Source organism: Phocoena sinus, chromosome X (assembly GCF_008692025.1).
Source record: "Phocoena sinus isolate mPhoSin1 chromosome X, mPhoSin1.pri, whole genome shotgun sequence".
Lineage (NCBI taxonomy): Eukaryota > Metazoa > Chordata > Mammalia > Artiodactyla > Phocoenidae > Phocoena > Phocoena sinus.
This window is the reverse complement of record NC_045784.1, coordinates 66,217,579-66,505,936: the sequence shown is the minus strand read 5'-3', so window position 1 is coordinate 66,505,936 and position 288,358 is coordinate 66,217,579. Positions and strand designations below refer to the sequence as shown.

Here is a 288,358-nt window from a genome sequence, read left to right as displayed (position 1 = left end):
GCAGGATCATATGGTAGCTCTATTTTTAGTTTTTACCAATTACATTCCCCCCAACAGTGTAGGAGGGTCCCCTTTTCTCCACACCATCTCCAGCATTGTTTGTAGACTTGTTGATGATGGCCATTCTGACTGGTGTGAGGTGATACCTCATTGTAGTTTTGATTTGCATTTCTCTGATAATTAGTGATGTTGAGCACCCTTTCATGTGCTTTTTAGCCATCTGTATGTCTTCTTTGGAGAAATGTCTATTTAGATCTTCTGCTCATTTTTTTTTTTTTTTTTTTTTTTTTTTTTAAATTTATTTATTTTATTTATTTATTTTTGGCTGCGTTGGGTCTTTGTTGCTGTGCGCGGGCTTTCTCTAGTTGTGGCGAGCAGGGGCTACTCTTCATTGCGGTGCATGGGCTTCTCAATGCGGCAGCTTCTCTTGTTGTGGAGCACGGGCTCTAGGCACGCGGGCTTCAGTAGTTGTGGCACGTGGGCTCAGTAGTTGTGGCTCACGGGCTCTAGAGCACAGGCTCAGTAGTTGTGGCACACGGGCTTAGTTGCTCCGTGGCATGTGGGATCTTCCCAGACCAGGGCTCGAACCCATATCCTCTACATTGGTAGGCGGATTCTTAACCACTGCGCCACCAGGGAAGCCCTTCTGCTCATTTTTTTGATTGGGTTGTATTTTTTGATATTGAGCTGCATGAGCTGTTTGTATATTTTGGAGATTAATCCCTTGTTGGTAGCTTCATTTGCAAATATTTTCTCCCATTCTGTGTGTTGTCTTTTCACTTTGTTTATGGTTTCCTTGCTGTGCAAAAGTTTTTAAGTTTAATTAGGTCCCATTTGTTTATTTTTGCATTTATTTTCATTACTCTAGGAGGTGGATCAAAAAGGATCTTGCTGCAATTTATGTCAGAGAGTGTTCTGCCTATGTTTTCCTCTAAGAGTTTTATAGTATCCAGTCTTATTTAGGTCTTTAATCCATTTTGAGTTTATTTTTGTGCATGGTATTAGAGAATGTTCTATTTTCATTCTTTTACATGTAGCTGTCCAGGTGCTCAATACCACTTATTGCAGAGACTTTTTCTCCATTATATACTCTTGCTTCCTTTGTCATAGATTAGGTGACTATAGGTGCGTGGGTTTATCTCTGGACTTTCTATCCTCTTCCATTGATCTATATTTGTTTTTGTGCCAGTACCATACTCTTTTGATTACTGTACCTTTGTTTTATAGTCTGAATTCAGGGAGACTGATTCCTCCAGCTCCATTTTTCTTTCTCAAGATTGATTTGGCTATTCGGGGTCTTTTGTGTTTCCATACAAATTGTAAAATTTTTGTTCTAATTCTGTGAAAAATGCTATTGGTAATTTGATATTGGCATTGAATCTGTAGATTACTTTGGGTATTATAGTCATTTTTACAATATTGATTCTTCCAATCCAAGAGTATGGTATATCTCTCCATCTGTTTGTGTCATCTTTGATTTCTTTCATCAGTATCTTATAGTTTTCGGAGTATAGGTCTTTTGTCTCCTAAGTAGGTTTACTCCTAGGTATATTATTCTTTCTGATGTGATAGTAAATGGGATTGTTTCCTTAATTTCTCTTTCTGATCTTTCATCGTTTGTGTATAGAATGCAAGAGACTTCTGTGTATTAATTTTGTATCCTGCAGCCTTACCAAATTCATTGATGATCTCTAGTAGTTTTCTGGGAGAGTCTTTAGTATTTTCGATATATAGTATCATGTCATCAGCAAACAGTGACAGTTTTACTTCTTCAGAATCATAATATTTTAAAATATTTTGAGATCAACTAATCCAGCCAATCACACTATAACCACTGCCATTTTTAAGAATAAGAAGCTAAGTCCCCAAAATGATAAGTAACTTAGCTAAAGGACACTGTGAACCAGTAGCAGAGCCAAGATTAGAATTGTAGGCGCCTAATTCCCATTGAGGTTCCCCTTCCACTTTGTCATGCTATCCGTTCTTTGCTATATCCATATTTTCCCAAATGGACTAGTACACAAAGTTCATCAACTAATAAACATGATTACACTGATTAAGCCTGAATAAACACTACATAAATTTAGTATTAAGTACATATTTTGTACAAATTTTTAATTTCATATTTGGTAATTAGTACATAGTTGATCATTTATAAAACTCTGAGTTTACTCTCCTTATAGGAACATTAAAATAAAGTGCTGTGTATAATACATAATGAGGCCAATGTACAGTCAGGAAAGCTCAAGCTTTGAGGCTTTTTTCCTTCCCAGTTGTGAAGTTCAGTTTTTCTAATCCATACGTACATGAGTCCATGCACTGTTATGAAATGGTTTTCAGTGTAAAGCTAACTGGAAAATATTGCAAGTAAACATGATTTAGACCACAGTAATACCTTGCTCTCTTCCTACATATTTAAGCCCCACTTTCCTGAAATGTAGAGAGATTAATAACATGAAATAAAGATCCTGCCCTTCTTTCCTCACTCAGTTGCTCTGATCTTAAAATAAAATTATTAATGTACGTGAAAATTCGTCCAAATGTATGATGCACCATATAAATACAATGCAAGAGATTATACCAGTAGGGATTCAACCATAGTAATAAAAGTTGTAATAAGATCTTATTAGAAAAATGAAATATGCATTATTAACTGATAGTTTTAAGTGCTTTAAGTTTTTATTGCAAACATTAAGATGCCTGGTGGTACAGCAAAAGTCTTTACAATGAGAATTATAAATATATATTGTTTAGATTAAGCCTACATGTGTTGTCTTTTAATGACCATAGAAAATTGTATGAGAGATTTCAATGTTCTCAAGATATCTAGGAAATGTGCAACCCTTTAAACTGAAATTCTTTTTTCCTAGCACCTAAATTACATCAGGTGAATAGCAATACTTGTGAGGTCAAATGGGAGTCTTTAGAGCCAATAAAAGGAGATTCCATAGTTTACAGTCTTCAACTCATCAGTGAAAAAGGAACTGACCTGGTAAATTCTTGTAAATTTAGTCTTTGTAATTTATAGTTTTATATTGTGCTGGGGACTGAGCTCTTATCAAAGAGTTCAATATTATTTTATGATGTTTAAAGTAACTAAATCTTATCCAAAAGTCCTATCTGGTCCTAAAGTTTTATGTGCATAATACTTATTTGGGGACAATTCACTTATTTATTTAACTTATTACTATTGGATGTAGTATTTTTAGGTTCCACTGACCACATGTACAACTCATTCCAAACCAAATGGAATTAAAGTTTAACAGTTACAAGTCTTTGTTATTTCTTACACTGAAGAAAATTACCTAAACAGTACTGGGTCCTCAGGATATTAGAGACTGTAACAGTAAACTTTTATTTTTGTTGTGAACATATTTATGCAATGAATGGATTAATTGGTACTTCCTGTTGTCAAAAAACATACCATATTATTTTTTTGATAAGAAAATGTAATTTTAATTTTGATTCTTTTTCATTTAGATCTACAAAGGACCGAACACTTCATTCTCCTTTTCCAACTTTCTCACAAATTCACATTACCGCTTCAAAGTCTGCGCTGGATGCCAATATCAGAATTCTGCTGGGATACAAGAGCTCTGGGGACAATATAGCCCCAGTGCTCTTTTCTCAACCTATAAGCAACATCCAGGGCCTGGCAAAGGCAGTGGAGGAAAGGAAGGAAGCAACCCTAGTGAAGAGAAAAATGAAAAACCCAAGGTAGAGATGAGTGATTATACCTTTGTTCTGATCCTTGTGATAGGATTTGCACTAGTTGCCTTTCTATGTGCTGTTGCAATTCAATACTTCCTAATCAACTAATCTACTTTTATGCATTTTTAACTTTTTAGGAAGTTCTAAAACAAATTACATCAAATATAGAAATTGCTAGATGCATCTCAATTCTTTTTTTTTTTTTTTTTTTTAATCTCAATTCTTAAAAGTAAATCTTATTGGGTAGAAATCCCTACAAACATTCACCTGACATCAAAAGAACTGCCTTGCCTTCAAGAAATTCATTGTGACAGTAGAAGAGATTAGAAAATAGGTATATTTTAAATTTGAGAATTTTAGCAACACTCCCACTATTATGTAAAACTATCTAAAACCTCTCATGAAAACTATTCCCTGCCTTCATTTTTCAAATGAGTATTTTGCAAAGTTTTAAGAACTATGGGAGGATAACAGCATTTTGGAATTTCATTCAGGACAAAGTGGTAAAAATTACCACTACACGTCTACACGTCAACTTACATGAAATAATAAAAAAGTATCTACCAACCTTATGAACTGTAATTTTTTCAGGGTAACATATTCAGCTGTTTGACTTGTGCCCTGATAAATACTTTGATAGTGGGGAAATAGTAACTTACAGCACTTTGGGAGTAGAAGTAGGGAAGTAGGAAGCCATTTTATACCATTCTAAACTCTTTAAAATACACCCAGTGTTGGTTACTCTCTAATTGGAATAATTAAACATTACACATATGATTATTCATATTTTACATGGAATATTAAAATGATTTGTTCTCAAAATTGATGTGTTTACATCCATTTATAGTTACAAGTGAAGCATCTCTCTCTACTCTCACAATTTCTCTCTCAGGAGCTGTTTCAGCAATCTTGCAAAGGAGATGTTACCCATCCAAAGACTTTTTCTTAACTTTATTGAAAATGTTTAAATATTATCTCTAGGGACTTCCCTGGTGGTGCAATGGTTAAGACTCCATGTTCCCAATGCAAGGGGCCCGGGTTTGATCCCTGGCCAGGGGACTAGAGCCCACATGCATGCCGCAGCTAAGAGTTCACATGCCACAAATAAGGAGCCTGTGTGCTGCAACTAAGGAGCCCACATTCCGCAATTAAGAAGCCCTTGTGCCACAACTAAGGAGCAGGTGAGCCACAACTAAGAAGCCCACCTGTCACAACTAAGACCCAGTGCAACCAAATAAATAAATATTTTTTAAAGAAGGCTATTATTAATAAATAATAAATATTATTTCTATTTCAGAGTTTGCTCTTTGTGTTTCAAAAATGAAAATCATAAATTTGAGACCAAAGTGTCAATTTTCATGTGGGCTAATTTTGGTGTATGCAACGACATTACCTTTCATTGTGTATTGCACTGATACGTGGTATGTTACAGAATATTTACTTTGTTGGTTGCTGTTCAATTTAGAGCTTGACATGTGGTTTAAATATGCAAAGCATAAAACAGTTGTCTTCAAAAGTAAATTGTGGTACAATATTAATCCACATTCTACAAAGGATATTCCCTTCATATTTGAATTTTAATTAGAGAATACTAAAACTGAAAATTTTAATGTAATAAGTTGTTAAATATCGACATTTTTACCACACAAATATTTTAAAACCTGTTTAAAATATATATCTTATCACTTTTTCTTTGCCTATAAGCAAACATTTCATTAAAATTTTACCAAGCAGAAAACATTTTAAAGATGTATTAAAAATCTTACCTCTTTAGTAGTTTGCTTTCAAAGGAAAATGGAAAATTAAATTTAAAATATCTTTTGAGATTGATAATTAGACTGAATACATTTTAATCTGCTAAAAGTAAATGTTTTGCAACTTGTATATTTCATATATCTACATTCATCAAACTAATGTAGAACCTATAATTTACACTTATTAAAGTATAACTATCATAAGAAACATTTTTAAATACCAATAAAAATAACAAGAATTATTCACCTGCTATTTTTGAAATGGGATTTGTGCAAGTTTATTTATTTGGAATAATTAACTCTTTGATATTACATGTTTATCTCCTCCCAAAGAAACTAGAAAAATTAAAACCAGTTCAAGATGTCTTTAATTGACTAAGACTTTATTTTATGAATCTTGTTTCTGACTTCTTTCTAATTCTAGGGCACTGTATATTTGATGTGGTGAACTGAGTATCAGAAGACTAAGGTTCTAGTCCCATCTCTGCTACTAACAAATTGTGTGATCTTAAGAAAATCCTTTCCCCTCTGTAGGCATCAATTGTGTAAAATAATAATAAATAAATCTTACAAGATAGATGATCTTTAAAGTTCTTTTCACATCTAAGAGTCTCTCCTGATACATCAACTACAATTCAGGCATACTAAACTCAGGCAGATTAAATCCATAATTCCACACAGAGGTAGGCAAAGAGCAATCAGGCACTGGTGTGAAGAGCAGGAGACACCTACTAGGTACCATCTTGGGTCAACTCATTGGAGTCCCTATTCTTTCATGGACTCCAGATTTGCCTTGCCTATTTCCTTCTTCTTTCTTCTATAACACTGGAAAACCGAAAAATCTCCATAACATCTCAGCTACTTTCTTATCCATGCAGCAAGCCTATAACTGCTTCTTGATCGTGTAAGAACTATTTACTGCTCACTACATGAAAAAATAGTAGTGTGAACAGATCCTGTCAGGGAATGACTTTCTTCTGAAAACACATAATCACCCAAGATTTGAGCAAAGAAAAGATCATGAAAAGTAATTCTTTGTAGAAATAAGATAATGTCAACAACCAACTCAGATAAACGTATTTTCATGCCCCTTGTGGGGTTCCCATATTGACACACATTTGTCCCACAGATATGCACTGCTTCCCCTTTAATATATGTGCCAACTTTATATTAAAACCCCCTTTCTGGGTTAACTATAAACAGGCACAACAGGTCTTACTGGGGTGATGGAAATGTTCCAAAATTGGATTGAGGTGATAGTTGCATAACTTGGTAAGTTTATTAAAAATCATTGAATTGGGGGGAAGAGATGGATTGGGAGTTTGGGATTAGCAGATGCAAACTATTATATATAGAATGGATAAACAACAAGGTCCTACTGTATCACACAGGAAACTATATTCAATATCCTGGGATAAACCATAATGGAAAAGAATATGAAAAAGAGTATATATATAACTGAATCACTTTGATGTACAGCAGAAACTACACAACATTGTAAATCAACTATACTTCAATAAAATAAACTTAAAAATAATATTGAACTGTATGCTTAAAATGAGTGAATTTTATGTTATGTAAATTATACCTCATAAAGTTATTTACCAACAACCTTACTACATCACCAGGCTGGCCCCCATGGCCCCAGACTCCAGGTGGGTTCCCATGGGCCCAAGCTCCTAGGCCACCTTAGTGAAGGAGGGCCCCCACTGACCCAACCTGCAGTCCAGCTCCAACAGCCCCAAGATACAGGCCAACTCTTCTGGCCCCAGGCTTGCTCCCATGGACCCTGACTCATGGGTCCAGCATGCGGTCAAGTCCCAAATACTAAGTCTCCAGGCTCATTCCCAGATGCCAGAACTACCTACATTGACTAAGTCACCAAGCCCACTCTAGTGATCCCTGGCACCTGGACAGCTGACATGAACACATGATTCAGGCCTGTCCATGTGGACCCAGGACTGCAACCTACCACCACAGACTGAGGCATCAGGAAGCCCCCTTTGGACCCAAGAATCCTGACCACCTGTTGACCCAAGCACCATACTTACTTACTGGAGGATTCCTGCAGCAAGGTCATGAATGGAAACCATCAGGAGGCCCACACAGAATCTCTGAACAGACCAACTGATGAAGGGTTTTTCCTGACAGAGAAAGTCTGTAAAGACTGGAAGAGGTCCCTACTTCATCAAAGGCCACAAGATCATGAACAATCAAGAAAACATGACACCACAAAGATAAACTAATAAAGCTCCAAAAACTTACCCTAAAGAAATGGATATCTAAGAAATGTTGGACAGAGAATACAGAATAATCCGCAAAGAAATTTAGTGAACTATAAGAAAACACAGAAAACTGAATAGAATTAGGAAAACAATGCATGAACAAAATGAGAAGTTCAACAAATAGAAGAATTCAACAGACAGCTTCAACATAGAAATCAATCAAGCAGAAGAAATAAGCAGTGAACCAAAACACAGATTATTTTAAATTATTCAGCCACAGGAGCAAAAAGAAAAAAATAATGAAAAAGAGTGAAGAAAGCCAACATGAACCATGGGAAACCATTCAGAGAAACAATTTATGCATTATTGGAGTCCAAGAAGGAGAAGAGAGGGAGAAAGGGGGGCAGAAAGCTTACTTAAATAAATAATGGTTGAGCCATTCCCAAATCTGGAGATAAATTTTGACTTCCAATTTCATGAACCTCATAGGTCCCCAAAAAGTTCCAACCCAAAAAGATCTTCTCTAAGACACGTTATAAATAAAATGTCCAAAATTAAATACAAAGAGAGAACTTTTAAAGAAACAAGAGAAAAAAATTCTACACATATAAGGAAAACACCATAAGCCTATAAGGAGATTTCTGAGCAGAAAACCTGCATACCAGGGAACAGTAGGATTTTATATTCAAAGTACTGAAAGAAGAAAACTGCTAACGAAGAATTATTTACCTGAGGCCAGGAGTGGCCCAGATGGTGGAGTAAGAATACCCTGGGCTCACCTCCTTCCATGGGCACCCCAAAATTACAACTATTTACAGAACAGTTATCTATGAGAACCAACCAGAAGCCTACCAGAAAGATCTTCTACAACTAAAGATACGAAGAAGTAGTCAAAACAAAATGATGGAAGGGAGGAGATGTTTGTATAGTCAAGACCCATATGCTCAGGTAGGTGACCCACAAATGGGAGGATAATCACAATTTCAGAGGTTCTCCACAAGGAACAAGGGGTCTGAGCTCCACATTGGGCTACCCAGCCAAGGGGTCCTGCACTGGGAAGATGAGGCCCCAGAATGTTTGTCTTTGAAGGTCAGTGGTGCTTACTTTCAGGAGAGCCATAGGGCTGTGGAAAATAGACTCCACTCTTACAGGGAGCCTACAAAATATCACACACTCAGAAACTCAGAACAGAAGCAGTAATTTGAAAGGAGCACACACACGTGCTGATCTTGGAGACCTTCCAGAGAGGCAGGAGGCAATTGGGACCCACCCTCGGAACACAGATGCTGACACCAGCCATTTTGGGGAGCTCATCCCACCATAAGGACACTGGTGCTGGCAGGCACCATTTTGGAATCCTCTATCTAGCTTATTAGTGCTGGAACACCAGCCAGTTGGCACAAGTCCTGGGATGTCAAAGGCCAAGCAGCTAGCTGGTTCAGGGATACAGCCCAATTGACCAGCAAGCCAGCTGCCATTGGACCCCCGGAACCCCTAGATGCATAGAACCTGGCCACATCCACCAGTAGGCCAGCACTAGCCCCAGGAACCCTGTGGCCCTACAGCCAGCCAATGGACCTGGCACTGCATGCCAGTGGGCCAGCTCTAGCCCCAGGACACAGCCTCACCATGAAGTAGGTGGGCACCAGCCCCAGGACACCCTGGGCACTGGCACCAGCTAACTGGAGGCCAACACCGAACCCAGGAGCCCCAAGCCCCACAGTCAGAGAACCCAGGACCTGGCTCCATCCTCCCAGTAGGCTAGCACTAGCCCGAAGACCAGTCCTCACCCACTAGTGGGTGGGCACCAGCCCCGGAACATCTTGGGACATGGCTCCTCCCACCAGCTTGCTGACACCAGTACAGGGAACAACACAGCCCTGCAGCCAGCCATGTCAAAGCCCTGGCCCACCCACCAGCAGGAAGGCACCACACCAGGATACCCTGGACCCTTGTCCATCCCACCAGCAGGCAGACACTAGTTCCAGGATCCCTGGCCTCACAGCCAGCCAGCCTGTCACCTGGCCCCACCCACCAGCAGGCCAGCACAAGGACCAGGACTCCCCTGGCTATGTAGCTAGTCATGCCATTACCTGGCCCCACCCAGCAGGAGCCAGAAACCTCCACACAAGGTCTGGCAACCAACCAGATGAAGAGCAAGCCAGAGGTATCAGAACACCCACTGTAGTCAACCTACAAGAGTAGGACCCGTACAGTCCTCATAGATAGCACCACTAGAGCATAGAGCTCTGGTAACCAGAGGCAAGTGTGCTGGTGGGTCGTCATAGCACGTTTACTACATAAGGCCATTTATCCAAGATCAGGAAATGTAGCCACCCTACCAAATACATAGAAATAAAAATAGCAAATTACGCACAATGAGGCAACAAAGGAATATGTTCCAAAGGAAGAAGATAAAGCCCCAGAAGAAAAACTAAGTGCAGGGGAGACAAGCAATCTACCCAATAAAGAGTTCAAAATAATGATTAAAAAGATGCTCAGTAACCTTAGGAGAAAAATGGATGAATAGAGAGAGAAAGTAGAAGTTTCCGACAGAGTAAATCTAAAGAAGAACCAAACAGAGTAAAGAATACAGTAAGTGAAATTAAAGATATACACTAGAAGGAAACAACAGTAGATTAGATGATACACAAGAACAGACCATCAAACTGGAAAACAGAGCTCTGGAAATTAAGCTGGACAAAAAAAAAAAAAAATTAAAGAGGACAGTTTAAGAGACCTCTGGGACAGCATCGAGTGTACAAACATTCATATTACAAGGGGTTCCAGAAAGAGAAAGGAAGAGAGAGAGAAAGGGGCAGAGAACATATTTGAAGACAATATCTGAAAACTTTTCTAACCTAGGAAAGGAAACAGACGTCCAAGTCCAGGAAGCACAGAGAAGCCAAACAGTATCACCCAAAGAGGACTACACCAAGACATTGTAATTAAAATGGCAAAAATTTAAGATACAGAGAGAATCTTAAAAGCTGCCAGGGAAAATCAACAAGTTACATACAAAGGAACCCCACAGAACTATGAGATGACTTTTCTGCAAAAACTCTGCAGGCCAAAAGGGAGTGGCATGACATATTTAAAGTGATGAAAGGGAAAAACCAACACCAAGAATACTGTACTTGGCAAAGCTATAAAACAAATTTGAAGCAAAGATCCAAAGTTTTATAGACAATAAAAAGCTAAAAGAGTTCAGCACCACAAAGCCAGCACTACAAGAAATGTTAAAGAGACATATCTAAGTGGAAAAGAAAAGGATACATCTAGAAATATGGAAAATAGAAAAGAAAAAATATCATTAGAAAAGGAATATATACAATAAAGGTAGGACACCAACCACTTATAAGGTAGCAGAATGGTTAAAAGACAAAACAGTAAAATCAACCATATCAACAATCAGTAGTTAAGGAGTACATACACACAAAAATGTAAAATATGATGTAAAAAACAGTAAATGTAGGAAAGGTTGGTGTAAAATTGCAGGGTTGTTAAAATGCATTCAAACAGAAGAGATCAACACCTTAAAAAAATCACATATATACAGGATACTATATATAAGCCCCATGGTAACCACAAACCAAAACTCAATGACAGATACATGCACACACAAAAAGGCATTCCAGGGGCTTCCCTGGTGGCGCAGTGGTTGAGAGTCACCTGCCGATTCAGGGGACATGGGTTCGTGCCCCGGTCCAGGAGGATCCCACATGCCACGGAGCAGCTGGGCCCGTGGGCCATGGCCACTGAGTCTGCGCGTCCAGAGCCTGTGCTCCGCAGCGGGAGAGGCCACAGCAGTGAGAAGCCTGCATACCGCAAAAAAAAAAAAAAAAAAAGGTATTCCATGCAAATAAAAATGAAAAGAAAGCTGGAGTAGCAATACTTATATCAGACAAAAGAAACTTTAAAATAAAGACTATTACAAGAAACAAGAACACTACATAATGATCAAGGGATCAATCCAAGAAGAAGATATAATAATTGTAAATATACAGGGACCCAACATAGGGGCACCTCAATACATAAGGCAAATATTAACAGACATAAGAGGAGAAGTCAATAGTAACACAATAACTGTAGGGGACTTTAATACCCCACTTACATCAATGGACAGATCATCCAGACAGAAAATCAATAAACACAGGCCTTAAACAACATATTAGGCAGACCAAATGGACTTAATTGATATTTATAGAGCACTCCATCCAAAAGCAACAGAATATACATTCTTTTCAGGTGCACATGGAACATTCTGCAGGATAGCTCACATGCTAGGCCACAAAACAATCACTGGTTAACTTAAGAAAATTGAAATCATATCAAGCATCTTTTTCCAAACACAACATTATGAGACTGCAAATCAACTACAAGAAAAAACTGCAAAAAAACCCCAAAACACATGGAGGCTAAACAATATGCTATTTAACAGCCAATGATCACTTAAGAAATCAAAGAAGAAATCAAAAACTACCAAATAAAAAAAAAACATGATGATCCAAAACCTATGGGATGCAGCAAAAGTAGTTCTAAGAGGGAAGTTTATAGCAACACAATCTTACCTCACGAAAGAAGAAAAATATCAAATAAACAACCTAACCTTACACCTAAAGCAACTAGAAAAAGAAGAAGCAAAATTCAAAGTTACTAGAAGGAAAGAAATCATAAAGACCAGAGCAGAAACAAGTAGAGACTAAAAAAATAGACAAGATAATGAAACTAAAAGCTGGTTCTTGGAAAAGGTAAACAAAATGGATAAAACTTTAACCAGACTCATCAAGAAAAAAAAGGGAGAGGGCCCAAATCAATAAAATTAGAAATGAAAAAGGAGAAGTTACAACCAATACCACAGAAATACAAAGGATCTTAAGACTACTACAAGCAACTATACATCAATCAAATGGACAACCTAGAAGTAATGGAAAAATTCGTAGAAAGGCACAATCTCCCAACACCGAACCAAAAAGAAATAGAAAATATGACCAGACCAATTACAAGTACTGAAATTGAATCTATGATTTAAAAATTCCCAACAAACAAAAGTCCAGGACCAGATGGCTTCATAGTGAATTCTACAAAACATTTAGAGAAGAGTTAACACCTATCCTTCTGAAACTATTACAAAAAACTTCAGAGGAAGGAACACTTCCAAACCCATTCTATAAGGCCACCATCATCCTGATACCAAAACCTGACAAAGGTATCACAATAAAAGAAAATTACAGGGCAATATCACTGATGAACATAGATGCAAAAATACTCAACAAACTACTAGCAAACTGAAGCCAACAATATATTAAAAGGATCATACACCATGATCAAGTGGGATTGTCCCAGGGATGTACATCAAACAGTATGATACACCACATTAACAAATTGAAAAATAAAAACCATATGATCATCTCAGTAGATGCAGAAAAAGCTTTTCATAAAATTCAACATCCATCTATGATAAAACCTCTCCAGAAAGTGGGCATAGAGGGAACATACCTCAACATAATAAAGGCCATATAGGACAAACCCACTGCTAACATTATACTGAATGGTCAAAAGCTGAAAGCATTCCAAGACCAGGAACAAGACAAGGATTCCCACTCTCACCATTTCTATACAATATAGTTTTGGAAGTCCAAGCCACAGCAATCAGAGAAGAAAAAGAATAAAAGGAAACCAAATTGGAAAGGAAAAAGTAAAATTGTCACTGTTGGTAGATGACATGATACTATACATCAGCAGTTCCCAACGTTTTTGGCACCAGGGACCAGTTTCGAGGAAGAAAATGTTTCCACAGACGGGGGTTGGGGGATGGTTCAAGAGGTAACGCAAGCAGTGGGAAGCGATGGGGAACAGTAGATGAAGCTTCGCTCACTCGCCCACTGCTCGCCGCCTGCTCTGCAGCCCAGTTCCTAACAGGCTGCAGACCAGTACTGGTCTGTGGCCTGAGGGTTGGGGACCCCTGTTATACATAGAAAATCCTAAAGACACCACCAGAAACTACTAGAGCTCGTCAATAAATTTGGTACAGTTGCAGGATACAAAATTACTACACAGAAATCTGTTGCATTTCTATACACTAATGACGAAATGGGAAATTAAAGAATCAATCACATTTACCGTCGCATCAAAAGGAATAAAATGCCTAGGAATAAATTTACCTAAGGAGGCAAAAGACCTGTATTCCTAAAACTATAAGACACTGATGAAAGAAATTAAAGATGATACAAACAGATGGAGGGATATACCATGTTCTTAGATTGGAAGAATAAATATTGTTAAAATGACCATACTACCCAAGGCAATCTACAGATTCAATGTAATCCCTATCAAATTACCAATGGCATTTTTCATGGAACTAGAACAAATCATTTTAAAATTTGTATGGAAACAAATAAGATCCAGAATAGCAAAAGTGATGTCAGGAACAAAGAACAGACCTGGTGGAATCACACTCCCTGACTTCAAACTATACTACAAAGCTACAGTCATTGAAACAGTGTGTTACTGGTACAAAAACAGACACATAGATCAATGGAACAGGATAGAAAGCCCAGAAATAAACCTACGCACTTGTGGTCAATTAATCAACAATAAAGAAGGCAAGAATATACAATGCAGAAAAGACAGTCTCTTCAATAAGTGGTACTCGGAAAACTGGACAGCTACATGTAAAAGAATGAAATTAGAACATTCTCTAACACCATATACAACAATAAAATCAAAATTGATTAAAGATCTAAATGTAAGACCGGATACTATAAAACTAGAGGAAAACATAGGCAGAACACTCCTTAACATAAATTGCAACAATATTTTTTGGATCTGTCTCCTAGAGTAATGGAAACAAAAGCAAAGATAAACAAATGGGAATGGATTAAACTTAAAAGCTTTTGCACAGCAAAAGAGACCATAAACAAAATAAAAAGACAACCTACAGAATGGAAGAAAATATTTGCAAACCATGTGACTAACAAGGGATTAATTTCCAAAATATAAAAACAGCTCATACAGCTCACTATTAAAAAAAAATGAACAAACAACCCAATCAAAAAATGGGCAGAAGACCTAAACAGACATTCCTCCAAAGAAGAAACATAGATGGCCAACAGGCACATGAAAAGATGCTCAACATCACTAATTATTAGAGAAAGGCAAATCAAAACTAAAATGAGGTATTACCTCACATCAGTCAGAATATCCATCATCAAAATGTCAACAAATAATAAATGCTAGAGAGAGTGTGAAGAAAAGGGAAGGCTTCAACACTGTTCGTGAGAATGTAAATTGGTACAGCCACTATGGAGAACAGCATGGTGGTTCCCTAAAACACTAAAAATAGAGTTACCATATGATCCAGCAATCCCCCTCCTGGGCATATATCTGGAGAAAACCATACTTTGAAAAGATACATGCACCCCAATGTTCACTGAAGCACTATTTACAATAGCCAAGACATGGAAGCAACCTAAATGTACATCAGCAGATGAATGGGTAAAGATATGGTACATACATACAATGGAATATTACTCAGCCATAAAAATGAATTAAATAATGCCATTTGCAGCAACATGGATGGACCTAAAGATTATCATACTAAGTGAAGTAAGTCAGACAGAGAAAGACAAATATAAGATATCAATCATATGTGGAATCTCCCAAAAAAAAATGAACTTACTTCCAAAAGAGAAACAGACTCACAGACATAGAAAACAAACTTATGGTTACCAGAGGAGAAAGGTGGGGGGAGGGATAAATTAGGAGGTTGGAATTAACATATACACACTACTATATATAAAATAGATAATCAACAAGGACCTACTGTACAGCACAGGGAACTCTATTCAATACTCTATAATAACCTATATAGGAAGAGATTCTGAAAAAGAATAGATATACATGTATGTATAACTAAATCACCTTACTGTACAGTTGAAACTAACACAACATTGTAAATCAAATATACTCCAATATAAAACTGTAAAACGGGGGCTTCCCTGATGGCACAGTGGTTGAGAGTCTGCCTGCCGATGCAGGGGACGCGGGTTCGTGCCCTGGTCTGGGAAGATCCCACATGCCGCGGAGTGGCTGGGCCCGTGAGCCATGGCCGCTGAGCCTGCGAGCGTCCGGAGCCTGTGCTCCACAACGGGAGAGGCCACAACAGTGAGAGGCCCGCGTACCGCAAAAAAAAAAAAAAAAAAAAAAAAAAAAAAAAAAAAAAAACTGTAAAACGTAAATAAATAAACATTTGAAAATGGATTAAAGGCCTAAATGCAAGATTGGATACTATAAAACTCCCAGAGGAAAACATAGGCAAAACACTCTTACCATAAATCGCAGCAATGTCATTTTGAATCTGTCTCCTAGAAAATGGAAATAAAAACAAAAATAAACAAATGGGACCTGATTAAATTTAAAAGCTTTTGCACAGAAAAGGAAATCATAAGCAAAAAAAAAGATGACCTACAGAAGGGGAGAAAATATTTGCAAACAATGCATGTATATATATATATATATATACATATATATATACACACACACACATATATATGTAACAATCACTTTACTGTACACTTGAAACTAATGCAACATTGCAAATTAGCTATACCTCAATTTCAAAAAAGGATTGAAGGAGAGATTAAAAAGCTTCTCAAAAAGCAAAAACTGAAAGACTTCATCAATACTAAACCAACCATACAATAAGTGTTAAAGGGTCTTCTTTAAGTGAAAAAGAAAAGGTTATAACAAGAAATAGGAAATTATAGGAAGGGAAAAGTCGCATTGGTAAATGTAAATATATAGTAAAGGCTGTAGATCAACCACTTAACTAAGAGAGTATGAAGTTTAAAAAACAAAAATTGTCAAATGAACTATAACTACAATAAACAGTTAAGGGATAGACATGAAGATATAAATTATGACATTAAAAAAACAAGATATGGGAACATATGTATATGTATAACTGATTCACTTTGTTATAAAGCAGAAACTAACACACCATTGTAAAGCAATTATACTCCAATAAAGATGTAAAAAAAAAAAACGTGGAGGGTGGGGGTAAAAATGCAGAGCCTTTAGAATGTGTTTGAACACAAATAAGTATCAGTTTTAAATCAGTAGATGTAGTTATAGGTCAACATATATGAACTCTATTGTAACCACAAAGCAAAAGCCTACATTAGATATAGAAAAATTGGAGATAAAGGAACACAAACATAATACTAAAGAAAATCATCAAACCACAATGGAAGAGATCACAATGGAAAAGAAGAAGAAAAGAACAAAGAACTACAAAAACAACCAGAAAACAAAATGGAAATAAGTACATAAATATCAATAATCACTTTAACTGTCAAAGGACTAAATGCCATAATAAAAAAAAATGGTGGCTAAATGGATTAAAAGAACAAGATCCATACAGTTGCTGCCTTCAAGAGACTCACTTCAGAGTTCCAGCGGGGATAGGGGAGGACGGGGGCAATGACTCCTTCTTCTAGATGTTAGGGAATGCAGCTGGAACTGGATCCAAAGCAGGCTGTCCATAGCAACCAGGCCTGGAGGACAACGCCCAGCTGGAGGACCGGGTGCGGCACAGAAGGCTGGCCACACTGTGCATTTGGACTGGAGAATTTAACCATTTACATGTAAGCCATGTGGCTGACAGGGTCTTGGTGCTCTGGCTCGGTGTCAGGCCTGAGCCTCTGAGGTGGGATAGCCAACTTCAGGACACTGGACCACCAGAGATTTCCTGGCCCCATGTAATATCAATTGGTGAGAGCTCTCCCAGAGAACTCTGTCTCAATGCTAAGACCCACTTCCACTCAACGACTAGCAAGCTCCAGCACTGGACACCCCATGCAAAACAACTAGTAAGAGAGGAACACAACCCCACCCATTAGCAGAGAGGCTGCCTAAAATGATAATAAGTTAACAGACACCCCAAAACACACCACCAGATGTGGTCCTGCCCACCAGAAAGACAAGATCCAGCCTCATCCACCAGAACACAGGCACTAGTCCCCTCCACCAAGAAGCCTACACAACCCACTGAACAAACCTTACCCACTGAGGGCAGACACCAAATACAGCGGGAACTACAAACCTGCAGCCTGCGAAAAGGAGACTCCAAACACAGTAAGTTAAGCAAAATGAGAAGACAGAGAAATACTCAGCAGATGAAGGAGCAAAGTAAAAACGCACCAGACCAAACAAATGAAGAGGAATTGAGAAGGCTATTTGAAAAAGGATTCAGAGTAATGATATTAAAGATGAACCAAAATCTTGGAAATAGAATAGAGAAAATACCAGAAACGTTTAACAAGAAGCTAGAAGAAGTAAAGAGAAAACAGTGACAAACAGCACAATAAGTGAAATTAAAAATTCTCTAGAAGGAATCAATAGCAGAATAACTGAGGCAGAAGAACGGATAAGTAGCCTGGAAGATAAAATAGTGGAAATAACTACCACAGAAAAGAATAAAGAGAAAAGAATGAAAAGAATAGAGGACAGTCTCAGAGACCTCTCAGACAACAATAAACATACCAACAATCGAATTATAGGGGTCCCAGAAGAAGAAGAGAAAAAGAAAGGGACTGAGAAAATATTTGAAGAGATTATACTTGAAAACTTCCCTAATATGGGAAAGGAAATAGTCAATCAAGGCCAGGAAGCACTGATTCCCATACACGATAAATCCAAGGAGAAACATACCAAGACACATATTAATCAAGCAATCAAAAATTATATACAAGAAAAAAATATTAACAGCAGCAAGGGTAAAACAACAAATAACATACAAGGGAATCCCCATAAGGTTAACAGCTGATTTCTCAGCAAAAACTCTGCAAGCCAGAGGGAGTGGCAGGACATATTTAAAGTGATGAAAGGGAAAAACCTACAATCAAAATTACTCTACCCAGCAAGGACCTCATTCAAGTTCGATGGAGAAATTAAAACCTTTACAGACAAGGAAAAGCTAAGAGAATTCAGCACCACCAAACCAGCCTTACAACAAATGCTAAAGGAACTTCTCTAAGTGGGAAACACAAGAGAAGAAAAGGACCTACAAAAACTAACCAAAAACAATTAAGAAAATGGTCATAGGAACATACATATCGATAATTACCTTAAATGTAAATGGATTAAATGCTCAAACCCAAAGACACAGACTGGCAGAATGGATATAAAAACAAGACCAGTATATATGCTGTCTACAAGACATACACTTCAGACCTAGGGACACATACAGACTGAAAGTGAGGGGATTGAAAAAGATATTCAATGCAAATGGAAATGAAAAGAAAGCTGGAGTAGCAATTCTCATAACAGACAAAATAGATTTTAAAACAAAGACTATTACAAGAGACAAAGAAGGACACTACATAATAATCAAGGGATCAATCCAAGAAGAAGTACAACAATTGGATATATTTATGCACCCAAAAAACAGAACACCTCAGTACATAAGGCAAATGCTGACAACCATAAAAGGGGAAATTGACAGTAACACAATCATAGTAGGAGACTTTAACACCCCACTTTCACCAATGGACAGATCATCCAAATGAAAATAAATAAGGAAACATAAGCTTTAAATGATACATTAAACAAGATGGACTTAATTGATATTTATAGGACATTCAATCCCAAAACAACAGAAAACAATTTCTTCTCAAGTGCTCATGGAACATTCCCCAGGATAGATCATATCTTGGGTCACAAATCAAGCCTTGGTAAATTCAAAAAAATTGAAATTGTATCAAGTATCTTTTCTGACCACAGTGCTATGAGACTAGACATCAATTACAGGAAAAAAATCTGTAAAAAATACAAACACATGTAGGCTTAACAATATACTACTTAATAACCAAGAGATCACTGAAGAAACCAAAGAGGAAATGAAAAATACCTAGAAACAAATGACAATGAAGACGAAGATCCAAAACCTATGGGATGTAGCAAAAGTAGTGCTAAGAGGGAAGTTTATAGCAATACAATCCTAACTCAAGAAACAAGAAACATGTCAAATAAACAACCTAACCTTCCATCTAAAGCAATTAAAGAAAGAAGAACAAAAATACCCCAAAGTTAGCAGAAGGAAAAAAATCATAAATATCAGATCAGAATTAAATGAAAAAGAAATGACGGAAACAATAGCAAAGATCAATAAAACTGAAAGCTGGTTCTTTGAGAAGATAAACAAAATTGATAAACCATTAGCAAGATTCATCAAGAATGAAAGGGAGAAAACTCCAATCTATAGAATTAGAAATGAGAAAGGAGAAGTAACAACTGACACTGCAGAAAGACAAAGGATCATGAGAGATTACTACAAGCAACTCTATACCAATAAAATGGACAACCTGGAAGAAATGGACAAATTCTTAGAAAAGCAAAACCTTCAGTTAATGATCCAGGAAGAAATCGAAAATATAAGCAGACCAATCACAAGCACTGAAATTGAAATTCTGATTAAAAATCTTTCAATAAACAAAAACACAGGACCAGATGCCTTCACAGGCGAATTCCATCAAATATTTAGAGAAGAGCTAACACCTATCCTTCTCAAACTCTTCCAAAATATAGCAGATGGAGGAACACACCAAAACTCATCCTACAATGCCACCATCACCCTGATACCAAAACCAAAAATGTCAAAAAAAAAAAGAAAACTACAGGCCAATATCACTGATGAACATAGATGCAAAAATCCTCAACAAAATACTTGCAAACATAATCCAACAGCACATTAAAAGGATCATACACGACGATCAAGTGCGGTTTATCCCAGGAATGCAAGGATTCTTCAATATATGCAAATCAATCAATGTGATATACCATATTAACAAACTGAAGGAGAAAAACCATGCGATCATCTCAAGAGATGCAGAAACAGCTTTTGACAAAATTCAACACCCATTCATGATAAAAACCCTCCAGAAAGTAGGTATAAAGGGAACTTCCTCAACATAATAAAGGCCATATATGACAAACACACAGCCAACATCATTCTCAATGGTGAAAAACTGAAACCATTTCCTCTAAGATGAGGAACAAGACAAGGGTGTCCACTCTCACCACTATTATTCAACATAGCTTTGGAAGTTTTAGCCACAGCAATCAGAGAAGAAAAAGAAATAAAAGGAATCCAAATCGGAAAAGAAAAACTAAAGCTGTCACTGTTTGCAGATGACATGATACTATACATAGAGAATCCTAAAGATGCTACTAGAAAACTACTAGAGCTAATCAATAAATTTGGTAAAGTAGCAGGACGCATAATTAAAGCACAGAAATCTCTGGCATTCCTATACACTAATGATGAAAAATCTGAAAGAGAAATTAAGGAAACACTACCATTTACCACTGCAACAAAAAGAATAAAATACCAAGGAATAAACCTACCTAAGAAGACAAAAGACCTGTATGCAAAAAATTATAAGACACTGATGAAAGAAATTAAAGATGATAAAAACAGATGGAGAGTTATACTATGTTCTTGTACTGGGAGAATCAATATTGTGGAAATGACTATACTACCCAAAGCAATCTACAGATTCAATGCAATCCCTATCAAACTACCAATGGCATTTTTCACAGAACTAGAATTAAAAATTTCACAATGTGTATGGAAACACAAAAGACCCCAAAGAGCTAAAACAATCTTGAGAAAGAAAAACAAGCTCAAGGAATCAGGCTCCCTGACTTCAGACTATACTACAAAGCTACAGTAATCAAGACAGTATGCTACTAGCACAAAAACAGAAATATAGATCAATGGAACAGGATAGAAATCCCAGAGTTAAACCCATGCATATATGGTCACCTTATTTTTTATAAAGGCAGCAAGAATGTACAATGGAGAAAAGACAGCCTCTTTAATAAGTGGTGCTGAGAACACTGGACAACTACATGTAAAAGAATGAAATTAGAACAGTCCCTAACACCATACACAAAAACAAACTCAAGGGGCTTCCCTGGTGGTGCAGTGGTTGAGAGTCCGCTTGCCAATGCAAGGGACACGGGTTCATGCCCAGGTCCGGGAAGATCCCACATGCTGTAGAGCGGCTGGGCTGGTGAGCCATGGCCGCTGAGCCTGCATGTCTGGAGCCTGTGCTCCGCAACGGGAGAGGCCACAACAGTGAGATGCCCGCATACCGCAAAAAATATAAAATAAAATCAAAATGGATTAAAGAACTAAATGTAAGGCCAGACACTATAAAACTCTTAAAAGGAAAACATAGGCAGAACACTCTGTGACATAAATCACAGCAAGATCCTTTTTGAACCACTCCTAGAGAAATGGAAATAAAAACAAAAATAAACAAATGGAACCTATTGAAACTTAAAAGCTTTTACACAGCAAAGGAATCCATACACAGGACGAAAACACAACCTGCAGAATGGGAGAAAATAGTTGCAAATGAAGCAACTGACAAAGGATTAAGCTCCAAAATTGACAAGCAGCTCATACAGCTCAATATCAAAAAAACAAACAACCCAGTCCAAAAATGGGCAGAAGACCTAAATAGACATTTTTCCAAAGAAGATATATAGATTGCCAACAAACACATGAAAGGATACTCAACATCACTAATCATTAAAGAAATGCAAATCAAAACTACAATGAGGTATCACCTCACACCAGTCAGAATGGCCATCATCAAAAAATCTACAAACAATAAATGCTGGAGAGGGTGTGGAGAAAAGGGAACCCTCCTGCACTGTTTGTGGGAATGTAAATTGATACAGCCACTATGGAGAACATTGTGGAGGTACCTTAAAAAACTAAAAATGGAAGTACCATAAGACCCAGCAATATAACTACTGGGCATATACCCTGAGAAAACCATAATTCAAAAAGAGTCATGTACCAAAATGTTCATTGCAGCTCTATTTACAATAGCCAGGACATGGAAGCAACCTAAGCGTCCATCAACAGATGAATGGATAAAGAAGATGTGGCACATATATACAATGGAATATTACTCAGCCATAAAAAGAAACGAAATTGAGTTATTTGTAGTGAGGTGGATGGACCTAGAGTCTGTCATACAGAGTGAAGTAAGTCAGAAAGAGAAAAATAAATACCGTATGCTAACACATACATATGGAATCTAAGAAAAAAAAGAAAGTTCATGAAGAACCTAGGGGTAAGATGGGAATAAAGACACAGATCTACTAGAGCATGGACTTGAGGATATGGGGAGGGGGAAGGGTAAGCTGTGACAAAGTGAGAGAGTGGCATGGACATATATACACTACCAAACCTAAAATAGATAGCTAGTGGGAAGTAGCCACATAGCACAGGGAGATCAGCTAGATGGTTTGTGACCACCTAGAGGGGTGGGATAGGGAGGGTGGGAGGGAGACGCAAGAGGGAAGAGATATTGGAACATATGTATATGTATAACTGATTCACCTTGTTATAAAGCAGAAACTAACGCACCATTGTAAAGCAATTATACTCCAATAAAGATGCTAAACAAAAAAGAAAGAGAAAAATAAATACCGTATGCTATCATATATATATGGAATCTAAAAATGTTTCTGAAGAACCTAGGGGCAGCACAGGATTAAAGACGCAGACATAGAGAATGGACTTGAGGACACAGGGAGAGGGAAGGGTAAACTGGGACGAAGGAGAGAGTGTCACTGACATATATACACTACCAAATGTAAAGTTGAGAGCTAGTGGGAAGCAGCCGCATAGCACAGGGAGATCAGCTCAGTGTTTTGTGACCACCTAGAAGGTTGGGATAGGAAGGGTGGGAGGGAGATGCAAGGGGGAGGGGATATGGGCGTATATGTATATGTATAGCTGATTCACTGTGTTATACAGCAGAAAGCAACACAAGATTGTAAGCAATTATACTCCAATAAAGTTGTTAAAATAAAAAAGAGACTCACTTCAGAGCTAAAGATACACACAGACTGCATGTAAGGGGGTGGATAAAGCTATTCTGTGCAAATGGGAATGAAAAGAAAGGTGGGGTAGCAGTACTCAAGTTAGACAAAGTAGACTTTAAAACAAAGTCTGTAATAGAAGACAAAGAAGGCCACTATATAATGTAAAGGGATCAATGAAAGAAGATACAACATTCATAAATATATGTACACCTAATATAGGAGCTCCTAAATATTAAGCTAAAATATAAATTTTAACAGACGTAAAGGGAGAAATTGACAACAATTCAATAATAGTAGAGGACATTAACATTCTATTTACATCAATGGACAGACCATCCAGAAAGAAAATCAGTAAAGAAACAGTGGCCTTAAATGACACAGTAGTCCATTTGAACTTAATAGATATCTACTGGACATTCCATCCAAAAACAGCAGAATACACGTTCTTTTCAAGTGCACATGGAATGTTCAGCAGGATAGACCATACGCTAGGCTATAAAACAATTCTTAACATATTTAAGAGGATAGAAATTATATCAAGCAACTTTTCCAACTACAGTCGTATGAAACTACGAATCAATTACAGGAGGAAATGTGGGAAAAACAAACATGTGAAGAGTAAACTACATGCTAGCAAAAAAACAATTGGTCACTGAAGAAATGAGAAAATCAGAAAATACCTTGAGACCAATGGAAATAAAAACACAACCTTCCAAAATCTATGGGATGCAGCAAAGCAGTTCTAAGAGGAAGCTTATATCAATGCAGTCCTACCTCAATAAATAAGACAAATCTCAAATAAACTACCTACCTACCATCTAAAGGAATTAGAAAAAGAAGAACAGAGCCCACAGTCAGCAGAAGGAAGGAAATTATAAAGATCAGAGAGGAGATGAATAAAACAGAGACCAAAAAGTAGAAAAGATCAATGAAACCAAGAGCCTGTTTTTTTGAAAAGATAAACAAAATTGATAAGTCATTAGCCAGGCTCATTTGCAAATACTATAAATAGTTTTATGCCAACAAATTGGACAATCTAAAGAAATGGATGACTACCTAGAAACATACAATCTTCCGAGACTGAGTAAAGAAATGGATAATCTGAACAGATTAATTACTAGTATTGAAAATGAATCAGTAATCAAAAACTCCCTACTAGGGGCTTCCCTGGTGGTGCAGTGGTTGAGAGTCCGCCTGCCGATGCAGGGGACACTGGTTTGTGCCCTGGTCCGGGAAGATCCCACATGCCACAGAGCAGCTAGGCCCGTGAGCCCTGGCTGCTGAGCCTGCGTGTCTGGAGCCTGTGCTCCGCAAAGGGAGAGGCCACAACAGTGAGAGGCCTGCATACCGCAAAAAAAAACCAAAAAAAAAAAAAAAAAAAACTCCCTACAAGCAAAACTCCAGTACCAGACAGCTTCATAGGAATTCTACCAAATATATAAAGAAGAGTTAATACCTATTCCTCTCAAACGATTCCAGAAACTGAAGAGGAGGAACCACTTCCAAGTTTCCTCTACTAGGCTACCATTACTCTGATACCAAAACCAGACAATGACACTACATAAAAAGAAAATTACAGGTCAATATCCCTGATGAACATAGATGCAAAAATTCTGAACAGAATAGTAGCAAAACAAATTCCACAATATATTAAAATAATCATACAAATTCCACAATATATTAAAATAATCATATACCATGATCAAATGGGATTTATTCCAGGGATGCAAGGATGGTGCAATATCCACAAATCAATCAATGTGATACACCACATTAACAAAATAAAGGATAAAGATCACATAATCATCTAAACAGATGCAGAAAAAGCATTTGACAAAATTCAACATCCATTCATGATAAAAAACTCTCAACAAAGTTGGTGTAGAGGGAACATATCTCAACATAATAAAGGCCATTTATGACACACATACAGCTTACATCATACTAAATGGTGAAAAATTGAAAGCCTTTCCTCTAAAATCAGGAACAAGACAAGGATGCCCCCTCTCACCATTTCTATTTAACATAGTTCTGGAAGTCCTAACCACAGTAACCAAACAAGAAAAAGAAATAAAATGCATCCAAATTAGAAGGGAAGAAGTAAAACTGTCACTATTTGCAGATGACATGATGACACACTATATATTGAAAACCCTAAAGTCTCCATCAAAAAAAAAAAAAAGAAAAGAAAAAGGAATGTTACCAGAAAGACACCTGAGTTAAACAGGACTCTCTCATTTCTTTACTAAAATTTTAACTTATTTGGAATCCAACTTCAATTTCATGAGTTCAAATTACCTTTGTGCTTGAAAACCTTTTTTCCCTGAGAAAGAAAGATTTAATTTATGATGACATCTAACATGCTTCAGAATGTTAAAAAAGGATGGATATTTTAGACATTGACAGACTATATGGTGAATGTGTAGATGCAAAGGGCCTAATTGACTGGCAAATAGCTGGTTTACCAAGACAAGCCTCTAGTACTAAGTGGATGGGCATTTTTTGGAGAACTGAGAACTAATTTCTACAAGTCTAAAAACCTGCTATTTCTAGTAAGTAATATTTAGGAGTACTCCATACTCAAACACTTTTTTTGAAAGGATATTTAGCTTGATGTCATCACACTGGACTGACACCAGGAATCAGTCTAATGTAGGCTTGATAAGAGCAGAGATGCATATCAAAATGAATATTACGTTTGATCATATTCAGTTTTACCACTACATAAAAGAAGGATGTCCTACAGTCTGCAGGAAGTTCAGAGAAGTATTATTAGAAAAGAAACAAAGAGTAAAAATATCCTACTATACTCTGGTGCCAAAAGGAACATTTCATTGTAATTTTTTTATTAAATATAGCCAATAGATAATAGCTGTTTAATTTGTTTTATTGTGTTTACATTCTTCTTTTTTAGTCTTACATTTATGTATATTGAAAATATACAATAATATGACCTAAAAAATTTAAACAACCAAGAGTTGAAATAAATTGCTGTGACAGGACAGAAATATGAAAAATATGGTTAAAATTAATTAGTCCTATTAATTACTACTAATTGCCACTGTTAAGTAGTCCTATTGTTTTATTTAAATAGCATGTATGTAAAAGAAAAGTAAATACTACAGAAAAACAATTTTAAATGAACATCTATTTTCATATTTTTATATTACAGCAATAACACATGTATACAACTATTTATTACATCTTATGGGTCTTTTCATCTAGTACAGCTGTGTCCCGATTGGCTCTCTAAAGGTTGGTCACCCCAACGGTACAGTACCATTTGGGTAGGGGAAAAAGATATAAAGGAGGTAATATTTGCAAATTAAATAGACAAGAAACTGGTAAACAGTGATGCCTTCTGCGAAAGAGAAATGAGTGGCTGGAACAAGCCAGAGAGGCTTTTTCTTAGTTTTTAAATATATTTTAAAATATTTGTACCCTGCGTATATGCTACCTATTCGAAAAACATTATTAGTCTTACATAGACGTTCCCCGCACTGAGCTGGGAAAGGCGCTTGTGTAGCATGAGGATCAGTGTTCCTCCGGGAACCACAGTGTTAACAACACGTGGGTCGTGGGGAGACCTGTTCAGAGTTCAATATGGCTGTGTGGTGGACGGATTCAGACAGGCCCGATGAGGTAAGACGGTGGCCAAAACTGAAGGGCCTGCCAAGCCCCAGAAATCAGTTTGAATTTGTGTGTGTGTGTGTGTGAGGGAAGCCATTAGAGGGTTTTAAGGATAGGAATGCAATTATTTAGTTTATGACTAAGAGATCTCTCCGGTTGTGTAAAAATGTGGGGGAGCACAATTTCGGGGTCCTCTTGCTGTAGCCTTGGTAATTAGGGCTGTTAGCTTGGACCATTAGCATGGTAGCACTGGATGGAGATGCGGAGCCATGGACAGAGGTTTTGTGACTTTGGGAGGTCACCCTGACAGGACTTGCTGCTAGACTTAAGTGTGGCTTGTTCGGGAAAGAGCATAACATGGCTGACGGCTCTTCCCGCCTGGGTGGGTCAGAGTGCATTTCTCAGAAATGGAGGGCGTTGGTGGATGTTGAGGAGGAAGAAAGAGTTCTCTTTGGGACACTTAAAGCCAGAGACAGTTAACTGATGCATGTTTTTTGAAAGACCCTCAGGCTGTTCTGTGGAGAGTGGGAAGAAGGCATTTGGGGCTCCAGGGGCGAATCTTTCAGGCTGTCAAAGGCTTTAGCTTTGCATCAGTATGAAATGAGCAATTATGACAGGGCTTTGAGTGTAGGAGAGCTGACCAAATGCCTGCTGGGTGGAGAGCAGACCATAGGGTAGAGTTGCCAGATTTAGCAAATAAAAATAGAGAGCACAATGAGGTGGATAGACCTAGAGTCTGTCATACAGAGTGAAGTAAGTCAGAAAGAGAAAGACAAATACCGTATGCTAACACATATATATGGAATTTAAGGGGAAAAAATGTCATGAAGAACCTAGGGGTAAGACAGGAATAAAGACACAGACCTACTAGAGAACGGACTTGAGGATATGGGGAGGGGGGAGGGGGAGCTGTGACAAAGCGAGAGAGAGGCATGGACATATATACACTACCAAACGTAAGGTAGATAGCTAGTGGGAAGCAGCCCCATAGCACAGGGAGATCAGCTCGGTGCTTTGTGACCGCCTGGAGGGGTGGGATAGGGAGGGTGAGAGGGAGACACAAGAGGGAGGGGATATGGGAACATATGTATATGTGTAACTGATTCACTTTGTTATAAAGCAGAAACTAACACACCATTGTAAAGCAATTATACCCCAATAAAGATGTTAAAAAAATAAATAATAAAAATTTTAAATGTCATTGGAATTTTGAAAAAAAAAAGAGAGCACATAGGGCTTCCCTGGTGGCGCAGTGGTTGAGAGTCCGCCTGCCGATGCAGGGGAAACGGGTTCGTGCCCCGGTCCGGGAGGATCCCACACGCCGCGGAGCGGTTGGGCCCGTGAGCCATGGCCGCTGAGCCTGCGCGTCCGGAGCCTGTGCTCCGCAACGGGAGAGGCCACAACAGTGAAAGGCCCGCACACCGCAAAAAAAAACAAAAACAAAAACTAAAGAGCACCCAGTTAAATTTGAATATCAGATCAACAATAAATCATTTCATAGTGTAAGTATAGTCCGTGTAATATTTGGGATAAACTTATGCTAAAAACGTGATTATTGATCTGACATTCAAATTTAACTGGGCTTTCTGCATTTGACCAGGCAGCACTACCACAAAGGCAGGTGGATGCAGGGACTCTGCAGACATTCAGGGAGAGGGAAGGGGCCAGGGTGGCTGCAGGGGACGTGAGGAGGGGCCCCAGAAAAGACAAGGGTGCCCCTTTTGTGTACTTTTCCGGGGAACAGCTCTGAGAAGGCGAACTTATCAGTTTTCCAAGCGTTAGCCGAGGGCTCTTCGGAGAAGGCTTCAGCGCCGTGGGCTCCCTGCTAGCCCGGCCTCCCTCTGCCTCCGCGGGGCGGGCGGGCGGCTGGGAAGCGGTAGCCAGCGGAGCAAAAGGACCGGCGCGGTAATCCCGCCCTCCGCGCCCGGAGGGGTGGAGCCTGAGCGAGGAATCCGCGAGCAGTCCTCTCTCCCCGGATGACTAGCAGCAGGATAACATGGAGTCGGGCAAGATGGCGCCTCCCAAGAACGCTCCGAGAGATGCCTTGGTGAGTGCGAAGGATGCGAGGCGGGGTGCGAAGCTGGGCACGACCGCAGCCGGGGACCTGAGAGGCGGGCCTGGGGGGAGGACCTGATGATGGGCTCGCGGGTCGACTTCAGCCATGCCAGGGCCGCCAGGAGCTGGAGATTCGAGTGCCCTGGACCCCAGGGCTCTCTCCCGCCACCCCGGCGGCCCAGCCGGAGGCTTTGTCTCCTGGGCCTCGGGCCCGGGCCGCCTAGTCGTCCCGCCCCGTCTGCGAATCCTGGCTCGCGCCTCCAGTGTTCTGATGCAAAGCTACCGCAGTCGCCACATCTGAAAATGACAACCAGCTGTAACCACCCCTACCTCGACTGGGAAAGCCAACCCGGGCCTTTTTCTTCTCTTTGCCCCCGCCCCCACCCCCACCCCCGCCAAAAAAAAAAGTTTTCAGCAAAGAGATCAAGACGAGATTTGGTGTGAACCTGACACTCGCTTGGGAGGAAAAGGATAAGTACAAGTTTGGAACCCAGAGAAGGGGGAACCTTGTATCATAAATATAATTACTACCTTCGGTCCAGTCTTGATTTCTATACCTAGATTATGCATCTGGCGTTTTTATTTGAATCCACAGGTGATGGCACAGATCCTGAAGGATATGGGAATTACGGAGTACGAACCAAGGGTTATAAATCAAATGTTGGAATTTGCTTTCCGTAAGTTAACAAAACACCAAAATCGCCTAACTTGTGAATTTTAAAAATCGTTCATTGTAAGAACATTTTCAACCAAAATACTTTAACAGTTAATGTCATAACATGTCATTATACACTTGTCCAAACCCACAAAATGTAGAGTTCCAAGAGTGAACCATAATATAAACTACGGACTATCGGGGATTATGATGGGTCCGTGTAGGACTATCAATTGTAACAAACGCACCACTTTGCAGGGAACATTGATAATAGAGGATGCTATGCATGTATGGCATCAGGGAGTATATAGGAAATCTCTGTATATTCCCCTCAATTTTGCTGTGAACCTAAAACTACTCTACAGAAATAAAGTCTTAAAAATATGTGAAGAAAAAAAATTTAATGTTATAGAATTCAGAAAGCAGTAAAAAGGAGCTCAGGCTAGGGAACAGTATATTGTGATGTCTGTTTAAAATTGATCATATAGATAGGACAATTAGATATTAGAACCAAAATTCATAAACTTTCTGGAAATTAGTGAAACTTTTTAAGAAAACTGGCCATAAATATTAATCTATTTTCATATGTTTTAAATAATGTTTTGTTCTTAAAGGATATGTGACTTCAATTCTGGATGATGCAAAAATTTATTCAAGCCATGCTAAGAAACCTAATGTTGATGCAGATGATGTGAGACTGGCAATCCAGTGTCGGGCTGACCAGTCTTTTACCTCTCCTCCCCCGAGAGATGTGAGCAAAATTTTATTTGAAGTTCATTTTACTTATAATTTTTAATTGTAGTTCTAATAAGGATTTTTTTTTTAGTTTTTACTGGATATTGCAAGGCAGAAAAATCAAACCCCTTTACCACTGATTAAGCCATATGCAGGACCCAGACTGCCACCTGACAGATACTGCTTAACAGCTCCAAACTATAGGCTAAAGTCCTTAATTAAAAAGGTAAGAATTTTTAGTCATCTTAGCTTTTAAAAAGGGTAAGATGTGTTAGGGGTAAATAGTGCAGTAAATTAAAGGCTAAGATAATTTACTAGGATTTTTTAAAATTTAGTTCCTTGAAAATACTATGTCTGCAATTAGCTACTATGTTAAAATATAGAATATATGATCCAAGATTTTTAGGGCTAAAAGGAACTTTATTGTTCATCTAACTCATCAGGGAAGTGAGCCCGAACTCATCTATGAAGTTAGTAGCAAAGTTAAGACTGATTCCCAGGTCTCATAACTCCCAATCTTTACACTATACCATAACAGAGTAAATGATATACCATCAGGCATTGGACTTGCTTTCTGAAATATGACCTAAGGCTCTCCCACCACTGAGAAAGTTCTCCCCACATTGGGCTACCTCTGTACCTCTGAAATTCCACTATAAGGAAGTTTCTTACTGGGTTAAGATATTGACTAGTTAAGATTAAAAAATCATAAGGAAGTTAGCTGTTATCCCCAAATAACACTCTACCTCAAACTTTAAAACTATATAGAATTATATATTTTATATATATATTCTTATCCATGTTTATATAGATATGTATTGTTTGTATTATATGTGTGTGTATATATATAGATATTTGTGAAAACCCTAGTTTAAATGTTGCATTAGAACACTGAACAGAAACAGGACATTCTTGCCATCAATTATTTATTAATAATTCATATCAGCAATCCTAATTTCATTTCCTGCTAAGTTTAGGTGTCAAGTGTGAACAACGTTAAAACTAATTTGTTTTTTAAATCCCCTAGGGACCTAACCAAGGAAGACTAGTTCCACGGTTAAGTGTTGGTGCTGTTAGTAGCAGACCTACCACTCCTACTATAGGTAAGTGCGAGAGGGAAATGGCTTTTCTGGCTGGTAAAGAAGTGCCTCAGCACTTGATTTTGAACTGTAATCCAAGTAAAAAGGTGAGTCAGAAATTCCGATATGTGTTGCCATTAATACATTTACTCGTCCTCTAGTAATGCTATAAACATATTTTATCAGATTTCAAAATGAGAAAGCAACAAGGAATATCTGATCCCAAATGAGTATAGAATTGGGCATTACCCAACATTGTTGCCGGTATTAACTATGGTAACAAAAACAGAAGTTTAAGCAGTGTTCTTTCTGGGTTTTATACAAATAAAGTTGCCAAACTCACTCACAGCAGTAGCCTACTTATTATCAGAAATTAAATTTCTGAGTAAATTGGCAAGAGATGCAATCAAAAGAAGTAAGTTTAAAGTATACAAAAAGCTTAAGACTATCAAAGAAAATCATTTTTAATATAACCTTTTCAAAAGTAGTACTGATTATCCTGTATTGGTCAGTGAGCACCCCTTCAGACTGTTTCCTGTGTCCTTTGTGACAGGTCTCCATCATTCTTTGAGCATTTCTTGCTTCCTGGCACAAGATGTTCCAAGCTCATCTTATATTTTCCTTACCCCAGTCCTAGAATCAGCCATTTCTCTAAAGAGCCCTGGTTCCTCTTAGTGGAGAATGGCATTTAGAAACCACAATGTCATTGTTGCTTAGATAATAAGGAACACATGAATAATGGATTTAGATTTCCTGATTTTTTTGTCCTATGTTCCTGCTGTATTTTTTTCATAGTCAAAGTCTTTTCAGAAAAAAAAAACCCTTCTCTTTGACCAGTATTGATTTCTTAGCTCTTATAACTTGAGTACTATAGATGTCATATAGCTCTAGTGTAAGCAGCATTTGATTTTTGAGATGTGTAGACAACCTCTTCATATTTTCAGGGTGTGAATTCACATTTCAGCATTTTAAAACCAGACTGGTATAGTATTAATTTGTACACTTCTAATTATATGCATGTGACCTTTGTAGACAGGAGTTTGCCTATATAATTTGTGTAACTTTTTTATCATATACTGTTTATCTGTGGGTTCATATCTCTTAAGTGAATACCAACTTTTTAAAAACTCTAAGCTGTGCTAATCAGTTACATGTGTTGGCAAGTTAACCAATTTTAGTTACCAGTTGTGATTTTTATTCCTAGTTAGACATTTATTGTACATGTTTTAGAGATTTTTAAGTCTAGAGTGAGGGAGCTGCTAAAAACTACTATTAAAGATGCAAGTTTTAAACTTTAAAAAAAATTTAAATGTGTTTCATAAAGCATAAGACCTAAGCATATACTCTGTTCAATTTTAAAACCTAAACTCCATACTTAGATAAATGTTAACAGTTTCCTTATGGTAATGGACAAGAAAACATCCACCTACTGTGAATTTTCTTGACAAAATAAAATACTTATATTGCTTCATTAAGCTTCACCAAATTCTTTGGACCACTCCTTAATACATGGAAAACTTACCTAAAGATGGAGATATGTTAGGCTTCTGTTAGATGCATGTTGATTTAGCTTCATGGGCATAGTAGACACCTCCTAATTCCCAGCAAGTGACAGAGATTAAAAGTGCCACATAAGATAATTAATAGAAAACTTGGGTCTTTAATGCTGTTTATTTAAATGTTCAACTTCATGACTTCATGTAGCTAAAATTCAGTGCCAGATGCTATGTGAAGAGTTTTACTTGGATTATTTTAATTCTCACAAGAATCCTATGAAACAGGTATTGTTATCCCCATTTGATAGATGAGAAAAGCACAAAAAGATTAAATAACTTGCCCAAGGTCACTCAGCTAGTAGGTGATAAAGCCTGGATTCAAACTCAAGCAGATCTTTCATTAATTCCCTGTGCTTTGAAGGTAGTTTCTGGTAAGCTAAAGGAGAGCAGAAATTGAACCTGTATAATAAGTCACCTAACTAACATGGTCTGTTAATTACAACTACAGCAACCCCACAAACAGTGTCTGTCCCAAATAAAGTTGCACCTCCAGTGTCAGTGACAAGCCAAAGATTTACGGTGCAGATTCCACCTTCTCAGTCCACACCTGTCAAACCAGGTAACATGATGGGCAGGGCATGGGGGATTGAAAGTGGTTCTTTTAAAATATTTTTCTGAATTTTAAAATTTGTGAATGGTTCGTGATAACAGAACAGTTTGTATTCCTATAGCAATAATTAAATTGTTTTAATATTGTAACAGGAAGGCGGCCGTAATGCTGCAAATCTGGGTTCTTCAGAGGGGGTCTATAAACACACTAAAATTGTATGAAATTTTACATATATGTAACATTTTGGGGGGAAGGGAGAGATTTCAACATGATCATCAGAGTCTCAAATAACCCTATGAACTAAAATAAGTTATGGTCTACAAATCTCAGGCAAAATCACTTAGGGTTAAAGCTCAAGAAAATAATACAACTTAGTACATATCCAATGAAAACTGTACTTTTATTCACTTCACGGAAGTATGTGTAGAAAGTTAGAATAATATAAGTAGAATTCTAACGTAGTTTATTCATGAATATGTTTAGATTTCACATCTTCTGAAACCTAACCGTACACCATAATATTGGTCTGTAAGGAAGCATGATTCCTGACCTTGAACATGTGCCTTTAGTATGTTCCATGATGAATCCAGTGCACTGCTTCCCATGACTGAGAACTAATTGAAATTTTAAGTAAATTAAAAACAGGGCTTCCCTGGTGGCGCAGTGGTTGAGAGTCCGCCTGCCGATGCAGGGGACACAGGTTCGTGCCCCGGTCTGGGAAGATCCGTGCAGCGGAGCAGCTAGGCCCGTGAGCCATGGCCGCTGAGCCTGCGCGTCCGGAGCCTGTGCTCCACAACAGGAGAGGCCACAATAGTGAGAGGCCCACGTACCGCAAAAAAAAAAACAAAAAAAACCAAAAAAAACTAACAGAACTTCTTTAACCTTATATTAGATACTAATTTACGTACTTTAAATCATTAAAAAATGTAATTTAACTCTTAATGCAGTATAATTATGTTTCTTCTGATAGTTTTACTTCATGCTATTGAAATTGTTATTAAAATTACATTCAGCTTTGTTGAATACTTTTTATTCTCAGAAGCATTATACTTTGTGTACTCTTGCTTTATGTCTCATTTTTAATTGAATACTAAGGGAATGTAGTATTTTAATCATAACTTTATCTAGAGGCCTGTTGCCATTTTTGTGATTTATGAAATTTTTGTCGCCAAAAAAGGCAGGATTATGTTTTTTCCTTCCAGATTGAGTTGGTATAGTGTATTCTTGGCTGTCAAAATACTCACAGCTTTGGCACTTTGAAATGGTAAATATTCATGATGTGTGAAAAAGCATATACATAACTGTATGATCTTAATTACATAAAATGGATGCTTAGTTATGTAGATACACAAACGAAACCTAGAAGGACACATCAGACGGTAAACTGCTTGTGATTATGGATGACTTTGTTTTTTGCTTCTTGTGTTTTTTGGTTTCCTATTATGCACATGTTAACTTTTAAGAAATAAATGTTATTTTAAAAACCTTAAAAAAAGAAATTATTATTAGAATTACATTTCAGCTTTGTTGAATACTTTTTACCATATGTTTCTGATTCTGTGTAGTTCATAGTTTGGGGGTGTTTTCTCCTCTGTTTACAGTTCCCGCAACAACTGCAGTTCAAAATGTTCTGCTTAATCCTTCAATGATTGGGCCCAAAAATATTCTTATTACCACCAACATGGTTTCATCACAGAACACGGCCAATGAATCAAACCCATTGAAGAGAAAACATGAAGATGATGACAATGATACTATGTAAGGAATATAGTGTAGTCTCTATGCATTTCAAACGTGTAGTTGGTTTTGAGCCCAGTATACCAAACTAGAACATTCTTGATCGAAAACTTAAATGTAGCTGCAATATCTTTCACCTTAAAGTGTTATATTTATTTCTTAAGGGTACCAATGTTTTTTCATTAGGCTTCAAGTATAAAAAGTTAAGTGCTTGTTTATTAATGGTTTCATTAATGTTGAGTCCTGCTATGGTAATTCTATTTTTGGAAGCAGTTTTCTGCAATGTATCTGACAGCAACACTTAAGTTTCACTTTCTACAGCCTGATCAGTGGACTAATCTTTAACAGCATAATTTCTAATCTATATTTAAATACTTCTTTTGTAAGATAAAATAGTCACTTTTATTGTCACCCACTTTTTTGACCAGATCTCTCAATTTAGCAAATATTGTTGGAGAGGTTGGATTTAGAGGGATTCTAAATCCATTTTGAATATATTTAAGCTGTTTCTTGATGTTCCCTAACCTCCCACCTCAGCCCCGTTTCTAGATCCCATTCATTTTCTGCACCACCTCCTCCCCACAGGCTTACGTTTCTCCCTATTGCTCTTAAATTTAAAAGGCCAAAACTGGAACTTTAGGAATATAATTCCTGATAATACAGCTCAGTGTCATTTTCATATTTTTAAAACCTGCTTTACATGCCTGATGGTCTATGGTTCACTTTAACCAGAAGGTTTGCATTTGCTGTTTTTCTCTCCATACCAGAGCAGTTGGGTTTTATCCCTTACCTTTTATGCCCATTGAGCATTACTCTGCTTTTGACAGGTAGTTTGGGGTCAGTTACATTCAGTTTCAGTCATATTCCAAGTTGATAACTCCACCATATTTCACAATTTGAAATTTAACATGAAAGATGCTATAGCTTAAAAATCTGCCGTGATAAGTATACTTACACTGGACCTAGGCAAAACCACTGAAGAGCAAGTGTTTTCTTCCTTTCTACCATACATATATATGCTTTGATCACTACTGCTTGAACCCCCCTATTGGTATAATTCAGAATTTTCCAGCTTATTGCTGAGGATGTCACACATAAGATGGGATCAAACCTGAAAGTTTTCTAATGGTTTTCCTTCCTCTAGAAGGCCAACACAAACAAATTAGTGTGATGTGACTTGCGTTTAGGTGCATTCTGCATAGGCTTCCCAGTAATGTTGCTAAACACCTTTCCCTATTCCATTTATACACATCTAAACATCCTATTGAGAAAGACTGCAAAGCTTTCAAAAATATAAACAGGCTTGTGTTGTTTTTGTTTAAGTAAGTTTGACATATTCAACATAGGAATACTTTTGCAGAATTTCTAAAACAAATTTTTATATCATAATTTAGAACTTATAGCCAAGGATCCTCAAAACTTAAAACACAAGTAAGTTTCATCTTAGGATGGTGCTTGATACATCAAAGAGAAATAGTCCAGTAACAGGGAAGAAATATCTCATCAAAACTGTGATTCAGTGTTTTTGGATATTAGGAAAAGGTGATACCAGACTTATAAAAATAGACCTGATCATCATAGGAGAGAAATGTTCATTATATAGCATAGGATGCCATTACTTGAATGTTCTCAGGGAGGCATGTCAGAAAGCCTAGGTTCTAGTCCTGGCTCCATCGCTAACCAACTGTGTGACCTTACTTCACCCATGAGCCTTGTTCTCCTCACTAGTAATAGGAAAATAACACCAACCCTGCCTACCTCACAGGGATGTTGTGAGGGTTTAATTGGTATATGTGAAAGTGCTTTCAAAATTGTAAAAATGCTATATAATTCTAAGGAATTGTTAACGTATTTGTTCCAAGATTATTAATAAACAGTTGAACTTACTGTATTTCTCACTTTTGATTTAAGGGATGCAAAGAGGATGAACAAGGCCCAGTAATTCTGAGGTCCAAAAAGCAAGATTTGCTTAATGGATGATTATAAATCAGGGAATTGCTTGCTTTTATTTGGAATCAGCATGTGACTCATCATAATGAAGCAAAATAAATATGAAAGGATATGGGTTTAAATCTGTTAACATAACATGCTCTGTCTTTAGTGGGAATTTATACATATAATTGAGGTTGCAATCTGAGTGTTCATTCTCTTAGCCAGCCAGTGGGTGGTTTGCCCTTTCCGATGAAGACTGCTTTATCTTGCAGATCTCCCTTTCCTAATTACATCCACCCATTCTAGCATCAAGAATGATTTAAGGGACTTCCCTGGTGGTGTAGTGGCTAAGAATCTGCCTATCAATGCAGGGGACATGGGTTCGAGCCCTGGTGCGGGAAGATCCCACATGCCGCGGAGCAACTAAGCCCATGAGCCATAACTGCTGAGCCTGTGTTCTACAGCCTGCGAGCCACAACTACTGAGCCTGCGCACCACAACTACTGAGCCCACGTGCTGCAACTACTGAGCCCACGTGCTGCAACTACTGAAGCCCATGTGCTCTAGGGCCCACATGCCACAACTACTGAAGCCCATGCACCTAGAGCCTGTGCTCCACAACAAGAGAAGCCACCGCAATGAGAAGCCCATGCACTGCAACGAGGAGTAGCCCCCGCTCACTGCAACTAGAGAAAGCCTACATGCAGCAACGAAGACCCAACGCAGCCAAAAATTTATTAATTTTTTTAAAAAAAGAATGACTTAAGGCAGCTCTTGTCCTCTGGCTTCTAGGTTGAATTTTTTTAAAAGATGTACTGATAGGAAATGAGGTGAGGACACTGTCGTCCCAAGTTCTTCCTTCTACAAGTAGGAAACAAGTGTCTTTGATCTGAGTAAGAATATAGGAATACAGCCACTATGCAGGGAGAATGGAAGATGTGGCCTAAGGGGTCCAGAGTGAAGAGAAGTAACTCAGGAGGTAAGGAAAAAAAACATCAGAACGACAGGTACAAAGCAGTGTGTGTAATTATGCCACCATACACCAACACACACATGCACATGCATACCCTTTTTATATGCATTAAGTAGCTCGAGATTGAAGTAAACCAGTCTTACAGTGATTGGTTGCTTCTAAGAAGGGAAACTGGTAGCTAGGGGACTAAGGTAGGAAGGAGTCTTCTCATTGTACTCCTTTTTGACTTTTGTATCATGTACTAGAGGGAAGTTTTGGACATAAAAAGGAAAAGAAAGGAAGCAGGAAACACTGAACTAAAGAAGAGATTGAACTCATTTATGATGATTATAATTTTTTTTCTATATACAGGCATACATATGTTGTCTGGGGGTTAAAAGTGAATTTGCTACACTTAAGCCTAAACCTTTGCAGTTTTATCAGTAATTCATAACTGTATTAAATCAGGAAGCACATACTTGTACAATTCTGGTTTATATATGCATAAATTGTTTGTTATATACTATCTTCCTTGACTAGGTTGTAAATTCCTTCAGAAGATAACTGCTATCATCTTATACTGCCTCTATTATGTCCTGAGCATATAGCAGGTACTCAAAATATTTGGCTGTTTGCGTTTCCCCATTCATTTTCTGGATTAATGACCGAAATAAATGGGGAAAAGATCCTGGAAGCAGAGTCTGGTAGAAATTACTTATAAGGTACAATCAGGGGTTGACGGATGGACGAATGGCAGTTGTAGAGTCTAAGTGTTAGGTTTATGGGTGTTTACAATTCTTTCAATTCCTCTGTACATTTGAAATAATAAAATGTTGAGGGAAAGGTAATCAGTAGGGGAAGAAAGTCATCAGTATGCTAAAGTTCTGGCCCGGCTATGACATTAATTCTCTGGATCAATGTGTAGCATCTCTGGGCCTCACCTACAAAAAAGATTGTACTAGAATTCCTGCTTCTCAAACCAGGGTAGAGCATGCCATTAGAGATGTGCAGAAATATGGTGTTTTCAAAAATTAACTACAACTATGGTGACAGTATTAAAATACAAATGAATTTTTAGAAAAAATTCAAGCCTTCAAAATTTGTTTTGTTTAAAGCAGCCACCAAAATTTTCTTTTGCTGTTCTCTCCAGAGTTAAGCAAAAAAGCCCTAGTCTAGAAGAATCATTTCAGGGAGTGAGGCACACTGAAAAAGCACCAGCCTTTGGAGTCAGACAGACCTGGATTTGAATCCCTGCTGTTACGGGCTCTGTGATCCTGTCCAATAGTTTAACTATTTCTTTATCCATAAAGGTGAAATACATACTCTAGTATGTAAAATGCCCAGCAGAAAAATTCCAGTTACACACAGCCTTTTGAAATTGCACCATTTACCTCTGCTCATTCCTGAAACTCCCATTAAAATGACAGGAAAGAGAAAGGAGGGAAAATTACAAGGACAATAAAAGAATAAGAATGTCGTTGAAATCGCTTTGGCCTTTTGGCTAAGATCAAGTGTAGGATGTCATTAGATTTTCAGCAATGACAGTGAATCAAAGGCTTTAAGTCTGAGAAACTGATAGTTAGGCTGAAATTCTACATATAACCAAACAGGCAAATATAAGAGTTGAATAAAGATATCTTCAGACATACAAAAAATTTTGCCTCCTACGCCCTCAATTTCTCAGAAAGCTAGTGGAGTCTTTTTTTTTTTTTTTTTTTTTTGGGGTACGCGGGCCTCTCACCGTTGTGGCCTCTCCCGTTGCGGAGCACAGGCTCCGGACGCGCAGGCTCAGCGGCCATGGCTCACGGGCCCAGCCGCTCCGCGGCATGTGGGATCCTCCCGGACCGGGGCACGAACCCGCATCCCCTGCATCGGCAGGCGGACTCTCAACCACTGCGCCACCAGGGAAGCCCTGGAGTCTTGTATTTCACAAAAAGGAGAAGTAAACCAAGAAAGAAGGGGAAAACAGATCCAGGAAAGGGAAGGTTCAACACAGGAGGTTAAAGGAATCCCCAAGAGTTACCCCACAGGGATTTCCTCTGGAAACAGGAAACCCCAGGGCAACAGCTGTACAGCCAACATAGGGGGCAGCCAGTACAAACTGGAACAGGAACATAGAGTACTGCAGGAGGGACATCTCTAATAAAAATGAACCTACTGTCCCATATGTTTGAATATGTTGGGAATGAATCAGTGATAGATACATAGAAAAAAAGAAACTAATTTTTAAAACTATTTTTAACTCCAAAGAAAATTAAAAGATACATAAGTAAATATAATCATGGCATATGACATAGCTCAGCTGTGAATAATATTTATAATCACAATGTAGACTCTATTGATCAAATCTAAAATTATGACAAAACTATACTGGGAGAATTAAGAAGGGGACATACATATGGAACAAAGACTATAAAAGAGCTAAATCTTCCCATGTATGAAATCAAGAAGTTAACAGTTTAAGCATGTTACTTAGAAACATGGACGTAGATATCTGATCCCTTCCTCAAGATTCTGTTCTCACCCTAACAAAATATGACAGGAAAAAAATCCCAGTTTCAATGGATATTTTTATTATTTATTTAATAGATCACCAACTTCATCTCCCTCCTTACCGACAACTGGAATTTCATTTTGTTTCCATGCTGAGTGGTGAAACTATGACAAAGCTAATCAGAATAAGCTACTTCATAAAAAGAACTAAGCTAACACAGCTCACTTTCTTTTAACAGGCATAATACAAATATATGCACTCTAGAATGAACAACGGTTTAGTCTCTAAGAAATTCAAATGGGATCTTGAAGAATGTAGGCAAAGCCAGGGTGCAGTAAAGGTGAGCTGAGATGCCATACAACTGTTTAAGGGTTCCTGGTGCTACATCTCTTGGCCACTAGCCGAATCTTGACATAGAGGAAGATATTAGCTAATGCCAAGTGGAGATGCAGAAAGCACTAAGTTGACTTAGGGGCTATGCACAGGAACCAAAAGGCAGGAAAGTACTAAACACTGCTGAGAGCCTCCACCCCAGGAAGGACTTTACCTGTTTTTGAGAGAACACACACACACACAGTCAGCATTACTATAGGATCCACTAAGCCAGATCTGTCCCCTTCTATCCGCCCAATAACATATCAGCTCTTCTCTAGGGTATATGGCCAGGAGTTAGGTAACTTTTACATTTTGGGTCCCAGGTCTACTAGAGCATAACCTCTTTGAGAATAAGTCTTCCCATGTAGCCCTCCCCACCTCAAATGGAAGCCAGGAGCTTTATTTGAAACTCCTCCATTTGTACTGCCCAGCTAATGACTGCTAATGACACTATCTACCATCTCCACTCCATTCTATTCACCTCTCACTGCATAAACCCCATCCTTCCCCCAAATAAGTCAGAAAAACATTAAAGAACCTCACCTTCCAGGAGCTCTAAACTGGCACCACCTCCGGTGCTTACATGGCTGACTTTATCCTCTGTGTTCCATTTGGCACAGCAAGTAGCAGTGTCTCCACCACCTGTTGAATGAAAGCCAAGTAAAAAGGGGAAAGGAGAGAAAAAAGATTGGCACCAAAACTATAAGGCAATGTGCTCTCGAGCCCAAAAGGTAGCCGATAACCCCCCAAGTCCATCTCATTTAGAGGTTCCTCCATGAATTATATACCCATTTAGCTCTCAATATTCACCTGGCACCAAGGAACCTAGGAAAAGTTAACCATTTCTCCTCTACATTCCTCTGATCAGAATTCTGCCAGCTCACATTGGCAATAGCTTTGTACAGGACTCCTTACCTATGATGGTGATGCAGCCCCTGGAAGTGGCTTTCACCACCTCATCCATGAGGGCTTTGGTTCCTCGGGCAAAAGATTCCCATTCAAATACACCCACAGGTCCATTCCACACAATCTGCTTAGCCCGAGCAACAGCCTCAGCATACTTCTTGCTGCTCTCAGGACCACAGTCCAAGCCCTAAGGGGCAGAGTTAAAAGAGAGGATGAGCTACCAATAAAAGCTACTTAGAGGAGCAAATACCATACCTCCACCAAGACCAGAACTCAAGGCTGAACACCAGAGTGTCTTCTAGAACCAAAAGATACCCCTCATTCTTTAAAATTATAAACCTGTTCATATCCTTTATGGAAGATCAAGTCTAAGGGAAAACCTCAAAAGTTATTTGATAAAAACATTCTTAGCCACACTATTTTATGATTGTGTGTAACTAGATAAGTGGTTTTCAACTAGGGTCAGTTCCGTCCCTCCCTAGGGAACATATGGCAATGTCTCAAGACATTTTTGATTGTCATGATTTGGAGATGGTAGGAGGTTGCTTCTGGCATCTAGTGGCCAAAGGTGCCTTAAACATCCTATAAGGCAACAACAGCCCTCCACAACTAAAACTACCCGAGATGTCAATAGTGCCGAGGTTGAAAAACACTAAACTAGATCAGTGGTTCTCAAATCTTGTTGTGCATCAGAATCACCAGGATGTCTTGTTCGAGCACAAATTTCTGGGCCTTACCCCCAGTTTCTGCTTCAGCAGGTCGGGGGGCAGGGGGCAAGAATCTGCATTTTTTAATGAGTTTCAAAATGATGCTGATGCTGCTGTTCTCTTTTTAATTTATTTTTGGCTGCTTTGGTTCTTCGTTGCTGCACGTGGGCTTTCTCTAGTTGCCACCAGTGGGGGCTACTTTTCGTTGCGGTGCGCAGGCTTTTCTCATTGCAGTGGCTTCTCTTGCTGTGGAGCACGGGCTCTAGGCTGGCGGGCTCAGTAGTTGTGGCTCCCAGGCTCTAGAACGCAGGCTCAGTAGTTGTGGTGCACAGGGTTAGTTGCTCCACAGCATGTGGAATCTTCCCGGACCAGGGATCGAACCCATGTCCCCTACACTGGCAGGCGGATTCTTAACCACTGTGCCAGCAGACAAGTCCGATGCTGCTGTTCTTGAGACTACACTTTGAGAAACACTGAACTAAATAAAACCCACATGCCTATCAAAAGGAAAGTGATGGGACTTCCCTGGTGGTCCAGTGGTAAAGAATCCGCCTTACAATACAGGGGATGCGGGTTCAATCCCTGGTCAGGGAACTAAGATCCACATGCCACGGGGCAACTAAGCCCATGTGCCACAACTACTGAGCTCGCACGCCTCAACTACAGCCTGCGTGCCGCAAACTACAGAGACCACACGCTCTGGAACCCACGTGCCACAACTACAGAACCCACGTGCCACAACTACAGAGCCCACAAACCCTGGAGCCCAAGCACCACAACTAGAGAGAAGCCCACGTGCCGCCCGATGCAGCCAAAAATAAATTTAAAAAATAAATCTTAAAAGAAAAAAGAAATATGAAAGCTTAAATAATTCTAAAAAAAAAAGGAAAGTGATAAGCAAACTAGTATGTCACCATTAACAATTTTGTACAGCTACTAGAATGATAAAATATGGAGAACATTACAATCAGCTAAATAAGTCTTTAATACACACATAAATTTTTCCCTGCTTGCAATAATTATACTTGTACTATCTTAATGTTTTCATATAAGAAAAATTTCTTATACAGGTTTCTAGGCAGCAACATAATCCAGAACAGCCCAAACCATGAAAGTACATAGCATCATCCCCAGCACACAGTCAAGTACTTAATAAACATTAAATAGATGAAGAAAGAAAAAACAGTTTTGCCCCCACATTACTAATGAAAAGTCTTAGCAGCAATCTGATACCACTGCTTTTCCCCATGGATTTTCCCCAAAGGAGGGTCTCACTCAACATTTGTAGCCCTTCTTTTAAAATTCCCATTGGTTGGTTGAGTGAATGATACCAAAATGTATTTGTTCACTCATACTACAAACCACCCAAGTGACTCACCATCCAGCCAGCAGGTATGCCAGAGGCCACAGTGGCTTGGCCAGTCTTGGCATTCTCATCAAACTTATCAGCAGTGACAAAGTCAACAGGCAAGGTAATCTTCACGCCATTCTTCTCAGCTTTGGATATCAGGTCTTTGACGATCTTGGATCCCTCTTCGTCAAACAGAGAAGTGCCAATCTACACAGGAAAGTCAAGATGATGAAGATCAGCCTCTATACTAAGAATGTGATTACCTCACAAAGCAGACAGGAACAAAATACAACACAATACAGAGGAATAATTCAAAGACGAAAGAAAAACAACTTGCAAAATAAATAAAAATGGGAGTTTTTAGGGCTCATGTCAGAAGCTAATTTCCTTTTTAAATTTACATAACCGGCTATTTCTCATGGAGAGCTATTTCACATCCACTTGGCATTGGTTTCCTACCTCCATGTTGTTGAGCACCTTAAGGAAGGTAAAGGCCATTCCACCACCAATAATCATTTCATTGACTTTGTCTAGCATATTACTGATCAGCTGGATCTTGTCTGCAACTTTAGCTCTGGAAGGGAAAGCAAGAATCATCACCCAAAGAACAAACAATGGACTAAGGAACTGATATTACATAAAGCCTGAGTTTTGATATTAAGAGACAGGAACAGAGAAATGTCCCACAGAGTGACAGAAGTATTGGCTAACTTTGCCCTACGTTTCTCCAACCCGAAAAGCCAATCCATTACTAATAAATCCTTTTAAGGTGTAGCTCTTGGCGAAGAAGGGCTTAGAAGACTTACAATCATCTAAAGAAATCACAAGTTCCAAATAGATCTATTTTGCCCCTTCTCTCCCCCCAAAAATCAAAGGGTCAAGATTGCTAATTGTACCTGAGAAAGATTGCTAATTGTGGAATCCCTGAGCTCCCTGAGAACTGTCCTAATCCTAGAGCAGGAACCAGATTATATACGAAATGAATATATACTGAGCAAAAATAGATATTCACACTCTTAGGTCCATGCTCAGCTGCTAGAACATTTGCTTTATGGCATTCGTTATTCTATTGGACCATTTGATTCAACACACTGATTGAGCACTTACTCTGTGACAAGGTTCTAGGTCTCTGAGAAACATCACTGGGCAAAAGAGAAGATCCCTACCCCTTTGGAGCTTACATTCTAGTAGAGGGAAATAAGATAATAAACACAGATGTACCTTTCACCTCCGAGAGAAAAAAATATCTAAACAAAAGAAAAACATTCACTTGAAGCACAACCTTTAAAATCCTTCACATAAGTAATAGCTTGCCTTCCACAGATATTCTTATATATCTAAATCCCACCTAAATGAACCAATCACCTTGGGCCTATCTACCTCTTCATTCAATAAACAAGATGATACCTACTCTGTGAGAGGCCCTATGCTAGGATTTGTGAAATGGAGGTTCAAAACAATAGCGATGTGGGAGAATGGATGGAAAGAGACTATAGATATCTCACTTGTAAAGACTGGTCACCACCAAGGGTAAGAATGGATTAACTGTTTTATATAGAAACAGACACACACAGAAAGAAAGAGAGAGACAGAGAAAGAGGGAGAAACGAGACTCAACGTCTTCTAAAGAATGTGGGATGTTCTACAGATCAAATGCCCTGCTTCTTCAACAAATCAATGGAATGAAAATAATAATGAAGAGGGAACTATTATAGAATAAAATATACCTAACAAGCAAATTCAATGCATGGACTTCATCTGGATCCTTAGTCAAACAAACTGACTGTAAAAAGGCATTTCTGAAATGATGGAGAATTTCTGAATACAGACTGGGTATTAGATGACAGTAATAAAATTGTTAAATTTTGTTAGGTATAACACACAGTGGTTATTTAAAAGAAATCTCATCAGTTATGAGATGCATACAGAAGTATGAGAAATGAAATTATATGATGCCTAAGGCTTGCTTTCAAATACTCCTGACAAAAAAAAGGATTAGAGGACAGATGAAACAGGATTGGCAAAAATGCCAATAATTATTACAGCAGGGTGAGAGGTACCTGGGGGTTTATTATACTATTCTTTCAACTTCTGTAATGTTTGAGCGTTTCCATAATAATGGGGTTTTCTCTGCACCGTGCGGCTTGTGGGTTCTTAGTTCCCCAACCAGGGATTGAACCAGGGCCCTCGGCAGTGAAAGCACTGAGTCCTAACCACTGGACCACCAGGGAATTCCCAACACAACGTTTTTTAATAAAATGTAAAATCTTCCCCTAAATTGTTAATGTTCTAAGGAGACTACATTGCAAGAAAGGTGGCAAAAAAAACCCTCCACGTCAACTTCCCCAAAATAGCTATTTTAGGCAGAGTCCAAAACCTAATCATAACCCCTAGGTGGCACTCACTTCCATATTCCAGATCTACGGAAGGTTGGAGAACAAAGCCCAACTCCTAATCTCCAGAGAAGCAAAGATCAGAGTCTGACCTTTATAAACCAGTGCACAAGAGGGGCAATGATTCCAGGACACAGATAACAACCTATACCCACCTTAACTATTTTTAGGACCCTGAAACTGGGCTCATGAACCTGGAGAGCAACTACGCTATCTGAAATTGACACCCAACTCGAGTCAGCATTCATAGGGAAATGCTGAGTGTGTTCATTCCCGTGGAAAAAAAAAAAAGCCCCGCTCATAAGAGGGTCAGGAGCATCTAGCCATAAAGAGGCTGCCATCTAGATAGCCATGCCAAGTGACAAGATCTTATCCAAGCAGTCCCAGGTCTCTGTCACCTAAAATGTATCCTCCTAGCCTCCTGAGTTGCACTTCTGAAATTCGTATTTTTAACTAAGCCAGTAGAATATCACTATTCACAGGGTACCTTTCCCCACAGGAGAAAATATAAAAAGGTATGTGAGCTGGAGAAATGAGTTCCAAATGATATATTAAACACATATGAGGAGGTTTTCATATCTGAGAGGCTGAAGTGCTTCAAAAATCGTTAGATGAGCAATGGTGGATCTTTCCGATTCTTCCCTCCAGAGCCATTTTCTATCCTTTCCAGCCCTGTTCTCTGTCCCAGGAGGCTGACCTGAGTGGACTGCATCAAGGAGTTCCCTTTCCCTCTGACATCCAGCTAGGTTGCAGCCCATTGTGGGTAGGAGGGGGTACATCAGCAGGACATTAAAAGGAGATCAGAGTATCTATTTCCCTGGCTCCTTCCCTGCTAGATGACTATCCCTACATCCCTTGACCAAAGGCTACGGTTTCTATCAGAGAGACCTCTCCACGCAACCACTGTCTCTGGATTTTGGTAACCATCCCTTTCCTTTTTCCCTTCAGGCCTAGGGATGGTGATGACTGTTGCCCCAGTTTACTGTACTGTCCCTTCTGGGTTTCCCTAAACCCTACCCACACCTTTTTAGACAGTCCCTTTATTAAATTCTCCTCAGTCACCCAGTTTGATTGTGCTATCTGACAATAAACCACCCAAGTTATGGCCTACTACCAGGCAAAAACACTACTTAAAGCATGATCTTGAAGAGTTCTCCATACCCGCCCAGGATGGCCAGGAAGGGTCGCTCTGGGCTCTCCAAGGCCTTGGCAAAGTAGTTCAGCTCCTTCTTCATCAAAAATCCTCCAGCCTTCTCTGGCAGATTTACTCCCACCATGGAGCTAGAAATGAACGAGACATTCAAATGTTAGGTCAATCCCTAGCAATTCTCCCAATTCTAGAGGCCATCTCCTTATCACTGAAAATACTTTCACTTTTGAGATGCCAGGCCACCACGGTTGTCATGCCCAAACTGCAACAAAACACTTAGGTACAAGATAAGATTTTTGACTAATAATGCAGGGTCAAGGGGAACAAGTGAAAAGCAATGACCTAAGGTAGAATTTAAGATACCCAATTAATAGTCTTCAGGCCAAGGGTTTAATCACAATAAATAATCAGCCAGGTGATGACAACAGGAAAGGATTCCTCAGTTTGCTTCCTACTGACAGCCTAAGATTCCACTCCCACAGCATTCACAAAGGGAGAGCTCTCCACAAAATATCCCAAAGTGAGACAGAGGAACATCTTCCTGAAGCTCAACAAAAAGCTCCACAATTCTCAACATTTGCTTTTATTTCCTCTTTAGATCGGAGATACTCAACAAGAACCTCAGTGTAATTTGTAGCTCCAATTAGAGATAGAAGCCAAAAAGATCATAATATAATACAGAAATATCCAAAAGCAAACCAGAGCTTGGGCTGCTCAAGTAAACAGAGAAATAATGCTCCCAGTTTGACAATGAGCAAAAAACTTTTAGTACCTGTGGGCTCGGTGAGCAGTGCCAAAAGCATCATTGACATAGACATCCCCTAGCTTAGAAAGCGAAGCTCGAAAGGCTTCTATTTTGGCTGGCTCAGCTTTAACCTGCAGAGAAAAACAAAAAAAAAAAAAAAGGAAAAACAACAACACAGGAAATGTTGATGGCTCCAAAGACAACTGTAAAAGCATTTCATACCAAGAGTCCTCTTCAACACCTCTAAAGACCCTGAGTTGGTAGGATAGCAGTTTTTAAAACTAGCAACAGGATCTGTTCTTTCTTCCTAATATTCCAGGTCTTTGGGTCATTTCTGCATGTTTCTGCTCTCCTCCACCTTCCCTCAAATTGCAAGCCTAAGATTCCTGAACCACAGCTTAACCCCTAATCACATCCCACTGGCCTCTTTCCAGCTCCTAGGACAAGACTCAAATTATCCTTCTCTCTCCTTATCTTGACTCATTTCCTCATTCTAACATATTCTCCTTGTAAAATTTAGGATTATACTTGAGTCAAGCTGCTGGCTACCAAGACCTTTCTGCAAAGGGAAAAAGGCCCTCATACATATTCCTCATCAAAGCAACAAGGGCAGGCTGGAACAGAGAAGGCAGATGGAAACATGACAACAGAAAAGGACCTCAGAAACATTTTATATAATAGCAAAAGGAGGTAATTCATATAGCCTTCCCTGGAAGTTAGGGATCTGATAAAACAATACACTTCTACAAAAAAGAAAGAGGAACAAAAACTAGAAGTAAAACATAGGGCTTTGAATGTCGGCTCACTATCCAGGGATAATACCCACCATGCTCCCATAGGGGAAAGAAAGCAGGGCAGCAGGATGAACAGAGTCTCCAGTAGGAATTAAAGTGAAGATGCACAGGAAGCCAGATAAGAGGGACATGGCAGGGAAGAGCACAAAACAGATGTTTGTTTCAGTCACTGTCCACTCCCATTCTCCCATGTACTGAGAAGAAGGAGGCTGCCACAGATAACAGGTGCTTTCCTCTAATGAACCAAAGAATGCAGGGGCACTAATGCTAAAACTGAAGACTGTAGAGCCCCCATAATCTCTTTACAATGGAATATAATCTGCCACTGGTGACTGCAAGATGATGTGTGTAGTAATGAAAACACTGCCCAAATGGCAGGAGACCTGGGTTCTAGGACCAGGTCTGACGCTAATTTACTGTGTAACCTTTGTCAAGTTGTTCTCTGCCCCTGAAATCTTCCCATCTATTAAAAAGGGAAGATAACCCCTCTATTTAAGAAGAATTGTTTGAGGAAAAATGAGACAAACTGAAAGCTCTTCATGGAAAAGGTACTATAGAAATTAATAGTAATAAGAACCCATTTCTCATTTTTGATCTGCCAATAACTAGAAGGAAGAGAATGCTCCTAAAAAACCAATGCAGGGGCTTCCCTGGTGGCGCAGTGGTTAGGAATCCGCCTGCTGATGTAGGGGGACACGGGTTCGTGCCCCGGTCCGGGAAGATCCCACGTGCCGCGGAGTGGCTGGGCCCGTGAGCCATGGCCGCTGAGCCTGTGCGTCCGGACCCTGTGCTCCGCAACGGGAGAGGCCACAACAGTGAGAGGCCCGCGTACCGCAAAAAAAAAAAAAAAAAAAAAAACCAATGCAGGCACACTGGATAAAGGAAAAATTTCATGCCCTCACTTTGTTTTTATCCACTTTGAACTTATGGCTGGCTCCTGAAATTTCAAGCATGAAAAGCCATTGGACACTAAATGTAAACTAACTAAAAAAGACATAGACTAGCATAGTTGGTTCATCACTTCCTGAATAAAAGGTTTTGCCTCAATTTGCCAGTTGCCTCCTGCCATTTCTAAGCCCAAGCGTATAGCTGGTTGAGTTTCAGTCTAAAAGGGCACCAAATTTTAGGTCAGCATTTGACTCATACTACTCTAGCAAGACCATGCCAAAGGCAAGATAAGGCAAGACCAGAGCCTGCAGTGCTAAGAAAAGAAAGCAGGCACTGCTTGAAAGCAGGCACTGCAATGACCTTAAGAAATGTCAGAAGTACAACAGGAGCTTGAGATGCTAGCCTCAGAGCATCTTGTTCCACAAGATACTAAAGACCTTAAGAGTAGAAAGTACTTAAAGGGTGCTTTCAGCTTCCCTTCTACCAATAGGCAAATTCTAAATCATCCTCAAAGAGCCAGCTTTATCATTTAATATTTGAATTCTGGTTGTCGTTCACAGTAATCTATTTTGTGGGTTATCTATGGTTGCCTTTTTAAAAAATTTTTTGGTTTTTTCCCTATGGTTGCTTTTGCACAACAATGTCAGAGCTGAATAGTTCCAACAGAGACCGTATAAGGTTGTGGCTGACCGTATGGTCCACAAAGCCTAAAATATTTATTGTCTGGCCCTTTACAGAAAGTTTGCTGATCTAATGGACTGAGCTCTATATAAGGCCCAGCAACAGTACCACTACCTCTAACTTTAATCAAATGACTGCCTTTCTGAGACCTAGGTTTTTTTTGAAAATATGATGATATCTGTACTTCCTTAAGAAGAAATTCAAAGAAATATGCTTTACACTTCTTAAGAAAAATGTCTTAAACCCAAGGCAGTATCATCATGACCATCATTTACCCAACTACAATCAAATGTCCCAAATAATCCCTTTCCACTTGACTTAGGAAAGTACTTTTTCTGCTCACATGATTCTTTTATAAGAAAATCCCAATGATATCAAATTTAATTTAGTGTGTTAAAAGTATCAAGCTCAAGCTTTAAGTTAATTCCCCTTCTAAATAAAAATACAGATTGTCTTTCCATAACACACCAGGGCCTGTTGCTTAGAAAAACAGTTCCAGCCTTGACAAACAAAAAATCTAAAACTGGCTCTCCTGGAGGAACACCTGGTGTATCATGGATACTCACCCCCATGCCCCCAGCCAACAACCACCTGTGAATGTCTGCTCTCAGCACTTGGCAATCACAGCCTCCCACTTTGATAGGATATTATCACATACTATTAGAAAAAACAATCTTCATGTATCACAGGCCAGGTGTGTAACAAAGGGACAATTAGAAGCAGCATGTTCACCAAATCCTCGTACACCCAAATGGTGTTCACGTATTTTTCCAATGTATTTCAAAACCACTTGAGCATCATGAGGAGGGCTTCTGGGATGCTGACAATATCCTATTCTCTGACCTAGGTGGTGGTTACACAGGTGTGCTTACTTTGTGATAATTCATCAAGCTGTGCATTTGTGCATTTTTAATCGTATGCTGTACTTCAATAAAAAGCTGTCAAAATAAACATGAGTTTCCTCTACTCTTCAATCACAGTCTCTTATACACTCAGCCTTCCTCACCCTCACTAATGTCAAAATCACAGGTCCTACCTTGTTCCCAGAAGCATCTTTTCCCTTCCCTTCTTCCTCCACATGAAAGCGAAGGTTCTCCAGCAGGATGACAGACCCAGCAGCTGGGTCAGCACAAGCTTTCTCCACTTCTGGGCCCACGCAGTCCTTCAAGAACAAAACATCCCTGGGGAGAGCACAACATGGAAAACACTTGAGCAGTCAGAAAGTTAAGAACCAATAACAACATGCTTGACAACATCTGTCACAGTCCACCAGCACCAGAGCCTGAAACGTACTTGCCCAGCAGAGATTTGAGTTCTACAGCAACTGGCTGCAAGGAGTACTTGTCAGGCATGGGGACACCATCAGGCCGGCCCAGGTGGCTCATAAGAACAACTGACTTGGCTCCATTGTCCAAGCAGAATTTGATGCTTGGAACGGCAGCCTTGATCCTGCAACCAAAAAGAGAAAACAGGTAGAGTAAGGTTACTCCTAAGAATTAGTGGTAACTATTCTATTCATGGCCTCATAAAACATAAAGCCCCCTTTCTTCTCCAAATTCCTTCAAATCTACTGTCAACAACTCAGCGATGGTCCTCAGGTCCATGTGCAGAGGAAGAAGTTAATTAGGATGTCAACCCTCCCCCTAGGATTATACAGTCTCATCATGTTTTGCCCCTTGTGCAGAAAAGAGTTAATATAGCAGGACTGAAGCTGTTATCTTCAGAAGGACCTGCTGGCAAGGTTGGCCCTTGGCTGCTATCTGGGAACTTGGCTTTTGAAGTGGTCCCTCAGTTCTCTGACAAGGGCTGCTCACAGTTCCTAGACTGTCTGTACAAACAAGGTGATTTACGCTCAACACTTGCTCCCCTCTAGGAGGAATTTTGGTAGTTGCTGGGCAGAGGGTGCCTATGTGATCAGCTGCCAGTAAAAATCTTGGGAGCTGAGTCTCTAAAGGGCTTCTCTGGACAGAAACATTGCACACAATTATTGCATTTTTCACTACTGGAGAAAGGAGCACGCTTGGTGTGTCCCATCATAAGAGGGAGAAAGCATGGAAGCCCATGCATGGATTTCTCCAAATTCTGCCTGTGTCTTTTCCCCTTGCTGATACTGTCATGCATCCTTTCACTGTAATAAACTTTAGCAGTGAGAACTATATGCTGAGTCCTGTGAGTCCTTCCAGTGAATCACCAAATATGTGGGTGGTCTTAGGGACCCCTGAAACATCCTAAGTGTTTGACTGTGGAAGAAATATAAAATTCCCAAATCTTGAAACCATTACAAGAAATTTGGGGAAAACTGAAAAACATGTAACTTTTCTGCACCCGTTACAGATCCTAAGTCACTTTTTTATGTAGGTAAAAATAAATACATTATATAGAATGTGGTTTACATAATGCATTGCATTTACTAAATTATAGTTTAACCTAACATTTATTAAACCTCCTTTAAACACTTCAAATTTTTGTTACAAACTCAATACTAACTTTCCATTCTTGGCAGTCTTTAAGAAATTAAAATCGATAACAAAGAAAATCATTTATTTATTCAAAAAATATTTATTGAATGCTTCTTTGGTGGCAGCTACTATATCAGATTCTGAGAATACAATAGTAAATAAAATAGTCTCTGTTCTCATAGAAGTGGTAAGAACTATGGAGAAAATAAAGCAAGGTAGGGGGACAAGAATGACTGGAGAATAGTGGTGAAGAGGATTTTAGAGAGGGTGGCCAGGGAAAGTCTCTCTGATAAGGTGACATTTCAGCAGAGAATGGAATAATAAAAAGCCAAGTTATGTTTCTAAAATATCTTATGCTACTTGGCAGATATAAAAACTCATTTATACCAAATAAAGATGAAACCTTCATCAGGTACAACGTTTGCCCAATGAAATCAAATTAATCTTCAGGGCTATCCATTACTGGCCAAGTCCTATTATTTCTAATGCTTCATTTTGTTAATCAACTCCATGGAGTTCTGAAAATGAAAAGATCTACTCAGACCTGTTTCTCTGTTTTTTACTTATAAAATACCTTGATAGGCATATTTCCAATCTTTTATGTGTGCTACAGAAAATAATGAAAGCCAAGAAGGGTCAGAGGTGCCTTGTACAAAGACCTTCCACTATGGTGCAGCAGGGATGTGCTTGGCAAAATGCCAAGCTCTATTCTGGGGCCAATATCTGAAAGTGTTCTGAGTCTATACTTGCACTGTACAATATGGTAGCCATTAGCCACAGGTGTCTCCTGAATACTAGAAATGTGGCTAGTCCAGATTGGTATGTGCTGGATCTCAAATAATACCAAAAAAGTTAAATGTTCCTTTGATTAATTTTTAATTGATTACATACTGAAATGATTATTTGGGGCTTACTGGATTAAATAAAATGTATTATTACGTTCACCTGTTTCTTTTTACTTTTTTAATGTGGCCACTAGAAAATCTTAAATTACATGTGGCTCATATTATATTTTTATTAGACACTGCTGGTCTATACCATTGGAACGTACCTTTCCAGCTCAAACCTTTCATTTAAAATTTAAAATAAAACCTTCTTTTACAATCTAGTCAAAAGCAAGAGCAGTACTATCACTTAAAATTTCTGCTTCTGAATCTAGGAGCCAAGACATTTGGAGCAGCCTAAACTGACTGAAAATATTACTTCTGTAGTCTTTTCCCTTAAATCAAAATTCTCAAAAACTGATTTTATCAGGGCCAGCTAGAATAGAGGCTTGTAAAACTACATGCACAGTTCTTCATTTTGCAAGGGAAGCCAAGTAACCGTAAACCTTTATATTCTTTAAAAATGCATAACACCAAATTCTTCAAATTTAAAAAAAATGGGAGGAGAAAAAAATCGCTTTCTTAAAATGATTTTTTTCAATTTCTAAATTCTCATAAGAAGGCAAACCAGATGGTGGGTTGTTGAAAGCCAAGATCACATGGCTTAAGTTATCATAGTTCTACAATAAGGAAGTGAAACCATTTCATCCCATATACTCAGACCCAGGTACATCATAAACCTAGCTCAAGGATTAGCAGGGACATTACCTCTGGTTGTTTGTTATCTGGTTGTTCTTCATAGGAACATTGAAGTCCACTCTGAAAAAGAAACAAAGTGTTGGGTTCAGAGCCATGATCAATTTTCCATTCCCCCAAAGATTAGGAGAGGGACTTTTAGTGAACCAGTTAAATAAGTTGAAGTTCAAAAGTCACCTTAAAAATAATCAGCAGTATCAGAAGATGGTGATTAGCCATGGGGACGAGGGTAGGAGTAGTGACTGGGATAGGACACCAGAGGGAGCTTCAGGGGTTCTGGTAATGTTCTCTTTCTTGACCTGGGTGACAAATGTGCTCCTTTAGTGATCGCTCTTTGAAGCTTATGATTTGTGCCCTTTTAGGTACATATCTCATACTTTTTAAAAGAGAAATTTTAAAAAATAAAAAACAACTTAAATCACAGGAACTAGCCCTGAAGACCAGGGAAGCTAAAGCCAGTACCATCTAAAAAGATTTCTATGTGGGCCCAGCATGATAGTATCTAATAACAGTGGCAGCTGGAGGAGTGAAGGGTTATAGGGAACACGTCTGGATTTTGATTCCTTTGATAGTATTTCTGGGTTCTAAGGAAGCAAACATTATTCAAAAGAAAAAAATTAATTGGAACAATAAAACATGTCAAGAGAATATCATTCTTTTGGGAGAAAGGCTGGGACCTCGGGACTAGAAAGAAACCCAGTATCCAAGACCAAGTTCAAACAGTATCCTTCAAGCAAAACACAGACAATAACAAAAAGACAGCCTCTTTCTAAAAGCCTGAGAGGACACTTTGCTGTACACCTGAAACTAACACAACATTGTAAATCAACTATACTTCAATAATTTTTTTTTTAATTAAAGAAAATAAAAGCCTTAGAGGAGAGGATGGAACATGTGACCCTGCCCACCTGACAAACTGGCAATTAGAAAAGAAGTGATCCAGATAGCACAAGCAGGAAATTCCCTGGCAATCCAGTGGTTAGGATCCACTGGTTAGGACTGCTGGGGGCCAGGTTCAGTCCCTGGTCGGGATCCCACAAGCCACATGGCACAGCACACGGCCGGGGGTGGGGGGTGGGGGGGGAGTTGGGGGTGTGGGTAGCAATTTACTGCAGTCTCCTTTCTTACCCAACAGATTGCTGCTTTACCATTTTTAAGAACTGATCATTCCTTCCCCCTTCTTGCTAACTCCTTAGAACCTCGGGCTACTTCAATCTGACTGAAAACAACGATGTGTGATAGCTATCTGTAAGGTCTAAGTTTTGCCTGCCAAGATCCTTTTTAAGTGATTTTTTTCTCATCTCTAGAATGGGGATGATACTACTATCTACTTCACAGTTATTGTGAGAATTAAATGAGTTACCGATTTGGAAAGTGCTTTGGAGAGTAACTGATACACAGTAAGTGCCATAAAAGTGGTAGCTATTGGGCTTCTCTGGTGGCACAGTGGTTGAGAGTCTGCCTGCCGATGAGGGGGACATGGGTTCGTGCCCCGGTCCGGGAGGATCCCACATGCCACGGAGCGGCTGGGCCCATGAACCATGGCCGCTGAGCCTGCGCGTCCAGAGCCTGTGCTCTGCAACGGAAGAGGCCACAGCAGTGAGAGGCCCGCATACCACAAAAAAAAAAAAAAAAAAAAAAGTGGTAGCTATTATTATACATGCTAAGGCTTCTCCAAAACGTGATTCTGTGATCTAAAAGGCAGATCAACCATTACTAAAAACAGCTAGCAACACGCACTAAGGGACTACTGTGAAGGTATGACCTAGTCAAAAAGACTGCTGCCATGTTTGACCACAAAGCTCCATCACTAGGCCTTCCTCTCTAAGGCTGAGGCTTGGCAGACAATTACAAAATCCTAGATCTACTAAGAAGACCACCAATTTCCTATGTCCCCTAGGTCTGTAGTCTAGTTCACTGAAGAACAGCTTTTCCAAAGGTGAGTTGAAGGACTAATTCTATATTCAAACATTTTAATTAAAATCTTAAAAAAATAAAGGCAGTATGCCTCTAAAGAAAGAAATACAGTCTACTTAATTTCAGGCTACTCGATTCTGATTCTAAGCATCTTCTTTAAATATCCTGAACGAGGCCCCTGCCAGCCTTAAAGTGCATTCCAAAGAGGACAGAGTATCCCATTACCAAGAGTCATTTTCTCCCACCCCCTGCAGCCTCCCAGAAGGCCCACATTCAAAAGGGCTACGGGACTTCCCTGGTGGTCCAGTGGCTAAGACTCCGCACTCCCAATGCAGGGGGCTAGGATTCATCCCTGGTCAGGGAACTAGATCCCACATGCTGCAACTAAGAGTTCGCATGCCGCAACTAAGACCGGGCACAGCCAAATAAATACATAAACAAAAGGGCTAATGGCAAGGGGCTGAGCATAAGCCACCCTTGCAGTGCTGCTCCCTACCCCCAAGCCCTGACAGAGAAGTTCTTTGGAAACATTCAAGAATCTCTCTCATCTATCCACGCTGCCATGGCATAGCTTACTGATGAGAATTGGACTTGTACTCTCTTCTCATTGTTTGTGGAATATCTTCCCTCATCATCCCTAGACTCTCAACAACAGGTCTGCTTTTAGCTTCTCCTGTCTAAGGACTCCACCACTGAAACTGCTCTGACCTACACATTCCACTTGTTCTGTGTAAAATCTGCACCCCTTCCTTTTCCACTTCCCTTAAACAATCCCGAGCTTAGCCTCAGGCACAAAGTCAGATATCACTACACACCAATCATAATGGCTGAAATTTAAAAAATGACATCAAACGCTAGTGAGGATGCAGAGCCATTGAGCACTCATATACTGCCAGTAGGAATGTAAAATGATGCGGCTGCTTTGGAAAACAGTCTGGGAATTCCTCAAAAGTCTAAGCATATGACCCAGCAATTCCACTCCTAGATGTTTACCCAAAAGAAATGACAGCATATGTCCATACCAAGACTAGTGCACAAATGTTCAATATTCACAGAAGCTTTATTTGAAATAACCCCAAACTGGAAACAACCCAGATGTCCTTCAAACTGTGGACCATCCATACGACAGACTACTACTCAGCGATACAAGGAATGAACTATTGATACATGCAACAACATGGATAAATCTCGAGGGCATTATGCTGGGTGAAAAAATGCCATCCCAAAGGGTTATATACTGTGATTCCACTTATATAACATTTTTGAAATAACAAAATTTTACAAATGGAGGAGAGATTAGTAGTTACCAGGGGTTTAGGAACGCAAGGAGAGGGGCCACGACTCTAAAGGAGTAGCATGAGGGAGATCTTGGCAGTGCTCAAACAAAACTAGTTTTGTATCTTGATTCTGGTGGGAGTTACACAAATCTACACATGTGATAAAACAGCAAAGAATTATATACTTTATTCCAATGTCAACTTCCTTCCTACTCTTGATATTGTACTATAATTATGTAAGATGTATCCAATGAGGGAAACTGGGTGAACACAGGACCTCTCTATACTATCTTTGCAACCTCCTGTAAATGTACATAATTATTTCAAAATGAATCTTAAAAATATTAATTTAGTTGTAATAAAGATATCAAGACTCTATCACCTGAAATCGCAGGAGTCCAGGCCCAGTTCCATTAAAAGCTCTCAGAGGAACCATTCCCACCCTCGCTTTACTGCCCCTGACTAGAAAATTGGGGTATTACGGCTCCCTTAGAGACTTTTTTTTCCTCCCCTGCTCTCAGTTCTTCCTCCCTGTTTCTTCTTCCACTACACCAAGGCTGTTGCTTAACAAGTTACAACAGGTTAGGGAAAAAACAGTGAGGTTTAAAAAAATAGGGGGAGGGAGAGAGGTGGGGGAGAGCAAGCAAAAGGGAAGCGCTTCACAAGTCGGCAAAGGAATAAGACTGGCAACCTATGAGAAGAAAAAAGGAAATGACATTGCAAAATTAAACAGGAAATTTACTCAAAGGGCTATAAAGTCAAATGGAGTCCTAAAAAACTGAGGTAGAACCTGGTAATTAGCCAGAGATTTCTGGCTATCTGAAGTTCCCTCAACAAATCAGTCAATTTCCCTTGGCATTCAAAGCAGGGGCCCGAAAACTCTACAAACATCACAGCTCCCTTTTGCAAGATAAAGAGAGGAGGCAAGTGAAGCAGCCACTACTCCAGAGGCCCCACTTCCGGAGCACTGCCAGCAAGCACCACATAAAGGCAACTGAGACAAAAAGAAATTTGAGCTGATGAGGCATGGCTGCCTCTGTTCTAGAGCTACATTAATAATCTGAGAAAAAAGCAACTTCCTGTTCTCAGGCCAAATAAGTTCTATCCAGATTACAGGGAAAAATTATTGACTGCAACCTTCAGCGGACAAAGGTCTATTTTAACCTGTCCCTATTCACTATGTCCAAGAATTTAGAGAATCTGGTTGGTAACCAAGGAGACCCAAATTCTAGTCCTGGCTCTACCACCAACTTGCTAGTTCAGTGACCTTGGACAGGTCATTTTCCATCAGCAAAACAGGACTAGTCAATCATTTCAAGGCTCAGGGTTAATCTGTGTTAAATGAAACTTTGAGCCCTTGGGCAGAAACATATTTCATATTAGGTCCATAGGGAGAAAAGATAAGCACCTCCTCTAGTCTCACTCCCAGCCAGCCCAGATAATTCCTCAAGCCAGTTTCCCTGGGAAGAGAGGAGATAAAGCCCAAGACTGCAATTGTAGGAAGGTAGCCAAGATGATGCCCCATCTCTTGTCTTTCAGCTGGTGCCTGCATCTGGAAAGGTCAGCCTTGAGCACAGTGGAGACGGGAGGAAATCACTAAAATCTAAGATCTAGTTGCATGCCAATGTCCACTTGTCCTGTTTTTCATAGGGTCTATCCACCTTCCTTAAGAGCATCTGAGGGGTAGATAGGGCCCTTATCTAATACTAGGATGGCTATGATTCCTACTTTGTCCAGATTGCAAAGGACTAGGTGATTTAGCAAAAGGGGGACACCAGGTGTTCTTCATGGCCATAAGGCATTGAGTTCTTCTAATTATTTCCATAGCAGGGCAGAGAAGGCCAATTGCAAACTAATAGTGGCCATAATGAAATAAGAGGGAAGGGGAGAGCTACATGAACTTTTAGGGTGTCCATACAGTTCACTAATTCACGGTGCCTACCTTCGTTTAAGCCTTAGGTAAAGGGAGATCCCCTACTGCTTTCTGCATCCATTAATATCCAAAAGTTGCCCTCTCTTGAACCAGCCCAAATTGGGAAAGGGGCTGGATCACATCATGCACATGCCTGCCCATCAATCAACCACTTCCCTAAAAGGACAAGACTACACAACGCTATCAGTTCAAGCCCTTATGGCCCCCACAAAAGCGCCACCCTTGGATCCTGTCAAGGTCAAGTCCATCACTTACATACCTAACTGAATTCCTGCACTTAGCTCCTGGCATGCACGAATGTACATGTTACGAAAAGGATAAATGTAAAAGCTCCACACATTATACTAGTTAACTATGGCAAACAAGGGAAAAGCCATGTTGGTAAGTGACCAGGAATCCACATGTTTGGAGTAAAAGACCCCAAAGCGCATGGGGAGCCTTCCCCACTTCTAATATCCTGCTTCTCTAGCCACCTGTGGGGGTGAGGTTAGAGAACAGCAAGAATGAGCAGCCACACCCTGCTCTAGCATTACCCAGTATGTGGCACAAACCTCGTGCAAAACCCATGGCCTGTAGTCCAAAGACACGTAGAGTGGCAGCAGCCTGTTACATAAGCCCTGCAGGGCCTCCTTCGGTGCGCCCACCCCACCTCTCCCTCCCACCCCCAACGCTTTAGTGGGTTCTACTCCTGAACAACGAAATCAACATTCTCTGGGAAAGATGTCCTTTTGTGCAGGGCCGTTTCTGATTTGTCTGGGACGGTCTACGGTGGTGGGGGAAGGGAAACTAACCAAATGGCCTTTCAAGGTCCCTTCCCTGGGGGTCTAGGCATCTGCAGGCTAAGCATCACATCCCACCTCGCTAACTGGGAACTGGAGGTGATAGAACTGCCTTTCAGAAATAAGAGAAGAGAGCAAAATGGATCCCTGCAATCTGAGCCCTTCCTGGATGGATCCAACCCTGCAAAGGGCAACTTCGGCTCACTTTTTGGGTTGGGGAAAATGAGGTTAGAAACCGTTAAATCCGGGCAAAGATTCAGCCACAGTGGTGGGCAGCCCAGTCCTGCAGGGCTAGGACCCATGGGGCCGAGACGAGAACTAAAGTTCACTTTGGGCAAGAGAGAAAGCAAGTCGGCCCCGGCCTAGTCCCGAGGATTACCTCATGATGACCCGCTTCCCCTTCACGTCCATCTTGTCCAGAGTCAGCTTGTTAGAGAGCGACATCTTGGCAATTCAGCGGCAGCGAGAGGCCTGGGGAAGACACTGTGCAGCGACAACGGCAGAGACTGCAACCGACTCGCGTTCGGAACGCGTGGAAAATGCCGAGCGCCTAGCGGGCTCGATCGCCCCGCCTCCCACCTCTCCCCGCCCCTTTCCGGCCGCCGCACCCAGCTCGCCGGCCACTCGGGCAGCTATAGGACGCGGCCCGAAGGCGCCTGCGCGCTGCTATTGCTCCAAGGCGCTGTCAGTCTGCGAGGGCGGTGGTGGGACGTGCTGCTGCCATCTGTCACGTCCGGCACGCAGCGAGCCGCTGAGAACCTTCGTGACCAGAGGCGGGCGGCGGTGCCGCCGGGCCGGCAGGTGGAGGAAAAGGGAGAGGTTGGCGCCGAGGGGTAGACGTGGAGAGTCTGAGGCCCAAGGCCGCCGTCTCGGTCCCTGCGGCCGCGCCCAGAGCAGCTGCAGCGCCACGCAAACCCACGACAGCCTGGGGAAAAGCGCCATCCCGCACGCACCCCATGGAATTGCCCGCAGCCATATCAGGATAGATGCAAATGGCAGCTCCTTTTGGAAAATTTCTGTTTTCCTGGCTCCCCCAAATGGAATTCTCCGTAAGACTGCTAAGGGGCCTTTAAGAATTGAGACCTCTCAGAAGTTGGGAAAGGCCCTGGTTCCCCCTGTCCCCCCCCTCACCTTTTTTGTAATAAGTACAATGTAATTGTTTGGTTACGACATGAAGCTAATGGCAAACGCTTAGAGCATTTTTCATATATTAACTCACATTGCTCACAAAACTCGCAATCCTCATTTTACAGATGAATTAACTCATCTACAAAGAGGTTTAATGACTTGCTTAGGGTTTCAGATCTTGTAAATGGTGGATTCAAACCTAGGCAGTTAAGATGTAGAGTCCATACACTTACTTAACTATAGTATAGTACAGACAACCATTGCTCAGAACTAGGCACTCGGGTCCAACATGCTTACAGAGTTGGCTGGAATGAAGTAATTTGAGTCAGAAACAAAAATTTCCCACATGGCACTCAAGGTCCAGGTAAGATGTAGGAAATATTAATTCATAGTGCATTGGTATTGAGACACAAGTTCAAAGTTATGAGCTAAGCATTGGTGTCTTTTAATCCTGTCAGTGTATATTTGGGAAATCTCCATGGAGTTACTTCCAACTGAGTCTGCATTTGAGGCCCGGATGGGCCTTCTGGCCTCCCGGTGATCAGCTCTGCATATATTTAGCGCTTATTTCACTCCACCTGGGTTACTGTGGTAGTGGGAAGCAATTCCTTTTGGATAAGATAGACTAGCAACCAAGGTTGTCAGCAAAGAAAGCAAAACAAGCATACAATCTGACACACTGAATTTAATAATACTTCCCAATTATTGAGCGCTTGCTGTATGCCAGACACTGTGCTAAGGACTGAACATACATGACTCATTTACGACTCACAAAAGCTTTGAAGTAGGTACTCTTATTATCTCTATTTTACAGATGAGAACATGGAAGCTCAAAAATATCAGAAAACTTTATCTACTACAGATCTGAAGCAGCATCAGAGATGAAAAGTTCCTAAAATGGGAAAGCGCCTGAGACAATATAAAAAGTCCAGTGTTGCTGGAAAATAGAGTGGAAGGAAGAGAGTTCTAAAATTATACTGGTGAGGCAAGGTAAGGAGAGACCAGATCCTGTGGACTTACAACCATGATAAAGATGTGATTTTTATCCTAAGAGCTATGAGAAGCCATTTGTTGCAGTCACTGTTACCTTGTATTCATGATATATAAAGAACTCTCAAAACTCAATGGTAAGGAAACAAACTCAATTTTTAAAAAATGGTCACAGGACTTAGACACTTCCCTAAAGAGAATAGACAGGTGACAAATAAGCACATGATAAAATGTTTAATACCATTTGATATTAGGGAAATGCAAATTAAAACCACTATGAGGATGTATATGTATAACTGATTCACTTTGTTATAAAGCAGAAACTAACACACCATTGTAAAGCAATTATACTCCAATAAAGATGTTTAAAAAAATAAATAATAAATAAAAATTTAAAAAAACACTATGAGGGGCTTCCCTGGTAGCGCAGTGGTTAAGAATCCACCTGCCAATACAGCAGACACGGGTTCGAGCCCTGGTCGGGAAGATCCCACATGCCATGGAGCAACTAAGCCCATGTGCCACAACTACTAAGCCTGCACTCTAGAGCCCACATGCCACAACTACTGAGCCCGCACACTACAACTACTGAAGCCCGTGTGCCTAGAGCCCGTGCTCCACAAGACAAGCCACCGCAATGAGAAGCCCGTGCACCGCAATGAAGAGCAGCCCCCGCTCGCCGCAACTAGAAGAAAGTCCGTGCACAGCAACCAAGACCCAACGCGGCCAAAAATAAATAAATTAAATTAAATTAACATTTAAAAAAGAAACTCACAATGAGATGCAACTTTATATCAATTAAGATGGCTGAAATAAATATAAAAATAATAATACCAAGTGTTAACAAGGATGCAGAACTCTGCACTGGAACTCTCTTACATTGCTGATAGAAGTGCAAAATGGTACAGCCACTCTGGAAAACAGCTTGGCAGTTTCCTATAAAATTAAACCTATACCTAGCATATGACCCAGCAATTCCCCCACCCAGGTATTCACCCTAGAGAAATGAAGATTTATGTTCACACAAAAACCTGTACATACATATTTACAGCAGCACAATTCATAATTGCTCAGAATTGAAAACAATGCAGAAGTCCTTGAATGGATAAGCAAACTGAAGTATGTTCATACAATGAAATACTGCTCAGCAATACAAAGGAATGAACTATTAATACAAGCAACAACTTGCATGAACCTCAAGGGTATCATGCTGAATGAAATAAGGCACACTCATGAGCTTCATGGTGTATAAGATTCCAAATGTATGACAGTCTGGAAAAGGCAAAGCTAGAGGCATGGAGATCAGATCATTGGTTGCCAAGGACTAGGAGCCGGTGGAATATGTGACTAGAAAGGAGATGCGTGAGGAAGATTTTTGTGGCAATTGAACTATTCTGTATTCTGAGTGTGATAGGGGTTGCATGAATCTATACCTGTATTAAAACTCATAGCACTGGCCCCCAAATAAAATAAATGGAAAAAAAGAAAAAGCTCTACAGGCCAATATTGCATAACTCAAACAGAACATCTACCAGCTAGATTCAGCCCATGAGCTATGAGGTTTTAACCTCTGCTCTTTAGTTTGTAGTACTCATATTAAAATAGAGCACCTCAAAATAATCTATGGTGTTAGAAGTCACGATAGTGGTTTCCTTTGGGGAAGAGGAGTAGGTAGTGACTGATGATCCATATGAGGGCTTCTAGGGTGCTGATAATGTTCTATGTCTTAATCTGGATGGGTTAGGGTAACCAACCATCTAGTTTGTCCAGAACAGAGGAGTTTCCCAAGATGCAAGTCTTCCAGTGCTAAAACCGGGACACCCCTAGGGAAGTTGGAAAAGTTGGTCACTCTACCAGTTATATGGGTATGTTAACCTTGTGAAAATTCATTGAGCTGTATAGTTGTGATTCATGCACTTTTCTACATGTGTGTTATAAAATACTTTGCCTTCAACTGGGCACAGATGAGGTCTGGTTAGCACAGGGTACACTAGAACTGTTATTTACAATAACGTAGACTTCTATTAACTCAACTTAAGGTTGCATTATCATTTTTCTCAGTCATGCCATAGAGCTAAAGCTGTGGTAAATTAAACCTCTCAGATATTTTTCACATGAACTGCTTTTAGGACATGGCAACCCTTTGCATCATTTTACAAGTAATTTCTAAACTTAGAGAGGACTTTAGATTTTTTCCCCCTATTAAAGTTCATCCTGGGACTTTCCTGGTTGTCCTGTGGGTAAGACTCTGCACTCCCAATGCAGGGGGCCCGGGTTCAATCCCTGGTCGGGGAACTAGATCCCGCATGTATGCTGCAACTAAGAGTTCGCATGCCACAACTAAAGAAGTCTGCATGCCATAACTAAAGATCCTGCATGCCACAACTAAGCCCATGTGCAGTCAAAATAAATAAATAAATATTTTAAAAATTCAGGGGCCTCCCTGGTGGCACAGCGGTTAAGAATCCGCCCACCAATGCAGGGGACACGGGTTCGATCCCTGGTCTGGGAAGATCCCACATGCCGTGGAGGAACTAAGCCCGTGCACTACAACTACTGAGCCTGTGCTCTAGAGCCCGTGAGCCACAACTACTGAGCCCGCGCACCTAGAGCCCCCGCTCCACAACAAGAGGAGCCACCGCAATGAGAAGCCTGTGCACTGCAACGAAGAGTAGCCCCCACTCGCCACAACTAGAGAAAGCCCGCATGCAGCAATGAAGACCCAATGCAGCCAAAAATAAATTAATTCATTAAAAAAAAATTCGAGGGGGACCTTGAAGATGGCGGAAGAGTAAGACGCGGAGATCGCCTTCCTCCCCACGGATACACCAGAAATACATCCACATGTGGAACAACTCCTACAGAACTCCTACTGAAGGCTGGCAGAAGACCTCAGAGCTCCCAAAAGGCAAGAAACTCCCCACGTACCTGGGTAGGGCAAAAGAAAAAAAAGAAAAAACAGAGACAAAAGGATAAGGACGGCACCTGCACCAGGGGGAGGGAGCTGTGAAGGAGGAAAAGATTCCACACACTAGGAAGCCCCTCCGCGGGCGGAGACTGCGGAAGGCGGAGGGGGGAGTTTTGGGACCGCGGAGTAGTGCACAGCGACGGGTGCGGAGGGCAAAGCGGGGAGATTCCTGCACAGACGATCGGTGCCGACCAGCACTCACCAACCCGAGAGGCTTGTCTGCTCACCCGCCGGGGCGGGCGGGGCTGCGAGCTGAGGCTCGGGTTTTGGTTTTGGACGGAGCTCAGGGAGAGGACTGGGGTTGGCGGCTTGAACATAGCCTGAAGGGGTTAGTGCACCACGACTAGCCGGGAGGGAGTTAGGGGAAAAGCCTGCACCTGCCGAAGAGGCAAGAGACTTTTTCTTCCCTCTTTGTTTCCTGGTGCGCGAGGAGAGGGGTTTAAGAGCGCTGCTTAAAGGATCTCCAGAGAAGGGCGCGAGCCGCGGCTAAAAGCGCGAACCCCAGAGACGGGCGCGAGTCGCGGCTAAAAGCGCGAACCCCAGAGACGGGCGCGAGTCGCGGCTAAAAGCGCGAACCCCAGAGACGGGCGCGAGCCGCGGCTAAAACCGCGGACCCCAGAGACGGGCGGGAGACGCTAAGGCTGCTGCTGCCGCCACCAAGGGGCCTGTGTGCGAGCACAGGTCACTCTCCACACCCCTCTTCCGCGGAGCCTGTGCAGCCCGCCACTGCCAGGTTCCCAGGATCCAGGGACAACTTCCCCGGGACAACGCACGGCGGGCCTCAGGCTGGTGCAACGTCACGCCGGCCTCTGCCGCAACGTCACGCTGCCTCTGCCGCCGCAGGCCCGCCCCGCACGCAGTGCCCCTCCTTCCCCCATCCCCCAACCCCCGGCCTGAGTGAGCCGGGGGCCCCGAATCCGCGGCTCCTTTAACCCCGTCCTGTCTGAGCGAAAAAACAGACGCCCCCCAGCGACCTACACGCAGAGGCAGGGCCAAATCCAAAGCTGAGCTCCTGTGAGCTGTGAGAACAAAGAAGAGAAAGGGAAATCTCTCCCAGCAGCCACAGAAGCAGCGGATTAAAGCTCCACAATCAACTTGATATACCCTGCATCTGTGGAATACCTGAATACATAAGGAATGACTCCAAATTGAAGAGGTGGACTTTAGGAGCGAGATCTATGATTTTTTTCCCTTTTCCTCTTTTTGTGAATGTGTACGTGTATGCTTCTGTGTGAGATCTTGTCTGTATACTCTTGCTTCCACCATTTGTCCTAGGGCTCTATCCGTCCATGATTATTTTTAAAAATTCTTTTTCTTAATAATTAAGTTTAATTGTAATAACTTTATTATACTTTACCTTCGTTCTTTCTTTCTTTCCTTCCTTCCTTCCCTCCTTTAGACAACGAATCACCCCAAATTGAGGAGGTGGTCTCAGGGAGCAGGATTTATGATTTTTCCCCCTTTACCTCTTTTTGTGAACGTGTATGTGTATGCTTCTGTGTAAGATTTTCTCTGTATAGCTTTGCTTCCAACATTTGTCCTAAGGTTCTATCCGTCCCTTTTTTTTTTTTTCTAAATATTTTTTAATTCAATAACTATATTATACTTTATTTTATTTTTACTGTATCATCTTTCTTTCTGTCTTTTTTCCTTCTTTCCCTACTTCCTTCCTTCCTCCCTCCCTCCCTCCCTCCCTCCTTTCTTTCCTTCTTTGCTTCTTTCTTCCTTCCTTCCTTTCCTCCTTTCCTTCTTTCTTTACTCATACTTCTACTAATTCTCCCTACTTTTTCTCCCTTTTATTCTGAGCTGTGTGGATGAAAGGCTCTTGGTGCTCCAGCCCAGGAGTCAGGGCTCTGCCTCTGAGGTAGGAGAGCCAACTTCAGGACACTGGTCAACAAGAGACCTCCCAGCTCCACATAATATTAAACGGTGGAAATCTCCCAGAGACCTCCATCTTAACACCAGCACCCAGCTTCACTCAACGACCAGCAAGCCACAGTGCTGGACAACCTATGCCAAACAACTAGCAAAACAGGAACACAACCCCACCCATTAGCAGAGGGCTGCCGAAAATCATAATAAGGCCACAGACACCCCAAAACACACCACCAGACGTGAACCTGCCCACTAGAGAGACAAGATCCAGCCTCATCCAGCACAACACAGGCACTAGTCCCCTCCACCAGGAAGCCTACACAACCCACTGAAACAACCTTAGCCACTGGAGACAGACATCAAAAACAACGGGAACTACGAAAGTGCAGCCTGCAAAAAGGAGACCCCAAACACAGTAAGATAAGCAAAATGAGAAGACAGAAAAACACACAGCAGATGAAGGAGCAAGATAAAAACCCACCAGACCTAACAAATGAAGAGGAAATAGGCAATCTACCTGAAAAAGAATTCAGAATAATGATAGTAAGGATGATCCGAAATCTTGGAAGTAGAATGGACAAAATGCAAGAAACAGTTAACAAGGACCTACAAGAACTAAAGATGAAACAAGCAACGATGAACAATGCAATAAATGAAATTAAAACCACTCTAGATAGGATCAATAGCAGAATAACTGAGGCAGAAGAACGGATAAGTGACCTGGAAGATAAAGTAGTGGAAATAACTACTGCAGAGCAGAATAAAGAAAAAAGAATGAAAAGAACTGAGGACAGTCTCAGAGACCTCTGGGACAACATGAAACGCACCAACATTCGAATTATAGGGGTTCCAGAAGAAGAAGAAAGAAAGAAAGGGACTGAGAAAATATTTGAAGAGATTATAGTTGAAAACTTCCCTAATATGGGAAAGGAAATAGTTAATCAAGTCCAGGAAGCACAGAGAGTCCCATACCGGATAAATACAAGGAGAAACACGCCAAGACACATATTAATCAAACTGTCAAAAATTAAATACAAGGAAAGCATATTAAAAGCAGCAAGGGAAAAACAACAAATAACACACAAGGGAATCCCCATAAGGTTAACAGCTGATCTCTCAGCAGAAACCCTACAAGCCAGAAGGGAGTGGCAGGACATACTGAAAGTGATGAAGGAGAAAAGCCTGCAACCAAGACTACTCTACCCAGCAAGGATCTCATTCACATTTGATGGAGAAATTAAAACCTTTACAGACAAGCAAAAGCTGAGAGAGTTCAGCACCACCAAACCAGCTTTACAACAAATGCTAAAGGAACTTCTCTAGACACGAAACACAAGAGAAGGAAACGACCTATAGTAGCGAACCCAAAACAATATATAAAATGGGAATAGGAACATACATATCAATAATTACCTTAAATGTAAATGGACTAAATGCTCCTACCAAAAGACACAGATTGGCTGAATGGATACAAAAACAAGACCCTTATATATGCTGTCTACAGGAGACCCACTTCAGACCTAGAGAAACATACAGACTGAAAGTAAGGGGATGGAAAAAGATATTCCATGCAAATGGAAACCAAAAGAAAGCTGGAGTAGCAATTCTCATATCAGACAAAATAGACTTTAAAATAAGGACTATTAAAAGGGACAAAGAAGGACACTACATAATGATCAAGGGATCGATCCAAGAAGAAGATATAACAATTGTAAATATTTATGCACCCAACATAGGAGCACCTCAATACATAAGGCAAATACTAACAACCATAAAAGGGGAGATCAACAGTAACACATTCATAGTAGGGGACTTTAACACCCCACTTTCACCAATGGACAGATCATCCAAAATGAAAATAAATAAGGAAACACAACCTTTAAATGATACATTAAACAAGATGGACTTAATTGATATTTATAGGACACTCCATCCAAAAACAACAGAATACACATTTTTCTCAAGTGCTCATGGAACATTCTCCAGGATAGATCATATCTTGGGTCACAAATCAAGCCTTGGTAAATTTAAGAAAACTGACATTGTATCAAGTATCTTTTCTGACCACAACGCCATGAGACTAGATATCAATTACAGGAAAAGATCTGTAAAAAATACAAACACATGGAGGCTAAACAATACACTACTTAATAATGAAGTGATCACTGAAGAAATCAAAGAGGAAATAAAAAAATACCTAGAAACAAATGACAATGGAGACACAACGACCCAAAACCTATGGGATGCAGCAAAAGCAGTTCTAAGGGGGAAGTTTATAGCAATACAAGCCCACCTTAAGAAGCAGGAAACATCTCGAATAAACAACCTAACCTTGCACCTCAAGCAATTAGAGAAAGAAGAACAAAAAAGCCCCAAAGCTAGCAGAAGGAAAGAAATCATAAAAATCAGATCAGAAATAAATGAAAAAGAAATGAAGGAAACGATAGCAAAGATCAATAAAACTAAAAGCTGGTTCTTTGAGAAGATAAACAAAATAGATAAACCACTAGCCAGACTCATCAAGAAAAAAAGGGAGAAGACTCAAATCAATAGAATTAGAAATGAAAAAGGAGAAGTAACAACTGACACTGCAGAAATAAAAAAAATCATGAGAGATTACTACAAGCAACTCTATGCCAATAAAATGGACAATCTGGAAGAAATGGACAAATTCTTAGGAATGCACAACCTGCCAAGACTGAATCAGGAAGAAATAGAAAATATGAACAGACCAATCACAAGCACTGAAATTGAAACTGTGATTAAAAACCTTCCAACAAACAAAAGCCCAGGACCAGATGGCTTCACAGGTGAATTCTATCAAACGTTTAGAGAAGAGCTAACACCTATCCTTCTCAAACTCTTCCAAAATATAGCAGAGGGAGGAACACTCCCAAATTCCTTCTACGAAGCCACCATCACCTTGATACCAAAACCAGACAAGGATGTCACAAAGAAAGAAAACTACAGGCCAATATCACTGATGAACATAGATGCAAAAATCCTCAACAAAATACTAGCAAACAGAATCCAACAGCACATTAAACGGATCATACACCATGATCAAGTGGGGTTTATTCCAGGAATGCAAGGATTCTTCAATATACGCAAATCTATCAATGTGATAAACCATATTAACAAATTGAAGGAGAAAAACCATATGATCATCTCAATAGATGCAGAGAAAGCTTTCGACAAAATTCAACACCCATTTATGATAAAAACCCTCCAGAAAGTAGGCATAGAGGGAACTTTCCTCAACATAATAAAGGCCATATATGACAAGCCCACAGCAAACATCATCCTCAATGGTGAAAAACTGAAAGCATTTTCACTAAGATCAGGAACAAGACAAGTTTGCCCACTCTCACCACTCTTATTCAACATAGTATTGGAAGTTTTAGCCACAGCAATCAGAGAAGAAATGGAAATAAAAGGAATCCAAATCGGAAAAGAAGAAGTAAAGCTGTCACTGTTTGCAGATGACATGATACTATACATAGAGAATCCTAAAGATGCTACCAGAAAACTACTAGAGCTAATCAATGAATTTGGTAAAGTAGCAGGATACAAAATTAATGCACAGAAATCTCTGGCATTCCTATATACTAATGATGAAAAATCTGAAAGTGAAATCAGGAAAACACTCCCATTTACCATTGCAACAAAAAGAATAAAATATCTAGGAATAAACCTACCTAAGGATACGAAAGACCTGTATGCAGAAAATTATAAGACACTGATGAAAGAAATTAAAGATGATACAAATAGATGGAGAGATATACCATGTTCTTGGATGGGAAGAATCAACATCGTGAAAATCACTCTACTACCCAAAGCAATCTACAGATTCAATGCAATCCCTATCAAACTACCACTGGCATTTTTCACAGCAATAGAACAAAACATTTCACAATTTGTATGGAAACACAAAAGACCCCGAATAGCCAAAGCAATCTTGAGAACGAAAAAAGGAGCTGGAGGAATAAGGCTCCCTGACTTCAGACTATATTACAAAGCAACAGTAATCAAGACAGTATGGTGCTGGCACAAAAACAGAAAGATAGATCAGTGGAACAGGATAGAAAGCCCAGAGATAAACCCACGCACATATGGACACCTTATCTTTGATAAAGGAGGCAGGAATGTACAGTGGAGAAAGGACAGCCTCTTCAATAAATGGTGCTGGGAAAACTGGACAGGTACATGTAAAAGTATGAGATTAGATCACTCTCTAACACCATACACCAAAATAAGCTCAAAATGGATTAAAGACCTAAATGTAAGGCCAGAAACTATCAAACTCTTAGAAGAAAACATAGGAAGAACACTCTATAACATAAATCACAGCAAGATCCTTTCTGACCCACCTCCTAGAGTAATGGAAATAAAAACAAAAATAAACAAATGGGACCTAATGAAACTTCAAAGCTTTTGCACAGCAAAGGAAACCATAACCAAGACCAAAAGACAACCCTCAGAATGGGAGAAAACATTTGCAAATGAAGCAACTGACAAAGGATTAATCTCCAAAATTTACAAGCAGCTCATGCAGCTCAATAACAAAAAAACAAACAACCCCATCCAAAAATGGGCAGAAGACCTAAACAGACATTTCTCCAAAGAAGATATACAGAATGCCAACAAACACATGAAAGAATGCTCAACATCATTAATCATTAGAGAAATGCAAATCAAAACTACAATGAGATATCATCTCACACCAGTCAGAATGGCCATCATCAAAAAATCTAGAAACAATAAATGCTGGAGAGGGTGTGGAGAAAAGGGGACACTCTTGCACTGCTGGTGGGAATGTGAATTGGTTCAGCCACTGTGGAGAACAGTATGGAGGTTCCTTAAAAAACTACAAATAGAATTACCATATGACCCAGCAATCCCACTACTGGGCATATACCCTGAGAAAACCAAAATTCAAAAAGAGTCATGTACCAAAATGTTCATTGCAGCTCTATTTACAATAGCCCGGAGATGGAAACAACCTAAGCGCCCATCATCGGATGAATGGACAAAGAAGATGTGGCACATATACACAATGGAATATTACTCAGCCTTAAAAAGAAATGAAATTGAGCTATTTGTAATGAGATGGATAGACCTAGAGTCTGTCATACAGAGTGAAGTAAGTCAGAAAGAAAAAGACAAATACCGTATGCTAACACATATATATGGAATTTAAGGAAAAAAAATGTCATGAAGAACCTAGGGGTAAGATAGGAATAAAGACGCAGACCTACTGGAGAACGGACTTGAGGATATGGGGAGGGGGAAGGGTGAGTTTCGACAGGGCGAGAGAGAGTCATGGACATATACACACTAACAAACATAGTAAGGTAGATAGCTGGGGGGAAGCAGCCGCAAGGCACAGGGATATTAGCTCGGTGCTTTGTGACAGCCTGGAAGGGTGGGATGGGGAGAGTGGGAGGGAGGGAGACGCAAGAGGGAAGACATATGGGAACATATGTATATGTATAGCTGATTCACTTTGTTATAAAGCAGAAACTAACACACCATTGTAAAGCAATTATACCCCAATAAAGATGTTTAAAAAAAAAAAAAATTCGAAAGCAGCAGTGGAATTAAATTGTCGAAAAAAAATAAAGTTCAACCTGCTTTTGCTCTTATTCTATTATATTTTACTGAAATATATGTTTGGCTTTGGGGATTTAATGTGTTAGCCTGGCCCCACATGATATTTTGCATTCTATTTAAAGGCATGAAAGAGCTCTCATCCACCAAATTCTATCCCCTTCACCCACCCTTGACATTATATATCAAAACCACCACTTTTTTCTGAGCAGCCCCTCCCTCATTGACTCACCTGCCAATACAGTTCCGAGCCCTTAGAACACTTTTGTTGTTATAAATTCAACTAAATTTTATTCATAGTAGTTGGGAAATATATGTACTAATTAAGGAGATTTTATGGTTAACCAAGTGTAATGGCGATGTGACATTTCACTCAGAACCCCCTCTTCAGAACTAAGGCACTCATTTCTAGCTGCTGGGAATATTGGTTGCCGACTGCTCACACTGAGTACCTCCTCAGAAATTGTCCTGTGTTGAAGGGAGCTGCCTTGCCTAAGGTCATGCCCCCTTCTCAGGGGCAGCCTACATGCAGTGATTGCTCAATGAAGGTCACAAAGGCCTAGTTTCTTTTCTTCATTTCAGGACATTTCTGAAGGACCATCTCAGTCTGTGAGATTGGTTGCGACCTCTTTGCAGCTTCTCCCTCTCTATCCAATCCTGATTTCCTTACTCCTTTACAGGTGTTGTTCCCAAAAGCAGCCCCCAATAATCCACCTACACACAAATCTCAAACTCAGAATCTGTTTCCCAGGGAACCTTGGGAAAAATTCAAAGATGACTCCCATGATCTTCACCTTCTGGTATTCACATCTTTGTATGACCCTCTCCCCTTGAGTGAGTGGGGCCTGCAACTTGCTTCTAACTGATGGAATATGGTGAAGATGATGGCATGTCACTCCTATGATTAGATTACAATGTAGATATAAGACTCCCTCTTGCTGGCATGCACTAGAGAGACTCCCTTGCTGGCTTTGAAGTAAACTGTCATATTGTGAAAGGGACTATGGAGAGGGCCACATGGAAAGGAACAATGGGTGGCCTCTAGGAGCTGAGAACAGCCGTTGGTAAATAGCTAGCAAGAAAACAAGAACCTCAGTCCTACAACTGTAAGGAGATGAAGTCTGCCAACATTCTGAGAAAAGTGGATCTTTCCTTAGCTGAACCTCTGATGAGACTGTCACCCTGGCCAACACCTAGATTGTAGTCTGGTGAGACTTTGAGCAGATTACCCAGCCAAGATGAGCCCAGGCTCCTGACTTACAGAAACTGTGAGATAATAAATGGGTGTTGCTTTAAACTGTTGAATTTGTTACACAGCAATAGAAAACTAATATACCAACCTATGACACCAAGAGCTAATACATACACTTGTAGAAAGAGTCAAGGAAGACTGGAGAATGAGAAGCCTTCATGGTGTACAACATTTGATTTTGAAATTATATCAAACTGTTCTTAGAGATATCTCAAGTTGTAGAGAAAATCTTTTGATGGGGATTCTATTTTTAATTAGGTAACTTGATATTCTGCTCCAGAATGGAATGAAGTTGACACATCCTAAAATTTTTCAGTATCTAAATTTGTCAAAACAGTCAAAGGAATTAAAAGTAGAGATAGGGCTTCCCTGGTGGCGCAGTGGTTGAGAGTCCGCCTGCTGATGCAGGGGACACGGGCTCATGCCCCGGTCTGGGAAGGTCCCACATGCCATGGAGCGGCTGGGCCCGTGAGCCATGGCCGCTGGGCCTGTGCGTCCGGAGCCTGTGCTCCACAACGGGAGAGGCCACAGCAGTGAGACGCCCGTGTACTGCAAAAAAAAAAAAAAAAAAAAAAAGTAGAGATAACTTAATGGACAACATTTTGTCTTATAAAAATATTAGTCAAGGAGAGGTACTCTGAATGGAGGCAAAAAGACAGAACCTATGAATATATTTGAGCTGAAGTATATATACTTTCTAATAAAAATATTAGTATTGAGAATGTTTTCCATTTAGTAGAATTTTCTTCTTCTCCTGTAGAGGGTGTTTTCTCAGTTAAAAACATTGTGATGAGAATCAATTGAAGATGTTTGCAATTTCAAATTTATTAACCATAAAATGCAACTGTGAAAGAAATTGCGGGCAATTTTATGAAAAGATTTAAAACATTATGACCATATTGGAAAAAAATACGTTTTCAGAAAAATATTGGTAACGTGCTCTTAGAGACAGGTGTGGCTAAGAAACTGATTAAGGTATGTGAATATATACCAAAAAAATTCTGCTTGTGTTATTTTTTAATGTTCAGATAATCAATATGTGTTTTTTGCTTTAATGTACAGTGATATATGTTGTTTTTATTTTTAGAAAGAATTTTATTTTTGAAATTAGTTTTTAACAGAACTGTTTTATAGTCTACCAATATAATAAAGCCAACTTGTTGATCAGTAGGTAAATATTTCATATATACTGAATTGCTTTAGTGCCTCCTTTCACTCTCTAAAGTATTCCAGTTTAGTTAATATGGTCTCCCTAAGGCTTTAGGATCTTTTCTTTTTGGCTTTATCCCTATCCTTTAGGTTAGCAGTCTCTATAACCCAGATCTCATTTCATATGCAAACTTCATGTTCTGCAAATGTAAAAGGTCACTTATTTGGGCCGCTTAAGCTATCCATTCTTTATCACATTCAAGTGGGATAACAAGGAAAGGGATGCAGGAAGTTCAGAGGTATAAACAGGTTCTTGTTTTTGTTCTCTGGGAGGCCTCTTTTTGCCAATTAATTCATTAACAAGCCCCAAGAGTTGCCTCAGAAAAAGATTGATATCTCCAAGGACATGTGAGTAAAGCAATGAGAAAAGAACAAGTAAAAGGAAAAAAAAAACCCACACACATATGAGAACACATACAGAGAGAGAGAGAGAGAGAGAGAGAGAGAGAGAAGCTCTAACAAACAATAAATATGATTCTGAGGGGAAAAAACACCAAAATTGTGAGGGCAGGAAGGTAAAGCCTATATGAACCCTAGACACCTTTGCATTAGTCCCCTGGAGAGAAGAGTTTATGCCATTCTTCAGGTTACAGTGCCTCACTGTTGCAGGGAGGGGGACCCCTTCCAGGGCCCAAGAGTGAGCTCTTGTCTAACACTTGGAAATGAATTGTCCAAGGCGGCACGTGCTGACAATGCAAGAGACTTTATTGGGTAGGGGCGCCCGGGCGGAGAGCAGCAGGGTAAGGGAACCCAGGAGGACTGCTCTGCCATGTGGCTCACAGTCTCAGGTTTTATGGTAATGGGATTAGTTTCTGGATTGTCTCTGGCCAATTGTTCTGACTCAGGGTCCTTCCTGGTAGTGTGCGCATCACTCAGCCAAGATGGATTCCAGCAAGGAGGATTCTGGGAGGTTGGTAGGACATATGGACTGGCGTCTCCTTTTGACCTTTCCTGAATTCTTCCGGTTGGTGGTGGCTTGTTAGTTCCGTGTTCCTTATCAGGACCTCCTGTCATAAAATAACTCATGCAAATGATTAGTGTGGTGCTGGCCAGTTTCTTTCAGTGCTTCCCCTAACACCAGTACCTTCAACATTGGAGTCCTTTGCATCAGGCCACCATTGTAGTAAAGACCATTTCCCCCTATTATCTAATAGAACTCCTAAGTTGTAGCCAGGTAGATGGCTATCCAGCAAGAGACTACATTTCCCCATCTCCCTTGTGGCTTGGAGTGGCCAAGTGACCAAGTTCTGGAAATCATTGTGAGCCATTTCCACATTGTGACACTGAAAGGGAAAGTTCATGCTTTCCTTTGGCCCTTTTCCCCATCTGCTGGCTAAGAGCTGCCAAAAGATGAAGCAGCCACCTTGGACCCAGACATGGCAGAGCTTCCTTACCAGCCCTGGACCACTTACCTCTACTCTGTTAACCTAAAAGAGAAACCAACCTCTATCTTGTTAAACTACTTGTGTACAATCTTGGGTCTTTTTCTTATAGTACCTGCACCCTCCTTAATAAAACCATGCTGAGCTAAACTTGCAAAATTTTAAAAGTACACACCGAGTCACTGGAACATGAGTAGACAGACCAATGGGACAAAAGAGAAAGTCCATCATAGAACCAAATACATACAGAAAATTAGTACAAAATCAAATCAGTGGGGTAAAGACGGACTTTATTTTTTACATGAATAGTGTTGACACAACCAGGTATCTATACTATAGAAAAAGATAAAGTTCCATCTCTTCCTCACACCATACAGCAGGTTAAAACTCTAAGTAGAATGAAGATTTAATGAATTTACCCTTTGAGCCAACAGTTTCATTTCTGCAAATTTATTCACGATAAGGACATATCTGCACTTTATGGATAATGTATGTACATTTTCTCATTGTTTGTAATAGCAAAAGACAGGAAAAAAACTTGTGTCTACCAATAAGGGATTAGATTTTTAAAACTATAGTATATAATTGAATGTTATACTATACGAAGTTGTAAGAAAGAATGAGAAAGCTCTGTATTTTCAGGATGTACTTAGGTGAAGAAAGCCAGATGCAAAATAGTGTATAGTACTATGCTACCTTTTGTATAAGAAAGGGGAGAAATGAAAATATATATTTATTTTTGCTTGTATCTGTATAAAGAAACACTGAAAGGATATATCAGAAACTAATAAAATGGTTAGCTATGAGAATGGAAAGAGTGGGGTAGATGGGGACAGGAATGGGTATGGGAGTTCTAAATCTAAGTATTATGTAAGTAATAATTATTACTATTAAGTATTAATAGGCAGTGCGCAGGCACGGCGGCGCGCCTCTGCGGGGCGCTGGGCTCACTGCGCACGCGCGGCCATCAGCTTGGTCCCAGGTGGAGCTGTTTTAGCCGAGCTGGCGCCGCCGTGAGCCTCCGAGATGAGCGCGGCATAGGCTGACCGCTGGGCTTGGCTGCTGGTGCTCAGCTTCGTGTTTGGGTGCAATGTACTCAGGATCCTCCTCCCGTCCTTCTCCTCCTTCACGTCCAGGGTGCTGCAGAAGGACGTGGAGCAGGAATCTCAGATGCGAGCAGAGATTCAGGGTATGAAGCAGGAGCTCTCCACCGTCAACGTGATGGACGAGTTTGCCAGATACGCCAGGCTGGAGAGAAAGATCAACAAGATGACTGATAAGCTCAAAACTCACTTGAAAGCACGGACAGCTCAGTTGCCTAAGATAAAATGGGTTATAAGTGTTGCTTTCTACATATTGCAAGCTGCCCTGATGGTCACACTCATCTGGACATACTACTCTGTCCCTGTGACCGTGGTGCCGAGTAGATGGATAACTCCACTAGAACGCCTGGTAGCATTTCCCACTGGAGTAGCAGGGCTTGCAGCAAAGGAACTGACGCCTAGAGAACTTACGTGTCCAGTGTCACCGAAATGTGAAGTAGCAGGGCTACAGTTCAACCCAAGCCTGCCTCAGTAATCCAAGCCCAATACCTGGGGTCTGATACCCCACTTATTGAAACACCACCTCTGGTTCCCAAATTCTGTGACTCCTTTTCAATTCACACTATGCTTAGCCCCTCTGCAGCATTTCCTGCTATCGGCCATTCTTTCACTTCTGAAAGAATTTCTTTTGGGTTTTAAAATTAGTACATGTCATCGTAGAATGATTAGAAATATAAGAAAAAACTTTTAAAAAGACTCAGTAGCTATGGATAACCCCTCTTAACATTGTGGTATATTTTTTCCAGTCTTTTTTTCTATTTATTTTTGTATGGTTAAGGTTATCTGGCACATACAATTTTTTACCCCTCTTATTATGTAAGCATTTTCTCATATCAATAAATTTCTTCAGATAGGAGATGGACGTGCTGCTGGCTGTGCTGAGAGGGCAGCTTAATAAGTTTCTTTATTAAGGAAAAAATATATATATATATTTGTATTTGTTTAATGTCAGGAAGTACTTGGTTAACTCTATCACTATTGCTTATTCTGAGGTATCTCCATATTTTAAAATATCAGTATAAGAACATTTTTCTATATTGACCTTTAATTAGATTTCCACCATGAATTGACTTTAAATACTTTAGACTGATGAACAAAAAAGTTCTGTTAAGAAGTCTCTTCTGTATCAGTGCTAAAATCCAAGTACCATGAGCTCCAAGACCAGTGGCAGTGCTGGCACTCTATTTGGTTCTGTCAAAGTCCCTTACATCCTTTAGGACCAAGCCCATTCACCCATATTTGTTCAATTTATAGCTGCAGTTCCTGTAGTAATTCAGCATGTATCACAGACACACTGTATATATCTACAAATTTTTAAGCCTAACTGCTTGAGAACAAAAGTTGAAATAAACATAGAGGGAAAATATTTAGTTTCAGGAGGCAAGATTTTACTGAGCTAGATGAATACAAAAATAAACGATATGATGTTTGTGCTTTTTTATAAATAAATTTATTTTATTTTATTTATTTACTTTTGGCTGCATCGGGTCTTTGTTACTGCACGCGGGCTTTCTCTAGTTGCAGCAAGTGGGGGCTACTCTTCGTTGCATTGTGCATGCTTCTCACTGCGGTGGCTTCTCGTTGCGGAGCATGGGCTCTAGGCGTGCGGGCTTCAGTAGTGGCTCGCGGGCTCTAGAGCGCAGGCTCAGTAGTCATGGCGCACAGACTTAGTTGCTCCACGTCATGTGGGATCTTCCTGGACCAGGGCTTAAACCCATGTCCCCTGCATTGGCAGGTGGATTCTCAACCACTGTACCACCAGGGAAGTCCCTGTTTGTGCTTTTTAAGAGGTGGTTATGTCACCTAAATATTTATGCACAATTTCTGAGAGTTCAATATGTATATATACATATAAAGAGGTGACATATACATATATTTTTAAATATTGAGTCAATTTAGCATTAATATTTGTGTAAAGTATGTATGTATGTATTCATAATTCCTACTTATTTTGCTTAACATCTCACATAAAAGCATTTTTCATGTTATGGTACACTTTTCATAAACATACTTTTATGACTATAAAATATTTCATCATATAGATGAACCATAATTCACTCAACTATTACTTTCTAAAGGTAGACATTTGAGTTGTTTACAAACACTCAAGAGCACCATAAAAAAAGGACATAAGGAATGTCTTTGTGCATAAATCTTCCTGTATTCTGATCATTTCCTTAAAATAGAGTTCTAGACTTCTTAGAATTACTGGATGGAGGTACATGATACATATGTAGAATTGTTCTCCAAAAGGATTTTACCAACTCCACCAGTCTCACCAGCAGTGTTTGAGAGTGCCCATTTCCTTATACATATAGAGGATTTTAAGGGTTAGGACCACTCACATTCAGTTTATTAAAAACAAACAAAAGTTAAATATTAGCTCACCACCCCTTTCTTGCCCTTTCTATACTCTCTCCTCCACACCATGTGCCCAGAGTCCTCTGTGCTGCTTCCCAGCCACCCAGGGTCTCTCACTGAGCTGTCCCACCCAAGCTGGCCTTCCCTAGAAAAGTTGACACTCTAGATTTTTCCCTCCTTATCTCATCCCCACACCCAAATTCAAAACTTTATATCCTGCATCCTATCCTCTTGGCCTGCCCTGGCCAGCAGATCAATCTTTATTTTTTTTTAATAATTTTGTTTTTATTAAACCAAAGAAACGTTGGGTCTTCCTTGCTGCGCGTGGGCTTTCTCTAGTTGTGTCGAGCGGGGGCTTCTCTTGTTGCAGAGCATGAGCTCTAGGCACATGGGCTTCAGTAGCTGTGGCACGCGGGCTTAGTAGTTGTGGCTCGCGGGCCCTAGATCGCAGGCTCAGTAGTTGTGGCACACGGGCTTAGTTGCTCTGCGGCATGTGGGATCTTCTCGGACCAGGGCTTGAACCTGTGTCCCCTGCATTGGCAGGTGGAATCTTAACTGCTGCGCCACCAGGGAAGTCCCAATCGATTTTATATATTCATTACCAACAATGTATAATAAATGATAATAAAGAATAAATGTGTTAGGCCAAAAAATGGTCCCCAAAAGATATTCACATCAAATGCCTGGAACTTGTGTATGTTGCCCTATTTGGAAAAGAGTCTTTGCAGATGTCCATTGAATTAGGCATCTTAAAATGAAGAGAAAATCCTTGATTTTCCAAGTGGGCCCTAAATGCCATTACAAGTGTCCCTTTAAGAGAGAGGCAAAGGAAGATCAGGCACACAGAACAGGAGAAGACCATGTGAAGAGGCAGGCAGAGATTCGAGTGATGCAGCCACAAGCTCAGGAACAGCGGCCAGCAACCAACAGAAGCTGGAAAAGGCAAAGAACAGATTCTCCCCTAGAACTTCTAGAGGGATCATGGCCTCGCCCACACCTTGACTTTGGACTTCTAGCCTCCAGAACTATGAGAGAATAAACTTCTGTTGTCACCATCTTTGTAGTAATTTGTTACAGTAGTCACCAGAAACGAATACAGTGCATCACCACGTTCTCTCCGTTAACTCTAAGGCTGTACTTTAGGACAAGACTATGGGAGGAAGAGATATTGTGGTTTATTAAATAACCACCAGGTGGCAGTACTGTGCAGAGGCTAGCAAGGAAACCGGTTCTGCTACTTCACGTTCTCTCCGGTCCCCTTTCCTTTCATCACTGCAACTCACTGATGCCAATCTTCTTTCTAATCCTAAAAAGCTGCTGGCTTGGGCCTTGGGCATCCACATGTACTTTAGATTATAGAGATTAGGTTGGGCATGTCAGGGGATGGTAAGCAATGAAATGAGATCTGTCTTTTAGTACTCTACAAAGCTTGAAATACCATCAAATCTGAGCTGTATCCTTTGAGCGAAACAACCCAGGTCTCCCTTTAGGGATGACCTTTAGCAAATGGTGAAGTGGACAAAGCTGGTGACCTCTATGTTTCTAGCTACTCCTTTTCAGTAAGCCCATCCTCAGACACCCAATGCTCTTTCTGCCCCAGGTCCTTCAGTCATGAGGAAGGTGAATTTCTTAGCTAACATATGGGCCAGGCATCCTCCCAAGACCACTTAGTCTTTAACACAGCCTAGAGAAAGCTGTTGTAATTATCCTGATTTTACAGAGTAGAAATACTGGAGTTTAGAGCGGTCAACTAACAGGGTTACAGTTCTTAAGTGGTTGAGTCACGCCTCAAACCTTGGTCATCTGATATTAATTGCCATATCTTAGTGCAACTCGGCTTCTGGCCATCTTTCTCTAATTTAACATTTACTGTCTGTATCACTCATTTGACTAGCATTTTAATTATCTGTTACACAAATATATGTTATCTCCTAATTAGATCGCAAACTCCATTAAGCCAGGGACTACACCTTAAGCTGTGTTTGCAGCCATGTTATCACCTGTGACAGTGAGCCTAAAAGTTTTAGCTTTTCACTAGATGCTTAACATTTCTCATCTTGGGAAACAGTTCCCCCCAGTTAGAACCCCTGTCTATGTCACTTTATTTAATGATTTTCAATTTAGAAAGATTCCATTGAGAACTTTGTTTGGAAACTACAAAATTGTTAGGACTGGACTTAGAGCCACCATAATCCACAATAGCTTTATCTCAGTTCCTCCTAAATGTTTTAGGATGCAATAGGCCACCTATTACAGGCTTAAATTCCTCCTAGAGGTACAGTATAATAAAATCAAAGATGATTATAGTAAGTGACATTATTGGGTCAACGTCACCTTCTTAATCTGCAGACAAAACTTTACAGCAGTGTCCAGATAGATCTACAAACCTGTTTTTATAGTTCCCAAGTTAATAGATCCTCTATTCTCATTTTTGCATTGTATATCTGCATTTTCTTAGGCTAATTCTAACTCAAGTTGTTACCTGATTTAAATGAACACATATGTAGCTTCCAGAGCTACTTCTTTTCACTTCGACAATTAAAATGAATGTTATTTTAGACATAATAATTAAATCTACCCAATGATGAAGATTCTTTCTGGGATTCTATGAACCCTTCTATATTTTCACGCTTAGAAATATATCCTCACTATATTATCTTTTATCTCAAAACTCTTATGTCAATTTTGCACTCATTTAGTTGGATTTCACTGTACCTATATATTATTCTTGCAGTTTTTTCCCAGCTTTATTGATATATAACTGACATAATATTGTATAAGTTTAGGGTGTACAATGTGTTGATTTGATACATTTATTTATTTCAAAATGATTACCATCAAAGTATTCTTTGATTTTTTAATCGTCTTAGGCAAAAGCAATACAATATTGACCTACCTTCATATTTACTGGTAGAATGATAGGGGTGCATTAGTTTAATGGGCTACCCATTACAAAGTTATCAAGTGAGATCACAGGTATGAAAGTGCTTTGGAAATGGTAATTAACAACACACATGTAAAATTATGGTATTGTTACTGTTACTCTTTCGAGAAATATTGCAAGAAGAGAAATCCAAAGAATATTTAATGATTACATTTTGATCACTGTGTAACCTAAGTGGAGTTAATATTTGAAGATAGGAGAACCTTTCCAGAGATTTCTCAATGTAAATAATTGCTTAACCCAGTGCCTTTCAAGCTATAATGTGTATAAGAATCCTCTGGAGATCTTGTTAACATCCAGATTCTGGTTCAGTTAACATGCAGACTCTGGGCTGGGCCTGAGAGTATGCATTTCTGACAAGCTCCCAGGTGATGCTCATGCTTCTGATTTCTGGACCACACTGTGTGTGCCAAGGAATAATTTTGGCTCTACCTCTTAAACTCAATCACTAATCCTATTATTAAAGGCAAATGTGTGGTTGCAAGGAAACATATTAAATAGGTGGAGACATCCCTTTCTCATAAATACAGAGCTGGCACTGAAACTCTGGTTTGGAAGATGAGCTTAAAAATCATCCAGGTAGGGGCTTCCCTGGTGGCACAGTGGTTAAGAATCCACCTGCCGATGCAGGAGGCATGAGTTCGAGCCCTGGTCCGGGAAGATCCCACATGCCGCAGAGCAACTAAGCCTGTGCGCCACAACTACTGAAGCCTGTGCACCTAGAGCCCATGCTCCGCAACAAGAGAAGCCACTGCAATGAGAAGCCCACTAGCTCCGGCTCTCTGTAACTAGAGAAAGCCCGCAGGCAGCAACGAAGACCCAACACAGCCAAAAATAAAATAAATTAATTAAATAAATTTTGCAAAATCATCCAGGTAGGCCCATATAAATAATTCTAAACAGAAAGATTTCTATCCCTTTTTTCAGTATCTGTAGGGAAAAAAATTCAGATCTTTCTAACAAATTAAGCTTAATATATTTTTAGCTTTACTGGCAGGAACATTTCTCTTTTTCTCATCTAAATTTTTTTCTGTTCCAATTTAAACCACTTGTTACTGCAGATTGATTGATGATAGAGAAATTAACTACATAATCATTTCCAAATATCTTTTTTATATAATTACAGCTCCAATGGCTTCATTTTAAAGTGCCTATAGTTTTAGTAATTTGGTCTAGGAAATGAATTTCCCTGTATCCCAGCTAAGTAAATATTTGATACATGTAAAAACATAATGCAAACCTTTGTATAATGGGTATGCCTTGAGTTAGTGCCCCAATCCCTTCCAAGACTAAAACAACAGGAATGACAATGGCACCATTTTATCTGTGGTGGTGTGATGGCATTTTTTTTAATACAAAAGACAATTCCATTTCTTTTTTAAGATGACCTCAAAGACTGGCGAGACAGTTTCGTTCAAGGAAATAATCATCCCTTTACTGGATTAAATAATATGTTCTGTGGGAAAATACACACTGTTTTCCTATTTGAAGATTTAAGTTGTGAGGAGAAAATCCTATTCACCTGGCTGATAGTCACAAGCAGGACCAGCTTCATGGGCATGTGACCAGTGCAGTCACACAGGGCTCCACACTCAGAAGGTCCCTGTACTTGGTTTAGTGCTCTGCCATCACTGTCTTGAAATTCCGAATAACTTTTGGACAAGTGGCCCCGCATTTTCATTTTACATTAGGCCCTGCAATTATGTAGCTGGTCCCAAGTACATGGGTGAACACTGCTGTTCATCTGGTTTCCTGGAATATGTGTATAAAATTTAGTCTCTGTTCCAGCATGATTGCCTCATCGTTTCAAAAATGAAATGAGTTCAAGTTATTAATTATCCACCTTTCCTTCCAAGAAGGACTACACACACATGCACCAATGTGTACTTTCCTACTAGGCTACAGCCATCACCCTCTTCATGGTATTGTGCCCCTCATATCACACACTGTAATTTCAAAGAATCCTATACAGCCATTGATTGGCATGCTGCCCAATGATCTTAGTCTGCTAGTCATTTTCACTTATTAATTTCGTGGCAGAATAATGTATAGAGATGTTTTTGTTTTATTTTTCCTGCTGTGGAAGAATCAGGAAGAATAAGAGAAATATAGCTCCCCCCATCCAAAGGGAACATACTCCTATGCCTGTTGAAGTTGTCTGAAGACAGGAAGTTGTCTTCCTGTCTTAGTTTATTTAATCATGCCAGTTTGTGTGTGTGTGTGTGTGTGTGTGTGTGTGTGTGTGTGTGTGTGTGTGTGATGGGAGGAGAACAGGGCACAGAATGGTGACGGAAGCACCCAGAGAGGTGAAGTTTACGTAAGACCAGGAAAAGAACAGAGGTCTACTTGCTGTTTCCTTGAGTGGTGGGATCCAAGACACATTTCATCTCCAGGGAGGTGAATGGCTATCTCCAATTTCAGCAAAAAATGCAGTGCCAAGCATAGCCCAGAGGCAGCAGAGTCCTCAGACTCCAGGGATCCAGCTTGGATGATGGGCATACAAGTGGTATTGTGGACCAAAGACTGGAGAAATTGCCCCCCATTTTTTTCAGGATGCAAAAAAAAAAAGAGCTGTTTTTCACTCCTGAACACTTCCTTTCTACAAAAGTCCTCCACCAACTTTTTCTTTTTTTGCTTTATGCAAGAACATGAGGGGTTAGTGGGTGAGGGTGAGGAGCCCATAATAACTAAGATAGAATTTTTAACAATCTAGCAGAACAGGGCCTCAAAATCAGATATCATTTGATTTAAAGAAAATTAAGTAATGTCATATTTCTTTCATCTCCCATGAGGCAGTTGTAAACCTTTCCTGCAACAATGTAATATTTAACCCACAAACATCCAGCTGATGACTCACAATTTCCCACACAAATGCCCTTGGATTTTTCCCTAACAATCTAACAAAAGTCCTGTCCCAAACATGCCGACCTCTCTTCACACAGGGGAGTCATGTGTAGTACAGAGAGACCTGGCAAGGGCCCACTGAGGTAGACATTTGACTACCTCAGCTGCTAAAGATTCTGCCCATCAGGGTCTTTCTTCCTCAACAAACTCCTCTCAGAGTCTTAGGGATAAAGGGCAAAGACCAAGTCCTCATGGAGAGACAATCAGAAAAGGACAGTGTTGGTACCCTACTAATCCGACTATAGGCTGATCTCCTCTAGATCCCTATGGCCCCTCTTGCTCCAGGAATTTATAGCACTTTTCCTGTAAGAAATTCCTTCCTACAGGAATCTGTAGCACTTTTGCCTACTACCAGAGCCATGGCCCCTAGGCTGGGTGTTGCTCCCTACAGATATTGCCTGCTACAGGACACTGGTCTGTATCTGGTGCTTGAAGCATGAAGCCATTGGGGCTACAACCCTATGAATAGCTGCCAGAAACTGCTCTATGAAGTCTTTTTTATCACAGCTAGGTGATAGCTCCTGCAGTCATCATTGCATTGCTAGATCATCAAGGCTACTTCCCATTGAGTAAATCAATGGATCCAAACTAGGACTCTCCTAATGCTTGGGCTCTGACTTAAACAGAAGCTGGCCTTTGGAATTTCATGCCCTAAAGGAGAATACACCAGAATCCTAACTTTTGGTTTTTTGCTTTTATTAAACCCTGTGTGTGGTGTTTATGTTGTTATAGGTTCTTAGAAGGAGTATAGTTCAATCTATCTTGACAGGAACTGATTTGGATAAACTAGCTGAGCAATGTTCTCAAGCACATATGAGGGCCCTACTTTCCGGATATCTAATCCCCTAATAGCGGGATTACATCCCCTAACACTGTTCCTGAAGCTTCCTCAGGCAGCTCCCTTCACTCTTCCAGTTGCCTGATGGACATTAACCAAATAATGGTCATAAGCAACCTTCTCCCTGCAGAGCAGGTACATTCACTCACACTCTTAGTCGATACACACCTTGGGCAACATTGGATTTGAGGTCACAAAGACTTTTAGTCACTGGGCCACAATCAGCTGTGTGTTGTCTTTCTCCACAGATTTGTTGCCCAATGCATTTCTAATATGAGCCCAGAAGAGTGGCCACTCTTGGGCACTGTCTGGCCAGGTGATAAATGTCTGCCTATTCACAAGTTTCCTGAGTCAGTGGTAGCTGGATAACTTATAGTTTGGGATCTCTTCCAGGAAGATCAAGATGATGACATCCTCGTGCTCACAGAACATCTTGATGCTGGCCAGCTGTACTTCAAGCTGGCACCATTCACTGTGCAGGTAGTGGTTACTGACCACACACAAAGTTTTCCGGCTGGTGTTGATGTCATTCTGGATGTTCTCAAAGATGTCTATGCCTGGATCAAAGTCCCAGTGGTGAAGACAGAGCTTAAAAGTGGGCTGGCCACCTTCTTCTAGGGCTGGAACAAGCTCTTCATATACCCACTGCTCATCAGTGGCAGTGAAAGAGACAAAGGCATCATAGATGAACTCCTTCTCTGTCCTTTGCCACTTGGCCAGGTACCAGGCTTAAAATATGTAGAGCTCATACCATAGAGATGGAGTCATCTTGGCAATGAACCAAGAGGAGACCATGGTTGTGAGGACCAGACTGAAGGAGCAGAAGAAGCAAACATTTCCTAGGTCAAAATTACACATAGAATCATCAAAATCTATCAACAAACTCTGGATATTTGGCTGCTGACAAGTATAGCTCCAGAGGTAGGGGATATGGACATTTGCTGTGTTTATTGACCAATTCTTGAAACATGCATTGTCACAGCTGCACTGAAGTTTGTTCCCATAGAGATCAAAGTACTTCAGAGACTTCAGATTCTCCAGATGACTTTGATTAATGACTCTTATGTTGTTGAATCTTAAAGAGAAGTCCTGAAGGCTTTCTAATCCAGAGAACATGCCAGGAGTCAATGACTCTAAGTTGTTGTTTTCCAGGTGCAGCATTTTTAGTCTTTTGAGCTTTTGGAATAAGAAAATATTTAAACTGAGACTTCAGTCTCCAGATTTTGTTCCTGAGATATCCAACTTTGTGAGATTAATCAGGGAGTCAAACTGAAGGTGGTCTAGGAATACCATGGGATTTTTCCCTAGGAGTAGCTCCTGCAGGCCATTCAGCCCTTGGAAGAAGTTGGTTGGAACAACCTGAATTCCATGTATTTGTCCTTCTAGGTTGAGTTGTTTCAAAGACTTGAGGTTCATAAATGGAGGAAATGGCAAAGTCCTACTGGTTTCATAACTAATTTTATTAAAACTGAGATTCAAAACTTCTAGATTTTCCAGGCCCAAGAAAAGGCCTGCTTGAAAACTTGACAAGATATTGTATGCCAAGTCAAGTTTATAGAAGTAATTTAGGTCAGAAAATGCATTCTCCTCTATGTCTTTCAGGCGGTTCTGGGAGAGAATGAGAACTTGGAGCTTCTTCAGAAACTGAAATGTTCTGTGTTTCAGTGTCCAAATATTGTTGTATTCAAGGTCTAAACTCTCTAAATTTGGAAATTGAAGAAAGGAGTATTTGTCAATTTTTACTATACAGCACCCAGCCAAGTTGAGCTCCTTCAATGAATACAGCCCATAGAAGGCCATATTACTGAGTACTATGATGGGATTTCTAGAGAGAAAGAGAGATTGTAGGTACCTCAAGGGTGAAAATGCAAAATCTGGAAATCTTTTAAACTTATTGTGCTCAGGTCTAGGGCTCTCAAGTTCTGGAGGGCACTCCAGGTCCTGTTGCTGACAAAGGAAAGTTGACACGTGTTTAGACTCAGCCTTTGGAGGCTGGGCATAGCATCAAACTCACTGTCATTGAGGTGAACAAGATCACTGCTTTGGCTCAGGTCAAGGGACAAAAGCCTGGTACAGTTGGCAAGGCGCTTTACGCCCCCTGCATTAATGGCATTTTCCCAAAAAACCAAAGCCTCTAATACAGGTAAATTTCAGAGGAGGCGACACCAAATATAGATTTGATATATCTTCATTTAGTCAAAATCTCTTTTATATTTTTTAAAAGTTTTAAAATATTCTCTGTAAATTTTTGTGTTTCTGTGTTAGGGTATGTCCTAGAAACTTTTAGATATTATTATTGAGATATTGAGAAATATCTTATTTTTCCCTATTTAATTTTCTAGTTAAGTATAGCAAGGGTGCCATAACTTTTTAATTTTTTGTGTTCTTGTTGATCATAAGCATAGAAAGCTTTCTGAACTCCTAATAGTTTTTAAAATATGACTGTTTATTCTATTAGGTTTATCTGTTAATGATTATGTTCTCTGTAGGTAATGGAAGTTATATATCTCTTTTTCAAATTCATACATTTCCTATGTATTTTTTATGTTGGTCTCATAATATTGGTCACAACCTCCCTATATTAAATCATAGTGATGATAGATTTTTTTTGTTAATGGGATGACATCTATAGATTTTCAATTAATTATTTTATTTGCTATAAGTTTCAATATATATCAAGTCAGAAAATTTCCCTCATACTCCTAATTTTTTAAGGAAGAATATAGTTGAGTTTGACCAGAACACAAAGAGAGAGGGGGAAATAGAGCCATCAACTAAGGGAGAGTGTACAGGGGCAACAAATTTCTTGCACAGATGATAAATTGGCAGTAAGTACAGAAGTGTGAAAATATCAAGCACTTACTATGTGTCCAGCATTTTCATAGGCATGAATGACTCACTACAAAACTCAGCAAGATAAACAGTCTTAACCCCACTGTATACATGGGGAACTGGAAGCTCAGAGACACAAATATTGTACAGCTAATGTGAGGCAGATTAGCAATTCAAAGAAAAGGCTATATCTTATTTATGTGGAAATCAGATGTAAGTTTACATACATTTTTAATAGCAGTTTAATTAAAGTATATTTTATATACCATAAGCTTTATTCTTTTAAAGTGTATATAATGAAGTGGTTTTTAATATAGTTGCAAGTTTTTGCAATTATCACTATCCAATTCCAGAAAATTGTCTTCACCGCCCCCCGCAAAAAAAGCCCTGCACACATTAGCAATCACTCTCCATTCTTGCTTTTATGTAGGCCCTGACGACCACTAACCTATTTTCTCTCTCTATGGGTATGCTTATTCTGGACATTTCATATAAATAGAAACACAGAATATGTGGCAAAAAAAAAAAGCAAAGGCTATATCATCTCAGAACCTCATGTTCTTTCCACTACCTTCTGTCGCCCCTTAATTCCAAAAGAGAAGCCCCCAAACATTTGTAACAATGATTACATCACAGGGATACTTGTAACAACTCTATCTCAGTGGTCATTTTGAAGAATGCTAATTTGGTGTATAAATTCTAGAATATTCCACAAAAGGTGGTGTCCTAAGTTTATACTTACACTTTATATTCATGTCAATGACAGAGAAAATGAAAAAAACAATGATCTAATGATAGTTTCAATTTTAAGTCAGCCCACTGGTATTAGGACTGAGATGAGTAGATATATTCAGTGCTAGGAGGCTAATGCTTTAAGGCATTTTAAGTTTGTTAGGCAACAGGAAGGAAATGGATCAAAGGATGAGAGATTTCATTGCAAAAGTAAATATAAGAAGAAGGAGAAGGGCAAAGAGGAGAAGGAGCAGAAGAGGAAGAAAAAGTAGTAGCATAAGTAAATATGTCTTGCATAAGTGTGAGGTGACTCAAGGAAACTGGGTTGAACAAGATGGCATTGCCGGGATGAATGTATTCTCTGCTCTCACAGATGACAAGGGTTACCAATATGACCCCTAAAATCTATCCCTGTTTGTCACAGGAAATTTTAAATGAAGGAAAACTGTAAAGCTCCAAACATCCAAATTGCCCACCCTGACAAGGTACAGAAAGGGACAAGCTTTGTTGATAAAGCTTCCATGGGTACAGGGCTAGTGGAGGAGGTTTCTTTTACCTGAAACTGCTGGTGTTACTGCAATCAAAGGAGCATTCAGAGCCAATACCAGAGCAGGGAGCTGGGGCCTATAAACCATAGAAGAAAAGTACTTAAAGGTAACCAAAATGAACGACTTCTAGAAGCAGTTGTGGAACTGGGTTCAGCATGCCAGGGAGATGAGAGCAGAGAGTAGGCAGTCAAGAAAGTGAATAGGAAAGAATCTGTGCAAAGACCCAAACAGCACTGGTTTTTGCAGCTTGAGTTTAGGCCTGTCACACTGAACTTTTCAAAGTACTGGAACAGGGCAGAGAGCCAAACTCGTCTGGTTGTGGTATTCAAAATGAGGCAAGGATAGTGAAGAAATAAGAACTTTCTATAGTAGACTAAAGATACATGCTCCCCAATGTTCATAGCAGCACTATGTACAATAGCCAGGACATGGAAGCAACCTAAGTGTCCATAAAGAAATCAATGGGTAAAGAAGTTGTGATAATTACTCAGCCATAAAAAAGAACAAAACAGTGCCATTTGCAGCAACATGGATAGACCTACAGATTGTCATACTGAGTGAAGTAAGTCAGATACAGAAAGAAAAATATCATATGATATCACTCATATGTGGAATCTAAGAAAAAGGTACAAATGAACTTATTTACAGAAACAGAGCCTAGACATAGAAAACAGACATACGGTTACCAAAGGGGAAGGAGGGAGAGACATAAATTAGGAGCTTGGGATTAACAAATACACACTACTTTATATAAAATAGATAAACATCAAAGGTCCTACTGTGTAGCACAGGGAACTATATTCAACATCTCATAATATCTTATAGTGGAAAGGAATCTGAAAAAATATATATATATAAACAATCACTTTGCTGTATACCTGAAACTAAGACAACATTGTAATTCAACTATACTTCAATTTAAAAAGAAATTTCTACAGTAAACTAGATGTCTGTATACTATGTAATACAATTTTATGATATTGTCACTGTGCTGTCCTACTTAATTTCTATATTAGAAAAATATATCTATGCTGACCATATTTTATGAACCAAAAGTCAAGACATGCTAGTCTTACATTGGGTTAGAATATTTTTCATTGGAACTAGATTTAAAATTTCAGGATGTATTTTTACAATATTTGTAAAGGTTAGTCTAAAGCATAGCATTTGATTAAAAATGATATTTGTAATCATTTTAATTAAAAAAAAATTGGCATCAGGCTTTCAGTTTAGAACACAAACACTTATTTTGAAAACTTTTATAAGCAAATAAGGTTTGATCTACATCACTTCAACCTAGACCATCTTTTCCTAAAATATTATATGCCATGGATTGCCTAGATAGCAAATTCTTTACTGAAAAAAGTTAAAAAAATTTTTTCCAGTAGGTGGTACATGCAGATATTTAAAATTCAAACAGCACAAAATGATGCACAGTAAAAATGTAAGTCTCCTCACCCCAATTCCTCAGCCCTCCTCCTTTGTTATCAGCTTCTCCTGTGTCCTTCCAGACAGAAAATCTCTAAAATGTCTGTAAGGAGAGGCTATGAGGATACTGGACAGTTGGGTGTGGGGCAAGGAGGGAAGGAGTCCCAACGAGGGGAAAAAAGAGTACACAAAGGGTGAAGGCAGGAGTCGTGAAAGACAACTTTGACTAGTTTATAACTTTGTCATTAGTTCACCCTTGTTTAGAGAGTCCTTAGCCTAAAGTTTTACTTTCTTGTAGCAAACTTGCTATACCAAAAGCATCTAAAAGCTGAGTATCTGATTCCAGGTTCCTTAATATGTTTTCCTCCAAAATAATGATTAAAAAGACTAGCACAAAATTAAATGTATGGATGCAATCTAGCACGAAGCTGCTATAGAAATTCTAAAGCTCCACTTCTCAAAACACCTGGAACCTGGCTTCCCCCTAGTTAAGGAGCAAACTATGTGAGAAGAAAAGGGAAAAAATTATTGACAAATACAGAACATATAAGCTAGTTCATTTTTAGGGAAAAACAAAAAGTTGAGTGTTTTCTACCTTAGCTGCCAGATTCCATTCCTGATCCTCCTCTGTCCACTATATACTCTTTTTTTTCTTTTTTGGCTGTGTTGGGTCATCGTTGCTGCACACAGGCTTTCTCTAGTCGCAGTGAGCGGGAGCTACTCTTTGTTGCGGTGCACGGGCTTCTGCAGGGGACACGGGTTCGAGCACTATATACTCTTTTTTTTTTTTTTTTTTTTTTAACATCTTTATTGGGGTATAATTACTTTACAATAGTGTGTTAGTTTCTGATTTATAACAAAGTGAATCAGCTATACATATACATGTGCTCCCATGTGTCTTCCCTCTTGCGTCTCCCTCCCTCCCACTCTCCCCCTCCCACCCCTCCAGGCTGTCCCAAAGCCCCGAGCTAATATCCCTGTGCCTTGCGGCTGCTTCCCCATAGCTATCTACCTTACTAAGTTTGTTAGTGTGTATATGTCCATGACTCTTTCTCGCCCTGTCAAAACTCACCCTTCCCCCTCCCCATATCCTCAAGTCCGTTCTCCAGTAGGTCTGCGCCTCTATTCCTGTCTTATCCCTAGGTTCTTCATGACATTTTTTCCCCTTAAATTCCATATATATGTGTTAGCATACGGTATTTGTCTTTGTCTTTCTGACTTACTTCACTCTGTATGACAGACTCTAGGTCTATCCATCTCATTACAAACAACTCAATTTCATTTCTTTTTAAGGCTGAGTAATATTCCATTGTGTATATGTGCCACATCTTCTTTATCCATTCGTCCGATGATGGGCGCTTAGGTTCTTTCCATCTCCGGGCTATTGTAAATAGAGCTGCAATGAACATTTTGGTACATGACTCTTTTTGAATTTTGGTTTTCTCAGGGTATATGCCCAGTAGTGGGATTGCTGGGTCATATGGTAATTCTATTTGTAGTTTTTTAAGGAACCTCCATACTGTTCTCCATAGTGGCTGAACCAATTCACATTCCCACCAGCAGTGCAAGAGTGTCCCATTTTCTCCACACCCTCTCCAGCATTTATTGTTTCTAGATTTTTTGATGATGGCCATTCTGACTGGTGTGAGATGATATCTCATTGTAGTTTTGATTTGCATTTCTCTAATGATTAATGATGTTGAGCATTCTTTCATGTGTTTGTTGGCATTCTGTATATCTTCTTTGGAGAAATGTCTATTTAGGTCTTCTGCCCATTTTTGGATGGGGTTGTTTGTTTTTTTGTTATTGAGCTGCATGAGCTGCTTGTAAATTTTGGAGATTAATCCTTTGTCAGTTGCTTCATTTGCAAATGTTTTCTCCCATTCTGAGGGTTGTCTTTTGGTCTTGATTATGGTTTCCTTTGCTGTGCAAAAGCTTTGACGTTTCATTAGGTCCCATTTGTTTATTTTTGTTTTTATTTCCATTACTCTAGGAGGTGGGTCAGAAAGGATCTTGCTGTGATTTATGTCATAGAGTGTTCTTCCTATGTTTTCCTCTAAGAGTTTGATAGTTTCTGGCCTTACATTTAGGTCTTTAATCCATTTTGAGCTTATTTTTGTGTATGGTGTTAGGGAGTGATCTAATCTCATACTTTTACATGTACCTGTCCAGTTTTCCCAGCACCATTTATTGAAGAGGCTGTCCTTTCTCCACTGTACATTCCTGCCTCCTTTATCAAAGATAAGGTGTCCATATGTGCATGGGTTTCTCTCTGGGCTTTCTATCCTGTTCTACTGATCTATCTTTCTGTTTTTGTGCCAGTACCATACTGTCTTGATTACTGTTGCTTTGTAGTATAGTCTGAAGTCAGGGAGCCTGATTCCTCCAGCTCCTTTTTTCGTTCTCAAGATTGCTTTGGCTATTCAGGGTCTTTTGTGTTTCCATACAAATTGTGAAATTTTTTGTTCTAGTTCTGTGAAAAATGCCAGTGGTAGTTTGATAGGGATTGCATTGAATCTGTAGATTGCTTTGGGTAGTAGAGTCATTTTCACAATGTTGATTCTTCCCATCCAAGAACATGGTATATCTCTCCATCTATTTGTATCATCTTTAATTTCTTTCATCAGTGTCTTATAATTTTCTGCATACAGGTCTTTCGTATCCTTAGGTAGGTTTATTCCTAGATATTTTATTCTTTTTGTTGCAATGGTAAATGGGAGTGTTTTCTTGATTTCACTTTCAGATTTTTCATCATTAGTATATAGGAATGCCAGAGATTTCTGTGCATTAATTTTGTATCCTGCTACTTTACCAAATTCATTGATTAGCTCTAGTAGTTTTCTGGTAGCATCTTTAGGATTCTCTATGTATAGTATCATGTCATCTGCAAACAGTGACAGCTTTACTTCTTCTTTTCTGATGTGGATTCCTTATATTTCCTTTTCTTCTCTGATTTCTGTGGCTAAAACTTCCAAAACTATGTTGAATAAGAGTGGTGAGAGTGGGCAACCTTGTCTTGTTCCTGATCTTAGTGGAAATGCTTTCAGTTTTTCACCATTGAGGATGATGTTTGCTGTGGGCTTGTCATATATGGCCTTTATTATGTTGAGGAAAGTTCCCTCTATGCCTACTTTCTGGAGGGTTTTTATCATAAATGGGTGTTGAATTTTGTCGAAAGCTTTCTCTGCATCTATTGAGATGATCATATGGTTTTTCTCCTTCAATTTGTTAATATGGTTTATCACATTGATAGATTTGCGTATATTGAAGAATCCTTGCATTCCTGGAATAAACCCCACTTGATCATGGTGTATGATCCTTTTAATGTGCTGTTGGATTCTGTTTGCTAGTATTTTGTTGAGGATTTTTGCATCTATGTTCATCAGTGATATTGGCCTGTAGTTTTCTTTCTTTGTGACATCCTTGTCTGGTTTTGGTATCAAGGTGATGGTGGCCTCGTAGAAGGAATTTGGGAGTGTTCCTCCCTCTGCTATATTTTGGAAGAGTTTGAGAAGGATAGGTGTTAGCTCTTCTCTAAACGTTTGATAGAATTCACCTGTGAAGCCATCTGGTCCTGGGCTTTTGTTTGTTGGAAGATTTTTAATCACAGTTTCAATTTCAGTGCTTGTGATTGGTCTGTTCATATTTTCTATTTCTTCCTGATTCAGTCTTGGCAGGTTGTGCATTTCTAAGAATTTGTCCATTTCTTCCAGATTGTCCATTTTTTTGGCATAGAGTTGCTTGTAGTAATCTCTCATGATTTTTTTTATTTCTGCAGTGTCAGTTGTTATTTCTCCTTTCTCATTTCTAATTCTATTGATTTGAGTCTTCTCCCTTTTTTTCTTGATGAGTCTGGCTAGTGGTTTATCTATTTTGTTTATCTTCTCAAAGAACCAGCTTTTAGTTTTATTGATCTTTGCTATCGTCTCCTTCATTTCTTTTTCATTTATTTCTGATCTGATTTTTATGATTTCTTTCCTTCTGCTAGCTTTGGGGCTTTTTTGTTATTCTTTCTCTAATTGCTTGAGGTGCAAGGTTAGGTTGTTTATTCGAGATGTTTCCTGCTTCTTAAGGTGGGCTTGTATTGCTATAAACTTCCCCCTTAGAACTGCTTTTGCTGCATCCCATAGGTTTTGGGTCGTTGTGTCTCCATTGTCATTTGTTTCTAGGTATTTTTTTATTTCCTCTTTGATTTCTTCAGTGATCACTTCATTATTAAGTAGTGTATTGTTTAGCCTCCGTGTGTTTGTATATTTTACAGATCTTTTCCTGTAATTGATATCTAGTCTCATGGCGTTGTGGTCAGAAAAGATACTTGATACAATTTCAATTTTCTTAAATTTACCAAGGCTTGATTTGTGACCCAAGATATGATCTATCCTGGAGAATGTTCCATGAGCACTTGAGAAAAATGTGTATTCTGTTGTTTTTGGATGGAGTGTCCTATAAATATCAATTAAGTCCATCTTGTTTAATGTATCATTTAAAGCTTGTGTTTCCTTATTTATTTTCATTTTGGATGATCTGTCCATGGGTGAAAGTGGGGTGTTAAAGTCCCCTACTATGAATGTGTTACTGTCAATTTCCCCTTTTATGGTTGTTAGTATTTGCCTTACGTATTGAGGTGCTCCTATGTTGGGTGCATAAATATTTACAATTGTTATATCTTCTTCTTGGATCGATCCCTTGATCATTATGTAGTGTCCTTCTTTATCCCTTTTAATAGTCCTTATTTTAAAGTCTATTTTGTCTGATATGAGAATTGCTACTCCAGCTTTCTTTTGGTTTCCATTTGCATGGAATATCTTTTTCCATCCCCTTACTTTCAGTCTGTATGTGTCTCTAGGTCTGAGGTGGGTCTCTTGTAGACAGCATATATAAGGGTCTTGTTTTTGTATCCATTCAGCCAATCTGTGTCTTTTGGTGGGAGCATTTAGTCCATTTACATTTAAGGTAATTATCGATATGTATGTTCCTATTCCCATTTTCTATATTGTTTTGGGTTCGTTATTATAGGTCGTTTCCTTCTTTTGCATTTCTTATCTAGAGAAGTTCCTTTAGCATTTGTTGTAAAGCTGGTTTGGTGGTGCTGAACTCTCTCAGCTTTTGCTTGTCTGTAAAGGTTTTAATTTCTCCATCAAATCTGAATGAGATCCTTGCTGGGTAGAGTAGTCTTGGTTGCAGGCTGTTCTCCTTCATCACTTTCAGTATGTCCTGCCACTCCCTTCTGGCTTGTAGGGTTTCTGCTGAGAGATCAGCTGTTAACCTTATGGGGATTCCCTTGTGTGTTATTTGTTGTTTTTCCCTTGCTGCTTTTAATATGCTTTCTTTGTATTTAATTTTTGATAGTTTGATTAATATGTGTCTTGGCGTATTTCTCCTTGTATTTATCCTGTATGGGACTTTCTGTGCTTCCTGGACTTGATTAACTATTTCCTTTCCCATATTAGGGAAGTTTTCAACTATAATCTCTTCAAATATTTTCTCAGTCCCTTTCTTTTTTTCTTCTTCTTCTGGAACCCCTATAATTCGAATGTTGGTGCGTTTCATGTTGTCCCAGAGCTCTCTGAGACTGTCCTCAGTTCTTTTCATTCTTTTTTCTTTATTCTGCTCTGCAGTAGTTATTTCCACTACTTTATCTTCCAGGTCACTTATCCGTTCTTCTGCCTCAGTTATTCTGCTATTGATCCTATCTAGAGTACTTTTAATTTCATTTATTGCGTTGTTCATCGTTGCTTGTTTCATCTTTAGTTCTTGTAGGTCCTTGTTAACTGTTTCTTGCATTTTGTCCATTCTACTTCCAAGATTTCGGATCATCCTTACTATCATTATTCTGAATCCTTTTTCAGGTAGATTGCCTATTTCCTCTTCATTAGTTAGGTCTGGTGGGTTTTTATCTTGCTCCTTCATCTGCTGTGTGTTTTTCTGTCTTCTCATTTTGCTTATCTTACTGTGTTTGGGGTCTCCTTTTTGCAGGCTGCACGTTCGTAGTTCCCGTTGTTTTTGATGTCTGTCTCCAGTGGCTAAGGTTGTTTCAGCAGGTTGTGTAGGCTTCCTGGTGGAGGGGACTAGTGCCTGTGTTGTGCTGGATGAGGCTGGATCTTGTCTCTCTAGTGGGCAGGTTCACGTCTGGTGGTGTGTTTTGGGGTGTCTGTGGCCTTGTTATGATTTTCGGCAGCCTCTCTGCTAATGGGTGGGGTTGTGTTCCTGTTTTGCTAGTTGTTTGGCATAGGTTGTCCAGCACTGTGGCTTGCTGGTCGTTGAGTGAAGCTGGGTGCTGGTGTTAAGATGGAGGTCTCTGGGAGATTTCCACCGTTTAATATTATGTGGAGCTGGGAGGTCTCTTGTTGATCAGTGTCCTGAAGTTGGCTCTCCTACCTCAGAGGCAGAGCCCTGCCTCCTGGGCTGGAGCACCAAGAGCCTTTCATCCACACGGTTCAGAATAAAAGGGAGGAAAAGTAGAGAGAATTATTAGAAGTATGAGTAAAGAAAGAAGGAAAGGAGGAAAGGAAGGAAGGAAGAAAGAAGCAAAGAAGGAAAGAAAGGAGGGAGGGAGGGAGGAAGGAAGGAAGGAAGGAGGGAAAGAAGGAGAAAATGTAGAGAGAATTAGTAGAAGTATGAGGAAAGAAAGAGGGAAAGGAGGAAAGGAAGGAAGGAAGAAAGAAGCAAAGAAGGAAAGAAAGGAGGGAGGGAGGGAGGGAGGGAGGAAGGAAGGAAAGAAGGAGGGAAAGAAGGAGAAAATGTAGAGAATTAGTAGAAGTTTGAGGAAAGAGAGAAGGAAAGGAGGAAAGGAAGGAAGGAAGAAAGAAGGAAAGAAAGGAGGGAGAGAGGGAGGAAGGAAGGAAGGTAGGAGGGAAAGAAGGAGAAAATGTAGAGAGAATTAGTAGAAGTATGAGGAAAGAAAGAAGGAAAGGAGGAAAGGAAGGAAGGAAGAAAGAAGCAAAGAAGGAAAGAAAGGGAGGGAGGGGGGAAGGAAGGAAGGAAGGAGGGAAAGAAGGAGAAAATGTAGAGAGAATTAGTAGAAGTTTGAGGAAAGAAAGAAGGAAAGGAGGAAAGGAGGAAAGGAAGGAAGGAAGAAAGAAGCAAAGAAGGAAAGAAAGGAGGGAGGGAGGGAGGGAGGAAGGGCGGAAGGAAGGAGGGAAAGAAGGAAAAAAGACAGAAAGAAAGAAGATACAGTAAAAATAAAATAAAGTATAATATAGTTATTGTACTAAAAAATATTTAGAAAGAAAAAAAAAAAAAAAGAACAGATAGAACCCTAGGACAAATGTTGGAAACAAAGCTATACAGAGAAAATCTTACACAGAAGCATACACATACGTGTTCACAAAGAGAGGCAAAGGGGGAAAAATCATAAATCCTGCTCCCAGAGACCACCTCCTCAACCTGGGGTGATTCGCTGTCTAAAGGAGGGAAGGAAGGAAGGAAAGAAAGAAAGAACGAAGGTAAAGTACAATAAAGTTATTACAATTAAAATTAATTATTATGAAAAAAAAATTTAAAAAAAAAAAAAAAAACATGGACGGATAGAGCCCTAGGACAAATGTTGGAAGCAAAGCTATACAGAGAAACTCTTACACAGAAGCATACACATACACGTTCACAAAGAGAGGCAAAGGGGGAAAAATCATAAATCCTGCTCCCAGAGACCACCTCCTCAACCTGGGGTGATTCGCTGTCTAAAGGAGGGAAGGAAGGAAGGAAAGAAAGAAAGAAAGAACGAAGGTAAAGTACAATAAAGTTATTACAATTAAAATTAATTATTATGAAAAAAATATTTTTTTTTAAAAAAACCATGGACGGATAGAGCCCTAGGACAACTGTTGGAAGCAAAGCTATACAGAGAAAATCTTACACAGAAGCATATACATACACGTTCACAAAGAGAGGCAAAGGGGGAAAATTAATAAATCCTGCTCCCAGAGACCACCCCCTCAACCTGGGGTGATTCGCTGTCTAAAGGAGGGAAGGAGGGAAGGAAAGAAAGAAAGAAAGAACGAAGGTAAAGTTCAATAAAGTTATTACAATTAAATTAATTATTAAAAAAAAATTTTTTTTTTTAAAAAAAAAAAAAAAACATGGACGGATAGAGCCCTAGGACAAATGGTGGAAGCAAGAGTATACAGACAAGATCTCACACAGAAGCATACACGCACACATTCACAAAAAGAGGAAAAGGGAAAAAAATCACAGATCTCGCTCCTAAATTCCCCCTCTTCAATTTGGGATCACTCCCTGTCTATTCAGGTATTCCACAATGCAGGGCACATCAAGTTGATTGTGGAGCTTCAATCCGCCGCCTCCGTGGCTGCCGGGAGAGACCTCCCCCTCTCCTCCCTGCTCTCACAGCTCACAGGAGCTCAGCTTTGTACCCGGCCCTGCCCCTGCGCGCAGATCGCTGGAGGGCGTCTGTTTTTTTGCTCAGACAGGACGGGGTTAAAGGAGCCGCGGATTCGGGAGCTCCGGCTCACTCAGGCCGGGGGTTGGGGGATGGGGGAAGGCAGGGCACTGCGTGCGGGGCAGGCCTGCGGCGGCAGAGGCAGCGTGACGCTGCGGCAGAGGCCGGCGTGACGCTACACCGGCCTGAGACCCGCCGTGCGTACTCCCGGGGAAGTTGTCCCTGGATCCCGGGAAACTGGCAGTGGCGGCCTGCACAGGCTCCTTGGAAGAGGGGCGCGGAGAGTGACCTGTGCTCGCACACAGCCCCCCTGGTGGCGGCAGCAGCAGCCCCAGCGTCTCCCGCCCGTCTCTGGGCTCCGCGGTTTCAGCCGCGGCTCGTGCCCGTCTCTGGGGCTCGCGCTTCCCGCCGCGGCTCGCGCCCGTCTCGGGGGCTCGCGCCCTCAGCCGCGGCTCGCGCCCGTCTCTGGGGTTCGCGCTTTTAGCCGCGGCTCGCGCCCGTCTCTGGAGTTCCTTTAAGCAGCGCTCTTAAACCCCTCTCCTCGCGCACCAGGAAACAAAGAGGGAAGAAAAAGTCTCTTGCCTCTTCGGCCGGTGCAGGCTTTTCCCCGAACTCCCTCCCGGCTAGTCGTGGCGCACCAACCCCTTCAGGCTATGCTCAAGCCGCCAACTCCAGTCCTCTCCCTGCGCTCCGTCCAAAACCGAAACCCGAGCCTCAGCTCGCAGCCCCGCCCGCCCCGGCGGGTGAGCAGACAAGCCTCTCGGGTTGGTGAGTGCCGGTCGGCACCGATCGTCTGTGCAGGAATCTCCCCGCTTTGCCCTCCGCACCCGTCGCTGTGCACCACTCCGCGGTCCCGAAGCTCCCCCCTCCGCCTCCCGCAGTCTCCGCCCGCGGAGGGGCTTCCTAGTGTGTGGAAACTTTTCCTCCTTCACAGCTCCCTCCCACTGATGCAGGTGCCGTCCTTATTCTTTTGTCTCTGTTTTTTCTTTTTTCTTTTGCCCTACCCAGGTACGTGGGGAGTTTCTTGCCTTTTGGGAGCTCTGAGGTCTTCTGCCAGCCTTCAGTAGGTGTTCTGTAGGAGTTGTTCCACGTGTGGATGTATTTCTGGTGTATCCGTGGGGAGGAAGGCGATCTCCACGTCTTACTCTTCCGCCATCTTCCCGCCGACCTCACTAGATACTCTTAAGTCAACATTTCTGTGTCCTTTGCTATGCATTGGTGCTTGACAGCCAGATTTACCCTTTCCCCCTTCCCACAAGGATGCAGCTGATTTTTTGGACTGGACCCTGTCAAGCCAGCCCATAGAACTCGAAGTGGGGTACCCACAGAGTAAAGGAGGAGCTGTGGTTCTCTCCACCCTGGAGCCAAGTCAACCAACTTGCAAGTCTACCCATGATACGCCCACTGCAGAAACTGACAGGATCAAAGGAGCCATTCAGAAAACTGCTCAACAAAGACTTTTCAAGGCAGCTGCTGCTGTATTTGCACAGACAAGACTGTGCCTAAAATTAGCACCCAGGAGATTCTAAACCCTTTGGAATTTCTTTCTCTTTAGCCTCAACACTTCACTTCAGGTTAGGGCATTTTAATGGACAAAAGGAAACCTTATTTACTTACTTTGTTTTTAAAGTAAACTTTCTATTTTGAGATAAATGTAGATTCACGTGCAGTTGTAGGAAATATAAAGAGAGATGTCTTATACATTTTGCCCAGTTTCCCCCAGTGGTAACCTCTTGCAAAACTATGGTGCAGCATTACAACCAGGATATTGACATTGATACAATCCACCAATCTTGTTCAGATTTCCCCAGTTTTACTTGTACTTATGTGTGGTATATTTAGCTCTATAAAATTTTATCACCTATGTATGTTTGTATATCCACTACTGCAGTCAAGATACAGAACAATTCTATCACAACAAATAACTGCTAATCTGTTCTCTGCCTCTTTAAGTTTGTCACTTCAAGAACTTTATATAGTTGGAAACATATAGTATATGACCTTTTAAGTTGGTTTTTTTCACTCCGCATAATTCCGTAAAGATTCATCCAGATCGTTGTGTATATTATTAGTTTGTTCCTTTTTATTTTAGTAGTATTCCATGGTATGTATTCCATAGTATTCCAGAGCTGGTTCATCCATTCATCAGTTGATGGACACCTGGATTGTTTCCAATTTTTGACTATTATGAATAAAGTTGCTATGAATATTCATGTACAAGTTTTTGTGTGGGCATATGTTTTCATTTCTCAGATAAATGTTAATTCACTTTTCAACTCAGCCTTTTTGACTAAGAAAGACAAGCGATATGAAAGAATTTCACATACACTGAATTAACTTGCCAAACCATTTGTGCGAAAGACTAGCCCATCTCTCTCATGACTCAGTATAAATCCTTAAAAACTAATATGTTTAGAGAGATGAAGTGACTTGTCAAAAGAAAAGCCATGAGAAGAACCCAAGTTTCCTGATTTCAAGTTACTTTTATCTTCCACCAGTTTGTCCATGTAGGTTCTAGTCCCATAGCTGGCAGAAAGGACAATGAAAATCCCACTAGAAAGGACGTTATTTTGCTAGTTGGATGGCTATCCCACAAACAGTTATACAGGGATTTCTTTAGGATAAGAACAGTAAAAGGGAGACTTCCCTGGTGGCGCAGTTGTTAAGAATCCACCTGCCAATGCAGGAGACATGGGTTCGATCCCTGGTCCGGGAAGATCCCACATGCTACAGAGCAACTGACCCTGTGCTCTAGAGCCTGTGAACCACAACTACTGAGCCCACATGCCACAACTACGGAAGCCCATGTGCCTAGAGCCTGTGCTCCAACAAGAGAAGCCACCACAGTGAGAAGCCCGTGCACTGCAACAAAGAGTGCCCCCCCAGCCGCAACCAGAGAAAGCCCACACACAGCAACAAAGACCCCACACAGCCAAAAATTAATTAATTTTAAAAAAAAACAGTAAAAGGGCTTCCCTGGTGGCGCAGTGGTTGAGAGTCCGCCTGCCGATGCAGGGGACACGGGTTCGTGACCCGGTCCGGGAAGATCCCACATGCCGCGGAGCAGCTGGGCCCGTGAGCCATGGCCGCTGAGCCTGCGCGTCCGGAGCCTGTGCTCTGCAACGGGAGAGGCCACAACAGTGAGAGGCCCGCGTACCACCAAAAAAAAAAAAAAAAAAAAAAAAAAACAGTAAAAGGAAACAAACGGATAATCCTCTCTTAAAAATATCATTGCCACATGACTCATATATTTGATGTTGATCCAATCATATTCTCAGCGAAATCTCCATTGACCAAAAGGTTTAGCAAACATTTTCCAAAAGGGAAGGCTTAAGGATTTTTTTGGGGGGGTGTTAAAAAGACAGTATATCTGTAGATTAGTCAAACATTTATAATAAAAATTGTACTAGCTTTTTACTTTATGGTGTAGAGAACACCAAACTTGGCTATCATTAAATTGTTTTTAATTCAATGGCAAAATTATGTTTAATAATTACAGAGTAGTATTAAGAAGTGGCCTCAAATATTTTTAGGCATAAAGTAACTGTTATTATTGTTTATATCTCACTTCAGCTATAAGGGGTAATTTGATACAGTGGAAAGGATATGGGTTTCAGAATCAGATTTCAACCCTCGCTCTGTGTAACATTGGACTTAACCCCTGAGAACCTTAGTTTTGGAAAATTAAGTGAGAGTTAAAAATCCACACCACACCTGGCTAAGTTTACATACAATAACATGGATGAAATTGCCTAGCACAGGGACTGGCATGTCACAGGTGCTCAATAAATGTCAATTCTTGATAAGCAGGAATTTAGGCTTTTTTGATATCTCAGATACAAGAAGACCATAAAAGACAAGCCTAAGTGTTTTAAATTTGTTCTGAAATATTAAGAACATCACGTTCATTGATAATATCGTCAGTTTTTCAGGATTTGCATAATCTAATGATCATTTCTGCATCACCCAGCTTTAACAAGAAGGAGACCAGAATTCAGAATTCACTAGCGTTAAGGGTGGGGATTCTCCCTGCGGGTGAAAAACATCCAGAGCAAGAGACAGATTAGACGTCCCAGGCATTACACGTCCCAGAAGCCTGAAGGCAAAGAGAACAAGTTTTTTTGTTTGTTTGTTTTTGTTTTTGTTTTTGTTTTTGCGGTACGCGGGCCTCTCACTGTTGCGGCCTCTCCCGCAACAGAGCACAGGCTCCTGACGCGCAGGCTCAGCGGCCATGGCTCACGGCCCTAGCCGCTCTGCGCGTGTGGGATCTTCGCGGACCGAGGCACGAGCCCGTGTCCCCTGCATTGGCAGGCGGACTCTCAACCACTGCACCACCAGGGAAGCCAGAGAACAAGTTTTTATGTGTGTTGAAAAGGAAGAAGTGGAGAGAGCAACACAGAGTGAGAAAGAAAGAGTGTGAAGGGGGAGGCAGAAAGAGACAGAGATTTGAACTGTGGCTGTGGAGATGGACAAGAGAAGAGGGATTTTATCAAGCCTCACTGTTTGACATGCTGTGTAAACCCATGTGATGCCCCTTTAAGAAAATCTGCAGAAAAGATTCTCTTTAAGAAAAAGCTATTGAAGTTGGATTTGTGTTTTGACTCGTGACAAGACTGTACCACAAGAAGACCTAATTTTAAAAGTTTACACAGGCCTAATGCAAGTTCATTTCCATTGCATCTCTCAGCAGGAGGGATTGCTAATTGATTGCATATTGCCTGGACTCTAAGAAGCCTGAAGCCTTTGCATGCTCTAAAACCATTAAAAAGTCTTACAGGGAGCACCTGATCTTCTCAACCCATCCCATTCCTGGGAAGTAAGGAAAAGAGGTGGGAAGCTCTTAGGCTGACCTGACCAGAAGTAGGCTCAGCTTTGAAATCTGCAAAACCTGGCTTCAAGTCCCAGCTCTGTCACTTACCAGCTATGCTCAAGTTATACACTTGTTTCATTCTCAGTTTCCTCATCTGTAAGCTAGAGTTCAATCAATGGCCTCATATCCACTGTAACTCAAGCCAAAAGCTTGTTGCTGAGCACTGAGCCACCAGGCTCCTGGTCAGCCCACAGCCTCTTGATATGTTACCCACCGGCTGGAGTTCCTCCTCAGGGGAAGCAGAATTGAAAGGAGGGGCCATGGAACCCAATGGAGAGGGGCAGAGGAAGAAATGTTCTGTGTTGCTGAGGGGGCTGCAGAGATCATCTTGACCCTGCAGGGGGGCAAGAACCATTTCTGAATTCCTGGGTCATTTCAGCAAAACCCAAGAGGGGACTGAGAGCTACTCTGTAGTTCACCGAGGCATTATTTTACTTGGGCAACAGGAACCAGCGCTGGGTGGAGCTGGAAATGAAAGTGGGGTAGCATGGGGGTTGGGGAGGCGAACTGTAACTCACTAATACTGGAAAAGTTTGACATTAAATGACAAAGTTATGCAAGAGGCTGATTCAGAAAACTGCTGTTTACTTAGTTCCCAGTCATTAGGGAGCTTTCAGAGCAGATGGGGCTTTGGTCACCCTGCCCTCTCCCATCCCAGAAGCTAAGCCAGCTGCTCCTAAGTGGGAAAGTGAGGAGTAGAAACATGACTCAGGCAGCATAGGGCACAGGCTACTACTGCCCTTGACTTCTGTGGATGAGGCTGGGAACCCAGCTTGAGAAAGATGGACCCAGAAATTCCACTAAGAGGTGTCTAGACTGCCACCCATCTGCTCCTTTCCTAACAGAGATTTTCTTGCCCTGTGCCTTAATCCATCCAGGGATCATATGCTGATTTTAGCCCGAGATATAGGTCACTGACCTTTACTGCTAATCTAGCTTTAAAAAGTAGTTAGAGAATCTCAGAGCTGAGAGGGACTTCCAAAGGCCATCAAGCAGGCCTCTGCGTGCATAATACACAACAGACGAATGCTGAGCTGATCTGTCAAGGTCCAGGGAAAGAGAGTCCACAACCCTCTCAGTAGTTTATACAAGTATTTGTTTAGTGGTTCCTTGTAGTCCTGATCTTCCAGCCTTATTCTCTGCAATTTAAACTTCTTCCTTTTGGCTTTTCTAGAAGTGAAGAGAAGCTGTAGCAGACAGTAGGAGGGATTGCTAATTGATTGCATATTGCCTGGACTCTAAGAAGCCTGAAGCCTTTGCATGCTCTAAAACCATTAAAAAGTCCCAGCTCTGTCACTTACCAGAGTGACACATGCCTATAAGATAAGACATACTGAGGACAACCTGAGGGAATCTTAGGTTATGTTCTGAACAGAAAGAAGAAGGAAAATGACATAAGAAAGATGACTACACATAATTTATCAAGCAAATCAGGACACTTTTGAGAGTGAAAGTGGCATTAAACATAACAGGCATTAATTGAGCTGTACAGGCTGCAACATCTGGTCACCCTGAATATAACATACATAATATAACAAAGAGAAACCCAGACTACTGAATTATATTTTATTTATAGCTTCCAAGTCAAAACAACAGCAATCAACATTTTCAAGTTGGAGAGGATAGAATAAATATGACTAAGAGGGAGCTGAATGCCAAAATAGTTGAGGTATTGGTAAAAGAATGTATAGCTGTTTTAAATTCATGCATTCATGTGTTAATGCATTTCCTACACATTTGTTGAGTACCTACTTTGTTTCAGCTACTATGGAAGGTGATGCTCAAGACAAGATGTATAGGTCATGGTCCCTGCCCTTGAGCAATAATTTACAGAGAGATGGATTCACATACACAAGTAAGTTATACTACACAGAAGTAAACACTCAATATAGGAATAAATAAAATGTTATAGGAGTTGGAAGTTTCCAAGCCTAGATCAGTAACATTCTAAGATATTTAAAGACTTTAAAGACATAATTTTGAAAAAAATTGCTACTGGTAATCTTTAAGAAATTATAACAAGCTAAAGATTTTGTTCAACAGACCAACCATGTTACAGAGCTGCTCAAGCAGTTAACACAATCTTGGATTAAATGAATGAAATATTGGTCCCCTGGTCAAATCATACTTAGCAATTTCCTGTTCACCATATATTTTTTAATTAATTAATTTTCTTTTTGGCTACGTTGGGTCTTGCTGCGTGCGGGTTTTCTTTAGTTGCAGTGAGCGGGGGCCACTCTTGGTTGAGGTGTGCGGGCTTCTCATTGTGGTGGCTTCTCGTATTGCGGAGCACAGGCTCTAGGTGCATGGGCTTCAGTAGTTGTGGCACACAGACTCAGTAGTTGTGGCTCGCAGGCTATAGAGTGCAGTCTCAGTAGTTGTGGTGCACGGGCTTAGCTGCTCTGCGGATGTGGGATCTTCCCGGACCAGGGATCGAACCCATGTCCCCTGCATTGGCAGGCGGACTCTTAACTACTGCACCACCAGGGAAGTCCCTGTTCACCATATTTTAAATGAGCCATTGACAAAATGCGATGGGTATCTACAAGAGGGTGACTATCATGGTGAAGGATCAGAAAAGCAGGCCATTCATATATATATATATATATATATATATATATATATAGTGACCATTATGTCTCAGTTTATGCCTATTGTCATCCCATCCAATTATTACCCCCTTCCACTTTCAAAAGTATTCTGGGGGGAAGATGGTGGAAGAGTAAGACGTGGAGATCACCTTCCTCCCCACAGATACATCAGAAATACATCTACAAAAAAAAAAAAAAAAAAAAAAAAAAAAAAAAGAAATACATCTACACGTGGAAAAACTCCTACAGAACACCTACTGAACGCTGGCAGAAGACCTCAGACCTCCCAAAAGGCAAGAAACCCCCCACATAACTGGGGGGAAAGAAAAAAGAATAAACAGAGACAAAAAGATAGGGATGGGACTTGCACCAGTGGGAGGGAGCTGTGAAGGAGGAAAGGTTTCTGTCGCGGGCGGAGACTGCGGGTGGCGGAGGGGGAAGCTTCGGAGCTGCGGAGGAGAGCACAGTAACAGGGGTGCGGGGAGCAAAGCGGAGAGATTCCCGCACAGAGAATCGGTGCCGACCGGCACTCACCAGCCCGAGAGGCTTGTCTGCTCCACCGCCGGGGTGGGCGGGGCTGGGAACTGAGGCTCGGGCTTTGGTTGGAGCGCAGAGAGAGGACTGGGGTTGGCGGCGTGAACACAGCCTGCTGGGGGTTAGTGTGCCACGGCTGGCAGAGATTTTTTCTTCCCTCTTTGTTTCCTGGTGCGCGAGGAGAGGGGATTAAGAACGCTGCTTAAAGGAGCTCCAGAGACGGGCGCGAGTCACGGCTAAAAGCGCGGACCCCAGAGACAGGCATGAGACGCTAAGGCTGTTGCTGCCGCCACCAAGAAGCCTATCTGCGAGCACAGGTCACTATCTACACTCCACTTCCGGAGAGCCTGTGCAGCACACCACTGCCAAATTCAAAGCTGAGCCCCGGGAGCTGTGAGAACAAAGAAGAGAAAGGGAAATCTCGCCCAGCAGCCTCAGAAGCAGCGGATTAAAGCTCCACAATCAACTTGATGTACCCTTTATCTGTGGAATACATGAATAGACAACGAATCATCCCGAATTAAGAAGGTGGACTTTGAGAGCAAGATTTATGATTTTTCCCCCTTTTCCTTTTTTTGTGAGTGTGAATGTGTATGCTTCTGGGTGAGATTTTGTCTGTATAGCTTTGCTTCCACCATTTGTCCTAGGGCTCTATCCATCCGTTTTTGTTTTTTGTTTTTTTCTCTTAATAATTATATTTTTATTTTAGGAACTTTATTATATTTTATCTTACTTTATTTTATTTTACTTTATCATCTTTCTTTCTTTTTTTCCTTCCCTCCTTCCTTCGTTCCTTCCTTCCTCCCTCCCTCCTTTCTTTCTTTCTTTCTTTCTACTTCTACTAATTCTTTAATTCTATTTTTTCTCCCTTTTATTCTGAGCCGTGTGGATGAAAGGCTCTTGGTGCTGCAACCAGGAGTCAGTACTGTGCCTCTGAGGTGGGAGAGCCAACTTCAGGACACTGGTCCACAAGAGACCTCCCGACTCCACATAATATCAAAGGGCGAAAATCTCCCAGAGATCTCCATCTCGACACTATCACCCAGCTTCACTCAACGACCAGCAAGCTACAGTGCTGAACATTCTATGCCAAACAACTAGCAAGACAGGAACACGACCCCACCCATTAGCAGAGAGGCTGCCTAACATCATAATAAGTCCAAAGACACCCCAAAACACACCACCAGACGTGGACCTGCCCACCAGAAAGACAAGATCCAGCCTCATCAACGAGAACACATGCACTAGTCCCCTCCACCAGGAACCCTACACAACCCACTGAAACAACCTTAGCCACTGGGGACAGACACCAAAAACAACGGGAAATACGAACCTTCAGCCTGCAAAAAGGAGACACCAAAGACAGTAAGGTAAGCAAAATGAGAAGACAGAAAAACACACAGCAGATGAAGGAGCAAGATAAAAACCCACCAGACCTAAAAAATGAAGAGAAAATAGGCAGACTACCTGAAAAAGAATTCAGAATAATGATAGTAAAGAGGATCCAAAATCTTGGAAATAGAATAGACAAAATGCAAGAAACATTTAACAAGGACCTAGAAGAACTAAAAATGAAACAAACTACAATGAACAACACAATAAATGAAATGAAAAATACTCTAGATGGGATCAATAACAGAATAACTGAGGCAGAAGAACGGATAAGTGACCTGAAAGATAAAATAGTGGAAATAACTACTGCAGAGCAGAATAAAGAAAAAAGGATGAAAAGAACTGAGGACAGTCTCAGAGACCTCTGGGACAACATTAAACGCACCAACATTCGAATTATAGGGGTTCCAGAAGAAGAGAAAAACAAAGGGACTGAGAAAATATTTGAAGAGCTTATAGTTGAAAATTTCCCTAATATGGGAAAGGAAATAGTTAATCAAGTCCAGGAAGCACAGAAAGTCCCATGCAGGATAAATCCAAGGAGAACTATGCCGAGACACATATTAATCAAACTGTCAAAAATTAAATACAAAGAAAATATATTAAAAGCAGCAAGGGAAAAACAAATAACACACAAGGGAATCCCCATAAGGTTAACAGCTGATCTCTCAGCAGAAACTCTGCAAGCCAGAAGGAACTGGAAGGACATATTTAAAGTTATGAAGGAGAAAATCCTGCAAATAAGATTACTCTACCCAGCAAGGATCCCATTCAGATTTGATGGAAAAATTAAAACCTTTACAGACAAGCAAAAGCTGAGAGAGTTCAGCACCACCAAACCAGCTCTACAACAACTGCTAAAGGAACTTCTCTAGGCAAGAAACACAAGAGAAGGAAAAGACCTACAATAACGAACCCAAAACAATAAAGAAAATGGGAATAGGAACATACATATCGATAATTACCTTAAATGTAAATGGACTAAATGCTCCCACCAAAAGACACAGATTGGCTGAATGGATACAAAAACAAGACCCATATATTTGCTGTCTACAAGAGACCCACTTCAGACCTACAGACACATACAGACTGAAAGTAAGGGGATGGAAATAGAAACTTCATGCAAATGGAAACCAAAAGAAAGCTGGAGTAGCAATTCTCATATCAGACAAAATAGACTTTAAAATAGAGACTATTAGAAGAGACAAAGAAGGACACTACATAACGATCAAGGGATTGATCCAAGAAGAAGATATAACAATTGTAAACATTTATGCACCCAACATAGGAGCACCTCAATACATAAGGCAAATACTAACGGCCATAAAAGGGGAAATCAACAGTAACACATTCATAGTAGGGGACTTTAACTCCCCACTTTCACCAATGGACAGATCATCCAAAATGAAAATAAATAAGGAAACAGAAGCTTTAAATGATACATTAAACAAGATGGACTTAATTGATATTTATAAAACATTCCATCCAAAAACAACAGAATGCACACTTTTCTCAAGTGCTCATGGAATGCTCTCCAGGATACATGATATCTTGGGTCACAAATCAAGCCTTGGTAAACTTAAGAAATTCGAAGTTCTATCAAGTATCTTTTCCAACCACAACGCTATGAGACTAGATATCAATTACAGGAAAAGATCTGTAAAAAATACAAACACATGGAGGCTAAACAGTACACTACTTAATAACGAAGTGATCACTGAAGAAATCAAATAGGAAATTTAAAAATACCTAGAAACAAATGACAATGGAAACACGAAGACCCAAATCCTATGGGATGCAGCAAAAGCAGTTCTAAGAGGGAAGTTTATAGCAATACAAGCCTACCTTAAGAAACAGGAATCATCTCGAATAAACAACCTAACCTTGCACCTAAAGCAATTAGAGGAAGAAGAAAAAAAAAACCCCAAAGCTAGCAGAAGGAAAGAAATCATAAAAATCAAATCAGAAATAAATGAAAAAGAAATGAAGGAAATGATAGCAAAGCTCAATAAAACTAAAAGCTGGTTCTTTGAGAAGATAAACAAAATTGATTAGGCAGACTCATCAAGAAAAAAAGGGAGAAGACTCAAATCAATAAAATTAGAAATGAAAAAGGAGAAGTAACAATTGACACTGCAGAAATACAGAAGATCATGAGACAGTACTACAAGCAACTCTATGCCAATAGAATGGACAACCTGGAAGAAATGGACAAATTCTTAGAAAGGCACAACCTGCCAAGACTGAATCAGGAAGAAATAGAAAATATGAACTGACCAATCACAAGCACTGAAATTGAAACTGTAATTAAAAATCTTCCAACAAACAAAAGTCCAGGAACAGATGGCTTCACAGGCGAATTCTATCAAACATTTAGAGAAGAGCTAACACCTATCCTTCTCAAACTCTTCCAAAATATAGCAGAGGGAGGAACACTCACAAACTCATTCTACGAGGCCACCATCACCCTTATACCAAAACCAGGCAAGGATGTCATAAAGAAAGAAAACTACAGGCCAATATCACTGATGAACATAGATGCAAAAATCCTCAACAAAATACTAGCAAACAGTCCAATAGCACATTAAAAGGATCATACACCATGATCAAGTGAGGTTTATTCCAGGAATGCAAGGATTCTTCAATATACGCAAATCAATCAACGTGATACACCATATTAACAAATTGAAGGAGAAAAACCATATGATCATCTCAATAGATGCACAGAAAGCTTTTGACAATATTCAACACCCATTTATGATAAAAATCCTGCAGAAAGTAGGCATAGAGGCAACTTTCCTCAACATAATAAAGGACATATATGACAAACCCACAGCCAACATCGTCCTCAATGGTGAAAAGGTGAAAGCATTTCCACTAAGATCAGGAACAAGACAAGGTTGCCCACTCTCACCACTCTTATTCAACATAGTTTGGGAAGTTTTAACCACAGCAATCAGAGAAGAAAAGGAAATAAAAGGAATCCAAATTGGAAAAGAAGAAGTAAAGCTATCACTGTTTGCAGATGACATGATACTATACATAGAGAATCCTAAAGATGCTACCAGAAAACTGGTAGAGCTAATCAATGAATTTGGTAAAGTAGCAGGATACAAAATGAATGCACAGAAATCTCTGGCATTCCTATATCCTAATGATGAAAAATCTGAAAGTGAAATCAAGAAAACACTCCCATTTACCATTGCAACAAAAAGAATAAAATATCTAGGAATAAACCTACCTAAGGAGTCAAAAGACCTGTATGCAGAAAATTATAAGACACTGATGAAAGAAATTAAATATGACACACGTAGATGGAGAGATATACCACGTTCTTGGATTGGAGGAATCAACATTGTGAAAATGACTCTACTACCCAAAGCAATCTACAGATTCAATGCAATCCCTGTCAAACTACCACTGGCATTTTTTACAGAACTAGAACAAAAAATTTCACAATTTGTATGGAAACACAAAAGACCCCGAATAGCCAAAGCAATCTTGAGAACGAAAAACAGAGCTGGAGGAATCAGGCTCCCTGACTTCAGACTATACTACAAAGCTACAGTAATCAAGACAGTATGGTACTGGCACAAAAGCAGAAAGATCGATCAATGGAACGGGATAGAAAGCCCAGAGATAAACCCACGCACATATGGTCACCTTATCTTTGATAAAGGAGGCAGGAATGTACAGTGGAGAATGGACAGCCTCTTCAATAAGTGGTGCTGGGAAAACTGGACAGGTACATGTAAAAGTATGAGATTAGATCACTCCCTAACACCATACACAAAAATAAGCTCAAAATGGATTAAAGACCTAAATGTAAGGCCAGAAACTATCCAACTCTTAGAGGAAAACATAGGCAGAACACTCTATGACATAAATCACAGCAAGATCCTTTTTGACCTACCTCCTAGAGAAATGGAAATAAAAACAAAAATAAACAAATGGGACCTAATGAATCTTCAAAGCTTTTGCACAGCGAAGGAAACCATAAACAAGACCAAAAGACAACCCTCAGAATGGGAGGAAATATTTGCAAATGAAGCAACTGACAAAGGATTAATCTCCAAAATTTATAAGCAGCTCATGCAGCTTGATAGCAAAAAACAAACAACCCAGTCCAAAAATGGGCAGAAGACCTAAATAGACATTTCTCTAAAGAAGATACACGGACTGCCAACAAACACATGAAAGAATGCTAAACATCACTAATCATTAGAGAAATGCAAATCAAAACTACAATGAGATATCATCTCACACCAGTCAGAATGGCCATCATCAAAAATTCTAGAAACAATAAATGCTGGAGAGGGTGTGGAGAAAAGGGAACCCTCTTGCACTGTTGGTGGGAATGTAAATTGATACAGCCACTGTGGAGCACAGTAGGATGGTTCCTTAAAAAACTACAAATAGAACTACCATATGACCCAGCAATCCCACTGCTGGGCATATACCCTGAGAAAACCATAATTCAGAAAGAGTCATGTACCAAAATGTTCATTGCAGCTCTATTTACAATAGCCTGGAGATGGAAACAACTTTAGTGTCCATCATCGGATGAATGGATAAAGAAGATGTGGCACATATATACAATGGAATATTACTCAGCCATAAAAAAAACGAAATTGAGCTATTTGTAATGAGGTGGATAGACCTAGAGTCTGTCATACAGAGTGAAGTAAGTCAGAAAGAAAAAGACAAATGCCATATGCTAACACATATATATGGAATTTAAGAAAAAACAATGTCATGAAGAGCCTAGAGGTAAGACAGGAATAAAGACACAGACGTACTAGAGAATGGACTTGAGGATATGAGGAGGGGAAAGGGTAAGCTGTGACAAAGCAAGAGAGAGGCATGGACGTATATACACTACCAGACTTATGGTAGTTAGTGGGAAGCAGCCGCATAGCACAGGGAGATCAGTTCTGTGCTTTGTGACTGCCTGGAGGGGTGGGATGGGGAGGGTGGGAGTTGGGGAGACGCAAGAGGGAAGAGATATGGGAACATATGTATATATATAAGTGATTCACTTTGTTGTAAAGCAGAAACTAACACACCATTGTAAAGGAATTATACTCCAATAAAGATGTAAAAAAAAAAAGTATTCTGGGGGACTTCCCTGGTGGCGCAGTGGTTAAGAATCTGCCTGCCAATGCAGGGGACATGGCTTCAATCCCTGGTCCGGGAAGATCCCACATGCTGTGGAGCAACTAAGCCCGTGCACCACAATTACTGAGCCTGCGCGCCCTAGAACCCGTGCTACACGACGAGAAGCCACCGCAATGATAAACCCGGGCACTGCAACGAAGAGTAGCCCCCGCTCGCCGCAACTAGAGAAAGCCCGCAGGCAGCAATGACAACCTAGCGCAGCCAAAATAAAAAGTACTCCGGTTTGAATGATAAATTACATGGTCACCCTACATATGTATAGCTAATAGTTATTAGTGCCATTTATTGTGTGCTAATTTTTGTCATGTAAGATGTCACTTAATCCTTATCACAAACCTGTTATATAGGTGTTATATCATTATTCCCATCTTGTGGATGAGGAATCTGAGTCTCTGAGAATTTAAGTATGTATCCCAAGATTATAATGAACAAGGCTGACATCAATTAGGCCCAGTAGATATAGTGTCTAGGGCCCAAAATGCGTTCAGGGGTCCACACAAGTGTTTTATTGTCTTTTTAAAATCAGATGAAAAGGGCTTCCCTGGTGGCACAGTGGTTGAGAGTCCACCTGCCAATGCAGGGGACACGGGTTCGTGCCCCGGTCGGGGAAGATCCCACATGCTGCGGAGCAGCTGGGCCTGGGAGCCATGGCCGCTGAGCCTGCGCACCTGGAGCCTGTGCTCCACAACAGGAGAGGCCACAGCAGCGAGAGGCCCGCGTACCACAAAAAAAAAAAGATCAGATTAAAAAAATGAACTTTCAGGTTGAAGGAAATGTTTTCATATATAATATTATTTGTCTTTATACCAAGTGTGGGAAAGTCTAATTTTCTGTAGGTTTTTTCTTTAATGGAAGGGGCCCACAAGGTAAAGGCACCTAGGGCCCATGAAAGTCATAATGTAGCCCTGGTAATGAGTGACAGAACAAGGATCCAAACCCAGCGCCCAAGCTCTTAAACACTAAATGAGAAGCTAAACAGCTGAGGGAACAGGAAATAGACAGACTCAGAGCATCACATGACTGTCGTCAGCTATCTGAACAGCAGCCATAAGAAAGTACTTCTGTGCTTATTTGATGTTTCTCTCCTGCCCTTCTGCCTCAGCTGGGCTTGTTGAAATCTTACCCAAGAATCAAGACAGAGCTTAGTTCCTACCAACTCTATGATGCCTTCCCTAACTCCCATCCTTGGAATTGGTTTCACCTTCTTCTGTACTCCTGCAGCTCATCTTTATTTTATTTGTATTCTATTCTATTATATATATATATATATATATACACACACACAATAGCATGTGGTATAACATGTTGCTCCTTTCTCCCCCTGGACTTCGGTAAATATTTAATTTCTCAGTCTCAATTTCTTCACCTGTAAAATTAGGATAATAATTGTACCTTCAGCATAAAGTTGTTAAAGATTAAATGAGTTAATATATGGCAATTACCAGCACCTGGCACAGAGTAAGAGCCATACAAATGTTTTTTCAATAAATAAAATAATTATATTTATGATTGCTCCTTTCTCCCCCCTTCACTTTGTTGTGTGTGTGTATATATATATGTGTGTGTGTGTGTGTGTGTGTATATATATATATATATATATATATATATATATATATATAAAATATTTTGAAATCCAGAGCTGAAGCTTTAAAAAGTTTGGACCAAAGTATAGCCCAAAGGAAGGCTGACCTCCCAACTCTGGTTATATGTGATATATATCTGATAATGTGACCCCCATATCATGCTTGCCTTTTGGGCGAATCTCCAAGGGCCTTCTTTTGTCAATGTGAAATGTCAAGACCCTATTTCAGAACCCAGAGAGTAATAGGGACATCCTAGGTCCTTTCTTGATTTCTTGGTCAGTGTTGGCATTGCGGTAGCAAGAAGGGACTGCTTATCTTTCGGACATAAGATGCACTTTCCAGTTTGGCAGATGGTCAGAAAACTTAGATTTTAGTCTTAGCTCAGTGAATCATCTGGAACAAATCGTATACCTCCCCTGCATCTAAACCTATCAGAAAGAGGTCACTGCAGCCTGGCTGGCTTCTTAAACAGCAGCATTACTGTGAAGCTTACGTAAATGACAGCAAGTCTGGTGATTGTAAAAGAACAAAAGCTCCCTCAAATCAGACATACCTGAGTTCAAATCCTGCCTGACATTGTGTCTCCTTTGGGAAGTCAGATCACATAAGCTCAGTCTTTTCTGTAAAAGGCAGTAAGAATCTCACAAGATTATTGAAAGGATTAAATACGGTGATATAAGTAAAATGTTTAGCACATAGACCCTCAATTAATGTAACCATATTTGCCCGTGCCCAACATACTTTTGCCCACATGTATGTAAACATTACCCTGTTTCTATATACCCCTATTATGACAGGAAGCCAAGAGAAGATGTAAAATAATGGACTGACTTAACTGCAAACAGAAGTTCATATTATCTCACTGCTGCTCCAGGATTCAATATTTACATGAATGAAATAAGTTTTGCCTCTGAAACCTTTCAAACTACTTTTAAACCAGTTTTAAAATAAGTACGATGAGTACAGACATTTCCCCACAAAAATTTCACTGTGTAATGGAGGTGGTATCATTGTCTTGTGCATTTAACACATTGTCAAATGTGGGTAGTTTAGCTCATTGGTCCTTCTCTCAGCCCTGCCTGCCCCCTTCACACTTTTGGATGATGACAGGTATTAGTCCCATTTTCTAAAATGGAGAAATAAAAGCAAAAGAAGTGCCTGATCTGAGGTCATAAGAGTATGTGACTAGGGGAGCTGGGAGTAATGGGGAGATGATGAAAGAATTGAAGGGACTAGAGATGTCTAGTTTGAAATGCAGAATATTCATGGACTACAGTAGCTGTATTTTGGCAACCACTGTCCCGGGTCACTATTTTCTGCAGAGCCTCTTCTTCTAGGCCTCTATACAGGAACTCTATAGGGCAAACTGCTTCTTCTAGACCTTTAAGGGAGGAGAGAGGGGACCAATAGGCAGAGGCACTCTAGCTTCCCTACCAAGAAACACAGGCATCACTCTCTGCCTAGGCCTTGATTCCATTACAGAGACAGGCCCTAAGCCAGAAAATGCCATCTAATCCTAAAACTACAACCTATAGTCTAGACAATGGACTGGAAGGCCCATGACAAAAACTCAGCACAGTCTGAGAAACTTGTTCCTATGGATAGAATGCACTTGTGGTTCTCAATCCTGCATGAGCAACAGTATCACATAGGGATTAAAAACAGGGATTTCCTGGGCCCCACTCCAGAATCTGTATTTTAAACAAATGCCTCAGGTGTGCAGCCAGAGATGAGAAGCCCTTAATCCAGTAGTTCTCAAGTTTGAACATGAGTCTGAATCACCTGAAAGGCATTTCAAAACATAGATTGCTGGGCCCCACCGCCAGAGTTTTAGATTCATTTGGTCTGGAGAGGGGCCCAAGAATTTGAATTTTTCCCAAGTTCCCGGGTGGTGTTTATGTTACTGGTCCAGGGACCACAGTCTGTGAACAACTGTCATTGCCTGCTTATCTGAGTTTGGCCTCTATGTCAAAAAATTCCCATGGCCTCTTCCTCAGTTTACCCCTGCACCAAATAATTGCTGAGGAAAATGGAACCAGCCCCAACCCTCAGTTATCAAGTCAATCTCTACTTACCCTGTGTATCACTGCAGAAACAATCAGCTCACAACCCTGCCAAGGTCTCCTAGGCTAAGCAGAGAGTGACACACATGCACGCACCTCAAGCCACCTGCTTCATAATGTAAAATTTCCCCCCAACGACGCCTGGACCCTGAAAGGTAGGACTGGCCCAGCAGGGAACAGCAGTCTCGGACGTCACTGTCTCGTGGGGGTCCACCTAATACAGAGTGCAACTTGGGGACCTGAGACTCAGTGCAAATATGTCAGCGCCCAAATCAAGACATTTCCCAGCAGGAGATACGTGTAACTCCGAGAACAGAAGACAAATCTTGTCACATTTACAAGGGTTATCATACCTCAGGAGGACCCTTGAGGTTCTTTTCCAAGGCTGATGACCACATTGTGTTTCACCACCGTGTCCTTCAGAGACATTCCTAAGCTTGTATAAGGGGGTAGGGACTAAAGGACATTTCCCTGTAACATGTGGAGAAAGTCCTGGTGAGGGTTTTTAGAAAACATGGTTTCATGACTCACACAGAACCTGAGAGTATGACACTCCTTCAAATAACACTCCACATCATCTTCAAAAAGGCACTTTAACAGTCTTGGTTGAAAGTTTGCCACAAATTAAAGTGTTCATAGCTTGTTATTACTATTATTTTGTTAATATTCTATGCTTTCTCTGTGAAATTGGGAAGAGTGGATGTTTTTATTTCTACTCTTGGAAGTTTCTTGACAGCTGAATTTGAAAATTCAGCTGAGGATAGGGGAGATAAGAGAGGAGGTGATCCACAGTGCATGCTCTAGTCTGAGGGGTCTTTGGGCTTGATGTCCAGAAAAGACACCTTGGAATTACTTAGCACTTTCCAATTTACTATCCTGTCACATAATTCTCTGTGAAGTTTTACAGAAGAGGAAGGAGGCCCAGACAAGTAGCACGACTTTGCACTCAGCTAGTAAATGGTTATGCATGATTGAGATTCAAATCCAGGCCTCTTGGTGTGGAGAAAAGAGAACCCTCCTTCCTACACTGTTGGGAATGTAAATTGGTGCAGCCACTATGGAGAACAGTATGGAGGTTCCTTTAAAAAGCTGAAACTAGAATTACCATATGATCCTGCAATCCCACTCCTGGGCATATATCTGGAGAAAACTCTAATTCAAAAATATACATGCACCCCAATGTTCATAGCAGCACTATTCACAATAGCCAAGACATGGAAACAACCTAAATGTCCATCAACAGATGAATGGATGAAGAAGATGTGATATATATATATATATACATATATATATATATATACATATACAATGAAATACTAGTCAGCCATAAAAAAAATGAAATAATGTCATTTGCAGCAACATGGATGGACCTAGAGATTATCATACTAAGTGAAGTAAGTCAGACAGAGAAAGACAAATATCATATGATATCACTTATATGTGGAATCTAAAAAAATGATACAAATGAACTTATTTACGAAACAGAAAGAAACTCACAGACATAGAAAGCAACCTTAGGGTGATCAAAGGGGAAGGGGGAGGGATAAATTAGGAGTTTGGGATTAGCAGATACAAACTGCTATATATAAAATAGATGAACAACAAGGTTCTACTGTATAGCACAGGGAACTATATTCAATATCTTGTAATAACCTGTAATGGAAAAGAATATTAAAAAGAATATATATATATATATATATATATATATATATACACATGTATAACTGACTCCCTTTGCTGTACTCCAGAAACTAACGCAATGATGTAAATCAACTATACTTCAATAAATAAATAAATAAAACAAGTCCAGGTCTCTTCACCTCCAATCCAGTGCTGTTACCACCTCAGCACAGGTGATGCAAACAGAGATCTTGACGTCTTCTCCCCAAGTGCTACTGCAGGGACTGTGGGTGATGTGGGCTCAGAGTGCTATCTAGGATTCTCCTCCATCCTTCTAACTGCTTACTCTTGGTACTTCTGAGGTGTGGTGAAACCCAATCAAGAATCACTGCGGGATGTACAGAACGGACCTGAGGACACAGTGGGGCAAGGGGAAGTGGGACAGAGTGAGAGAGTAGCATTGACATATATACACTACCAAATGTAAAGTGGATGGCTAGTGGGAAGCTGATGCATAGCACAGGGAGATCAGTTCGGTGCTTTGTGACCACCTAGAGGGGTGGGATAAGGAGGGTGGGAGGGAGGCTCAAGAGGGAGGGGATATGGGGATATATGTATACATAGAACTGATTCACTTTGTTGTAGAGCAGAAACTAACACAATGTTATAAAGCAATTATGTGCCAATAAAGATACTAAAAAAAATAAAAAAGAATCACTGCGGGGTTTCCCTGGTGGCACAGTGGTTAAGAATCCACCTGCCAATGTAGGGGACACAGGTTCGAGCCCTGGTCCAGGAAGATCCCACATGCCGCGGAGCAGCTAAGCTCGTGCACCACAACTACTGAGCCCACGTGTCACAACTACTGAAGCCCGTGCACCTAGAACCTGTGCTCTGCAATGAAGAGTAACCCCCGCTCACCACAACTAGAGAAAGCCTGCACGCAGCAACAAAGATCCAATGCAGCAAAAAAAAAAATTTTTTTTAATATCTTTATTGGGGTATAGTTGCTTTACAATGGTGTGTTAGTTTCTGCTTTATAACAAAGTGAATCAGTTACACATATACATATGTTCCCATATGTCTTCCCTCTTGCGTCTCCCTCCCTCCCACTCTCCCTATCCCACCCCTCCAGGCTGTCACAAAGCACCGAGCCGATATCCCTGTGCCATGCGGCTGCTTCCCACTAGCTATCTACCTTACGTTTGTTAGTGTGTATATGTCCATGACTCTCTCTCGCCCTGTCAAAGCTCACCCTTCCCCCTCCCCTTATCCTCAAGTCCGTTCTCCAGTAGGTCTGCGTCTTTATTCCTGTCTTACCCCTAGGTTCTTCATGACATTTTTTTCCCTTAAATTCCATATATATGTGTTAGCATACGGTATTTGTCTTTTTCTTTCTGACTTACTTCACTCTGTATGACAGACTCGAGGTCTATCCATCTCATTACAAATAACTCAATTTAAAAAAAATATCCAACCTGCTATAAAGAAATGGAAACAAACATACAATAAATGCTTTTAAAAAAAAAAGAATCACTGTGGTGGTCAAAATGAAAATTAGCTCTAAACTTACATATGTTATCTTAGAGAGTTTATTAGACTGAGAGCAGAAGTGCATTTTTAAAGCACTATGATACTTTGCACAGCATATTCTGCCCAGCAGTCATAGCAGCACCTAATTTAGGATGTACTTGGGGATCCCAAATTCTTTTCTTTTTCCAGTTTTATTGTGATATAATTGACATATAACATTGTGTAAGATTAAGGTGTACAACACAATGATGTGATATTTGTCTATGCTGCAAAATGATTACCACAATAAATTTAGCTAATATCCATCACCTCACATAGTTACAATTTTTTTTTTCCTTGTGATGAGAACTGTTCAGACCTCTCTCTTAGCAACTTTCAAATATACAAAACAGTACTTTTAGCTATAGTCACCATGCTGTACATTAGATCCCCAGAACTTATAACTGGAAGTTTGTACCTTTTGACCACCTTCGCCCGATTCCTCTCCCCCCACCCCCTGCCTCTGGCAACCACAAATCTGATCTCTGTTTCTATTAGTTTGTTTTTGTTAGATTCCACATATAAGCGAGCTCATACAGTACTTGTCTGTCTCTGTCTGACTTATTCCACTTAGCATAAAGCCCTCAATGTCTATCCATGTTGTTGCAAGTGGCAAGATCTCCCTATTATTTATGGCTGAGTTTTATTCCATGCGTATACATACCGCATTTTCTTTAACAATTCATCTGCTGTTGGACACTTAGGTTATTTCTAGATCTTGGCTATTGTGAATAGTGCTGCAGTGAACATGGGGGTGCAGATATTTCTTCAGATCCCAAATTCTTAGAGGCTCTTAGGTCATTGGGTACAAGTAGAAAGGTGTAAGCAGTAGGGAATAAGGCTTGTTGGGTGATACGAAAAGAAATGCTATGCCACCTCCACGTAATAATACCACTGTCTATGGTGGAATTTGTGAATGAATTACTTTAAGAAAACATTATTTTCTTGAGCCCTCAGTCTCTAATAATGCCATCTATCTCTTGCTACCATTCTGGGAAAGGATTTCTTTCCATAATTCCTTATATATTGCTGGGATGCAAAAAAAAAAAAAAAAGAGATGAGATCCGAAGAGGAAGAAAATGTTTTCTGCTTTTGGTCACATGTCCTAAGATCTCAGTAATCATCTTGAGGTTTTTATTTATTTATTTATTTATTTATTTGCGGTTCGCGGGCCTCTCACTGTTGTGGCCTCGCCCGTTACGGAGCACAGGCTCCAGACGTGCAGGCTCAGAGGCCACGGCTCATGGGCCTAGCCGCTCCGCGGCATGTGGGATCTTCCCGGACGGGGGCACGAACCCGTGTCCCCTGCATCGGCAGGGGGGCTCTCAACCACTGCACCACCAGGGAAGTCCCATCTTGAGGTTTTTAAGATTCACGAGAGCAGTTTTTTTTATTTTAGAGAAATCGACTACAGAATGATGAGCAGCAGGAACATGTACCAAGAGCTTCTCACAGGTATGTTGTTTTCTTTGACCCTTGACTGCATCCCAGCAATACACAAGGAATTATGGGAAGAAATATCTGCACCCCCACGTTCATTGCAGCACTATTCACAATAGCCAAGATCTAGAAATAACTGAGGGAGTTTCAAATCCTGCTTGGCATGTGTTGTGAAACAAACAGGTTTTCAGTGAGAAGATTTCACCTTTTTCCCATCACAAGCTCCTCCAGATTTCTTTGCTCCCTGGGAGCTCTTGGGGCTGCTCAGCTGGTTCCAGCCCTTTGTTGGCAGCAACTCCAGCCAATGCCTGGAATTGTACATGTGGATTGGTAGGGAGCCCTCTCTTCCCCGTTTTCCTCACTGGAACTGGTGCGCTTCCTCTTCATCTAGATCCTAGCTGTGTCTGAGCACTGTGGTCAGATGTAGAGAACAAATGCTTGGACACCAAGGGGGGAAAGTGGTGGCGGGGTGGTGGTGGTGGTGGTGTGATGAAGTGGGAGATTGGGATCGACATATATACACTAATGTGTATAAAATGGATAACTAAAAAGAACCTGCTGTATAAAAAAATAAATTAAATAACATTCAAAAATTAAAAAAATAATACACAAACTTTGACCTTTGGGGAAAAAAAATGAAAAATAAGATCTAGCTGAAAATAAGTATGCATTTAGTTACATATTCCATATTTCTTCTCTCAACATTGGTATGATACTTTGATGTGTAATCACCACGCTAAACTCAATGCTATGATCATTTATGCTGCCGCATCCATGATTGCTGGACACTAAGCCAATCAATCTGCTGTTGCTTCCTTGATGTCTACAAATAGCCCTAATAGTTCGAAATTATAGTCAAGAAGTTTGAGGGTACTCTTGTTGCAATTGCCCTACTTAAACTCATAGTACCAAAGCTGCTTTGGGATCTTTTCCTGCGATATATTTTGCCTAATGGAACTGTGTCATGATAAACAAATGATGCTATTATTACTTTGTAGATTGTAGACATACCTCTATTGTTATATGAGGCTGGAAGAATGACCTTCCACCTCTTCCTATCAATGGTTAATAGGCACTGTAAGATTCTATAGGAAAAATTAGTGCAACTCTTTCCATAGCAATTGAAACACACGTCTCAAGAAGGGATCACCCATCTAGAGACTGTCATACAGAGTGAAGTAAGTCAGAAAGAGAAAAGCAAATATCGTATATTAACGCATATATGTGGAACCTAGAAAAATGGTACAGATGAACCGGTTTGCAGAGCAGAAATTGAGACACAGGTGTAGAGAACAAACATATGGACACCAAGGGGGGAAAGTGGCAGGTGGTGGTGGTGGTGGTGTGATGAATTGGGAGATTGGGATTGACATATATACACTAATATGTATAAAATGGATAACTAATAAGAACCTGCTGTATAAAAAATAAATAAAATTCAAAAATAAAAAAGAATTAGCTAGCAAAGCTGGAAGGAGTTTATATTAACTGGAGTTTAAACCAATATATAACATATAATGTGTGTGTGTGTATATAATATGCAAACATCTATGTGTATATGTACATATGCAAACAACTGAAAAAGTCTTTAAAATCTTAAGTTGTTTTTATCAGCCCAATACTTACATACTGATAAAAAAAAGAATGAAATAATGCCATTTGCAGCAACATCGATGGGCCTAGAGATTATCATACTGAGTGGAGTAAACCAGACAGAGAAGGAAAAGTATCATATGATATCACTTATATGTGGAATCTTAAAAAAATGATACAAATGAACTTATTTACAAAACAGAAACAGACCCACAGACATAGAAAACCAATTTTTGGTTACCAAAGAGGAAAGGGCAGGGGAGACATAGAAAACCAATTTATGGTTACCAAAGTGGAAAGGGCAGGGGAGGGATAAATCAGGAATATGAGATTAACATATACACATTACTACATATAAAACAGATAACCAACAAGGCCCTACTGTATAGCACAGAAAAATATACTTAATACTCTGTAATAACTTACAATGGAAAAGAATCTTAAAAGGAATGGATACATGTATATGTGTAACTGAATCACTTTACTGTACACCTGAAACTAATACAACACTGTAAACCAACTATACTCCAATATAAAATAAAAATTAAATTTAAGAAAAGGATATGAAGTTTGTTGTAATCTGTTACAGCAGCAATAGGAAACTAATATAGTCACCAGTTGGTATGTGGCAGAACTGGAATTTTGCAGATAGGTCTGGTGGGCTCCAAAATCATTGCTCTTTCCATTACTACGGAGATGCGGTGCTTTTAAAGAAATGGTGGATGCGACAGTAGAAGGTAAAAAGCTGCAAGAAGGAAGAGCTTAGGAGGGCTGATCCTGGGCTCTACCAAATAACCTCTTCCACATGGCCTGTTGTTTTTCATTTCAATAGTTATAAAGTTATTTGGATTTAAAAAATAATCTTTTCAAGTAATTGCTAGTACTTCTGGCTAGATCTAAAGGTCACTGGTACTTTAGGATGGATTAATCTCAGTTTTTTTATTATGTGGTGATAATAACTGCAATGAAGAAATTGAAGTTTTGATTGGGTGAGGGTGAAGCAAGTAATGTTGAAGTAATGGCAGCACTTCAGTTTACAGACAGGCCTGGGGGCTGGGGGAAGGGCGCTGACAATGAAAAGCTGGGGGCCATTCGAGGACAACAGGTACAATGTGCCAAAGACGACTCAGCCTATTTCAAACTTCTCCACAGAGAGAACTGCCTGCATGGAAGTTTTCAGATTTCTTAAATTGCATGAGATCCTATTTATACTAGCAATTTCACTTAAACCTTGTCCTCAAGAGCCTTGCCTTTCATACCTTACTCATAACTCATTTCCACAACTAGTGGTCACATCTATGAAAATGAAGCTGTTAAGCAAGTAGGGCTGGCTGGCCTGAGGTGAAATTTATGAAAGAGGCAGCCTCACCTCTCTCATCTCTATTTGAATCTTAGCAAGGCCTTTAAAGCCTTCCCCAACTGGAAGGTTTCTGGCTTTTTGTTTAGTTTTTGTCTTGAAGGTTTTGAAACCTCACCTGGGATGTCACCATCACTGTACGTCCTTCTCAGAGATTAGTCAAGGCGCCAATAGGAAAGGGAGGCTGGCCAGCTAAGTGGAAAGCTCAGTGATTTTACTATTATACTTCCATTTCTAATCCTATTTCAATACCCTGAATAATCCCAAAGTTTGGGAGGAAAGTAAAACTTCATTTTTCCTTACAAATAGGTTTAAAACCCTTTCCTTAACTTGAAGCAGTGTTTGGGTATGGGGATGAATTTTGGGTGGGATCCTCATACACACTGTATATGGCTCCCCAAAGGCAAGAAAAGCTCTTGCCTCCATTTAGCTCATTTGGGGTAGACAATCTATAAAGAACGTATTATAGACTATAAAGGAAAGGAGGACAATTATATTCCTTTGTTTCTCATCCGCACTAAAAGATCCAGCAGGTGAAGTCTGAAGGAAAATAGATTTCTTCCCTCCCACTCTTAGTGAATGTGTGGTGCTGCCTCCAATCCTGCCCCACCCTTGATTTTAAAAAAAACAAAATAAAACAGAACACAACACCTAAAAACACAGGGTAGTTTGGAACTGCTGGTAGAGGAGTTGGATGGTTTAACAAAAGAGACACTGACAAAAAAATCATTTTTTTTACAATACTATAATTATAAAGTTGAAGGCACATCCTTGGCAGATATATATTCAATTACATGCTTATGGAAAAACAAACTACTGAATATCTTGACTATAGTAGATGATTATTGCACAACATCGTCCACTGCTGTTTTGGGTATCAAACAATCAATGTTCAACAATGGTTAGTTAAACACTTCTTTAACTAAAAGCATAAGTTTGAGACGCCTGGTTTTGGCTACAAAAGGCATTTACTATCAGTGCCATTAGAGAAGCTCTTTTAATTGAAGAACAAGAATTCATGCTTTTGTGTTTTATCTGGTTACTCATACCAGATAAACTTTCAGAAGGACTACAGAAAGTTAGTGTAAAAATAGCTAATAATTTGGCACGAATCTGCATTTTTTATATTTGGTAAAATAATATTTTTAAAATAGAGAAAAGAAACAAAAATATCCAAAAGGAGTGATTCCAGGAATGTTTTTACCTTATTAAAACAACCAGTAACCAGATGCCTCAGCCAAAGAAAATAATAAAATAGAGTAAAATAAATACTAAGAAAAATAATTTTAAAGCAAGATCCATAAGTAGTGGAAAAAATTCTCAATGAACATACATTCTTGATTTTCAGCTGTGTACATAAAAGATATGCACACTTAAATGTTTGGAAACATCTTGCCTACAATGCTATTTAAGCATTTTGAACAAAGAATACATTCAATAAAAGAATAACTTTTAAAAATTTGAAGCACAATATAAAATTATTTGTTCACAAGGCATCAAATCTAACACCTAAAATGTTGATACTAAACTATGAAAAATAACATTTCTATTTTCACAACTGACAACCATACTTCTTTAGACTATAACACTAAACAGTTATGTTTTAACCGTTGAAATTTAAAAGGCATCTTTGGATATTTAAGATAAAAGGTGCCCCTTAGTTGAGTCTGAACCAGCACTGGATATTAAAACATCCTTGTTATCTTCAGACTGAGGGCGTGGTTGCAGTGAATACAAAAGAGTGACAAAGGAACAACAAATAAAGAACTTCAAATATTCTAATATCAAATTCAAATATAAATCCATTTTCCTTCTATATGGGTAATATATGTATATGTGTATTATATGAATAAACACAGATGCATACACACACATTTATAAAATTTGTTCTCACTAGTTACTAACTGAAAGCAGTGTTTTTTTTTTTTTTTTTTTTTTTTTTTTTTTTTTTTTTAAGAATTTAAATTTCCTATTTTCCTCACACTTTTTTTTTTTTTTCCGGTCTCTTCCGTTGCAGAGCACAGGTTCAGCCGCTCCGCAATATGTGGGAGGTTTGCGGACCGGGACACGAACCCGTGTCCTTTGGATCGACAGGCAGACTCTCAACCACTGCGCCACGAGGGTGCCCGAAAGCAGTGTTTTTGATCCCCTCCATATGTCTCTCTCCCGGTGACTACAGCTGCTCTATGAAGCTAATGGGAGTTCAGAATTGCAAGAGACTTGTGGTAGAGAATTCAAAGATGGCTATAGATATTTAAAGCAGGATTCTTTATAAACAGCATGTTTTCTGTTCCTGTACTAAGGGCTGAAATTACATCCTTGATTTTTCCCAGATTATATAGGCTGCTCTTCTCATTGCCCTATGACATGTGGATCCCTTGGCATGTGAGGCCAAGTGGACAACTCTAACACACACAGAATAATAAAAGTAGTAACTGGCTATGTTCAAGTGCTTCAGAGAGATAGAAGAGTGAAAGTGAGGGGAAGGGGGAGGGGGGAGGAAGGGAGGGAGGGAGAGAGAGACACACAGAAAAGTGTTTCTTTTTCAAAAGTCTATATTATACCTTTGCCGTATTAGCTATTTCTTCTAGAAGAAACAAGTTGTGGTATGATGGGCCACTGGAATTAAAATAAAAAACAAATATTAAAATTCAAATTGAAAGCATGGAAGATGGCACAGGCATTGGTCTAAAAGAGCCTAGACCTACAAACTCATTCATATTTCATTAAAATTGGTTTGCTTTTCTAGATTAATAGCACCTTCATCAAGTTTCAGCTCTGTCTTTAAGATAGCTGAGATAAAAATGAAATCTTTTCCAAATCTGAAAAGTCAGCATGGAATTATGTTGTAAACTTTTTTGAGTGCGTATGAAAGAACAAGAGAAAAAGGAAGTTGGAAAGGAGAGAAGAACCCCATCCCCCACTCCCACCTGATTTTAGACTCTGCTCTGTAAAAGCGATTTTTGATATTTATCACTGACCTCAAGGGGAAATAAGAACTAACATTTACTGAGCACAAATCCTATGTGCTAGGAATTGTGCTAGCAGCTTTACATATGACAATGGGAATAGATGTTAGGAATTTATGTATGAGTTTTCTTCACTTACATATTCTGCATCTGAAATCCACCTTGCAGTTAACAAGTTAATTTAAATAGTGATACAAGTACCAGATCTCTGACCAGTGTATTAACTCCCAGGCACTCACAGGGGGATTTCTAAATTTATATGTTGATGAGAACAAGCCCGTGAATATGCCAACCACACTAACTAGCAAGTGCAAATGTTTTAAACTAGAGAAAAATATAGATTTAGCTAAAAGGTATCACAACCTAGGGAAATTCTCGTTTCTGTATTACGATTTACTGTATTTCTTGGTAAAAGCGGCTTTGTGTAATAGCATTATTTTAAAGTCATTTTGAGAGATTATCTAAAACAATAAAAGACAATTAAAATCTATTAAATTATAAATATCAGCTAATGTCTTGCATTCTCTCCAGAAAAGGACAAATTTAGTGAATCCAGGTAATTTTATATGACCGGTACATGTTAAACATGGTAGTGTCAATCTCTGGAAAAAAATCAATTGTAGAAGTGGCTCAAAATCTTAAGTTTCTGAACTGAGGCTGATAGATGATACTAAGAACAACTTATAGCTGAACCCAGCAAGAGTGAACTGAAAGCTTGCACAGAGCTAGGGAGTCACTGAAGGAGGAATCTGATGTATTTTTTACAACAATGGAAAGGTGGGAAGCAGGGAACCATATAGGTCCTGAAGGTCTTTTGAGCTACAAGATAAAGAAACAAGTTACAGGAAAAGTTGTCAGTTATTTTTGTCAATGAGAAATTACCTACACTTAGCTCACTTGAAAGAACATAATAAAAGAAAACACATTGGGGCATCTAAGAAAGCGACGGCTTTGTGACCACCTAGAGGGGTGGGATAGGGAGGGTGGGAGGGAGGGAGACGCAAGAGGGAAGACATATGGGAACATATGTATATGTATAACTGATTCACTTTGCTATAAAGCAGAAACTAACACACCATTGTAAAGCAATTATACTCCAATAAAGCTGTAAAAAAAAAAAAAGAAAGCAACGGCAAAGACAAAGATGCAGGGAGAAGAAGGGGGAAAGAAAGCCTGTAATAAATAGGCCTGTCTATTTTTAAACAGTTTCTACTATTTTGCTTCTAAAACAGGATTCTTTATACAGTGCTTTGAAAGCCGTTGCTCCCCAATCTGGCAGGGAGGAGGGCTCGAGAATCTCCTCAAGATTATGCGCTCAAATCTTCAAATTTTCAATGATCTTTTCTTGAACTTTTTTTTTTGGATCAAATAAAAATTATCTATGACCTTAGCAGCAATTCAGCAATCTTCAGTTGTAGGACTTGTAAACCTCCCTGGTCTACCTTATCTGTTGCTAGTGAAAACAAAAAATACTGGAAATTCATTTTCAATAAAGCTAGGTTCCAAGCTGATGCCCTGAAAAAGATATTTTTGCCATTAGACAAATGCAATTCAAATAATTCCCTAACATAAGAGCATGAGACCAACATAAAGCCCTGCAATATTTTAAAAAGCTAAGGTGACCATGAATGCTGTGTCAGTGCAGAACAACATCATCTAGCAGCACTCTCTGTGGCCTGTTACAACGCACTGTCGTCATCTTCCCTGCAGTCTCCCACCAGGAGTGAGTGCTTGTCAGGTTCACTAGTACCAACACTGTTCAGTGATCGTTTATCAGACAGCAGTGAGTTTATGGAGGCTCTGCTGTAATTAACAATCCGGTCCAGCAAACCCAGTTTAGGAGAATTTCTTGAGGTATCATCTATTCCAACATGAACACTTATTTCTGAAGGACTTTTCTGTCCCATCTGGCCTCGGGCATGTACTTCATAATTCTCATAAGTTGGTTTCCTGTAACTGAAAAGATGCAAAAGTATACTAGTTTGAAATAATCAAACGCGAACTATCCGCTTGTTACATTCAAAAATGAAAAGAGATTAACCTGGTTTGAAATGTATAAAGGTGGTCAAAAGGAGTTGTGTGAGGTCACATGATCAGAAATCCTACTTCTGAGAGCCAGTGTACTAGATTTTACCCCACTCAGTGCTTGTGGTTGCTCTGTATATACTACATAAGGTGATAATTACGTAGTTAACATTTATTATTAAGAACAGTTTGGGCTTATCATTGACCAACACAAGAATAAAACCTAGCAAGACTGACTGTGGGTGATGAAAGGAATATAAAAGAGAAGCGTGAGCAAGCTATCATACTTACAGTTTAAGGAGGAGTGAAGAAAGTACTACTGAAACAGATGAAGCAGCCATTGCAGCAGATCCCATCCAGGGCTGCAAAACCAAACCAATGGGCATAAAAACTCCTAGAAAACAATTTTGGATTAGTTAGACCAAACAGTACTAAACAGATTACCACTGTGTTCCTAATACATATATACAAATAATTTCCTTCTTTGATATTTATTCAGCAATTTATCCTCTTGTTGGTAGAGATTTATGTCGTTGCCAATTTTTCACTAATAGAGTGTTGCTGTGAACATTCTTGTACATGCCGCCCTGTGCATGTGTTTGAGAATTTCCCTAGGGTATATACCTAGAGGTGAAACAGCTAGATTATAACATAGGCGCACCTTCAACTTTAGGTAGATATTTCTCAGTTGCTCTCCAAAGTGGCTGTACCAGATCACAAACCCTCCAATAGTGTATGAGAGTTCATATTCTACAAACTCATCCACACTTGGTTTTGACAGACATTTTAAAATTTGTTCATATGATGGGGATGAGATAGACTTACTGTACTTGTAATTTTTATGTGCTTATCTGTATTTTTTCTACTTTTTATACAGTGACCGTATATTACTTGTATAATTTTTTAAAAATAACTTGCTCCATGAATTAATCTCTCTGGACTTTGTTCTTTTACTCTTTGTCCTCTCCATCTGTGTGTCCCTGTTGATAAACAGTTTTGTAATTGTTCTCATGTTATCTCATGTCCTTCTTTGGCTCTAAAACCAGAGAGAACAAGAAGAAAGTGATAACTATTTTTCTTATGTTATTACTAATACTAACATCTACCAAGCCCCTAAGTAATGGGGATGATCGGATGCTTATTAAATAATTCTAAACTGCCTTTTCTTGGTCGTATTCCTTTGTTCAATTTCTCTCTCTTTCTCACATCTGGTTCCCAAACTTTAAAAAAAAATGTTGGCTATTAGAACATTAAGAAAATTCTCTGCATGCTATAATTACAACAATGAAACAAGACAAAAACCAATACAGAGTAAAAAAGACCAGAAAGATGTATACTAAAATACCAACAGTAGTTGTATTCAGGTAGTGAGATTAAAGCTAAATTTATTCTCTTCAGCAAAAACTAAATGAGTAAGCAAATAAGTACATATGTGTGTGAGAGTATATGGAGAAAAAGATGAAGCAATGTGGCAAAATATTATTAACTGGTGAATTTCGGTGAAGGGTATTTTGTTTTATTGTATCATTTTTCTCCTTGTTTTTGTACATTTGAAAATTTCAAAATACAAAGTTGAAGGTAAAGGTAAGGTAACAATATAATAAACCTATCAGAAGGCTTATACATTCTAGGCCATAATGAACATGCTGAAAATTTAAATTATTGATTTTAATATTACCTCTCACCATACCAGCAGGCTACATACAAAACTGAGCTCAAAACTAATAATAAGAAGACTAAAACTTCCAATACGGTAGGCCTCTAACGACTTCATGAAAAAAGCAATACAAGTTAACTGTCACATACCAGCAGCTATGGGAATTCCAATCAGATTATAAATTAGAGCAAAGACAAAATTTATCCGAATCCTCTTGACTGTCTTCCTTGATAAATCAATACTTGCCACTACATCCAGAAGATCATTCTGAGAACAGAAATATTTGTGATATTAGCAAGAGACTGTAACTTGACCAGTAACTTGTATTTGATACTATGTATACCGAAGATGATGTGTACCTTACGGTAATATGTGAATTAACTACAAATCTGAGATATTGCTAAAAATTTGAGGCTGTCTTGGAAGGGGGTTTTCAGGAATTTTTCTCAGGTTCTGAAAATACTTTTAGGGTTGTATGCTGGTACAGGGACTAAATCCCACTAAAATAACCTCAGCAAGTATTTGTTGAAGATAAGAGTATCATACGTATATTCCCAAATCTAATGCTTCACTTTAGAAGCTTGTCATTCTCATTTGCTTCGCTGAAATGAGAAAGTCTGGAAGTAATTACTAAGACTTCTCATACTTCCATCTTGAACTCTCCCAGTCTCAATGGCTAGGAGCATGGGAATTCAAAGGGCACAATCATTTTGTTCAATATACGACACTATCCCTGACCATGTAGAGCAGTCTCACACTCCTCAAAGGTCAGACCATAGGACTTACCCGTATCAAAACCACATCGGCTGCTTCAATGGCTACATCTGTGCCTGTGCCAATGGCAATTCCAACATTAGCCATTGCCAGAGCTGGGGAGTCATTGATTCCATCTCCTACCATTGCTACCCGGTTCCCCTCCTCTTGGAGTTGCTTCACCTTAGCAACCTTGTGGGAAGGTAGAACTTCAGCAAACACCTTAGTAATGCCAACCTACATGGGCAAAAATAAACTCCATTCATTTCAAGAAATATTACTGAGTACCTGAAATATAACTCGGCAATGATAAGCCATCAGTTTCCACCTACCAAATGTCCAAATTGTAAGAGACTAATAATATCCAGGGATAGTAAGGATATGGGGAAATGAGCTCTCTTATATACTGTTGGTGGGTGTGTAAGTTGGTACTGTCTTTTTGGAGGGTATTTGGCAGCATCTATCAAAGTGTGCATGTCATTTGGTTCAGCAATTCCACCCCTAGCTATATTTTGGACATACCTGTGCATGCATAAAAATAAGTATGTCCAAGGATGTATATTACTGCCTTATTTGTAAAACAAAATTTTCAAAACCACATAAATTATTTTTTTTATTAGAGGAATGGTTAAGTACATTGTGACGCATCCATACTATGGAATTCAATGCAATAATGTAGAAAGAATGAAATAAGTTTATATGTTCAGACATGGACAAAGCTCCAAGGCATATATATTGCTATCTGAAAGAAAGCAAACTGCTGAACAAGTTGTACAAAAATGATCCAATTTATGTTCAAAGTACCAGAACTATACATCTGTATATGAACATATAAGCATATGAAAAAGTGTAAGGGGGTAGGGCTGGACAGGGAGGCTTGGGAAACTGGTGACTTAAACGTTCTTCTTTACAGCCTTCTGTATTTTTTATACAAGAATGTATTTATATATTATCTTTATTATTTAATAGAAGAGGGGAGAAGGCATTGCAAAATAGAAAAGACTAATATGAGAAAAGTTTTAGAGGGAAGGCAAATGTGGGGGTGAGTAGCAGAAGAATGCTATGGAAGATGGTTCTATCAGTGGTATCCAGGATGGACTAGAGAGGAACGTGCGTGGAGCTACTGCTGTACTTTAGGCATGAGAGGATGAGAGCCTGGCTTAGGCTGGCAGCACCGGTGGAGACTATCAGCAACATTTCAAAGGAAGCATCAACAGAAACTGTGTACAATGTCACTCAAGCATCCCATGAACTAAGCAAATAGCTTTTTACTTATAACAGTTCCAGGCAAAACCCAAAGTCCTTCCCGCATAGTATGCCAATTTTTCTTTAAGGAACCAGATATGGCTACTCGGGGATAATGAAAATAATAGTTAAATGACTTCTTTAGCAGCTGAAGGCAAGAAAGGAAACGTATGTGAAGAATGAGAAGTTACCACATACTCCCACCCCAACAACTAAGTAAACCCATTACCTGAGAAGCAATAGATCTAGCTGTTTTACTGTTGTCTCCAGTCATCAGAACTACTTCTAAGCCCATAGATTTCAGAATATGGACTGCCAATTCTGCTTCAGGCTTCACTGTATCAGCGATAGCTACCAAGCCGCACAGCTCATCTAATATAGGAGCACCAGAAGATAGAATTTGGAATACGGTGAAAGCAGAATAATATTCTGACTTAAAATTTCAGAAAGAAATGAATTTTGTTAAGTGAAGTTGTTCAGGACTTGGCTTAACTCAAAATATCTCCAAGACCACATAGACTTTATACCACAAACCCTGCAACAAGCTTCCATACTTGGTTGTGAAAATTTCAGAGTGAGGTAGGGCTTACTAATGAAGGTAATGATAGGAAACTGAAGAGACTTTACTGGATACTAAAATACTTACTTTCTTTCTTTAGAGAAGTATTGGCCAATAGCCCCAAACACTTTAGCTAATTTAAAGGCAAATGAAACTGAAAACTCATACTTCACCCTTTTTAAGGTGAAGGGGTGGATGGAAACAAAACTGGCATTTTATACTGGGAAAAAAATCACTACAAGTAGCTATTTTAAAAACAAAAATAAATGGCATTTTCTGCTTCTTCCTGGGCCTAAAAAGGCCATAGTAAGATAATGCCTTCATACTTAGCAAGGATTATAAATGTTGACTAATTAATCTCACAGCTAGAAATGTACCCTAAGAAATAATTTAACAAAATACCTAAAACCTCAAAGATGTTTACTGTGGTGTTACTTACAACAATAAAATATTAGGAGTAGCTTAAATTTCCAACAGGGGAATGATTAAGTTAGTCATAGTGTATAAGTATGACAAATGGTGCCACATTAAAATACGATTGGAAATATTTACTATTAAATAAAATAAGACAAAATAAAACAGTATGTGTACAAGGAATTTTAAATTTTTATTCAACTTTGAGGTAAAATTTACATACAATAAAATGCACCCATTTATAAACAGTATATGTACTAATATTGTAATTCTGTGTGATGTGTATGAATATATATCCAGAAATGTCAATTAAAACTGACATTGTGTTTAGATGATGAGATTATGAATATTCTTTTACTTTGCTATAATATTTTTAGGTTTAAAAAAAAATCCTTGATTAGCTTTTTTTAAAACCACAGGCTACGGAGGAAAATAACAAAGCCAGGCAAATGCAAGAGAATTTTAAATTAATCAGTAACAATTATGTACTGCTAACATTTTTACTTTGCATTCTGGCTGCTTTTGAATAACCCTCATAGTTCAGATGTCTCTCAAAAATACACAGAAAACAAGTGAAATCATGACACTGAGTCATAGCGTACTTAAGGAAAACCTTACCATCAACTGCTACCAATACAGCAGTCCGACCTTTTCTCTCATGTTCAGTCATGGAATCGTTTACATCGTTATTAATGACAAGACCATTTCTAATCATCCACTCCCGGTTACCAATAAGAACTTTGTACTGCTGAGCATCTGAAGAAAGTACAGAAATGACATTTAGTGAACTTGTTTAATATTTATAACAACCCTTTAGGGACAGTCTTCCTCTCTAATCTTGCACAGTCACTACGTTGGTTTTTTGGTAGAAAACAGCCTACAACAGTAATTTCCAAATGTTCAAGGAACATACTCTGCTCTTCCATGCCTCTGGGCCTTTGCACATGAGGAGTGAGGACCACCTGGAGGTCCTCATCCCCCCCTCTTCAAATACCAAACTGCATCATATATATTCTTTAAGAGCCAGTTCAAACGTTACTTTCTTGGTGACGCTTTCCATGTGACACTTCCTTATGATCTTCCATAGCAACTGAATTAAATTAAAAATATTTATTGTGCATCAGTACAACCATCAGTGTTGGACAAGAACACACAACCATACTGATGTCTCATTTTAAATGTGTGACCACTAACTTTAAGTGGGCCCTTAGTGATGCCTGGCTATTCTACTACATTTCCCTAGTCCATTCATTCTCCATTCCTTCTAGATGGCTACTTTATACCTTCTCTTCTCCCATTGTCATACCAGATGATGACTCTGCTTCTTACTTCAGGAAGAAAATAAAAGCAATCAGAAGAGAACTTCCACAAGCTCTTATTGCCACATCTACCCAACTGTCTGTGCCTGTGTACATACTGATCTAGCCTCTCTTCTGTTATTATAAATGGCCCCTACTCCTATTTAAGGGCAACTTCTCCACTTGCATACTAGACCCCCCTCCTTTGTCTATTTTATATTTATTTATTCGGCTGTGCCGGGTCTTAGTTGCAGCACACAGGATCTTCGTTGCAGCACACAGAATCTTTAGTTGCAGCATGCAGGATCTTTAGTTGTGGCATGAGGGCTCTTAGTTGCAGCATGCGGGATCTAGTTCCCTGACCAGGGATCGAGCCCAGACCCCCTGCATCGGGAGTGCGGAGTCTTAACCACTGGCCCACCAGGGAAGTCCCCCTTTGCCTATTTTAGAACGTCTCTCCAACAATTCTCCCCTCTCTCTCCTGCATAATCATATTTTCTACTTCTGTTGTACATAGTCCTATCTTTAAAAAAGAAAATGAAACAACCTTCTCTTGATCTCATTTACCTCTCTAGCTACTACCCCATTTCTCTGCTTCTGGTCATAGCAAAACTTCTCAAAAGTGTTGTCTCTATCGGCTGCCCTCCAATTCATACCTTCCCATTCTCTTGTGAACCCACTCAAATACAGCTTTTGTCTCTGTTACTCCAAAGAATTGTTCATACAGTACACCAGTGATCTTTAATAAATCTAATGGGTAATTCTTCGTCCTCATCTTACTTGCCCTATTAGTAGCATTTTAACACAGTTGATCATTCCCGCCTTGAAATACTTTCTTCATTTGGCTTCTAGATCACCACATTCTTATGAGCTACCTCCTCACTCACCACTTCTTCTGTCTTCTTTGCTGATCCTTCCTCATCTCCCTGACCTCTTAATTTGTAGTGTTGCAGGGCTCAGTCCTTAAACCTCTTCAGGTTTAATCTCATTCCCCCTCTATCTACTCTCACTCCTTGATGATTATTTTTTCTTTTGGCCGCACCTCGCGGCTTGTGGTAGCTTAGTTCCTCGACCAGGGATGGAACCCAGGCCCATGGCAGTGAAAGCGCCAAGCCCTAACCACTGGACCACAGGGGAATTCCCAACTCCTTGATGATTTTATCCAGTCTCATGGCTTTAAATACCATCTATATCAGCTCTGTCCAACAGAACTTTCTTGTGATGATGGAAATGTTGTACATCTGCTCTGTTTAATACAGTAGCCACTAACAACATGCGGCTATTGAGCACTGAAATGTGACTAGTATGGCTGAAGGGCTGAATTTTAAATTAAATTAAATTTAAATTAATTTAAATTTAAATAGTCACACGTAACTAAGTGACTACCATATTGGCCAGCACAGATCTATAAGTGGATGACTCCCAAGTCTACATCTCCAACACAGTTTGTTTCCTTGGAACTCCAGACTTGTGCAGCCACCTGCCTCCTTGATAGTTCCATTTATACGACATCTCCACTTGAATACCTAACAGGCACTCAAACTTAACATATCAAAAACTGATCTCTTGATCACTTTTCCTCAATATTGCCCCTCCTGTGATCTTCTCCATCTTGTTTAAATGGTAACTCCATCCTTCTAAATTGCTTAGGCCACAAACTTTGGCCTAATTCCCCATTTCCAATCTGTGAGATCTGTCAGCCAGCTCACATCCAGGGGAATTCCCTGGTGGTCCAGTGGTTAGGACTCCAAGCTTCTGTTGCAAAGAGCACGGGTTCGATTCCTGGTCAGGGACTAAAATCCCACAAGACATGTCACGCAGCCAAAAAAAAAAAGATATGTCCAGAATTTGACCACTTCTTAACAGCCTCTACTGTTATTACACTGGTCCAAGTCACCCTTATCTTTCACCTGGATTATGGCAATAGCCCACTAACTTATCTCCCTGCTTCTGACCTTCCCCCTACCCCCTGCAACAGTGTATTTTTCCCAGAGCAGCCCAAATAATACTTTTTAAACATTAAGTCAGCTTCTGTCATTCCTATGTTCAAAACTCTCCAACGGCTTTCCATCTCAGGGTAAAAACCAAAGTCCTTTCGATGTCCTTACCTCATCCCTTACCTCCTTCCCATTCATTTACTCTGTTCTGGCCACTTTGTTCCTTAAACTAGTCAAGCACACTCCTGACTCAAGGCTTTTGTACTTAACATTCCTCCTTCCTGGAATGCTCTCATCACAGATATTCACATAACTTTTTCCCTCCCCCTCCTCAGGTTTCTGCTCAAACACCATCTTCTCAATGAGGCCTACCCTGACCAGCCTATATCAACAGGACCTGCTACTCCCAGCATTCCTTATATCTCTTGCCCTTCTTCATTTTCTTCACAGCACTATCTCCATCAGACAGACTATATTTGCTTATTTATTTGCTCACTGTCTTGTGTTCTCCCACCAGGAATGTAAACTCCATGACATAGGGACTTCGTCTATTCTGCTCACTGCTGATTCTTTGGTGTCTTGAACAGTGCTTAATAAAACCTGTCAGGTGAATGAAATTACTGTGTGTCAGTGTGCTTGATACTGTGAGTTCACAGACAGATAATAAAGAAATCACAGTTTAGTAGAAACAGGCAGGCAAATAAAGAATTCTCATGCAGTGTGCCTAGCACATCTAGAGATTAAGTACAGTTATGACTAAAAAAGAAGAGCAAATATCTCTGCCTATGTATGTCAGTCAGTGAAGGCTTCACTAAAGAGAGATGTGAGCTAAGTCTTCAAAGATGAGAAAATAGCAAATGAGGTGATCTAATGAGCATGAAACGACACGATGTAAGGAGAAACTCTAAGTAGTTCCATATGGACAAAACACAGTGTACGTGGGTGACAGTGGAAAAAGACAAGATGGGTGGTGCAGGCAGGCAGGAGATGTATCATGGGGAACAGATCTTGAACAAAATCCACAGAGACTGGACTCTGTTCTGTCGGAGATGGAGAGCCTGTAAAGCCAGGGTCCTTAACAGATTTCCATGGAGGGGCTTTTGGATACATACAAACGTCCAAAACAGAAGTTTTCTGAGTGGTGGGCATAGCTTTTACCACCTTCCTCCAAAGGTTCATGATTCAAAAATAGGTTATAAACCACTGCAATAAAAGGTATTAGTCAGAAAGTGATATACTCAGGTTTGCATGTTAGAAAAATTACTCAAGAACAGATGGGTAGGGGGGGCGTGCTGGCACACTTAGGTATGTATAGCATGTTTTTGGTCAGATGGATAGACCAACAGGAAACTCGGGAAACTGGCCTTGGCTGCAGATATGGATTTTAGAGGGGCAGTGGAAACCTACAGGTGGTAGAATAAGTGATAAGCATGAACAAGACTGTACAGAGAGGGCTTCCCTGGTGGTGCAGTGGTTGGGAATCCGCCTGCCAATGCAGGGGACATGGGTTTGAGCCCTGGTCCGGGAAGATCCCACATGCCATGGAGCAACTAAGCCCGTGCGCCACAACTACTGAGCCTGCCCTCTGGAGCCCGCGAGCCACAACTACTGAGCCCACGTGCCACACCTACTGAAGCTCACATGCCTAGAGCCCGTGCTCTGCAGCAAAGAGAAGCCACCGCAATGAGAAGCCTGTGTACCACAACAAAGAGTAGCCCCCGGTTGCTGCAACTAGAGAAAGCCAGTGCACAGCAACGAAGACCCAACACAGCCAAAAAATAAATAAAATTAAAAAAAAAAGACTGTACAGAGAGAGTATGTAAAATGAACAAAAGACAAAGAACAAAACTCTGAGGACACCCAACATGTGAGAGCAGGAGAAAAGAGGAATCAGAAGAGGATTAGAAAGAACAGCCAGGTAGGTGAGAGGAGAATCTAGAGAAAGCAGGGTCACGGAATCAAGGGAGAAAAACATTTTAGGAAAGAAGAAATGGTCAACATTGTCAAATGCCTTAGCGAGGTCATACAGCAATGAAGACTGAAAAGTGACCACTGGAGGGCTTCCCTGGTGGCGCAGTGGTTGAGAGCCCGCCTGCCGATGCAGGGGACATGGGTTCATGCCCCAGTCTGGGAAGATCCCACATGCCACGGAGTGGCTAGGCTCATGAGCCACCGTTGAGCCTGCGCGTCCGGAGCCTGTGCTCTGCAACAGGAGAGGCCAGAACAGTGAAAGGCCCACTTATCGCCAAAAAAAAAAGTGACCACTGGAGAGGGGGCTAAATGAGATCACCAGTGGACTTAAAACAGTTTCACTAGTATGGATGGGGCAGAAGCCAAACTGTGCAGTGAAGAAGTGAATTCAGCCAGCCTAGACTACTCTTTCTAGAAGCTTGGATATTAAGGAAAAGAAAGACAGGTAGGATAAAATCTAGATGGGAATACAGTGATTTTGATGGAAGAAATGTTTATATGTTTAGGAGAAGGAGCTACAACAGTGTGTTGGAAAAAAAAGAAACAAGGGGACATAACAGAGCATGAGGTTCCTGAGGAATCAAGAGAGGGTGGGATCTAGGGCAAAGATGAGGGGATTCATTAGGCAAGATGAGGGATACTTCTTTCCCTGAAAAAGGAAACATTCTGAGCACAAAAACCTGAAAGAACACATGTCTGAGAACCTTAAATTTCTGTGTGAAAAATAAGCAGGACAATTTACTTAGGGAACTAGCGGGAAGGCCACAGGAGCTTGTGAAGGATACAAAAGGTTTGGAGCAGCTGTGGTGAGAAATAAAAGAAAGAAAGCTGAACTAAAAGATGGAAGATCAGCTAAGGCTAGACTTTATCACCCTCTACTGTAATCAAGGAGCACAGCTGAAAAATGTTCTTGGGTAACTGAGTAAAATAATTAGAAGGCCTACAGTGAAACTGATTTACGAAAATGAAACCATGACACCAATCTTGTTTCTTATATAACAGTTCAGATTATAAAGTTAGACATCTGTTAATAACTGTCCCATAATTGGTACTACAAAGAAAATTAGCTTACTTGAGAGCTGGGCATCAATAATCATGGAAGATGAAGTTGATGACTGCTCATTACTTGTATCTATTTGAACCAGGGATGCATTTTTAATATTATTTTCCTCTATCTTCCAGTTATCCTTGTGTAGTAAGCCTTCAATATTGGTGACTTTACAGCTAATACCACAGCCTGGCACAACCTGGAAATCTATGCAGGTACCCAAGGTTTCAGTGTCCAGCTCCTAACGGATAGAAACAGAAGGATTTCCTCTGCTGTTCTAATAATCCAAGGTCCTCATTAGCAAGATCAAAGATTACTGCTGGTTAATTCTAAATGTTTAGACACAATCTACATGCCTGGTTAATTCTGAATGTTTAGAATAAAACTATCACTTATCATTGCCTATTTGACAGTGGGTTTTTGATAAGGACGAAGGAACAGAGCATTGCATATAATGTTCAAAGTTAGAGGAGAAGCTCACAATACTTATTTTAAATCCCACTTTATAAGATTTATACCAACTTTAAGGAAAGAAAATGTGGAAGGTTTATCAATTTTCTCTGTCCTTTCCAGTAGAGAATTACAAGTTACATATTTAATTCTATTTTCAAGTCAGATTTTCTATTCAGTACAGGGAAAAGGGTAACAAAGAACAGGGCCTTCAGTTACCAGAGGGTCTCTCTAGTATGATTCTGTGTCCTTAGTGAGCCAAAGAATTCTGGTAACCATCACTGTTTCCTGTCTCTTTATATCTTCATCCTCTCTGTTATTTGATTTGGGTGTAAAGAAGCCAGGTCAGTAATAGTTAATAGGTAAAAAGGAAAGAACAAATAAAGAAATGGCAACACCAGTGGTGAAACTGCCATGTTCTAACTGAAAAACTATGTGAGATAATTTACAAAGAACTTATACAAATCAATGAGAAAAAGGTAAACAATCTTATGAAAAAATAGGCAAAGGATACAAGCAAACAGGGTATAGAAAAAGAAATTCAAATGGCCAATACACATGTGGAAAGATGCTCAACCTTATTCATAATTAAAAAATGCAAAGTAAACCATCAATGAATAAATATTTTTTACTTATTGAATTGGAAAAAATAAACTGTTGGTGAGAATGTGGGGAAATGGGCATTCAACTTCTCGTGAAAATATAAACTGGTACACCTTTTTGTGTGGGTGTTGATAATATTTGTCATTTGAGCATTGGTAATATTCATCAGAATTTAACAGCATGTATCCTTTGATCTAGCAGTTGCATTGATAGGCATTGAACATTAGAGATAAATGTGCAAAAGCTGACAAGGATGTTAACTGTACACTGTAAGGGCCAAAAAACCAATCATACAATAGAATACAATATAGTCATTAAAAACAATGAGGCAGATCTATATGTCCTGATATGGAAAAATCATTTAATAAAGTCTTTTTAAAAGGTACCAAAGATTGGTCATTGTATCACCTTTCTATGTAAAGTTTAAAAAATAATAAATGCTGGTATATGAACTAAAAATGGTTAACAGATGCACACTTTTGTGAATATACTAAAAATTATTGAATTGTAACTTTACAAGGGTGAACTTTATGGTATGTGAATTTTACCTCAATAAAGCTGTTATTTAAAAAGACTGTTAACAGGTTAATACTTGTTAAACTTTGGAGAGAGGAATTATGGAAGGGGGCAGGGAATGAGGTTTTCCTTTTTCGTTATGTAATGCTGAACTATCTGAATTTTCCTACCATAAATATGTATTACTTCTATATTAATTTTTTAGTTGACTGGGGTTATCTGTGTGGTAGGGTTATAGTTAATTTTTGTTTTCATCTTTATACTTTCCTGCATGAAGAGATTAAGACATACAAAATAAAATGAGAAAACATGAGTCTCTCTAGCTTCATACCAACTATATATATGTAAATCATGAATAAACAAGGGAAAAATTGTACCTGCTTGCAGTATTTGGTTATTGCTGCTCCTAGAGGGTGTTCACTGTTACTTTCAGCAGTTCCCACAATGGCCAGGATCTTATTGCATGACATTCTGTTACTTTCCACTAGAACCTTTACTTGATTCACTACTGGGGTTCCATGGGTTATGGTTCCAGTTTTATCAAATACCACTACCTTTACCTGTAAGAAAATCAAAATACAATGCACCTATATGGCTTGATAATTCTTAATATCAGCTTTCCAGAAATGAGAAAAAGGTTTACTTTGACAAACACATTACTATCTTGTTTCGTAAAAGCTGACCTCTGATTTAATTGGACTAAATAAACTGTCTTTGGGAGAATAAAAAGAAGGGAGAAAAAGGGAAGAAATATCCTTAGTTACACCTAATAGCCCTCCCTTGCAAATGTTCAACGTACTGTGGACATATGTTAAATAACTAGAACTACTTGTTAAGAGTTGACTGTTAATAGGTAATTAAGAGATGCCTCTAGTGCTTCTAGGGAAAGAGAAAGGCTTTCAGTACTAATGAATAGATCTGTAGGGGAAATCTGGGCAGTAGGCAAATGATTATAAGTAAGTAATTAAGTTGAAGTGTGCACCAGATAAGACCTTCTGTGTTGCTTTGACTTTATTGGGTCTAGATGAGAAGCCTGCCCTGAGAAGAGACAGCTCAGGGAACCAACGAGGGAAACTCAGACCAGGTAGGAAAAAGGAAGAGTCTGGAACTAAAGAACAGTCACCTCACAGTAAACTCGGATAATGAAACTTGAGAAATGAATAGCTTGAGGAACTGAGATGAAAAGAGATATGACAATTAAGTACAAAGCATGATTCTGGATGAAATTAAAAACAGCTATAAAGGATTATGGAGTCAGCTGAGGAAACTGGAATATGGACAACAGATTAAAAAAGAGTATTAATATCAACTTCTTGATTTTGATCTTTGTACTGTGGTTATGTAAGAGATTGCCCTTGTTCTTAGGAAAGGGGCTTCATATCTGCAGTAAAGGGTATATGGGAGTTCTTTATACCATTCTTTCAACTTTTATTTAAGTTTGAAATCATATCAAAATTTAAAATTACTATAAAAATTAGTAGCCTGTATTCACTGGCTAGATGAGGTTCCAAATCTGTTCTAAGTTGTGTTCTGTGTTTACTACATGCATCTCTTTATAGTTTATATCCTCATAATAAGAACATACTAGAAGGAACATCATTTTAGTTTAAGTCAAATAGCCTTGATTGAGATTGTGATGGCAATTCTAATAGGAGAGAGATCAGGGACAGGATTATATTCCTCAAGTCATAGTTGCAAACTGTCAGCTGGTGGCAGCAAAGGCAGAGGAACAGCAAGCCCTATATAATGGCGAACAGCACAAACATGGAGCCACACACAAACGGGTTATTAGAAGCCTGATAGACTTGGGCAAATTGCCTGAGCAAATATCTATGGTGTCTTCCTGCCCTAGAGACCAGTCTAATCTGAGCTGGGATAGGACTCCAGGTTTTCCACACCAGGGTCTACTCTAAAGAGAATAGGTCTGGAGTAGTTTTAGAGGTCTCATATAACTAAGGCCAATCCAGAGCAGAACCAAACTGACACCTTTCCTACCTCAACCCTCACGATAGTGCCAGAAGAGGCTCAGCTTATGGGCTATGTAGAAATAATTTAAGACTCTATTTTTCAATACGGGTGCTATTGCCAGTTTGAATGAGACAACTCTTAGTTCTGGGAAGTATCTTACCTTATGAGCCATCTCCAATGGCTCACCACCTTTGATTAGTATGCCATTTTGAGCGCCTACTCCGGTACCCACCATCACGGCAGTTGGAGTGGCCAATCCCAGTGAACAGGGGCATGCAATGCACAGAACTGTGATTGAGGCTTGGAAAGCAAAGCGTATTATTGTTTCTGTTCGGGAGATACTTCTGTTGTAGCCCTTGAGAAGAAACGCATGAATTTTGATTACTGATTCAGAGCTGGATAAAACAAAAGGAACAAAGCTTAACTCTATTTAAATAAAACCAAAATTTTGGAGTCACACATAATCCTGCTTAGCTACCAACATACGTTTTAGCTATTAGTAAGAAAACACTTTTTTTCTTTTATGAATATAAGATATTGTTGACATAACTGGTAAACAAGTTACAGTCCTAAAATCAAGATTTCAATTTTGCTGATTCCAGAGTTACAAACTATGGAGTGAATATAAGGAACATAATAAAAGTCAACTCCCCCCCCATATTGAGAGAATAAGTGTTTTATTAGGGACTTTCAAATATAGCTGCAAACATACGACCCAATTCTCAACATATTTGATCCTGAACAAAAATAATTCTGTACTTCTGTACACTAACACCATAAAGCTGTCTTTCACACTATTCTTTAAAGACAATGAAAAAAATCACCCAGTTTGCAAAGGTTGCTTCACCACATTTCAATAAAATTCTTTTGGACAAAACAATGTGAACTGAGTATATCTGGTAGTATAGCTCTTAGTGACATTGAGTATTTGCTTCTGTGGTTAAGTGTGATCGATAGTATTAGGAGAAATCTCCTAAGGACTCCCTGAACTCATGAGAAAAATTCCTGAAGGAGACACGTTCCAAAATACTTCCCAGCAATCCTCTTGTTCAATGAGTACTCCACCAATATGAATCATTTAAAGAAACTTTTTAATATTATACTAATGACCATATCATGTAATAGATACATAGATGTTATGATTCTACCTGTTCTTTAATTGAAGGGAAAAACAGCATGAAACAGTGTACAGCATGGCATTTTTAAAAGAAAGAAACACAACAAAGTAAGACTTTCTTAGAAATAATGGTTTTACAGTGCTATGTTCTTACTAAGTTCTCAAATACTTAAACTAAGTGATCATCTAAGAGTTATATATAGAGAGAGAGACAGAGTTGGAAGAGATTTTCATAGACATCTAAGCTTATGCTTTCATATATGTCATAAGTGTATGTTTTCACCTACACTAATTCCAACCCTGAAATTTAGGTATTATTATCACTATATTACAGATGACAAAACTGAAGATAAGAGAAATTCAGTGACTTAAAGGTTTTATCTCTAACATGAGGTACAGTCCAGGTCCCATATGTTAGAGAACATCATAGAACTAGAGAAAAGCAGACACTAATATTATATTTATAAAGCACTTAATAAATTACAAAGTGTGTCTAATATATATCATCTTTTCTAACTTTTACAACTGCAAGTTATGTTGGATGAGCATTATTAAAATCTCACTTGAGAGGTGAGGAAACCGAAGCTCAAAGAGAAATCAAGTTGACCTAAGATCACACTGATGGTATGTGGCAGAGCTGAGATCCCAAGGTTTTCCTCAATATATCCATTGTCCTTTATGAAAGCAAAATCATGCTGGGACTCAGACTAAGTATAAAATGTGAAAGGTCACTATAGGCATACCTCAGAGATATTGTGGGTTCAGCTCCAGACCACCGAAATAAAGTGAGTCACAAGAATTCTTTGGTTTCCCAATGAATGTAAAAGTTATGTTTACACTATACCGTAGTCTACTAAATGTGTAACATCATTATGTCGCAAGAAACATGTACATACCTTAATTAAAAAATAATGCTGTTGGAAAAATGGCGTCGATAGACTTGCTCGACGCAGAGTTGCCACAAACCTTCAATTTGTAAAAAACACAATATCTGCAAAGCACGATAAAGCAAAGTGCAATAAAACGAGGTATGCCTGTACTTGCTTTTGGAAAATCACAAGTCATAATGAAAAAAACCTTTTATGTTTTCTTTTATATTTACAGAAATGCAAATGTTATTCTTATCATCCTCTCACTCCAGCCTGTTAAAGATACCAGTAATTATTAGTTATTTTCCAATTACTTACTTATGCAAAAGATTCACACAGTTTTACATATGAAAAAGGTGTTATAAGTCACTCACAGGAAAGTAGGTTTCCACGATTTCAAAATTCAGAAATCCAATTATAATCCAAACCAAAAGGGTAGCAATGGAAACAATGACAATAAAAGGAACAAAGTAGCCACTGAGTTTGTCTGCAAACTGCTGGATAGGAGCCTAGAATTAAAAAAAAAAAAGATACGTATATCAAAGTCTCCTTTTTTGATAATGAATACAGAGCATATTTGGTATTGAGCACAAATATTTTAATAAACTCCATATTAATACAGCTAGAATTAATCAAAGGAACACATAAAAACTAGATCAAGATTTATACTGAGTGGGCTTTCATGAAAATACTTTGTTTCTCCTAGGGAGTTAATTTACCTTTGATGTTTGTGCCTCCTCTACAAGTCTGACAATTTGAGAAAGGGTTGTGTCTGCTCCAACATGGGTTGCACGGATAAGGAGTGACCCATTCTGGTTAATGGAACCAGCAATCACTGTGCTGCCAGACTTCTTAGCCACAGGCATTGCCTCCCCTATATAAGGAGTAAAGATACATTTAGGGAGCATAAATAAATACTATCTTGAAATATACAGTTATTTGTCAATTGTCAATATCTAGAAAGGAGATTCTTATTTCCTGAAATAGAATCTGGACAAATGCCTAGGTGAAGGTTGCCCTCTCTCTTTCCTTATGTCAGTTCTGGGCCAAACCCAGGGATATATATCTTAAACTGGAAAAACCTAATGTGTTAACTCTTATTGGCAGGTACTTTTGGACTTCCACCCTAGTCTTAGATCATTGCTTCTCAACCTGTTCCCAAGGAGCCTTTATAAATGTAGGAGAGAGTTCTTGGCTGTAATAACTACAGGTGGAGCATGGGTACTGCTACTCCAATTTAGTAGGTCAGGGTCACGGATATTAAATGTACCGTGTGTAGGATAGTCAGTCAGAACTAAGAACTGTCCCATCCAAACTAGCAATAGCACCCCTACTGAGAAACACAGAATCCTAAATTATTTCCACACAATTCATAAACTGAGCCACTATCGTAAGGACTGAGGTAGGAAAGGTGTTATTTTGGTTCTGCTCTGTATTGGCCTTAGTTATCTAAGATCTCTAAAATTACTCCAGGCTTATTCTCTTTAGAGCTGTCCCTGATGTGGAAAACCTGGAGTCCTATCCCAGCTCAGGCTAGACCAGTTTTTAGGGCAGGAAGACCCAAAAGGTATTTGCTCAGGAAAATTTACCAAAGTCTACTGGGCTCTACAGCAGAATGTGACAACTTCCTCTGGTTATACATTCTAGTAATTAACAATCCTCAGTGAAAAGAGCCTTCAGTAGCATAAATAAAACCACAAAGAAAATCTGCAGAAACTGATTTAATACATTCTTTAAAAAACTCATATTCTCTTCGCTCATTATTTACTCGGTCCATAGTTTCTACAAAAAGCTCTTCACCTTTCATGTCTATTTTTTTAAACATCTTTATTGGAGTATAATTGCTTTACAGTGTTGTGTTAGTTTCTGCTGTATAACAAAATGAATCAGCTATAAGCATATGTATATCCCCATATTCCCTCCCTCTTGCATCTCCCTCCCGCCCTCCTTATCCCACATCTCTAGGTGTTCACAAAGCACTGAGTTGATCTCCCTGTGCCATGCAGCTGCTTCACACTAGCTATCTATCTTACATTTGGTAGTGTATATATGTCAATGCTACTCTCTCACTTCCTCCCAGCTTACCCTTCCCCTTCCCCGTGTCCTCAACTCCATTCTCTATGTCTGTGTCTTTCTTCCTGTCCTGCCCCTAGGTTCATCAGAACCTTTTTTTTTTTAAGATTCCATATATATGTGTTAGCATATGTATTTGTTTTGCATTTTCTGACTTACTTCACTCTGTATGACAGACTCTAGGTCCATCCACCTCATTACAAATAACTCAATTTTGTTTCTTTTTATGGCTGAGTAATATTCCATTGTATATATGTGCCACATCTTCTTTATCCATTCATCTGATGATGGACACTTAGGTTGCTTCCATGTCCTGGCTATTGTAAATAGTGCTGCAATGAACATTATGGTACATGACTTTTTGAATTATGGTTTTCTGAGGTATATGCTCAGTAGTGGGATTGCTGGGTCATATGGTAGTTCTCTTTTTAGTTTTTTAAGGAACCTCCATACTGTTCTCCATAGTAGCTGTATCAATTTACATTCCCACCAACAGTGCAAGAGGGTTCCCTTTTCTCCACACCCTCTCCAGCATTTATTGTTTGCAGATTTTTTGATGATGGCCATTCTGACCGGTATGAGGTGATACCTCATTGTACTTTTTTTTTTAACATCTTTATTGGAGTATAATTGCTTTACAATGGTGTGTTAGTTTCTGCTTTATAACAAAGTGAATAAGTTATACATATACATATGTTCCCATATCTCTTCCCTCTTGCATCTCCCTCCCTCCCACCCTCTCTATCCCACCCCCCTAGGTGCCACAAACCACCAAGCTGATCTCCCTGTATTATGCGGCTGCTTCCCACTAGCTATCTATTTTATGTTTGATAGTGTATATATGTCCATGCCACTCTCTCACTTTGTCACAGCTTACCCTTCCCCCTCCCCATAACCTCAAGTCCATTCTCTAGTAGGTCTGTGTCTTTATTCCCGTCTTACCCCTAGGTTCTTCATGACCTTTTGTTTTTTTTCTTACATTTCAAATATATGTGTTAGCATACGGTATTTGTTTTGCATTTTCTGACTTACTTCACTCTGTATGACAGACTCTAGCTCCATCCACCTCACTACAAATATCTCAATTTCATTTCTTTTTATGGCTGAGTAATATTCCATTGCATATATGTGCCACATCTTCTTTATCCATTCATCTGATGACGGACACTTAGGTTGCTTCCATGTCATGGCTATTGTAAGTAGAGCTGCAATGAACATATTGGTACATGACTCTTTATGAATTATAGTTTTCTCAGGGTATATGCCCAGTAGTGGGATTTCTGGGTCGTATGATACTTCTATTTGTAGTTTTTAAAGAAACCTCCATACTGTTCTCCATAGTGGCTGTATCAATTTACATTCCCACCAACAGGGCAAGAGTGTTCCCTTTTTTCCACACCCTCTCCAGCATTTATTGTTTCTAGATTTTTTGATGATGGCCATTCTGACCGGTGTGAGATGATATCTCATTTTAGTTTTGATCAGTAATTCTCTAAAGATTAGTGATGTTGAGCATCCTTTCATGTGTTTGTTGGCAATCTGTATTCTTCTTTAGAGAAATGTCTATTTAGGTCTTCTGCCCATTTTTGGATTGGGTTCTTTGTTTTTTTGATATTGAGCTGCTTGTATATTTTGGAGATTAATCCTTTGAAGGTTGCTTCGTTGCAAATATTTTTTCCATTCTGAGGGTTGTCTTTTCGTCTTGTTTATGGTTTCCTTTGCTGTGCAAAAGCTTTTAAGTTTCATTAGGTCCCATTTTTAAATTTTTGTTTTTAAGTAACTTTTTTTTTTTTTAACATCTTTATTGAGGTATAATTGCTTTACAATAGTGTGTCAGCTTCTGCTTTATAACAAAGTGAATCAGCTATACATATACATATGCTCCCATGTGTCTTCCCTCTTGCGTCTCCCTCCCTCCCACTCTCCCCATCCCACCCCTCCAGGCTGTCCCAAAGCCCCGAGCTAATATCCCTGTGCCTTGCGGCTGCTTCCCCCTAGCTATCTACCTTACTACGTTTGTTAGTGTGTATATGTCCATGACTCTCTCTCGCCCTGTCAAAACTCACCCTTCCCCCTCCCCATATCCTCAAGTCCGTTCTCCAGCAGGTCTGCGCCTCTATTCCTGTCTTGTCCCTAGGTTCTTCATGACATTTTTTTCCTTAAATTCCATATATATGTGTTAGCATACGGTATTTGTCTTTTTCTTTCTGACTTACTTCACTCTGTATGACAGACTCTAGGTCTATCCATCTCATTACAAATAACTCAATTTCATTTCTTTTTAAGGCTGAGTAATATTCCATTGTGTATATGTGCCACATCTTCTTTATCCATTCGTCCGATGATGGGCGCTTAGGTTCTTTCCATCTCCGGGCTATTGTAAATAGAGCTGCAATGAACATTTTGGTACATGACTCTTTTTGAATTTTGGTTTTCTCAGGGTATATGCCCAGTAGTGGGATTGCTGGGTCATATGGTAATTCTATTTGTAGTTTTTTAAGGAACCTCCATACTGTTCTCCATAGTGGCTGAACCAATTCACATTCCCACCAGCAGTGCAAGAGTGTCCCCTTTTCTCCACACCCTCTCCAGCATTTATTGTTTCTAGATTTTTTGATGATGGCCATTCTGACGGGTGTGAGATGATATCTCATTGTAGTTTTGATTTGCATTTCTCTAATGATTAATGATGTTGAGCATTCTTTCATGTGTTTGTTGGCATTCTGTATATCTTCTTTGGAGAAATGTCTGTTTAGGTCTTCTGCCCATTTTTGGATGGGGTTGTTTGTTTTTTTGTTATTGAGCTGCATGAGCTGCTTGTAAATTTTGGAGATTAATCCTTTGTCATTTGCTTCATTTGCAAATGTTTTCTCCCATTCTGAGGGTTGTCTTTTGGTCTTGATTATGGTTTCCTTTGCTGTGCAAAAGCTTTGAAGTTTCATTAGGTCCCATTTGTTTATTTTTGTTTTTATTTCCATTACTCTAGGAGGTGGGTCAGAAAGGATCTTGCTGTGATTTATGTCATAGAGTGTTCTTCCTATGTTTTCCTCTAAGAGTTTGATAGTTTCTGGCCTTACATTTAGGTCTTTAATCCATTTTGAGCTTATTTTTGTGTATGGTGTTAGGGAGTGATCTAATCTCATACTTTTACATGTACCTGTCCAGTTTTCCCAGCACCATTTATTGAAGAGGCTGTCCTTTCTCCACTGTACATTCCTGCCTCCTTTATCAAAGATAAGGTGTCCATATGTGCGTGGGTTTCTCTCTGGGCTTTCTATCCTGTTCCACTGATCTATCTTTCTGTTTTTGTGCCAGTACCATACTGTCTTGATTACTGTTGCTTTGTAGTATAGTCTGAAGTCAGGGAGCCTGATTCCTCCAGCTCCTTTTTTCGTTCTCAAGATTGCTTTGGCTATTCGGGGTCTTTTGTGTTTCCATAGAAATTGCGAAATTTTTTGTTCTAGTTCTGTGAAAAATGCCAGTGGTAGTTTGATAGGGATTGCATTGAATCTGTAGATTGCTTTGGGTAGTAGAGTCATTTTCACAATGTTGATTCTTCCCATCCAAGAACATGGTATATCTCTCCATCTATTTGTATCATCTTTAATTTCTTTCATCAGTGTCTTATAATTTTCTGCATACAGGTCTTTCGTATCCTTAGGTAGGTTTATTCCTAGATATTTTATTCTTTTTGTTGCAATGGTAAATGGGAGTGTTTTCTTGATTTCACTTTCAGATTTTTCATCATTAGTATATAGGAATGCCAGAGATTTCTGTGCATTAATTTTGTATCCTGCTACTTTACCAAATTCATTGATTAGCTCTAGTAGTTTTCTGGTAGCATCTTTAGGATTCTCTATGTATAGTATCATGTCATCTGCAAACAGTGACAGCTTTACTTCTTCTTTTCCGATTTGGATTCCTTTTATTTCCTTTTCTTCTCTGATTGCTGTGGCTAAAACTTCCAAAACTATGTTGAATAAGAGTGGTGAGAGTGGGCAACCTTGTCTTGTTCCTGATCTTAGTGGAAATGCTTTCAGTTTTTCACCATTGAGGATGATGTTTGCTGTGGGCTTGTCATATATGGCCTTTATTATGTTGAGGAAAGTTCCCTCTATGCCTACTTTCTGGAGGGTTTTTATCATAAATGGGTGTTGAATTTTGTCAAAAGCTTTCTCTGCATCTATTGAGATGATCATATGGTTTTTCTCCTTCAATTTGTTAATATGGTTTATCACATTGATAGATTTGCGTATATTGAAGAATCCTTGCATTCCTGGAATAAACCCCACTTGATCATGGTGTATGATCCTTTTAATGTGCTGTTGGATTCTGTTTGCTAGTATTTTGTTGAGGATTTTTGCATCTATGTTCATCAGTGATATTGGCCTGTAGTTTTCTTTCTTTGTGACATCCTTGTCTGGTTTTGGTATCAAGGTGATGGTGGCCTCGTAGAAGGAATTTGGGAGTGTTCCTCCCTCTGCTATATTTTGGAAGAGTTCGAGAAGGATAGGTGTTAGCTCTTCTCTAAACTTTTGATAGAATTCACCTGTGAAGCCATCTGGTCCTGGGCTTTTGTTTGTTGGAAGATTTTTAATCACAGTTTCAATTTCAGTGCTTGTGATTGGTCTGTTCATATTTTCTATTTCTTCCTGATTCAGTCTTGGCAGGTTGTGCATTTCTAAGAATTTGTCCATTTTTTTGGCATAGAGTTGCTTGTAGTAATCTCTCATGATTTTTTTTATTTCTGCAGTGTCAGTTGTTATTTCTCCTTTCTCATTTCTAATTCTATTGATTTGAGTCTTCTCCCTTTTTTTCTTGATGAGTCTGGCTAGTGGTTTATCTATTTTGTTTATCTTCTCAAAGAACCAGCTTTTAGTTTTATTGATCTTTGCTATTGTTTCCTTCATTTCTTTTTCATTTATTTCTGATCTGATTTTTATGATTTCTTTCCCTCTGCTAGCTTTGGGGCTTTTTTGTTCTTCTTTCTCTAATTGCTTGAGGTGCAAGGTTAGGTTGTTTATTCGAGATGTTTCCTGCTTCTTAAGGTGGGCTTGTATTGCTATAAACTTCCCCCTTAGAACTGCTTTTGCTGCATCCCATTTGTTTTGGGTCGTTGTGTCTCCATTGTCATTTGTTTCTAGGTATTTTTTTATTTCCTTTTTGATTTCTTCAGTGATCATTTCATTATTAAGTAGTGTATTGTTTAGCCTCCATGTGTTTGTATATTTTACAGATCTTTTCCTGTAATTGATATCTAGTCTCATGGCATTGTGGTCAGAAAAGATACTTGATAGAATTTCAATTTTCTTAAATTTACCAAGGCTTGATTTGTGACCCAAGATATGATCTATCCTGGAGAATGTTCCATGAGCACTTGAGAAAAATGTGTATTCTGTTGTTTTTGGATGGAGTGTCCTATAAATATCAATTAAGTCCATCTTGTTTAATGTATCATTTAAAGCTTGTGCTTCCTTATTTATTTTCATTTTGGATGATCTGTCCATGGGTGAAAGTGGGGTGTTAAAGTCCCCTACTATGAATGTGTTACTGTCAATTTCCCCTTTTATGGCTGTTAGTATTTGCCTTACGTATTGAGGTGCTCCTATGTTGGGTGCATAAATATTTACAATTGTTATATCTTCTTCTTGGATCGATCCCTTGATCATTATGTAGTGTCCTTCTTTATCCCTTTTAATAGTCCTTATTTTAAAGTCTATTTTGTCTGATATGAGAATTGCTACTCCACCTTTCTTTTGGTTTCCATTTGCATGGAATATCTTTTTCCATCCCCTTACTTTCAGTCTGTATGTGTCTCTAGGTAAATTTTTGTTTTTAATTCCATTTCTCTAGGAGGTGGGTTAAAAAAGGATTTTGATGTGATTTATGTGACAGAGTGTTCTGCCTCTGTTTTCCTCTAAGAGTTTAATAGTGACTGGCCTTACATTTAGGTCTTTAATCCATTTTCAGTTTATTTTTTGTGTATGGTGTTAGGGAATGTTGTAATTTCATTCTTTTACATGTAGCTGTCCAGTTTTCTCAGCACCATTTATTGAAGAGGCTGTCCTTTCTCCATTGTATATTCTTGCACCCTTTATCAAAGATAAGGTGACCATAGGTGTGTGGGTTTATATCTGGGATTTCTATCCTGTTCCATTGATCTATATTTATGTTTTTGTGCCAGTACCATACTGCCTTGATTCTTGTAGCTTTGTAACATAGTCTGAAGTCTGGGAGCCTGATTCCTCCAGCTCCGTTTTTCTTTCTCAAGATTGTTTTGGCTATTCAGGGTCTTTTGTGTTTCTATACAAATTGGGCAATTTTTTGTTCTAGTTCTGTGAAAAATTTCATTGGTAGTTTGATAGGGATTATACTGAATCTGTAGATTGCTTTGGGTAGTATAGTCATTTTCACAATGTTGATTCAATGTTGATCCAAGAACATAGTATATCTCTCCATATGTTTGTATCATCTTTAATTTCTTTAATCAGTGTCTCATAGTTTTCTGTATACAGGTCTTTTGTCTCCTTAGGTTTATTCCTCGTATGTTATTCTCTTTGTTGCAATGGTAAATGGGAGTGTTTCCTTAACTTCTCTTTCAGATTTTTCATCATTAGTGTATAGGAATGCAAGAGATTTCTGGGCATTAATTTTTTATCATGCAACTCTACCAAATTCATTGATTAGCTCTAGTAGTTCTCTGGTAGCATCTTTAGGGTTCTCTACGTAGAGTATCATATCATCAGCAAACAGGGACAGTTTTACTTCTTCTCCAATTTATATTTCTTTTATTTCTTTTTCTTCTCTGATTGCCGTGGCTCAAACTTCCAAAACTTTGTTGAATAGTAGTGGTGAGAGTGGACAACTTTTTCTTGTTCCTATCTTAGGGGTAATGGTTTCAGTTTTTCACAACTGAGAATGATGTTGGCTGTGGGTTTGTCATATATGGCCTTTATTATGTTGAGGTAGGTTCCCTATATGTCTACTTTCTGGAGAGTTTCTATCATAAACGGGTGTTGAATCTTGTCAAAAGTTTTTTCTGCATCTATTGAGATGATCATATGGTTTTTCTCTTTCAATTTGTTAATATGGTGTATCACAATGATTGATATGCGTATATTGAAGAATCCGTGCATTCCTGGGATAAACCCCACTTGATCATGGTGTATGATCCTTTTAATGTGCAGTTGGATTCTGTTTGGTAGTATTTTGTTGAGGATTTTTGCATCTATGTTCATCAGAGATATCGGGCTGTAGTTTCTTTTGTGACATCTTTGTCTGGTTTTGCTATCAGGGTGATGGTGGCCTCATAGAATGAGTTTGGGAGTCTTCCTCCCTCTGTTGTATTTTGGAAGAGTTTGAGAAGGATAGGTGTTAGCTCTTCCCTAAATGCTTGATAGAATTCACCTATGAAGCCACCTGGCCCTGGGCTTTTGCTTATTGGAAGATTTTTAATCATAGTTTCAATTTCAGTGCTTATGATGTGTCTGTTTATATTTTCTGCTTCTTCCTGGTTCAGTGTCAGAAGGTTGTGCTTTTCTAAGAATGTGTCCATTTCTTCCAGGTTGCCCATTTTATTGGCATAGACTTGCTTGTGGTAAACTCTCATGATCCACTGTATTTTTGCAGTATCAGTTTTTACTTCTCCTGTTTCATTTCTAATTCTGTTGATTTGAGTCTTCTCCCTTTTTTTCTTGATGAGTCTGGCTAATGGTTTATCAATTTTGTTTATCTTCTCAAAGAACCAGCTTTTAGTTTTACTGATCTTTGCTACTGTTTCCTTCATTTCTTTTTCATTTATTTCTGATCTGATATTTAAGATTTATTTCCTTCTACTAACTTTCAGGGTTTTTTTGTTCTTCTTTCTCTAATTGCTTTAGATGTAAGGTTAGTTTGTTTATTTGAGATTTTTCTTTCTTTTGAGGTAGGACTGTATTGCTATAAACTTCCCTCTTAGAACTGCTTTTGCTGCATCCCATAGATTTTGGGTTGTCGTGTTTTCATTGTCATTTGTTTCCAGGTATTTTTTGATTTCCTCTTTGATTTCTTCAGTGATCTCTTCGTTATTTACTAGTGTATTGTTTAGCCTCCATGTGTTTGTATTTTTCACATTGTTTTCCCTGTAATTGATATCTAGTCTCACAGCACTGTGGTCAGAAAAGGTACTTGATACGATTTCAATTTTCTTCAACTTACCAAGGCTTGATTTGTGCCCCAAGATATGATCTATCCTGGAGAATGTTCCATGAGCACTTGAGAAGAAAGTGAATTCTGTTGTTTTTGGATGGAATGTCCTATAAATATCAATTAAGTCCATCTTGTTTAATGTACCATTTAAAGCTTGTGTTTCCTTATTTATTTTCATTTTGGATGATGTGTCCGTTGTTGAAAGTGGGGTGTTGAAGTCCCCTACTATGATTGTGTTACTGTCGATTTCCCCTTTTATGGCTGTTAGCATTTGCCTTATGCATTGAGGTGCTCCTATGTTGGGTGCATAAATATTTACAATTGTTACATATTCTTCTTGGATTGATCCCTTGATCATTATGTAGTGTCCTTCTTTCTCTCTTGTAATAGTCTTTATTTTAAAGTCTATTTTGTCTGATATGAGAATTGCTACTCCAGCTTTCTTTTGATTTCCATTTGCATGGAATATCTTTTTCCATCCCCTCACTTTCAGTCTGTATGTGTCGCTAGGTCTGAAGTGGGTCTCTTGTAGACAGCATATATATGGGTCCTGTTTCTGTATCCATTCAGCCAGTCTATGTCTTTTGGTTGGTGCATTTAATCCATTTACATTTAAGGTAATTATTGATATGTATGTTCTTATTCCCATTTTCTTAATTGTTTTGGGTTTGTTTTTGTAGGTCTTTTCCTTCTCTTTTTTTGCCTGCCTAGAGAAGTTCCTTTAGCATTTGTTGTAAAGCTGGTTTGGTGGTGCTGAATTCTCTGTACTTTTGCTTATGTGTAAAGGTTTTAATTAATCCATCAAAACTGAATGAGGGGGCTTCCCTGGTCGCACAGTGGTTTGAGAGTCCGCCTGCCGATGCAGGGGACACGCTTCGTGCCCTGGTCCGGGAAGATTCCACATGCCATGGAGCGGCTGGGCCCGTGAGCCATGGTTACTGAGTCTGTGTCCAGAGCCTGTGCTCCGGAAGAGGGAGGCCATAACAGTGAGACGCCCGCATATCGCAAAAACAAAAGAAAAAAAATGAATGAGATCTTTGCTGGGTAGAGTAATCTCGGTTGTAGTTTTTCCCCTTTCATCACGTTGAATATGTCCTGCCACTTCCTTGTGGCTTGCAGAGTTTCTGCCAAAAAATCAGCTGTAAACCTTATGGGGATTCCCTTATACATTATTTGTTGCTTTTTCCTTGCTGCTTTTAACATTTTTCTTTGTATTTAATTTTTGATAGTTATTTAATGTGTCTCAGCATGTTTCTCTTTGTGTTTATCCTGCATGGTACTCTCAGTGCTTCCTGGACTTGATTGACTATTTCCTTTCCCATGTTAGGGAAGTTTTCGACTATAATCTCTTCAAGTATTTTCTCAGATCCTTTCTTTATCTCTTCTTCTTCAGGGACCCCTATAATCCAAATGTTAGTGCATTTAATGTTGTCCCCAAAGCCTCTGAGACTGTCCTCAATTCTTTTTATTCTGTTTTCTTCATTCTGCTCCCTGTCAGTTAGTTCCACCATTTTATCTTCCAGGTCACTTATCCGTTCTGCTGCCTCAGTTATTCTGTTACTGATTCCTTCTAGAGTATTTTTAATTTCAGTAACTGTGTTGTTCATCACTGTCTGTTTCCTCTTTAGCTCTTCTTGATCCTTGTTAAATGTTTCTTGTATTTTCTTCATTCTGTTTCCAATATTTTGGATCATCTTTACTATCATTTGTCTGAATTCTTTTCCAGGTAGATTGCCTATTTCATCTTCATCTATTTGGTCTTGTAATTTTTTACCTTGCTCCTTCATCTGTAACATAGTTTTTTGTCATTTCACTTTTTTTTCTTTGATGGGTGGTGGTGTATTCCTGTCTTATTGGTAGTTTGGCCTGAGACATCCAGCACTGGAGTTTGCAGGCAGTTGGATAGAGCTGGGTCTTGGTGCTGATATGAGGACCTCCGAGAGGCCTCACTCCAATTGATATTCCCTGGGGTCTGAGGTTGTCTGTTAGTCCAGTGGCTTGGACTCTGAGCTCCCACCACAGGAGCTCAGGCCAAACCTCCAGCCTCAGAACCAAGATCCCGCAAGCTTTGTGGTGTGGTAAAAAAAGAAAAAAAAAGGTAGAAAGAAAGAAAAAAAGGAGCAGTACAATATCAACGAATAAAAAATAAAATAAAATTAGAAAGATAAATATTGTATTAGGAAAAATAAAATTATAATTGAAACAACTGCAACAAGGTAAAATAAAACCACAACAGAAAAAAGAAAAAAAACCAAGGTGGGGGGCAAGGAAGAAGCCAAAAGGAGACATCACTAACAAAGTATAAAGAATAAAATAAAATTACAAAAATAAAAGAAAAAAAAAAGACTTGGCTATGGGGGTGGAGTTTAGGGGGGGTGGAACTTAGGCAGGGGCAGGGTTTAGGGTGTGGCAGGACCTAGGCGGGTGGGGAAGTGACATTTGAGCGTGGGGTGGGGCCTAGACGGGGAGACATTCAAGCATGGGGAGGGGCCTCTGCTTAGGACCTGCGCTAAAGGGGACAGGCAGCACGTGGAAATGAGGGCCTCTGGAGTGTTGAGTTCCCGAGTTTGGAGGTAGGGCCCTGGGTGAGGGTGTGTGGGTGGAGTTTAGGCCCAGCTCATTGGAGGGGGCCTCCGAGTGTAGAGGTAGGGCCCTGGGTGGGGGTGTAGGGCAGGGCTTGGGCTCTGTGTGGCAGGAGGGAGGCTCCAAGGGCAGAGGATTAGGCCTGGGAGCCCAACAGGTGCCCCGGTGCCTAAGTGGACAGGGAAAGCACTGGCCCCTTCCCTTCCGTTCCTTCTTGCCCCTCCCCCACCGCCTCCCCCAGGGTCTCCCCTGTTCCTGATGGACTCCTAACCGTGGGTGGGTCCCACTGGGTGTAGGAACGCCTCCCCTCCCCCAGCCACCCCTCAGGGGTGCCAGTCCCAGAGGTCCGGACTTTACTTTTGCTTCCCCTTCCCTCCCACTCCCTCAGGACCTGCATGGCTGGAGGGGACCTAGGTGGGTAGAGAATCAGGCCCGGGATCTCAGGAGGTTCCAGGGCCCAAGTGAGCAGGGGAAGCCTGGCCATGCTCCCTTTTGATCCTCTGTCCACCCAGTGGTTCCCTAATTTCCTCCTTCGGGTGTGGGATCCCTGCCCCTCAGGGGCGCCAGTCCCATCCCACCTCCACTTCTCCTCCCCCTTCACTCCCCCCATGCCCCATGTCCTACCCAGTGGCTGGGGGTTCCTCCCATCCCGTTAGGTGTCTGTGGTTCCCCACTGGTGCCTGGTAGGTGCCCTAGTTGTGAGGAGATGCGAATTCTGCATCCTCCTAGTACACCATCTTTTGGACTTCTTTCATGCCTATTTTTAATTAACACTTTGGATTCACTTCACTTTCATGTCATGATCCTCTGAAAGAACATACCTGTGATGAGGGACTCATCTACCATAGAATGTCCTTCAATAACACGCCCATCCACTGGAAATTTGCCTCCTGGAACCACTTTAATGATGTCTCCACGTTGTACAAGTTCCACATCCACTTGCTCTTCACTGGATATGAGTTAAAATAAAAAGCACCATGACAGTATGCTTCTCCCCCTGATCTTTCCATGCAAGCTTTTTAGTTGACATCAAGCTTATGGCCCCATAATTGCTACCAATGGAAGTTAAAGCCAACATTTAAGTTAGGAACTACAGTGTCAGTCTTTTTCACTGTTGGGGAATAGCTCAGTAGCTAGCACAAAGAAGCACTCTAAATATTTATTGAATAGTCATTGAAAGCTTTAGAAAGAATGTAATGGGTTTTACTGAACAAAACAACTAATTTATTGTATATATTTGCCTAAATAATTTTATGAGGAAAGGAATGAGAAATACAAAAGAATGAAATCTAATCAAGTCTTTAGCTCTAACTTCCAGTTTACAGGTAATATAGGAGTTATAGAACAAGTTAAATGATTCCAGACAGAAACAGAGACAAATTTGGACTGTGGGATTTTCTAAAGGACTACTGATAGATGTTTCTTTACCAAGTCAAATGTATGGAGAGGGAGGAGCAGGGAGGAACAAGGGAGGGAGAACTGGAGAGAGGAGCTATTCTACATTAAAACAAACATGTCAGGAGAAAGACAGATACTGTATGATGTCACTTATATGTGCAATCTAAAAAATACAACAAACTAGTAAGTACAACAAAAAAGAAGCAGACTCACAGATGTAGAGAAATAACTAGTGGTTACCGGTGGGAAAAGGGAACGGTGAAGAACAATATAGGGTAGAGGATTAAGAGGTACAAACTACTATGTATAAAATAAATAAGCGACAAGGATATATTGTACAACATGGGGAATATGGCCAATATTTTATAATAGCTATAAATGGAGTATAACCTTTAAAAATTGTGAATCACTACATTGTACACTTGTAACTTATATACTATTGTACATGAACTATAACTCAATTTAAAAATCAAAAAAAAACCAAACAGGGGCTTCCCTGGTGGCGCAGTGGTTAAGAATCTGCCTAACAATGCAGGGGACACGGGTTCAATCCCTGGTCCGGGAAGATTGCACATGCTGTGGAGCAACTAGGCCCATGCGCCACAACTACTGAGCCTGCGCTCTAGAGCCCATGAGCCACAACTACCGAGCCCATGCACCACAACTACTGAAGCCTGTGCACCTAGAGCCCGTGCTCTGCAACAAGAGAAGCCACCACCATGAGAAGCCCGTGCACTGCAGCGAAGAGTAGTCCCCACTCGCTGAAACCAGAGACAGCCCGCACACAGCAATGAAGACCCAACACAGCCAAAACAAAACAAAAAACTCAAAACTTAAAACAAACAAACAAACATATCAGTCAAATGCAGTGACACATGGACCTTTTCTGAATTCCATTTCAAACAAAGAAACTTAAAACAGTTTGGAGACAACAGGAGAAATGTTAATATGGACTGTGTATTAGATCACATTAAAGAATAATTGTTCATTTTGTTAGATGCAGTATGGGCATTATGATTATATAAGACTATGTCCTTTTTTAGAAATACAACAGGAATATCTGCAGTAAAACCATATAACCATATAACCATATAACTGGGATTTACTTTAAAATTCTACTGCAACAACAGGAAGAAAAATAGATTGTATAGACGAAGTAAAGTGTGGCAAAATGTGAATAATTGTTAAATCTGGGAGATAGATTATGTGAGTTCATTATACCTTTCTCTCTACTTCTGTGTATATTTGATATTTTTCCTAAGAAGTTAAAAAGAGAAGGAAGAATAATGAAGGTAAATACCTCAAGACGATATTATCAGAGTCGAGAGTTACAATAGTTGCTTCTGTAGCTTGTAGTGAAATTAGTTTGGCAAGAGCCTCTGATGTTTTGCCCTATAAATTAAAACACATACGTTAACAATGCTAAGAAAGAAAAAGTCTTATGTAAAATAAAGGCATAATCTTTAACATTTACTTAAAAGACAACTTTAGGAATGTTAATTAATTCAAATCAGAAAATGTTTCACTTTGAAAATATGAAGTACACAAAATATAAAATGTATTATTAGGTATAATTTATAAATAAATAATGTAAATTAATAAGAAAAACATCAGAACCCAATAGGTACATGAGCAAAGGACATAAATAGGCAATTCATTTAAGAAGAAATATAATACCTGCTGTGTAGAAAATGTTTACCTCTGCTGTTAATGGAAGAAACGCAAACTAAAGCAACTCTATGATACCATTTAATGCCTACTAACTTAGCAAAAATTTAGATAGGAGTCAGTGCTGATGAAGTTGTAGTAAAACTACTTCACTAACATACCCTTGATGGCAAAAATTGTTAAGATTAGTAGAATGAGCCATAGAAAGATTTATGCCCTTTAATCATATCCTTTGTAATTTATCCTAAGATAGTAATTCAGTAGAAATAACTATTAACCATGTTTAATGCAGGATTACCTAAAATTAAACTCTGGAAACAATCTAATTGAGAATAAAATCAGAATGGTTTAGTAAATTATAGCACATTGATTTGAGAGAATATTATTCAGAAACACTGAGTAATTATCTAGACTGCAAAAATGGGGAAAAAACTTTAAAGTGTTAAGGGCACAAAGTGGTATGGATACCATGTTTGCCACACCGTAAAATATAAACGTATGTAGAACAGGATTAGAAAGTGATTTCCGTTATACCATGGGATTGTGGGTGAATTTTTTTCCATCATTATTTTAAATCTGTGGTCGCATCAATTTTTCCATTAATAATGTGATATAAGTAAAATAAGTACTCTTAAATGTCTCTTAAAATAAACAAGGACACACTGTATTATCTAAAGTATTAATTCCATAAATTTGGTAAATCTTCTAAAGGAATATTTAACCTAAAATACTGCCAAAACAAAAATACTTCTTTTAGTACATCGTTAACTACATAAATCAATGTATATTTCCAATAATTGGTCTAGAAAATATTACGGTCATTTACCCACCCAAGATTTTAATAAATGTCACCCTTTCTTACTTTACCTTTGCTACATGTTCCAGCCACCGGCCTAGTGCAATAAACACAAATAGCATAGGAGGTGTGTCAAAGAAAGTAACAGGGTTCACTTTGGCTCTCTCATACATTGCAACCAGAAGAATAACCAAAGAATAAGCAAATGCAATGGTAGTTGCCAGCACAATCAGTACGTCCATATTTGCAGTTTTATGTTTCAGTGCTTTGTAGGCCTGAATGTAGAAGTGCCAGCCTCCAAAAAACTGTAATATAGAAACAGTGATTAGTGCTTTTAAAAAAAGCTGAAATTCACATATATACCTCAATAACTAAGATGTAGTATCAATGTTAATTTCCTTTGGCTTTTATTTAATCCATAAACAACTAAGGAGAGATTATTTTTTTTGGCTGCACCATGCGGCCTGCAGGATCTTAGTTCCCCAATCAGGGATCGAACCTGGGCCATGGGGAATTCCCCTAAGGAGAGTTTTTTTTTTTTTTAAGCTGAAACAATAGTGCTTGTATTTTAGCAGATAAGTGTGTGTGTGCGTGTGGGGGAGGGTGGATTCAAATTGCTGTACAAGCCCTTGGCAGCTCTCTGCTATGATCCAATGGATATTCCATAATATAAAGAAAGTCAAGTGGTTCTCGGATTCTTCTTTTTGAAGCCAGCAAAAACAAGAACCAGGAAAAGAATTACATTATTTTGACAATGATTTTTTATATAAAACTCACGTCCCTCTTCTCAAATTCAACCTATCACAAGCTATTGGATCTGTCCACTGTTTTCGTTAGGAAACATAACCGAAAAGCTTATTGTTCATTAGTATAGAGAAACATACTAAGATGTTTTAAGAATACTTACTGCTTTTTATAAGGATCAGAAAAAGGAATAGATCTATTAGATGGAAGTGTTCCACAGTAAAAGTTTATCTCAAAAGAAGAGTTGAAAAGTCCAAAGAAGACATACAGATGGCCAAGAAACACATGAAAAGATTTTCAACATCACTAATTATTTGAGAAATGCAAATCAAAACTACAATGAGGTATCACCTCACAGCGGTCAGAATAGCCATCATCAGAAAATCTACAAACAATAAATGCTGGAGCGGCTGTGGAGAAAAGGGAACCCTCTTGCACTGTTGGTGGGAATGTAAATTGATACAGCCACTATGGAGAACAGTATTGAGGTTCCTCAAGAAACAAAATAGAATTACCATATGACCCAGCAATCCCACTACTGGGCATATACCCAGAGAAAACCATAATTCAAAAAGACACATGCACCCAATGTTCATTGCAGCACTATTTACAATAGCCAGGTCATGGAAGCAACCTAAATGGCCACTGACAGACGAATGGGTAAAGAAGATGTGGTACATATATACAATGGAATATTACTCAGCCATAAAAGAGAATGAAATTGGATTATTTGTAGAGATGTGGATGGACCTAGAGACTGTCAAACAGAGTGAAGTAAGTCATAAAAAGCAAAACAAATATCATATATTAACGCATATATGTGGAATCTAGAAAAATGGTACAGATGAACCGGTTTGCAAGGCAGAAATGGAGACACAGATGTAGAGAACAAACGTATGGACACCAAGGGGGAAAGTGGGGGCCAGGGGAGGATGATGAATTGGGAGATTGGGATTGACATATATACACTAATATGTATAAAATGGATAATTAATAAGAACCTGCTGTACAAAAAAAGAAATAAAATAAAATTAAAAAAAAAACATACAGAGAGTAATGAACTTAAGTGCCATGGAGAAATAATATAACTATTATGATTATTTTACAGAATAAATTAATAATAAATATATTAAAATAAAATATATTTAATATAATTTATATAAAGAGAATTTTAATGCATTTAATATAAAATATAAATATAAAGAAATAAAATATAACATTTTATCAATTCTTTTCCAACTTAGGTTGTTACAGAATATTGAGCAGACAATGTTATGTGGCAGCCTGGATGGAAGGGGAATCTGGGGGAGAATGGATACATGTATATGTATGGCTGAGTCACTTTGCTGTGCACCTGAAACTATCACAACATTGTTTATCGGCTACACTCCAATATAAAATAAAAAGTTAAAAAAAAGAATATTGAGCAGTTCCCTGTGCTATACAGTAGGTCCTTGTTGGCCATTATCCATTTTAAATATAGCAGCATGTACATGTCAATCCCAGACTTCCTACATGCATATGTATAACCGAATCACTTTGTTGTACACCTGAAACTAACACAACATTATTAATCTATTGTACTCCAATATAAAATAAAAAGTTAAAAAAAGACAATAAAAATAAAATAAAGTATAACATTTTATTATTATAATAACTTTAAATATAAAGTTACATACAATAGCAGATATGAATACCAAATTCATAACTGAAGATGAATTGAACTCTTATTCTCTGCTTTGCCATTAAACAGTATCCTTCGGGGTTAAAATGGAATTTATTATTATCTACTTTAACCACTCAGTTTAAGATTATTTTTGTAAAGCATCCAGCATAAAATGATCGTACTTCTGGCCAATATTTGTTGTACGATTGAAAATAGCCTCATCTATCACATTTTGGCTATTTTTCATTATTAACAAATATACTTGCTAACATTTCACTTGCCTGTACAGGTACACACAATAAAAAAGATAGCAAATTCATGATGGACAATCCTGGCAGGATCTGGCGCTCCAGGAACGTAGAAGAATGAATGCTAATCATTTCTTCTTGGCTCATGTTCTGATTATGGTGAAGAGTTGCAAGGTGGTGGTCCATAACCATCATATATATCATCAGCCCCATTACAGGAATACAGAAAAACAGGCTTACAAGAAAGGCCCGTCGCCATCTAATATAGAAAAGAAAAATCATTTGAGTAAATAGGTAATGGTTAAAGATTCTATGTACTATAAGGAAATATAACTTGTGACCAATTCCCACCCAGTGTAAGGATGATATTGAAAAAACTGACATGCTAACAGTTTATTAAATTTGTAAAGAGGAATCAAAATCTGTTTTTCACTGACATTCCAAAAGTACTTACTGTCTTATCTCTCGCTTATGGTCTAGGTGGCTTGCTGACCGGTCCTTCTTGACCAAAGAAGCTTCAAAACCTAAGCTCTAAGGAAATTCATGAGAAAACAATTATTTCGCTGAATGTATAAATATTACCTACAGAAATTCTAAGCTGTGGTATTGTCATTAAGAACAACTCAATTCAATTACTAAGTGCAAGTCATTCTGGGGAATATAAAGATGAAGATGTGCTTCCTTCTCTTAATTACCTTTGTTTCTAATCTTTCATCAAAGAAATGAGTATTTTCTCAACTCTATTTGATGTCTATCCTACTGTTCTCAAACTACTGATTTAACTCAAGTGCAGTTGTCCTCAGTAGAGGTTCTTATATCAAGAAGTCAACTAAAGCCTCCAATAAGTAATTTTGGAAAAAAGCAGAATCTATTACTTGGTCAGGCCGACAGAGTGTATGATGACCTAATAAAGACAGAATTGAGATATATACACTACTATGTATAAAACAGATAACTAATAAGAACCTACTGTATAGCACAGGGAACTCTACTCAATATTCTGTAATGATCTATATGGGAATAGAATCTAAAAAAGAGTGGAGGGCTTCCCTGGTGGCGCAGTGGTTGAGAGTCTGCCTGCCGATGCAGGGGACATGGGTTCATGCCCTGGTCCGGGAAGATCCCACATGCCGCGGAGCGGCTAGGTCTGTGAGCCATGGCCACTGAGCCTGCGCATCCGGAGCCTGTGCTCCACAACGGGAGAGGCCACAACAGTGAGAGGCCCGCGTACCGCAAAAAAAAAAAGAGTGGATATATGTATAACTGATTCACTTTGCTGTACAGCAGAAACTAACACAACATTGTAAAGCAACTATACTCCAATAAAAAGAAGAGAATTCAGCAGTAAAATCATAAATCGTACACTTAGACAAGCATCTTACTAGTACTGATGTATATTAATCACTTTATTTTTAATTTTAGCTTTGACATCTATCAAGTCATTGATCCATCCATCCCCTGAAAGTACAGAAAACTGAATATTAGGCCACAAAAGCTAGCACCATACTAAATATATTATTCAAGGGTTTGCATATGCAGTCTTTATTCTTGTTGTACCCGAAAAAAGAACACGAACGAAAATTTTCCGCAATAAAATAAAGTACTGAAAGAAAATTACACCTAAGTAAGACTCATATGAACATAGACAGTAACATACACTATATTTCAAACTGCTAGGGAAAATGCTGCCATCTTACGTTTCTTGGCAGTATAACACAGTGAAAAGAGCACGCATGAGCATTGGAGTCAGAAAGATTAGACTCAAATCCCAGCTATGACACTTACTACCTATGTGACTTTGAGGAAGTAACATCTCATAACCTGAGCTTCCTCACTTCCAAAATGAAGATGACAGCACTGTTGTGAGAATTAAATCAAGAGTTGAAGCTTTGCAATTTTGGTAACTGGCACATAGTAGATACTCAATAATGCTAGCTTCACAAAGATGTTAATGGTATTACTATCTACATTAACAGGATCTTACCTGAATGATTAATATGCTTTTTAGATCATTAGAACACCAATGCTAGACCACAGTGAAACTTCTAAAGCACTTTAACATGTATTACCACTTAAGATTTACTGAAGACTGCAGGATGAATTTGTCACAGAGAAAAAGGTTTGGTCTTTTAAATTTCTTACTTTAACTATGATACCATTTGCTTTGACCTAACAAACAATACAGCATCTAGCAGGGTGCTTCACTTTCTTAGTGATTAACATGAATTTTACTCATAACAAATTGTACTTTGCTTACATTTTCTAAATATTTTTAAATGATCTGTGGTTCTGCCTTAAGTCTGCTCCTGATTAATAGTGCCAATGTGCCTTTACCTAATTCCTCCTGACGAAGACCAAAAAAAAAAAAAAAAGAAAAAGGCAGACACTCTTACATTAAATTTTGAGACAGACGTTGTCTATAGAGGTAAACAAAGGAATCAGATTTTTCTCATCATCTCTATCTGATACAAACCAGAAGTGATTCAAGGTAGTGCTGACTAGATAGGTAAGAACACAGAAATGCAAAGTCTTGGCACTTACTTCAATTGTATGAATAATATCTCTGGGACCAATAATTTCTGGATCATATTTAATATGTGCTTTGTTGGTTGCCAGGGCCACAGAGCAGTAGAAGATCCCTCCATGTTTTGTGAGGGTAGACTCTATTTTATGTACACAGGAGGCACATGTCATTCCTCTCACCTGTTAAAGACAAAGGTTTTGTTATTCAGAAATATACTTTTTTCCTCCATTAAATGTGTGTTGTTACTTTAAACTAAAAGAACTCTTGTAACAAGGGATTAACACACAAGATCTTATCTGCACTATTAATATGCTTTAGATTATGATCATTAGATCACTGTTTTTATATCACATTGAACAAAGATATGGTCCCAGCTGCAACATTAAGGATCTCATTAAGTCTCCGTCTTCCTGTTATTACTCAGTGATAGAGGATTTGACAACTATCATTGCTTCTTGTATTCAATGTCTTGCTTCCCTCTAGATTTTTTTCACCCTGCTAATGTATATAAGTATGTATGTGTGTGTGTGTGTGTATATATATATATATATATATATCCTTTAGTATTACTTCTAGTGAAGGTTAATGGATAACAAAAGTGTTCTACCTTTGTCCAAAAATGTATTTTGCCCTATGTCTTGAGTGAGGTTATACTTTAGTTGGGTATTAAATTCTAAAATGGAGGGGCAGGACTTCTGGAATGACTGTGTGAGAAGCTCAGCAAATCCTTTCCCCAAAGAGCAATGATATAACTGGACAAAAGTTTCAAAAACCAACCACTGAAAGATTATGGGAAGTAACCAAAAAGAGTACACAACAAATTACAAAGTACTTATTCAAAAATATCCACCAAAAGAATACCATTAATAGTGGAGTGAGGATTTCTGAAAATTCTCTCCTCCACAAAAGCAATTAGAAAACTGGCAAAACTTGTTGGAACCACCTTTTTCAGAAAAGTTGGAAAAAAGGGAACCCTTGTACACTGTTGGTGGGAATGTAAATTGCTGCAGCCACTATAGAAAATGGTATGGGTGTTCCTCAAAAAACTGAAAATAGAACTACCATATGACCCAGCAGTTCCACTCCTGTGTATATATCCAAAGAAAGCAAAAACACTAATTAAAACGATACATGTACCTCAATGCTCATAGCAGCATTATTTATAATAGCCAAGATATGGAAGCAACCTAAGTTCCATCAATAGATGAATGGATAAAGTAGATGTGATACACACACACACAAACACACACACACACACACACAATGGAATACTACTCAGCTATAAAAAAGAATGAAATTTTGCCATTTGCAACAACATGGATAGACTTGGAGGGTATTATACTTAGTGAAATAAGTCAGACAGAGAAAGCCAAATACTGCTTATCATCTATATGTGGAATCTAAACAATAAAACAAAGAAATGAATATAATAAACAGAAACCTACACATAGAGAACAAGCTAGTGGTTACCAATGGGGAAAGGGAAAGGGGTTGGGGCAAGATAGGGGTAGGGATTAAAAGGTACAAACTACTATGTACAAAATAAATAAGCTATGAGGATATATTGTACAGAACAGGATATACAGCCAATATTTTACAATAACTTTAAATGGAGTATATATAATCTGTAAGAATTTTGAATCACTATGCTGTACACCTGAAACTAATATTGTAAATCATCCACACCTCAATTTAAAAAACTGATTAAAAAAGAAATCTGAAAATTAAACAAAAGCTTACAGCAATGCAGGAAGCATTTATTCAAGAAAATCAGATAAATTCCAATAAAACATCAAGCTATATGGCATTACAGTTTGCCATATTCCCATCCCCTCTCCTCCAGTTCTGGGGTAGCCATGAAGACCGATAGGCCACAATCATGGTGAAAAACAGCATCAGGAAAGCTACCAGAGAGGACAGAAAAGGACTGGAGTACCTTCAAAGCCTCATTCCCAGACAACTGTCATTATTTGGCCTGTCTGATGGTTCTCTGAAATATCCCACTTGCAAAGATGTCTGTTTGTCCTGATGATCCAGTGAATACAAAAAGCCTTTTCCCCAGGAGAATTTGTCAGAAACAATTAGAGGAAATTATTTAACCTTGTGGCTGCCTGAGCCAATGGATAACAGTTGGAGCAAACAACAGACTAACAAAAAAGACTAAAAAGGAAAGCCAGGAAGCAAGACGTCCATAAGCGCTGCAACATATTCCTAGGAATCTAGAAGGCCATGCACATGCATAGGGTTATGCACATGTCCAGGGCTGTGTGTATGTTCAAAAAAGAACTGAAATGGCCCTAACTTCTCACCTCAGGCTGACCTTTAGGCTCCATAGAAGCAGGAGTCGAAGGGTAAGGCAAAACTGACAGCTGCATGGCTGAGTGTTCAAGGCATGCCCCAACATTTACAAAGAGCTCTTTAGCAAAGACTGGGAGACTTATTGGTTCCAGATATTTAAGGCAATCACTGTCTGATCATTAGCTGACAACTGAGCTAACCAAACAGAGATTTCAGTGGCCACACACAACAAAGAACACAGACTTTATAGAATTAGTTCAGAAGTCACTGAACAAACAATAACAATGACAAACAGCAACAAATAACAAACCCTGAGGAGAGGGGAAGAATCTTATTTCCAGAGTTACTACATTATATTTTCAACAAAAACTGTCAGACATACAATGAAACAAGAAAGTATGGCCTATACACAGGAAAAAACTTTCCCTGATGAAGCCCAGACATTGGATTTACTAGGCAAAGATCTTGAATCAGCTATTTTAAATATATTCACTGAACTAAAGGAAATGATGTCTAAAGAATTAAAGGAAAGTATGAGACAATATCCCACCAAACAGAGAGTATCAATAAAGACAGAGAGATTATTAGAAAGGCCCAATGGAAGTTTGGAGTTGAAAAGTACAATAACTGAAATGAAATCAGTGCCTATAGTGAAATTTATAAGTGCCAATATTTTAAAGTAAGAAAGATCTCAAATAAATAACCTAACTTTCTACCTTAAGACACTAGAAAAAGTAAAACAAACTAAACCTAAAGCAAACAGATGGAAGGAAATAACAAAGTTTAGAGTGAAAATTAACAAAAGAGAGAATAGAGAAAATCAACAAAACCAAAAGTTGGTTACTTGAAAAGATTGACAAAATTGACAAACTTTTGGCTGGAGTGATGAAGGAAAAAAAAAAAGGAAGACTCAAATGATTAATATCAAGAATGAGGACTGACTGCTAATAGGTATGGGGTTTCTTTTTTGGGGTGATGAAAATGTTTTGAAATTTGATAGTGGTGATTAGTTGTACAACTCTGAGAATATATTAAAAACAACTGAATTGTACACTTTAAAAGGGTGAGTTTTATGGTATGTAAATTATATTTCGATAAAGCTATTAATTTTTAGAAGTCTTTAAAAAGTACAAACCAACCCATTCTTTGTAATAGCTGCTTAGTATCCCATGGTATGGATGTATATATCAGTCTCCAATGACCGACATTTAGTTTGTTTCCTATCTTTTGCTATTATAAAAATACTATAATAGGACTTCCCTGGTAGTCCAGTGGTTAAGACTCTGTGCTTCCAATGCAGGGGGCGCAGGTTCGATTCCTGGTCAGGGAACTAAGATCCCACATGCCACGTGTGGCATAGGCAAAAAAAAACTCTTTTCTGAATTCTTGCCAAGTTTTTCCTGCAAATTCTATTAACCACACAAAACGTCTTACTTACAACAAGTTCCAAAACACCATCCCCTTCATCAGCATTTTCTATCACAGTGGCTCCAAATCCAAGCTCTCGGATTAACTCGGCTATCATTGGGGGTTGTATGACAGCAGGGTTATATCTCACTTCTGCCTTCCCAGCCATCAGAGCCACAAGTACAGAATATATTCCTAGGAATATTGATAAGAAAAACAATTCAGATAACATTTCTCATAAAAATAATAATCTTATAATAGTTTTTTTTTTCATTTAACTGTGAAAGGATTAAGTGAATCTGAAGAAATTTATTTCTTAACTTTTATACAGTATTGAGCCAAAATCAAATAAAACTATTTTAAAAGAAGGCTTCATTTTAAAAAACTTTTTAGTATGGAAATTTTCAAATACATACACACACACACAAAAGAGAAAACAACATAATAAACTTGATGTACCCATCTCTCAGCTTCAGTAATTATCAGTAACACTGGGCTGCTCTTGTTTCATATATATTCCTACCCACTCACTCTCTGCCCTTTACCTTGATTATTTTGAAGCAAATCCCAGATTTCGTATCATATGTAAATATTTAAATACATATCACTAAAAGATAAGACTTTTCTTTAAAAAAGAACCATAATACCATTATCAAACCTAAAATAATTCCTCAATATCATCAAATATCCAGGCAATGTTCACATTTCCACAACTGTCTTACAACTGTTTAACACTCTTTGTTTGTTTGCTTGAATTGGGATCCAAATAATGCCCATGAATTGTAATCCATTGAGACCTTATCATGTAAATATAAAGTATTTTTAGAAACTCGTAAGACAGAGTCCTAGAGAAAGGAACTCGTGTACTTAGGAAATGACTGCAGTTGTAGCAAAGAACCCAAGAATATACCAACATACACATTACAATATTGCCAAATAACAGTAATTTCTTTCTCAAGTTTTATTGTCTGACACACACTAATCTAAAATGCTCTTATTCCTAAGAAAAAAAAAAGTGCCACACAACTTAACAAAAAAGTTCATTTTATGGCAGTCATGCTGTTCTCTGGTATAAGCATTTTGTTAACAACCATCCCACTTCTCTAGGCCAGCTATTGCTGTAACTGCCAGGAAGAAAATTAATAATGTGAAGCAGAAACGGCAGTTCTTTCTAGGAATCAGCAACCCTTGGTGGCTACCGGACAGGGAATAGGGATCAACAGTCCATAGGTTAGATCTGGGTTTTGAAAAAAAGAAAAAATATCCAAATATTAATTTAATAATAGTTTTTAATAAGAAGACAAAGTATCTAATATAAACTAAGTTTTCTGTATAAAAGTGGTTAAAAAATAAAATAAAATACTATTCTTTTCTTTGGAAAAAAATAATAGTTACACACTGGGTTTTGTGGGTACCAAATAATTCAGAAGATCAGATCACAGGAAAGTATCAGTAATAAGAGAAGGGTATAGAGAAAGTAGGAAAAAAATCTTCTTGCTTCAGTTGAATGTAATCTACAGCCAAAGAGAAAGAGAAAATCTGGTTTTTCAAGTTTCAAAAACATGTTTCATACTTATATAAATTATGGAAAAATTTTAAAATTCTTACTTCAAAATATAATTAGAACTCTTATCAATTCATTTTTAAAAATATAATGCAGATGAAACTGAGGGAAGACCAGTGTCACTTAATTAAAAAAACAAAAGTGAATGTAGTGACCCCAGCTAGGGCAACGGTATGCCTAACTGGGTTAGGAGAAAGTAAAGGGGTAGTAGAAGGTAACTGGAAGTATCAGCTTAATGGATTAAAGAAGAAAAAAGATCTATAACTGTAATTTGTAACAGGCATTGCTTGTCTCATGAGAAAGGCTATTTCTGAACTGCCCCAAAAGAGTTTGTTCTAAAATTAAACAGACCCCTTGAAAACTTTTTGCTTTCATTTGCTTGCAACTTCCCTCCTGTTCTTTTTTAATCACTCAAAGTGTAATTTAGCCCTGACTGCATTATAATTAGATATAATGGAGGCTGAAATGAAGGACGCAGAAATGACAGAATGCAAACAAGATAATATTGAACTGAAGATGACTCTAGTGTATAACATACATTTTGTTACAATAATGTTCTGGCCTTTACATATAAGGTGATTCCACTGGCTACAGAATTCCATTATCACAGTATATACTTTGAGTTATTTCCCCAATAGTGGGGATAAGCTTATAGTAATCATATTTATTCAGCCCTTCTGACTAACAGCATGTATCATTAAGACATCTTGGGCGAGGGCTGTTTGAGTACCAAACCTATGACTTCAGGCTCATTAAACATACTCACGTATCTCTACAGTTAACAAATCTACTATGCATACTGCGAAGTCCATTGATGTGAGTGCAAAATTTTAAGCTAAAACATCTGAGTGTGACTGATTAAAAAAACAATATTGTAGAATGGCTTGAAGATGGTGGACAAGAAGGACCTGCCCTCACTCCCTCCTGTGAAAGCACCAGAATCACAACTAACTGCTGAACAATCATCAACAGGAAGACACGGGAACTCACCAAAAAGATACCCCACATCCAAAGACAAAGGAGAATCCACAATGAGACAGTAGGAGGGGCGCAATCACAATAATATCAAATCCTATAACTGCTGGGTGGGTGACTCACAAACTAGAGAACACTTATACCACAGAAGTCCATCCACTGGAGTGAAGGTTCTGAGCCCCACGTCAGGCTTCCCATCCTGGGGGTCTGGCAATGGGAAGAGGAATTCCTTGAGAATCAGACTTTGAAGGCTGGCGGGATTTGATTGCAGGACTTTGACAGGACTGGGGGAAACAGAGACTCCACCCTTGGAGGGCACACACAAAATAGTGTATGCATCAGGACCCAGGGGAAGGAGCAGTGAACCCATAGGAGACTGAACCAGACCTACCTGCTACTGTTGAAGGGTCTCCTGCAGAGGCAGGGCATGGCTGTGTCTCACAGTGAGGACAAGGACACTGGCAGCAGAAGTTCTGGGAAGTGCTGCTTGGTGTGAGCCCTAGCAGAGTCCGCCATTGCTCCCACCAAAGAGCCCAGTAGGCTCAAGGGTTGGGTCGCCTCAGGCCAAACAACCAACAGGGAGGGAACGAAGCCCCACCCATCAGCAGACAAGGGAATTAAAGTTTAACTGAGCTCTGCCCACCAGAGCAGCACCCAGCTCTACCCACCACCACTCCCTCCCATCAGGAAACTTGCTCAAGCCTCTTAGATAGCCTCATCCACCAGAGGGCAGACAACAGAAGCAAGAAGAACTACAATCCTGCAGCCTGTGGAACAAAAACCACATTCACAGAAACACAGACAAGATGAAAAGGCAGAGGACTATGTACTAGATGAAGGAACAAGATAAAATCCCAGAAAAACAACTAAATGAAGTGGAGATAGGCAACCTTCCAGAAACAGAATTCAGAATAATGATAGTGAAGATGATCCAGGATCTTGGAAAAAGAATGGAGGCACAGATCGAGAAGACACAAGAAATGTTTAACATACACCTAGAAGAATTAAAGAACAAACACCTAGAAGAATTAAAGAACAAACAAACAAAGATGAACAATACAATAACTGAAATGAAAATTACACTAGAAGGAATCAATAGCAGGATAACTGAGGCAGAAGAACAGATAAGTGACCTGGAGGACAGAATGATGGAAAAAACTGCCATGGAACAGAATAAAGAAAAAAGAATGAAAAGAAATGAAGAAGCCTAAGAGACCTCTGGGATAACATTAAGCTCAACAACATTTGCATTATACAGGTCTCAGAAGGAGAAGAAAGAGAGAAGGACCCAAGAAAATATTTGAAGAGATTATAGTCAAAAACATTCCTAACATGGGAAAGGAAAGAGCCACCCAAGTCCAGGAAGCACAGACAGTCCCATATAGGATAAACCCAAAGAGAAACACACCGAGACACATAGTAATCAAACTATCAAAAGTTAAAGACAAAGAAAAATTATTGAAAGCAGCAAGGGGAAAACAAGAAATAACATACAAGGGAACTCCCATAAGGTTAACAGCTGATTTCTCAGCAGAAACTCTACAAGCCAGAAGGGAGTGGCATGATATACTTAAAGTGATGAAAGGGAAGAACCTACAACCAAGATTACTCTACCCAGCAAGGATCTCATTCAGATTGGATGGAGAAATCAAAAGCTTTACAGAGAAGCAAAAGTTAAGAGAATTCAGCACCACCAAACCAGCTCTACAACAAATGCTAAAGGAAATTCTCTAAGTGGGAACTATAAGAGAAGAAAAGGACCTACAAAAACAAACTCAAAATGATTAAGAAAATGGTAAAAGGAACATACATATTGATAATTACCTTAAACGTGAATGGATTAAATGCTCCAACCAAAAGACACAGGTTCATTGAATGGATACAAAAACAAGACCCATACATATGCTGTCTACAAGAGACCCACTTAAGACCTAGCGACACATACAGACTGAAAGTGAGGGGATGGAAAAAGATATTCCATGCAAATGGAAATCAAAAGAAAGCTGGAGTAGCAATACTCATATCACATAAAATAGACTTTAAAGTAAAGAAATGTTACAAGAGACAAGGAAGGACACTACATAATGATCAAGAAATCAAACCAAGGAGAAGACAACAATTATAAATATATATGCACCCAACATAGGAACACCTCAATACATAAGGCAACTGCTAACAGCCAAAAAAGAGGAAATTGACAGTAATATACTAATAGTGGGGGAATTTAACACCTCACTTACACCAATGGACAGATCATCCAAACAGAAAATTAATAAGGAAACAGAAACTTTAAATGACACAATATACCAGATATATTTAATTGATATTTACAGGACATTGCATCCAAAAACAGCAGATTACACTTTCTTCTCAAGTGCACATGGAACATACTCCAAGATTGATCACATGTCGGATCACAAATCAAGCCTCAGTAAATTTAAGAAAACTGAAATCATATCAAGCATCTTTTCTGACTACCACCCTATGAGATTAGAAATGAATTAGAGGGAAAAAAACGTAAAAAATACAAACACATGGAGGGTAAACAATATGTTACTAACTAAGAGATCACTGAAGAAATCAAAGAGGAAACCAAAAAATACCTAGAGACAAATGACAAGGAAAACACGACGACCCAAAACCTATGGGATGCAGCAAAAGTAGTTCTACAAGGGAAGTTTATAGCTATACAAGCCTACCTCAATAAACAAGAAAAATCTCAAATAAACAATCTAACCTTACACCTAAAGGAACTAGGGAAAGAAGAACAAACAAAATCCAAAGTTAGCAGAAGGAAAGGAATCATAAAGATCAGAGCAGAAATAAATGAAACAGAAACAAAGAAAACAACAGCAAAGATCAATAAAAGTAAAAGCTGGCTCTCTGAAAAGTTAAACAAAACTGATAAACCATTAGCCAGACTCATCAAGAAAAAGAGGGAGAGGACTCAAATCAATAAAATTAGAAATGAAAAACGAAAAGTTACAAGAGACATCACAGAAATACAAAGCATCCTGAGAGACTACTACAAGCAACTCTGTGCCAATAAAATGGACGACCTGGAAGAAATGGAAGGTTATACCTTTCTAAAAATTTGTCCAAGACTGAACCAGGAAGAAAGAGAAAATACGAACAGACCAATCACAAGTAATGAAATTGAAACTGTGACTAAAAATCTTCCAAAAAACAAAAGTTCAGGACCAGATGGCTACACAGATGAATTTATCAAACATTTAGAGAAGAGCTAACACCCATCCTTCTCAAACTTTTCCAAAAATATACAGGGGAAGGAACATTCCCAAACTCATTCTATGAGGCCACCATCACCCTGATACCAAAATCAGACAAAGATGCTACAAAAAAAGAAAATTACACACCAGTATCACTCATGAATATACATGCAAACATCCTCAACAAAATACTAGCAAACAGAATCCAACAACACATTAAAAGGATCACACACCATGATTGAGTGGGATTTATCTCAGGGATGCAAGGATTCTTCAATATATGCAAATCAATCAATGTGATACACCATATTAACAAATTGAAAAATAAAAACCATAGGATCATCTCAATGGATGCAGAAAAAGCTTTTGACAAAATTCAACACCTATTTAGGATAAAAACACTCCAGAAAGTGGGCATAGAGGGAACCTACCTCAACATAATAAAGGCCATATATGACAAACCCACAGCAAACATCATTCTCAATGGTGAAAAACTGCAACCATTTCCTCTAAGATCAGGAACAAGAGAAGGATGACCGCTCTTGCCACTATTATTCAACACAGTTTTGGAAGTCCTAGCCACGGCAATCAGAGAAGAAAAAGAAATAAAAGGAATATAAATTGGAAAAGGAGAAGTAAAACTGTCACTGTTTGCCAATGACATGATACTCTACATAGAGAATCCTAAAGATGCTACCAGAAAACTACTAGAGCTAAACAATGAATTTGGTAAAGTAGCAGGATACAAAATTAATGGACAGAAATCTCTTGCATTCCTATACACTAACAACAAAAGATCAGAAAGATAAATTGAGGAAACACTCCCATTTACCATTGCAAGAAAAAGAATAGAATACCTAGGAATAAACCTACCTAGGGAAACAAAAGACCTGTATGCAGAAAACTATAAGACAGTGATGAAAGAAATTAAAGATGATACAAACAGATGGACAGATACACCATGTTCTTGGATTGGAAGAATCAATATTGTGAAAATGACTATACTACCCAAAGCAATCTACAGATTCAATGCAATCCCTATCAAATTACCAATAGCATTTATTTTACAGGACTAGAACAAAAAATCTTAAAATTTGTATGGAGACACAAAAGACCCCTTATAGCCAAAGTAGTCTTGTGGGAAAGAAACGGAGCTGGAGGAATCAGGCTCCTTGACTTCAGACTATACTATAAAGGGACAGTAATCAAGACAATATGGTGCTGGCACAAAAATAGAAATATAGATCAATGGAACAGGATAGAAAGCCCAGAGATAAACCCACACACCTATGGTTAACTAATCTATGACAAAGGAGACAAGGATATACAGTGGAGAAAAGACAGTGTCTTCAATAATTGGTGCTGGGAAAACTGGACAGCTACATGTAAAAGAATGAAACTAGAACACTCCCCAACACCATACACAAAAATAAACTCAAAATGGATTAAAGACCTAAATGTAAGACCGGACACTATAAAACTCTTAGAGGAAAACACAGGAAGAACACTCTTTGACATAAATCGCAGCAAGATCTTCTTTGATCCACCTCTTAGAGTAATGGAAATAAAAACAAAAATAAACAAATGGGACCGAATGATAGTTAAAAGCTTTTGCAAATCAAAGGAAACTACAAACAAGACACAAAGACAACCCTCAGAATGGGAGAAAATATTTGCAAACAAAGCAAGTGACAAAGGATTAATCTCCGAAATATACAAGCAGCTCATGCAGCTCAGTATCAAGAAAAACAGGGCTTCCCTGGTGGCGCAGTGGTTGAGAGTCCGCCTGCCAATGCAGGGGACACAGGTTTGTGTCCCGGTCTGGGAGGATCCCACATGCCACGGAGTGGCTAGGCCCATGAGCCATGGCCACTGAGCCTGCACGTCCAGAGCCTGTGCTCCACAACAGAAGAGGCCGCAGCAGTGAGAGGTCCGCGTACCGCAAAAAAAAAAAAAAAAAAAAAAAAAAAAAAAGAAAAACAAAGAACCCAATCCAAAAATGGGCAGAAGACCTAAATAGACATTTCTCCAAAGAAGATATACAGATGGCCAACAAACACATGAGAGGATGTTCAGTATCACTAATCATTAGAGAAATGTAAATCAAAACTACAATGAGGTAACACCTCACACCAGTCAGAATGGCCATCATCAAAAAATCTACAAACAATAAATGCTGGAGAGGCTGTGGAGAAAAGGGAACCCTCTTGCACTGTTGGTGGGAATGTAAATTGATAGAGCCACTATGGAGAACAATATGGAGGTTCCTTAAAAAACTAAAAATAGAATTACCATATGACCCAGCAATCCCACTACTGGGCATATACGCAAAGAAAACCATAATTCAAAAAGACACATGCACCCCAATGTTCATTGCAGCACTGTTTACAATAGCCAGGTCATGGAAGCAACCTAAATGCCCATCGACAGACGAATGGATAAAGAAGATGTGGTACATATATACAAGGGAATATTACTCAGCCATAAAAAGGAATGAAATCGGGTCATTTGTAGAGACGTGGATGGATGTAGAGGCTGTCAAGCACAGTGAAGTAAGTCAGAAAGAGAAAAACAAATATCGTATATTAATGCATATATGTGGAACCTAGAAAAATGGTGCAGATGAACCAGTTTGCAGGGCAGAAGTTGAGACACAGATGCAGAGAACAACGTATGGACACCAAGGACGGAAAGTGGTGAGGGGGCGGTGGTGTGATGAATTGAGAGATTGGGATTGACATATATACACTAATATGTATAAAATGGATAACTAATAAGCACCTGCTGTATAAAAAAATAAAATAAAATTCAAAAATTAAATATATATATATTATAGCTACTCTAAGAATTTGTAACCTAAAATGACAACTTGTACACAATATTAAGTAACTTTTGAACACTTTTACTGTAAGCAAAGATCAGTGATCAAATTGTTGGAAGAGAACAATTCTAAACAAACTTGGCTTTGGTCCAGTGCTTGGCCTGGATATAGTAATATTGAAACTTATGGATTGTAGTTGTTAGTTTTAAGCATAACTTTATCAGAAAATTCATGTTTCTTAACATCCATTGCAGCCAAGGTCCATAAAGAATAGTAATCTTATGTATTTCCTTTTGCTATTTGACTACAAACTTCATTGATATTAAAATGTGGCCATGAGGTAAACAAGACAGGAACTATATCTAAGGGAACAAAACACTAACAAAAACTGGTTGTCAGGAAGTCAAGGTTGTCCTGAAAATCACTGATAGTCTTTATGAGGCCTTGGCAAGAGTCATAAACATGGTTACAAAACACATAAGAGGACAAAAAGGACAGAGTCCTCAAACTAGTACATAAAATAACAGGTTTTAAGAGTGTCTTACCTTCTTCTCGTCTTAAATTCCGTTCAATGTTTGCTACACAGGAAGCACAAGTCATACCAGTGACCTGTATGTAACACTTAGATGAAGTCTTTGCCTCCTCTTTGTCATGAATTGGTGTCATCATTTTGGTATGAAATTCATTAGTTGAGGTCAAAAGTGGCATTTCCGATGAGGACTGAGCTATTACTACCAGTGGCTCATTTGTATCTGGTGGACAGGAAAAGATTCTTTTCATTTGAGGTATTCTCCAGCTGCATCCTTGTCACTCATCACAATCCACACCACCTGGCACTGTCAATCCACTCCTTTAAAATTGTAATGGACCTAGAGCCCAGTGCAATGTTATCTCTACACTTTCTAGGAAGTGACTTCCAAGTTCAACACTGCCCGTCCCAATTCTCGGGAAAATCTGAACTAACTGAATAAACAAAACTATACATCAATATCTTCAAGCCATTATCTCTACCCCAAACCCAAGTAGACAATGGTTTGTTAATAGATAGCTCTTATTTTTATCATGAATTTTTATCATTATGTTAACAATTTACATACTGGCAGTAAAGCAATTCGTGATATAGTAAGTGGAACCAAAAGCAGTTGGCAAAACAGCATTGAAGTATAATGTCATTTAAAAATTGTTAGAGTGTATATATGAGAACCTGCAAAAGAAAGCCTAGGAGGGTACATACCAAACTATTAATGGTGGCTCCTTCTGGGGAATGGGGTTAAAGCAGGAACAGAATAACAGACAGATGAACAAATTTCCTCTACAGACACTTCTGTATGTTCGAACTTTTAACACCAATATATCGTATTTTTAAAATTAAAATGCCTTTGTGGACAATGGAAGAAGAGGCAAAGAGTAAGTCAGCAGTAATATTCATTTTTCGCAAAGGAGTGTTCAGAGACTCTTTCCATAGAATGTTTATGGACTGTGAAACAGTGGAAAGCTTCTGTCATCCAAGAAGCTCCCCTGCAGTCTCAGGAAAGTTGCTATTCTGTTTTACTTTATCCACTGCAGTATTAATCACCTCCCAAGAAGGGAGAAAGTATTCCCTTTTGCACATCCATGTATCAATACATGCAAAAAAGCTAGAGTTTCTACTCTCCTGCACAGATAAGGAGGAAAAGAAGTGATGTGGAAATTTCCACTAACCTAACTTGTTATTTCTTCCCCTTGGGCAAAAAACTGGTTCAGGTCTGTTTGGCTAGCCGACAGAGGAAAGCTTGCATAGCAGAGTTGGTTTTTAGGGTGCTGAAGAAGGGCATCTTTTGAAGAAACTTTAACAAAAGCCTTAGCATTTCCCTAATGAATAATGATCTAGACTTCTCAAATCAGTTATAATAATGGCTCTTAAATTTTAACACACATACCATCACCTGGGAGATCTTGTTAAAATGCAGGTTGTGATTTAGTATATTTAGGGTGGGGCCTGAGACTCTACTTTTCCAACAAGCTTCGAGGTGATGGCAGTACTGTCAGTCTGAGTAGAGCAAAGGACACTCTGAATAGCAAAGGACAAGATTCTCCCAATTCTGAAATGAGTCAGTCTCTGGTCTTAAGTGGATCAGTTCAGAAAATGATATTCATTAAGATTACGAGAGTATTATTTAGAACAAAGAGGAAAAATTTACCAAATAGTACCAAAAATTCAAAAAGGAGGCTCATTTGCCCAAAGGAAATAGCTTTGGCTTTGAAAAAAACCATTATTTTAATCTAGCCAGGAGCTTATTCACTCTCTCATAATTATTAATATCAAGACTTAAATTTGAACTTGGACAATGAAAAAAAAGTTTATACTACCAATTACTTTAAGTCTTGTTCCAGAGTAATTTAGTTCTTTCAGGTACCAGAAGTAACCTAAATACCATCTACAATTTTCACACTCTAGAAGTACAGTATTAAATTAAAATAAGTCATAGTGGTGACCCCCCCCTTTTTTTTTTTTTGGCTGCATTGGGTCTTTGTTGCTGTGCGTGGGCTTTCTCTAGTTGCGGCGAGCGGGGGCTACTCTTCGTTGCTGTGCGTGGGCTTCTCATTGCGGTGGCTTCTCTTGTTGTGGTTGTGGCTCACGGACTCTAGAGCGCAGGCTCAATAGTTGTGGCCCACGGGCTTAGTTGCTCTGCGGCATGTGGGATCTTCCCGGACCAGGGCTCGAACCCATGTCCCCTGCACTGGCAGGCGGATTCTTGACCACTGCGCCACCAGGGAAGCCCCAAGGTGATCCCTTTTAGCTACATTGGCATGACTTCTCAACAAAGATTCATAAAATTGTGACCTTTACCCCAGTGAGTGTGGCAAGAAGAGCAAAACCTTCCATCTGCCACAGAGGCAGTACAGGTGTTAAAAAGCCACAATGAATTAAATGGCTAGTTTCTTTAAATTAGCTTTTCTATAAGCTGTAGCCACACTACTTATGCTTAAATGAATTCAAAAGGAAGGCTGACTCTCCTGCACTTGAGGCAACAATCAGAAAAGATTCCAAAAATTTCAAGAAAGGGTTTCCAATCTGATCCTCAAAACTGGCAGGTTCAGTCTAAAGTAATATGAAGAATAAATACATAATCAGAAAATGGCTTAAAAACAATTATAAACATCATGTCTGCAACTTACTCTCAAATGATTCATAAAATGGTATATACGTGTGTGGGTAATGTGTGTTTGAATATATGTCTGTCGACAGAGAAAGAGAATGATAAAACAAATGTGGCAAAATATTAACAACTGTGGAATCTGAGTAAAATTGGTAAACAGGAATTCTTTGTACTATTCTTGTAGCTTTTCTGTAAGTTTGAAATTAAAGATAAAAAAGTTACAAAAAAGGAAAAGGAATTTGAGTATTGTGTTTGCTTTAATTGGTTAGTGAAGACAACTTCATATACTATGTCTTTTTAAGAGAATGATGAGATTGATGGTCATGATAAAAAAACACCTCCCATTTTTCTCACTACCTCCTTTAACATTTATGGCCCACCCAGGACTGGTATAACATGAAGGCGAAATACACTGATCCCCTGTACCTCTAGGAACAGGTCAGAGTGGCAGACTGTGAAGCCTGGATCAGCACTGACACTGGCATTCAGAAAATGGGTAGCCACAATTCTGGTGGCATCTTAAACTCTGATCTCTAGTAGAAACACACAATGCAGTCATTTGTTATCAACCAGATATATATATATTCTTTTTCAGATATATATCATCTTTTTCAGATTCTTTTCCATTATAGGGTATTACAAGATATTGAATATAGTTCCCTGTGCTATACAAGGGTCCTTGTTGTTTATCTATTTTATATACAGTAGTGTGTATCTGTTAATCCCAAATTCCTAATTTATCTCTCCCCCCATTTCCCCTTTGGTAGCCATAAGTTTGTTTTCTATGTCTGTGAGTCTGTTTCTGTTTTGTAAATAAGTTCATTTGAATCATTTTTTTTAGATTCCACATAAAAATGATATCATATGATATTTGTCTTTGACTCACTTCACTTAGTATGATAATCTCTAGGTCCATCCATGTTGCTGCAAATTACATTATTTCATTTCTTATGGCTGAGTAGTATTCCAGTGTGCACGCATATTCGCGCACGTGTGTGTGTGTATCTTTTTTAAGGCACAAGAATCTTGGTCTTTTGAGATCTTCTTTATCAAAGTGAGACTTCTAAGTGAGAATATAAAATGGTGCAGCCATTTTGGAAAACAGCTTGGCAGTTACTGAAAAAGTTAAACATATTCACCATATGACCTAGAAATTCCACTCCTAGTATATACCCAGGAGAAATAAAATAATATATTCATGCAAAAACTTGTAACAAATGCTCATCACAACATTATTCATGATAGCCAAGGAGTGGAAACAACCCAAATCTCCATCAACTAATGAATGGAGAGACAAAATGAGGTATATGCATACAATGGTATACTATTCAGCAGTAAAAAGGAATGAAGTACTGATACATATCACAAACATGGATGAACGTTTGTTATCTTGAAAACATTATGCTAAGTGAAATACGTTAAATACAAAGGGACAAATATTCTGACTCCACTTATATGGTACTTAGAGTTGTCAAATTCATAAAGCCAGAAAACAGAACAGTAGATAAAAGGGGCTGGGCTAGGGGGAGGTGAAGGGGAAATGGGGAGTGACTGCTAACCAGTATGAGGTTTCTTTGGGAGGCTGATAAAAATGTTCTAAAATTACATAATGGTAATGGCTGCAAATTCCTATGAATATACTAATAACCACTGGATTGTGTACTTTAAAAGGGTGAATTTATGGTATGTGAACTACATCTTGACTTTAAGAAGTGACAGTTCTACAATTTCTAACATTTGTCATGAACATGAAAATTAAGAATGTTTACATCTCTGGGTCCTTTTCCACTGACACTTATCTACCATAATAGTTTGAGCATGTGACTAATTTTTTATGCTTCTCAGTTTTAGTGAGCTTGAAAAGAGAACACTGCTATTTGATATCTTTCATTCTGACCAGAAGAGCAAAGGTTAATGACATTGTCTAGAAATTAGTTATTCAACTTTTCCATTGTTATTTACAGCAAGAAGTTTCATTTAGGGAATTTCCAGTTTAATTCAAGGCAAGGTTCAATTCTAGTTTAAAACAAGTTCACATGGGCAAATTCCATTGGATATACGTCTTTGGTTTTAGTTCAAAGTAAGTGCTGCCAGGAAACAGGAAGACTTTGGGCCAGTTCTAGAGTCAGGTTCATTTGAATGCCTAAATTCAAAACTACAGTTAAAATTCTATTATTTATTTCTACTTTTTTCTTTTTAAAATAACATTTGCTTCTCCTATATTATATATACAAAAATACATACAAACATACATACATCCTTGTCACACACACACACACAAACTTAAAATACATAAGAAAGCAAATTGAAACCAAAATATAACCTTTATCCTACCACTCACAAATAACTACACTCACAAATAACTACTGTTAAAATTTAGTTCATGTCCTACCAGGAATTTTATTCATTCATATACATAAATAACGTATACATGGTATAAATCCTTATACATGTGTTTATAAAATTTTGATCATACTGAACATACAGCTTTTTTGCTTGCTTTTTTTTCAGTTAACAAAATATCTCAGACACTTTCCCGTGGCATTAAGTATCTTCAATACCATAATTTTTTATGGCTGCTTAGCATTTCATCATATGAAGGTATCATGCTTTATTTAATGTTTCTAGTTTTTAAATATTATAAATAATTAGGCAAACATCCTTATGCATCCTTGTATACACTGCTGACTACTTCCATATGTCTTATTTCCAAAAAGTGGAATAGCAGTGCCTATTACTCATTTCTCGTTGATAAAAGCCAAAAGAACCAGCAAAGTGTTAATAAAAGAACATTAAAGGAATCAAAGAAAAAAATGATATTACCTGACAAGGAAGCATCAAATCCCATGTCTTCTATTGCTTCTCTCAAGGTTTCTGGAGAGGTTAGTAAAGGATCATACTCAACAGTCCCTTTGCCATTTGCAAGTGATACTCGTATGGATTTTACACCTGCCTTTTTTAATATGACACCCTCAATAGACTGCACACAAGAATTACAAGTCATGCCATCAATGTTTATCACGGTTTCTTGAGTCAGAGGCTGGCTAACTATGTTCAAAGGACTCTTTTGAAGAGATGAGCTGGAGGGAGAGTTTGAAGTACTCTCAATTTCATTTGTACTACTAACTCTATATTGCCCTGGTGATATGGCCTCTATTGCTTTTCTCAGAGTTTCTGGAGTGACTAAACTTGCCTTGTACTTGACTGTGGCAGTTCTATTCTCTAAAGAAACGACTACACTGCTTACATATTGGAGTGTAGATAAAGCACTTTCAATATTTGACACACATGATTTACAGTGCATGCCATCTATGATGAAAATGACTGTTGAATTGGTATATGATGGACTCCTTTGCTGTGATCCTTCTGAGGATTTGACTGGTGTGTTCTTTAGACGTTCTATATCAATAGCTCCCAGTTTGAGGTACTTGGGCTGTTTTTTGATGAATGCTGGAAAGCCCACAGCTTCAATCTGCTTTTTTATTTCCTCTGCTGTGATAAGATGAGGTTGATAAACAACAGTAGCTTCTTGATTGTCCAGGGAAACTAGTTAATAAAAAGGAAAATAATTATTTACTTCAGTCATTCCTGGGCCACTTCAGAAAACATTCTGTCGACCAAATCAATACCATATATAACTGTTTCTCTCATTGTTCTCATTATCCTTTCTTAAAATAATTCTGTTCTTTTCAGAAAATGTTAATGATATGGAATAGTAAGAAAGTAAAAGATGTGACCACTACATTTGTGGTCTCCAAGTTTCTGCATGCCTAAATAGAAACATATTAGAGGTCAAGATGACCCTAGGCATGTTGTGTTAAGAACCCTGAACTTCATGAATCACCACCCTGGCTGCCTTTTATGCTAGTTCAAGATTCACATAACTTTTATTTATAACCATTAACTTTACCAACATTAATGCTGGGAATACACTGTACCTCAGACTTCAATGAAGCAGTAACATTCTAGTCCCACATATTCAAAACCCATGCTTAAGAAAAAAGCAAAAGTTAAAAAGGCCAAAACAGAAAACTAAGCCTCGCAAATCAATCAAACAAATAACATCAGGCATACTACCTTTAATTCGCTGAACACCTTGCAGTTTCCCAATTTTTCCTTCAATGGTGCTAGTACATGAATGGCAGGTCATCCCTTCCACCTTCATCTTCAGCATGACTTCGCCTGCTTGAGCCATACTGAAATCTTCGCAGATTCCTGACGTTTTCTCCAGAGTTCCTGGATCTAAACTGAGAGCCGGAACCAGATCTACTATCTGACTGGCATTCACTATAGAAGGGATTATCACCACCACTGCAGTTCTCTGCTGAGGGGAAATTTTAATGTCTGTCACACCCTTCGTCTTGAGCAATGTGCTTTGGATATGCTCCCATGGCGGAGCCAGTGAAGCAGTAACAGTCAGAAACAAGGTCTCAGTTAAAACAGGGAGCGGCTTAGGATTGTGCAGAACAGCATCAAAGCCCATGTCATCAATGGCTTCCTGTAGGGTCTTTGGAGTCTGCAGTTTAGGGTCATAAATAATGGCTGCATTTTTTTCTTCCAGTGAAACCTTTCAGAAGGAAATTTCAGAAGTCAGTTTAATTAAATTACATGACATGGAACTTAAAAATATCAATCATCTCACCACCGACAAGAATGAAACAAATAGACAGACAAGATGAAAAGGCAGAGGGCTATTTACCAGATGAAGGAACAAGATAAAACCCCAGAAAAACAACTAAATGAAGTGGAGATAGGCAACCTTCTAGAAAAAGAATTCAGAATAATGATAGTGAAGATGATCCAGGACCTCAAAAAAGAATGGAGGCAAAGATCGAGAAGATGCAAGAAGTGTTTAACAAAAACCTAGAAGAATTAAAAAACAAACAAACAGAGATGAACAATACAATAATTGAAATGAAAAATACACTAGAAGGAATCAATAGCAGAATGACTGAGGCAGAAGAATGGATAAGTGACCTGGAAGACAGAAGGGTGGAATTCACTGCTGCAGAACAAAATAAAGAGAAAAGAATCAAAAGAAATGAAGACAGCCTAAGAGACTTCTGGGACAACATTAAACGCAACAACATTTGCATTATAGGGGTCCCAAAAGGAGAAGAGAGAGAGAAAGGACCCAAGAAAATATTTGAAGAGATTATAGTCAAAAACATTCCTAACATGGGAAAGGAAAGAGCCACCCAAGGCCAGGAAGCACAGACAGTCCCATACAGGATAAACCCAAAGAGAAACATGCGGAGACACATAGTAATCAAACTATCAAAAGTTAAAGACAAAGAAAAATTATTGAAAGTAGCAAGGGGAAAATGACAAATAACATACAAGGGAACTCCCATAAGGACAACAGCTGATTTCTCAGCAGAAACTCTACAAGCCAGAAGGGAATGGCATGATATACTTAAAGTGATGAAAGGGAAAAACCTACAACCAAGATTACTCTACCCAGCAAGGATCTCATTCAGATTCAATGGAGAAATCAAAAGCTTTACAGACAAGCAAAAGCTAAGAGAATTCAGCACCACTAAACCAGCTCTATGACAAATGCTAAAGGAACTTCTCTAAGCGCAAAACACAAGAGAAGAAAAGAACCTACAAAAACAAACCCAAAACGATTAAGAAAATGGTAATAGGAACATACATACTGATAATTACCTTAAACATGAAGGTATTAAATGCTCCAACCAAAAGACACAGGCTTGATGAATGGATACAAAAACAAGACCCATATATATGCTGTCTACAAGAGACCCACTTCAGACCTAGGGACACATACAGACTGAAAGTGAGGGGATGGAAAAAGATATTCCATGCAAATGGAAATCAAAAGAAAGCTGGAGTAGCAATACTCATATCACATAAATTAGACTTTAAAATAGAGAATGTTACAAGAGACAAGGAAGGACACTACATAATAATCAAGGTATCAATCCAAGAAGAAGATATAACAATTATAAATATATATGCACCCAACATAGGAGCACCTCAATACATAAGGCAACTGCTAACAGCTATAAAAGAGGAAATCAACAGTGACACAATAATAGTGGGGGACTTTAACACCTCACTTACACCAATGGACAGATCATCCAAACAGAAAATTAATAAGGAAACACAAGCTTTAAATGACACAATAGACCAGATAGATTTAACTGATATTTATAGGGCATTCCATTCAAAAACAGCAGATTACACTTTCTTCTCAAGTGCACATGGAACATTCTCCAGGATAGATCACATCCTGTGTCACAAATCAAGCCTCAGTAAATTTAAGAAAATTGAAATCATATCAAGCATCTTTTCTCACCCCAACACTATGAGATTAGAAATCAATTACAGGGAAAAAAACACAAACACATGGAGGTTAAACAATATGTTACTAAATAACCAAGCGATCACTGAAGAAATCAAAGAGGAAATGAAAAAATACCTAGAGACAAATGACAATGAAAACACGACAATCCAAAACCTATGGGATGCAGCAAAAGCAGTTGTAAGAGGGAAGTTTATAGCTCTACAAGCCTACCTCAAGAAACAAGAAAAATCTCAAATAAACAATCTAACCTTATACCTAAAGGAAGTAGAGAAAGAAGAACAAACAAAATCCAAAGTTAGCAGAAGGAAATAAATCATAAAGATCAGAGCAGAAATAAATGAAATAGAAACAAAGAAAACAATAGCAAACATCAATAAAAGTAAAAGCTGGCTCTTTGAGAAGATAAACAAAATTGATAAACCATTTGCCAGACTCATCAAGAAAAAGAGGGAGAGGACTCAAATCAATAAAATTAGAAATGAAAAAGGAGAAGTTACAACAGACAGCACAGAAATACAAAGCATCCTAAGAGACTACTACAAGCAACTCTATGCCAGTATAATGGACAACCTGGAAGAAATGGACAAATTCTTAGAAAGGTGTAACCTTCCAAGACTGAACCAGGAAGAAAGAGAAAATATGAACAGACCAATCACAAGTAATGAAATTGAAACTGTAAATAAAAATCTCCCCAACAAACAAAAGTCCAGGACCAGATAGCTACACAGGTGAATTCTATCAAGCATTTAGAGAAGAGCTAACACCCATCCTTCTCAAACTCTTCCAAAAACTTGCAGAAGAAGGAACACTCCCAAACTCATTCTATGAGGCCACCATCACCCTGATACCAAAACCAGACATAGATACTACAGAAAAAGAAAATTACAGTCCAATATCACTGATGAATATAGATGCAAACATCCTCAACAGAATACTAGCAAACAGAATCCAACAACACATTAAAAGGATCATACACCATGATCAAGTGGGATTTATCCCAGGGATGCAAGGATTCTTCAATATACGCAAATCAATCAATGTGATACACCATATTAACAAATTGAAGAATAAAAACCATATTAAAAAAAAGAACAAAACAATTCAAATGGAGGTTCTCTAATAGTTCTTATCTTTACTATTCTCTTTGGAAAGAAACACAAAATGTCTTGTGTACCTACAGGAATGGTAAAGCTCTATGTAGGTATACATGACTCATGTACTGATCAGGCATTTGAAACGTACATAGACAAAACGTGCCCTAGAATTTCATAACAGAGAACAAAGTACTCTTTCTTCCATCTCCTTTCACAACTTATTCCAACACTCCACACTCTACCAATTCAAAAGTTAATATAGGAAACAGGATCAGCTACAGACAACAAATTTGATATTAAGTTTAAAGTTTTAAAATGTTCAATTAAGACACCTTTGTTGGCAAGAAAAGGTATAAACATGCTGGCAACATTCATAGGGTTTTGCAGCAAATATTTCTATAACCTTCTAAGTCACTACAGTCTAGTATTATTTTTGTTCAAAATAAGAACATCTTTATTGTTCTGCCTGATTTGATTATAAAAACAATGATTGTATTCTTAAAGCTCAGCAACTGTATATAAATTTAACTACTACCGGGACATCTTACCCTGCATCTCTTTTGCTAACAGGTTACAAAGATTTATGAAGTAGTCACACACACACACACAAACTGGATTGGGAGTCAGAAGGTTTGAGCTCCAGTGTCAATTCGCCACTTATTAGTCAACCACACTCATTAGTTCTACCATCTGAAAAATGAAGAAATGTGCCCTATTATCTTCCAGGGTTGTTATAAGGATGATATGAGTAAATAGACAGGAAAGTAGTTCTTTGCAGCAGCAAGTCATATAAAAGTAAACACTGAACAATGAATATCAAGCATTTATTTATTTTTGGCTGCATTGGGTCTTCGTTGCTGTGCACGGGCTTCCTCTAGTTGCAGCAAGTGGGGGCTACTCTTTGTTGCGATGAGCGGGCTTCTCACTGTGGTGGCTTCTCTTGTTGCGGAGCACAGGCTCTAGGTGCAAGGGTTTCAGTAGTTGTGGCACGCAGGCTCAGTAGTTGTGGCTCGCGGACTCTAGGGCACAGGCTCAGTAGTTGTGGAGCATGGGCTTAGTTGCTCTGTAGCATGTGGGATCTTCCCGGACCAGGGATCAAACCCGAGTCCCCTGCACTGGCAGGCAGATTCTTAACCACTGCACCACCAGGTAAGTTCCTATCAAGCACTTATTATATGTGCCAGTAACTGAGATTCTCATGATACAAAGCTGATCATGACACAGTCACAGGGAGCAATACTAGAATAGAGGATAGAGAAAACGGACACCCATTCATTCCTGGGAATATGTGTCAAAAAAGGCTTCTTAGAGGAGATAATACCTGAGTGTTAAAGGAAAACCAGAAATCAGCAAGGATACATGAAGCAGAGAATTTATGACAAATGGAAACACAAAAGTAGAGAAAGATGACAGGCTTGCAGAATTAGGCAACTGCTTTATTATGCGGCCTCTTGTATGCCAATAATAGTCTGTAATTTATCCTGTAGGTAATAGAGAGCCATGGAAAAGTTAAGCAGGGGAATGATATAGTTATATTTGCATTTAGTGAAGAATCATTTTGGAGTGGCGTGAGTGATGGAACTGTGCTGTCCTGGCTGTGGGGGTAGTTAAAAGAATCTATACATGTGTTAAAATTTACCAAACCTAAAAACAAACAAACAAAACTGATAGAACTATATACCAAAAAGAAGTCAATATTTTGGTATAATTTTAAAAACAAAAAAATTAAGAGATTAAAAATTCAGTTCCTCAATTGCATTAGCCACATTTCTACCGTTCAGTGGCCAATGTAGCTGCCATATGGGACAAAGTAGATACAGAACATTTTCATCATTACAGAATATTCCATTGGACAGTACTACTCTATGTACTACTATACTTTTTATGATAAATCGCCAAACTTTTAAAAAGGGAAGGGGATTTTTTTCCCCTTTATGTTTAAATACATTGTATCTGGTATCTTTTAAACAAGACCTGGTTTTGAGCTTATCCTCCCCTCACAATTTCAATTTACCAACATACGCAATGAGAAAGTTTTTTTTTTAACATCTTTATTGGAGTATAATTGCTTTACATTGTTGTGTTAGTTTCTGCTTTATAACAAAGTGAATCAGCTATACATATACATATATCCCCATATCTCCTCCCTCTTGCGTCTCCATCCCACCCTCCCTACCCCACCCCTCTAGGTGCTCACAAAGCACAGAGCTGATCTCCCTGTGCTATGTGGCTGCTTCCCACTAGCTATGAGAAACTGTTCTTAAAGCTGATTTTTAAAGCAAAAATCACTTTGTCACTACATGGTTTGCTATACTTTCTACTGCTATAGCCTGTCTTCTATTTATAAAAGACATAAAAAAATAAGGAAACTATGTATATAAAATACTACACAAAAAAGTTGTATTACCCTATGTTGTTTTCATGCTGCAAACCAGAAAACACTTCCTTATTTAGTAGCTTCCATTTGTGTGTTTTAAAGATGGATCGACCACACCTAGCACAAAAATGTTCCCCTTTGGGATAACAGCACTCAACTTTTCCTCTGAATTTTAGATATCAAAGAGACTTTTCAAGCCTAAGGTCTCAAAGGAAACAAAAACAGGCAGCACCTTTGCTTCTTTTAAGAGGAAATTCACATAGTGATTATCACAATACTGTTCTGGATGCCAAATCCTTGGGCAGGAAGCTAAAATAGCATTTATTTATTTAACAAATATTTACTGAGTACCTATTATGTTCCCAGCACCGTGCTAGCTTGCTAGGGGTCCAATGGTGAGCAAAAGCAGGCACAGACTCCGTAGCGTAGAGCCAGAAATTGCTGGCAGCAGTCTATCTGATTCTGGGTCTGTGCCACTCTCCTTTCACATGATCCCCACCAATGTAAACCACTTTCGCCTATTCCCCACAGTGCTCGAAAGTTTCAACAGCTTCTCTTTCTCAGAATCTTTCATTAGGAATCAATGCTGTTGCTCTGTTTTTTTTTCCCCAGAGAAACTATTTTTCTATTCTATCAATAATTCCTCTGAAAATAAACATCTAACAGTCTACAAGTTATGAATGTGGCTCCTATGAAGGACTCAAGATGGAGGACCGTTCACTATATTTAGATGAAGGTAGGAGTTGAAGAGAACAAATCAAACGTACTCTGTGGCCTCAATAGCATTAACAGTGGTGTAAAGGGTGCTCATTGTCCATAGGAATTGTAAAGATCCATTATTTTAATGGAGCTCTTTGCTGAAATGTCTAAACCTTGCAAGTCAAGCACCGTATACTTTATCTGCATGTGTTTTCTGTATACTTTTATAATTACAGATTATAAAAAGTGATCCAATTTCCTATCTGAAGGCTAGGAAATTGAATAAATTGCCCAAGAAATCCAGCAAGAAAATGAAAGAGGATTCAAACGTAGGTCGATTTAACTCCAAAATCCATGTTCTTTCCATCTATAAATGGTGAGGCTAGATGATCTTCAATTTCCTTGAAAAACTAAAATTCTATGCCTATGCTTTGAGCAATGTGTGACATAAATAAAAACACCTGAAAAGTATGAAATATTTCTAGTGTGTGAACCAAATTTTAGTTCTATGTTTACTTTCGCCCCACACATTTCATGTCTACTCTCATACCAGTTTAAATAAAAAATAATTTAGAGAATATATTTCTTTGGGTTTTTAGCAGGATTTGACAATTACTACATTCTAACATTTCTCCATTTTCAAAAGCCACTTTGGGAAAGGTCCTTTGCTAAAGTTTCAGCACACTGAAATTCCTTTTTATCCTCCCAGGAATTAATTTATATGTCATCATAAATTCAGATTAGCATGCTACTCAGCCAGTGGGGGAGGCTTCAAAGGGTTTAAAGCCCACTTTCTAACATTTTCATAACAACTCAACATAGAGTGATTCAGAGGTTTTTGAGAGCTTGAAAGGATTCTGTCATTTTTCAGACTAAAGTCAGAAAAGTAAAATGATTTACAATAATCTTGACTTTCTAATATGCTTGATTCTCCTCCCACAATTTTGACAACTAAAAACTATATAAAATACATAATAGGAATCTTATTTATATTACATATGTCTGAATACAAATTCTATTATTGTTTGTTGAAAAAATAATATATGTATATATTAACACTCTACTTTGATGCTTCAATATAGCATACTGAAAATTAAAGTAAGATAAGAGTAAGCCATCAAGTTATATTAATATTTATCCTATTTGACCAACCTAAATAAAGGTTACCACTTAAAATTATTAAATCAATGTATGAACTAGCAAAAGACAATTTCTTAAGAGACTAAGAAAATAGCCCAAAACCAATCTAAAATTTTAAAAGCCAAATGCTTTAAAATGAAAAAGATGTGGAGATTTTGTTAGTTTAAGTTGTAGCATTGTTTTTCTGTAAACTGAGTGCTTTGTCAGAATTTTCATTGCTAATATAATTTTATTTTGCTTCAAAAATTATACAACTGGGACTTCCCCAGTGGTCCGTGGGTAAGACTCCTCGCTCCCAATGCAGGGGATCCAGGTTCGATCCCTGGTCAGGGAACTAGATCCCGCATGCATGCCGCAACTAAAAATCCTGCGTGCTGCAACTAAGACCTGGCGCAGCCAAAATAAATATGTTAATTTTTTTAAAAATTATACAACCAATGCATGATTATTCATTATAACAATTTAAATACAAAGAAAGGAAATAGTGAAAGTCCCTCTTTACATCATTCCTCCACTGCTAGTTTCTACCTTGGATTTGACATTTCTTTGATCCTTGGGATAAAGTTCAACTAAATCAGAAACATAAGCCTCTTTGAATAACTGTCTGCATCTTCATGGATGGACGAGTATTACCTAAGAATTTATATAAGGCAAAATGCCTATATTACTCTAACATGGTGTTTGAAAAAAGAAGTGTTCAGTGTACTATCATCATTTGCCATAGCAAAAGTTAGGGGGAGAAAGTTCCAAATAGAAACAAAAAGATTGATTTCTTTTTTTTTTTTTTTAAGATTGATTTCTATACGCTGATAGGGAACAGTATCTAAGATGTATTTGCTAAGTGAATAAAGCAAAGTATAGAACAGTATGTATATAGTATGCTTCCATTTATATAAAAAGGGGATACACAAACACACACACATATACAGTTGACCCTTAAACAACAAGCAATTGGGGGAATTAAGGGCGCCCCACCCCTGAGGCTATTACAGTTGGCCCTCTGTATCCTCAGTTCCACACACTCGGATTCAACCAACCATCGATCATGTAGTACCACAGTTCATATTTTTTGAAAAATATCCATGTATAAGTGGACCTGTGCAGTTCACACCCGTGTTGTTCAAGGGTCAACTGTATAAACACACACATATAGATATATACATGTAAATCATTTTATATTCAGAGTCTATTTCTGGAAGAATCTATACATACTAAACTGATAACTGGTTTCTTTTGGGAAGGGGATTTTACTCTGGACATGTGTTATTTTTCCAATAATTTTTTTTTAAAGTTACTTTTAAGGGGTTTTTTGGCGATGTTGTGCAGCTTGTGGGATCTTAGTTCCCTGACCAGGGATTGAACCCTGGCCCTCTGCAGTGAAAGTGCCAAGTCCTAACCACTGGACAACCAGGGAATTCCCTAGGTGGTCATTTTTTTAAAGGATAGTCTGTATTAGGAAAATGGACTGCAGCCTTTAACTGAGTAAAGGGAAAAAGTACTCAAAATGCAGTTAAATTTCAAGGACAAAGTAATTTGTTAATAAGGCATTAACCTTTAGAGCCATTCAGTACTTATATCTAATTAAATTTATTTTACATTACCACTTTCAAAAGGCCAGACAATCCCAGAGAAAGACCTTCACATTATCTGCCCATTATATTTTTCCCCTGAACAGACCACTGGGGTGATTAAATAAACCTTCAGGTTAATCCCTTCAAAGTCTACAGTCTTGACACTGGCAGAACAAGAGTATTACACTCATTTATAAACTTCACAATTTAAGACACAATTCCCAAAATGTATTTAAACGCTGAAACTGCAAAGACATATAATCATATTCATTCTACTTTTCCAAAATTAGAGACTTCTTGACTATTCAGTTTCCCTGAATTCTGTTAAAGCTCTAATCTGTTCCGCTGTAACATTTTTTAAATAAAGCAACCCCACTCAATTTAACATCACAATTACATTACTTCATATCAGAGTTTTATTCCAAACACTACAAGAGCTCCTTGACTTAGTCGAAACAATGTCCTATTCAAATCTGGTTTCTAAACTGACTGCACATTGGTCTTAATTATAATCTCACAAACTATGATCCAGAAATTTCAAACCTTAACAGTCCTTGAAAAGTGATCAATATTTATATATTAACATGTTAGGCTGCATTATGACTATAAATTATGTTTGGACAAGGACAATTTTCTTTCTTTTTTTTTTTCTTTTTGGCCACGCTGCAGGGCATGAGGAATCCTAGTTCCCTGACCAGGGATTGAACCTGTGGCCCCCTGCAGTGGAAGCACAGATTCCTAACCACTGGACTGCCAGGGAAGTCCCAAGGACAATTTTCTATATGGTGCCTAGAAAGAGGTGAATCTACCTTTTGTGGACTTAATTAAAGGACTGTGGTCAAAATGTTTTACTTTTGCAAAAACAGATAACCATGTGAACACACTAAGACTCCTTCCAGGGTCTCAGAACTGGTCAATGCCAGTGAGAGGCTCTGAAACCTAAACTTCATTAACATCACTATAAATCTGTCTCTGGGCCTAGAAGACAACACTCAGTAAAATATTTTTTAAAGGAATGAGAAAAGAGGAAAGATCACTAGTATACTCTATATCATGTGGGCTTTTGACTAAAGAAGGAGAGGCAGAGCTGGAAAAGGCAGAAAAAGTGTGTTTCCTTTCATTTTCAGCAAACAAATTATGACTGTGCCCTGGAAAGTATAGCCTTAAGTATCTGTCACTGCGACCCATATAAATCACTGTTGATAACACAAAGTGCTTTCATATTATATTTCTGCTACTCTTCCTTTACAACTTAATCCAATTTAATTGCATTTTTCTGACCTTAAATAGGTCATATTAAGCAGTGGTGAATTCTGGGAAGATGCGGTAAACATAGAAGCCTTACATATGAGTGGGGTGCAACAGTCTTTGGGGAAAATTTATACAGGAATGTACTTGCAAATGTCAAAACAGAATCTAGTCCTTTAGTTATACATAGATATGCTGGCAAAAAATTAATAATCAAAAATAGTTTGTCAGAGAGTTGGGGGTTTTGGAAAACGCATTAGTTGTCAGTAGACAATAAGAACCTAAATCACTTGGAGAAACTTTGTGAACTAGTTTCTGGATGGTTAAAACAGCTTTACTTCAATCAGCACAGACACTTAATTAGTAAGATTTAGCTTCTATTCTGGCCTTCAGCACCAGCCATGTTAGATCAAGCGGAGGAAGTTTAATTGGTTTCATTTGAGGATAAATCAAGTGGAAGTGCCATATTTATTATTCACTGAAATTAAATTATTCATTTTTAAAGTTTGGGACTGCGGGTTGCAGAACTACTTTGCCATCCTCTTTTCTAATTAGCAAATTGAAAAACCATCCATTTGATTTTCGGACAGTTACAATTAGTGAAAAAAATTACAAAATGTTTTTATAAATGTATTTTAAATATAAACACATTTGAGAAAACCTGCAGTATAGTTAATAAAAGTTACCTGTCATCTCTCAGCTTTTCCAACTTGGCTCTCTCCCCAAAGCAAATTAAAGGCAGGAGCATCCTTGGGGGGAGGAGGGGAGGAGGCAATGAGGAAGCCTCTGAAGTGTAGTTATGCCAAGGTAGATGGTAAATACAAAGGAAAATCCTACTTTTGGAGAATGTGAAAGGGAAAAATTCATATCCAAGTATTCACATGGATGCCTACAGGACAGAAAACTTAGCAGAAGGCATATTACACTGTGTAAAGAAAGCTTTTCCTGCCACAACCATCAACATAGTCTTAACTGACCAGAGTGTGTAGTTTAGTAAGCAAATGAGAAACACTGCTTTCCTCCCTCCCATACATGTAAAATGGATACAAAGTTTACTTTGTGCTCTCTGGCCAAGATGAATATGAAACTCAGACATGCAAAAAATCACCAAGAGTTTCAGATATAGAAAAGAACTGCCCACATATTGGCACCACACGTCACATGTGGTAAGAATCACTATGCGCCAATTAGCCAACTTTTTGTAATAAAAACAAGACAAACTGAAGCCAATCTGCTCAAGATCTCATGAGACGTCTGAATCACAGACGAGAATACCATAAGGAGGGGACTTCCCTGGGGGTCCAGTGGTTAAGACTCCACACTTCCAAGGCAGGGGGCACGGGTTCGATCCCTGGTCGGGGAACTAAGATCCCACATGCCGCGCGGCACAGCCAAGAAAAATAAAAAAGAATACTGTAAGGACAAGAAAGCATGAATCCTGTACTTCACAGAAAAGCTAAAACCCATTTTGAAATCTCTGAAGAATAAACAGGTAAAAGATTAATGTTTAGATTAATATTAAAAGACAGATCAAAAGTATTTGATCTGGAGATACACAAAATATTCTGGTTCCATGAAATTAAGCCGTATGAGCTGTTTGTAAATTCTGGAAATTAATCCCTTGTTGGTCACATCATTTGCAAATATTTTCTCCCATTCTGTGGGCTTTTTGTTTTGTTTATGGTTTCCTTTGCTGTGAAAAAGCTTTTGAGTTTAATTAGGTCCCATTTGTTTATTTCTGTTTTTATTTCCATTACTCTTGGAGAGAGATCAAAAAAGATATTGCTGTTATTTATGTCAGAGAGGGTTTGGCCTATGTTTTCCTCTAAGAGTTTTATAGTGTCTGGTCTCATACTTAGGTCTATATCCATCTTGAGTTTATTTTTGTGCATGGTGTTAAAGAATGCTCTAATTTCTTTTTTTTTACATGTAGCTGTCCAGTTTTGCCAGCACCATTTATTGAAGAGACTGTCTTTCCTCCATTGTATGGTCTTGCCTCCTTTGTCATAGATTAATTGACCATAAGTGTGTGGGTTTATTTCTGGGCTTTCTACCCTGTTCCTTTGATCTATATTTCTATTTTTGTGCCAGTACCATGTTGTTTTGATGACTGTGGCCTTGTAGTATAGTCTGAAGTCAGGGAGCCTGATTCCTCTGGCTCCGTTTTTCTTTCTCAAGATTGCTTTGGCTATTTGGGGCCTTTTGTGTCTCCATACAAATTTTAAGATTTTTTGTTCTAGTTCTGTGAAAAATGCCATTGGTAATTTGATAGGGATTTCAATGAATCTGTAGATTGCTCTGGACAGTATAGCCATTTTGACAATATTGATTCTTCCAATCCAAGAACATGATATATCTTTCCATCTGTTTGTGTTATCTTCAATTTCTTTCATCAGTGTCTTGTAGTTTTAAGAGTACAGGTGTTTTGTCTCCTTAGGTAGGTTTATTCCTAGGTATTTTATTCTCTTTGATGAGATGGCAAATGGGATTGTTTCTTGAATTTCTCTTTTGGATCTTTCATTGTTAGTGTACAGAAATGCAATCCAATCAAAAAATGGGCAGGAGACCTAAACAGATATCTCTCCAAAGACGACATACAAGATGGCCAAGAGGCACATGAAAAGATATTCAATATCGCTAATTATTAGAGAAATGCAAATCAAAACTACAATGAAATACCACCTTACACCAGTCAGAATGGCTATCATCAAAAAATCAACAAACAGTAAATGCTGGAGAGGGTGTGAAGAGAAGGGAACCCTCCTATACTGTTGGTGGGAATGTAAATTGGTACAGCCACTATGGAGAACAGTATGGAGGTTCTTTAGAAAAACTAAAAATAGAGCTACCATATGATCCAGCAATCCCACTCCTGGGCATATATCTGGAGAAAAACATGGTCTGAAAGGATACATGCTCCCCAATGTTCATTGTAGCACTGTTTACGATGGACAAGACATGGAAGCAACCTAAACGTCCATTGACAGAGGAATGGAAAAAGAAGATATGGTACATATATACAATGGAATATTACTCAGCTATTAAAAAGAATGAAATAGTGCCATTTGCAGCAACATGGATGGACCTAGAGATTGTCATACTGAGTAAAGTAAGTCAGACAGAGAAAGAGAAACATTGTATAATATCACTTGTCTGTGGATTCTAAAAAAGAATGATAAAAATGAACTTATTGACAAAACAGAAACAGACTTACAGACTGAGAGAATGGAACTTATGGTTACTGGGGGTAAGGGTGGGGAGGATGGATAGTTAGGGAGTTTGGGACTGACATGTACACACTGCTATATTTTAAATGAGTAACCCACAAGGACCTACTGTATAGCCCAGGGAACTCTGCTTAATATTATGTAAAACCTAAAGAATTTGAAAAAGAATAGATACATGTATATGTATAACTGAATCACTTTGCTATACATCTGAAACTAACACAACATTGTTAATCAACTATACTCCAATATAAAATAAAAAGTAAAAAAAATATTCTGGTTCAAATTTAATGATTCATGCACTTAAAATATATAATGAGTTTCTGATTATTAGAAAGAATCCATCAGATTCCTAATTTAAAATCCTGCACTAAATCTGATGTCCAGTTAGACAAAGCTCCCTTTAGAATATTAACATCTACTCTGGGCAGTGTGTCTAAAATTTATCTTTTACATGTGGATATGAACTAGTCAAAAGAAAAGCATTTTAGGACTGATGCAAGCTGATCAAATTCCAAAGTTGCATTAACTTTCCATCATCACTATAATGAATATTGTATAAAAGCAAATTTATAGAAAACTTCTGGTAAATATTATAGAACCACTGCCAATATAAAGTTGTTTTAATGATGCTGAAAACTTAAATATATTAAAATAATAAGTACATTATACAAATGAAGACACAAGCCAGTTAAAATTACACATTAACTTATTAAGCCCTGGCAGTGAAAATAAACATGCTGAAGAGTCAGCAATTCACAGTAAAATATTTAAGAAAAACCATTCATATATTACCATCATTATAGTAGAAATCCCCAATCATTTGGCAAGGAGATATTGTTAATTTCTTTGGGCCCTTAGATACAAGTTGCAGAGAAATAGGAGAGAACAGGTGGGGAACCAAACTGAATGAAGCATGGGAAAGAGTTCTGTGCTCCAAACAGTGCTGAGAATCCTGAAGAGTGACAAGGAAAACGATGGGCAGGGGGCAGCAAAAAGGCTTGGAAACGGCATGGAGATATACTAGGAAATTCCAATCCACTAGTCAAATAGTACAACAGGTAGGAAGGTCCAGATAAACTCTTAAAAGCATCAGCAAAATACATTATCAAATTCAAATGATGAGAATATCATGAAAATAAGTAGCAAGGATATCATGAAAATAAGTAGCAAGGGTGACAGGTACAGGGAGGTTCCTTGTACTAGGTCTTCACTTTTGTGTATGTTTGAAATTTTTCATTAAAAGTATTCTTTGACCAAGTGGGGCTTATCCTGGGAATGCATGGCTAGTATAACATTTGAAAATCAATCAATGTAATTCACCATATTAACAGCCTTAAAGAAGAAAAATAATATCATATCGAGATGCAGAAAAAGCACTTGAAAAAATGCAACATCTATTCATGATTACAAATAAAAGCTCTCAGAAAACCAGGAAGAGAAAGGAATTTCCTTAACCTGATACAGGGCATCTACAAAAACCCTCTACTAACACAATACTTAATGGTGAAGGACTGAATGTTTTCCCCCTACGATCAGTAACAAGACGTAGATGTTCACTGTTACCACTCCTATTCCAAATTGTAATGGAGGTTCTAGACAGAAAAGAAATAAAAGACATACAGACTAGAAAGCAAGAAATAAAACTATTTTTATGCCCTGATGACATAACTGCTTATGTAGAAAATCCCAAAGAATCTACAAAAAGAGCTAATAGACTTAATGTCAGTTTAGCAAAGTTCAGGACACAAAGTCAACATACAAAAACCAACTGCATTTCTGTATGTTTGTAATGAACAACTGAAATTTAAATTAAAAAAAAAAGTACCGGGGCTTCCCTGGTGGCGCAGTGGTTGAGAGTCCGCCTGCCGATGCAGGGGACACGGGTTCATGCCCCGGTCCGGGAAGATCCCACATGCCGCAGAGCGGCTAGGCCCGTTAGCCATGGCCACTGAGCCTGCATGTCTGGAGCCTGTGCTCCACAATGGGAGAGGCCACAACGGTGAGAGGCCCGCGTACCGCAAAAAAAAAAAAAAAAAAAACAAAGTACCATTTAAACATCATCTAAAAACAGAAAATACTTGAATATAAGCCTAACAAAATATATGCAGAATATGAAGACTGAAAATTATAGATCCCTGATAAAAGAAATCAAGGAATACCTAAATAGAGAGATATAGCATGTGCACAGGGTTGAATACACAATATTAAGATGTTAATTCTATCCAAATGGATCTACAGAATCAACACAATCGCAATCAAAATCTCAGCAAATATTTTTGTAGAAACCTATATACTGATTCTAAAATGTATATGTAAACGGAAAGAAAATAGAACAGCCAAAACAATTTTGAAAAAGAACAAAGTTGAGAAATTACACTACCTGATTTTAAGATTTATCATAGGCTGCTCTCACCTTTTGAGACAGACCACATTCTGTCTGTGGAATGTGTATCTCTCTAAGTAAATCCATTTCTTACCTATCACTTTATCTCTCACTGAAATCTTTCTGTGACAAGACGTAAAGAACCTGAGCTTCATTAAGTCCTGAGACCAGGAACTAAGGCCTCCACCCAGGTGGAGGATGCTAACTTCAGGCTGAATACGAGATTCCTGGAGCACCATCCTGTTACCTCACCACCCACCAATCAGAAGAAAGTCACACACCCTGCAGCCCTCACCCCAATTTTTTCCTATTAAAAACTTCCCCCTGAAAACCATTAGGAACTTAAGGAGGTTTTTCAATCATGAGCCACCCATTCTCCTTGCTTGGCCCTGCAATAAATCTTTCTCTGCTCCAAAATAAAGAAAAGATTTATTATAAAGCTACAATAATCAAGACTCTGTGGTATTTATTGGCCAAAGGACAGACATACAGATCAATGGAATAGAACAGAGCATACAGAAATATACCCATAAATACATGGCAAATTGATTTTCAACAAAGGTGCAAAGGCAATTCAATGGAGAAAGAATAAACTTTTCAACAAATAGAGCTGCCTGGAAAACTGGACATCCATATTAAAAAAAATTAACCTCAACCCATACCTCATAATGTATTCACATTAATTCAAAATGGATAATAGATCTAAATGCAAAACCTAAAATGAAAGAACTTTTAGAAGACATAGGAGAAAAATCTTTGTGATCCTGGGTGAGGCCAAGATTTCTTAGATATGACACCAAAAGCATGCTCCATAAAGGAAAAAAAGTAGGTAAAGTGGAATTCATCAAAAGTAAAAACTGCTGCTCTGGGAAAGATACTTTTTTTTTTTTTTTTGAGGTACACGGGCCTCTCACTGTTGTGGCCTCTCCCGTTGCAGAGCACAGGCTCAGAACGTGCAGGCTCAGCGGCCACGGCTCACGGGCCCAGCCGCTCCGCGGCACGTGGGATCCTCCCGGACCAGGGCATGAACCCATGTCCCCTGCACCAGTAGGCGGACTCTCAACCACTGCGCCACCAGGGAAGCCCTGGGAAAGATACTTTTAAGAGATTAAAAAGACAAGCCACAGACTGGAAAAATTATTTGCAAAACACATATCTAAGAGAAGACAATTCAGAATACATAGAAAACAATCAAAATTGAATAATAAGAAAACGAAACACCAAGCTAAAAATTTCACAAAAGGTTTGACAGACACTTTACCAATAAAGGTATACAAATGCCTAATGAACACATGAAAAGATGCTCAATATCATTAGCTATTAAGGGAATGTGAATTAGTGAGATACCACTACATACTCACTAGAATGTCTATAACTAAAAAGACTGTTAATACAAAGTGTTGGAGAGAATGTGAGAAAAGTGGAATCCTCAAACATTGCTGGTGGGAAGATAAAATAGTATAGCCACTGTGGTAAATCAATTGTCAGTGTCTCAAAAAGTTAAACATACACTTATCATATGATGGAACAAATCAAATCCTGGTAATTTGCCCAAGAGAAATTAAAACTTATGTCCACACAAAGACTTGGATGTGAACATTCAGAGCACTGCTTTTCATAATCACAAAAGAAAGTATAAACAATCCAATGTCTCTCAAAAGGTGAATGGGTAAACAAACTTTGGTACATCCACACAACGGAATACTCCTCAGCAATGAAAAGGAAAGAACCAGTGATACATGCAAGAACATGGACAAATCTCAAATGCATAATGCTAAGTGAAAGAAGCCAGACTCAAAAGGCTATATAATGTATGATTCCATTTACATGGCAGTTTTTAAAAAGCAAAACTGCTAAAAGCAGATTTACTAAAACAGAAACTCTGGGCATGGAACCAGCAATTTATGTTTTACAAGCCCTCCAGGTGATTCTCATGGTATGGTTTGAGAATCACTGTTCACTATACCTCTAACTGGCAAAAAAAGAACCATAAGAAGCTAATATGAAGAGAAAGGGGCACATGAGCCTGTTTGATATATCAATTCACCATCATCAAATATTAACTGAACAGACAAAGGGTGTACAGTAGGTTCTCTGAGAAGGGACTACAGAAGTGATCCTCAACTGAGGGCAATTTCGCCCCTAGGAGACACTGGCAATGTCTGGAGACATTTTTGGTTGTCACAAGTGGGAGGAGAGGCTACTGGCATCTGGTGGGTAGAGGCCAGGGATGCTGCTAAACATCATAGAAAGCACAGAACAGCCCCCCAAAACAAAGAATTATCCAGCCCAAAATGTCAATAGTGCTGAGGCTGAGAAAGCTGGACTTAATCAAAACATTTTTTTAACCCCAAAGGCTTTAAAATCAAAGACATTTTTACAAACATGGAAATAAAAACATTAAAAAGGTAATGACAAATAAAATATAATTCAAGGTGTCTCATACTAAAAATACTAGAACTATTCTGAGGAGAATTTATAGAGACTAGTGATACAGAGCTAAAACAGCAATTTGGTGGTAGGAAGCACCTTTATGATGAAAATACCAGGTTCCTTTATTTTTAGAAGTTATGTGAAAGAATAAATTGGAGATCACAAGTTTGAGAACCATATACAAATTAAACTGCATCTGTAGACACTGTATGACCACGAAACATACTGGCCCAGGAATCATGGAACTTGAGTTCTAGTTTTGTTTGGTATTAGGTAGCTGTGTAACTTAGCACAGGTCACTTCCTTATCTGGGCTTCAATCTGTTGATCTGTAAAATGAGGGGGCTAGACGACTTAAGTCATATCTAAGATCCCTTGCAGCTTTAACATACTATGTCTATGTCAAAAAAATGAGCACAGGACACATTCAAATACATTTTTTACAGGATATGAGGGGGCACAGTATCATTTTGTTCCCTTTGGGGTAGTTTTGTGTTGACTTTGGTACTTTTGGCTTTTGTGTTTAGAAGGCGCTAAACAAAGTTTAGGTTTTCTTATTTATTTATAACAATTATATTAACAATTCATGTTCATTGCAGAAAAATTAGAATATACAAATAAACCACTCTTTTCCACTAAGTAGGATTCTGAGACGAATTATAGCAGGAATGTGTTAAGATAGTCTAACAAAAGTCAATTTTATTTTTGCAATTAAAAACTGAAGTGAACTCAAATCCCTACCTCCTTTCTCAGTCCTGGGCTCTGCCCAGGGAGGCTTCTACACAGTCTTTTTTGGCAGTTTGTCTCTGGGAAATGGAGAGGCTCCCTTTCCCCCTGCTTTGCCCCAGGAAAGCCAGCAGGATCTCCCTGATCTCCTGTTGTCCTCCCTCCCCAACAGAGAGTTTCTATCCTCTTTGATAAAAGCTCAGAGTTTTTATGGATCAGGAGAAAATGCAGGCCCTGAGAAACCTATCCCCGCAGAAAGGTTCCCTTGGGCCATGCTTCGGGTTTTCTGCTCTTTATATTTTTATTTTAATCTCCATTTTTCTGCCCTCCCCTTGCCCTAAGTCTAAGCCCAGCAAAGACGAGTGCTCAGGGCAGCTCCTAGGCCTGGACAGCTCTCAGGGAGGAATTAGATAAATGTTCAGCATGCCCGTGCCTAGCCCATCTAGTTTCATTCTTTAGTTACCCAGGCCATTAGCTTCGGGTTATCCCCTCTTATATCTGCAAACCCAATGCTTGGAGCAGCAGCATAGGGCTCTAACAGGTGATACCTCTCTCTTTCATTTCAGAATTTGCCAACTTAGGGGCCTGGCTCTGGAAGGCAGTTTTCTTAAAGGGGACTGCATCCTGGGTGACCCAAAGTCTCCAGACCTAGAGGGACAATTGTGCCCTCCCTTCTCTCCTTCATGTTCTCTGGCTGGATTGATTCAGCTGTAGAAACCATTTGGTCTGTTGCACTCCAACGTACCGCTAGGTTCCTTCCAGAGTCACTGTGTCACATTAGCTTCCTTTTGGAGGGAGGGTGATGTGGTTGAATACTCAGAGAGCAGAGGCAGTGGGTGCACGTCTTTAGTTCCCCATCTTCCAGTTTCACCTACGGCCTTCCCCTTGCCCTAAACCTGAGCGCATCATGCCAGGCCTCACTCAAACAGGATGGTGTCAGCTCACTCCTCAGCAGTAATCTAGGGTGTGTGGGAAGCTTATGGCTCTGGGGAAGAACAGAATCGAAGAGGGGAGTGATATGGGTGGAGGCACCAGTTTTATATCACACCCCCTTTGTAAGCCGGTGAGCTGGGCTTCAGTTTTCCCCAGACCATACACACTTTTAATTTATTTGCAAGAAACTAATTGTATTTTCACTGCAGTATCTTGTTATTTTTTATTTGTGATTTAAGAAATGTGAAGAGAAAATACACAGACACATAATGGTTAAGTGTTTCTTTCATTCCTTGTTCTAGAGCTAACCACTCTAAAACTGTTTGGTAATGTCACTTAATGTAATTAATTGTAACGTATTCTTTTAAATAAAATGATTTATTGATTAAATAACATTGAAGTGAAAATGGTTAGAAAATTAGTTACACTTTGTATTCATGCTCTTAGAGAAGACTACATTATTACTAAACATAGTAACTGTCATGCTATAAAAGAGAAAGAAACCTCACAATCCTTTCTCTGAGAACATATATTTTAGATCAACATGAGATTAAGAGTAATAAAAATTATATCAGCATCTATATACTTATAAAATATATATTGATAAATATACAAACATAACATCCAGATTCCATCTTCAGATGTTTTTAAATTTTAAAAATGTATTATTTATTTTTTAACAAAAAAATAAGTTAATGGGCTGAAGAAAACTTATTCAGCTTCAAGGTTAAAAGTGTGATAGTCTTTATGTCGTACGTGTCAGTGTGTCTGCATCTGTCTCAGTGTTAGAAGTAATTTCCCAGAAGAATTCCAGTCAACAGCATTTGACTTCACTGATTTCCAAGGAGTAACTTACTTTAATGTGATGTACACCGTTCAGTTTTCCAATGCACTGTTCAATGGTCCAAACACAGGAACTACATGTCATCCCCTCAACAGAGATGGTGACAGAATTCACACTCATACTTGGATCCATTTTGATTTCTTCTTTATATTCCTATTAGAAACAATGAACTTGTTAATTTCAGCCATGGAAATAATCCTTCCTCTGACATGCACTCCAATGTTCACTGCAGTGCTGTTTACAATAGCCAAGACATGGAAACAACTTAAATGTCCATCAACAGAGGAATGGATAAAGAAGATGTAGTACATATATACAATGGAATACTACTCAGCCATAAAAAAGAATGAAATAATGCCATTTGCAGCAACATGGATAGACCTAGAGATTATCATACTAAGTGAAGTCAAACAGAGAAAGATAAATATCACATGATATTGCTTATATGCAGAATCTAAAAAAAAAGATACAAATGAACTTATTTACAAAACAGAAATAGACTCACAGACTTAGAGAACGAACTTATGGTTACCAGGAGGGAAGGGTGGGGGGGATAGATTGGAAGTTTGGGGCTGACATGTACACAATACTATATTTAAAATAGATAACTGGGCTTCCCTGGTGATGCAGTGGTTGAGAGTCCACCTGCCGATGCAAGGGACACAGGTTTGTGCCCTGGTCTGGGAAGATCCCACATGCCGCGGAGCGGCTAGGCCTGTGAGCCATGGCCACTGAGCCTGCGCGTCTGGGGCCTGTGCTCTGCAACGGGAGAGGCCACAACAGTGAGAGGCCTGCATACCGCAAAAAAAAAAAAAAAAAAAAAAAAAAAAGATAACCAAGAAGTACCTACTGTATAGCACAGGGAACTCTGCTCAAAACACTGTAATAACCTAAATGGGAAAACAGTTTGAAAAAGAATATACACATGTATATGTATAACTCAATCACTTAGCTGTAGACCTGAAACTAATACAACATTGTTAATCAACTATGCTCCAATATAAAATAAAAACTTAAAAACCGAAAAACAACAAAAAACTTTAAGTTAAAAAAAAATAAATTATCCTTCCTCAACTTTCCCACCTCCCCAGCTGAAAATACCCTACTAATAAAATATGGCTAACATTCTTTTCTCTCACCTCATTTTACCCCCACCACAGGGCCTTTGGGTTAGCTATTCCCTTGATTTAGGACTTTCTTCTCTTAGATATTTGCTTAGCTAACTTCCTCATCTCTTTCAAGTCTACTCAAATCTAACCTTACTAATGAGTCTTTCAATGACCACCCTGTTGAAAATTGCATCCCACACCCCTTCCACACACAGATACTCTGATTCCCATTACCTTTGCTCTATTTTTTCTTATTTTCATAGAACTTATAACCTTCTAATAAACTCCATAATTTACTTACTATGTTTATTGCATATTACCTGTCTTCCTGTGGTGGTTTTAAAATATGTTCACAAATTCTTTGCTACTCCTTTCCTTCAAGAGGTGGAATTTAACTCCTTTCTCTTTGAGTGTGGCCTGGACTCAGTGACTTGCTTCCAAGTCAATAGTGGAAGTGACAAAGTGTGACTTCCAAGATTGGCCATAAAAGGCACTGCAGGAGGGGAAACAAGTCACTGTGGCTTCCTCCTTGTCCTCTCTCTTGAATCACCCCATCTAGGGGAAGCTACCCGCCATGGCATGAGGATACTCAAGCAGCCTTTTGGAGAGGTTCACATGGTGAGAAATTGAGGCCTCCTGTCAATAACCAGCAAAGACATAAGACCTCCTACCAGGTGAGTTAACTGCCTTGAAAGCTGATCCTTCAGAATCAGTTGTCTTTAGATGCCTGTAGCCTCAGCTAACATATAGACTTACAACCTCACGACAGACCTTGAGCCAGAACCACCCAGCTAAACCACTCCCAAATTCATGACCCACAGAAACTGTGAGATAATAATTGTTGGTTGCTTTAAGCCACTAAATTTTGGAATAATTTGTTACACTGCAATACACTTCCCACTAAAATGAAAATTCCATGAAGGCAGGAATCTTTGTTTTTTTCACTGATAATTAGTTTGAATCACATGAAACTGCCATTTTATTGAGATATAATTGACATATAATATTGTATTAGTTTTAGGTATACAATATAATGATTTGATATATGTATATATTGCAAAATTACCACCATAAGTTTAGTTAACATCCATCACTATACATAGTTACATTTTTTTTTCCTGTGATGAGAACTTTTAAGATCTACTCTCTTAGCAGCCTTCAAATATACAATATTGTTAATTATAGTCACCATGCTGTACATTATATCCTCAGGAATTATTTACCTTATAACTGGAAGTTTATACTTTTTAACGACCTTCATCCATTTTGCCCACTCCCTACCCCCCACCTCTGGTAACCAACCCATCAATCTGTTCTCTGTGTCTATGAGTTCAGGTTTTTTCAGATTCCACGTATAAGTGAACTCATACAGTATTTGTCTGTCTCTGTCTGACTTATTTCACTTAGCATAATGCCCTCAAGGTCCATCCATATTGTCACAAGTGGCAGGATTTCCTTCATTTTTACGGCTGAAGAATGTGTATATGTATATCACACTTTCTTTATCTATTCATCTATCAATGGACATTGGTTATTTCCATGTCTTGGCTATTGTAAATAATGCTTCAATGAATACAGGGGTGCAAATATCTTTGCGATAGTGATTTCATTTCCCTTGGATAAATACCCAGAAGTGGAATTGCTGGATCACATGATAGTTCTGTTTTTTAATTTTTTTTCAAGAACCTCCATACTGTTTTCCATATCCATTTTTAAAATGTAAAAATCTTAGAAAAGTTGAAAGAAAAATTCATCCCTAGGTGCATCAGTCTCAGTCTTAACTTCAAATGGCATTAATTATGGAACAACTGTAACTTATAGTGTGATTTGATCTGAAATAGACTCATAATTATTAGTCTATTTTTGTTATTTACTTTTAAAGTTAGAGCTAAAGTTATTCCAAATGCAACACTTAACAATTCAGTTATGTCCACTGATTCTTCTTATGAAATTACTATTAAATTACTGTCTATTTTTACATAGAAAGACTTACAATATATATTCAATATAAAAGAATACATTTTGTCTAACTTTTGATTTTAATGACTTGAAACAGCCTTTATTCAAAGTCAAAAAAAATAATGATTCTAATGAACCACACTGCCAAAGATTTTCACATTCTGGTAATCTATGACTTACAATCTATATGTAAAAATAAGCTGTTGTTGCCCTGAGAAACTCTTCCTTCCTCTAGCCAGAGCAGCTGCTGTCAATAGGACAATATGTGAATCTTTGAATGAATGATAAGTGGAATAGGGAAGAAGTAGTAAAAAATGAAGTTCTCCATATTGCCTGAATTCTCCATTGCATGAAATTTTACAATCTAAAGAATATTATACTAATAAACAGCTTCCCTGTTTTCCAAATCTTTACTATGAAAATTTTCAACCACACATAAAAGGTGAATAATACAATGAACATCTATCTGTATACCCTCTGCATGAATTCAACAATTGTTAACATTTTGCTATACTTGCTCTATTTTTCCTAAACTATTTTTAAGTTTTAGAGATCATAATACTTCAGCACGCATATCCAAACAATAAGGACTCCTATAAAACCACAATACTATGATCACAGCTAAGAAAATTAATCATTGTACATCCTTTAATATAAATTCTCTATTTAAATTGTCCTAAATGTCCTAAGAATATCCCTTACAGCTTTTATTTTTTTCCAAACCAGGATCCAGACAAGGTTCACACTCTGCATTTGGTTGTGTCTCCTTTGTCTCATTTAATCTAAAACAGCCTCTCTCCTTTATCTCTTTTCCCCCAAGTAACTTTTTGAAGAATCTAGGTCAGTTGTCTTAATAGACGTTGTATCCTCTTTTTAAAATACAAACTCCTCTTTGATAGGTTAAGGGGCTGATAGCTGGCATTACACCTCCTAATATCTAGGTATGATCAGTTACTACAATAGAACAGAAGCCCAAATGGGACAGGAAAGGCAGGTAATTGTGAGCAAAGGATCCTTGGGATGTAAGAACTCACGGGCCTAGGTGAAAAGTCCAAGGCAGGGTACTTAAGGCAAGCATGAAGGCATTAGGGGCTCCAACTAGGGAGAGGGTCACTGGGAAGCAGTAATGAGTATGAAAAGGGAAGGTGATAATGTCTAAAACAAACAGATCCTATCAATATTTTGTCTACTGTTAGCCCTGTGCCTAAAAAAGGAGTTGCTTCCTCTTTCCTCTTGTAGCACATGGCTGCCTGCCTCAAGGTCAGAACATTCAGACTTAGTACCTATATGGCTCAAATATGTTATGGGTCAAAATGGGGCTTTTGAGGGTTGACTCAGGTACATTACCAAAATTGACTAAATTGTTTTATAAGAAACTGTCAAGTTCAAAAAACAGAATTGGTAACAAACTTTTGGAATACAATACACTCAACAGATGAAGGCTAGTTTACCTGGTTAGTTAGGAATGTAAAACTGAAATACAGTTTTATTATCGGGTATGCTCCAGACCAAAGTATTGGAGCATCTCTCAGGCTTACTGAGGAACTGAAAAAGACTAGTTAAGCAGAAAGGCACTTTTTTTTTGGCTGTATGCGGGCCTCTTACTGTTGTGGCCTCTCCCATTGCGGAGCACAAGCTCTGAGCGCGCAGGCCCAGCGGCCATGGCTCACGGGCCTAGCCGCTCCGCAGTATGTGGGATCCTCCCGGACTGGGGCACGAACCTGTGTCCCCTGCATCGGCAGACGGACTCTCAACCACTGCGCCACCAGGGAAGCCCCTGAAAGGCACTTTTAAAGTGAGTGGATAATTCACCCTGGAAATATGTATTAGGGAGGAAAGAAATTCTGAGCATGAATGAAAATTACATTAATACAGCTACTTTTCCCACTACATCCTAATTTAAGCATGTCAAATCAACTATGAATAATATGTATTTCTTCTGCCCTCATAATTTGCCTGTACTTTTTCTTCAAAACTATACTTAAATTGGACCTTACACTCAAAACCTCAGAGGAATTCCATTCCCCTCATACTCCTCTATTTTACATATATTATTTATATATATATTTTTTTCTATATAAAATATAACACACACAACTCTAATTGATTTTATAATATATGTATAACCATCTTTTGAATCTTAAATGTCTCAATGATAGGTACAAAGTCAAGAACAGTTTTTGTAATCTCCCACTGCATTTAGCAAAATGACTAAGAAAACAAAGTAAGAGTGTAAATAATTTCATACGGTGTGGAAAAAAATATATGTTTATGGGAGATGACAATATCAGAGAAACAAATCTGGCATGCAGCTATTAGCAATGAGGTGACTCTGAGAAAAAGAGCATCCAACAACACTGAGGGAAATAACTTCCAGTTATTAAAGTATTTTGAGCCACTCCCTAAACACAGATGGTAATCATCATCAGTAATAACATTTTCTAAGAGGAAGTACAGTATTATGACTAGATCACCATCTCTGATTTGGAAACAGAAACTGCGTAAGTTGAGTACAAACAAACATGACACATACGAAGTCTGACTGCACAAAACCACTTCTTAAAGCTGATCAAAGAAGCTCAAACATTATTTTTATTTTTTTATTAGTATTTTAAATTTATTTATTTTATTAATTGATTTTTGGCTGTGTTGGGTCTTTGTTGCTGCATGCAGCCTCTCTCTAGTGGTGGCGAGCGGGGGCTACTCTTCGTTGCAGCGTGCAGGCTTCTCATTGCGGTGGCTTCTGTTGTAGCAGAGCACAGGCTCTAGGCGTTCAGGCTTCAGTAGTTGCAGCACGCAGGCTCAGCAGTTGTGGCTCACGGGCTCTAGAGTGCAGGCTCAGTAGCTGTGGTGCTCGGGCTTAGTTGCTCCGTGGCACATGGGATCTTCCCGGACCAGGGATTGAACCCACGTTCTCTGCATTGGCAGGCAGATTCTCAACCAGTGCCACAGGGAAGCCCTCAAACATTATTTTTAAATCATCCTAAAATAATGAGGCCTCATAATTTGAGAAACGTTTCTGGATTCTTAATATATTATATGGTAAAATTTAATTCTTTTTTTGGATACAGCTCTACATGGATAATTTTTGATCACTACAGTAATCAAGAAAATGCAAATTAAAACCACAATGATATCATTTACTCCCATCAGGTAAACAGAACTTTCAAAATATGACAATACCAAGTGTTAATGAGAATGTGGAGCAACAGGATCTCCCATATTCAGCTGGTGAGAACATAAATTAGTACAACCATTATGGAACCTGTTCGGTAATATCTGGAAGAGTTCAAGATATGCATATACTAGAACTCAACATTTTCACTCCTAGGCATATTACCCTAGAGAAAATCTCACATGTGTACAAGGACACATGAACAAGAATGCCCATTGCAAAAAAAACCAAAACCAAAACAACAAAAACCCAACACTTTGGAAATAATCTGAAAGTCTATCAACTGGAAAATGAAAAAATAAGTGGGATATATACATCATGGAGCATGACACAGTACTTAAAATGAATGAACTAAAATAGTGGTTCTCAGAGGACTGGTTCAAGATGGTGGAGTAGAAGGACATGCACTCACTCCCTCTTGCAAGAGCACCAGAATCACAACTAACTGAAAAATCATCGACAGGAAGACACTGGAACTCACCAAAAAGGATGCCCCACATGCAAAGACAAAGGATAAGCCACAATGAGAAGGTAGGAGGGGTGCAATCATAATAAAATCAAATCCCATAACTGCTGGGTGGTGACTCACAAACTGGAGAACACATCCCACAGAAGTCCACCCACTGGAGTAAAGGTTCTGAGCCCCACGTCAGGCTTCCCAACCTGGGGCTCTGGCAACGGGAGGAGGAATTCCTAGACAATCAGACTTTGAAGGCTAGCGGGATTTGATTGCAGGACTTTGACAGGACTGGGGGAAACAGACACTCCATTCTTGGAGGGCACACACAAAGTAGTGTGCACATTGGGACCCAGGGGAAGGAGCAGTGACCCCATAGGAGACTGAACCAGACCTACCTACTAGTGCTGAAGGGTCTCCTGCAGAGGCAGGGGATGGTTGTGGCTCACCGTGAGGACAAAGACACCAGCAGCAGAAGTTCTGGGAAGTACTCCTTGGCGTGAGCCCTCCCAGAGTCCAACATTAGTCCCACCAAAGAACCAGGTAGGCTCCAGTGTTGGGTCCCCTCAGGCCAAACAACCAACAGGGAGGGAACCTAGCCCCACCCATCAGCAGACAAACGGATTAAAGTTTTACCCAGCTCTGCCCACCAGAGCAACACCCAGCTCTACCTATCACCAGTATCTCCCAACAGGAAGCTTGCACAAGCCTCTCAGATAGATTCATCCACCAGAGGGCAGACAGCAGAAGCAAGAACTACAATCCTGCAGCCTGTGGAACAAGACCACATTCACAGAAAGACAGACAAAATGAAAAGGTAGAGAGCTATGTACCAGTTGAAGGAACAAGATAAAATCCCAGAAAAACAACTAAATGAAGTGGAGATAGGCAACGTTCCAGAAAAAGAATTCAGAATAATGATAGTGAAGATGATCCAGGACCTCCGAAAAAGAATCGATGCAAAGATCGAGAAGATGCAAGAAATGTTTAACAAAGACCTAGAAGAATTGAAGAACAAACAAACAGATGAACAATACAATACCTGAAATGAAAGCTACACTAGAAAGAATCAATAGCAGAATAACTGAGGCAGAAGAACAGATAAGTGACCTGGAAGATAGAATGGTGGAATTCACTGCCGCAGAACAGAATAAAGACAAAAGAACGAAAAGAAATGAAGACAGCCTAAGAGACCTCTTGGACAACATTAAACAAAACATCATTTGCATTATAGGGGCCCCAGAAGAAGAAGAGAGAGAGAAAGGACCCAAGAAAATATTTGAAGAGATTATAGGCAAAAACTTTCCTAACATGGGAAAGGAAAGAGCCACCCAAGTCCAGGAAGCACAGAGAGTACCAGGCAGGATAAACCCAAGGAGAAACATGCCAAGACACACAGTAATCAAATTGACAAAAAATAAAGACGAAGAAAAATTATTGAAAGCAACAAGAGAAAAACGACAACTAACATACCAGGGAATCCCATAAGGTTAACAGGTGATTTCTCAGCAGAAACTCCACAAACCAGAAGGGAGTGGCATGATATATTTAAAGTGATGAAAGAGGAGAACCTACAACCAAGATTACTCTGCCCAGCAAGGATCTCATTCAGATTCGACGGAGAAATCAAAAGAGTTACAAACAAGCAAAAGCTAAGAGAATTCAGCACCACCAAACCACCTCTACAACTAACGCTAAGGGAACTTCTCTAAGTGGTAAACACAAGAAAGAAAAGGACTTACAAAACCAAACCCATAACAATTAAGAAAATGGTAATAGGAACATACATATTGATAACTACCTTAAACGTGAATGGATTAAATGCTCCAGCCAAAAGACACAGGCTCATTGAATGGATACAAAAACAAGACCCATATATATGCTGTCTACAAGAGACGCACTTCAGACCCAGGGACACATACAGACTGAAAGTGAGGGGATGGAAAAAGATATTCCATGCAAATGGAAATCAAAAGAAAACTGGAGTAGCAATACTCATATCACATAAATTAGACCTTAAAATAGAGAATGTTACAAGAGACAAGGAAGGACACTACATAATAATCAAGGTATCAATCCAAGAAGAAGATATAACAATTATAAATATATATGCACCCAACATAGGAGCACCTCAATACATAAGGCAACTGATAACAGCCATAAAATAAAATCAACAGTACACAATAATAGTGGGGGACTTTAACACCTCACTTACACCAGTGGACAGATCATCCAAACAGAAAATTAATAAGGAAACACAAGCATTAAATGACACATTAGACCAGATAGATTTAATTGATATTTATAGGACATTCCATCCAAAAACAACAGATTACAGTTTCTTCTCACATGCACACAGAACATTCTCCAGGATTGATCACATCTTGGGTCACAGATCAGACCTCAGTAAATTTAAGAAAATTGAAATCATATCAAGCATCTTTTCCAAACACAATGCTATGAGATTAGAAATCCATTACAGGGAAAAAACGTAAAAACACAAACACATGGAGGCTACACAATACGTTACTAAATAACCAAGAGATCACTGAAGAAATCAAAGAGGAAATCAAAAAACACCCAGAGACAAATGACAATGAAATCACGACGATTCAAAACCTATGGGATGCAGCAAAAGCAGTTGTAAGAGGGAAGTTTATAGCAATAGAAGCCTACCTCAAGAAACAAGAAAAATCTCAAATAAACAATCTAACCTTACACCTAAATGAAGTAGAGAAAGAAGAACAAACAAAACCCAAAGTTAGTAGAAGGAAAGAAATCATAAAGATCAGAGCAGAAATAAATAAAATAGAAACAAAACAATAGCAAAGATCAATAAAACTAAAAGATGGTTCTTTGAGAAAATAAACAAAACTGATAAACCTTTAGCCAGACTCATCAAGAAATAGAGGGAGAGGACTCATATCAATAAAATTAGAAATGAAACAGGAGAAGTTACAACAAAAATTGCAGAAATAGAAAGCATCCTAAGAGACTACTACAAGCAACTCTATGCCAATATAATGGACAACCTGGAAGAAACAGACAAATTCTCAGAAAGGTATAACCTTCCAAGACTGAACCAGGAAGAAAGAGAAAATATGAACAGACCGATCACAAGTAATGGAACTGGAACTTTGATTAAAAATCTTCCAACAAACAGAAGTCCAGGACCAGATGACTTCACAGGTGAATTCAATCAAACATTTAGAGAAGAGCTAACACCCATCCTTCTCAAACTCTTCCAAAAAATTGCAGAGGAAGGAACTTTCCCAAACTCATTCTATGAGGCCACCATCACCCTGATACCAAAACCAAAGATACTACAAAAACAGAAAATTACAGACCAATATCACTGATGAATATAGATGAAAAAATCCTCAACAAAATACTAGCAAACAGGGGCTTCCCTGATGGCGCAGTGGTTGAGGGTTTACCTGCCGATGCAGGGGACACAGGTTCGTGCCCTGGACTGGGAGGATTCCACATGCCGTGGAGCAGCTGGGACCATGGGCCATGGCCGCTGAGCCTGCGCATCCGGAGCCTGTGCTCCGCAACGGGAGAGGCCACAGCAGTGAGAGGCCCGCGTACCGCAAAAAAAAAAACAACAACAACAAAAGAAACTAGCAAACAGAATTCAACAACAGATTAAAAGGATCATACCCCATGATCAAGTGGGATCTATCCCACGGATGCAAGGATTCTTCAATCTATGCAAATCAACCAATGAGATACAACATATTAACAAATTGAAGAACAAAAACCATATGATCATCTCAATAGATGCAGAAAAAGCTTTTGACAAAATTCAACACCCATTTATGATAAAAGCTCTCCAGAAAGTGGGCAGAGAGGGAACCTACCTCAACATAATAAAGGCCATATATGACAAAGCCACAGCAAACATCACTCTCAATGGTGAAAAACTGAAACCATTTCCTCTAAGATTAGGAACAAAACAAGGTCGTCCACTCTTGCCACTATTATTCAACATAGTTTTGGAAGTCCTAGCCACGGCAATCAGAGAAGAAAAAGAAATAAAAGGAATATAAATTGGAAAAGAAGAAGTAAAACTGTCACTGTTTGCAGATGACATGATATTATACATAGAAAATCCTAAAGATGCTATCAGAAAATTATTAGAGCTAAACAATGAATTTGGTAAAGTTGCAGGATACAAAATTAATGCACAGAAATCTCTTGCATTCCTATACACTAGCAACTAAAGATCAGAAAGAGAAATTAAGGAAACAATCCCATCCACCATTGCAACAAAAAGAATAAAATACCTAGGAATAAACCTACCTAAAGAGGTAAAACACCTGTACTCAGAAAACTGTAAGACACTGATGAAAGAGATCAAAGATGACACAAACAGATGGAGAGATATACCATGTACTTGGATTGGAAGAATCAATATTGTGAAAATGACTATACTACCCAAAGCAATCTACAGATTCAATGCAATCCCTATCAAATTACCAGTGGCATTTTTTTCAGAACTACAACAAAAAATCTTAAAATTTGTATTCAGACGCAAAAGACCCCGAATAGCCAAGGCAGTCTTGAGAGAAAAAAAACGGAGCTGGAGGAATCAGATTCCCTGACTTCAGATGATACTACAAAAGCTACAGTAACCAAGACAATATGGTACCGGCACAAAAACCGAAATATGGATCAATGGAACAGGATAGAATGCCCAGAGATAAACCCACGCACCTATGCTCAACTAATCTATGACAAAGGAGGCAGGGATATACAATGGAGAAAAGACAGTCTTTTCAATAAGTGATGCTGGGAAAACAGGACAACTCCATGTAAAAGAATGAAATTAGAACACTACCTAACACCATACACAAAAATAAACTCAAAATGGATTAGAGACCTAAATGTAAGATCCGACACTATACAACTCTTAGAGGAAAACATAGGAAGAACACTCTTTGACATAAATTGCAGCAAGATCTTTTTGGATCCACCTCCTAGAGTAATGGAAGTAAAAACAAAAATAAACAAATGGGACCTAATGAAACTTCAAAGCTTTTGCACAGCAAAGGAAACCATAAACAAGACGAAAAGACAACCCTCAGTATGGGAGAAAATATTTGCAAATGAATCAACAGACAAAGGATCAATCTCCAAAATATATAAACAGCTCATGCAGCTCAATATTAAAAAACAAACAACCCAATCTAAAACTGGGCAGAAGACCTAAATAGACATTTCTCCAAAGGAGACATACAGATGGCCAAGAAGCACATGAAAAGCTGCTCAACATCACTAATTATTAGAGAAATGCAAATCAAACCTACAATGAGGTATCACCTCACACCAGTTAGAATGGGCATCATCAGAAAATCTACAAACAACAAATGCTGGAGAGGGTGTGGAGAAAAGGGAACCCCCTTGCACTGTTGGTGGGAATATAAATTGACACAGCCACTATGGAGAACAGTATGGAGGTTCCTTAAAAAACTAAAAATATAATTACCATATGACCCAGCAATCCCACTACTGGGCATATACCCTGAGAAAACCATAATTCAAAAAGACACATACACCCCAATGTTCATTGCAGCACTATTTACAATAACCAGGTCATGGAAGCAACCTAAATGCCCATCGATAGACGAATGGATAAAGAAGATGCAGTGCATATATACAATGGAATATTACTCGGCCATAAAAAGGAACAAAATTGGGTCATTTGTAGAGACGTGGATGGATCTAGAGATGGTCATACAGAGTGAATTAAGTCAGAAAGAGAAAAGCAAATATCGTATATTAACGCCTATATGTGGAACCTAGAAAAATGGTACAGATGAACTAGTTTGCAGGGCAGAAATAGAGACAGAGATGTAGAGAACAAACATGTGGACACCATGGGGGGAAGTGGCAGGAGGGGGTGATGGTGGTGGGATGAATTGGGAGATTGGGGTTGACATATATAGACTAATATATATAAAATAGATAACTAATAAGAACCTGCTGTATAAAAAAATAAAATAAAAATTTAAAAAATAAATAAAATTGTGGTTCTTACTGGGAGGAGGGGAGATTTCACCATGAAAGGAATATCAGGCAACGTCTGGAGACATTTTTGGTTATCACAATGTGGGGTGTGGGGTGGAGGGGAAAGTGCTACTGGGATATCACTAAACATCCTATAATGGACAACAAAGCTCCTCACAGCAAAGAATATCTGGCCCCAAATGTCAACAAAACAGAGGTTGAGAAACTCCAAACTAGGGCTACAGGTAGCAACATGGATAAATCTCACAAACATAGTTGAGGAAATAAAAAGTTTCAGAAGGATACAAAATTCTAAAAATGTAAAATACCATATGTTTTTTTTGTATGCAAACATATGTAGTAGTAAAATAAAATTTAAAAATATAAAATATATATAAAATATAAAAATATGCATGGGAATAATAAACTCCAAATTCAGGAGTTTGGCGAGGGAGGAAAAGATGCAACTGGAACATAAATGGAAACTTCAACTATGTATGTAATGTTTAATTTCTTAGGCTGAGTAGTGGATGCACAAATATGTTATAGGGTTCCCTATACTCTTTGTAGACCTTAGTTATTTCACTGTAAGAATTTTTGAAAGGAAAATAAACGAATGAACCTGGAGGACATTATGCTAAGTGAAATAAGCCAGACATGGAAAGACAAAAACTGCATGATCTCACTTATATGTGGAATCTAAAGTTGAACTCTTAGAGACTAGAAGGATGGTTATCAGGGCCTGAGGAGTGGGGGAAATGGGGAAGTGTTGGTTAAAGGGTACAGAGTTTCAATTATGCAGGATGAATAAACTCTGGAAATCTAACGTACGCATGATGACTACAGTTAATAATTGTTTACTTAAAACTTGCTAAAAGAGATGTTAATTGTCCTCAACAGCAACAAAAAATGGTAACTATGTAAGGTGATGGATATGTTCATCAGTTTGATTGCAGTAATCATATCACAATGTATATGTACATCAAAATATCACGTTTTACAACAAATATATACTATTTCTATTTGTCAATTATACCTCGATAAAGATAGAGGAAAAAAGATTTTTAAGAAACACAGTCCACTTTAGGGGGAAATAAAGAAGAAAAATATATAGGGAATGTGCAGAAATTAAGAGATAAGTTACCAAAATTGAAATAATTCAATAAGTGAGACCAATGATAAACTCAAACATATAAAGAGACAAAAATCACCCAGTCTATTACACCAGGGCTATAAAAACACCCCTGTTTTGTCAAGCAAATTAATAATTTCTAGCTATGCAAACACTCAACTAGTTGCCTTCAGAGTATATATATTTCCAAATCAATTTAATTTTTTAAAAGTTTTAATTTTTTTAGTTTTTTCCTACCCATTTGCTTTTATTTAAAATCTACCACCTCTGAATTGAAAACAAAAGGGGAAAGCATTAGCTTCTTTATTATTTTACATAAAACATCTCATTTAAATTGTGTGAACCTTTAAAATGAACAATGATCTTATTCCTTAACTTGTTTTCAAAATACTGAGTGTCTAACCTCTTTCATCACACAACTGTCACTATACAAACAGAAGACTAAGATTTCAGATGAAACAGCTGGAGTAGACTAGTGTATGTTTCAAAACATAATTGTTCTTTTCGTTTGACCATTCCCAAAAGATTAGGAGTCAGTACTTCAGACATATTAGTAAGGTCAAAAAAGACCAGCACACTCAAATTAGGAAAAGGCTATGTGCTTTGCTGGCCACTTTTGTGACTCCTTGACTAATCACCGCTTCTTACAAAAGAGCTGTCCTTGTGATAACTACAGATATTTCAGATTCCTATAGCATTTCATATACATAATTTCACAACAATCCTGCAATATAAATGAGGTACTTGCCTCCTTTTAAAATTAAGGAAGCTAACACTCAGACTTACCTCTGCTCATACAGCCAATTCAAGCTGAAGTCTAGAGCTAACAATAGCCTCAAAGGGATTGACTTAATAGGGCAATGTTTGCAAAACGTATAAAAGAAAACCAGCCAGGGCTTCCCTGGTGGCACAGTGGTTGAGAGTCCGCCTGCCGATGCAAGGGACACGGGTTCGTGCCCCTGTCTGGGAAGATCCCACATGCCGCGGAGTGGCTGGGCCCGTGAGCCATGGCCTCTGCACCTGCGCTCCGCAACGGGAGAGGCCACAACAGTGAGAGGCCCAAGTACCGCAAAAAAAAAAAAAAAAAAAAAAAAAGAATTTAGTTGCATAGCACAGGGAGATCCGCTCCGTGCTTTGTGACCACCTAGAGGGGTGGGATAGGGAGGGTTGGAGGGAGACACAAGAGGGAGGAGATATGGGGATATATGTGTACATATAGCTGATTCACTTTGTTATAAAGCAGAAACTAACACACCAGTGTAAAGCAATTATACTCCAATAAAGATGTTAAAAAAAGAATTTAGTATATAATAAGGGAAGTATTTCAAATCAGTGGGGAAATAAATAAGTGGTGTTGCCATAATGTGCTAACCATGTGAGGTAAACACGTTTAAATCCCATCTTACTCCAAAATTAATTCTAAATGAGTTAAAGACTGAAATGTAAAAAAAAAAATGTTTAATGCTATAAAAGTGGATAATTAACAAAAACAGCAACAACAAAACTGGGATGGAGAAGGCCTTTCTAAGCCTAAGCCAAAAGCAGAAACGATAAAGGAAAAGATCTTTAAATTTAATTTTTATGCATTTTTTAAATGTCATGTGCCATAAAAAACCCACGTAAGCAAATTACAAAAATATATATGCATATGGAGTTTCCTTCTGGGGTGATGAGATGTTCTGGAATTAGATAGTAGTAATGGTTGCACAAGTCTGCGAATACACTAAAAACCCCTGAATTACATAAAATTATACTGAATTTTATGACATGTAAATTATATCTCAAAAAAGTCCATATATGTAATATATATGTCAATTGACAAAATAAGAAATCCAAAATTCCAATAAACATAAAATTTACATTTAAAGCTATAAATTAAAACGACTAAAATACAATGTTTTCCCCCTACTAGATTAGTAAAACGTGTCTATTACCACATAGCTTAAAACAACAAAACAGGAAACAACCTACATTTTTTACAGTAGGGCACTGGTTAAATAAACTCCAGTAGATCCACACTTTTACAGATAGTTGTCATATTTTTTGGCTACCCAGCATCCAAACACACAGCTTAGGTTAAGGAAATCCCCTGCTGTGAGTGAGCGTCTTGGTAATAGGCAGTAGGACCCACCGCCACTACTAAAGCCAAAGTGGAAAGAGGAGGTATTCCCTTTCCCTTCATCCTTCAAGGTAAGATGCTAAGTGATTCTAGATCTGGCTGGGCAGATACCTCTGCCCAGGTTTTTGAATTCTGAGAGAGTGACACAAATACGCAGTGAGAGTTAAAGAGAATTCGCAGCAGCTTCAGCAACAGAGTCAAGATGCCAGCAGTGGTGGTGGCAAAAGTCCTGAGAAAGCCAGTGCCACTGGAGAGGTCCTCACCAGACTGTACATGGGGGGTGTGATCTTGGCTGTTTTAGCCTCTCTGGGTTCCTGCCCATTTTTCCAAGCCTGGCTGACCATCTTTCCTGTTGACTCTATAAACAATCTTCATAGCCTACCAATAAATTCCTTGCCTGGGTAAGTGAGTTGAACTGCTTTATGTTGTTTGCAAGCAAAAACTCAGCATAATACATGTATAATAAATACCATGTGGCCATTAAAAACAATGATGTAGATCTCCATTTACTCATGGGGAAAATATTCAGGATACATTAAGTAAGAAAAAGCAAATTTTCACTCTGCAAGAAGTTCTCTAAACCCACCACCAATGGGTTAACTAATGGTCTCCATTCTATCACCCAAATATTCAGATGCCCACAGCATGCTTAAGTGCACTCTTTGTCCCACCAGTAGTGTGTTGACATACTTAGTTTCATCTGTGTTTGCTCCCAAGCCTCTTTATGCCCACTGAACTTCTTTTAATCGTGTGATTTAATTAAATATTATGTAAACGGATGAAACATGAGTATAAAAGAGAGTTACTATTTCTGTGAAAACAAAGGTGAATGCTTTAGAAAGATTCAATAAAGGTGAGCAGTAAACTGCTGAAATAGCTGCACATAAGCAACTTTAACAGAATGGGGGGAGAGAAATCATAAAAATCTAAAAATTCTATTCTCTACTTTCATGAAAGCAAACTAGAAATTGGAAATCTGGAAACCTGGAATGAAACAATATGGATGTGGTTTATACAAGAAAGAAAAGGAGGAATTTCAAAGGGCCCATATACAAGGAAAAGGCCTTGGCCCTACATATAAATATTGGAGAATGAATGAATATATGTTCTAGGTTTTTACAAAATGAATAGGCTACATATAGTTATTATGGCTCCTTTCTTCAACTGACCAACCACTGGATGGTTCAGGAGGGTTTCTACCATGTTTCCATCTTCTACGAAGGAAGACTCTAGAATATACCACAGAACAAAGAGGAAAAAATACCTGATTTCATTTTGTTTTAAACGGCCCTGATAATTTACATTTTCAGCCTTGAATAAAACCTGTCATAAGCCAACTTTTATAAATAGTTGGATTGAGAATGTGTATCCCTAACAAGGACATCACTGAAATTTACACTTTAATGAATTTTATTCCCTTCATTGAATTTCCTGTTTGTCCTATAAAGCCATGAAATGTTGCAATGGCCTATTACAATGGCTATGTCCAATACTTTATGCTATTTTTTAAGTTGTTTCCATTCAGAATCCTCAGTAGAATTCAGAGATGATTCTCCTCACATAGTTTTATAGGACATTTCTTCTTCCTCTAAAAGTATTTATAGGCTTAGGAAGACTATTATTTCCTGAGAAAGGCAGGTACTTTGTAAAAGTTTGTGTGTGGGGGGTGTGTGTGTAAAATACACATAACATAAAATTAATCATTTTAACTATTTTTTTTTTAACTATTTTTTAAATTAAAGTATAGTTGACTTACAGTATTACATTAGCTTCAGGTATACAACATAGTAATTCAGTATTTTCACAGAATATATTCCATAAAAAATTGTCATAAAATATTGACTGTGTTCCCTGTGCTGTACATTACATCTTTGTAACCTATTTATTTTATAGCTAGTAGTTTGTACCTCTTAATTCCCTTCAGCTATTTTGCCCCTCATCCCACCCTTTTCCCCTCTGGTAAACACTAGTTTGTTCTCTGTATCTGTGCATCTGTTTCTGTTCTATTTGTTCATGTGCTTTATTTTTTGCATTCCACATATAAGTAAAAATATGTAATATTTGTCTTTCTCTCTGAGTTATTTCACTAAGCATAATACCCAGGTCCATATATATATGGTCTATATATATATATATATATATATATATATATATATATCTTTTAATATTGGTGTTTTCATTTTCTTTGGATAAACACCTAGAAGTGGCACTGCTGGATCACATGGTAGTCCTGTTTTTAATGTTCTGAGGAACTTTTATATTGTTTTCCATAGTGGCTGTACTAATTTACATTTCCACCAGCAGTGCACGAGGGTTCCCTTTTCTCCACATCCTAGCCAATACTTGTTATTTCTTGTCTTTTTGATGATAGCCATTATGACAGGTGTGAGGTGGTATCTCACTGTGGTTTTGATATGCATTTCCCTGATGGTTAGTGATGCTAAGCATCTTTTCATATGTCTGTTGGCCATCTGTATGTCTTCTTTGGGAAAAATGACTATTCAAGTCCTCTGCCCATTTTTTAATTGAATTGATTTTTTAAAATATTGATTTGTATGAGTTCTTTATATATTTTGGATTTGACCCCTTATCAGACATATTGTTTGCAAATGTCTTCTCCCATTCAAGGCTGTCTCTTCATTTTGTTGATGGTTTCCTTCTCTGTGCAAAAGTTTTTAAGTTTGATTAGCTCCCATCTTTAAATTTTTGCTTTTGTTTCCCTTGCCTGAGAAGAGAGATACAAAAACTATTCATAAGACCAATGTCAAAGAGAATACTGCCTATACTTTCTTTTAGGAGTTTTATGGTTTTAGATCTTACATTTAGGTCTTTAATCCATTTTGAGTTTATTTTTGTATATGGTGTAAGGAAATGTTCGAGTTTCATTCTCCTTTATGTAGCTGTCCAGTTTTCCCAACACCATTTACTGAAGAAACTATCTTTTCCCCATTGTATATTCCTGCCTCCTTTGCCATAGATTAACTGACCATATAACTGGATTTATTTCTGGGCTCTCTATTCTGTTCCATTGATCTGCTTGTCTGTTTTGTGCCAGTACCATACTGTTTGGATTACTGTAGCTTTGTAGTATTGTCTGAAGTTAGGGAGTATGGTATGTCCAGCTTTGTTCTTGGTTTCACTGATCTTTTGTTGTTTCTTTGGTCTTTATTTTATTTATTTTCACTCTCATCTTTATTATTAGCTTCCTTCTGCTGACTTTGGGCTTTGTTTGTTCTTTTTCTAATTCCTTTAGAATTAGAGGGCTGGAGCCAGATATGAGCCAGGGCCGTTTTAACCATTTTTAAAGTGTACAGTTTAGTAGCATTAAGTACATTCACACTGTTGTGCGACCATCACCACCATCCATCTCCAGAACTTGCTCATCTTCCTAAACTGAAACTATACTCATTAAACACTAATTACCCATTTCACCTCTACCCAACCCCTAGTAACCATCATTCTACTTTCTGACTCTACGAGTTTGACTACTCTAGGTTCCTCATATAAGTAGAATCATTTGTCCTTTCTTGTCTGGTGTATTTCACTTAGCATAATATCTTAAAGGTTTACCCATGTTGTATCACATGTCAGAATGTTATTCCTTCTTTTTTTTAAAAAAAAAAGTGTGTGTGTCCATGTGTGTGTGTGTATGCACACACGTGTATATGGCCTTTTATTTGTTTTTCCTTTTATAAATTTATTTATTTATTTATTGGCTGAGTTGGGTCTTCGTTGCTGCACACGGGTTTCCTCTAGTTGTGGCGAGTTGGGGTTATTCTTTGCTGTGGTGTGCAGGCTTCTCTTGTTGCAGACCACGGGCTCTAGGCACGCAGGCTTCAGTAGTTGTGGCACGTGGGCTCAGAAGCTGTGGCTCGAGGGCTCTAGAGCACAGACTCAGTAGTTGAGGTGCACAGGTTTAGTTGTTCCACAGCATGTGGGATCTTCCCAGACCAGGGCTCAAACCCGTGTCTCCTGCATTGGCAGGTGGATTCTTAACCACTGCACCATCAGGGAAGCCCGGAATGTTATTCCTTCTTAAGGCTGAATAATATTGCATTGTATGTATATACCATATTTTGTTTATCTACTCATCTTCTAATACACCTTTGGGTCGCTTCTATCTTTGTGCTACCCTGAATAATGCTGTTATAACCACTGTTATACAAATATCTGTTTAAGTCCCTGCTTTTAATTCTTTTGGGTATATACTTAGACTTGGAATCATTTGGTAATTCCACATTTAATTTTTTTAGGAATCACCATACTGTTTTCCATAGCAACTGTACCATTTTTCATTCCTACCAACAATGCACAAGGGTTTCAATTTCTCTACATCCTCACCAACACTTGTTATTATTTTCTGTTTTTTAAAAAATAATAGCTATCCTAATGGGTGTGAAGTGGTAATACACTTTTCTACATCTCAGAAATTTCAATAAAGAATTAGTGAATTAAAGCTAAAATATGAGATAGATGGAAAGCCATAACCTTTCGTTATTAGCCATTTCACTGTTACTTTATTTCATTTACAATGTATTCTTACAATTTTTCTTGAAAATTTCTTCTATATTTGGATTTTATGGCAAGAACTTGTTACAATATATACTTTAAATGTGAACCAGTATGTTTTCAGCTCTATTTTAGGTATGATTAGTTTAACAGGTTAGCACAAGAACTTGGAATGAGTTCAAAGGGATCAGGATAAGAAGATGTAGGAATTCCCTGGTGGTCCCGTGGTTAGAACACAGTGCTTTTTCACTGGGGTGGGCCGGGTTCAATCCCTGGTCGGGGAACAGAGATCCTGAAAGCTGCGTGGCACTGCCAAAAAAAAACCATGTAAATGTTCTTGGCTCAACATGTGCTTATTTTTGAAGTGGATATAAAAGAGGAATTGTTGTGAATTTCATTTACATCAGTTCTTCGGAAACTTACCTTTCAGATTTAAGCACATTTCTCTAACTTTTTTCCTAAAGCTAGTAAGAGTATACTAAAGGGGTAGAGTATACTAAAGGGTACAATATTGTGCTTTCAGCACTATAAATGAATAGCCAAATAATAATGAAGCAATACTAGCCACAATTACTATAACAAAGTAGACTGACCAGTAAAGATGATGTGGGCAATATCTAGACCCTAGGAACATATTACTCAATCACCCTGAACAACTTGTTTGTTCTATCTACTTTGGAAAGTAATAGCAGAGGAACTGAACTCTTATCATTAAAAGTTACTTATTCAGGGACTTCCCTGGTAGTCTAGTGGTTAAGACTCTGAGCTTCCACTGCAGGGGGCACAGGTTCAAGATCCTGCATGTCACGCAGTGAAGTTATTTATTCAAATACTTGTCCTCAACTCACCTAAGCATTTATATAAATGTCTCCCACACAAGAATAAAATAATTTGTAATATATTTAGGACCAATGAAATCTCAGGAAAATTTAAATAGGAAATTATGCCTATTTTAAACTAGGCAAATGTACATAAACAGCAACCTAGTACTAGTTATTGCTATATAAGTGTTAACTTATAGTTACATAGTAAGTATTATTACTATACAATAAAAACTCAGAGATTAACGGCATGAGCCAAAATCACATATACTTACCCAAACACTGATCCAAAGATAATCACATTTTTGCTTCTCCATAGGGACTCCAACGAGTGGCAGATAAGGCTACAGCATAAACATGTGCCTCAACTTTTTTCCCTCTTACTTAGATGAAAACAATCTATTTCAAATATTCCAAATATGAACTGGGGAGAAAACCGACTGGAAGGAGAGACACCCAGAGAGAGAAAGAGATACCCAAAGCAGTTGTTCAATAAACATTTTTTTGTTGTTGGGTGGATGGTCAATTGACTGGATGGATAGACAAGCCAACTCTGAATTCTCCTGCGAGATAAGAAAGCTGAAAGGGGGAAAGTGATTTCTTCTTGGTCAGAAGACCAAAAATGGTGGGAAACTACTAACATTCTAAGATATTTTCCAGATATTCTTTACTTTTCCCTTGACTGCTAAATGAAAACTCAAAGGAGCAAGTCCACCTTAGCTCAGTGATCAATATTAGTATCACTGTACTTCCCTGGTGGTGCAGTGGTTAAGAATCCACCTGCCAATGCAGGGGACATGGGTTCGAGCCCTGGTCCAGGAAGATCCCACATGTCACGGAGCAACTAAGCCCATGTGCCACAACTACTGAGCCTGCGCTCTAAAGCCTGCGAGTCACAACTACTGAAGCCCGTGGGCCTAGAGCCCGTGCTCTGCAACAAGAGAAGCCACCGCAACGAGAAGCCCATGCAGTGCAGCAAAGAGTAGCCCCCGCTCGCCACAACTAGAAAGCCCACATGCAGCAACGAAGACCTAATGCAGCCAAAATTAAATAAATTTAAATAAATAAATTTTTAAAAAGACAATAACTTGTATATATTAACTAAAATATATAATTAAAATTAATTTCCCATTTCCTTTTTTTATTGTGGCTATTAGGAAAATTTAAATTACATGTGTGGCTCACATTTTATTTCTATTGGACAGTGCTGTTCTAGAGTCATTATTTTATCTTTTAAAGTTACGTCTATGATCCACATGGAACTACATTTTGTATACAGTATGAGGTAGGAGACAAGGCTCATTTTCCCCCATATGGATACTGAATTGACCTGCTACCACTTATTGAAAGAGATTTTCCTTACATGTAATGTTCTTGTCAGATTTTGTTATAAAGGTTACACTTATTCCATAAAAAGAGTTGGAGAGTATTATTTTTCAGTTCTCTATTAAAGATTGGTGTTAGATTGGTGTTAGCTCTTTACTAACTGGAAAAATTCACCAGAGAAGCCACTTGGACCTCAAGTTTTCCTTGTGGAAAGGCTGTTATATCAGTTATTGAGAGAGGTGTATTAAAATCTCCAACTACAATTACGGACCTATTTCCCCTTTTAGTTCTCCATTTTTTGTCTCATACATTTTTAGGCTATGCAATTACCTACATAAAAAGTTAGGAATATTATGTCTATCTGTTGAATTAATCGTTTCATTATTATGAATTATTCTCCTCTCCAGTAGTATGGCCACACCAGTTATCTTTCGGAAGTATCTGCATAAAATATTTTTAATACATTTATTTTCAACTTTTCTATGAATGACATATAGTTGTATGTTATATCTGGGAATAGCACTTAGTTGTTTTTTAATTTATTTATTTTATTTATTTAATTTTTTTATTTTTGGCTTCATTGGGTCTTCATTGCTGAGCATGGGCTTTCTCCAGTTGCAGTGAGCAGGGGCTACTCTTCATTGCAGTGTGTGGGCTTCTCACTGAGGTGGCTTCTCTTGTTGCGGAGCATGGACTCTAGGGGCGTGGGCTTCAGCAGTTGTGGCCACAGGCTCAGTAGTTGTGGCTCGCGGGCTCTAGAGCACAAGCTCAGTAGTTGTGGTACACAGGCTTACTTGCTCCATGGCACGTGGGATCTTCCCCGACCAGGGCTCAAACCCATGTCCCCTGCATTGGCAGGTGGATTCTTAACCACTGTGTCACCAGGGAAGCCCTAGCTGTTTTTTTTTAATCCTTCTTACAAGCTCTGCTCTGAACTGTAATATTGGGTGCATTTGCATTTAATAAAATTAATAAAATTACTAATATTTTGGGGTTTATGCCTATCCTATTTGGCCCAAGTATTCTTTGAGGCTTTTTCTCCTTCCTTGCTTTATTTTGCATTAATCAAATGCCTTTCATTATTCCCCTTTTCCCATGTAATAGCTTGTTATAGTTTTTAAACATCACTCTTTTAGTACCCTAGAGATTACAACATGTCTTCTTTATTTATTACAGTCTATCTTAAATTAGAACTTTTATCTCTGCCTGGATAGTGGAAAAACTTTTAAAACATGTTAACTCCATTTAACATCTCCCTTTTATCGGTTTCCTATTGCTGCTATAACAAATTGCCACAAATGCAAATGTATTATCTTACAATTCTGGAGGTCAGTAACCCAAAATAGGTCTCACTGGGTGAAGTGGAGTGAAGGGAGCAAAGTCCATCTTGACTCAGTGATCAGTATTAGTATTATGATAACGCCATCTGCAGCAACATGGATGGACCTAGAGATTATCATACTGAGTGAAGTAAATCAGACAGAGAAAGACAATTATCATATGATATCGCTTATATGTGGAATCTAAAAAAAAGGGTACAAATGAACTTATCTACAAAACAGAAACAAGAATTACAGATGTAGAAAACAAACTCATGATTACCAGGGGTAAGCGAGGGGAGGGATAAATTGGGAGATTGGGATTGACATATACACACTACTATATATAAAATAGATAGCTAATAAGGACCTACTGTATAGCACAAGGAACTCTACTCAATACTCTGTAATGGGCTATATGGGAAAAGAATCTTAAAAAGAGTGGATATATGTACATATATAACTGATTCACTCTGCTGTACACCTGAAACTAACAGAACATTGTAAATCAATATACTCCAATAAAAAAATTTTTAAAAATTAGTATCATGAATATTATGCACCACCTATGAAACATTTTCAACAAAAATCTTTAACATGTATCTAATCAAGGTTTTAGAGCTAACTTCCAACATACAGGAAATAATAGGAACTAAAGGATATCACCTTGTAGCCAAGGGAAAACAAAGGATCAAGGTATTGACAGGCTGTATCTTACCTGGAGGCTCTAGGGGAGAATCCACCTCTCTGATTTTTCAGCTGCCTACATTCCTTGAATCCAGCCCCCAACTGCACAACTCTGACCTCTGCTTCTACCTGCACATCTCATTCTCTGACTCTCCTGACACTCTTTTACTTTACAAGGACTTTTGTGATCGTATTGGACCCAACCAGATAATCCTGGATGCTTCCACCTCAAGGTCGACTCTATCGCATCTGCAAAGTCATTTTTTCCTTGTAAGGAAGTCAGAGGTTTCAGGGATTCAGACATAGACATCTCTGTGGGGCTATCATTCTGTGTACCACACCTCTCCTACATTTTGTGTTAGTGGTGACACATATTTTAATTCAATATGTTTACAAACACTTCAGAAAGGAAAGCTCTACCTCTCAGAATGCCAAGAGACATAGACAAAACAATGAAGTTAGAAAATCACCATTTGGCACCATTATTACCTCAATCACGGTAATAACTGATTGAGGAAGAAATCATTCATGAATGCTAATACTAGTGAAAAAAAGCTTGATGAGAAAGAGGACACTTACATTATTGCAAAGTACCACCCTACAAAATACTTACCAATTAGCAATAAATAAGTATAAAAGACTCCTTAATTAACCTTATAGTAAATAAATCTTTTAAAGAAACAATACAAATTATCATCACAATTAATGAGACAAATTGACATACCATGCTAACTCTATTCAAAAGAAAGCTAAGAGGCTATATTAATACATAAGTATATTTCAGAGCAAAGACTATAAAGCAGAGATAAAGAAAGGCATTTCATAACGATAAAGGGGCCAATTAATGAAGAAGACATAATAATTCTAAATGTTTATGTAGTTAATGACAGAGCTTCAAAATTCATGAAGCAAAAAGTGAAAGAACTGCAAGGAGAAATAGAAAAACCTGCAAGTATAGTCAGACATCTAAATACCCCTCTCTAAATGACTGATAAAAAAAGTAGGCAGAAAGCCAGCAAGGACAGAGTAGATTTGATCAACACTACCAACCAATTTCACTAGACTGACAAGCACAGAATAGTCCACCTAACATCAGCAGATTACACTTTCTTCTCAAGTGCAGATAGAACCTTAACTAAGATAGACCAAATTCTGAGTTACAGAATAAGTTTCACTAAATTCAAAAGGATGCAAGTCAAAGAAAGTAGGTTCTCTGGCCACAATGGAATTATAGTAGAAATAAAAAAATAGAAAGATCTCTGGAAAACCCACAATTCTTTGGAAGCCAACTACACACTTCTAAATAACCTATGGGTCAAAGATGAAATCAAAAAGGAAATTAAAAACTATTTTGAACAGAATTAAAATGTGACATAGCAGAATTCGTAGTATGACAGTAAAGCAGTAGTCACGGGAAATGTTATGGTACTAAATGTTTATATGAGAAAAGAAGAAAGGTTTCAAATCAATGACCTCAGGTACCACATCCAAAATCTAGAAAAAGAAGAGCAATTAAACCCAAAGTAAGCAGAAGAAAAGAAATAATAAAGACTACAAAAATCAATAAAAGAAAAAGCAGAAAAACAACAGAGAAAACAAATAGAAGTAAATGCTGGTTCTTTGAGAATATCAGTAAAATTGATAAATCTCTTTCCAGACTTATAAGGAAAAATAAGAGAGACAACACAAATTACCATTATCAGAAACAGGAGAGGTGACATCATTACAGATTCTACAGACATTAGAAAGACAATAAGGTAGTAGTGTAAACAACTTTATGTCAATAAACTCAACATTTAAATGAAATGGACCACTTCATTGAAAGACACAAGCTCATCCAAGAAGAAAAAAACAACCTTAAATGTCCTAATCTATTAAAGGAATCAAAATTACAGTAAAAACAAAACACAACTTTCCTCAGAAAAACTCCAGGCTCACCACAGCTTCTTTAGTAAAGTCTACCAAACATTTAAGGAAGAAATAATACACATCTTTCACAAACGCTTTTAGAAAATAGGAGAAGAGGGAACTTCCTAACTAAGTCTATGAGCTAAAGTTAGCCTGATACAAAAGTCAGATAAAGGTACCACAAGTAATGAAAACTACAGACCAACATCTGCAAGAATGCAGACAGAAAAATCCTCAGAAAAATGGTCGTAATCCAAATCCAGCAACATATAAAAAGGATTATACACCATAACCAAGTAGAATTTATCATGCAAATGCAAGGTTGGTTCAACATACAAAAATCAATCAGTGATATATACCATGGTATTAGAATAAAGGACAACAAACACAAGTATCTCAATCGATGCAGAAGAAGCATTTGATATGTTCAACACACTTTCATGATTAAAAAAAAAAAAGCTCAGAAAATGGAAAACTGAAGGAAACTACTTCAATCTGATAAAGGGTATTTGTGAAAACTCCACAACTAACGTCATACTTAAATGGTAAAACACCGGCAAACTTTTTCTCTAAGGACAGGATTAAGACAAGGATGCTGACCCCAGCCACTTCTGTTTCACATAGCACTAGAAATCCTAGCCAGCGTAAATAGGCAGGAAAAAGAAAAAAAGGCATCCAAATTGGAAAAGGAAAAGGAAAATGATCTCTGTTCACAGATGACATGATCTTATATCCCTAAAGACCCCACACCAAAAAAAAAAAAGTTAGAGTTAATAAAGAATTCAGCAGTGACTTCCCCGGTGGTGCACTGGTTGGAACTCCACACTCCCAATGCAGGGGACCCATATTCGATCCCTGGTCAGGGAACCGGATCTTGCCTGCCGCAACTAGGAGCCCACATGCTGCAACTAGGAGCCCGCATGCCACAACTGAAGATCCCTCATGCCACAGCTGAGGATCCTGCATGCCGCAACTAGAGATCCCACATGCCACAGCTGGGGATCCTGCACGCCACAACTAAAAGATCCTGCATGCCGCAGCAAAGAGCTCACATGTGGCGGCAAGGATCCTGTGTGCTGCAGCTACAATGCAGTACAGCCAAATAAATAAATAACAAATATTAAAAAGAATTCAGCAATGTTCCAGGGTACAAAATCAACATGCAAAAATCAGTGTGCCTGGAACTTTTCTCTGAGTTACCTTTCTGTCAAGTAATCCTCTTGACACTATTCCCCCAATTGTATGTAACCAAAAACTGTTATGTCCATCTTATTTTTAGAGTTATACATTACATATTTAAACTTCACTCTGTGAACTATGCTTGCATTTTGAAATGCACGTTTCTTCATAAAATACATATGAATAAACTTAACCAATGAGATGAAAGACTGGCATACCAAAAACTACAAAACATTGATAAAAGAAATTAAAGAAGATACCAAAAAATAGAAAGACATCCTGTGTTCACAGACTGGAAGACATAATATTGTTAAGATGCCAATACTATCTAAGACAACCTACAGATTGAATGCAATCCCTATAAAAACCCAAAGGTATTTTTACAGAAATAGAAAAACTCATCCTAAAATTAATATGGAATCTCAAGGGAACCTAAGTAGCCAAACAATCTGGAAAAAGAAAAAAAATTAGAAGTCTCATACTTCCTGGTTTCAAAACATATTACAATGCTACAGTAATCAAAACAATGCAGTGAGCAGAAGCAAGAACTACAGTCCTGCAGCCTGTGGAACAATAACCACATTCACAGAAAGACAGACAAGATGAAAATGCAGAGGGCTATGTACCAGATGAAGGAACAAGATAAAACCCCAGAAAAACAACTAAATGAAGTGGAGACAGGCAACGTTCCAGAAAAAGAATTCAGAATAATGATAGTGAAGATGACCCAGGACCTCCGAAAAAGAATGGAGGCAAAGATCGAGAAGATTCAAGAAATGTTTAACAAAGACTTAGAAGAATTAAAGAACAAACAAACAGAGATGAACAATACAATAACTGAAATGAAAAATACACTAGAAGGAATTAGGAGCAGAATAAATGAGGCAGAAGAACGGATAAGTGACCTGGAAGACAGAATGGTGGAATTCAGTGCTGCAGAACAGAATAAAGAAAAAAGAATGAAAACAAATGAAGACAGCCTAAGACACCTCTGGGACAACATTAAATGCAACAACATTTGCATTATAGGAGTCCCAGAAGGAGAAGAGAGAAAGGACCCAAGAAAATATTTGAAGACATTATAGTCAAAAACTTCCCTAACATGGGAAAGGAAATAGCCACTCAAGTCCAGGAAGTGCAGACAGTACCATACAGGATAAAACCAAGGAGAAACACACTGAGACACATAGTAATCAGATTGGCAAAAATTATAGACAAAGAAAAATTATTGAAAGCAGCAATGGAAAAACGACAAATAACATACAAGGGAATTCCCATAAGGTTAACAGCTGATTTCTCAGAAGAAACTCTACAAGCTAGAAGGGAGTGGCATGACATATTTAAAGTGATGAAAGGGAAGAACCTACAACCAAGATTACCCTACCCAGCAAGGATCTCATTCAGATTTGATGGAGAAATCAAAAGCTTTACAGACAAGCAAAAGCTAAGAGAATTCAGCACCACCAATTCAGCTCTACAACAAATGCTAAAGGAACTTCCCTAAGTGGGAAACACAGAGAAGAAAAGGACCTACAAAAACAAACCGAAAATGATTAAGAAAATGGTAATAGGAACAGACATATTGATAATTACCTTAAACGTGAATGGATTAAATGCTCCAACCAAAAGACACAGGCTCGCTGAAAGGATACAAAAACAAGACCCATATATATGCTGTCTACAAGAGACCTAGGGACACATAGACTGAAAATGAGGCAATGAAAAAGATATTCCATGCAAATGGAAATCAAAAGAAAGCTGGAGTAGCAATACTCATATCAAATAAAATAGACTTTAAAATACAGAATGTTACAAGAGACAAGGAAGGACACTACATAATGATCAAGGGATCAATCCAAGAAGAAGATATAACAGTTATAAACATATAGGCACCCAACATAGGAGGACCTCAATACATAAGACAACTGCTAACAGCTATAACAGAGGAAATCTACAGTAACACAGTAATAGTGGGGGACTTTAACACCTCACTTACACCAATGGACAGATCATCCAGACAGAATATTAATAAGGAAACACAAGATTTAAATGACACAATAGACCAGATAGATTTAATTAATATTTATAGGACATTCCATCCAAAAACAAAAGATTATACTTTCTTCTCAAGTGCGCATGGAACATTCTCCAGGATAGATCACATCTTGGGTCACAAATCAAGCCCAAGAAATTTAAGAAAACTGAACTCATATAAAGCAACTTTTCCGACCACAATGCTATGAGATTAGAAATCAATTACAGGGGGAAAAACGTAAAAAACACAAACACATGGAGGCTACACAATACGTTACTAAGTAACCAAGACATCACTGAAGAAATCAAAGAGGAAATCAAAAAATACCTAGAGACAAATGACAATGAAAACACGACGATCCAAAACCTATGGGATACAGCAAAAGCAGTTCTAAGAGGGAAGTTTATAGCTATACAAGCCTACCTCAAGAAACAAGAAAAATCTCAAATAAACAATCTAACATTACACCTAAAGGAACTAGGGAAAGAAGAACAAACAAAACCCAAAGTTAGCAGAAGGAAATAAATCATAAAGATCAGAGCAGAAATAAATGAAATAGAAACAAAGAAAACAATAGCAAACATCAATAAAACTAAAAGCTGGTTCCTTGAGAAGATAAACAAAATTGATACATCATTAGCCAGGCTCATCAAGAAAAAGAGGAAGAGGATTTATATCAATAAATTTAGAAATGAAAAAGGAGAAGTTACAACAGACAGCACAGAAATACAAAGCATTCTAAGAGACTACTACAAGCAACTCTATGCCAGTATAATGGACAACCTGGAAGAAATGGACAAATTCTTAGAAAGGTATAACCTTCCAAGACTGAACCAGGAAGAAAGAGAAAACATGAACAGACCAATCACAAGTAATGAAATTGAAACTGTGATTAAAAATCTTCCAACAAACAAAAGTCCAGGACCAGATAGCTTCACAGGTGAATTCTATCAAGTATTTAGAGAAGAACTAACACCCATCCTTCTCAAATTCTTCCAAAAAATTGCAGAGGAAGGAACACTCCCAAACTCATTCTATGAGGCCACCATCAGCCTGATACCCAAATAAGACAAAGATACTACAAAAAAGAAAATTACAGACCAATATCACTGATGAATATAGATGCAAAAACCCTCAACAAAATACTAGCAAACAGAATCCAACAACACATTAAAAGGATCATACACCATGATCAAGTTGGATTTATCCCAGTGATGCAAGGATTCTTCAATATATGCAAATCAATCAATGTGATAAACCATATTAGCAATTTGAAGAAGAAAAACCATATGATCATCTCAATAGATGCAGAAAAAGCTTTTGACAAAAGTCAACACCCATTTAGGATAAAAACTCTCCAGAAAGTGGGCAGAGAGGGAACCTACCTCAACATAATAAAGGCCATATATGACAAATCCACAGCAAACATCATTCTCAATGGTGAAAAACTGAAACCATTTCCTCTAAGATCAGGAACAAGACAAGGATGACCACTCTTGCCACTATTATTCAACACAGTTTTGGAAGTCCTAGCCATGGCAACCAGAGAAGAAAAAGAAATAAAAGGAATACAAATTGGAAAAGAAGAAGTAAAACTGTCACTGTTTGCAAATGACATGATACTATACACAGAGAATCCTAAGGATGCCACCAGAAAACTACTAGAGCTAATGAATGAATTTGGTAAAGTTGCAGGATACAAAATTAATGCACAGAAATCTCTTGCATTCCTATTCACTAATGATGAAAAATCTGAAAGAGAAATTAAGGAAACACTCCCATTTACCACTGCAACACAAAGAACAAAATACCTAGGAATAAACCTACCTAGGGAGACAAAAGACCTATATGCAGAAAACTATAAGACACTGATGAAATTAATTAAAGATAATACAGACCAATGGAGAGATATACCATGTTCTTCGATTGGAAGAATCAATATTGTGAAAATGACTATACTACCCAAAGCAATATACAGATTCAATGCAATCCCTATTAAATTATCAATGGCATTTTTTACAAAACTAGCACAAAAAATCTTAAAATTTGTATGGAAACACAAAAGACCCTGAACAACCAAAGCAGTCTTGCAGGAAAAAAACGGAGCTGGAGGAATCAAACTCCCTGACTTGAGACAATACTACAAAGCTACAGTAATCTAGACAATATGGTACTGGCACAAAAACAGAAATATAGATCAATGGAACAGGACAGAACGCCCAGAGATAAACCCATGTATCTATGGTCAACTAATCTATGACAAAGGAGGCAGGGATATACAATGGAGAAAAGACAGTCTCTTCAGTAAGTGGTCCCGGGAAAACTGGACAGCTACATGTAAAAGAATGAAATTAGGGGGCTTCCCTGGTGGCGCAGTGGTTGGGGGTCCGCCTGCCGATGCAGGGGACGCGGGTTCGTGCCCCGGTCCGGGAGGATCCCACATGCCGCGGAGCGGCTGGGCCCGTGAGCCATGGCCGCTGAGCCTGCGCGTCCGGAGCCTGTGCTCCGCAACGGGAGAGGCCACGACAGTGGGAGGCCCGCGTACCGCAAAAAAAAAAAAAAAAAAAAAAAAGAATGAAATTAGAACACTCCGTAACACCATACACAAAAATAAACTCAAAATGGATTAGAGACCTAAATGTAAGACCGGACACTATAAAACTCTTAGAGGAAAACATAGCAAGAACACTCTTTGACATAAATCACAGCAAGTTCTTTTTTGATCCACCTTCTAGAGTAACAGAAATAAAAACAGAAATAAACAAATGGGACCTAATGAAACTTCAAAGCTTTCACAAAGCAAAGGAAACTACAAACAAGACGAAAAGACAACCCTCAGAATGGTAGAAAATATTTGCAAATGAATCCACCGACAAGGATTAATCTCCAAAATATATAAACACCTCATGCAGCTCAATATTAAAAAAACAAACAACCCAATCCAAAAATGGGCAGAAGACCTAAATAGACATTTCTCCAAAGAAGAGATACAGATGGCCAAGAAGCACAGGAATAGCTGCTCAACATAACTAAATATTAGAGAAATGTAAATTAAAACTACAATGTGGTATCACCTCATATCACACCAGTTAGAATGGGCATCATCAGAAAATCTACAAACAACAAATGCTGGAGAGGGTGTGGAGAAAAGGGAACCCTCTTGCACTGTTGGTGGGAATGTAAATTGACAGAGCCACTATGGAGAACAGTATGAAGGTTCCTTAAAAAACTAAAAATAGAATTACCATATGACCCAGCAATCCCACTACTGGGCATATACCCAAAGAAAAACATAATTCAAAAACACACATGCACCCCAGTGTTCACTGCAGCACTATTTACAATAGCCAGGTCATGGAAGTAACCTAAATGCCCATCGACAGATGAATGGATAAAGAAGATGTGATACATATATACAAGGGAATATTATTCAGCCATAAAAAGGAATGAAATTGGATCATTTGTAGGGACATGGATGAATCTAGAAACTGTCATACAGAGTGAAGTAAGTCAAAAAGAGAAAAACAAATATCATATATTAACGCATATATGTGGAACCTAGAAAAATGGTACAGATGAACTGGTTTGCAGGGCAGAAATTGCGACACAGATGTAGAGAACAAACGTACGGACACCAATGGGAGAAAGCAGCAAGTGCGGGGTGGGCGGTGGTGGTGTGATGAATTGGGAGATTGGGATTGACATATATACACTAATATGTATAAAATGGATAACTAATAAGAACCTGCTGTATAAAAAAATAAATAAAATTAAATTTAAAAAAAACAGTGTGGTACTGGCATAAAGATGGACATATAGACCAATGGAATAGAATAAAAGCCCAGAAATAAACCCTCCCATATAAGGTCAAATGATCTCTAACAAGGGTGTCAAGACCACTCAATGGGGAAAGGACAGTCTCTTCAACAAATGTGCTGGGAAAACTGGATATCTACATGCATAAGAATAAAGTCACTTACATCATACAGTAAAATTAACTAAAGATGGATTGAAAGACCTAAACTTAAGAGCAAAAACTATAAAATTCTTAATAGAAAACGCAGTAGAAAAGTTCCATGACATGGATTTGGCAATGATTTCTTGGATATGACAGCAAAAGCACAAATAACAAAAGGAAAAATAGGTAAACTGGACTTCATCAAAATGAAAAACTTTTATGCATCAAAGGATGCTATCAAGAGAGTGAAAAGACAACCCACAGAATGAGAGAAATATTTACAAAATATTTATCTGATAAGAGACTGAATATCCAGAATATATAAACAAATGGTACAACTCAACAACAAAAAACCTAGTTGAAAAATGGGCAGATGACTTGAACAGACATTTTTCCAAAGAAGATAAAGGGCCAACAAATACATGAAAAGATTTCAACATCACTAGCCATTAGGGAAATGTAAGTCAAAACCCCAAGAAGCTACCACATCAAATCTATTGAGGATGACTATAATAAAAATAAATAAATAAATAAAACACAAAAAATAACAAGCATTGGTGAAAATGTGGAGAAATTGGAACACTTGTTGGTAGGAATGTAAAATGGTACACTCACTGTGGAAAAGTTTGGCAGTTCCCCAAAAAGTTAAACATAGAATTACCGTGTGATCCAGCAATTCTACTTCTAGGTATATACCCAAAAGAATAGAAAGCAAGGACTCAAACAGATAATTGTATAACCAAGTATTCTTTTTAATGTTTAGCAATATGGCAGGTAAAAATATTTTATTTTTTATGTGTTTCTTAGATTATTAAATGAGGTTGATGATCTTTTCATACATTTCTTAACCACTCATTTTTCTTCTCTTGTGTAATGAGTATTTGACATTTTTCTGTGTTTGTGTGTGGATGGGAGGATATTCTAAAGGGAAAAAAAGCACTTTGAAAGTTCTTGAAACATGCTGACAAATTTTAATAGCTAATATTTATGCTTTTATAATAAAGCTGATTCACTCAGCATTTACTTAATTTTTACACTGCACAGGCATTAAACTAGAGGATGTGGGAATAAAAAACCCATGTCTTTTGGGATTTATAAAACAAAACTATTTTCTTATCAATACATGCAAGTATAAGTGATTACTTCATCTTTTTTGACAAATATGTCTATGATTGAAATGCAAAATCTAAAGGATAAAAGCTTTAACATATATGGGGCTTCCCTGGTGGCACAGTGGTTGAGAGTCCGCCTGCCGATGCAGGGGACATGGGTTCGTGCCCCGGTCCGGGAAGATCCCACATGCCGTGGAGCGGCTGGGCCCGTGAGCCATGGCCGCTGAGCCTGCGCGTCTGGAGCCTGTGCTCCACAACAGGAGAGGCCACAACAGTGAGAGGCCTGCATACCGCAAAAAAAAAAAAAAAGCTTTAACATATATGAACATATGGCGGTTAGAACTACCCATCAACATATCTTGAGGTTACAAGAGTATAACTCGCCATCAAAAAGACAAGAGATAATAAATCTTGGCGAGGACATAGAGAAAAGGGAACCCTTGTGCATTGCTGGTAAGAATGTAAACTGGTACAGCCACTATATGAAAACAGTATGGAAGTTTCTCAAAAAGTTAAAAATAGAATTACCATATGATCTAGCAAATCCACTTCTGGGTATATATCCAGAGGAAATGAAATCACTATGTCAAAGAGAGATGTGCACTTCCATGTTCATTGCAGCATTATTTATAATAGCCAAGTCATGGAAACAACTTAAATGTCTATCAACAGATAAATGGATAAAGAAAATGTGAGATGTATACACACACACACACACACACACACATATATATATACGATGGAATACTATTCAGCCATAAAAAATAAGGAAATCCTGTCATTTGTGACAACATGAATGGACCTTGGGGGCATTATGCTAAGTGAAATAAGTCAGACAGAGGAAGACAAATACTGTACGTGGAATCTTAAAAAAAAAAAAACTCAGAAAAAGAGATAAGAGTTGTGGTTACCAGAGACAGGGGGTAAGGGGTAGGGAAATTGAATGAAGGTGGTCAAAATGTACAACTTCCAGTTATAAGATAAATAAGTACTAGGGATGCAATGTACAATATGATGACTATAGTTAACACTGCTGTATGATATATTTGAAAGTTGCTAAGAGTCAATCCTAAAACTTCTCATCACAAGGAAAAAAATTTTTTTTCTTTTTTTCTTGTATCTATAAGAGGTGATGGATGTTAATTAAACTTATTGTAGTAATCATTTTGCAATATATGTAAGTCAGCTCATTATGCTGTCTACCTTAAACTTATACAATGTTGTATGTCAATGATAACTCAATAAACCTTTAAGAAAAAAAGACTCTTACCTGCAGTCCATCTTACTATACCTGTAAAGTTATTTTAAATCACACCTCTTGATGGACAGTAAACATCAGAATTAAATCTATATCTGTTCTTTTGAAAAAAATATAATTTGTAGCCTTAGAAATATAACAATATAGCATCTTAATAGAAGTCTTAATAAAGGTCAGCAAATAAAATTACTCATGTGAAGGCAGTGTTGTACTGTAATCACTGGAGAGAAGAATCTGCCCAGTTTTTGAAGTTTCATTGAAGATAACATATCCTAGTGACTCACAACTTATCATTTCAGTGTTGACCTACTGAGATAATTTGGCAAATTACACTTCTGCTTCCATATGACTCTGTGATTTATTGTGTAATTCTGATCAATTTAGTGCTTATGCCTACAGGGACTTTGGCCTATAAGCACAAAATAAATAAAGAGTTCTTATGGCAGGTTGATGTTAAATAGTAGTGAGCTAATCAATCAGGTTAAAAAAGATTTATAAAGTCAAAAAAATTAGCCCACTATCACGAAGAACATAATTATCCACAAAGCTAAGTCATTCTCACTGACAGACTTGAGAGGCGGCCTGTTCAGGGAGATAACAGGTGAGAGAGCAGCCTAGGAAAGAGACACTTGGTTTATTAGCCCAACACATGCTGAAATCTACAAGTTGGGATTTCTTTATATACACATGAAAAGATGACCAATTCATACATTCATTACTTTATTCCAAGCATATGCAAGAAAAGAGGGAAGATTACATGCTTTCTTCTAATATGTACATTTTTTTTCTTGCTGAACGATTATAGTGTATGCTTACAACCTTTTTTATTTAACATACAATTTAGTTGTTAAATGAAAAGATGTTTAAACTAGCTAAAAATACAAATTTGGTGAATACAAATTAGATATAAACTAAAAGAGTGACATCATGTTTTTTGCTTATCATGGTGGCAAAAACTTAAAAGACCAATGTATCTATTCAATATGGTCAAGGATGCAGAAAAATATTTTACCATCCTGTCAATCAAGTGTAAATCACTATGGCCTTTTTTTGGAGGGCAATTCTTCAATGCCTATCAAGATATCACATGTATATATAACCCTTAACCCAGCAATTTTACTTAAAAGACTGTAACCTATGAAAATGTTTACACAGATGTTTAAAGGTATAGGGTAAGCATACTTAAAAGAGTTAAAACTTGGAGACTCTCTAAACATTCATCAATAAAGAAATAGATAAATTATGATGCATTCATACTATAGAAGACTACATAGCAGTTAAAGAGAATAAGCTACATCTGTATACAATGACATGGAAGCACATGCATGAAGAGAAAAAGGTCTAGAAAGAGACAAACCATTAAAAGTGATTACCCTTTGGGGGGATGAATTTCTCCTTTTTTACTTTATATCCTTCTGTATTATTATAATTTCATTAAAATAAGCATGTATTACTTTAGTATTCAGAAAAAAATAATAAAGAAAAAGCTACAATTGGCCAAACATACTGCCTTTGCTTGAACGGGATGCATCTATTTTTTTTCCAGAGCCTTAGACATCTGCAGATAGCTTTTTCCCAAACACAAGAGGAAGCAGGTCACATACAGTTCCTGTTTTAAAGACAAGCAAAGGTTAAGTAAGGGTGATGAAGAAAAAGGAGATTGTAGAAAATAAAGGAAGTGAGGAAAACAGGAGTATGAGAGGGCTGATAGAGAAGTGTGGGAAAAGGAATTATTTTAGTGCTGGGCGTGAAAATAATGAACAGAATATAATTCTTTAATCTTAAATTAGAAAGAGAAGCAAAAAAGAAAAACTGAGATATAGGTTTCTTCAATCACAGAAGGAGAGTTTAAAATAAACAACAACAATAAATCTCACTACAATAAGTTTTAAAAGACTAGAAAAATCCAACTGTGATCAGGAAATTATACGTACTCTCAGAAAAATAGGAACAAACTAGTTCCCAAACTGGTTGAGAATCTTTGGGATAACAAGGAAAACAAACAGCACGTTCTAATAATCTGACTTTAGGGATGGATTTGGGACAAAGAAATTTGTAAAATTTCCATAAGCAAAATGAATTAAGTTTTCTTCAAACCTAATAGTATAGAAAGTCTATCAAATTAGAAATGAGATGCATATAAATTACTTATAAAACCCTATGAATGAGCAGTTACAGAGGGTTGCATATTAAATGAAAATTTTGACATTAGGAGATAATATGGTAGTTTGATTTTGAGAGAATCTCTTTCTTTTTTTAGGCTCAACAACATATAACACCAATAAATCTGCCTTGGGCAAAATAACTTTAGAGGTTATACTGCCTTGATAATTAAAACATTACAGTCATTTCAACCTGCCTAAAAATGGTAAAACTGATAAATCACTTTTCTGACCATTCTTTCTACTCAAAAGGCTGAAAGACCTGGATCTCTACCCTGTCACATCATTTCCATCCTGAGACTTATAGGTTGACATTGTTCCCAGAGAAACAAATTCTCTTAGTGCAATATACTTAATTGATAAGCAAAGGAATATAGTAATTTATTCTAATATTCTCATAACCTTTAAGGTATCTAATATAAAGATATTTTATATTTAGATTAGAGAGCATGTGATGCTAGCTCTCATGTCCAGTCAACAGAACTTTTAACACAACTGGAAAGAAGTGAAAATAACTTATTCCTGAATTATATCATAAGGATACAAATGAAAACTTTATTATTATTTTAGGAATCACGCAGACAGAACACACAGACATGTGGTGAACACTAGACCTGAAGTCAGGAAACCTGTGGCCAAGAATAAATTTCCTACATGAATTTGGGGAAGTCATTTAATTGCTCTCAGAGCCACAGTTTTTGCTCCAATGGTTCCCACACTTCAATGTACTTAAGAATTATCTAGGGGAGAATTTTTACATTCTTGATTTGCAAGCTCTACACCCAAAGATCTTATTCATTAGGAGAGAAATGATATCAAAGAATCTGCATTTTTAACAAATACCTCTGAAGATTCTAATGCAGTAAAGACAGAGACTATATACATTAATAAACATAGTCCTAAATAATATGGGAATGAATAGCTACTTAACCTATATCATAGAGTTGTTATTTGGATCTAATGAAAAAAGCAAGTAAAATAAGCAGAGATATTTATATAAATTTATACATTTTATAGAAAATGTATGTGTATTAGGTGATATGTTTGCTTTCCTGAAATTCCACTCTAACTACAGAGTTTATTAAGGTTGAGTTACTACAGACAGGTATTAGTGAGTTTAATAAGACTGGCAGTTAAATATATCAAAATCAATTGCTTATACACTGACAATAATCAACTAGAAAATAGAATGGTAAAACATCCCATTCATATAGCACTCTACATCTCCCTGAAAAAATATTTTAAATATTCAGTAATAAACTTAATAAGAAATGTGTAGGAAGATACTGTTAAAAGAGGTTAATTCTACCCAAATTAGTCTATAAATTTAATAGAGTTGGTGGAATTTTGAGGTAGGGAGAACCTGACACAATGATCCTAAGGTTCACATGAAAAAATAAATATTTGAGGACACACAAATTTTGAAAGAGTGATAAGGAGGGTGTCTATATATACACAACTCTCTATATCACTATACATAAAATAGTGACAGCATTTCAAGTAGGTGAGGAAACAGTGGTTCACTTAACAAATGGCTTTGGGACAACCAGTTACTCATTTTGAAAAAAAAATAAAGTTAGTTCCCTGTATAATATACTTAAACTAAAACAAATTCTATATGAATTAAGGATTTAAATATAAAGTATGGGGACTTCACTGGTGGCACAGTGGTTAAGAATCGCCTGCCAGTGCAGGGGACACGGGTTCAATCTCTGGTCTGGGAAGATCCCACATGCCACAGAGCGGCTGAGCCCGTGCACCATAACTACTGAGCCTGTGCCCTGGAGCCCACGAGCCACAACTACTGAGCCTGCATGCCACAACTATTGAAGCCTGCACGCCTAGAGCCCATGCTCCGCAACGAAGAGTGGCACCTGCTCGCCACAGCTAGTGAAGGCCCACGCACAGCAACAAAGACCCGATGCAGCCAAAAATGAAGCTAAACTAATTAATTAATTTAAAATATATATATATATAAAGTACAAAAGGTACTGGAAGAAAGCATAAGCAATAATGAGTATAATTTTGGGATAGAGAAGGCCATTCTAAGCATGATACATAAAAAATCAAAAGCTTATGTATAGGGAAAAATAAAAAAAGATAAAAGATTTAAAAAACTGTAAAAGAGGACTAGCAATATATATGACAGGCAAAGGCCTCTTCCATATCTGTAATAAAAAGGTGAACACCCAAAAGAAAAATGCACAATGGAAATAAACAGGCAACTCACAAACAAAGAAATAGAAATGGTCAAAAAATTCTCACTAGTCATGGGACATAAACATAAAAGGGCAATCACATAACAGACTGACAAAGCTTAAAAAGAATCTTAACAGTATCTGTTGTAAGTGTGGTTAGACTGACACTCCTACACTGCTAGTGGAAGCATGAAATGATATTTTTCTGGAGGACAATTTGGTAGTATATATCAAAAGTCTCTAAAAGTACTGAACACTTTTATATGCTGTTAGTGAAAGTATAAATGTGTGCAACTTTTCTGGAGGGCAGTTTGGCACTATTTACCAAAATCTAGAATGTACATGCCCTTTGATCTAGCAATTCCACTTCTAGGAATTTTATCTAGAAGACAGGCTCATAAATATACATATACAAGGATATTCACTGAAGCACTGTTTATTATAGCAAAGAACTGAAAACAACCTAAATGCTAATCAAAAAGGAACTAATTAAATAAACCACAGCATATCCACAAAATGAAACATCATATAACCATTTTATAAAATGAGGTAGGTCTATATTTCTTCATACAAGATGTACAAGATCTGTTCAATGAAAATTGCAAGGTGCAAAATAGTATATGTATAGTATAATCCCATGTGTGTAAAGAGAAATAAAAAGAGATAGGTATTACATAGGCTTGAAAATGCACTGAAAATTTCTAGAAGAATACGCAAGAAAGTGCTAATACTTTCTCTGAGGAGGGGTTGGGATTCTGAGCATTGTAATTTTTGTACCTTGTGACTTTTTATTACTATGAACATATATATTACTTTTGCTATAAAAAAATAAGCTTAAAACAACTACCACTCCCTGACCCGGCAGTACTGCTTTCAGGAATATATTGTAAGGAAATAAATGGAGAGACAATCAAAGATATAAACACAAGAATATTCATCACAAAAAAGTGGATACAAGTTAAATGACTCAAAAAATGAGGATTGGTAAAATAAATGATGACCCATGTATTCAATGGAATACTATACAGCTATGAAATTTAAATTTCCTGACATACAAAGACAGTCAATATACTGAATAAGTCTTTTTTGTTGTTTTCGAAGGAGACAGACAAAAGTGTGTATGTTTGCATAGGAAAAAGTTTGGAAGACTATATAAAGTTATCTTGGAGAGTAGTAATTCTGACAGTGTTATGATGTTTTGCTGTACTTTATGAAGTTTTCTACAGTGAATATGTTGTTTACTGAAAGAGAGTGACTGGCAACCTATGTGGGATCAAACCCATAAATCCTAGGAATTAGAAAATTCAGCTTGCTGCCCATGTATATTCCTCAAAAAAGTTCAAATTCCACTTTGGTTAATCCAATCCTGTTAGAATCCTGGGATATATCTAGTTCTAGCAAGCTGTTTCACAAGGGTCATATGATACCTGATGTTTATGAGAAGATTTAAGTTTATTAGAAAAAGAGGCACCAAAACTGAATGAGCCTTCTGAAAATGTATGTTAAAATCTTGTTCTCTATAACATTTAAAATTTCAGGATACTTTTGAAAGAAAAGTACTTATCTCTTGTTAGCACCTTCCATCTTCGGCTGCCTAGAGCGCAAGATAAATGCTTTTCTGTGAGAGTCCAAGAAGCTCAAGTAGATATGCTCACAAAATTTATCATTAACTTGCACAAACTGTCTACTGAATGACCTAGCAGTAGTAAAACTTTTTCTGGTATGACCAGCAAATTCCAGCAAAGTGAAAAGGTGTTTTTGTTTGTTTTGTTTTGTTAATATATGATTCCCCATTTTTAACTAAAAGGGCATTTCTATGACTTTCCATATGATACAAGAGTTAATGAAGTTACATTTACTTTCATTAATTGAATTGTACTTTATATGCTACCAAGTTGATAATATAGGTCTTAAAAGGATAATTAGTTCCCTTTATTTCTGCCTGTGAAAGCTGACAGATCAGAACAAATATTAACACTAACCAACAGCATGTCTATTAATTTGGTGAGAGCAGGCAAGAAAGGGCGGGGGTGGGAGCGAGAGAGAACCATCCCATTACTTCCAAACTTCCCTCGTGCTGCTCCTTTATAAACTAACGCTTCCCTACACGCCCAAACCCTGGCACCCACTGATCTCCGTCCCTTCCTATAGTTTTGCTTTTTCAGATTGTCATATAAATGGAATCATACATTATGTAGCCTTTTTAAGTCTGGCTTCTTTCACTTAGCTAAATGCATTTTAAGATTCACCTATGTTATTGCATGAATCAACAGGTAGTTCCTTTTTTGGTCATAAAGTAATATTCCACAGTGTGGATATACAACAATCTGTTTATCCATCAGTTGAAATAACTGGGTTGTTTCCAATTTGGAGTGATTAACGCTGAATAATGCTGCTATAAATATTCATGTAACAGGTTTTTGTACGAACATAAGTTTTATTTCTCTTGGATAGATACCTAGAAGTAAGATTGCTGAGCAATATGGTAAAAATATGTTTAATTTTGTAGGAAACTAACAAACTGTCTTCCAAAGTGGCTATACCATTTTTCATTCTCACCAGCAATGTATGAAAGTTCCAATTGCTCTGTCTTGCTAACATTTGGTATTGCCAGTTTTTTGTTTTGACATTCTAATAGGTGTATCAGAGTATCTCATTGTGATTTTTTTCTTTTTTACTTTACTTCTCAGAGCATTTTTAGATTCAGAGCAAAACTGAATGAAAAGTACAGAGATTTCCCAATTACTCCTTTCGCCCCCACATACAACCTCCCCCAACTATCAACATCCTGAATCAGATTGGTACATTGGTTACAATCACCACTGTGGTTTTAATTTGCATTTCTCTAATGGTTTTAATTTGCACCTGACTAATTTGCATTTCCTTTATTTGCTATTTGCGTATCTTCTAGGTGAAGTGTCTATTCAGATCTTTTGCCCACTGGATTGTTTATTTTCTCATTGTTGATATTTAAGGGTTTTAAATTTTTATTCTGGATATAATTTTTTGCAAATATTTTATGCCAGTCTGTGACTTGACTTTTCATTTTGTTTCACAGAAGTTTTTGATTTTAATAAAGTCCATGTACCCATTTTTTCATTTATGGATTATACTTTGGGGCTAATACAGATTTTTAATCACATTTCTTTGTTTATGTCTTTCCTTATATAGAGTAACATTTCTCCTAACTAGCAGCCTCGGACATAAAGCTGAGAACGAATAAAAGCTGCCATCAATTCTGTTTAATCTGTACAGAGTTTTAGCTTGGGAAGATAAAAAAAGGTCCAGAGATGGATGGTGGTGATGGTTGGTTGCATAACAATGTGAATGTACTTAATGTCACCAAACTGTACACTTAAAAATGGTAAGTTTTGTTATATAATTTTACCATAATAAAAAGAAAAAACTGCCATCGAGCAACAATGTCAGGGAAGTCTCTGTTCTAAAGCTCACGGACACTGTTTGGCAGCGGTGAAACCAAGGTAATGGAGCCAAAGCTTCACTTTGGACCCATGGATGATGAATGAGGGTCCATTTCCAAGATGAGAGGTAGCCAGCCAAAAGGGACATTGCCCAGCATTTTACAGAAAGGTTTTCTCATTTAGTCTTCATACTTATAAGGAAGAAACTATACTATGCTTCTTTCACAATTAAGGGAACTGAGGCTTGGAGGGCAAAGTTGCCTGTTCAAGTTCATGTTTGAGTCAGTAAATCAAGGAGTGAAGATGAGAGAAAACCACCAGACAATCTGACCTGAGAGCTCTCACTCCAGACCATTCCCTTACACTGTTTCCAAATCCATGAAGACAAACTCTCTTTATTCAGCTTTTACTTTGAGATATATAAAAGTTTTAGGAAATTACAAATAATTTAACAAACATTCCTTGGGGATTGTTAAATGTAATTTCACTAGATTGATTTCTCAACGTACATTGAACAAAGATAAGCTATATACTATCTTTTACTTTGCAGTGGAGTGGGTAACAGCTCTACACCTCAAGTCAAATGGCTTGGTGTCAAACCCTGGCTCTGGCTTTGTGCTGAAATAACTTATGCATATTAATTCATGTGAATAAAATTTCCAACTGGGGTGCTAAAATCATATAGCACTAGAAGCTTATTCACTCAAAATGTGTTACTTATCCTATCTCAAAGCTCCAAAATATGCATAAGCCTCTTTGATATTGTGAAGACCCAGTAATGCTTAGAATAGTATTTTGAATCTCTATAAAACTTAGCTATTCTTGTTTATTAAAAAAAGTTACCAAAAAAAAAAAAAAGAGTTACCTTGGACATATCACTTCTTCTATAAAATGGTAAGTATTTAAGAACAAGAGCTCTGGAATCAGGCTACCTTAGTTTTAATCCTAGCTCTGCTACTTGCCACATTTTAAGCCCTGGGCCTGTCACTTTGTCTCTTTAAGCTTCAGTTTTCCATGGCTGAAAATATGAATAATTATAACATCACTATGAGGTTAAAATGAGGCAATCTATGCAAATTGCTTAGTACAGTCCCATGCACAGTAAGCCATCAGTGCATATGAACTGCTATTATTTTTTATTAGCAATATTAAAATGTGTAAGTAGCATTAGGAATCAAATCATGGCAAGAGCATTTTGCAAATCTGCAGAGACGCCAATACTCTAAGTAATCAGTTCTTAGAGAACTGTAACTTATCTCATCTGATGCTCATAAACATAGACCACTTTGTCAAAAGCTACCCTCTGCCAGTCCCTCTGGATCACAATCTTCTTGTTTTATATTTCATCATACCACTTATTGCTATTTGATATCTATTTTCTCTGTTTACTTATTTACTGTCTTCTCCTTCCAAAATGAAAGCTCCATGAGAGTAGGGAGGCATAATGGTTAAAAAGACAGACTCGAGAGCCAGACTGACTGGATATGATTCCAATCTCTGCGCCTTCCTAGCTGTGTGACCTCGGGCATATTACTGAAGCTCTCTGCCTCAGTTTCCTTACCTGTAAGACAGGGATAGTAATGGCATTTGTTTCATAGGGTCATTATGAGAATTAAATGACTTTATATAAAGAACTTAGCAAAACCTAGCACACAATAAGCACTCAGTAAATGCTACTATTATTATCGACCTACTTCACTGCTGTCGCTCCAGCAGCTTGAACAGTCCTTGGCACAGAGCAGGGACCCAATAAACATTTACTGAATAAATGAATTAGAAGAGCTCAATGCTGAGCCAGCCTTATAGCTCAAAAGTGTTCCTAAAAGAAAGAGTTAAGGATGAGGGAGAGAGACTAGGGTAAGGTACCTTCTGTGGGGTCAAAGCCTCTGTTCAGAACCTATCTTCCACCCTAAGTAAAAAAGGCCGCTGGTCACCATGGGATATCATCTAAATTCTAGAACTACCTTTGGCAGCTAGGGAAGTCCCTGGGTACCACCTCTTTCCGCAGCTAACATTTATTGAGTGGTTACTATGAATAGTACTTTGCATGTATTAACTAATTGAACCCTTACAACAACCTTGAGGTAAACACTACAATTACCCCCATCTTACAGATGGGAACACAGAGGCACAAATAGGTTAAGTAACTTTAGCAAGGTCATGTAGCTACTAAGTAGCTAAGCCTGAATTCAAACTCAAGAAGTCTAGTTCTAGAGCCCATGCTTTTAGCAGCTAGCTGTCTTTTTCACTCTAGAACACGGACATGTTAGTGTCTGGAATTCTTTTCTCCAGGGTCATTTGTTTTCCAAGAGAAGAATTCTCCAATCTCCTGCCTGGGAAGCATATACCAGGACACTATGTTTGGAGCAAGGTGAGGGGAAGGGGCTGACCATTCAGTCTGCAGCCTTCCACTCAATCACCCTGTTCTCAGCCCTGTGTTTCAGTGCCCTCCACTCTGCCCATCATCTGAGAGCTCAGAGCCTTTCAGGTTCACTTAGGCCAGAGACTCTCCTCCTGGTCTCCTACCACCCAGGGCAGGTGGAGGTGGGGGGCAGGCAGGTGGATCACCTTACTGCAGCAGAAAATGGAAGAGACCTGAGGGGTCCAACCCCATTCTGTCAGTTTTTAAAACATTTCCCTTATTTTTAGCCCTGGATCACCTCCTTACTTTTTAGGAAAAAACACCTACCTTCAAGTTCTAAGCCTCTCATGAGTACTGTGTGATAAAAGAACTCACTTCTCATTGATATCCTTCTGCAGGCAGGGCCCCCCCTTCCTCTGCTTCCTACCTTCCAATGATGTGTTCAAACCACACCTGTGCTGATGTCCCTCTCCTGTTCTATTTGTCCTTGCAGGTTTAAGCCTTTTAAAAGTTGTTTACTGGGCTTCCCTGGTGGCGCAGTGGTTGAGAGTCCGCCTGCCGATGCAGGGGACACGGGTTCGTGCCCCGGTCTGGGAAGATTCCACATGCCGCGGAGCGGCTAGGCCCGTGAGCCATGGCCGCTGAACCTGCGCGTCCAGAGCCTGTGCTCCACAACGGGAGAGGCCACAACAGTGAGAGGCCCGCGTACCGCAAAAAAAAAAAAAAAAAAAAAAAAAAAAGTTGTTTACTGACATATTAGTGGAGTTTGAGAAGAACAAGAGCTAAACATGTGTAGTCAGTTGACCATGTTTAACCCCATGTATTACTTTTATAATGATATTTAAAGGGTAGACTTCAGCTATCTGGAAAATTAACTTCTGCAAAATGCCTCATTTCTCAACGATGATCAATAAAAGGTACTTTAGATCACAAAAGACCATGGGTTGCACTTGGAGGCTCAATATCATGGGATTCCCAGAGGCTCACCTAAAACTTCTCTACTCAATATAGAAGATCCTGTTAAACCCTCAAAAGTTGTTATGTTTTAATTCCAAAACCAAAAATCTATAACTCTAGAGGCATTTGTTAAAATCACTTTACAGAGATGGAAAAAAAAAAAGCTCTATTACTTTCTACAAATGTATATAGTGAGCCAAGGTTTTCCTTTGGTTCTCTGAGACTGAAAAGTTTTGAGACAAAAGAGTCTGGAGATAAAGGCAAAAAGGGATCTAGAGTTGAAATCGGAGAGACATTATGGGTAGAATATTCCAGAAATCCGAAGGAATAAGTTTCTAAGTGCAGCCTCCACTGTTGAGTGATACAATGAAAATATGTATGATGTCTTTGAAAGCCTGGATATTATAGACTCTTCTATAAGCAGAACAAGGGCTTTGACATTGATAATGGGGTTTTTGTTTGTTTTGTTTTAACCAAAATATATATTTTTTAATTTTTATACAAATTTTAAAGGTTACTTTCCAATTACAGTTATTACAAAATATTGGCTATATTCCTCATGTTGTACAATACATCCCTGAGCAGATCTTATACCCAATAATTTGTACCTCCCACTCCCCCACCGTTATATTGCCCCTCCCACTCACTGGTAACCACTTGTTTGTTCTCTATATCTGTGAGTCTGTTTCTGTTTTTTCTATATTTACTAGTTTGTTGTATTTTTTAGATTCCACATATAAGTGATATCATGCAGTAACTGTCTTTCTCTGATGTATTTCACTTAGTATAATGCCCTCCAAATCCATCCATGTTGTTGAAAATGGCAAAATTTCATTCTTTTTTATGGCTGAGTAATGTTCCATTGTATATATATACCACAGCTGCTTTATCCATTGATGATGGTTTTTTACTGAGATATTTTTTCTCTGGACTACCCTCCCTCTTAACTAACAGACTGCATTCAGATAACTGTGCAGCAGAGTTAGAGGTATAGCTAATGACTCCAAAGGACAAATGCCTCCCACAGAGATGAAGACTATAACTCTGTCTTCATTAACACTATTTAATCAGCCAAACCAAAAAAGTACCGAGTAGATTTATACCACCAACCCCATACACGCCAGCATTCAACTCATGTTGGAGAATACTGTAATACTCAGCATATGTGGTATAACTCGGTGACCCACTTTGCTGATTAAGCAAAGATATCTCCCCTATCAGGTAAGAATATAATCAATTGTGCCAGTACTTTTTTTTTTAAAGCAGCTAATATGTTGATAGAAAAAGTATTTTGTCTTAATTTTTATAGTTGAAACATTCATGTGGTATAACTAAAACCTAAAAAAAATACATATCTATTTTTCAGAATATTCTGACTTTTCCTAACATCCATATTTCTCATAAATTTTGTTTTTATCAGATCAAGGTCCAAAGAACAATTTTCATCATGAAGTAATTAAATACTCCATAAAGATAGCCCAGATCTATATCCCCATCCACACCCAACTTCTCAATTCCTTTAATGTCCTGCTTTACAGACTCTGGTTAACAAAGGTGAAAATATGATAACACGCCTCTTGTTCCAAGTTGAATCACTATCAGAATAGATAAGGATGAAAAATTATGTACTGGAAATATATGGGAGTTCAGTTTATAAAAAGGAACTAGCAATTCAAAATTGTCAAGGACAACTGTTTAGCCAGGTTTTTTTGTTTTGTTTTGTTTTGTTTTTTGTGCGGTACGTGGGCCTCTCACTGTTGTGGCCTCTCCCGCTGCCGAGCACAGGGTCCGGACGCGCAGGCCCAGCGGCCATGGCCCACAGGCCCAGTCTCTCCGCGGCATGTGGGATCCTCCTGGACCGGGGCACGAACCCGCGTCCCCCGCATCAGCAGGCGGACCTCCAACCACTGTGCCACCAGGGAAGCCCTAGCCAGGTATTTTTATATAGATGAATGAGAACAAATTCAGAGAAGGCCTACATCACTTCACATCCTTAAGAGTTTTTAACTGGCAATTTTCAAGTGCTTTGTTATCACAAGCAGAAGCCCTAATACTGATGGCTATATCAAATCCACTGAATTGCTGAGAAAAAATGTTATTTTAAACTCAATGTACAGTTGTTGAACAGAAATCAAGACAAATAGCCATCAACAATAGTTACTATTTTTAGAAATTGAAGCGCAAATTCATTACGATTGTCAAGAAGATGTTTTTTTCAGAATTCATTCCTTAGTTCTGTGATTCTGTGCTTTGTTAGGAAGCACTAGGATGAACTTTGTCATCTCACAAAACAAAGATTCTAAAATAGGCTGAGAAATTCAAGAAATAATCCCATTTACCACTGCATCAAAAAGAATAAAATACCTAGGAATAAACCTACCTAAGGAGACAAAAGACCTATAACCCCAAAACTATAAAATGCTGATGAAAGAAGTCGAAGATGACACAAAGAGATGAAAAGGTATACCATGTTCTTGGATAGGAAGAATCAATATTATCAAAATGACTATACTACCCAAGGCAATCTACAGATTCAATGCAATCTCTATCAAATTACCAATGGCATTTTTCACAGAAATAGAACAAAAAAATCTTAAATTTATAATGGAGACACAAAAACCCCGAATAGCCAAAGCAATCGTGAGAAAGAAAAACAGAGCTGGAGGAATAAGGCTCCTTGATTTCAGACTACACTACAAATCTTCAGTCATCAAAACAGTATGGTACTGGCACAAAAACAGAAATATAGGTCAATGGAACAGGATAGAAAGCCCAGATGTAAACCCACTCACCTATGGTCACCTAATCTATGACAAAGGAGGCAATGACTATACAATGGAGAAAAAACAGTCTCTTCAATAAATGGTGCTGGGAAAACTGGACAGCTACATGTAAAAAACATGAAATTAGAACATTCTTTAACACCATACACAAAAATAAACTCAAAATGGATTAAAGACCTAAATATTAAGACCAGATACCATAAAGCTCTTAGAGGAAAACATAGGCAGAATACTCTTTGACATATATCACAGCAATATCTTTTTCGATCCATCTCCTAGAGTAAGTGAAATAAAAACAAAAGTAAACAAATGGGACTTAATCAAACTCAAAAGCTTTTGCACAGCAAAGGAAACCATAAACAAAATGAAAAGACAACCCACAGGGACTTCCCTGGTGGTCCAGTGGTTAAGAATCCGCCTTCCAATGCAGGGGATGTGGGTTTGATCCTTGGTCGGGGAACTAAGATCCCACATGCTGCGGGGCAACTAAGACCACATGCCACAAGTACTGAGCCCGCATGCTCTAGAGCCCGTGCACCACAACTACAGAGCCCACACACAACAACTAGAGAGCCCACGTGCCACAACTACTGAGCCCGTGTGCTCTGGAGCCTGCACGCCACAACTAGGGAGAAGCCTGTGCACCTAATTAAGAGCCCACACGCCATAATGAAAGATCCTGCATGCCGAAATGAAGATCTCGTATGCCACAACTAAGACCCGACGCAACCAAATAAATAAATAAATATTTTAAAAAAGACAATCCACAGAAAGGGCCAAAATATTTGCAAATGATGCTGCAGAAAAGGGATTAATCTCCAAAACTTACAAACAGCTCAGGAAGCTCAATATCAAAAAAACAAACAAGCCAATCAAAAACTGAGCAGAAGACCTAAATAGACTTTTCTCCAAAAAAGACATATGGATGGCTAAGAGGCACATGAAAAGATGTTCAACATCGCTAATTATTATTAGAGAAATGCAAATCAAAACTAAAATGAGGTATCACTTCACACCAGTCAAAATGGCCATCATCAAAAAGTCTACAAACAATAAATGCTGGAGAGGGTGTGGAGAAAAGGGAACCCTCCTGAACTGTTGGTGGGAATGTAAATTGGTACAGCCACTATGGAGAACAGTATGGAGGTTCCTTAAAAAACTAAAAATAGAGCTACCATATGATCCTGCAATCCCACTCCTGGGCATATATCTGAAGAAAAACATGGTTCAAAAGGATACATGCACGCCAATGTTCTTTGCAGTGCTGTTTACAATAGCCTAGACATGGAAACAACCTAAATGTCCATCGACAGAGCAATGGATAAAGAAGATGTGGTACACATAATAAAAATGAAATAATGCCATTTGCAGCAACATGGATGGACCTAGAGATTGTCATACTGAGTGAAGTCAGACAGAGAAAGAGAAATATTGTATGATATCGCTTATATGCAGAATCTAAAAAGAAATGATACAAATGAACTTATTTACAAAACAGAAACAGACTTAGAGAATGAACTTATGGCTACCAGGAGGGAAGGGTTGAAGGATGGGATAGATTGGGAGTTTGAGACTGACATGTACACACTGCTATATTAAAAATAGATAACCAACAAGGACCTACTGTACAGCACAGGGAACTCTACTTAATACTATATAATAACCTAAATAGGAAAAGAATTTGAAAAAGAATAGATACATGTATATATATAACTGAATCACTTTGTTGTACACCTGAAACTAACACAACATTTTTTTTTTTTTTGCGGTACGCGGGCCTCTCACTGTTGTGGCCTCTCCTGTTGCGGAGCAAGGCTCCAGACGCACAGGCTCAGCGGCCATGGCTCACGGGCCCAGCTGCTCCACAGCATGTGGGATCTTCCCGGACCCGGGCACAAACCCGCGTGGCCTGCATCGGCAGGCGGACTCTCAACCACTGCGCCACCAGGGAAGCCCTAACACAACATTTTTAATCAACTCTACTCCAATATAAAATATAAATAATAATAATTAATTGAGCGATTTATGTTCAAAAAATAAAATAAAATAGGCTGAAATCTTTAGAAAGTTGGTTCTGGTAGACTAAAAAAATATTCTTTACTACAAAGAGCTATTTTTTCCCCATTTAAAACATGCAGTTTTCACAAAGTGGATGCTTCCCTTTAGTTAGTTAATAATTTAAAGGGGGTTCACCTTCTTAATTCTTAAAAAGCCATAGGGAGTCAAGCTATAACTAAATCCTAAATTTTGGTTTAGTGTATGCTGTTGGGTCTTTGAAATAAATTATTAAAGCACTCCTTCTCTTGCCTTACCTGCCCTTTTTTTCTACTTCTGATCAAGGGTTCATGTGCACAAACACACACATGCATATACATAAGACACAGACTGAACTTACTAACATCTTTCAGCTAAAAACTAATTCTGACAACACCTCCTTTTGAAAAAGGTATGGCTATGAATGTGGGACATTAAAGTTGAACACAGCACAGAGAAAAGTGAACAGATCAAATTAGGAAAAGTATAAGTATCTATGTTCAAAGATGATACTGCCATACTTTGGTGCGAAACAAATACCTGGCTAGATACTCGCAAATCAATCTCTTCAACATGCAAATCCAATACTGAGTTTGATGGAAACGGCTGGATTAATCTGAAAAGCTTCATATCATAATTATAAGCCAAGTTCCTAAAAAGTGGGTAGAACTTGGGCAATATAAAAAGACATATATGGAGAACTAAAGCACCAGTTGAATAGAGAGGAAAAAGTCTTACATGGGAGCAGGAAAGCAGGTTTGCCAAGTCAGAATCGAGGGTACAGGTAGGATTATAGCAGGAAATAAGAATAATATAACTTTACATTCATATAGCTCATTTCTGTTTACAAAGAAATCTTTCAAAAATTATTTTATTGGAGGGACTTCCCTGGTGGTCCAGTGGTTAAGAATCAGCCTTCCAATGCAGGGGATGCAGGTTCAATCCCTGGTCAGGGAACTAAGATGCCACATGCCGCGGGGCAGCTAAGCCCACGTATCGCAACTACTGAGCCTGCGTGCCACAACTAGAGAGCCCATGCGCCACAACAACAGAACCCACGTGTTCTGGAACCCATGCACCACAACTAGAGAGAAGCCTGTGCACCACAACAAAGAGCCCGCATGCTGCAACTAAGACCTGATGCAGCCAAAAAAATTTATATATATATATATATATATATGAATAGATTTTTTGAAGACAACAGGTATATTCATTAGGCAATTCTTTAACTGGACATACATCTTTGGCTTCAGACAGACTTGGACTTGAATCCAAATTCTGTTATTTATTAGCTCTGTGACCTCCAGCAAATTGTTTGATCTCTCTGATGCTCAGTTTCCTCATCAGAACAATACAGATAACTCTTACTCATGGGACTGTTGAAAGGAGTATATCAGATAACATATGTAAAGTTCTTGTCACATAATTCCATCTCCTCTTAACCTTACAAACATTGCTAAGTGCCCAGTATCTTTTTAGATTCTGCGCTAGGCCCAGCTGGGGATACAAAGATGAATGAATATGACATGGGCTCTGCTTTCAAGGGGCTCAGAGATGAAGGAAGGGAGTTCAGTGAAGACTTCACAGAAGAGATGCTTTAATTGTGCCTTTTTCCTTCCTTTAAAATAAAAGGAAGGGACTTCCCTGGTGGTCTAGTGGGTAAGACTCCGCATTCACAATGCAGGGAGCCTCGGTTCAATCCCTGGTCAGGGAACTAGATCCCGCATGCATGCCACAACTAAGAGTTCGCATGCCACAACTAAGAGTCCGCATGCCTCAACTAAGAAGTATGCATGCCACAACTAAGAGTCCATGTGTCACAACTAAGACCAGGCGCAGCCAAAATAAATAAATATTTTTTTAAAAAATAAGAAATAAATATCAACTGGATAAAAAGAGAAAATATAGACAAGCAAATATAAAAATAAACAATAAATTAGTCCACCAACAAGAAACAACAAATGTTAAAATTCTGAGGTAGGGATGTATACATGTGTGTACGTGTAAGTTTATGAGGTTATGTGTATGTATGTATAAGCACACATTTTAAATAAAAATGATATGCTATTCTATTTTATAACATGCTCCTTTTCATTCAACACTGATGAAAGAAATGTCCACATACCGAGGTATGGGGAAGTCATTCTGACTTATATATGATTTAACTCGAATCTTATGCTAACTAAAACAGCCTGTTTGTGGCCTATCAAACATACATTGTACATCTGCTTTGATTATTAAAGAAAAGAGCACACTGACCGGAAGTAAAGAATGTCTATATTAAAAATAAAGATTAAATGCCTCCCTTCCTGGACAGCAATGCTGGTACTCATTCAATGATAAGCCTCCTTTTCAGGTGCCAATGCCATACTGACTAGTTGTGTACATGCTGATCTGTTCTGGTGTTTTGGTTTTTTGGTTTTTTTTTGAAACCTTGAAGGAATGTATCCCTGATTTGTTTGATGTTCTTTATTCTGACAAGATATAAAACCATGCTGAAAATGATGCTTCTCTGGAGCAGTTCCTCAGAGTTATCTGAGAGGCTGTCTCTGGGCTATAGCCCTCAGTTTGGATCAAATAAAACTCTATTACTATTATAGAATGTTTATTGATTATTGATCAACAACACTATAATGAACATTTTTCTATGTCAGTAAATATTAATATATAATAATACCTAATACTTTTTACTATTTTAATCTTCACAACCCAACGGGATATGTACTATTATTACCTCCATTTTACAGATAATGAAATTGAGACACAGAGAGGGAAAGAAACGTTCCCAGGGTCACACAGTTATTAAGGGACACAATCAAAATTCGAAGCCAAGCATAGTCTAGAGTCTGTGCTTTTAATCACCAATATATATGCCGCAATTTTAAAAAGCTGAATACACTGTGGAAAACATTATCGAGGTGGCTCAAAAAACTAAAAATAGAACTACCATATGACCCAGCACTTCCATTACTGGGTATATATCTACTAAGAACAAAAACACATTCGAAAAGTTATATGCACCCCAAAGTTCACAGCACCATTATTTTACAATTGCCAAGATATGAAAGCAACCTAAGTGTCCATAAACAGAGGAATGGATAAAGATGTGGTGTACACACATACACACACACACACACACACACAAAACGGAACATTACTCAGCCGTACAAAAGAATGAAATTTTGTCATTTGCAACAACATGGATGGACTTGGAGGGTATTATGCTTGGTGACATAGTCAGACAGAGAAAGACAAATACTGTATTATATCACTTATATGTGGAATCTAAAAAATACAACAAACTAGTGAATATAACAAAACAGAAGGAGACTCACAGATATAGAGAACAAACTAGTGGTTACCAGTGGGGAGAGGGAAGGGGGGAGGGACAACACAGAGGTAGGAGATTAAGAGCTACAAACTACTATGTATGAAATAAATAAGCTACAAGGATACATTGTACAACTCAAGGAATATAGCCAATACTTTATAATAACCATAAATGGAGTATAACCTTTAAAAATTGTGAATCACTATATAGTACACACTGCTCTTAGGGCTCTATATGTATTAATTCATTGAAATCCCACCGTTATTGCTGCCATTTTGGAAATCTGAAGGAACTGAGGCACAAAAGGAAAGAGACCAGCTCAGGGTCATATAAGCAGTAAACAGAGGAGCTGGGGTTCTAACCCTGGCAGTGTGGGCCTGAGGCCCCACTCTTAACCCTATATTATACTGCCTCCCCAAAACAGTAGATCACAATAAAATGGTGACGTTATGCCTTGAAAATATCAAGAGAATAATATCCAATAATCCAGAAAATGTAACCAGCAATGTCCCAATTTATGCTTACTTATTAACTTTTATTATATGTTCTCTTAGTACAGTTTAAGTTCTAAGCATGTTGTAAATATCAAAGTCTGGCCAAGTGCAAAGATGTGTTTATTGTAAAGATGAAAAAAACGCATAGTCCATTTCTTTTCCTGGGACTCTGAGAATACAAATAAGACTAACACCATTTTAAGTATTAGGTCATTTAGCTTATCCTTAAAAAATGTAATTAGCTAAAAACAAAACTATGGTCTTTACTTTTGAACTTCGTTTGTAAGTACCAAGGAAATTTTGAGGTAATGATACTTTAATTTTTAATCATCAAATCAATTTGCTCATTCATACTTTCAAATAAGATAAATGAGTGTTTCCCTCTTTAGGACAAACAAGGAACTTAATTCCAATAGACCTAATTTTGCTCAAATGTCTATGTTTTTTTTGTTTGTTTGTTTTGTTTTTTTGCGGTATGCGGGCCTCTCACTGTTGTGGCCTCTCCCATTGCGGAGCACAGGCTCCAGACGCGCAGCCTCAGCGGCCATGGTTCACGGGCCCAGCCACTCTGCGGCATGTGGGATCTTTCCGTACCAGGGCACGAATCTGTGTCCCCTGCATCGGCAGGCAGACTCTCAACCACTGTGCCACCAGGGAAGCCCTATGTATTTTTTTTAAAAATACAGTTCCTTTATGTTAGATAAGAGCATAGGTTCTAAAGCCAGACTGACTGCCTTTAAATCTCAGTTTAGCCACTTGCTAGGTCTAGGAATAAAATTTGGCCCTATGAAAGAATATGTCAACACTTACCAAACTGCAAACAATAGACAAAGTACCAGATTTATTTTTTTTCATACCAGACAAAGCAACAGTTCCGGTCTCCTTTACTTATGTGCACCCCCCTCCAAAAAATGTAAGATTCAAAATCCCATGACTTACCATTTGCCCTAAAGTTAAGAAACAGGAATTAACGGGTTAGTTTTATAATAAACACAGCGGACAAACTCTTAAGCAATCTTTTTTTTTTTATTGAGGTATAGTTGATTTACAATATTATATAGGTTTCAGGTGTTACAATTTTTAAAGGTCATATTCCCTTATAGTTATTATGAAATAGTGGCTATATTCCTTGAGTTGTACAAAATATCCTTGTAGCTTATTTATTTCATACATAGTAGTTTGTAGCTCTTAATCTCATACCCCTATCTTGCCCCTCCCCTCTTCCCTCTTCTCACTGGTAACCACTAGTTTGTTCTCTATGTCTGTGAGTCTTTTTCTGTTTTGTTATATTCATTAGTTTGTTGAATTTTTTAGATTCCACATATAAGTGATATCATACAGTATTTGTCTTTCTCTGTCTGACTTATTTCACTTAGCGTAATACCCTCCAAGTCCATCCATGTTGTTGTGAATGGTAAAATTTTCATTCCTTTTTATGGCTGAGTAATATTCCATTGTACGTGTGTGTGTGTGTGTGTGTGTGTGTATGAGTGTGTGTATATATATCTATATCTAGATAAAGCAGCTGTCTGTATGTATCTATAGAAATATAGATACATACAGACAGCTGCTTTAAACAGTCATCTGTTGATGGACACTTAGGTTGCTTCAATATCTCAGCAATTGTAAATAACACTGTTATGAACATTGCAGTACATGTATCTTTTGGTTTTTTTCAGGTATATACCCAGGAGTAGAACTGCTGGGTCATATGGTAGTTCTATTTTTAGATTTTTGAGAAACCTCCATACTGCTCTTCACAGTGGCTGCACAAATTTACATTCCCACCAACAGTGTATGAGGGTTCCCTTTTCTCCACATCCTCATACCCTGACATATGAATCATATGAATCATATGATCATATGAATCATACCCTGACACTCAAGGTCAAATATTAATTTATTCCTTTATCCATCATTATATGATGAATTTAAGGCTTTAAAACTCTCTGAAGGCTAGGAAGGTTTTTATGACTAAAATTAATCCTGTTATCACCTAGCTAGAAACAGAGAAGTAAGACAAAATACTTCGCTTTTGATGCACAATACTTAATGACATATGACACCAATCTGATTGTTAATACATAAAAAAGTACTTACATTTGTGATTAGTACTTAATACCAAGATACTGTGGCTATAAATTTGAACTAAAAAGTGATATTTAGAACTAACAGTGAAATGGTATAGTAAAATAAGAGAAAGCATTTATTGGCCAAAATGAAATTAGCTAATTTTATTAATTATAATAAAATTAAAATTATAACTATATATTAAACATATTTTATATATTATATATATTATATTTATATATAGTTATAATTATATTAAGCATAATTATAATTAATATAAAATTCAATTAATTGAAATTAATAATAATTTAATATTAATATTAGTGCTTTGATATTATTAATATATTTACCAATAATCAATACAATATACTTTCTATTTTAATTTAATACTATTAGATTAATGATTAATTTAATAATTCAATTAGAATTCTTAGCACAAATAACTTTATCATCGCGAAAAAATTAGACACCTTTTTCCACTACCATTTTCAGTGCAAGAATCAACAACAAAGGAAACTACACATGGAAACAAAAAAAAAGAAATTACGCGTGGAACTCTGTAACAACTAAGCTCTCTAAGCTTTTGTTAGCTCAAGGATCAACTCTTTTTTTTTTTTAATTTATTTTTTGGTTGTGCTGGGTCTTCGTTGCTGCGTGCAGGCTTTCTCTAGTTGTGGCAAGCGGGGTCTACTCTTCGTTGCAGTGCAGGGGCTTCTCACTGCGGTGGATTCTCTTGTTGTGGAACACGGGCTCTAAGTGCGCACACTTCAGTAGTTGCAGCCCGTGGGCTCAGTAGTTGCGGCACGTGGGCTCTAGGGCACACGGGCTCTAGGGCACACGGGCTTCAGTAGTTGTGGCGTGAGGGCTCAGTAGTTGTGGTTCACGGGCTCTAGAGCACAGGCTCAGTAGTTGTGGCACACTAGCTCAGTTGCTCTGCGGCATGTGGGATATTCCCCGACCAGGGATCGAACCCATGTCCCCTGCATTGGCAGGCGGATTCTTAACCACTGTGCCACCAGGGAAGTCCAAGGATCAACTCTTAAGTATCCTCATGACCCCAGAGATCAGCTACAAATTTATCCTAAGTAGTCCTGAGAATTTTGTTTAGCAGGCTCTCTGCTGTGGAATTCTTCCTCTCTGTTCTTCAACCTCTGTTGACACTGTTTCAGGTCTTAACAGAAGCCCTTTTAATGCCCTCCTCTCCTGAGTGGTGGGCAGCACGCTTCAGGTGAACGTTCAAGAGATCAGAAACCATTTCTCCAAAATTATAAGAAATATACAGTGTTCTGCAAACTCAGGTGGGAGTAGGGGAAGGAAGTAATTCCAGTATTATTTGCTCCCTATCTGCTTTGGTTGTGACATCAAATGCACAAGCAGATCAGGAGCAATTACTAGAGCATAAAACAAAACACTTGAACTTTTTTACAAACAAAATCAACTAAGGTAAATGGTCAGCCTAAAACAATTTCCCTAAGATGTGGAATAACCCATTTATTCTAATTAGTAAATTGTTAAACGTTCTCCTGATTATAGGTCTGGAAAAGTGGACTTCTACACTAGAGAATTATAAAGTAAAAACAGGTAAAAAAAATTTAATCCTTCAGCCATACCTGTATAATTATAAATATAAATGGAAAACACAGGCCAAAGCACAGTTAATTGGCTCATTTTATCCTCATTTCCTTCAAGGATAGAAATATCTGTGAAAACTGATGCAATCTACCAATATCCCACACAAATATGAGCCCACAAAGATGAGGAAATCAATTTTCTTTTTTCTTTTTTAATTTATTTTTGGCTGCGTTCGGTCTTCATTGCTGCACGCCTGCTTTCTCTAGTTGCAGCGAGCAGGGGCTACTCTTCATTGTGGTGCACCGGCTTCTCATTGAGGTGGCTTCTCTTGTTGCAGAACACAGGCTTTAGGTGCACGGGCTTCAGTAGTTGTGGCACGCAGGCTCAGTAGTTGTGGCTCACGGGCTGTAGAGCACAGGCTCCATAGTTGTGGCTCACAGGCTTAGTTGCTCCTTGGCATGTGGGATCTTCCTGGACCAGGGCTCGAACCTGTGTCTCCTGCATTGGCAGGCAGATTCTTAACCACTGCACCATCAGGCAAGTCCTAGGAAATCCATTTTCTAATAGTGCTGGAGAAACTAGAAACATATTTATGAAACCAGAAACATCCTACCCTTTCACTTTAATGGAACACATTCTAAAAGTATTGTGACACTATTTCTGCCATACTATCTCAGCAAGTAAGTAAGCAAGTTATATCATGTGAAATCAACCTGAACACTGTGATTTATAAATGAAACACATGGTTGCTGGGACAATAGACTGAACTGAAATAGGCCAACTGTTGCCTGCCTCTCCCACCCCCCACTCTCACTGTGATTTATGTCCTAAGAAAGACTTCTGTTTAAAAACAAAACTGTAAAACCTTTAAAAGCTGAACTTCCCTTTAACAAAGATAAGTAGAAGGAATTTTGAGACAAAACTCCCAAATATTATTCTCATTTATGCCAGTGCCTGTATCATGTCAGACAAACCTCTCCTCACAATTTACTTTCCCAACTGGCCAAAGAAAATTATTTTCACTCATTGGGATGTCAGAAGTCTTGATTAAAGTTTGCCAAGCATTTTTAAACATGTAGATAAAAGCAGTTATAATGAGGAATTTATAAAAAGGAATGTGTTGCCTTAGATCCCTCCCAGAAGTAAAGGTTGTGGTATGTTAGTTAGGGTTATTTTTGCTTGCTCTCTCACTCTCACTTTCAAACAAATTTTACCACTTCTGCATGCATTTTTCAAAGAAAAACAACCTTCTGCATTAGAGATCAGGGGTGTTAACCTATCCTTTGGAGGAATTAGTGTTTAATCTAACGCTACCTAAAGGTCAAGAATCAAGATCTAAGACTATGATTGTAAAAAAATAGTTTCTATCAGGTTAAGAAGGCCAGTAGAGAAATCATTTTGTAGGAGACAAGGAAATACAGAAATTCCTTGGGGAAAAACTGGAACGCCTTCTGACTTCACACAGTGTTGTTATTCATTCTCAGCAATTTTTTAAAAAAGATTCCAAATTATATTTAAGACACGACACTCAGTCAGAATTAAAATATAGCAAGCTTTACTTTTTCTCTTTTACATTTGAGTTTACATCGGAATTAAATCTCACACATTAACACTGCTTTTGTCACTTCATGGGTTTTCTTCCTATATATAAGCTTTTTTATTGGCTGGAGGGTAGTCGGATATGGTTGTAAGCTTACCAGTTTTGAATTCTATATTTTTTTCTTTTAAACAGTGACATTTTGGAAGATGTGGCTGTGTTAAAGATGTTGATGTACAATGTATTGCTGGAGGCATCTTTCCAGCCCCCCAAGCCTTTGCTCACATTATTTCATGTACCTGGGCTGTCGCCCCCTACCTCCATTCCTGCAAAGCTAAATCCTATCCATTTTTCAAGGCCCAGCTCAAAAGCTCCCTTCCCTACACTCTCATAACACTTTCTGTTTCTAATATACATTACTGAGATTAAAAGGGTGTATCTATCTTTCCTACTACATTGTGAGACCCTTCAGTACAAAAAGGAAAAAAACCCTCTCATGTCATGACTGTAGAAACAAGAAAGTTTGAAAGATTAAAAAATAAAATCTCAGTTCAAAATATCCTTTAAAAAGGATGAGATAAGCAATGTAGTTATTCAGTAAGTGGGGCTGCTAGAATCCATTGTCTTCATAACTGAACTCAACTTGAATGCAAACTCTCTTGAGGCTAGGGACTTCATCTTATTTTTTGTGTATACCCCCCTACCACCCCCCACACCTCAATATCACCTAATTCATTGTTCTGCACATCTTAAGTCTCAATACAAAGTCATACCACTGTAGATGAAGAGGGTGTAATTAAAACAAAAACCAGATGCTGAATAATATTAACCTGCGAAACGATGAAAGAGTTGCCGGTGCTTAGGATAAATAACTTCAACGTCTACAAGAAAAAGTGTCAAAGAAAAAGATGCCACAGGGTGCAACAAGGATGGAGAGTAACTTTACTGGGAAGGGGTCAGAATAAACAAAATGAAATGGAAACAAGAGTGCTCTCTCAGTTTACTTCATGCTCCCAGAGCGAGACAAGAAGCAAAATATCTAATTTCTTTACATTATTTCATTAATAATGGTGATCAGTCCATGTGACCTCCAAAATCGGGCACAGACCTTCTTGTACCTTCAATTAATTAGGTAACATGGGCTATGGATGATCAGGACACTTCCTCAGGAGGGGACAAGAAAGCGACAGGGGTCAGGACCCAATCTTCCCTCCTCTATTCCCTGTTATGAGAGGTAAAACAAGAGTGTAGTGAATACCTGAGTTGTGAAGCAGTGAGAGTTTGGAAACTCCCCCAGATTAAAATCACCTTCTCGCCACACTCGGTAGTACAGACTGACAGTACAGAACACCCCTTCTGTAGAAGGGGACGACGGGAAGCCGACATAGGACTTACCTGTTTTTTCTGTCCTGTGGTTAAACCTCCGGAGCTACGCAGCCGGTGGCGGCGACAAATCCAGGCGCATAGGCTCCGATCTCACACACCAGGAGAAGTCACAGTAGCCGCGGCGGCGATGGCGGCGACGGCGGCGGCAACCGCGACAGCCGCGGCGTCGCCAACTCCTCCCTCCGCTTCTTCCCGGAGCCGCCCGGCCGCCGCTTTTACCCCACCTTCCCCCCCCCACTTCCGGGTGATGCCCCGGCCGGAAGCAGCCGGAGAGGCGGTGGGGGACGCGTCACGTGAAAGGGGAAACGCCCAGACTAGAGTCAAGCTTCTCCCTCTCCCTGCAGCGCCTGGCCCGACACACAGCCGCCAGCGAAAATCTTCCTTTTTGGCGCTGTAGAGAGTCCTCTTCCCCGCTCACCAAAGACAAAACAACCCCCCCACCACCACCACCAAAACTGCAGTTTCCTAACCTGAAGCCAAGAAGGACCTTAGACCTACTTATAATCTTCTTCTGGATAGTTCAGCCTCTCATAGCATGACATTAACGTGCTCCTGTTAGACTGCGTAGCCTGACTCCAGATGAATTTACCCATATCCCTCAATTGAAAAATGATCTCTGCGCGCTCTCCGGTGAGGTCGTGGGAAACCGCGCTCATTCGCGCAAAATGGAATTCGCTTTGCTTCACTTCCGTGTTTCTCCAACAGAAAGGTGAACAGATGTGCATCAAAAGTTTAAAAAAAAATCGGTGGCTGAGGCTTGGAGGAGTGACATTAGATTCTGAGTGAGAATACCACTTAGGTAAACTTGGAAGGCCCAGAAGGCTAAAGCTTTTCTGCAAAACAGATGCGGGGGACACTGAGGGGTCTGTTCCAACTCAGCATCCAGCCGACAAATCTTGTCAGTGGATTCTGCCCTGCTGTCCACGGTGCCAGTGCAGTCAGTCAAGCTGGGCGGCGGAGCCTTGGGTTTTGCTTTCCCGAAGAATTGGTTCGTCTTAGGCGGCCACGGAGAAAACCCAAACACTGGAGCAAAACCAGAAACGGAAGCAGAGCACACCATTTACTTTTGAGGAAACTAGTGAACTTACATGATGGTTAGCATTCAAGGAAAAGCTACTTTATTTCCTAGCAGATTGTACAGCAGATGTCTAGAACTTATTCGCCTTGCATAACTGAAACTTTATACCCATTGGTTAGCAATTCCCCATTTCCCCCTACCCTCTGCCGCTGGCAACCACCATTCTATTTTCTGCTTCTATGAGTTTGACTATTTTAGATACCTCATCTAAGTGGAACCATGCAGTATATGTCATTCTATGACTAGCTTATTCAGTTAGCATAATGTTCTAAAAGTTCATCTATGTTGCCACATACTGCGGGATTTCCTTCTTTTTTAAGGCTGAATAACATTGCACTGTATGTATATGCGTATTCGTTAGCCATTTGTCTGATGGACATTTAGGTGCTTTCCACATCCCCGCTGTTATGAATAGTGCTGCAGTGATCATGTGAGTGCTAATGTCTCTTCAGTTCTTTTGGATAAGTACCCAGAAGTGGGTTTGCTGAATCATATGGTAGTTCTATTTTTAATTTCTTGAAGAACTTCCATACTGTTTTCCTTAGCAGCTGCACCAACAGTGTACAAGAGTACCAATTTCTCCACATCTTTGCCAACACTTGCTTTTTTGTTGTTGTTGTTCATAACCATTCTAACATGTTTGAGGTTTGTGGTTTTGATTTGCATTTACCTGATGATTAGTGAGGCTGATTATCTTTTTTTTACATCTTTATTAGAGTATAATTGCTTTACAATGGTGTGTTAGTTTCTGCTTTATAACAAAGTGAATCAGTTATACATATACATATGTTCCCATATCTCTTCCCTCTTGCGTCTCCCTCCCTCCCACCCTCCCTATCCCACCCCTCCAGGCGGTCACAAAGCACCAAGCTGATCTCCCTGTGCTATGCGGCTGCTTCCCACTAGCTATCTACCTTATGTTTGGTAGTGTATATATGTCCATGCCTCTCTCTCGCTTTGTCACAGCTTACCCTTCCCCCTCACCATATCCTCAAGTCCATTCTCTAGTAGGTCTGTGTCTTTATTCCTGTCTTACCCCTAGGTTCTTCATGACATTTTTTTCTTAAATTCCATATAAATATATATGTTTGCCATTTGTGTATCTTTAAGAAATATCTAATCAAGTCCTTAGCCCATTTTTTTTTAATTTATTTATTTTTGGCTGCATTGGGTCTTTGCTGCTGTGCACAGGCTTTCCCTAGATGTGGCAAGCGGGGGCTACTCTTTGTTGAGCTGCGCAGGCTTCTCATTGCGATGGCTTCTCTTATTGCAGAGCACAGGCTCTAGGCACGCGGGCTCAGTAGTTGTGGCACATGGGCTTAGTTGCTCCGCTGCATGTGGGATCTCCCCGGACGAGGGCTCGAACCCGTGTCCCCTACATTGGCAGGAGGATTCCTAACCACTGTGCCACTAGGGAAGCCCCCTTAGCCCATTTTTAAATTGAGTTATTACTTTTACTGTGGAGTTGTGGGAATTCTTTATATTTTTGGGAGCATAACCCCTTATCAGATATATAGTTTGCAAATATTTTCTCCTATTCCTTAGATTGCCTTTTCGCTCTGTTGTTTCCTTTGGTGTGTAGAAACCTTTTAGTTTGATGTAGTCCCACTTGTTTATTTTTGCTTTTGTTACCTATGCTTTTGGTGTCATATCCATGAAATCAATGTCAAGACCAATGTCATGAAGTTTTTCCCCTATGTTTTCTTCTAGGAGTTTTATAGTTTGAAGTCTTACATTTAAGTCTTTAATCCATTTGTGCTGTAAGATAAAGGCCCAATTTCATTCTTTTGTGTGTGGCTACCTAGTTTTCCAACATCATTTGTTAAAGAGACTATCCATTCCCCATTGTGTATTTTTGGCACCCTAATTCAGTACAGTTGCAGGATACAAAATCAATAGCATAAAAAAATAAAGCACTTAGACCTAGAAAAATTGTACAGATGAACTGGTTTGCAGGGCAGAAATAGAGACACAGATGTAGGGAACAAACGTATGGACACCAAGGGGGGAAAGTGGTGGGGGGGGCGGCGGTGGGATGAATTGGGAGATTGGGATTGACATATATACATTAATATGGATAAAATAGATAATTAATAAGAACCTGCTGTATGAAAAAATAAAACACTTAGGAATAAACTTAACTAAGGAGGTGAAAGACCTTGTACACTGAAAACTACAAGACATTGATGAAAGAAATTGAAGATACAAATAAATGGAAAGCTATCCCCCCCAAAATAATGATCTCAATTTTTTTTAATTCATGTTTTTAAATTCATAATCTTTATGTATGAGTGTATTTGAGTTGGGGCAGGGATCTCACCTCACACTACCTTCACATCGCCATTTAAAGCTCTCAAACACTTCCCCATTTATTTATTCATTTGTCCATGATCTTAAAAACTTACAGGATTCCAAGGATGCAAAGAATATTAAAGTATCTATCATCCTGAGTTTAGACAGAATTGAGATGCCTAACATGTAGTAATACAATGCAATAAATAAGCAGTACAGAAAGCATTTCAGAAAAAAGTGTATTTTTTATTCCTGTTCCAATTTGTCATTTTAAAAAGCAGCAAAATCCTAGAATTTTTAAAACTGTAAACATTAACAGTAAGAGGGAGGGGCTCCATCTCACTAATTTTGAAGTAAGATGTGGTCTTTTCATACTTCCTTTCATTAAATATCTGTCGTAAGATGTAGGAGGAAAATAATCATAGGATTATTTATATTTTCAACTGGAACCATTTCAACCCAGTTACCATAGAGTATCAAGTCAAATAACGTTGCAGAACTCAGTAAGCAAAGTGCAAATATTATTGTAAAACTGTAAAAGACTTGGAAAAGTGGCACACAGTATGCATATTTGTATGTTTAATAATTTTCATCCTACCTGTTTGAAATCCCTAATAAGCCTTGACAGGAAACACTGCCCATAGATTTAAATTTTAGGCCTACAATTAAGTATTTCAGAAAGAATTATTCTTTGCCGCTTTACACCCATCCACATAAAAATTCACTTCAGGACTCCTTGCCTTCCTGGACATTCAATTGTAGTTGTCAATCAATGTGCATAGCCTTAACTGTTAAGATATAAATTCAGCCCCAAATTTAAAATCTTAACTCACATCACATGAAATTAAGATGCGTTTTAAGTGGGCTTCCAATTATTAGCAAGTTGTTTTCTAACTTCAACATTAACACTGTGTTAAGCTTTCAAAGAAATTCACCGAAAGGCAGAAACCAGAAATAAAGCTTTATCAGAAGAATATCAAATCTACTAGGCTCTCTAGTTTTTAGGTAAAGTTTATCATTATGAGCAGCAACATCCTCTACATTCTTTATCACTGGGCCTTTCCCTGACTTTAAAACACTTCAGGGTGAGACAGTGGCATTGACATATATACACTACCAAATGTAAAATAGATAGCTAGTGGGGAGCAGCCACATCACACAGATCAGCTCGGTGGGATAGGGAGGGTGGGAGGGAGATGCAAGAGGCAAGGGATATGGGGATATATGTATACATATAACTGATTCACTTTGCTGTACAGCAGAAACTAACACAACAATGTAAAGCAATTATACTCCAATAAAGATGTAAAAAAAAAAAAAAAAAGGAAAAGAAAACACTTCAGGGACCTCCCTGGTGGTGGAGTGGATAAGACTGAGCTTCCAATGCAGGGGGCCTGGGCTCAATCCCCGGTCAGGGAACTAGATCCCACATGCATGCTGCAACTAAGAGTTCGCATGCCACAATTAAGGATCCTGTGTGCTGCAACTAAGGAGCCCACCAGCCACAACTAAGAAGCCAGCAAGCCATAACTAAGGAGTTGGTGATCCTCAACTAAGGAGCCTGTGAGCCACAACTAAGGAGCCCGCCTGCCACAACTAAGACCTGGTGCAACCAAATAAATAAATAAATATTTATTTAGAAAAAAAATAGAACCTGGATAATTAAAAAAAAATAAACCGGGCTTCCCCGGTGGCACAGTGGTTGAGAGTCCACCTGCCGATGCAGGGGACACGGGTTCGTGCCCCGGTCCGGAAGGATCCCACATGCCGCGGAGCGGCTGGGCCCGTGAGCCATGGCCACTGAGCCTGCGCATCCGAAGCCTGTGCTCCGCAACGGGAGAGGCCACAACAGTGAAAGGCCCGCTTACCACAAAAAATAAATAAATAAATAAAAATAAATAAACCACTTCGTATCTCTAAATGAAGCATCCCTAATCTCCCGTATCAATGCATGAGCATACCAACACTTTTTAAATTACTACTATATTATACTGAGCTTTCAAATAGAAGGGAATGTCTTCAAGAAGTATATCAGGTTTCCTGGCATTGAGCAGATAGTAGGTACCCCCAAATGCTTATGAAATGCTTATTAATATCACCAATAAAGTTAATAGTCATGAGGGTGAGAACACAACATCTGTGCCTCTACAACTACCATGATACCTAGTTCTAAGTAAGTTTAATGAATTTAAAAGAACAGAACACATGCGCTAAAATAGCTTGAGTCAAATTAAGAATGGCAGTTACAATATTCACCCTTTTTAAAAAATACTTCATAACTCCCCCAATAAATAACATTTGAAGGATTGGCAATGCTTCTAAATTAAGTCACTTATCTAAATTCTTCAAACATACAGATTTTTACAGGGAGACTAATTTGACAACCTTCACACAGGATGAAAACTTTGAGTACACTAAGCAAGCTGCAAGGTCAGAATATTGTGATGACACAAAATAACTTTGACTTAAACCACAGCTTCATTTCTGGTAGTGGCTGTGGTAGTTTTATAACTACTCATCAGGACAAGATTAATCATAAAACTAAGTTTTGTAAGTATTTTCAAAGATGCTGACTACCACCACGATTTTATCACAGAAGGCAACACATATGCTGACAAATAGACATTTTAAAATGTCATACTAGGACTTCCTGGTGGAGCAGTGGTTACGAATCTGCCTGCCAATGCAGGGGACACAGGTTTGAGCCCTGGTCTGGGAAGATCCCACATGACGCGGAGCAACTAAGCCTGTGCGCCACAGCTACTGAGCCTGCGCTCTAGAGCCCGCAAGCCACAACTATTGAGCCCATGTGCCACAAGTACTGAAGCCCTCACGCCTAGAGCCCGTGCTCCGCAACAAGAGTGTAGCGACCGCAATGAGAAGCCTGCGCGCAGCAACGAGCACTGCAACGGAGAGTAGCTCCCGCTCGCCGCAACAAGAGAAAGCCCACGTGCAGCAACAAAGACCCCAAAACAGCCAAAAAATAAATTTATTTTTAAAAGAAGTCATACTATTATTATTATTATTTTTTTTTTTTGGTACGCGGGCCTCTCACTGTTGTGGCCTCCCTCTCCCGCTGCGGAGCACAAACTCTGGACGCGCAGGCTCAGCAGCAATGGCTCACGGGCCTAGCCGCTCCACAGCATGTGGGATCCTTCCGGACCGGGGCATGAACCCGTGTCCCCTGCATCGGCAGGTGGACTCTCAACCACTGCACCACCAGGAAAGCCCCCATACTATTTATTTTTGCCTATCAGAATAGCTGACAATTACTACTTATCTGACAGAAGTGGTATAAATCATACTGAAAATTACCTCCAGTCATTAGAAATTCTCAGTGCCAACTCAGGAACAAAAACAGAAGGTTGAAACTTTCTTAAAGACATGTTTATTTTGCTTAATCATGTTGGAGGGTTACGTGCATTTGAATACTTTAGCCCTCTTTTAACATTCTAAATATGATATAAAGTGTTCAAATTTTACCAAATGGTGCCACTACTATGTAGTTACTAATCTTGCAATGTACTGTGCTGCAATGACATTCAAATCCTTATTCCTACTTTAAAAAGTCATGAAATTACTGGCTTTGGTACATTAATGAGAAAACAGGACATATTGCCATAAGAGCAATTCTAGTATTTCACCTATTGAGTAAACATTCTTCAAATGTTTGGTTAAGTATAAATCCTTATCTACATCAGGAAAATTTGGAGAGTCCTAAAAGCCACTTACCTGATAACCTACAGTATCAGGTAAGTGAATTTTAGAAATCTCAAATTTAGCCAATATAGATAGGTTACTCGACTGAAATTTCAATTTTCTGCTTGAGCACTATTAAAAAGCCACTACTTGAGGCTTACTTCAGAGCCTTTGGCTGAGGAAATAAAGAAGCACATGGTGTAGATACTATGTTTTCTTCAGTTAATATCTTACACATAAAATCCAATGTCATAGTGAGTTCAGGATAATCCACTAATCCAAAAACTGGTATCGTTACAGAAAGCCAACAGCAGAGGTCACTAGTAGTTAGGTAAGTAAAACAGATCCTTTCTTTAATAACCTCATAAACATCTCAAATAAATATGCTGAAAAATATAGAGCTCGGACTTCCCTGGTGGTGCAGTGGTTGAGAGTCCGCCTGCTGATGCAGGGGACACGGGTTCGTGCCCCGGTCCGGGAAGATCCCACATGCCGCAGAGTGGCTAGGCCCGTGAGCCATGGCTGCTGAGCCTGCGCGTCCAGAGCCTGTGCTCCGCAGCGGGAGAGGCCACAACAGTGAGAGACCCGCGTACCACAAAAAATAAAAATAAAAAAAAAATAGAGCTCTAAGATAAATGTACCAAGGGAGCCAAGGAGCTAGCTAGTCTTCAGACATCCTAGGAGTTCATTTGATAGGACCACTCTTCCTATGGGTCTGGTGACACCCTAAGTTCTCTTGGCAGGAGTACAAAGGACTTAACGCCAATTCTAAATACAAACATATATGAGAGGCTGAAAGTAGTAGGTATAACCAAGATATGGACACCAAATTTTAAACTCATAGATGCCCTAAAATAACTGTGATCAGTTATTCATAAACTGTAATTTCAGCCTATTATAAAGTTGACTCCTAGGTGACAGCCAAACTTTCCTTTCACACTACCTAACAGAGAAAAGCTATTCAAGAAGTTGTACAGTGTTTTGACTTTAATATTAACACAAAGGTTAAATAAATAAAAATGATCAAGCTTGGTTTCATTTACAAAAGAAACAAACAAATCTACAATGAGGTTTTCAAATGTACTTTATTTCTTCAATCACGCCATATTTTAATGGGTACATAATGCTTTTACTTGGCATCAATTATGAGTTGATTTTGAAACAATTCAGTATTAAACCAGCTGGGATGATCACTGTTCTCTCCATTCCTTTGGGGTGACTCTGCCAACAGGGGACAGGTTCCATTCTATTCCAATTTGTGTTGCTGTCTGTAAGAATTAAAATGCTGTCAGTTATATGTTTAAACCAGAGCCCACTCTCCCTTGGAGAGTACTTCCTAAAGTGGCAAAGGTATTCTGCACTGTAGGTTAAAAACACACAGAAAGTCACCTGGGATACAGTGCCCTCCAGGTAGGCCAAACCTAATTGCTGTCCTAATTCTCTAGAGCAGTGCTGTTCAGTAGAACTTCCAGAGATGAAGGAAATGTTCTATATCTGCACTAATACAGTTAGCCACTAGGTACATACAGCTATTGAGCAACTAAGATGTAGCTAGTGTGACTCAGCAACTACATTTTAAATTTCATTTAATTAATTCAAATTTGTATATCACATTTCTATACTACATCCTCAAAAACATTGTTGCACTCAACCACGACTACCTAAATACTGCCAAAGAGGACTTTTATAATATCCCTTCTTCAAGTAGCACTTCACTTCCAAAAGTGCCCCCGATCACACATTTGTTCAACATCTGTTTACTCTTCCAATTAAGTACACACACTTATTTTAATAATATATCTGATTTCAGGAAGATCAAAATAAGAATGAAAAAGGCCTATTAATAAAGTCTTTGATTATTAAGGCAAGGGTTGTTTCATATCTTTTAAAATCAGTTTATATATTTATTATAACTTCAAGACTCCTATTTTTAACCAGCAAGTACAGTGACTGGTAAGTAGATTGGTAAATGAAGATGTAAAAAACTAAAATATTAAAAGCAAGTCACTTTATATGTCATCCATCAGAAATGCTGTACTCAGTTCTTCTATAGAAGAAAGGTTGATTAAGCAAAGAAAGGTGACCAAGATGGTGAAAACACTGGAAATCATATAACAAAAAAATGATCAACAGAACTAAGAATGTTTAATATGAAAGAGAAGATCCAGGAGACATGATAGGAATCTTCTAATATCTAACAGCTGATACATGGAAATGTGATCAGAATTTCTGTATTGCAATGAAATGATGGGTAAAATATGAAGGAGGCAGATTTTAACTCAACATAAGATCTTTTCAACCAGCTACACAATATGGAAAAGACTGCCTTTTGATCCACTAAGCAACTTGTTATCGGAAATGTTAAGAACAGATGACGGATGAATGCTCAATGTTGAGGAAGAAATTCCTGCACTAGGTTGGTAATTACGTTAGAAAATCTCTAAAGCCCCTCCTAACTAGAAATGTATACTGTGTGAAAACATTTTGAATACATGAGATAAATGGGAATAAAAAACATCTAAAACAGGTTATCAATCAACAGTACTTACATATGCCCATACAGCAACACAGAAAGTGGCTCCACTTGCTAATACAGCATTACCATATTTGTCATGGAAATCAGGTGCCCGCTTCTGGTGGCTCTGCCTTGCCATTGTTTGCGGAATGCTTCGAACTTAAAGGGGGAAAGAAAAGAGAATACGGGAGCATATCTATCAATTATCAGGAAAAGAGAACATGTGTAATTGATATTGCCACACACAAAAGCCAAGGACGTTAACTCTACAGTATTATGCAGTATAATAAAATGTTAAAACATATTGCAGCTAAAAGCAAAGTAGAATACTTTGAAATGCTTCACAAATAAGATTGACAGATGGACAAATATGTGATATAACAAATACAGCAAAATGTTAGTTGAATCTATGTGGTGGGTATGTGGGTATTTATTATACAATTCTTCCAACTTTTCGATATGTCTGGAACTTTCCACAATAAAATGTTGAGGGGAAAAACCAAGAAAAAGTGATGTCAGTAACATCCATGACAAATTGGTATTTGTATAACCTCTGAACTTAGCTCCTACTTCATTAATTTGAGTATTTATTACTTTGAATTTCACTAAAGTTTACTCAGCAGTGCTCAACAACTTACAACATAAAGGGGTAAATAAACTCAAAATCATTAAAGCACGCTAAATGTTTATGACCTTAAAATTACCCCAAAACCTCCAAAAACTAGAGTAATCTCGACTTTTTAAAAAAGTTACTAATGACTATAGCACCATGCTAAAAGAAATGGGGTATATGGAAATGTGTAAGACACAGACCCTGTTCTTGGGTAACTTCCACTCTAGGGGAGGCTATTAGATACAAAGACACAAACCATTACAATAAAAGGAAGTACAATGTTACCTAAGCACTTTGAATAGCAGGTAGGATTTGGTTATGTAGCCAGGCTATTAGATACAAAGACACAAACCACTATAATACAAGGAAGCAGAATGTTAGCTAAGCACTTTGAATAGCAGGTAGGATTTGGTTATATAGGCATGGGAAAGGCGAATCTGAAAAAAGCGGAGACAGAAAACCCAGTGTCCTAGAAAACAAATTACGTTTGAAGGACAAGGTAAATAAATTAGTAACAGGAGGTAAAACTAGAAAGGTTCATGGAGGGCCACTTTTTTGGTAGAGATAAAAGCTGTTGAGCAGAATGACAACATGAAAGCTGTGCTATTACTGCTATTTTAGTAGAAAGAGTTTCAACCTGCCTCTGGAGGTACTTGGGGGGCTTGGGAAAGAGCCAAGACTGGAAAATGCATATTTCCAGCTGCTTTTTTCTTCCTCTCCAATCTAAGTAGCAGGTCCTTATTGTTTTAGAGCCTCAAAAGGTATGTAATGAAAAACGTATTAAAGAAACAGCAATGTTGCCCATTCACTAGCACTTATGAATATAATGGGTTTTGTGATACAATGGGTTATTTGATATAATGTGATACAATGGGTTATTTCAGGATAGTTATTTGACCATTTAATGGTTTCTTTGCTTAAGTGCCTTAGTTTTTTTCACCTTTAGTCACACTTGGGATGAGCAAATTTACAAACATTTCCCAATATAATCTGCTCTAGAGCAGTTAAAAAGTGAGCATGTGAATTCCACATTGAAAATAACAACCCCCAAACCCCTTTCCTGAGGTACAAGGCCCTACCTGCTCAAAAAGCAAAGAAAATAAGATTACCAAGCAAGCAATTCTGGAACACCTCATGACCTCAACACTCAGGTCACCCAAGTGGATTTCTTTGGACCTCTTCTCTGTGACAAGAAATGGTTCAGTTACCACTTATTGGTAATCTCATATAATCCTCAACAACTCTACGAGGTAGGTATTATTTACTAAGCCCCTATTTTACAAAGGAGGAAAATGAAGTTGAGAGAGGTTAAATCATTTGCCCAAAGTGAAAGAGATAATAGACGTGGCTTTTGGAATATGAAAAACCGGTCAGACAACTATTTTTTGGTTATTGTCAAAGGTGCTTGAGCATTTAGAACACAATCTAGTAATACTTCTAATGACTCCATAAACAGAAAATAAAAAGATGGCTAAAGAAGCTAAACGGTAGTTGTTTAAGGTCACTTTCATTGTAAAACTGCTCACGTTACTCAAGGTCACCTTCAGTGCAAATCAAGTATGGAAATGACTTTTATCTCTCCAATCTAGTGCATTCTTAGTACATAATGCTGGTCTCAAAATTTCCCTGTACCTGCCTAACTTTTAGGTAAGAAAAAAATGACCACAATTATTTAGTTAATAATCCACAAATAACATAAAAGCTGCAGTGCTACCATTTAGGTTGTTTCCCTGCAATGAAACCAAGAATTGGAGAAGAGGCTCTTCCATTTGCGGGTAAACGTGTCCCCAAAGCTAAAGTTTATGGAATTACTTAAGGAATGAGAAGTGTTCACCAAGTGTCTCCCTTGAAATCGTAGGCTACCGAAAAAAAAAAAAAAAAAAAAGCAGAGCTGGGTTATGACTCCAGTAACAAAAGAAAGCTGGGAACCCAAACAGAAACGCTGAGCGATTAGGCTAATGCTAAGAACATTTCCCCAATTACTTGGGGTGAGGTGGGAGACAGAGCATTTAGAATAATAAAGTCGAGATGCACATGGAAGGAAGGGGCACGAAAGACCACGAAGACAACGGATAAAGGCAGTTGGAAAAGATGTGCTCACAATTTTTGCTCACCTCCGAGACGACTTAGTGCGTTTTTGGCCAAGGGAAACATCGTGAAGCTGAAGACAGAACGGCGGCAACTGCAGTTGCCGACTTCTTGCAATTTCACCTCTAGCACCCTTGCAAAGCGCCCTGAGAAACAAAATGGCTTCCTGCTGAGCTCGTTAAAGAGATTTGATGAATCTCGCGAGACCTGTAAAAAACCTATAGAATTTGTCCTCTTTACAGCACGGAAGGATAAACGCCTTGTGGGAAACGAAGTTTTACACTTTGTAAATGACGTACCAAGATATTTACGTAACAATGAGAGAATCCCTGGCCTCGAAGCCAGGTTTAGGGATCTATAGAGGAGAGCTGAGACATTGATCTCAGACTGAGACATCAAAGGCACCAGCTTCAAGATAGTGTTTTAGAAGACTGAGCTTGTATCTCGCTCCACACTAGCAGTACTTTCTGTTCCCTCCAAACTTCCTTCATTTCTTTACTTTTTTTCCTATTACTACCTACTAATTCGTTTAACTTTTAATTTTGAAATGATTTCAAGTTATGAGGAAACTTGCAAGAACAGTAAAAAGAATTATTAGTATGTAGATAAATATGTGATAAAGCAAATTTAACAAATTGTTGATTGTAGAATCTTAGCGGTGTGTGTTCAGAGTACAATTCTTTCACTTTGTATATTTGGATATTTTCATAATAAAATATTGGGGGAGAGAGACTTCCTGTACACCCATTACCAAGGTACACCACTTGGTAATATTTTGCCACATGTTTTCTTTGTGTGTGTGATTAAATACATGTACATAAAAGATGTATATATAAATGCATCTCTTTTTTTCTGAACCATTTGAGAATAACTTGCATACGTCATGTGTTTTTACCTGTTAATACTTCAGGGTTCATTTCCTAAGAGTAAGCTATTCTCTTACATAACCACAGTACAGTTATTAAATTCAGAAATTTTAATATTGAGACAGTACAGCTCATATTCCAATTTCACCAATTACCCCAATATCTCCATCCAAAATTCAATCCAGTTCCCTGTATTGAATTTAATTATGTCTTTTTTTAAAACATCTTTATTGGAGTATAATTGCTCCACAGTGGTGTGTTAGCTTCTGCTTTATAACAAAGTGAATCAGCTATACATATACACACATCCTCATGTCTCCTCCCTCTTGCGTCTCCCTCCCACCCTCTCTATCCCACCCCTCTAGGTGCTCACAAACCACCGAGCTGATCTCCCTGTGCTATGCGGCTGCTTCCCACTAGCTATCGGTTTTACATTTGATAGTGTATATATGTCCATGCCACTCTCTCACTTCGTCCCAGCTTACCCTTTCTCCTCCCCGTGTCCTCAAGTGCATTCTCTACGTCTGCGTCTTTATTCCTGTCCTGCCCCTAGGCTCTTCAGAACCTTTTTGTTTTTTTTAGATTCCATATATATGTGTTAGCATAAGGTATTTGTTTTTCTCTTTCAGACTTACTTCACTCTGTATGACAGACTCTAGGTCCAGCCACCTCATTACATTTAAGTTATGTCTTTAGTCTCCTAGAAAATCAAACAGTTCCTCGGCCTTTCTTTGTCTTTCACGGCACTAATTTTTTTCTTACTAAGGTAAACTTTATACTCTCAAGCTTACGTATGAAGGAAGTGAGGTGCAGAATCAAGATTAGGCAATTGTAAGTGACAACTGGTAACGGACCTTCTGACTCCACAGGTCTGTGCTCTGTAATATATTTGAAGAGTACAGGCCAGTTATTTTGTAAAAGTTCCGTCAAATTTTGTGTGCTTGACGTTTTCTCCTAATTAGATTCAGTTAATGCACTTCTGACAGGAATACTACATGACAGATATGTCTTCTTAGGGCATCTTATCAGGAAGCCTATAATATTAGCTTGTCCCATTATTGATAATGCCAACTTTAATCATTTGATCAAAAGGGTGACCTCCAAGTTCCTATAGTATAAAGTTACTGTTTTTCCCTTTGTCATTAATAAGTAACGTGAGGAATACATTCAGACTATGTATATATCCTGTTCTTTATCAAACTTCCACCCACTAGTTTTTGTATCCATTGATGATTTTTGCCTAAAAGAATTATTAGTATGAAAGTTGCAAAATGGTGATTTTCTAACTCTATCATTCCTTCCATATTTAATACTGAGTGTTCTACTATAAAGAGGAGTTTGATCTTCTCCCCTATTTATTTGTTCACTATCAGTGTGGATCCATGGATTCCATAGGTTATAATCCATTGCTATCATGATTTATTTTAATGCTCAATAGTCTCAGATGTGGTCAGTAAGATTCCCTTCAAGCTGGCTTATATGTATTTTTTTGACATCGCCATCATTTTTTTTGAGCACATCTTTATTTTCTGACACAAGGCTCATCTTGTACTTTCCCTGCCCCAGCACTGGAATCAACCATTTCCCTAAGGAGCCCCAATTTATTTCAGGGATGGCATTTAGCAACCTAGATTTGGCACTAGGTTTGCTCATTGATATTGGAGTGTCATTGCTTCTAGTCCTTCCTGTGAATAGAGCTAGGGATATATATCATGAATGATAAATTTATACAAATACTTCCAATTCCAGTCCAACCCCCAAAAGTTCTTTTTTACTTTCCCTCATTTCATATTTGTATCTCCCTTCTTACACAGTGAGAATCCTGGCTCTCAACATCAGTGTTTTTACATATTACATTATACACAATATATTTTCAGAATTGCTTTGC

The 288,358-nt window shown here is 38.5% G+C and overlaps 5 protein-coding genes and 1 pseudogene across 7 annotated transcripts; 2 read left to right on the top strand and 4 right to left on the bottom strand.

Moving 5' to 3' along the window:
• The first annotated feature begins 28,730 nt into the window (after positions 1-28,730).
• Positions 28,731-37,940, top strand: TAF9B (TATA-box binding protein associated factor 9b). Of its 2 annotated transcripts, XM_032620840.1 has the most exons (8): positions 28,731-29,279; positions 29,883-29,964; positions 30,557-30,693; positions 30,769-30,903; positions 31,705-31,780; positions 33,761-33,871; positions 35,464-35,620; positions 37,511-37,940. In XM_032620840.1, exons 1-8 carry the CDS (start codon positions 29,229-29,231, stop codon positions 37,539-37,541), a joined length of 780 nt encoding a protein of 259 aa, XP_032476731.1. In that variant the 5' UTR covers positions 28,731-29,228; the 3' UTR covers positions 37,542-37,940. The 2 variants fall into 2 exon arrangements, with proteins under 2 accessions (XP_032476731.1, XP_032476732.1); XM_032620841.1 differs by lacking the exon at positions 37,511-37,940 and having other exon boundaries at positions 28,734-29,279; positions 35,464-37,486.
• Positions 37,941-41,033: 3,093 nt separating this feature from the next.
• PGK1 (phosphoglycerate kinase 1) lies at positions 41,034-61,495 on the bottom strand. Its single transcript, XM_032620247.1, has 11 exons — positions 61,292-61,495; positions 55,019-55,069; positions 52,261-52,416; positions 52,004-52,148; positions 48,632-48,735; positions 47,871-47,990; positions 44,776-44,890; positions 44,344-44,523; positions 42,268-42,445; positions 41,896-41,994; positions 41,034-41,524 (listed from the first exon to the last, which is right to left on the bottom strand). Exons 1-11 carry the CDS (start codon positions 61,354-61,356, stop codon positions 41,484-41,486), a joined length of 1,254 nt encoding a protein of 417 aa, XP_032476138.1. The 5' UTR covers positions 61,357-61,495; the 3' UTR covers positions 41,034-41,483.
• Positions 61,496-78,352: 16,857 nt separating this feature from the next.
• LOC116747117 lies at positions 78,353-78,904 on the top strand (annotated as a pseudogene).
• Positions 78,905-87,683: 8,779 nt separating this feature from the next.
• On the bottom strand, positions 87,684-89,668 carry LOC116747116 (toll-like receptor 13). Its single transcript, XM_032618926.1, is given in 2 exon segments — positions 87,684-89,377; positions 89,380-89,668. Coding segments are annotated over 2 exon segments (1,983 nt in total).
• Positions 89,669-127,936: 38,268 nt separating this feature from the next.
• Positions 127,937-273,532, bottom strand: ATP7A (ATPase copper transporting alpha). Of its 2 annotated transcripts, XM_032619702.1 has the most exons (23): positions 273,329-273,532; positions 210,949-211,089; positions 190,006-190,495; positions 188,752-189,474; positions 183,334-183,540; positions 174,230-174,393; positions 170,511-170,672; positions 168,424-168,500; positions 168,003-168,228; positions 165,383-165,616; positions 164,148-164,239; positions 162,271-162,398; positions 149,326-149,480; positions 148,981-149,115; positions 146,781-146,975; positions 145,030-145,212; positions 143,108-143,324; positions 137,448-137,585; positions 136,086-136,228; positions 134,645-134,848; positions 134,008-134,125; positions 132,493-132,595; positions 127,937-132,132 (listed from the first exon to the last, which is right to left on the bottom strand). In XM_032619702.1, exons 2-23 carry the CDS (start codon positions 211,066-211,068, stop codon positions 131,856-131,858), a joined length of 4,491 nt encoding a protein of 1,496 aa, XP_032475593.1. In that variant the 5' UTR covers positions 211,069-211,089; positions 273,329-273,532; the 3' UTR covers positions 127,937-131,855. The 2 variants fall into 2 exon arrangements, with proteins under 2 accessions (XP_032475593.1, XP_032475594.1); XM_032619703.1 differs by lacking the exon at positions 210,949-211,089 and having other exon boundaries at positions 273,329-273,520.
• Positions 273,533-281,454: 7,922 nt separating this feature from the next.
• On the bottom strand, positions 281,455-285,790 carry LOC116747406 (cytochrome c oxidase subunit 7B, mitochondrial). Its single transcript, XM_032619507.1, has 3 exons — positions 285,631-285,790; positions 282,938-283,062; positions 281,455-281,656 (listed from the first exon to the last, which is right to left on the bottom strand). Exons 1-3 carry the CDS (start codon positions 285,668-285,670, stop codon positions 281,579-281,581), a joined length of 243 nt encoding a protein of 80 aa, XP_032475398.1. The 5' UTR covers positions 285,671-285,790; the 3' UTR covers positions 281,455-281,578.
• Positions 285,791-288,358: the final 2,568 nt, after the last annotated feature.

Bases quoted from the DNA above. Each gene is read 5' to 3' on its own strand.
- LOC116747406 (XM_032619507.1), bottom strand. From the start codon at position 285,670: ATGTTTCCCTTGGCCAAAAACGCACTAAGTCGTCTCGGAG. The intron at 283,063-285,630 runs GTGAGCAAAAAT...TCCCCCTTTAAG, and splicing joins CGCACTAAGTCGTCTCGGAG to TTCGAAGCATTCCGCAAACA. The intron at 281,657-282,937 runs GTAAGTACTGTT...TAATTCTTACAG, and splicing joins GTGTTGCTGTATGGGCATAT to ACAGCAACACAAATTGGAAT.
- TAF9B (XM_032620840.1), top strand. From the start codon at position 29,229: ATGGAGTCGGGCAAGATGGCGCCTCCCAAGAACGCTCCGAGAGATGCC. The intron at 29,965-30,556 runs GTAAGTTAACAA...TTGTTCTTAAAG, and splicing joins AATGTTGGAATTTGCTTTCC to GATATGTGACTTCAATTCTG. The intron at 30,694-30,768 runs GTGAGCAAAATT...TTTTTTTTTTAG, and splicing joins CCTCTCCTCCCCCGAGAGAT to TTTTTACTGGATATTGCAAG.
- PGK1 (XM_032620247.1), bottom strand. From the start codon at position 61,356: ATGTCGCTCTCTAACAAGCTGACTCTGGACAAGATGGACGTGAAGGGG. The intron at 55,070-61,291 runs GTAATCCTCGGG...TTTCTTTTTCAG, and splicing joins GGGAAGCGGGTCATCATGAG to AGTGGACTTCAATGTTCCTA. The intron at 52,149-52,260 runs GTACGTTTCAGG...TGCTCTCCCCAG, and splicing joins CTCAAATCTCTGCTGGGCAA to GGATGTTTTGTTCTTGAAGG.
- ATP7A (XM_032619702.1), bottom strand. From the start codon at position 211,068: ATGGATCCAAGTATGAGTGTGAATTCTGTCACCATCTCTGTTGAGGGG. The intron at 164,240-165,382 runs GTAAAGTAAGAA...TTTAATTTATAG, and splicing joins GGCTGGAACATGTAGCAAAG to GGCAAAACATCAGAGGCTCT. The intron at 134,126-134,644 runs GTAAGTCCTATG...TTCTGTTCTCAG, and splicing joins CCGATGTGGTTTTGATACGG to AATGATCTTCTGGATGTAGT.